Source organism: Camponotus floridanus, unplaced genomic scaffold (genome assembly GCF_003227725.1).
Source record: "Camponotus floridanus strain SB8 unplaced genomic scaffold, Cflo_v7.5 scaffold4, whole genome shotgun sequence".
NCBI classification, from domain to species: domain Eukaryota; kingdom Metazoa; phylum Arthropoda; class Insecta; order Hymenoptera; family Formicidae; genus Camponotus; species Camponotus floridanus.
Window position 1 is genome coordinate 1,702,946 of NW_020229547.1, and position 288,358 is coordinate 1,991,303.

The following is a 288,358-nucleotide window of genomic DNA, read 5'->3' on the forward strand; positions in this document are numbered from 1 at the left end:
AATAAATTAATATACATAATATATAAATAATAACACAAAAAATAACATAATAAATAAATAATATAATAGAATAGAATATAAATTTGTTACGTATATACGTCTTCATGTTTTTAATTAATATTTTTTTGCAGCAAATAAATTTAATAATGCGTTGCAATATATTATTTTAATACCAAATAAATAACATATAGACAATAAATCAGTTATTAAAGTAAAATATAGACATGTAAGATACAGTATAATCAGGAGATTAATTTACCTTGTGTGTTGAAATATTTGTTTACAATAGGGAATAAGCAATATGATATTTTATTTATAAAATATTAATTTATCGCATCAAAAATATAATTATTTATTATGTGTATTGTAGAGATTCACAGATTTTTAAATCTTTGAATTTATAACTTTTGAAGATTTTAATTTTGTATATTTCCAAATTTTGCATGTCATGAAAATATAATAAAGAAACATTTTCATATGTGAAAACTGTAAAGAAATCTTAAAGTGGAATATTTAATTGCTAGAAAAATCATGAAAATTTTATATACAATTAATAAAATTTTATATACAATTTAGAAAGAATAAGAAAATAATTTAAGTTTCAAAAATGAAGACATAACGAAATGTATAAATTTTTACTTTGGTGTAAATCATTTTATGTAAAATAAAATTTTTATTTTAGGACAAAGCATATAAACATTAGTTAGACTCTAGTAATACATTTAGGCTGAATGATTAATACATAAAAATGATTAATACACATACATCTCTATTGCATTTCAAATAATATTGATCATAAAGAAACTACTGTAATATTGATTGACTTCTTTCGATTCATTATGTAGTAATCAATAAAACTTATATCCAGGACAAACATATCAACACACAAAGTTTAAATAAATCTGTACCAAACAAATTTTAGACATGCCTATTTCTTATACGGATAATTCTTCATTATCATTATCTTACAATACGAAAACCAATGTAGTCCTGCAACACGCATTACAAGAGAATGACTGTCCTATTTGCATCTGCACATATAGACACATATTTTCTTTCGAGTCGTGATAACAATTGTTACCAACTCGCTACCAATACGTATACAGTATAATACTAATTTCCGTTAAATACGGAGAAAACAATAGTAAGAATAGCAGTCAGTGATGGAAATGGTATTAAGAAGTGAAGAGGATTAAACGTAGGCGGGGGACAGATTCAGAGTGAGACGAGAAATGACATTGTTGCGTATTGTCGCACGTGTTGTTCTCGAACTCTTGATTATCTGGATGACCATGATACGACAATCGTGGCAGACAACTACGGCGACACCACGTAACCGTTCCGCCGCCAGACGCTGCTCAGCGGTCGGGCCGCTCGAGCCGGAGAATGTCTTCGTGGTCGAAAGAGCGGCGGGACTGCCACCGCCCTTATAACATCTGTGCATAAATCATAAAAACTATTCAAATAAAATATGAACATGTAAAATATAATTAATTTAATTGAAAAATTAATATTAAATTTGATACCAAAATATTTGTTCAATAGAAAACAAACAATATAATGCTTTTTACTAAGAATATATTTCTAATTATTACACAATCACACATCTAAAAAAATTTCAAACGCGTTTTTAAATCTTTTAATTTGTGATTTTATAAATTATTGGATTCTAGAAGATATAAAAATAATTATCCTAACGATAAATCATATATAATATATTGTGAATGTATTATGTTTCGTTAAATCAAATTTCGGAATAGTTTGAATGTTTTATTCAATTATTGTATAAATATATCGCGCACTGACCTCTTCTCCGATCCCTGATTTTCTATCTCTCGACGTGCATGAGAAGGCGTTGATATTGGCGTCAGTGCGGAGACCGGTGTCATCGTTGGCGTTGAAGTGGGCGTGCCGCTACGTAATGCGGAATCCTTTCGCCTAGATGCGGGAGAAGCCGGTGCCGAGCCGACCGCCCCCGCATTCCTTAACCAAGTATTCTTGCCGCTACTGGTTTCTGTTTCCGTTGGCGAGAGTAATAATCCGGGAGAAAGGAGTACGACCGGCACTCGGGCAAACTGCTCTGTCGGAATTCGCATCTAAAAAATAAATATTGTCACCATTAGATTGAAGGAGATTGAAACGAAAAAAGTGCTTAATAGCTAAAATTTATATGTTTTAAATTTATATGTATTAATTAATATAATTGATTTCAAATAAAATAATGCTATATCAAAAATATTGCATGTCTACAATCTTCTATTAATTTTTGAACAATTCATATACACTCTTCTATTAATTTTCAAACATTTCATATAGCCAAAATAAAATAAAATAAAATTTATTATTTTAATTAAAAATTTATATTAAAAATATATATATGCAATTGGATACTGACTTTCGAATAACATTTCACGCAAACAGTTCTTTTGCATAAACGACAGCGTTGTCCCCAAGGACCTAAGAGCCCGAAACGTGTTTTCAGGCAGAGAAAACAAACACGTCTTTTCTCCACATCCTCTTTAACACGTCCTTCTACGGGAAGAGACTCTAATTCCGCCTTCGTGAGCACGCTACGAATGTGCACGATTTCATCCAATGTTAACGACAGTCTTTCGTCCAGCAACATATCCCCTAGTATTCCCTTCTGTGAAATATAAATGACCCTTAAAATGTACTTTTTATTTATCATATAATATAAATATTTAAATTCTTAAAATTTAATTCTCAACTTGTAATGTTTATCTATTAATTATAAATTGACTAAGAAATTCATCATCTTTTCTATATTAAAATATGTTTATCTTTTACTTTGCATTCAGGAAAGTCTGTTGTGAGAAGTATATGCTATAGTATATGTGAGAAGTATATGTGAGAAGTATATGCTATAGTATATATATTCAAGTCAAAGTGTTATCCGTGATTGTATCCGAAATTATATATACATATATATATATATATATATATATATATATATATATATATATATATATATGCATTCTTTACCTTATCGGTATCGTCCTCCCACTCATCGCCATGAGCTCTATCATCCTTATCCTCATGTGCAATCGTGTATGCTCGTCGCGGTTGCCTGGGCGCACGTGGTTGCGGACTGTGATTTGGGCTGGGATTCAAACTAATGTTAGGACTTGGACCTTGGCTCAGTGTAGAATCTGTGAGACCAGCGTGTTGTCGACTTTGCGGTCTTGATTGTGGCAGGGATGTCGTCCCCGTAAGTGACATTAATGGTATAGCACACTTTGCAGCATGTCTCTTTGCGGATGCTCTCCGGGAAGGACACTGCGTTGCTAAATCGTAAGCTAAAAATTAAACAAAAATTTTATGTAGAAAGAATAAAACAAGGGATCTTCGAATCAATTTTACTTTTGAATTATTCCGAGAATCATTATAAATTTATTTTTTAATTCTTGTTCAACTGAAAATATATTTGAACCTGAGTTAGAATTCAAGCTATAAAAAGAAAACACTATTTTTATCGTTAAAATTGTATGACATAAATTAAGATATCGACTTAATTGACAGATTTGTTAGAAAGAAATTTTTACACACTATTATTTTTCAATATATTTCAAGCTCAAATTCTAAAACAAAATAATATATAATTTTTTATTTCATATTTTTATTGCTTTTAATTTTCGATCATTTCTCGAAGCAATTCAAACTTGATCTACAATGAAAAACATTATTATATTACATTATTACAAGTTCATTAAATCTTTTATCATTAATAAAAGAGAAAAAACAAATTTTTTTCTATTCTAATACAATAGAAATTTATTTTTTTGAAAAAGTTAAAAACTTATAAAAATAAATCTCTTAACTCTAGCATTTTATTGGTGAACTTTATGAATAACTTTATGAATAAATCTTTTTTAAAAAAAGATTAGATAAATTCTATCTAATCCTTATCATGATTATTTCAAAACACTAGAATATACTGACAGTTAAATCACTGATAATTGTGAAAAGGAAAGAATATATCAGAAAGATTATAGATTTAATTAAAAACTAAAAAGAGTTATTGAAGACGATGTCCATTAAAATTTTTACTAAAAAAAAATTGATTTGAAAATTGTAATAGAAAATGCATCCTTAAAGTGGATCTCATACATTACAAAGCAATTTTTATAAATATTAGATAAAAAATATATTAAGAGGAAAGAAATAAAAGAAATAACAAGAAGAAAGGAAGAAAGATTATAAAATAATAAACAAATAATGGGAAAAAGAAGTTGGAACATTATTTATAATAATTACATTCTAGTTGAGCATCGCAAAATCGATGATACTCGTTTCTGGTTAAACGAAGTCCGCCGGTTTTCCGCCAGGGATTTGCAGATCCTACTTCATCGTCATCCCTCTGCTGGTGATAATCCTTATGTCCATTTCGCATACCTTCGCGAGTTCCAAAGTTGTAATCCTTTAGTTGCCAATAATTAGAAGCTTCGTCTTCTTCCTCAAATCGCGTTTCAAATTCCTCTTCGTTGTAATCATCGTCATCATCATCGTCATCATCCTCTGCATCCAACTGTATGGAAGATAGCAATTGTTTAATTATTTATATTTTTTAGATATTTATATTCTTTGAATTTATAAAATGTGACTCAATATGAAAATACAATCAAATTGCATAGAGATATAAAATGAATGCAAGAAATATACGATTAATATTAGCTATTGTTTAATTCACAATGAACTTTAATAATGAGATTATTTTTATTAATCATTCATAGAAATTATAGTAATGAATGAACTAATGGCTATTACTAAGCACATTGATCTCCAGTCAGAATTTTACTGCAGCCTCTAATGAATAATCTGTTACTGCCATTACTCGAGTTTCAAATTAGAATAAATTATATAATAATATTTATATACAGTAGACTTTTCGTTCTATAATGAAAAACATGTTATGTGTTATACAATACATATGAAATATATGTAATTTAAAAATGTTTATTACAAAAAAAAAGTTTGAATTTATTTAGGGTGATTTTAAAAATTTATGTGAGAATGAGATGTATGCAATTTTTTATCGTATTGTAGAGGTATCATGTTATACGAATATTTATTATTGTATTTGGAATTTACTATCGAAGAAATATGAAAATAGACCTTTAAATCGAAGTCGACAGGTATCAGTTTTTTGGGCCGTCTAACAACATCCAAATTTCTTCCAGGTGGTTTTGGTACTGCAGATGATTCATATTCCTTGATATTTTCCCCATTTTGCGTTATATCTAAAAAATTGAAATTAATTCATACATTTATATCTTCATAATTTAATCTAGATTGGTACTAATGGCGCAAACTTTAAAATCGCAATAATATGATTTATGTATTTATTATGCAATGATTGATACATGACTCAGAAATGAAAAGACAGATTTTTTAAATGAATGCATGAAACTTTTTAAAGATAAATAATTTTTTTCTTAGCAAAGACACTCTAATGTCTCAATCTTACGAAAATTTTTAATTTTTATTTATTTTTCTTTTTCTATATACGTTATCATTCATAATATTACATTATATACTGAATTAACTATTAATATTACAACTTTAAATTATTTGCAAGTGTATAAGAAAGATAAATTCTACTACAATTTTTTTTAATGTTTATTACATTTGAAAATATTTAAATTTATTATATTGAAAATACCTCTTGCAAACTTTTTTATAACAAAAAAATATCTTTCTTTATAATTATCATAATTCTAATTATTGTTTCATAGTACATTATACTTCTTTGTTTTGATACTCGAAGATTTTACGCCTTTTTAATTTTTAAATACTTTTCACACTCACACTGTATGACGATGATGAATGAGATGATTACCTGCGACCGTTATGCGCCTTCTACGCGACTTACGATTCCTATTGGAAGGCAAAACCCTGACGTCGGGTCTTTCCTTGGCGATCCTTTGCCGCGGCTGCGGCACTGGCGGCACATCCTGTCTTTTGCGACTCGTTGCCGCCAGGATGCCGCCGGCTGCCGATGTAGCTGTCCTCTGATCCTCCGATTGCAACCACTGAGCCGCAACATCTTGCGCAGACTCCTGCTCCTGCTCTGGTTGCGACGGCGGCACCTCTCCAAGGACTATCATGCGAGACTTGCCGCCTGAAAAAGTTGAAATCGTGAGAGCAAGGCAGCATCAGTTTTTGTACTCCAATTTCAATTTTTAAGATATGGAGACTAATCTTTTTATTTATTATGAAAATTTAATTCATATAGAAAAATTGCAAAGATTGTGCGGAATCCTATTATTTATTGCCGAAAAAGATTTTGTCAAAAAAATCAACATTTTTTTGCTTCAAAAAAATCACCAAAATTTCATTAGTATTTATGAGAAAGATATTATCCTGTATATAATAAACACACACAACATAACTAATTTTTGTTACATAATATTTAAATATTTTTAATATTTGCAATAGACAAGTGCTCTAAGCTAACAATTTATTGAATATCAAAAGGTCAACTTGTGCTATTTATTAATTCACAGCTTCAAAATTATTTGCGCGCGCGCGTTGTCCTGTTTTCTCGTCAACTATCTTATTTTTCTCAGTTTTCAGTCTTTTACTTTATATTCGTACTTATTTATTTATTTATTTTTTTCTCTTTTGAAGAAAATTATTACTTGTAATAAAACGAAAGCAGCAGTGACTCTTGATTCTGACTTGACGATGTTACAATAAATTTAAAAGAAACACGTAGTAGCTTGTGATATATTTAAATAAGTATCAAAATTCGAAATTTTCGAAAGGATTGCGAGTGTATACGTCATCATTGTCATCATCTTGAAGAATGTATCCGAGTTCTTGAAGAAGAGGAAAGATTAGAAAAGCAAATCGGAGATACTCGTGCAAAATTCCACATCTTTGCTTATAAAATTTCTACAGATATATTCGAAAAGATATATTTGATTTATATATTCTTCAAAGAGCCAATTGTTTTATTCCATAGTTTTTTATTTTTTTCTTATAGATCTATAAATTCAAATTATTATATATTATTACATAATTCTTAATGTTAAATCTCAAAAAATCAAATTTTAAATGTTTATATTATTATATTATTAATAAAATTTTGAATTTTTTATAATAAATTATGTATAGAGTGCTTACAAATCGCCGGGATTTTCGACTTACTACAAATAATTTGAAAAAAGAAAAAAATAATAAACAAAAAATTAATAGCCTTTAATAGACAAGTTCCATGAAAATTTAAAGAAAATTAAAGTATTAAAAATATTTTAATAAAATCTTAAATTTTTGTAAGAATCTTGAATATTATATATGCATAAATGTTAGAATTGATAATTTTGTTCTTTTAATATTTTAAATTTTTATTCATTATAGTTTTTATTAGCCCAATTTTTTCTAGATTTTTCAATATGTAACTTAAAAATTTTAAGGCACAAGCATTAATTATATAAGACATATACATATTTTTAATTTTATTATTTATTCAATAGAAATTATAATTGAAATTTGATGATTTTATAAATTCTGCTTTAAATTAATAAATAAAATAACTGTTTTGATTGAATTTTTGTAAGCAATATGTTAATACAGGACCACATATTTTTTTTACACCAATTGTATGTCTGTCATAAATTTTTTATTAGTACATTCAGTATATTTTTTATGAAACATGCCATAAAATTTTAACTTAATCTTTTTATGAAAAGATTAATTTTATGAAAAGTCTGGAACATGTATATGTGACAGAATTTTATATCTTATATCTACATATGTATATATGGATCTTTACCTTTGAACTTTATAATCACTACATATATATTTTATAAAATAAATAACAAGACAAATAAATGTTCACGTTCTTTACAACACTTTTTAAATCACAGTAAATTATCTCAAATTCGTAAATTCTTCATGAGATTATTCACAAAGAGAGATTCGCAGATGTTGAAGATATGGATCGACTCATTATCCCACCGATTTTTGAATATTTTCGAAGTAAGGATTAGTCCATCCTTTAGTCGCATCGATGGAACAATATAGAATTCTACTTCAGGACATTCACGAGGAAGGGTTGACATCCGACTGGACTGGCGTGCTACGCTGACGTTTCGGGCAACGTCAGTTCACCTTTGCACGCTTTCAGTTATTGATCGTGTCTACATCGTGTCCAGATACCCTTTTCCTCTCCCTCCCACCCATCCATCCATACCCTCTTGCTTTTTCTCTCTCTCTCTCTCTACTCTGCGCCCGTAGCGCCCCAAATCATGATTCATCTACGTTATAGGGTGCGATTCGATATCGAATTCTCGCGATCTGACTATAAAGCGCGTTAAAACAAAGTTTTTATATAGTCTAATTTATTATATATATATTATATATTACATATAATTAATAACTAAAAAAATGATTAATAATTAATAATTAAAAAATGTTTTTATTTATATTTTTTTAATGTGTATTTTAATAAAATAATGTTTAACAATTTTTTACGATTTCTAACAAAATTTTTTTAGATAGAATTTTATTCGATTTTTATAAATTATTTCGTATAAAATTTTAATTTTTATTATATTGCATAAAATTAATAAGAGACAATTTTAACGCAATGATTAAATGCACATGTATGTTATTTTAACAGAAATATTGCAAAATTTACTTTTCCTACTTCTTTCTTATTCTATTCTTAAGCCATAAAATAGTATTCAATCAGAATGGTACTTAACTTTATATATAGAAATAATTATTGTAAATTTTGTTCTAAATTTCCTCAACTTCATATTTTCATATTTAGAATAAAAAGAAATAAAAATGTATAATTGAAATACATGTAGTGAGATATCGTATTTCTAATACAATATAGAAGATTAATAAATTAGATTAATAAATTAGAATAAATTATTATTATTATCCATTATTAAAATATGTAGCTAGTGCCTATAAATTATATAAGATATGTAGACTTACAAACTGATGTTTCTTTGACTCTAGGAACGTTTTGTCTTGAACTTGAAGATCTTAAAGGTTTTGGAGGCTTCTTTATACTTTCCATGAGTAGTTCTCTCAGCGTACATTCTTTTTGTAATGGTCGTAACCGTCTCTCTGAAGCCTGTATAATAAGATATAATAGATAACTTTTTAAAAATTTTTAAATATATTTTCTAAAGCCTTTCTCATTTATTGTTACTACTGTGCTATATTACTGCTATATTTTAAAATACCACTTAAATATATTTCTGACTTTTTCTTTTATGCTTTAAACTGCATATAAAAAAATTCTAATGTATTCTAAACAAATAAATATTATATTATATAAATATAATTGTATACTTTATTATATAATAATAATTTATTATAATAATAATTTACAAATGCATAAAATGCATTCTATGATTTGTATAAATATATTTTGATTTAAATGAAATATCTAGTTGATTCATATTGAATTGAGACTTAACATATACATATTAAACTTGATATTGACGATCGCGCCCTATGAAGATCGCGTATCATATTATCTTAGGTTTGAACAAACATAATTCGTACTGAATATAAAATATAAACTCATTAATGTTTAATTATTTGGATCCCAGATATTCACTTGCCTTTTTTAGAGGTGGCCGACTTCGAATGAATTCTAAAATAATTGCGTGCGCGTCTTTTCTCGAAGGAGTGGGTGGTGTTTTTCTGAGATGATATCGTTTCTCCCTAATGTCATCCATTAAAATTTCATAAGGAGTTAATTTGTAATCCGGACGATTCCCTTGTGCGCGCGAAGACGCGCGGGAGCCCAAATTGGCTTCCACTTTTTTCAATTTTACCCCTCGTCTCAACTCGCTAATTACTTGAACCCAAAATCTGGCCTAATTTGATATTCAATAAAGCTTTAATATTATCATCCATAAGTATATAATAATAAAATATAGAGCGTATTAATTAATAATTGTTCCATAAAGTAAGTTAAAATTTTTACAAAAAAATGCTTGTAAAGATGCTTGTAATATATTATTTCAAATTATTTGATTTTAGCTCCTTTAAATTGTTTTAGAACATAAATATCTATTAATACTCTACATTAAATAATAATAAAATATTGTAATAATTATTTTGTGATATAACACTTAAAAAAATTATTTATAAATTATTGCAGTAGAAACTAGCAATGTGAATATTGTTAACATAAAATAAATAGTAAAAAATATCTATATTAAATAAAATAACAATCTACAAATTACTATAACATAATAAAAAAGGTAATATTAATAATGAATTATCTTTTACTATTATATAAACACATTCTCTGTTTAATATAAACAAAATATCAATTTTGTTAATATAAAATTCAACTTGTTCTACATAAATATAAGTAAACTCAGTTATCATGCAGCATATTACGTTTACGTTTGCATGCTATATTGATTTTGTCAATGTTAGAAAATAAAAATACTAATAGATAATGTAATTACAATAAATAGTGGTGATAAGTTTTGTTAGACACATTGAATATTTATATAAACGTACTTGTATAGCCCTCCAAATTCTAATGTCTGTCTATAAGAGCAAATACAGTTAGTAATAAATGTTTGTAAATTACATATAATTATCATTATATGTTTATTATTTTATTATATCATATATCTTTTATACATTTTTCTTCTAAAAGAGAAATGTGAAACAAGAAAATTTCAATTAAGTAACACACACAAAGAAATTTTAGTTATGTTAGATTAGATTACTTAAATAAATGGCTGCATTCAGCAGAAAAAGCTACCTTACAACTGTTATAAAATTCGTGAGCTTGATTGGTGTATGCTCTTAATTTTGGCTGAATCTAAGAGTATGCACCAATCAGATTCACGAATTTTACAACAATTGCAAAGCAGCTTTTCCTGCTGAACGCAGCCAATTATTGTAAATCGGTTATTTTCTTTTTATTTGACGAGAGACATATCTTGCATCATATATATTCTTATATTTATTGAGAAAACTTACCCAATCATTGAAATCCAATGTATCAATGTTCTGCAATGAGATAGAATTACGATCAACATCATTGATGCTTGGACTGTACAAATCTTGTGATTGCTTGTCAACAACCACTTTTTCCAGAAATTGAGAAAGATTAAGAGCTTCCTCCACAAACATTTGTATCACATTTCGATAATAATTATCAGAATCTTCATGCAAACTCTGCACATGCCGTTCGCATATCTAAAATAAAAAACAAACTTCTGTTTTATCATTCAATCAATATTATTTTATGCTTAATTTATATACAATTAAGATATTAAAAGAGATATTAAAATTGCTTATTCATCACGTTTTCTCAAAATTGATTTAAATATTTAAGATTTTTATAATCTGATCACATTTATTTATTTTTAATTATTTATTGTAAAAACTAAGAAAAAGATATAAACACTCACTTGGAGAATGGTCTTCAAGGTACATACAGAACTACCTGTACATGATTCAGTAGCTTTTGGCATCATATAATCTTCTGCATCAGTTTCACCCGAGTCTCGCTCAATACCTTCATCATCTGTCTCTTGTAGACGTTCTTCAACATCACCTTCAGATGCTAATAATATAATTAGACAATATTTTAATCGTATTTAAAACAAAAAATTATTTCGATTATGTGAAACTCTGTTTAAATATACAATTAAATATCAGCAATAAATGTGACTCATTCACCTCGATTGCAACTTGTCATTAATGTAATAAGAGCTTCTAGATCTGGTGATAAGGCTATTTCCTCTCCTGCATTAGAGCCAAAATCCAAGGCCTTAAAAATTGTCATGCCTAAAGAGAATATGGCCTATACAACAAAAAATATAATTTAAATAAATTTATAAAATAATTATCACTTATATTGTAAGATACATATACATATATATAGTGTGTGTGTATATACATATATGTATATGTATAAATATATAGTACAAGTTATATATTTACCTTTTCTTCAGAAACAAGAGGTTGTTTGGAACCTTTAAAATAAATCATCTTGTTAATTATTTTCAACTTTGCACATATAATAATACTTTATAATTTCTGAATTAATTGTAACATCTATAGTAAAACAGTCACCTGCCAAACTTTCAAGACATATGTCCCCATCTTTGTGAAGCACAATCTGCCAGAGTTCTGATATTTCATAAAATTTGTTCTCTGTTAAGCGTGATAGGCCTTTCACTATCTGGTAACATAATGCCCATGCTCGTTCTTGACGTATAGGACTATCAAACATGAGCAGAATATCTTGGAGATTTAGGCAACCATGCAAATCCAATTTACACTTTGGTTGTGCAGAAGATTTTTCTTTTTTCTTTACCATTTTTTGCATTTCATCTCTAAGTACTGTGGCTCCTTCTAGATTACAGTCTGGACTTTTCTTAGAATTCGACATTGTGTAAATGCTTTCTATATGTAGTTATTTGTTATATTAATCTTACAAAGATATAATGATAGATTCTCTCTTTTATATTACAAATTTATTATTTTATGTATAGCCTTTATATGTGATATATTGTTCCAAATACATTAATACTTTATAGATTTTTATGCAATTATTTATCTTAAATAACATATGCATGTTCGTGATTTTGCAGCATTTACTATTCATAATAAGAATCCTATTTTTGGATTAATATAAGCATTGTTTCTGGATTTGCTTTCAAAATATTAAATTGTTCGGAATAAATAGAGAACAGCAAGAATTGCAAACTTACAAATAATTGCCAATTATCTGAAATACAATTATACAATATATAGAGACTTATATGCTTCGCATATATTATAAATTAAAACTATCTGCAATTAAATTACAATGCTAATAATATTAATGATGCTAAGCAATGTAGCTTACCTGTTTATATTGTTCTGAAGACTCGAGCATTTGTATCTTATATATCGAAGATTTCGTATAAAATGATCGTTGTTCTGTACCGTTTCAAATCGTTATCCTTATATTCACATCAATTATTCGCAAGTGATCGAACTGGATGAATTGTAATGTCTTATGCACACTTATACACGATGGCAATTCGACAGTTTCGACCTCGACATTTGAAAATTCAGATCATTTTTTAGATAGAATCATTATTATACATTGCTAATCCTTAAGGTAGTTGTATCGTGACCAATACGACTCAAAAATTATCGTAATATCGTATTATAAAAGAGAAGATTGAAGTAATTAAACTCTTGAAAATATTGTCTTATGTACAATATAAAATTGCAATATATAAAATTGCAATATGTATACTACTGAGAAGAGAATTGATTCGAAATGTTCAATAACAGTTTATTCGCAAACAGATTTCCATCACACGAAATAGCGAACTTTTGCTTGGGCCTGTCCACACTTGACGCATTCACACATAAAGAGATCATCTGTAGGAATATACATATATCTTCGCACACTATCGCACAGACGGCACGTCCATTTTGACTAACCTAACCCAACCTAAATTTAGTGAAATGCGGTGAAAAAAGAATGTTCCGTCTCTCAGATTTGCAACGTCAAGAAATAAATTCCCAACAATATCACTTAGGGTAAAATTCTATTTGTCGTGGGACAGTCTTGATTGGCTGCTATTGTTGAAACTTTTTGGTATTCTAGAAATTCTCTAAATCGATAGCCAATCGGTTCGTGTTTCGCGAAAATAAAAATATAAGTGTCCTTTTCAAATAAAACGCGCAACATGTCAAATGTCCTGACAGCTTAACAAATTTAAATATTTGTAGAAATAATGCATTTCTCATATTTTCTAAACGTTATAAAAATAAGCAACATTTGAACAAACTATTGAATATTGAACAAACTAAAATAATAAAAATGGATCTGTATGGAAAAGACAAGGGCAATGTCAGTTTACCACCACGTCTTCAGCCACACGATTTTGATGGAACCAAGTTAAAAGACGTTATTATTAACACGCAAAAATGTTTGTATGATTTAAAAATTGCAGAATCAAATAAAAGAATTCAAAGGTAATTATAAAAAAAATATTTTTAGTTTTTTAGGATTAGTGTATTAATTTAAGATTAACTTAAAGAAAAGAAAAAAAAGAATACATATATATATATATATATATATATATATATATATATATGTATTCTTTTTTTTCTTTTCTTTAAGTAATATATATATATATATATATATATATATATATATATATATATATATATATATATATAACTTTATGCTGTGTTTAAAAAAGTATAATTAATTTCGAATATTCTATATAACAATAAAATCTTTTAAATAGATTAGAAAAACGGAATAAGGAATTGGAGAATACTTTAGGAGATACAGATTATTCCATTAAAACTTTACAAGAAGAGAAAGGGAAAGAAATATCTAGTTTAAACTCACAACTAACTTCTTATTTAGTCAAGATAGAGCAATATAAAAATCAATTAGCTACTCTCCAAAAATCAAGAATTGATGATAGATTCACTCATAGTGAAAGAACTAAAAACATTGATGAAAAATATAAAAACACCCGACTTATGCTTATTTCACAAATCAAGCTCCTGAGTAATTTCTTAATATTTTAATGATCCATAATAGTTGTCAATTTTATTTAATCAAATTCTGTATTCTTTATATAATTTGTGAAAATTTTATTGTATGATCTATTTAATCATCCATTTATAAATTTATGTAACTCAAAAATTCAGTCATAATTCTTAATTATTAAAATTGGTTCACAAATATTTATCATATATATATTTTTAGCCTCTCAAAGATTAATTTCGCAGAATCTTTTCCATGTAATTGAGTTTTTTTTAGTTATTTATTTAAAATTTTCTTAACATATTAAAAGGTGCTAAAATTAACGTTTTGGAAGATTATAAATCAATGCAACATATACTGGAACAGAAATTAGATATGAAAAATCAATATTTAATTCATCAAAAAGAGCAGGTGGCAGAAAGTTTGCGTCAAATTAAACGCAAATTTAGGATTGACAGGGAAAAGTATAATAAATAAATTTTGCTTTCTTATTTGAAAAGAAATTGAAATTATATGAATAATACATGTTTATATAGATTCAAAAAAGATTTATATAATCGTGTCGTGAATTTGGCTAGTGTGTTTCAACTTGAAACAGGCCAACATATGCCATGTTCTATACCCAAATTATTGTCAGAAAATATAGCTATAAATAATCAATTATCAATGATTATGGAAAGCATGACTTCTAAAAAACAAGATTGTATCTTATATGAGTAAGCCAATTGACTTCAGCATATTTCAAAATTTATTAATTCTTAATTTGACTTTACATTTCTGTGAATTAATATTGAAAATATTTATTATTTCACAGTCACGAAGTAAAAAAATATAAAAGCAAAATTAACAATGCATATTTGAATGCAAAGCGATCTATAGTAGCTATCAAACTAAAAAAATCCACAATTGCAATGTTATGTGAAATGCGCAACAAAACAGATATTGATTTATCCAAATTATTCAAATCTAATTATCTCACAGGAGAACAATACATAGTGAACAAAGACAATGCTAAGCTCAAAGCGCGAAAGTGTGAAACACACGTAAAACAGTTGGAAATTTTGCTTTATTGTGAAAAAGAAAAACTCGCTATTGCTAAATTTCAGAAACAATGGATATCTGATCAATTGCAAACATATTTGCAAATACTCTATGATATTAAATATGTGCTAATAAATCTTGAAACTAAAAATTGTGCAACTATAAGTAACAAAAATAAAATTTATTAGTTAATAAAATTTATTTAAAAAATGAGATGTCAAAAATAAAATTTATTTCAAAAATGAGACTGCAAAAATAAAATTAAATAAACATAAAAGGATATATATATATATATATATATATATATGTATTTTATTTATATAAATAAAAGCAAAGATTGGTATTATACTTCATTCTATAAAAAGATTCTATAAAAAGTGGATAATACTTAAGATGGCTATTGGAAACATATTTATTCATTTTTTCCTCATTTTCATATTTAAATATTTTTTTCAATAATAGAGTGGACAGATATAAGTTATTAGATAAAGAAAATATATATTATTTCAAATTAATAAGAGTATTAAACCTTATTAAGTCGTAACTTGACAGCATCCAGGTTTATTTTATGATCTGGTTTCACAAATTTCTTCACCTTTGCTTTATCACGTTTCCTAAATAAAAAAAGAATTGTTAACAATGTAAGAAGTAGAATCATTGAAGATAGTTTATTAATGAAGTTTTTTAAAATTCTCAAAAATCAATCAGTTTATATAATAAAAACTAATCAATTAATTAATTTTCATTATATATAAGATTTTTTTTATTACATACTATGCAAGCATTTCCACAATTATTCTTTACTTTTAAATCTTCCTCCTATCATTCTTTTAAACATATATATTTTACTAGTATTATATTTTATACATTTTTTTTTACTTACAATTTTATGATAGCTGGTGCAATAATATTTCTCTGTTGAAGCGACTTGTATCGGTCTTTTAATAAACTCATGGAGGGCTTACAGTTCCTTAAATTGCCAGTCAATTCTTCTGCTAACTGAAAATCAGGATCCAAGGGCTCAAATTTAGTTTTACTTAAAGTTTTTGGCATAAGAGACTCTCTTTCACGTTTCATCATTCGTTTTTGTCTCAAAAATTCTAGCTTCTTCTCTTTAATTTCTATTTGTTGTTCGAAATTTTTCAGTTTGTAGATATCAGAAACTATCTTTTTATTGATTTTCATCATTTTACGTGTATAAGCTGCTTGTTTTTGTTCTCGTTGTTTTCTTCTCTGCACAAGAGTTTTTTTGACATTTTTCACAGGTTTACTATTTGCCATTGTAATAGACAAATCTTCTTCATTATCATCTTCTTCAGCAGATTTTAAATTTGTTGTTTGCTTTGTTGGCAAGCCCTCTGACATTTCTCTTAATAAGTACTCTTCTTTTTTATTTTGTGGAATCTGAATATACAAATTTTTAATATTAAAAATTTATAAAGAATATGTAATAATGATTAAAATGGAAAGTTATACAGATTAAAAACAAGGATATTATTAACATTATATTATACTATATAAAAATAACATTAACATTGAAAAAAATATATTAAAAAAAAAATCAAAATAATACAATTCATATGAACTGCTGATAAAAAATAAAATTTATTCTGAAGATCTAGAATATGAAGAATTAGGAAGATAATATGTAATAATTATTCAAAAATCACCTTCTTAAACATTTTAGTAGTGACTCGATCAAGATGTTCCTCTTGTTTTATAAATTCTAATTCTTTCTCAGCAATTTGATGAAGCAAATCTTGATGATCAACATATGATGGATTGTAAGATGAACCTGGATGTGGTGCTTCCACTGCTGGTAAAACAGATGGTTTTTTATGTAATGATGAAGGCAATTTTCTTTTTTGCACTCCAAAATGTTTGATTGTATGTCTAATACTGTCTGAAGACATCCAATCAGTGATTGTTTTTGGTAATACATCTGTGTCAGCCCATGCATCACCTTCAATTTCTTTTTTTTTATTAATATCATTTATAGCAGTTTTTGTGAGTGTTCTATTCTTTAAAACTTCTTTCTTTTTTTTTATTTTTACATGATTCCTTTTACAAATCGGATCAGGAACTTGCGTATGTGGCTTTAGAGAAGCAAAACATTTTGGTTCCTTATTCTTTAAAGCTAGCCTGGCAGCTTGTTTGGAAAAAGTATTTGTAATAGTTTCAGATTTGTCGATGATAAATAGCTCAGAATCCACACGTTCCGAAAAAGGAACACCCAATCTTTCTTCTAATCTTTTATCATCTAAAAATTTATCCACATCTTTGATATCGACGTGTTTGCGCCAAGATTTCTTTGTTTTTTTAGAAACTTTACGTTTTTTTATCTTAACGTCAACCATTTCTGAAAAGAAATATCTCTTTACTTTTATGTAAAATACATGTGCAAGACTTCTAGTTTCAATTTTTATCAATTTACTTTTATGTAAAATAGATATACAAGACCTCTAGTTTCAATTTTTACCTGTATTTAGCTTTTATATAAACTTTTTAATCGAATGAGGAAAAATTAACACGTGTATGCAATATACATAGGTTACAATCATGGAATTACTTTAAGAGACTATATCATATATCGTAAAGCTGAAATCACACTACGAGTTGCCAGCTTAGGGTTTCTGCACACAGGACGCGCGGCGGAAGCCGACGCGATAAGCCATTACAAAAGTTGGATTGAGTTCAATTTTGACGCGCGGTAGGGTTCCACAATCCAGTTAATCCGAGTTTAAGTAGTGAATGGACCAATCAGGACCCAGTTTAACGTATTAAACTCGGATTAACTCGAGTTGTGGAACCGGACCTAGATGTTACGTATCTGCTGATTGGCTATCGCGTCAGTTTCCACCGCGCGGCAAATATTGGCCGCATTCAGCGGACTCAACCGCTAAGTAGCAATCGAATATGATTGGTCTCTACTTTCAGGTCCGACCAATCAGCATCGAGTTGCATCGGAAAATCTAGCAATGGGTGCTTTCCAATTGTTTAACACATCTTAACACAAACATACACAGGAAGGCACAAAGTGTAGCGATGTGCACGACTCAATTGGAACAAAGTTAATGTGCGACTTTCGAGTGGAGGGTTAGGATTCTTCATAACCATGTCCATCTTGATATTTTTTAATCCATGCTGAGGGTGATAGCATCGATATATAAAATGGATTAACATACATAGATGTATATATATGCATAATATTATATAATATATAAATAATATATAAATAAAATATATAAATGCATATTATATTAATATATAAATATGAATGAAAATTTAATCAGTAATATATCTAACCTGCAAATATGCAAAAGAGACAATTTTATTTTATTTATTAAATATAATAAAAAAATTAATTGTACAAAAACTCATTAATTTGAATTACTTACTTCAATGAGACTTTTAATATTTTTATTGTCCATTTTTGTATTTGTATGGTGTACTTTAATGGTTGTCTTTTAATTAAAAAGGATAAAACGAAAAGAAAATTGCCAACATAATCGCCGTCAGTCTGTAACCGCATATTTCATTTGTCCCTAGAAAACAGAAGGTTACACAAGTTGACTAGTAGCCCTCGAGCTGAGTACGGATGTGTAAAGTTGTGTCGGCAGTTACGGCAATTGGAACGCGACTTGTGTCGCCGTGTGCGTAAAAGTGTCTAGGGATATCTCAATTGGAAAGCACCCAATGTTGCCCAACTGTTGAGTCCGCTGAATATGGCCATTGCCGCGTCCTGTGTACAGGAGCTCTTAGTTGCGATTAAAATTGACCAATCAGAATAAAGCATTTTTCGCCTGGCTATTGATTGGTCAATTCCAACCGAATCCACACTTAAGGAAATCCACCAACAACTAATGAGATACCATAAATACTAAATTGTAGTGTAGCTAGTCAATCTTTCGCTTTTATGAAAAATCGATAAATCGATTGCAATGTTTTTCTTCCCATCTGATGATGTATTAAATGATTTTATCGACAGTTAAAAAATCTTGCAGTTACGTATTTCCAGTTTTCAATATATATGCGATGGCGTTGCTGTAGGATGGTTCTACGAAAGACGGCGCGTGGATCCTCTCAGGCTTCTATCTGATTCGTCTGATCTTATCGCAGTCGGTGATGTTAGATGTTCGTCGATGCCAAACCGTAGAAGAAAGTGATGTTAGATGATAGCGTGTAGCGGAATAAAAAAAAATCAGTAAAGACAACAGACAGAGTGACGCGGAGCAAGATGACTCCTATAGCGGAAACAGCTGTTTTATGCTAAGAAACCTAAAGCGAGTAAATAATAAATTAGCCACAAAGCAGCAAGAACCGATGTTTCGTATAAACTGAGACTCATTAGTAGATAAACATTTTGTAAATTCATCATCGAGCTTCATTAATTCAAATATTCAATTGCAAGGACAATTCGCGATTCTTACGCGAGTCTCCATTTAATGAATGACAATTTCACGTGATCTTGAAAATTGGAATTTCACGTGATCTTGAAAATTGGAATTTCACGTGATTAGAAAATTGAAAATTTTGTTTACGTAAAATGCTACAAACTTCGTTTTAATTACATAGAGGAATACCGACGATAATTATATGCAGCGATAAGTGATTACTATTATAACTATGGATGTAGTAACTACTAGTTTAGAAGCTCTCATACGTAAGTATAAACTTAACAATTAACTTATGACACCATTTTATTTAAATATGAGAGTTTTTTTTGTAATAATTAATATTAATTTGACATATTTACATATGATATTTTATATATGTATGTGTTATATATATATATTGCTATATAGAAAGAGCTACAAATCCACAAAATCAGAAGCCAGACATAGCAGCTATTGAAGCATTCTGCGTGATGCTTACCAAAGAATCGGAAGGTATACAGATAGGCACAAAATTATTGGCAACGCATATTCAATCGCTTAATGAGTCGGAAGCACTGCAAGCACTTTCAGTATGTTATTTTTGGATGTTTTGCAAATTTTAATGCTTATATATATTACATTTTTAAAATTGGAGAATTTAATTATTAAAAATTAATTGTTTAAACATTGGTTTATATTCATTATATAATTAATTATGTATTTTATATTAATTACAAATATATGGCGATATCTAAATTATTTAAAAATTTACCAGACAAATATATAATTAAGCTGTGTATCTGTGTAAATTAAATTAAATTAAATTTTAAAAGACTAATAAGACATAATAATAATAAGAGACATTAATAAGTTAATATTAAATATATAGAATTTTATAAATATATAATTCATATAATAGATTTATAATTCTCCAGCTCTTAATAATATAATATAATATATTTTTTTAGTTACTAGATACTTGCATGAAAAGATGTGGTCCATTATTTCATGCTGAAATTGGTAAATTCCGTTTTCTCAATGAGATGATCAAACTTGTCTCGCCGAAATATTTAGGTACTCGCACTACAGCAAGTGTAAGGCAAAAAGTATTGCAACTTCTTTATACATGGATCAGAGAATATCCTCGTGAGTCAAAAATAAAGGAGGCCTATGAGATGCTTAAAAAACAAGGAGTCATTGAGGTTATATTTATTATTTTATATTTTTATTATTATATATTGTTATTTTTATATATAATCTGATAATTAAGATTATGATATTTTTCTTCTTTTAATCATACAATACTGAAAGCACAATAAAATACAGTTAGTTGTTTTATTATCTTTTTATGACATTCTACTATTTTGCTCTGATAAATAATTATATATTTGATAGCTCTGAAAAAATAATTATATATTTAATAAAATATATCTTTACTATATGTTCATTAAATCATAAATGTCAAAAAGAGAGATGAATATTGATTCTTTTGTATAAAAAAATTAAAAAATGTTTATAGAAGAATAATACTGAAAAATTTACAAAATAAAAATTTATATTTTACAGAATTCTTATAAGTTTTGTAAAATGTTTTGAGGGAAAAATGATTGTGCTACTGTTTCTAATTAATGATACAAGCACATTTAAGTTGAAAAAAACTTCGATATAAAAATTCTATTTTAAATTTAAGCAAAAAAAGTAATTGTTTTATATTTCTAATATATATGAATTTAATTATCAGAATACCTACTCTATTTTATTCAAACATTCATTTTAATAATTTTTTTATATTGTCAAAACATCTGTTTAAATTATGCTTAAATCATAATCTAAATCAAATTGGAGTATTTGTTTAATTAACCAATTATATCAAAATACTTGCAATAAAAATAAATTACAGGAAGATGCAGCATTTATAATGGCTAATAATGAGGAAAGTCAAAAATCATCTAAAATAAAGAATAACATCTTTGAAAATGAAGAGATGTCAAGGCATTTGCGCAAGTTACTTCATAGTAAAGATCCTTATGATCTGCAAACTGCAAATCGATTAATCAAGGTTATGGTGAAAGAGGTAAGATTACTTAAAATTTGGAAAAATTTTTCTTTTTTTTTTCTAACTTTTTAAAATAAAATAGATTAAGATTTCTTAGATTAAGATTTCTTCGAATATTTTACGATTCCTTCTAATATTTCTAAAAAGCTTATTTTACATTTATGAATGTAAATTCTAATTTTTTTTAAGTTCTAAACATAAATTATCTATTTTTATAGGATGAAGAAAGACTGCAGTTAAACTCGCGAAGAAGTATGGAATTAGAATCAGTGCACAACAATGTAAAACTTTTGTCAGAAATGCTGGATTCATATAATCGGAATGAAACTAGTACAGAGGATCTCGAATTGATGAAGGAGTTACATCAAGCGTGCGAGCGATTGAAACCTATTTTGTTACGGCTGGCTAGTGAGACCCAGGGTGATGTTGAAATGCTTGGTACTTTATCATATTTAATTATACATCAATCATTATCGATTTTCAGCTATAGATTTATTATAATTATTTATAGAAGAATCGAAAAATCACGATTATGAGATAAATAATCAATTTAAAAAAAATTAAGGATTGTTAATTTCAAGAGAGTCTGTTGCAAATTTCTTGAAAGTATCTTATCACGTGATGTGAGAAAAAGTGAAAAAAATAAGAAAATAAAATGTCTCAATTTAGATTTTTAACCATTTTGTAAAATAATATATAAAAAATTGAATTATACAATTATCAATATTTGTTACTTTATGCGTGTAGATTTTTCTTTCATCACACTATGATCAATTTTCTTAATTATTTTTTTATGCATTTTATCTCTAGGTGATGTGCTGACTGCCAGTGACGAATTGAATCAAGTCTTCGAAAAATATACATCCGTTATTGTTCTCGGGCAATCTTCCAAATCTTCCGCGACAGAATCTTCTAAACCAATCTTTAATAATGGATCATCTCTCTTGGACTTATCGTCTCCTACTGAGAATATTCCCTGTGAGAACACGACGCAGAGCACAACGTCGACAGATCATCGTTCAGATATGGACATGTTGGGAGATATTTTCAATGTCTTGGAGAAACCAGTCAAATCCGACACAAATTTCTTGATGCCGAATGCCATCATGCAACCAATCAGTATTTCGCCTATGAACAAGAAAAGTAAGAATAATTAGAAAAAATTTAATAAAAAAATTATTGCTTTTTAAATTATTTAAATATTTACCTTTAATTTTTCACTATTTGTTGAATTTACATGTCATATGTTTATTTGCTGTATTATTTCTTCAAATAATAATATTTGATCATAGACGAAGTTACCAACACTGGCGAGGAAAAGATAGATAGTAAAGCAAAAGCATTGGAAGAATTGAATGAATTGGGAGAAGCTTTACTTAAGCAAAGCTTGTCAGGCACAATTGCTCGTTCGTCACAAGGGTAAGCATATCTATAAATTTTAAATCCTTTTAAAAAATTATCTCCGGATTTAGCAATAACAGGCAAGTCTCAATATTCTTAGCAAAATGAGAAGCAGTGCAAAAGAGAATACTAATATTAGAGATACTAACAGAGTGTATAGAGAATAGAAAGCTAAGAATAGAAAGATTACTAAAATTATTTAAATCTTTGGTTTAGATATCTTTGATATCCTAGATGCCATATATGTAGTATATAAAATTTTTTAGACTAATTTAAAAAAAAGGATTTATAATATTTTTACAGGAAAGTCAATAATAATATTATAAAAAATCAAAGCACCAGTGATTCTGTTCGAAAACAAAATTGGTCCCATGAAACTAGCAATAATATATCTCAGCACATCGTGACGGAACAATCAGATACAAAGAAATGCGAGTCAAATAGTAATTTTGATATTTCAACAGCTTCAAATTCATCAAAAACTAACGTGACCGCTAATCTGTCGTGCAATAAAAATATTAATTTAGAAAATACGGAAACGGGCACACAGCAGCAGCTAGAAGTAACGCAGTTACTTAACGGCGCATCAACAATAGCAGACACCGAGGCTGGAATCAAACCATTAACTGATATTATTGTAAATCTTGAAGATATTAAGCCAGGTTATCATATTAACTTTATATAATACATTTTATTTTATATTTTTAATTTTTCTTCTATATTTTTTATATATTTCGTATAACACCAATCATATTTTACAGGTATAAATCCACCTTTAACAGTAATCGAGGAAAGAAATGGTATAAGTGTAGTGCTCCACTTTGCTCAGGACAGTCCCAGGCCAGATGTATCTGTAGTAGTAATTACTACGATGAGCAAAAACGCAAAACCACTTAATAATTATTTATTTCAAGCAGTTGTACCTAAGGTAAGTATCCAATCCATTGTGAGATCCAACATTATATCCAACAATTAAAAATTAATTTTAAATTTCTTAAGAATTTCTACGTATATAAATCTAGAAAAAAAAATTTGGTAGATCAAAGATATTAACATGAATTTCTAAATATAATCTTATCAAACAATAAATTTATATATATATATATATATATATATATATATATATATATATAAATGAAATAACATAAACATTCATAAATCTAGCAATACCATAGTATTTTTTATAAAATTAGATAAATATTTTCATAACTTTTTTTAAATATTTGTACAGAAATGCAAGTGCAGATTGCAACCACCTTCTGGAACAAAATTGCCAGCACATAATCCATTCCTTCCACCATCCGCAATCACACAAATTATGCTGATTGCAAATCCTTTCAAGGTATATAGTTACATTTCTTTTGAAATCTTAAAAGTACTACAGTTCGGTTAATCCAAATAAAACATGCTAAAATTGTATCAATGTTATTAATATTTGTATTTTGATATTAATACTTTGCATCCTTGTGTGTGAACATAAAATTATAAAATTGTTTTTTATCAAACAATTTTATATAACTTCTAATACATTAAAAATGTTTAGTAAAACTAATTTGAAGTTTATTAGTTTCAAGTTTTTCAGTATATATTTATTTAAGCAAAAAATAATCTATTTTACAAAAATGCAGAAATGTTTGCAATGTAATCACATAATTAGATTTTTTATATTTAATTTTAGAATTTAGAATAAATATAAACTATTCGAATAATTAATTAAGATTGAATATGAGAATTCATATTTATTTCTGCGAAAAATTGATTTCAGGAGTCTGTATATCTAAAGTTTATGCTCAGCTACACGATGGACGATGAAACATTTACAGAAATGGGTGAAGTCGACAGATTGCCTCATCTATGATCTAGTATAACTATGATATGATTTTGATGCACTTGTATTCATCGTGTTCTCGGTAAGTCGAGAATAATATGAGAAATATTCCAATTACTGCGATTCAATTATTCATATGTGCAATTATAAAATTGTTAGATATTCTTTACACTTTAATCTTAGAATGCGATAAAAAATTAAATCATATTCTTAACTTATTGGAGAGACAAACGACCAGCTTGTTTTTAATTTTCTTCTCAGTCTTATTCTAATAGCACATACATAAAATGAAAATATCATTTTGATCATAAGCATTTTCATTTTACGCATTCCTCACTATAGCAAATGTGAAAGTGCGGAAATTTCAAAAAAGGCTGAATCGATCGAGAAGTATTACAAATATAAAAGAGTTGATTGTAACAATTTAACAGTTTGATTGTAACAATTTAAACAATTTAATTTGAAGATGATCTTATAATTTTACACTACTATTCCAAATAGGAATAAAGAGGAAAAAAACAAAAAATGTAATAAATCTTACATAAAAAGAACTATGTTTATAGGGAACAGTTTCTCATAATATGTCAAAACTATATAAATAAATAAGACCAGATTGCGAGTAGAATTACATAAGTTTCAAGTGACGTTATTTGAACGTAATTTATTATAGTTTTTGTTGAAAGGTATAATGTTAAAAAATATATGATTTAATCGATTTCTTTTATTTTAAGATCATTAAAATCGAATATTTCCTCTATTTTAACATGTGTACACTTAAATATGAATAGTGGAAAAGAAAAGTTTAAAGAGAAATGAAACTGACTTAACAACTAGACTACTTTAGACTACTTTAGACTAAACAAAAAGCTAGAATAGAGGAAATCGATTATATAATAATGGTCATATTTCTTGACTCAGATCTAAGAGATATTATCTTATTGCATGAATGTTGTAAGAGAAAACTGATTAATGAAACACAATTATGGATGGAAAGCGGATGAATATCACTTAGTGTAATATTCATTATATTGCAAAAAATAATGTGAAATATAATAATATAAAAAAATACTATCTCTCTTTCTCTCACATACATAAGATCATTTCACATATTGTATTTATATATAGTCTATAATAGAGTATAAGTATTACAAAGCGAAACATCGAACATGAATCATGCATTCTAAGATTAAATTAATGAAATAAATATTCAAATAAAAAAATTAAATATGTTTTATTATCTTAGTGAAATAATTGACAAGAACTATTATAAAAGATAATAGAGAAGAGAGAGAATGCGAGAGAAAGAAAGAAAAGTTATAAAGATGTATTCTTAAATTTATGTAAATGGAAATAATTTAATGAATTGTTATTGGACATTTTCGTTCTCTGTCGATATTCTGATATTTGTTCATTCATATACTTAAGAGTCTATCGTACATACGTAGTTGTATGCTGCTTTGTGATATATGCTTTAATAAGTGTAAACTTATGTTAAGACTGCGAATTTAATAAACCAAATGAGAGACAAGAATAAACGAGAAATCACCGGACCTGTACAAAATTTTGCAAACGTATTTTTAGTGATTTTAATTTATAACTAAATTATTTAATTAATATATTTTATACATATTTGATAAACAAAGCCTGTATTTTTACAATTATTACTTTCTTTTCTTTAAAAAGAAGAAAAAAAAAGAAAGGTTTGCAAGTGATATAATATATAATATATAAGTGTAAAAATCTTAAAACAATCTTATCCTTAATCTTAAAATATAGTAATAAATATAGTATTAAAAAACAAATATCATTATCTAACACTTCTTTTGTATATGTAACAATAACACACAATATATCTGAAATTTCAAATTATTTTTGACAAAAAGCAAACAGGAAAGATAATATTTATGTATTTACTTTCTATTTTTAACTCGCGGAAACAATTTCGTCACGAAAAGCAAGAGCAATAACAGCTTTTTGATGTCCTTGATATTCTCGTTCTATTGTTCCTGTAGATGCGTTCCATAGTCTCGCGACTCCATCTGAAGAAGCTGCATAAAATATCAAATTAAGTACAAAGTACATAAAATAAAATTTTGATTATAGATTTTTAAACAGATTATAAAAGATGATATCCACTATAATATACAAGTTGTTATTACGCACGTTAATAAAAACATTGCAGAAGAGAAATAGGTCAAGAAAATAAAAATAATGCGGTACTTACCAGTAAATATATATTGAGAATCTGCACTAAATGCTGCATCCCAAACCCAACGCTTTGCTTCATGCTGAAGCACTTGTACTTCAGAAAAGTCCGTCGTTCTCCATACTCGGGCAGTCTGATCGGCCGATGTCGTTACTAACAAGCTTAACAGATTAATTTAAATACAAATCTTATTTAGAAAAAAGTGTAGAAAAATTATAAGACTGTACCATTTAATAGAATATATTAGTCTTTTTAAAACAATTTATAAACTTTAAGTATATTTTTGTTGCGCAATCTTTTATTTGTGACTAATAGATAATTTAAAATAATTAAAGTTTGACTCCTCATGTAGCTATATTGAATTATATTAGAGAATCTGAATTCTTTTCTATTCAATACTTCAAAAGCATTTTTCTTTTTATTTGATTTGTAATATTCGTAGCTTAAAAAAAAGTGTAATCCTTGAAATGATGCTTTATATGATATGTGTAACAAGTATATAATGTAATATTTGAAATAACCATTGTAAAATAAAATGAGAAAATGACTTACGTTGAATCTGGACTGAATTTACAACGAAGAGCGTAACGTTTATGAGCTAGAAGTTTATGACGAGGATTGAGTCTTGTAGGCTCCTCTCCAATACCTCCTGTAAGCGTCCAGATGTAACAATGTCCTTTGTTATTTACGGCCGCCATATAAGAACCATCTTGATCCACTGCAATATCTTGAATCGAGGATTCAGCTTCAGGAATCTAAAATAACATATTCTCAAAATAAATAACAAAATTTTTATATATAACAATTAATCTGTATTTAAAATTTTAAAAGACATTTCTTTTTTCCACATTTTGAACATTTTAAGATTTTTTATATATAGTATAAACATTCTTACATAAAATTATAAACAAATTACAGAAAGCAATTATAAAAAATTCTACTTTTCTCAAGATTCCTAGTTTTGAATTTTAAGAATATGTAAATGTTAAATTTCTGAATATAAAAAACAAATACCAGTTGTTCATTGTGATCAGAACGAAGATCCCATAAGTGTATAACTCCACTTTGATCGCCAACCATTAATTCTGCTTGATTAGGATGCAAACATACACAATTTACAGGTGCGGATACTTGAAATATTCTTTGGCACTGAAAGCTGCTAGATCTGTTAATGAATTTAATGATTATTAATTTAAGAACATACATTTTTTCAATATAAATTTTATCCTTGTTTATATAAATAATTTACCTTAAATCCCATACTCTTGCAGAGCAGTCTTCTCCACCTGTGTACATCCACTTTCCTTCTTCCTGTTTATAAAATATATAAATATTATATTTTTTATAGAATAATATATAGTTTAAAATATTTTAGATTTGGATCAATTACGTTGAAGTAACATGTGTGCATGCTTGAAAAAAAGTAATATATAATAATATATAATATTGATATTAAACCTGAAAACCCAAGCTGGTAATGTTTTTTGAAACTCCTTCATAATTGACAACTGGATTGGGATTATTTGAAGCTAAATCATACATTCGTATGTGTTGATATCCAGCAGCAGCTACAACATACTTGTCTGGCGTGATGTCCAAAGCATTGACTTGCTACAAAATTTGTTAAGGAAGCCCAAAAAAATGCTATAGAAGAATTTTTACTAGTAGTTAAAATATGTAGAATTTTACAACGAATATTATTCAAGTTATAATTACATTTCCATATTATGATAATAATCCTGAGTTTTGTTTATATAAATATATACATAGGATAATTTGATATCATACACTTGTGTATATCACGTTGTATACATGTTGCAATAATACATATCAAATATAATTCCATCAAAACGAAAATTATGCAAAATGTCATCTTAAAATTAGAGAAGGATACAGAATCCGTATGTTGACATGTTCGTTGACAGACGCCTGTGTGCGGCTGCCATATTTTAATGGTGTGATCATAACCTCCCGTGACAAAAATCACCTGTTCATTGCTAATTGCACTGTCAACAGTCATTTCCGATATATTTATGATTTTCTAAATGTAAAAAACCAAATCACACAATCACAGATGACAAAATATAAATCAGACGTCTTATAACAGCGTTATCACTCTTCGTGGAAGTTCCATGTTCAGCAACACTACAGAAAAGCCAAGTTCTGGAAACTTTCAAGTTCAATCTCTCGATTTAAATTGATACGAGAGGTAGAGAAATTTTTTCTAACGTAAACTAACTATACGAACACATGTGCGTGATCCACTGTTAAAATGGAATATTTCGGAGCTTTAGAGATCTATATTTTGGAATAGAATATCCACTTTTAATGTTTTTTTTTATATTAATAATTACAAGGAATACAAGTGCTTTATTAAAATTACACAAATATTAATATTACATATATAATAAAGGAATTTATTAATTTTTTAAGACAATTTTTATTGTTTTTCGTCTTAATATGGGCCTAGAAATACCACATATCTCGATAAGATATATACATTACTGAGGATGATTGCCATTGGTCGATCCTCATGATTTGTCCAGACAATTTTCGTCGGGTGGCACCCGATTGACCACGTCGCCAATTGGCCAATTCAAAATAGGACTCTCTGATTGGTTAATCGTTGCTGGTTACCCTAGGCACAGGTCGATATAATTGGCTGTGGTCAATCGCAACGTGGTCAAACGGGACGCTCCCTTTTCGTCACATGTGAATAGGAACCAAGATGTGGCGCCATTTTAGGAGAATTATTCAAGTACCGCGATTTGAATTACGTTGACTTCGAAATCGTTGTGCAATTTTTTGCAGGTAATATAACATTATAATTTGTAATAAGTTAGAAAGAACCTATAACATTCGAAAACTAATAAGAAATCACAATTTTCTATACCGTATACATAAATATTTGTATGTATTTGTGTATTTATGTAGCAAATTCATTGTTTCAAATGTTACCCTCTTCCCCCTCTCCATCCCGCGCCCATGATACACATTTATGCTCCGTAAATTATTATTTATCTCCTATAATGTGACTTTTTATCTGATATAAACTCACCTTATGTTATCTTTGTTTATCAAGAATGAATGAAAATCAGGTGAATATATTGTTTAGTATTTAGCAGTGCATACTGTGTTGTGAAGTAAGAATTTTTTAATGTGAATTTTTTGTATATAATCTTAAGATTCCATAAAAATTTATTTTTTTATGTAATCATAATTAAGAGTAGCAAAAATACAATTTAAATTGTATATTTATCTTAATTTTTATGCTAATTAGCATTAGCATAAATACATCTTTATATTATTTTACAGTAATTTTACAGATAATTTTTTATAAAGAGAAATAAAATAGTCAGCATAAACAGTATAATGATAATAAAATATTTTCAATTATGGTTAAAATAATAAAATATTTTCAATCATGCTGTAAATTTGGTTTATATCCTAAATTTGTTAAATCTGTTACTAGAGTTGCTAGAGTATCAGGAGAAATAGTAAGTGGTGCACGAGGTGGTCCTACATTGATATCAGTAAGAAGAGACATTGCTATTTTGATAGCCTGCATCCTAGCATCTAGATAGATAATCAATCCTTAGTAACGATACACTTCATAGATATAAAAAATAATATTTACCATGTTTTATTATAGCAAATATAGCGCTTGAAAATTTCTCCTGTAGATTCCTAGCTTTTAACATATTTCCACTTATTCCAGCATCAAGAAGCTCCAGTGCAAGTTCTGGAAACATATTTATGCCAAGCAGTATGAAAGAGTCCATTCCCAGTGCACATGCAGCGTTCACAAGCTAGAAAGACCAAGGTGAATCTTTATTATATTAGAATTAAAATTAATATACGACTAGAGTTTGTTAGCTTCTTTAAAATTTTTTTAAGATTTAATTTTAAGACTAATTTTTTACCTGATCATTACCAAGAAAAATGACATATTTTTTATTATTGGCATGTAATGCTTGTGCACCCTCTTCTAAATTGTTACTAGTGAATTTTATACCCACAAATGATGGTATTTTAGAATCAATTAATTCAAGGAATTGTCCCATATGTACTAAAAAAATAAATTTATATATGATACACATATACTTAAAGAAACATTGTCAATTACATCTATTGATTATAAATTTATATAGTGCATATATTAAAAAGGATTGCTTACTATTAATATTGGTAAACATAGGAATATGATAGTATAATAATGGCGTATTTGGTGCTGCCTGGCCAACCTTCTCCAAATATTCAATTAATTTCTGAGGAGTAGTAGGCTTTGAATATAATTCTGGTAAACAAAGTATAGAATCTACATTCAGAGATTCTGCATGTTTTGCCTGTAAAACGTACGTTATTTTTATTTTATTAATTAATCACATAGTATTGTTGAAAATAATTCTATTATTGGAAATAATAATTGGGAATTTATTTATTAATATTGTACTTACAAGCTCGATTACATCGGGAAAGGGAGCACCTCCTATTTGAATCATTAAGTGTTGTTTTGTATTTTTCGTCGCTTTTACCCAAGCTTCAGTAACGAGTTTTCTTTCAGCAACAGACATTGACATCCCCTCACCGCTTGTACCATTAACTGCAAAATGATATATGTCAATTATGCAACATTAATATTATAATTTTAAAATAAGAGGTCATATAGCTGTGCTCTTTGAATAATTTTTAAGCAAATTATTTTACAAGAATTAGTAAATATGTAAAAAATGATACTATGTATGTGGCAGCACTAAATATAGGGAAATATTTAAAGTTTTTAATAATAAGAATTACTTACCGAGTATACCATTAATTCTTTTTTTTGCCAGATATGTTGCATATTGTGGTATAATATTCAAATTAAGAGATCTATTAAATAAATATTGGTCATTATTATTTAATTTAATTAGCAGTTTATAGAAATAAATTAATTACCCATCATTTTTAAAAGGTGTTAACACTGGGACAATAAGACCTCTGTAGGTGTATGTTAATTGCTGTAATTATAAATTTAATTATCTGCATAATATAGAAAATATACTATAATCTCTATTTTATTTATATTTTTATTTATATGAATGACATATCTTAATTATATCTTAATATGTATATATAAGTCTATTTCATTAATTTATTTTCTATACATTTGTTTCTCTTATTTAAAGAATAAAAATTTTAAAGTATAAAAAAATCATATTGCGGCCTTTTAAGCGACTTTCTGTTTTCTTTTTTTGGAGATATTTTAAAAAAATATTTAAATATGAAATTCGATGTTTTAATTTTAATTTAACGTTCAAATTTTATTCGATTTGCATTTTTTTATTAAAAGAATAAAGAAGCAAGCATGTACAAACAGCATAAAAATAAAATTTTATGTGTATTTAATCGATAAACAGATTACGATATGAGACTTTATCAAGGTATCCTATCAAAAGTGGCTGCCTTTTTTATTTTTTAAGAAAAATAATCATAACAAATATATATTAAATTAAATGGTTTAAAGTAAATTCTATTATGGGAATAGTAGTGGCTTATAAAAGCTATTTATATTAATGAACGGAGAGATATGCATAATTTTTTTATAATGTAGATATTTTGATATAATAATAGTTATAGTGCTATTTGAAATTAATATAATAATATATGATATAATATAATATAAATATTTTACATATTATACAAGTTTTATCGGCTTGTAATATTACGGGCGACGTCTACCTTTTCACTTTCGGCACTGCAATATGAACTTGATGTATATTGTATAATCATTTACTCAATTAATTATACTCAGTATACGAATAATATAAATAAAAATATAAATGAATGAAGTTATTAACTCGAAGTCGACAAAACTCGTATAATATATAAAATATTACAAGCCAATAAAATGTATAATGTGTAAAATATTTTTGTTTTATTAAGTCACACATCGTTATTCATTTCAAAAAAACTAACACCACTACAACTTTTATTATATTGAAATATCCACATTATATATCCATTATAAAAAAATTACACATACTTCTCCATTCGTTAACATAAATAGCTTTTGTAAACAACTCTATTATGCTCATAACAGAGTTTAGTTTGAATCATTTAATATACAGGGTGGACCAAAAGTCCGGATACAGTCGAATATCTCGTATAGAGTGCATTTTAGAACAAAATGCTTTAGACAAAAGTTGTAAGGATTAAAAAGATGTATTTAACTGTAATATCGTTTCTTTACACTAATTGATTCCTCTCATTATTTTATACATAAGTAAAGTATTAAGGTAAAATAATCGAAAAATGAATATTTTACAAAATATTTTACGGTTTATATAAAATCAAGAAATGATTTCAAGCCTTATAACTCAAAAAGTGCTTGAGGGAAAAATATTATTATAAGGTTTTGAAAGCTCTCGAGGTAAGCTATAAGAATATGCATTGAAAAATAGGGGGCTCCATTTAAAAAATTCAAGTTGACCTTGTCTGACCTTGGCGATGCCACTCAATGTCAAATCGATATTACAGTTAAATACATCTTTTTAATCCTTACAACTTTTGTCTAAAGCATTTTGTTCTAAAATGCATTCTATACGAGATATTCGACTGTATCCAGACTTTTGGTCCATCCTGTATATTTGTTATAGTCTATCACTTTTACATTAGTTTAAAAAAAGGCAATTATTTTTTAAGAGCATCCTAAACAAGATATTTTATTATGAATTTTTTATTATGAATTTTTTTATGATTTATAATATTAAATACATTCAGAATATTACTTAATAATGATATTTATAATTGTCTTTACTATTTTTTATTTTTTTATATTTTCAGAATATCATTTTAATCATTCTACAGTGAGTAATAATGGCAATTTGAGAACTTCTATGGCGCAGTATATATGCCTGATTGGTGAGTCAATTCAAAATTTAAGAGAATATGTTTTTATTGCAATGTCGTTTATAAATACGATACATATAACTCAAAGTAATTTTATAGTTAATCAATACATGTTTGTTAACACATATACAATATTATTTAATTTGTGTTAGTTTATGATGCGTGGAATTATATGCATATGATGACACAGAAACGAATGCAAACATTCGATCATTTAAATAATATTTGTTTAATGTAATAAATATATTGTGAATATTATTTACTTACGGACATCGTGCACAACGATGAAGTGACTTTAATAACAGCATGAAGAGAAGCAACTGATAACATATATTTTCTTCCATCTTTCTATGCCGAGCTCTGATAAGATTGTCGTCTTATTTACTAATTATGCTTTAAAGGCAAGAAAGATAGAACTTCAATGTTAGAGAAAGAAATTGAATTGAAATATTTATAATTACTAAAGCGAATGCATAATTCAAAAAATTTTAATTTTTTTCCATTTTATTACTTGCAACAAATCATTAATAATATATCCGATATATAGAGATAATTCAAACAGCAACATTAATATTATTGATTTTAAAACGACAATATAAATGTTTATTCAATGAAGCCTCGGTCATACATTATCTTATTCGGTAAATTTCTTATATTTTCGCAGATTTTATGTATATCTATTCTATATATATATATAAATTTCCTAAAAACAAATCGAATGAATCATAGCGGTTTTTGAAAGAAATTATAAATGATTTAAAAGATTTATTAGGAACGATAGTGAAAACAATTTTTAACGATAGTGAATTAAAAGTTTTCATAACTAAATTATTTTTAAAAAATTATATAAAAATTATATGAAACTTATATATAGTTATATTATAATATTTATATATATTTAATTAATACAAATGTAAAGGGAGATGGAAGAGAGAGAGAGAAAGAGAGAGAGAGAGAGAGATAGAGAGAGAGAGAGAGAGAGAGAGAAAGAGGAAAAATTTCCTGTTTAATTAATTTGACGGCTCTACTTATTTATAAAAATGCTCTTTATGTTTATTTACATGTAGATCCTTTTCCTCAACAATGTCAATAGTATTAATATATTATTGTAATGGTAAATTCGCTATAAGTTCCAAGATGGTCGCATGCTTTATTTTATTTGTTTAACGGGTATTACATGCTTTTTTGTTTATCGAAACGAGAACGGAGGCTACTCGAATGTTTACATAATAACGCCAAAGAGAGTTCTATTTAGTTAGCTGCTACTCGTATAATGCTCCTTTTTTATTTTGCAATAACTGTCACTTAAATGTGACGAGAGAAATGCTACGGCATATTGTATGCGTACTAGGGAAGAAGTTTCTTGTTTAGTATTAACATTTTTTTTGCTTTATAACCTTTTGCGTCCACTTTTTATGCCTTCGAATATCATATGTGATTCCATCATGGCAATTGTAACGCCTGAATATGTGATGGCACATTATTGAATAATATCTGTCTCATAGAGCGAAAATAGATTATAAAGAAGAATTTCTGTTCTCTTTTATATTAATTAAACTCATATTTGAAGTTTACAAAAAGTGTAATCTTCCGTACATATACACACATACGATGACATCGTCGAAAATTTATATTAACTATAATAGAAATAGAATAAAGGTGTCTCACACACACACAAATGTCAACACGATGCCAAAATTATATAATTCGGATTTCAATATTACTGATTAAAAATATATATTCCCAGAAGAGGAATTACATAAAACAGCAATGTTTTCTTCCGTCTTTTTCACAATATTACATTTTAACACGACGAATTAATTTAAATACATACTACTTAATTGATTAATTAAACAGTAGGCTAAATCATTAAACAAGACGAACGCTTCGGAAGCAAAAAATGACAACTGACCTGGTTTCAAAGACAATCCCTTTCCGCGATAATTATATAATTATTCTTATTCGGCGATTTAACTAATTACTGCATAGTTCGTTAACTCGCATATATAATTTTTGCCAACGGTCGTAGTGATACATCTTGTTGTTCGATGAGCTTGAGAAAACCGTCGACGAGAGATGCGGCGAGGGGGGGGGGGGGAGAGGAGGCAGCAATTGCTTACAAGATAAATGCGTTACGTATGTGATAAAGTTCACACTTATGAAAAAGAGACATCTCGTATCGTATTTATATCTCGATTAGAGATCGACGCACCGCGCGTAGTCGGGCCAGCCCGATTGCGACAACATGCATCGCTTGTGTATTAATTAATCAATTTTTCTGTTCTTTTTCTCTTTTTTTTTTTTTTTTAATTGCTCCGCCTCATTTACTATCTATTGCATTTTTCGTCTCGATTAAAGATAATTTTTTTTTCTTTGGCTCCGAAATACGCCACGTACAAAAATGCAGCGCGTGGCTCGATGGCCTTTCGAGAATAATACGTATGTACGATCATATGTATATATATAAGTATATGCGCGCTTTTTTTTATATCAACGTAACAGCTATCGAAGAATCACGGATATGTACAATTAGGGATATGCCCGGCCGACACGTTAGCATCATTTGGTTTTTCGCTCGTCCTTCTCGAGGATGATTTCTCTGTTTCGGTTTCTATTTTTGTCCGTTGTTCCTCGCCTTTTTCTCCTCCTTTTTTCGTGCGAATCGTAATTCCGACCGACGAAGAAACAAGGAGATTTAATACTGAATCGTTTATGTAGGATCAGCTCCTGGGAGCTCGTTCGACAATGTTCCTTAATCAGAATGGTCCCAAAAATATTAAGAAGTAATCGTTTCCTGCGCACGCCGCTTTTTAAACGCGTCCAATGAGTCTTTTAAAGTCGGCCTCGAAGAGGAAAGGGATGGCGAATGAGGGGTTGAAATCGTTGAAGTCGAGCATGGGTGCCGTTGAATATATTATAAGATGAAAGAAATGTTACATTGAATATATATAAATCGACAATCTCTTATTTTTTGCCTTATACATTACTTAAAGGAAAGAATAAATTTCATCTAAAAATAAATAATAATATAGAAAGAAAGAGAGAGAAAGAGAAATGTAATATATAATTTTTTTTAATTGATTATTTTTATGGTCATGTCATATTAAAGTTTTGTTATTTCTCATACTATACATACTGTACTTTGAATAAATTAAAATAGAAAAAATAGAGATAATTTTCTTACATACTAAAAAAATCTTTCAAATATTAAATTATATCGTTCACACACTAAATTATTAAAGAAATCATGAAATGAATGTTTCTTCTCTTTGGTATTTAATTATAATTTATATGATAATATATGTAAGTGATAATAAAATAATATCAAATATATTTTATTTAAATTTTGCAATGTTATGAGCTTTTTCGGGATTAATGATGCCTTAATAATTCTTTTCAAAATAAATTCTTGAATTCATAAATTTATATTTTTATCATTTATTCATGTTTTTATCATGGATGAATAACTAGGATAGATAGCATGCTATCATTAATATCTTTGATAATAAAGTAGAGATATAATCCACATAATTTTATATTATATATATATATATATATATATATATATATATATTACTCTATAAATCTTCAAAATTTGTAATATTATGAAAGATTAAAATGTTCACGTGGCAGTTGAAATATTAAATTGAAGTCAAAGTTAAAATAGCTGGAAAAACGCGATTATTATTTTATGGGTATTAATATTCCACTGGCGGCGCCCATGCTTTTGGAGGCGAGTTTGGCAATCACATGCAACTCGTATTACAACATCCTACGGCGGCACAACGAATCTTTACCTTTGCAACCGAGACATAACGTTCGATAGACACTGTCCGTTTATAATCGATGATTCTCTCGATGCGGGGGTTTAGCCGGAGGTCCAAGGAGCGTCGAACATTAATTACAATAATTAACGTTATTAGTAGCCATTGTTCGTTACTGCTATGTACATAATTTTTTTTTGAAAATGCTGATATATGTATATTAGATAAGTACTGTTTCGGTATATGTATATGTATATCGGGATGCACTTGATTCGCTGGTTTTTATTTATTGTTAATGTGAAAGTTATTAGTTAAAGTGATACTTGTTGCACTTGCCAAGTTGTTGTACTTTTGCAATTTGTAAATGTTAGTTCTTTCGCCGTCGATATTTAGGAAATTGTTTTCGCAATGTGTATGTATGTGTGTATGTATGTATGTATGCATGTGTGTACGTGTGTACGTGTGCAATAAAATTTATATAAATTTATTAAAACTATTTTTTCGAGAAAAATATATTTTAGATGGTGCGAAATATTTTTTTCGGAGAAAAAGAAAGAAAGATTGTATATAAAATATGTCGGCAAAAAAAATATTTCGATATGAAAATATTATTTTAAGAATTAATGAGATAGCGAAAAATATTGTTAAGAAGTTGTGGCGGATTTATATTTTATCGCTCGCAATATTGTCAAGTGCACTAGTAAATATACAATAATCATACAAATTAGATGTTGATTATAGTTTGATCTCTCTGCGCGCGCGCATATCTGTGAAAGTGATTTTGTACGTTAATTGCAATTTAACGATATAGCTATACCATGATATAAATATAATTGACCCATGTCTCGCTTCTTTTCAATGATTTGATTTACAAGTTGCATTGGGTCAATTAAATTGTTTCTTCTCGTGGCTAACGTGATGATTGTGTTCATGTATCGATCTACCATCTCTAAAGAGATTACTTTATCGAACGATTTTTCTGTTATTTTTTTTTTATAATATCTACTCAAAGATACATGTATGTACAAATATAATCGGTCTATATGCTTGCGTCTCTTATTTTTTTTATTCCGTTTTATTTTTCCTGTGTTTGGTCTCTCGTGGATATGTGATTATATGTATTTTCGAGGAGATAAGATAAGGAGGAAGGAAGTAGTATCCAAAAATATAGTCTCCAGTGAAGTCGCGAATTATCTCGGGAAACGATGCAGGTTTGTCGGAAGTATCGAATATATATTTCTTAAGTAGCGTTAAAAAGATCCGGCGTTTTTTCATATTGAAAAAAATCTGTAGAGGAGCGTCTTGAAAATATAAAATATCTCGAAACGATTCGGGGAAGCGGAGGACTCGTGTGGAAGACAGGGAGCGAAGGATGTTCGCGACCTCACTGATTTGTAATGTCAGGTTCCGTATTGTGTTTTTTCATTAGCTAATTAACGTTAGCAATTAAAATTATTTCCGAGAAAATTAGGCTGCCGGTTTCGAGTGTACGACAATACGCATCCGAATGCTTTTTTTTCGCGTGAAAAAGATAATTTAATAGAACGATAGCACACACTCGAACGCGAATTTTCATCGACACTCCTTGGTCTCGTATATTTACAATCTACATATATACGCTCGCTAAAACAATTACGAGAGAGGGGTGGTAATCGAGAATGCAACACCGATCTACCCTCTAGCATTAACAATATATAGTAAATACGATCTCTTTCTCTTTCTCTTTCTCTTTTAAGTAGCAACTTTCAATATATATTACGATGCTTTTATCGGGTTCTACTCAAATTCCTTATCACATGTTGACTAGATGCAAAAAAAAAAATGGTTACCAACATTGATAGAGCGATCAAACAAAGTGCGATAACAGCGATATATAATTTTATTACGTAACTCCCTCGCGTGAAAGCGCGACTCGTATCAATGTAAAACATTTCAGGTACGACGTAAATGATAAAGACGATGCGCTTACAAATAATGAGAAGTCACGTAAAGAATTGCGGACTCCTTTATGGATACGATTGGTATTGATCAAGACAGATCTGTCCGATATGTTTCAAACGGAAACACGTTCAACCAGGAAGCACTTCCAATACGTCTTAACATACAAATGTCGCGATGTTACTGATCTACTTCACTTAGAATCGTACGTTGTTTGGTAAAATGTTTAAGGGATCGCGGCGCGATCTCGCTCTCTTTATTCGTTGTACAAAAATAATAAACCCAGGCGCGACGTGGCACTAATTTTTCTCGACACGCCAGCGCGTCGATCAGACGCGGCAGTTAACACGCCAAATTGCGTCTGACGAATTTTTACTGCCACACGCAACAAAATCAATATGTCCGTATAATATGCTCGGCTTCTAATGCTTGTTAGAAAAATTAAGGGGACCCAAGAGTCGTCGCTTTGCCACTTAATGATTGTGCGATCGTTGCTGCAGAGAGATCAGATATTCTATATTAAGACTCTTAAAAAATTTTTAAAAATGACGACATAATTAGTCTTCTTCTCGTCTACTGCCCATTTGTCTTAAGAAAATCTGATTTATCAATATTGATTTTACAACGACAGTGACTTTAATAATCTGAGATTTTGCTCAAATATCGTGCGAAGATAATTGCACACGTAATCGAATAATTAAGAATATTGTGTTATTTTCATTGATATTTTTCAAAGAATTATTTCATATTTTTTAAAGAGACAAATTTTTTCTTTTTTTTTTGTTAGTTATCAGTTTTATTTTTTTTGTATAATATCGTATGATAAAAATGCGCTGATATTTCTTTAGTAACGCGATGATATTTAAATATTCTGATCGTATCCTATCATCCAACTTAAAGACTTACTGATTGTAATTTCTTCGTTCATGACATTTGTATTGCGAAGATTCTTGACAATGTAAGATCCTTCGATTTCCTCAAGTTCTTACTTGCATTTGAGATTATTCCTTGGCAGGATCGGCGGCGTGAATCGTTCCGTCAAGATTAAAATTAGCTTCCGATCGTATTTATTGGATTACAAGCTTATAATTGATTTCTCCGAGCGGCGAAGATCGATGATATCGACGTCGCCCTTGACTGCCACTATGATTTCCAAACTCTCAATTTCCTTAACGAGACCTTTTTTAAGTGAAGAACGGCGTTTGGTATATCGAATTCGCGGGCATCCTCCCCATCGGAATGAACTTCTCGTCTACGACCTGATATCAATAAGCGATGTCTCAGGCCTCTAGAAGTCGGATCCGATAGTGCTTCCGATACCGGTACCTTCTCCTTACTCGATCCTGGTAAGGACACCGATCTACCGACGGAAAATCCTTTGCTGAGTCTGTCGAGGGTCGCGGGCAACAGATGCCGTCTCGGAATAGCTTGCTCTCTTTCCCTGAGGATGAATCTACCGAGGGTCTTCCAGAACGCTTGCGTGCTGTAAACGTTCTCGTCGTCGTTCAAAACTCTCAACTGACGATTTCCGCTTCCGACAGCACCGGCGCCGCCCCATTCTAACTCCTCGACAAGGGCGAACTTTGACGGGTTTTCCATTCTTCTAGCCTTTATCAGAGCTTGCGCCAATACATCTTGCGCTGAGCTGCTCACCGGCACACGTAGAATTGCATAAGGGATCTCTGGCGAGACGTTGTAGATGCAGACTAAGAAGGTGTCTGCCTCGTCCCATATGTGAGTGGATTGGTCCCTCGAGTTGGAATCATTGAGCTTTGAATGGCCGGCCGTGCTTCTGATGGAGGCGAGCCAGGCTCTGCTGCTCGGATCGTCGCCCACTCGCTTCAAAAGGAAGCGACCTTGACCTTTCCACAAGGCCTGTGCCTGAAGAGGATGTTCGGTAGGGTCCAGTACGCGTTGAGTCGGCAATTCTTCCCTGTCTCTCTTCTCCCATCCGCGAGATACTTCCTCCACTAAGATGTATTCGTCAACATGATCGGGCGATACCCCGGCTTTCTGTAACGCCTGCAGCATCACTTCTTGCGTGTTACTTTCCTGAGTCACTTTCAGAATGGTATACGGCTCGTCCGGTATCACGTGATAAACCATCAAAAAGAACATTCGTCGCTTCAAGGTGACACCTCCTAGGCCGGGATCGACCGTACTTAGTTTTTCGGGTTCTTTTCCTGACGAGAGACGTTTAGACGACTCCTTGTGATCGCGGCAGCATGTGTTATAATCCAAGCTCTCCTCCTCTAATCGGGAATAGATGAAAAGTGTGGACAGGGCCAGCGGTCTGTTCTTGCAAGATCGTAATCGTACGTGTCGATAGCCTGGTCGTAAACATTTGAGCGGTATTACGCGTTGCGCGATGAGATGATGGGAACTGGCCTCGACGACGCCGAAACGTAAGAACGCGAGGTCCTTGAACATTACTTGGAAACAGAATTTCTCATTCCAGATAGGATTCAATGCATTATTATGAATAACCTTTGTCTTGTGCTTCGCGCAATCGATCGGTATACCGACCAACTCAATCTCGACGTACGTGCTGGTGACGAGGTTTGTAGGTGAGACGTATTGTCCCGAGACTATTGACAGACTCAAGTGCGCAGAGTGCAGGCCATCAAACTCCTTGTCCCAAGGATTGAACCGTCTGTCAAGATATTTGCAATTGTTAGAGAAAATTTGCCGAGATAACAGCTTGACATAATCGATCGAAAGCAATTCTATTATTTAATTCTTTTATATAAAAAAAGCATTATTTCTTATAATAAAGATCAATTTTTATAATATATATTACAAAATAAATGTATTAGAATAAATTTATTAGAATAATTTATTTTATAGAAGCGCTATGTATAATTCACGAATTGATCGATTTTTACAATATGCAGTAAAAACGCGAAAAAATACGGGCGAAAAAATATTTCTCTTAATATTAAAACACTAAATATTAAAACAATTTTCAATTAATATAAAAAATAAAGTAATAAATTTTATAATTTTAAAATTGTTAAGTCTCTTTTATTTCAATAAAGATTTTAAGATATAAAATTATTAAATTAAAATTTATAGATTATTAATTATAATTTAGATATAAAATACCTTAGAAAAATACCTTTATATGTATTTTTTCTTTAATTTTTAGACATCTATATATTTATTTAAATTGATCGTGAGAATCACTAATCGATAATTGAAAAATTAATCAGTAAGAATGATTTAGTTTTATTAATAAACAAGCGATTTAATTTCCATACAATTATTAAAATTGATCTTTATTATATATCTTTATACAAATTTAATAAAAAATATAATATGTGAATTTACCTGTACATCATGTGTCCCTTGTCCCACATCACCGAGGGCTTTCTAACGTATCCACATTGCCCATTTTGCTCAAACATAGCTGCGTTCAAATTTAATCCCGCGTCATCGGTTTGATAATTCAACGCGACCATCTGAATTCCGAAAGCCCAAAATATTACAGGATTGAAATTTGTGGAATCGATACGCATTCCTGCAGGATACGTTCGGATCAGTTGAGTTTCTGCATGGGCGACTACACCTAACGGTTGCTTCCTACAAATCTTTTTCGCCGTGCTCTCATTCAAAGATGAGCATTGGAAGCAGGCTGGCACTCCGCGAGTGGATCTAATAACACGAAAATAAAAAAAACATTTTATATCTTCCGTATCTACGTGAATATCCTCTTTGAACAATATCTATTGCCGAAATGTGATTTGCAAAATAATAAATAATAAATAATATATGTAATTGAATATATAAAAAATAATATATGCAAGGAGAAGAATTTTATTCTAAAAAAAAATTATATAATGAAAAATGTAGAAGTGACAAAAAAGTACCTCAAGAAATGCTAAAAATAAGTGGAATATAATTTATCTACATATTTGCAAAGAAAATTCTCCGAAAAATATATGAAAAATGTGAAAATATGAAAGATTGTTGGCATATATTCGGATTTGCCAGTTAAGCCCATTTATTCCGTTAAGAAACTGACCTGAAGATATTATCGATGTTGCTACCACCGCTCGCGATTGAGGCGGATGTCGAAAGAGATTGCGGCGATCCTGAAGAAGATGCTATACTGCTGGGCCCTATACCGGCGATACTGTGCCTCTGAACCGGTCCCGAGTGCGACGGATGTCGTATTTTCCCTGGCACGGCTGTCCCAGGCGCGGTGTTCAATCCGCGAAATTTAATCGCCTGCAGATAAACCACCAGATCCGACAACTCCTTGGCTATCTGACTGCTCTGTTTTTGCGATTTGTCATCCACTGCTGGATCCGATTTTAAACGACTGTGCGGCACTTGGCTGCCGCCTAGATACCTCTCGTAGCTCGAGATTGAGTTATCTGTAAATTATCAAATGGTTCGCCATAAGTTTTTTATAATTATGGCAATTGCTATCATTTCTGAAATTGGAATTCGAGAGAAATGTATTTGTGTTATGTAACTTCGAGATAAACGGTTTATTAAATAGTAGCATGTAAAGAATATTTAGGTCTAAATCAAGAAAAGGATTAAGAACGAATTAGGCTTTCTGATATTTTTTGGAAAAACATAGATCTACTATCGATTAGATTTTTTCAAGTATTTACATTTCAATATTGATAATATATTGTCTATTATTTTTACCATCGATATTATCGTCCTCATCGTCATCCTCTTCGTCGTCCTCATCCTCGCTAAAATACTCGACGACCGATGTACTGCTCACATCTGTTCGCATTTGCTTCATGGAGGATGCACGATCCGACATGAGCATCTTCCCGCGATGACTGAGAGGCGTATGCGACAATGGCCCAGTAGGGTCGACCACTAGTTTCTTATTTTTTATCAAAATTCGATAACGAAGCTGCGAAGGTGAAGGCAATTGCGGATCATCACTGAAGTCGGATTCGAAGAGAAATTTTGTCACCAATTTCTCGCCAAAAACGGACTGAAACGACGTATTCCTTGGTTATAATTTGCACTTATAACGATGATCGAGAAAATAATTTATCGAAAACAATTAAAAAATATACCTGAAATATCTGAGCCATGCGAGCTTGCTGACTTGGCGAACAGTGGTTCTCGATGGAGAGAATCACGGGATAAGGGGAACTGACGAAGGCGCTTCGATCGATCGCTTCCACGACCGATCGAAATGGTATCTTGGTAGTGAATGTGTGACCATGATAAATTAACGGGGATCCATCGTCACCGTCCCAACAATCGAGTTCCACGCAGCGACATCCGGTTAAAAGCACCTATATAGATATTTATTAGATTATTACTAGCCATTATATTTTGCTTCTATTAATTATAATTTGTTCTGATAAAAATTAATTATTTTGCGGGACAGAATAAAAATTAATTCTCTAAATTATAATTTTTTTCAAAATTCCTAGACTAAATATTTCTTATATATTTGTAGAATTTTTAAGATGTTGAAAATGTTATTTGTTATCGTTTGAATTGTGATAATGATTAATTACATATAGAATCTTTACGTAGAATTAAAATATTCTTTTATTTTTTATTTTTTATTGAATACCGTACAAAATTATTAATAGTGAATTGTTATTAAATTGATTGCAATGAAAGAGAGCTATAATGATATCGAAGCAAAAATATTTCACACGTCCTTGATAATTCTACAAAATTTATCTATTATAATGAATAAATTTTGCAAAATTTAATTTTGAAAATAGCAATTCACCTGCGAATACAATTGCACGGAGGATTCTCCTTTAAGTTGATGTCCGGTCAAATAAGTGTTGTGGGAGCTAGCGATGTAATACTGCGACAGGGGCTGCTGCATCTCGCTTTCGGACGGTGTCGCGTACTCGTTCGGAAAGGCATAATTGTCCTTGTCCATCATATATCGCGCAAAACCCTCGAAAGACAAACACCATTGTGTGCGAAGAGCCGGGTCTGGTTCGTGCCTCTGAAATGAAAGCAAATAGACTTGATTGTATTAGGTCACATGAGCGAATGTATTGCAATGCAATGGTGGTCGTGTAAGCGAAATTGACATCTTCTATTTGTCGAACAAGACAAATTGAAATCAAGAGTGTCTCGAAAACAAAAAATCCCTTCTAATTATTTAGATATGAAAACACAGATTGCAGTCTTCAATGAAAATAATTTTTTTTCGCGAAATTGGATACAGATATCCAATCTAGTACGCAGTATATTAATCAGGATATTAATTTCGTATATTTTTAAAATATTAATTTCTGCGAATAGAGATATCGGAGAAATGAGATTAAAATTAAATTTAAAAAAAAAATGTGAACTCCTAACTTTTAAATCTAGTAAGCATTTACCTTAATAAGCGTTTTGATTTCCTCATCGCTCAATTTTTCTTGTTGTCGAGATTCCAGAAATTTCGTAAATGTCGCCAGAGTGATTACTTGAGATTTTGATGTGTCCACGCCGGAACAATTATTAACTATGCTTGCCGCCGCGACTGCATCGAAGATCTGCTTCTTTTGCAAATTGCTGCTCGTCTTATATTCATGACAGTCAATGGAGTTGTTTCTTGTCAGCAAACCTGGCACAGGTAATTTAAATATTGATTTCTCATTTATAGATAATAAAATATTTAAATATTTATTTAATTTTAATGTGGTTATGAATATTAAATATCTAAAAGTCATGTTTATATTGAAGTTAAAATCGATACGACAAATTCTGTTTTCCGAAAAATTTTTATATAATAAATTAATATATATTATAGTACTACAATAAAATTTGAAAAAAAATGTATATCCGATTTATTTGAAATTATTATTTTATAAGTACACTCAATTATAATTGATTAGCATTTCTGTTGTAACGATAGGGATCATCTATATGTTTATATTAAAATTTAATTTCACTGAAATCATATATCAGTATTTAATTCTTATCGTGCTTACCGATTCTTTGCGGAGTAGCGTCACTGGTCTGTCTGAGTACCGCTGGACGCATGCTAAAGTCTCTTAATGATCCGTCACTTTGGCTGCGGCACGTGATCGCTAATTGGCCGAATAAATCCCGCAAATCTTTCCTAGCTCGTAAACTGAATGATCGGAAAAGCGCGACAAACTCCACAAAGTTTAATTGCGTTTCATACATGATGGAAGTGGTGCGCGCTTTCACCTGCCAAGGAGCCTCTGACCCACCAGGTATACCACCGGATCCATTTTTGTCCTTTTCTCTGGCAACACATAACAGACTACGCACGCGTTATTCACATATGACCCATAATTTGAATAATTATATATATATATATATATATATATATATATATATATGTATATATATAATTTATTTATTTTAAATAAAAAAATATTTATAAAAATTTATATTGAAATAATATTTGATACACACATTTTTTATTATATATCTGAATTGTTTAATAAGTTTATTCTGTATGTTTCGGACTATATGTATATAAATTTATTTGTTTGAAATCTCTCTCCTTCTTTCTCTCTCTCCGATAAATAAAAAAAATTTCAAATGAATTTATTATTAAAAAAACGACGTACTTGTGAAAAGTGGTGTAAGGCAAAGAAACGATACGATCAGCGGAACCGGGCGGACTACGCGGTGGAATTCGGTCTCGACTAGCTCTTGGCGATGCAGGTAGGATCCTTGTTAGGGATTCTCTACTCCCCGTAATGTGACGAAGAGGTGTAGTCGATAGACTTCCATCCGAGGTCGAGGAGTCATATTGTTTTAGACTCAAATCCTATATTAAATCAAAAATTCTTTAGTACGATGAATATTTATTCACGAAAATAAAGTATGAATATTTCCGCAAACGAATGATTGATTTATATTTCATACAAGAAATGCGAAACAAATCTACACAAACCTTGGTTAAAGCATGTATATTGCCAATCGATTTCGTCTTTTTGCCTTTAACGTTTCGTCTGCGTAAAGTGCTACTGCTCGTTGGAGATAGTGTACCAACACTTTCTGTCATGGACCAATCGCGACCGCCGAAAACACGTATAGCATCAGCTGTTGTAGGCTGTTCCAAGCCTTCCATCGGTTGTTCGAAGTAGGAAAAGTACAATTGGAGGTATTTTTCTTTCAACCAGCGTGATCTACGATCTGTTAATTGTTGTTGTCGTTTGAGGCCTCGCAATATCCAGCATAATCCCATGTACCATATTCTGAAATACGGTGTATATGCGGATTACACATAATTTATGTAAAAAAATTGTCTACATATTATATATATAATTTATATATAATTTATATATAATTTATATATATTTACATAATATAATTATATATTATATATAATTTAATATAATAATTAACAAAAATTATTATTGTGTGAATTATATATATATATATATATATATATATATATATATAAAATGAATATAATTCAACAATAGTTCGTAAATTAAAGAGAATAGAGAATAAAGTTGCACGAAACGTAAGTGATATCAACTTGTTATTATTAATATGTAATGTATTTCTCGATAATGTACTGTTATACTGTCGATAACGTATCATTAATATATTATTAATGTGGCCAACGTTTTAAAAATACATTAATTATGCTAATGTATCTGCATTAATTGATTTATGCGTAGAATGAACTTTTATACAGAAAAAATTATTAAAGTTTACATGTAGCACATGTAAACTTTAATAATTTAACATTAATAATTTAAACATACTTGAGGGATTTTTGTCGTTCAAAAAATTAAAATTATATAAAATTCAAATTTTAAATTATTTTTTGTTTCTACATTAAAATAAAACGAGAAACATTTAAAAATTAATCACAATACTTGATTAATTTTCAATAGAACATTAAAATGATTTAAACAAATACTTCTTATGTGTATTATCTATTTTAGAAATTTATACATACTTGCTAAGGACGGGGGGACAAAGTAAGAAGATCAGTCGATTGTCCGGAAGATTCGATCCATACATGAGGCCGATACAGGAGTCGGAGCCTGGTAGGCCGTATCTCTTGCAGATGCTCCTGAGATCAGCCTCTCGGTCGCGGTCGCAGCAGCCGATCATTATCTCCTTCACCGATCCCAGATCAAGATATCCCTCTTCTAGAGTGACAGAAGCACAATCGGCTGGCTGCTGCGCGTATCTGCTAACTAGGCCTGCCGGGCGTACCGTGTCCTCCGGGTTCGAGGTCAATGAAAATTCTGTGAGAGCGGTACCGCCGACTTGCGCAGTTTTCAGGGGGCTCCATGGTGGTTTTTCCCAGACGAAGGTGCTGCAGGCGCGATCAACGCGTGCGAACACCAACGCCGTTCTCGAAGTACCACTTTCGCAATCCCAGTGTATCAAAGTCGTGCCGTGATGTAATATCTGAAATAGAGATATGAAAATTAGAGAAAGAAAATATAAATCTAATACATAGAAAATATAGATGTCGCAGTTTTGATATTCGATTGCTAGAATATGTTTTATACGTTACATCAATTTGACTGTCACAGATTTTTAAAGTTTGACAAAAGATAATTTTTTTAAACTTGTGTGAAATGAGGAGGAAATAATTCATCAGTAAAAGTATTATTCGTGTGAGATATACAGGGTGTCCCAGTTGTCTTCCGTCATCTTTCAAAGACAGATTTCTGGGATCATCTGAAAACGATTTTCCCTCAATGAAAATGTCGAGGCACTAATAATTTTCGAATTATAAGTGATTGGAAATAAGGGGTTTATCGTAAACTAATTGTAAATTTTGTAGAAATAAAATATTAACAAAATCACATTCTTCGATTAATTTTAAATAGGGTTTACTTTAGTTGAGTTTTAATTTAAGACTTAATTGCAAAGATATATGATGACAAAAATCGGGAACATGCAAAAAATGATGGCCTTCATTGACATTTTCGCTGAGGAAAAATCGTCTTCAAATGATCACAGGAATCTGTCTTTGAAAGATGACGGGAGATAACTGGGACACCCTGTATATTTGTGGTATTTATATTTATGATATTTGTGATATTTATATTTATGAATTCGTTCCAAATCGTTACTCCGCTGGTCTTTATACAATTAGATTTCATTGTCGTAATATTATTTCCAAAAATAGGACATAGGCGTCTGTGTTGTGCGGAAAATATAAATATATTAATTTTAGCGTGCAAGATATTTCGCTGCTACGAGGTCATTTTCGCAACTGCGTCACACCGGGCTCTTGCCTCAACAAAATATGTATTAGAGACGTTGTAGATGCATTTATAGCACTAATGGGACCTGTAATGCACTTATGGCAACGTTTATGCGGTCATCTCTGTCTTTTCTCTTTCTTTCTCTTTCTACTGAATACATTACAGATATTTATTACACATATATACGCTTGAGTGTATGCATGAAATCGCTTATTTGTCGATGGATAATTATTTGAATTCACATAACATTTCGATATATATAACACATTGTAATGAATACTGCATTTTAAATATTATTGAAAAAATATAATATAATAGATTGATATCAGATATTGAAATTTTGATGAGTTTAATGGTACATGGCAAAATTATATTAATATTTTACGTACAATTATCGCAGTTTCATTATCATAGAAACAGATGATGAATTTATATCTGTATCGAAACTCAATAATCGCCATTCTTTTTAGTGAATTTTAATTTTTCATGGATATTGATATAAATAAAAGAGAAAAATGAATATTTTATTAATTTAATTAGTTTATTTAATTTATATCGTAAATGCATCTCCGTTCATCTTTATTTTTATAATTTCGCCAAATCATCCTTTAGATTTTTGTTTGGCTAAAATATTTCTTCATTGCAGAATATTTTTGTTTAAATATTAGAATATTATAATTTTTATAATGGTTTATTAGAAATATGTTAATTCTAATGTAAATTTTAAAGTTTGGCATTCATCTAACTGTTAAAAATAACAAAGTATTTGAATATATATAAAATATTTCAAAAATATATATTTTAGTTTATTAATTTACTTTGAAGATGTGTGAATTGCCAAAATATATAACGTTAAAAATAAAATGTAGTTATTTTTTTAAACCAATTTTTTTAAAAACAAATCAATTCAGAATAAAAGGGTCCATTGATGAAAATAATTGAGATTATTTGTGACAATGAGTGACAATTATTAATATCACATACAGCGGCTATAACTGTATTTGGCTATTGCTTATATTTCTCATTTTGTCGATACTAAATCAATTATTTTTACGAGATATTATCAATCATAGAAGAATTAATCGGATGAAATTGCGTAACCTCTTCCTGAAAGCTATATATCTCACTCGATGGATCATCCGTTATGTATCTAGCGAAAAAACGCTGTTTAACAATTTAACAGAGAGAAACTCGGGATTATCGATTGTGCTGAAATTTCATAACAGGAGGATAACGAATTTATTCGTTATGAACCATTTTCTCCGCGAATATGTCATGTCCTATTTTTTCCTCTTGCCACTCAATTAACGCTGACAATTGGTGGCACGATTCAAAAGAATGACCCGGTTTTTCGTACTGCGTTACAACTTTTTTTCCCATCGGTCCCGTCAGTTTGCTTTTTTCTCCCTTGTTTCCTCCTTCTCTCTCCATATTTTCTCTATGTTCTCTCTAATTTCCGCGAGGCATACCAGGAGTATGGGCGTAAGGCCGGTCCCTTTGAAATCCTTTTGACGTGCGACAATCTACGTGCTGACGGTATCTCTTATCACAGTAGCACAGCATCATGAAAGCAACGTAACCCCGTGACATTAATACATATTTCGAAGCCATCCACAAGAGTAAGAAGATATCTTTATGCTGATACATCAGCATAAAGATATCTTCTTACTCTTCCTATCTTTCCATCATATTCTTATCCCACGCGTATTGATATTCTTTGATAATCTACGTTATATAATTTTAATGTACTTTTATACAAAACTGAATTATTTATCCCTTATAATTCCGATAATATACTGTATCATGAAAAAAAATATCAAAAAGTCGCATAAAAGATCAATATCTTGCCTTTACTTTCTTTTGTGATTTACATAGCTCCAACGGAAAACGATCTGAGGATCTCGTAGCATTGTATCTTTTCGGGTATTGATATCAAAGAAAAAAATGCGTGTTTATTTAAATTTCAAAGTCTTAGAATTTCATGATGAAAAATCGACAGGAATTTCTTTTGTGTCACATATACTTAAATAACAAGAAAATGTAAATCGTATTTTTCGGATCGTTTCTAATCGTATTTTTCGGACCGTTTCTAATAGTTACATAATTCTACATCGGTTAGAATTTACAATTTATACGTAATTTGAAAATTTTTAATATTTTCAATATTTTAAAATTTTCAATATTTTTTTATATTTTGTTTGTATAATATCAAGTTCAAAAAATTGATATTTTTAAAATTTTTAGATTATCATTTTTATCTAAATGCGATGTTATAGCTTATATATACGTGAAAATGTTAAGTTTATTTCCAGATTTGTATCGATTGTGATTAATAATAGACATGAATATGACCTGCTATATCTTATTTAACTACATGGAACGGTTTGAAATATAAAAGATCCTTCTCTTTTTAAATATGATATCGTTTTCCATTTGATAATATTTGAATTTTTGCTTTTCGGATATATAGATTTCTTCATGTTATGTATTAAATTCATTTTTATCTCGGAGCTAGCAAATTAGAATAGAACAATATAATTTATTTTAGATAGGAAGAGAGACTCTGATGTCGATATTTTCCAAAAAATGATAAGTATGTGATTGCTTTATAATGTCTATCGGAAGAAATTGCAGTTTAAAGGGTTATTTGCATAAAAGATAGTCTACCTTATTATCGCATAATTCATGCGATAATATTCTTCCCTGAGATATCGTAAACGAACGACGCTAGAATCGTCCAACGATTTTTTTATGATGCATAATTTACTAATTACGTGCGGAATGGCACATTGTTAAACGACGCGATATAGATCGCACGGAAAACCACGTCAATGTTACTGCACATCGTTATCCGATTCTACCGCAGCCGTAACAGAACGACGGGATCAAAAGCGTCGCCGACATCGCGTTGCATTGTGCAACAAATCCTGCGCGTCCAATATTTGCGATGCACTCCACGTGCAGTATCGCGATGTCACGTATACGAATTGGCAGTTTCGTTGTATAACGCAATGTCTCTCAGTTCCAAAACGATCTCAGACAGTGTGTGTGTGTGTGTGTGTGTGTGTGCGTGCGTGCACATACATGCGTATGCATTCTCAATGAGTAGTCTGGATGCGACATTGCGCGAACGAATGTCGCGCGTCATTTTAAAGCGGAAACTGCATTGCATTGTGAATCTTCGTAGCGTTAAGTGTTACGTGAAATTTCATTAAGTTGCAACACAGCAATTTGCCATACATTTCAAGTAGAATACACAAGAAATGTGTTTTAGATTTACTATTTTCGATTTCATAGTCTCCAATAAATTAAATAGAAAATTCTATCATAACTGTTTTTAATTCTATATTTTCTATTGTGACTTGTTATTAATTGTATTTTTTTTTTATTCTTAAAATTGTTTTTATCTTCCTTCGGATGCTCTTTAATCGATAATATGGTCTGAGTTATTATTTGAGTAAAGAGAAGTGATTACTTGGTTATAAAATGTTTATCTTTCGTTGTATTAGTAAAAATCTCGTATCTGTTTATAGAACGGAAATCGAAAATCGGCAATTTGTAAAAGTATTTATATAATTACGAAGCTGGCCGCGTATGAGAGATTCCTTTATGATACGATACCTACATATCGAATATGAAATGTGTAGATTATTTGCAGAATGCAAGCAACATACCTGCAGGAGATGGAGATCCATGCCGGTGTGTGGCGCGGCAACGGGAAACAAAGCGACTCCGTGATCGATCTTGATCGGTTGTACGGGCTTGTAGGAGTCCAAATCAAGATGATAATCGTTCTCATCGCATTCCTCTGCCATATATGTTTGCTCGATCGCGGTCGTGTGAACGCTCAGGGTGCGATGGAGGGAACCGGTAGTCGCGTCTCTGCCACGAGCATGCCGATGCTTAAAAAAGAAATTAATCCCTCGTTAGATTGAACATTTAATATATTACATTTTAATAGGTATTGAAAAAAATCACTGTAATAAATGCCAATGATATTTTTCGCTCTTTTAATAAATCTATTAATTGAATACATTATTAAAACAAACTTTTTTACATTACTGAAATCTAATATTGCATTCACGTAATGATATTTATTTAAAGCAAGCAAGTTTCGTTTATTCGAACATTTGCATTTTTTCTACTTATGCGAGTATAATTAGAGAGAACCGCGATTAAAGTAACGTTGCTTATTAGGATGATCTATTAGGAATCTTAGTGAAATGACGTACACTTTGTTGTTGGAGTTACCTTGTGAAAGAGGGCGACTTTGTCAAGAACGGAATTTGTGTCGTGTGTTATGGGGTTGTCCGGTTTGTTCAAGGAACCGCTTCTCGAACTCCATCCTGACGGCGTCTCTGTATTACTCTCGACGGCGATCCTGGCGGCCGGCGCAGACAAAGGCACGTGTTCTTGAGGTTCGCTTTCTTTAACGCTAGCACGTGGTGACTCGCGATTTTCTCTAAACTCGAAATGGGGCTGGAACATTATAAATCAAGACGATAAGTCATCAGAAATTTTTCGACTAAATATTTGCCGTGCATAAAATTTATTTGTATTATAAAAAAGCATTTAGCTTTGCGTTGTCCGGCAATTATAATTGATATAAAAACTGACATATAAAAAATAAAAAAATAGATATGAACATTGAAACGCTGTTAAAAACAGTTAAAATAAACAGTTAAAATAAACAAATTGTTTTTAGAAGAGAATAGAGAGATAAGCTTAGCATTTTGGAAAAAAATATTAAATTTGAATATATGCATATTTAATTTATTTCCGTGTTTTTATTTCCAATAGATATTAAAAATGCTTTGAGAGTAGTTTTGCTTTGAGTTAGTTTTGCTTTTTTTTACAGTAGGTGTAGTTTTTTTTTTTTACAATACTTTTTTCATATAGTATTTTAAATTCATTTTCGTATAATATTTTGATCTCTTTTTATGTTTATTCTGTACATTTTTATAAAATATATTATGAAAAAGGAGCTTCATAGAAATGAATTTTATAAGTTATTATCAATATATTTAAAGTGACTAAATTGCACACAAAATTATTGTGTAATTTTATGATGTAATGTAACGTTAAGAAATGCATACAAATAGAAAATAATTAACTAATAATAATAATAATAATAATAGAAAATTAACCAATAATAATAGAAATATCGACAATAATCGCGAGGCTATTATTGCGATATGCGTGTGAAATGAACATATGTGATATTACGTCAGAATGGATTAAAATGCATGATATATTCTATAACTACGAGAAGCATCTAATACATGTATAAATTCATCCGGTTTCGGAGTTTCCTAATTTAGATTACAGAATTTCGCAAGAATATTAAATTACGATTGCTATCACTACATACATGTTATTATACCGTTTCACACGATAACGACGCTTTGAAAGGACTAGCGAGACATTGTCATTTCAAGGATGCTAGATTCGATAATCCGAGTAACAAAGCTCTCTTTGTGTCTCCAAAGGAAGCTTGACTTTTGAAAATCAATAATTTAGGGCTTCGTCTCGAGATCTCGCACCCTCGAAATCTCGCGTGTTCATCGACACAGAAGCATTAGACTGCTCTTTGTAACACATAAGGGTTCTTTCGCAAGTGTAAATTCTTTAACGATATTAGAATGTTATGAGTGGCACTGAGAGAAACTTGATAATGACTTGTCTTATTTCTAATACTTTGATTTCAAGGATATCAGATTCGATCCGAGTAATAATGTTTTGTTTGTATCCAAAGAAAGCTTGATTTTCGAAAATCAATAGTTTAAGGCTTCGTCTCGAGATGCACCCTCGAAATCTCGCGTGTTCATCGACCGAAGCATTAGACTAGTCTTTGAATCTCGATAAGTAGTAACACATAAAAGGCTCTTTCGCAAGTGTAAATTCTAACGATATTAGAATGTTATGAGTGGCACTGAGAAAAACTTGATAATGTGACTTGTCTTATGTTTAATATTTTGATTCTAATACATATTTTTACTTATAGAAATGTCTCTACTATATTTCATAGACAGTGCAATAAAATTAATTAATTCTAATTGTTAAATGATCTGAATCTTTAATGATACATTAATAAAATTTCTCTTTTTGATATTTTTTTCTCTTTCGTATATCACGTATATCAACACACTCGTGAACATTTTAAAATTATTCCTTCATTTATTCTTCTTAGGAAAGAGATTTGTGAATCGAAGTAATACAAATAATGCGTATAGATAATTGTTTGCAAACTTGTTTGGCAAGCTAGCTTCTATAATGTGCTCTGATAGCAGGAACTTTAATGTGACTTATAAATTAATTATTATCCAATAACCTTAATATATTGGTATATTGTTCCACCTCGTCATAAAGTGATGCTGTTTCGCTTTATCGCGCCATGCTAATCCGTCGCTGATCGATTCACCGTCGAACAGCATCGTCGCTAAGTCGCGCGATCCAAATTACAAACATGCTGAAGCCCTTGGGAATACGCTTGAGAGTAGGATAATCCGAATACATCTTGTTCGATCTGCTCCCAGGAAGGAAAATACATTGGATGTTAATTTGGAGCCCTTGTGGAGAATATAGAGGAGTCTGCTCATCGCGTTGTAGAATTAAAACGAGCCGGTGCTCTTTTTGATCGAAAATCGACCGTGGCAAATAAGGGAGGCAAGCAAAATGGGAGAAGCTTAATGTTTGAAGGGTCGGGGATATTTCGTATCATAAAAATTTTTACTTTAGGAAAGCTCTCTCTGTTTTAAAGAAGATATTTAATATCACTTGAAGTTTCAAAAGACACTCTTTTTTTTAAAACATGTGTTATCTTTAAATACCAAATATCCTCCTTTATCTTATATTTAAAAAAATATATTTTATGATGTAATTATTTCTCAAAGAATTAGTATTTAATCCAAATTTGTAGATTTAAAATAACTAATTTTCAAGATGTATGATTAATTAAATATTTTAAAAATTTCGATTTACATAACTTTATATTGTTACAAGTTCATAATACGAGATAACAATATTCATAAAAATGTTACATGTTAGTGGAAGTTCACGCTCTTTTATAACGGATATAATGTATTGTAAGCAAGAAAACTTTAAAAATTGCTGTGTATATTTAATTTAATTAAGCTTGTGTATATCTAACTTAATTAAGCTAGGACAGAATTTTTAATAGAATAATATAATTTAATATAATGAAATTTTTAATTTGAATTTTTCATATAAAGGTATCTGGTACGTTCCATTTATTATTGTCCATCCGGTCATTTATAATATTTTTCTTAGCATTCGCAAATAATAATATGAACATAGTAATACGGTAACGGTGAGACACATAGTGTGTCTGTGTAATATTTGGTCTTTTAAAGTTTAAAGCTCGAGACTATCCGTGGCGAACGTGATGTTGGCTGAGCAAAGTGACTTTTGCAGTGTTACTTAACTTCGGTGTTCTCCTTTTCCCGCTCTTCTCCTGAAGTATACATTTACGTGCCGATGAGAGATGCGGCCAGCAACACAGAGGGATAACAGTGTTACACATCGGTTTGGCGTCTTAATATCGCGCCGATGTCAATTTGAAATTCTATTTCGCCAGCCACGACATTCCACGCTATGGATATGTTCGGTTGGCAGATTATCTCCTGGAGAGAAAGAGAGATAAGGAGGAGGAGACGATGATAACGAAATCTATTTAAGCCATAGATAGTCTCAAGGCAAAGCGTGTCGTTTATTTTGTTCCCACAATATCGATCATTATTTAATCAAATATAATTAACGATCAGAGTAGAGCAAAATGCAAATAATTGCTTTGCAAGCTTATCTTTGTGTCTCCAAAATTGTGAATTTTGTGTACATTTTGTACACATCAATAATCTTAAATTGTTTTATTATGATGCATGATTGTGTATAATTTCATCGTTTATTATACATCTATGCTTATCTTAAAAAAAATACAAATAAGCGTTTTGCTAAATATTGATTTATAACTAGATTTACATAATATATTATAGCGCTAATTTTATTTTGAAAATTTCTAATAAAGACTGGATTTTCTGTCATTTAGTATCTTCAAAGCACAACGTTTGAAAATTGACAAAATTATTTATATGAAATTATTAATTAAAAATTGAGAGTAAACATTATTTTATTATTCGAAATTAACAATCAATTTTTTTATATTTAAGGAAAGCGATGTTTAACAACATCTGTATCTTCGAAAATATTGTGAAAATATTGCGAAAAATATTTTGCAAAGCATTACAAATTAATCTTAAAAAATGAGTACGTGCTTTCGCACATAATTCATATCTCTTTTGAAAAAGATACTTTACATTATAACTTCGCATATTGTCACGCAGTTAGAGCTAACATGAATGGAAAGTCTAATCACAATCTGGTGGTGCCAAATGCGTGCTTGGTTTTAACTTTCAACAACCGGCGACTCCGTGGACTCGTTCCGCGAGTTAAGTTTCATGAGCTACTCTTAGAAGCAGTGATTTTCGTTGCGGGAGCACGATGCGCTCTTACCATCAAATAGCGTGACGCTATAAAAGGAAGACGCGGCTATTCCGTTTCCCGATGATGATCGTTAGCGACAAGAGCAAGTAGTTTCCGCCGGCCTACAACCATCGTAGCTGCTGGAGGCCGATAGAAACCCCTTTCCTTGTCGTTTTTATGGCGCAACCTCCGCCGCTCTTCCGTTACGGTGCTATTCTTCGTAAAAAGCTCGTCCAAGAATTTCTTTGCGCAATTCCCTGTGATTCCATTCAAAATAATCTTGCCTGAAGCGTAAACTCCTCCACGATTCAAGGCTTTTTTGCATGATAGATTGTTGCGTACACGATTATGTACTTGTATCTATATTGATAAATTGTTAATTATTAAAAAATTACAATATATTTAATCTTTATAAAACAAAATTGAAGCTCCTTTATACTCTGATTTTATCTTAAGAGATTAGCTTTTCAAATAAAGGCTAAACTTAGATGCAGGCCTTTTTAAGTTTTGATAAACTTTCTTATTTGCTCTAATTTCTTATCAGTTCCTTTCCTTCAGATGAATTCACCTTAACAAAGTTTTTGCTATCTTTTAACATAATATATAGTAAGAACGGAGACGGAGTAAATTTGCCGTATCATTGACCGTCTCCACTTTCTCGACTTTTCAGGTTTGGTTGTGATGCACTCGAGGAGATACGTCGAATTTTATCAGTGAATTGCTTTGGCCGATTGCCAAAATTCTTCGACGAAAGCGTTCCATCATTTACAGATTCTTCGATTTAGCTTCTTCTTTTTTCACAATATATCGTATATCACGTGCTTGATACACTTTGACGAAAGAATAAACTAAGTTTATATATCTTATCGAAATAATTAATCTTCTAGTCGATGAATGCACTCAATCTTGTCTGTTGAATCGTTGTCTTGCGTTGACGTGATCTTCTTAGTGGAGAAGTAGCACAACCAAAATTACTCGATAAATTATTCACAGTGTTTATAAAAGGCGAGAGTACAAGCGTGTAGCATTTAAGTGTGTTTGTTCAAGCAGATTTAAATGATTTTCATCTACATATTTAACGACAACCTAGAACATCTAGTCGTGTAAATGTGTTTTGTTTACATTCAAAGTGCACACAAAGTGCATTATTAAATAATAAGGAAAACATATGAGATAGTCCTTGTAATAATTTACCTTTGTTTCGCATGCAATAACTTCCCGTAGCTCGCGCAGGAAGGCTCCAAAGAATGGCACCACAGGACATTCCGGCATCGCGAGAGCGCGAGCGAGTGCATGCTCATATTCGGAAGACAGAAGAGCGGAGGAGAGATATTCCATAACCGGTATAGGCTCGTTCACGCTATGCCAAAACGGCTTTAGCTTGTTGGATCTGGAATACAGACAATATACTTGTGATTAGACAATAGACGTCTCTTCAGGCATTCAAGATTAAACTGCTAAAGAATAAAAATTTGTTTCGTCATTTCCTCTTAAATAATATTATGATATTGTACTTGAATAACAGTAATTTCAATTAATATATTATTTTAATATATTATTTTTTCTTATATTTATTTTACATATTAATATAATATAATAAATATAATAAATTAAATAAAGATAAGTATAAGAATGTCATTTAAATTGTGAAACACGTAAACGATTTAGCGATTAAATTGTTGGTCAAGAGATTAGCGGGTATTACTTATAAATGAGATTTAATACTTTGACTAAGTAATACTCAATTGAAGTAACGTACGTTAATTCCCATCTAATACCTCAATCTTATACACCGACATTACACAGTAGTTTACCCTTCATAGAATTACTAAGCTTAATTTCAACTAAGGTATAAATTTCAGAAGCAGTTAATGCTATGCTAAAAGCATTAATTAGTTGAATACTAAATTAATTTGGTAGGAGTAATGAAAGGAAAAATTGAGAAACAAAATAAATTTTTTTTTCTTTTAAGAAAAAATAAAATTTTTTTCTTGGAAACATAATAATTCATTATTATATAAGTTTGCTTGAAACAATTTATAATGTTTGTAATATATATATTCATCTTTTGTTTTATTTATTTATTTTTTATTTAAGTGAGAATTAAAAAGCTACAAATATAATATATTCATTTTTCCTGTAGAAAATATAATTTTCTAATCAGAAATTTTGATTTTTAAATTTCCATACATATCAAAAAAAAAAATCTAAATAATATAATAGTCTAAAAGATCAATATTTCTGAAACTGCATAATTATTGAGAAAACGTTTAATCGTCAGCTCAGCACGTCGTAAGTGTGCAGCGAAATATAATTACGACAATTTACATTTGTGTATACGATTCTCAAAATTAAGCTCGATGTCCCGGATGAAACAACATGTCGCGCTCAATGCAAACAGTTTCCTCGCATACTAGCGGTCGTTGAAAATCGAGAAACGTTCGTTACTACGGCGTTAATTATCTTCTCTCTTTAAGCATTCTCCATAACGTGCGGGCTAGTTAGCTCCGAATGCCGGGTGAAAATGTTTCCGAGTAACGTAGGACAGTTAGCCGGTGTGCAACGATCGTTCTAAAACGATACTCCCGCACGAAACTTTTATCTTCTCATTCGCAGGACGAGCACAGGGTGTGTGTAGCTTTACAGTGGTCTCGGGCAATAAAAAGTATTTTATTTCCGCGCTGCTTTTTCCGATGGTAACAAACGTAAAGGTTTTCCACTATACCACTTAAGGCAAAATTCGTTCGTTTCGTAGAGCGTATAAAAGGCACAGTGACATTTAATGACGATGAGCATCGTTATCCGTGAAAAGGACGAAAGCGATGACCGAATGGCAGACGTAAATCGGCGCGGATAAAATCCCCTCTCTCCCCATAGAAATTTCTATTAGCAGTGATGTTACCCTCATCGATGCAATTTCCTCCGTAGCTTCCGAGTCGTCGATTGAACGGACGATAGTTATTACAGTATTTCGGTTAGGGTCAATAACTACCGACATCGATACGTAATACATTTCATTACAACTGTATATTACTTCACAGAGATCGATTAAAAATTTATCAATGGCGTGAGAAAGTCAATCTATCTTGAGTTCTTCAAGTGGAAGTAAAGTCGATCTTCGTTCCTTTCGTATTTTCTTCTTTAAATTAAATTTCTGAGATACATAGGGGCGTTTTCTTCATTTATATTTGCACGTGGAATATTGGGATCAGAATTTTCAAATATATTTTCCGTATAGTTTCCAAATCGGCAAGAAATTTTCTAATAAAAAGTAATTTATTCTGTTCTTCAGATGTTCAGATATATAAATAGCTTGTTCCTTACGAAAATCTCTTTGAATATTTTTTTCTTCCAAATAAGTACAAATAACAATATTAAACTAATTTAAGTTAATATATCGATTATTTTTTAGGTATAGATGTTTTTGATGACATGTCTTTTTATACATCTTTACATATAATACCTGTATATTGTGACCGTGCGTAATAAAAATATAAATTAATAATGCAAAATATAATCTTAAAAAGTTTCATTTACAAACAGATTCGCGAGTGAAACTTTAATAAAAATAGTGCTTTGACGTTTAGATACGATAGCATAAAGTACGATGATTAATCAAATTTCCTCAATCAAGAATTCCTTTCAAAACAGCGATACGTTTTCAAAAACTTTCCGCGAGTTGTGCTTTAAAACTTTAAAAGTTCAACATGCGAATATCGCTTTGTACTTTTTTTCAACACTTCCTTTGCGCCAGGCGAGAATTAATTGTTAAACGGGTAAGAGAACGATTTTACGGGCGAATGCGCGAACTGGTTGTACTCGTTGATTTCTAGGAAATTAATGACACACATTCATTACTTGAATTTACTTTTCAACGAGAGATCACCCCATTTTTCTCACGAGACATCGGATTGAAAGAGGTCGCAGTTCCGAAAGAACTTCTTCACGAAATAATGCGATTACGTCATTCAATCGGTTCGGGAGATGGGCATTGAGTCGAGAAATATTCGCAGAATGAAATGTATATAGTCGTAGTGTTTGAGAAAATTTTTACGGAGTACTCTCAATAAAAAACGAATTATCACGAAGTCACCTTGCTTTTCGACGAAACATAAATCCTGCCAAAAGAAATATGTATAATTAACAATTTACTTTGAATTTCTGTGGCTCCAATAGTTTGTAGAAGAAAATTGCATACATATTCTCAGTAAATAATTTTACAATAAATTACGTTAAATGTAATTATCATCTAAATAATTAATAAATAAACCGATCGTATAAAATGAATATTCATATGTTGCTTTTTATATTTTTATGTTATAGCATATTTTTGTTACACTCTACTTTATATCGTGTACTCTACTTTGTACCGTTTTTTTCTTTTTTAATTTTTCTTTTTGCGTATTTTTTAAATTAAAATTTTAATTTAGAATTCATTTTTCCATAATAATTTAATAATTTAATCAATTTTTATGAATATCAAACATCTAGACATGCTCTGATCTCGGTTTAGATTATTATTATTCTAAAATTTGCCAAAATCTTATTTAAATTGTAATATAAACTTGTAATATAAAGAGAAGCAATTTAGTAAATATCTGCGAATAAAAATTTTTATTTTACATTTTTAGTGAGAAACTTCTAAGGATTTGAAATTAAAAATGGTATAAAGGTTTTTCTCTTCTAATATTACGTACATAAGTAAATAAATATTAAGTAACAATTTACAATTGGGAAAACATTTTTATACACAATGAGTTTTGTTATAATTAGCAAATGACATATTTCTTGTGTTATGGTTTAATAATAATACACTTACTATCACTTGTTCTGATAAGATATGTAAAGTGCTATAGTATAGTATGAGAACACAGCCTGGAGCAAATCGCATAACATTTATGCGTCAGCCGAGAGCAAAGGGAGTAAAGGGAGTAAAGGGAGTCTGGTATAAGTATTTCAATCAAGCTATGAACATTCTCCGGTTTCCCACTTGAAATCCAAGTTCTGTTGTATACATACAGCAGAAATTTGTATATATATATACAAATTACGTAATAATTATTGCTAGTCAAGTTATATAATTCATATGAAATGTTATGTGTAATTATGTTAATCTTTTATAAACATATGAATTGAGAGCACACGCATGTTCGAAAATACTTAAATAATAATGCAATCAAATCTGAATAACAACAATGAAACGCAGATGAAGAATGGGGGTTGAAATCGATGCAATTATGCTAATTTCAGATTTCACTAAAATCTAACAAAATTACAGTTATTGACTTTAATTTCCAAGCGGAAAATAATGTAATATCGGCAGGAAAACAGACGCGATATTAAAAATATCGAAATTTTACGAAGATAATATTCAGGAATGACAATTAGAATAAGTATGTCTCAATGTTCATAAGCCAAATTTGCGTAAATCGAGTTATTCGCGAAAGATACTTGATTCTAATAAATATTTTATGAGATGGATGCATCTTTATGATGTAGGAAATCTGTAGTGACTGGTTACGATCGACTGGAAGCCTGAGTGGACAAAGCATCTTTGATCGCTCGTTCGTCACAAATTTCATATACATGGTTGCAAAAATATCAAAGATTCTAAAGTTCGAAAAGTATCGTTATTTTCCAGAGATTTAAATCTCTGTCAAGATTGGATCTTGTCCAATGATGTATAATAGAGAGGATACATTTCAAAAGTAAGAGTACTTGTTGAATAGTCTTTGATTTGCTATCGGAAAGATCTGTATATTTCGTAGATCGCTGCTTGCGTAATACGAACTTCATTCCGCAAAGAAATTCACTTGTAATCGTATCAAGTACGGATTGATCCGATTTCTAGAGATATTGCGATAAGTTATTATCGATGAAAGTTCGAAATTTAATATCATACTTGTATAACAACTAAGAAGCTTAGTGTCTTACTGTTTCACTTATTAGCACGTTGCTTAATATAATACGTATCTTAATAAAAAGATACCTTTCTATGTCAAAACGAATCAGAAGTTTTTTTATTAAAAAACGCGGATATTTCTAAAAAAGTTGAACTGCGATGAGAATATTTCGCTTTATGGATCCTTTCATACATGGATCTTTAGATAACGACGAGTTGAGAATTTCAGATTTTCTATTTGTTAAAATCACGTTAAACTATAAAAATCATTAGAATTACTATATATCTGCAAATGTAAATCTTTATTATGATGCTTTGATATTTTTCGAAAGTACATTTTTGCTAAATTAATTTTCCAAAAATTCTGTGCAATTTTTCAAAACGCAATTGTGCAATAAGAGAATACGCAAATAAAGACACATCTTTTATTTTTTTATATTAAATATATAGTTATTATCGATAGAGTTTTATTTTCTGAATTTGTTTATATGTTATTTAAGTTTATCTTCCAAGCGAAAAATAATTTTTCTCACAAGAATGAATGGTTCATTCAAAAAGTAATACTTCATAAGTCCTGCTTATTAAGAAAGTAAACCATTTTAATTGAGCTTTTAATGGATTTTACAAGACTGCGTGAATCATGCAATCGTCACAAAAAAGATGCGCAAAGTTTTTTTAAATAATTGCTTTATAAACAATTACAAACGCTCTTAAAATTAAACATTTGCTATTTTCCATTAGTATTAGGGTAGTTTTCCTTAATTAGTTTTATAGTTTACATTTACGACAAAACTCGATCTATGCATGTATGTATTCAGATTGTTTGTTTTATCTTTGAAATAATAAATTCAAATAGAAAAGTAGTTTATTGTTTCAGTATAGAAAAATATGTGAATCCAGGATTACTTATAGATTGAAAAAAAGATTAATTGAATGAGCATGATTCCGGAAGTCGCAATATCCTGTAACATATTCAAAAAAGTCTCGAGTTCGGAGTCACAAATCTGTTGGAGATTATATGTTTTACAAATCTTTACCTCCTATGACGTGTGCAATTCAAAATTTTAATTTTATTTATTTCAAATTTGCAAAAATATGCGTGTGCAAGAGAAAATTGTAATTTTTCAAGAAGAAGAATTTTCATAAATAATCCTATTAAAATAACAATTTCATTTCAACCTGTTAGCTGTGGAAATTGTTTAAGACGATTAAACTGGTTAAATATTACATTACAATTTTATATTCGGTGCATTTATCATAATTTTTTGTTGAGAAAATAATATAAATTTAATATATTTTAATACTTAAATAAAATTTTTGATACAAAATTCTTAAAATTTTTAACATAAAATTCTCTGAAAATCCTCTCGAGTTTCGTGCGTGTTAATTCAATAAATTAACCAATTATAATGCGACACCATATAATTATAGTTACGCGTACGCGCGCGGCAGCGGGCAGTTAAGTCTTTAATCCGATCAAAACTTAAGGGTGACGGGATGCGTGTTGCGGTCGTCTTTCGTAATGATCTATCGGTGCCGACAACAACTTTGTCCTTGCGGTTAGATACTTACGCAAGGATGAAGATGGATGGACTTCCGTAATGCGGTGCGAGAACAAGAAATTATATTACGACTTTCGTACTTAGTTGGAGCATACATAAGGCTGGCTTATGGATCGTAATAAAGTGAATATTGCAGGAACTAAGAGATAGCCGTTCAAAGATTGATCTTTTAAGTTAGTGAGATTTAACGCCGATACTCGCGTTAATGGCAGATGTTGTATACTTACTTCAGACCGGCGATTATCTCCATGGCTGAATTAAAGTTTCCGGTATTCCAACAGGTTAGCGCAACTCGTAGAAGACAAGACAGCACCGCCTGTCGTTCTTCTATCGTAGCACCGCTGGTGATCGCGTGAGTGACCCATGAGCTTACCTGATTAACAAATGTGTAATAATGATTAACAAGTGTGTAATAATGATTATCTCATCTGCCAATAATCATGTTATTATACTATCACGTTATTATACTATCACTTTACATATAATAATTAGAATTTGATATCGTTGAATTGAATAGGTTGAATAATGCATCTGCGATGTGAGTTTTTGGCCGCAATCCATATTTACGTAATCGTGTAATTTAATAAATGTTTAATTCACGATTTATTTCTTTTGGTTTTTACGAAACGTGTTAAACGATATGTGTGAGTCACTTTATTAAAATTAGTTACAGATTTAATTAGAGATGGCATTAGAAACATTCAACCATCAGTTCAGTGATACGAGGGATGTAAATTAACACGATGACAATAGCAAAGATTGAAATATTAAACACTTCGTTAGCTCGATTTTTTATTGGGTTTTACTTGAGTTTCACAAAATGAAATAAAAAAGATCGTTTTTGCGAGGAAGTCGGGGAACGTTGCAACTTCCTGAGAAGAATGTCATTCAGAATTTTCCAACGCCGTCCGCGGTCCCCGAGGCTTTTGTTTAGTTTAGTGATAAAGAGAACGGCATGGAAAGAAGAGAAATGGAAAATCCGACGTTTTCAACCTTGTACAAGAATTTAGAGTGGGAAATGGCAGATGGTGGAACGGTGGGTAAGCGAGGTCAGGTGATATCCGCGTACATGTATACGAATATACGAGTGTAAGAATGATGTAAGTAGATGAAAGTGTCGGGCGAAAACGTACGAAAAGCCACTGAAAAGCCGAGAAGTAGATACCTCATTAAAAGCGCCTGATGAAAGCGGAAGATTGGAAGTTCTAAGCGTCGAGCTTTCGTGATGGTGATTCACATATATTACTACAATAGCCACTATTCTTTTTATTTTATACGAATCGAATGTTATGATGATATTACGCTTATTAAGGACGAATTTACGGAACTTTTTCTATGTTATCGTTTCTCGCAAAGCAATTTGGGATGCAAGTATTTAAGGAGAAGAAAGAGAAGAGTAGAAGAAAGGGAAGGGCTAGTATACCTCATTAAAACGATTGATGAGGGTCTGCACGGTCGAATACGCTGTGACAACAGGCCAGGAAGATTCATCCTCGGTTTGGGTCGAGCTGTTGATGGTGCTGGGGTTGCTGCAGCTGCGACTCGGCGACGGGGGTGGCCTGGCAGGTTTTTGCAACGTGGTCTGATCCTGCGCCACGTGCCTTAGATACTCGTGCGGCGGTACCTGGTAGAACAGCTGGTACTCGCTTTCCGTCAACCTGAGCGCCACCTCCTCGGGGAAGTGCAGCAGCTTGTGCAGATCCTCCAGCTCCTCAGAGCTCCGAGGCGGCTGCGGCTGCGGCCGCTTCTCCAGCTCTGAAATGTTTATTTTATCTTTGTATTATTCTCTTTTCTTTTCTTCCTCCTTTTGTACGCGTTCGTGTAATATTGAGAAAGAGATGTGAGAAGAATCAATGAAACTCTCTCTTCTTCAAAATAATATTACTTTTCATTATTTTTAATCTTGTTATACTACATGTTAAATAATATATATTAAAGTTATATTAAAATTGAGGGGACTCTCTTATGCCAATTTTATTATCGTGGTCTACTTATCTCCCATTTTCATTATAATATTGTTAAAATTATATTTTTGTTTGTGTTAAAATTATATATTAGCATAATCTTAATCTCTCTTTACATCCAAAAAGTATTATATACGATGAATATTTTAATATTTGAATACAGTATGTAACTTTTAAAAAAATATTAAAAATTTTGATGCTTTTAATATGACATTAACGTTGTTAAAGGAATAGGATTGAATAGCTTAGCTTTAACATTTTTCAAAAATCAACATAATCATACCAAAAAAATGAGAATATAAAAAATAATATCAAATTATAGCATAAATATAAAGAAGAGAGATATATGCTTATAGTAAGCTTTTCTAAAATCATATTATTAGTGATTCTTTTATATGTAAATTATAATTTACATGTAAATTATTTATATTATATCTTAGAAATACAAATGTTGAGTTAACATAGATTTCATTAAAAATAGGAGACAAATGATCTTTGTTTGCAAAATAATTATCAACGAGCGGAAAAGTTATTTATCGATTATTTAACGCGATAATTTTCTAACAATCGATGATTGAAAAACTGATAGCATATTTATAGCGTGTATTCATATATCCACATATTGAAATTCTAAAGCATTTCCGAGCAAATTTACTTTTAAATTTTATTAAATTTTATTTGTAAAATTTGATAGAAATTATTTTAATATTTAATGGAAATTTTTTTCTCTTTTACTCGTATCATAATTATTTCGACATGTTTACATCAGAATTTATACATATGTAAAACATGCGCTGCAATCAGGTCGCGCCTAATGAATTGCGATAATCTTTATATCCAATTATATTTAAATTCAATATTAGTATAGTATTTATTGAATTGTTCGAATTACGATTTAAATATATAAAAATTCAGGCTGAAGTTTTCAGATTATTAATAATGAATATATTTTAATCTATATATTTTACGTAATCCAGCAGCCCTGCATCTGGAAGCTGTATAGTTAGTGATTGAAGTTTCGAGTGCCAATTTGTGAAAGAAATACGGCAATTTTTTGCCTATCGTTTAACATTTGCCGTGCAAAAAGGTCAGCTTGATGATAGTTTTTCGCCGACGCGACGTGAGCGATGCACAAAATTCGATGCGATCGACGAATAAAAGCACCCTTTTAGGTTTCCGATGAATAATTCCGTTTTGTGGACATCGAATTTCTCCATCGTTGATGTTTTAAAATAAAAACACAGTTTACAATATTTTGAATTTTGACACCCGGTACGCGTGAAATAATCTACCAACTGCGAGATTTAAAATATAAACTGAAGAAGAAAAAAAGAAAATATACGTTAATTAAAAACTAGAAATTAAAATGGCATATATATAGATTGTTTTTTAAAAGAGAGGAACGTAATATTTTCTTAAACAAATGAAAAATTTTTTCTTAATAAAAGAAAAATATTTCTTTTATCATATTAATGCAAAGAAAGACTTTAAGCATATGCGTTTAAAGTTGCCAACAATTTTAAGCCTGACCCAGTTACCTCAAAAAACGATTGAGAATGCTGCATCTCGTTAGAATTGAGTACTCACATAATGCATGCTTATGAGACGGCGCAGAATTATGTGAATGCATTCATTCGCAATGACATTCGTGGAGTGCCATAGAATAATTCGAGGAATCTCGAATATTGCGAGCCTCGTACGTACTTGCCTCCAGCAACGGGATAATATGCAGAAACGCATATTTTTATACCGTTGTGCTGCTAGTAATTTTTTTTTGCGTAGGATAATCATCGTCTATATACGTCTCTTGTTGAATATGACTGTTTCAAGCTATTCCGTAATTTTTGTATTCGCTCGATGTAGTGCGAAAAACATATCCTCGTGTTATTTTTTTCAAAATGTCATTCGGGCAAATAACTACATGCGAAAGAAAAACGGAATTTTTTGAAAAAAAAAAAGAGAAAAATTCGCATGTCGTTTGTTGCACTTCAATATTACGATGCAAACCTCGCGCGATATTACAACGGAAACTGAAATACTGGCGGTTGAGGAGCGATAAAACAAGAAATGGAAAAATTTTACGCTCTTAATTTGAATGAAATCTAATATCGGCGACTAATGTTAGAATTGAGTGAAAATAAAATATATATTTTACGATAGAATATTTGCAGAAAATTTTCTATTTATGATGCCAGGGTATTATTATTATTCGCACATCGTTCTTTTTAGACGGAAATCACATTATTAAAAATCAATTTCTAGTAATATATATCGCGTAAAATCTCTGTAATAAAAACCCATCTTATACAAAGTTAAAGCTAAGTAGAACGGTGTTTTGTCGCGACATTTCCGCCTCGTGAAATGCAGTTTCTCGAATGATGTTTGTGCCGAGCATACATCTTAAACGGAGTAATTGCTGATACCGCGATACCGGGCGGTGTGTTTCTACGCACATTGCTCTTATGAAGTCGATTATCGCATGATGTATAGCATGAAATGGACCGATCTGCGTGTACACGCTCGTCCATCAACGTCTTCGTGCAAACCAGGGCCCGCCAAGGATCTTAAGACCTTGTGCAAACACATGGCGAGTGTGGACAGAGTAGTCAGATCGTGGCGTGCTCCGACGTATACGATCAATTGGCGAACCTTATCAGATAGTAGTGTGTACTATAATCCGATGAAGAGATTAATCAACATATCGGATCAAGAACATAAATGGCTATTGCATTATCATAGTGTGCAGCGATAGAATTTTGTTTGCGAAGCTTTGAATTTAATTAGATCTATCTCCATCATGTAATATTATAATCTATCTCCATGTATATGTAATATTATAATATTGAGAAATTATATTTAATATTATATGTAATATTATATAATATGGGAGAAACTTAAAGAAATAAAGAAGATAAGAAATTTATAATTTTTTCATCAGTTTGTTGCCGATCTCTTGCTCCGGTAATATTTTTGTTTTCAATTTTAATTTTATTTATATCAGAAATTGATCTTGACAAATATTCCCGCATTCTTTCAAATATACGTGGAACTGAATATACTGCATTCTAAATATACTGATAGAGCGAATTACTATATAAAAGTGCAATGTTTTAAAGAAGCTTTACTCTGTTTAAGAATCTCGTCTGCTATTAAATTGATTAAATTTATAATATACAGGAGATAATATTAATGAAATTGTTGTAAAATAATTTCCGAGCATATGGTATACACTTTTTACTTGTTAAAAATATTATCAGATAATATACATAAATATTAATATAAATATTACCTAACCACACAGAGAAAAATATCATTCTACTGCCAAGAAAAGCGATTACTCAGTCTATTTTTCTTTTTTTAAGTAATAGTTTTCTTCAACAAAGAAATATATTCTTGATAATAGTCTTAAAATATACTCGTTACAAGTGTTAGAAAATCTCATTATCATGTACTCAAAAGAAGAATTTATTTTCTGTTCAAGAATATTGTAAAGTTGTATCAAAGAAAAATCAAACTTACTTTACGTCAACTCTTGTAGTAAGCAAACCAAATTTTTGTTTTAATTTAATATTCTTGACTAAAATACTGCACTTACTAAAATGCAGAACATATTCAATTAAATAAATGCCTGTGGTATAAACTTGTGATATATTTGCGAATATACAAACTTATGATATACTTGAAATAAATAATATTTACTTGAATGCAGTATACATTTTTCTCCGTGCAGATAAAAATTTGCTAATTTATGTCGCATTTTATGCAACATTAAATATAGGGTAATATCGAAGATTCTTATCAACGATCGACATTTTCAAGTGATACGAGACTCGAGTTATCATCTCGAAACGATCTATCATCTTTAATGCACATCGCACACTGTGCAATCGCTCGACAATAGTATGATAGCTTCGACGGAAAGAGCAACTTACCTTATCAGGTGATGGTGCGGCCACGTGGGGTGGAGGAAGTGGAAGTGGCTGGGTCTGTCGCGCCGTCAAGGGAGATGAGAGAACGGCGTAACACGTTGCTCCGCGAAATCACCGGGGTCTGCCGTGGAATTAGTCCGACGAACGGATCGGGTAATCCCCGCGTAGTTTCGCGGTCTGCATCAGGACGGCTCCATCGGTATCGAGCCGATCGAAGCCTCCTCTCAAGTCCCTCTTTCTCGGACTTCTTTCTTCTCTGTCGTTTCGGCGTTGTCCTCAAATCCGGCCACGCGTCGACCGTAATCTGAGAGAAGGAAGGAAAAAAAAAATGAAATTCGAAATCTTGGATTTATTATTGAGAAAGAGAGAAAGAGAGAAGAAAAAAAAAGCACAAGACTCTGGTAAAAGGGCATCGAGAGAACGAACGATTTATGATCCTTCGGCGAATCCACCGAAATTCATTCGAGAGTAGTCTCGTCTTTCTGCATGTTCTCAAGAGCATAATCTTTTTTTTTTTTGCGGAGTCGCGCGGGCAGATTTATCACGAAGATTTTTAGGAATCGCGTCAGTTAATGAGCTCGCTTGTCGTGTTCTCGAGTTTAATATGCTTCGCAGTTGAAAATACTATTGGAATAGCACACTTGGGAAATGGTCTGTGCGAAAAAAAATGTAGATAAAAAGATTTTCACGAAATACTGCTCAGATTTTCTCATTCTACATATTACACCTATATAATAGAACTGGTGAAAACTATTAGAGAGATAAAAATTACCAAGATTTAGAAGTTATTTTTACTTCTTTTACATATAGAAGTAAAAATATAGTTATACATATAGAATATATTTAAAGAAATCTCAGTAATATATACAATGTTTCTTGTTGAGTGCATTTTCCGTTAAAGAAAGATCGATTGAAAGTTCACTGGTTCGAAGAAAATACTCTTATAATTAGTTAGAGATCATTTTTATATGAGATAAAAATATAAATGATATATAATAAGAGAAATAAAATAATATTAAACTTTTTTCTTAATTATTTTCCGAGATATTATTAGTTGTCATAATAATTGTCTCCGACTCACAAAACAGCAACTTTTTCCGTTTCCTCGTTATTTTATGTTAAGAGACAAAAAATCGGTGAAACATGTTGAAAGAAAAATGCTTTGCGTTCTACAGAGGAAACAAAGTATCTATCACTAAAAAGAAGTCTAAAGAACAGAAAGAGGACGAGTAGGAAAATGGTCTCTATTTTCGCTAAAATGAGCTATCTGGCTTCAAGCCTAATTCGTATTGTGAAGAACAAGTTCGAATTCGCGTACGCTGTTATCGAAATAAAAGTGCATTTAGGACTGGCTTAATTGCAAACGACCATGTTTTGATAGGCTCACCTCTGTTTCGCTTTTTAATTAAGTGTAGATAAAAGAAGTATGACATATATATATAGATATATATATAAAAATTTTCGAATACATTTATAATTAAGTGAAATTATAACTCGTTAAAAAAGATTTAAATAAAAATAAAGATGCAGAAATCGTATGGAATTGTGTTCCTCTTTCTTCTGTTTCTAGTGTAAATAGAAACACTTTAAAGTTAACTTATTACAAGTTTTACGAATTCAGTGCTTCATCTATTGACGTCTATTAATCTTTATTACCTCATTTGTAACTATAGTTTCACATTGATGAATTAATCGAATGAATGATGGAGGAGATGATTAAAGGACGTTGCACGTTTCGGGGTTTGACGTATATATACTCATTTCCTGAATTTCATTCAAATTTGATAGATAGAGAAACAAACTTTTCGTTTCGAAAATAACAAATTATATATACCTCAATAGGCAAGTTTCAAGGGTCGTCGAGCACATAGCGTCGCATGGAGCATTCATTATCCGTTACGGTAGCAATTAATCAGAAATTCGTTTTGCTAGTGCCCACATTCGCGCTAGAAACTTCCATCGCGAATTCGCCAGTACTTTGCGACTGTGTTACGTGAAACTTCGCGAAAGTGCGGACGCTCGTTAATCCATAAAGCGGCGCGGTTTCGCAAACTGCAGCTGCAAGCTGTCGCTGGCAGAATGCACCGGCGTGTTTCACCTTTAAACTTCAGTTCGACGATGGGCGATAGAGGAGTCACATTCGACGGCTTCATTTCGCAATGCTCCTCCTCGTCCATATCAACGGTTCAGACACGATCGAGCGAAAGATTGATGTAAATTATCCAAGTTCGGAGCGATAATATGCTCTGGGAATATAAGAGGGAGCCGTATGAATGACTAGAAAGATGATATATTTAGTTTGTAACTTTTCAAGCTCGATTTTCTCCGGCTCCCGATAAGATATTTCTTTCACATTTTTAAAAGTAGTATACAAAGCTGTACTTTACACTACAATATAATAAAAGATAATTTTTTTTTTCATAAACTCGAGAAGTTCTTAAACTCATTTTGCAAGAGAGAATATATTCAGATCATAGATTTAATATTAAAGATTTTTTTGAGTAATAATTACTATTTTTTGTTATGAATAGTAATTATTGTTCATAATTTTTAATGCTAAAGATCATCTTTTTAAAATGTTTTATCGCGTTACAATTTCGAGAAATTTGAAATTAAAATGATAGAAAAGGTTATTTTATATTATCATATATTTTATATTATTAATATATTTTATATTATCATATCATATCATATCATATGAATATCATATTACGGTTATGGTATGCGACGTGTTAAAAAAAAGTTTTATTTTATTCAAAATTAAATATATTGACAAAGCTTTTAATTCTCAAAAAGAATTTGTTGATTAAAATTTGATTAAAATTAAAATTAATAAAATTTTTGTGATTAAATATTGGATTTATGGAGTGCTTAATTTTTTCATAATTTTTTTGAAAATTCTATTAAAATATATCAAATTTTTAACAAACAATAAAAATTTTGTTTACAAATTTAACGTGAAATATCTTAAATATTTCTCTCTCTTGTGACCTAATGAAATATTTTGTAGGTCAAATTTACGCTCAAAATTTACAATAATTATTCTATTTCTTTTTTATTATTATTAATTTACGAAATCATTATAAATACTAAAATTATTATTCTTTAAATTGAATTATATTTGCAACTTTTTTTACACAAATTAAATCCTTTGCTTTGATTATATATATATAACTTCTTGCGCATTGTTCTCTTAAACGGTGTAATACATATTACTACAGGAAGTTATAATTCGTAGCAGTAAAGAGATTGTCACTGCACAGTAACGCTATTATTCGTGAGGAGTTGCAATTGGCTCTTTGGAAACTTGGTACAAGGCAAGGAATACTTTATTAGCTGCATCTAATGATCGACAATAGATGCGCTCGAGTGAAGTGAAGTTTGATTCTCGATTTCGCTATCGAGAACAGTTTCTTAGATCAGTTCAATGAATCACGGAGATTATACATTGATTCGATTAGATAGTTATATACAATATGTATTGTACATAGCGCAGTGAATAATGTCTATTTTTAGATATTTAATTTTCTGATATTTTTTATTGAGGAGTATAATTCTGTAAATCTTATAGCCGAGATAACTATTTACATATGATCTTATGACTGGGAAAATAGTAAAATTAGATAAAGAATTATTTATGTAGCATTATATTTATCTATATTTATATATTTTCGATATCTTTACGAATCGCATTCATTAAGATATGCTTAATAGAAATATCTTTTTACATAAATCTACTTAATTTTTCATTTTCCACTATTTTTGGAAAACAATGATAATAATTTAATTTTTAGTCAATCTTGAATTAGAGCAAAAGAACAGAAATTTTGTTAGTTGAAATAATCAGAAAAGATTAGAGAATTATTAGATTGTATCTGTTTAATAATTTTGTCTGAAATATGCATATTAAAAGATTAATAAGTTTATCCTATAGATATAATTTAATGTTGTTAATTTATTCGGTAAATTTAGAATGCAGAAATTTATTTTTACAGAAAAGTTGTGCGCACGTGCATGTTCTTGTAAATTCTAAAATAAATATTTATTCCTATTTGTTACATGTAATTATGATTCCAAATGTAAAACATATATAATGAAATGTTATTTTAAAATGGATCGCAATTTAACGGTTTACGATTTGTGTTGTTGCAATTTCGATATATATGGAAAACGGTAAGCTTGCGTGGGAATAATTCGCTTCCGATGGATATACGAGCTATGTGTATTTTATTTCTGCACGGATATAAAAAAGAAGAGATACTCGGAACGTACTCAAAATATATTATTGTAACATTTAATAGCCTGGAGGCAAAAGTGCAGGCACGAGAGAAACGTAGGTTGTAACACATTTCACACGTGCGCTGTACGAGTATTTGAGAATCTATTTGTTCTCTCCTTGAGCAACCTATTATACAAAGTTTGCAATTACTTTCGATCAAGTATTCAAATTTATTCAATATTTTGGATCAAATTACATTTTTATTTAATTAATACGATAAATGTACAAAATGTTCTGCACCTATTAGTATGTATTCTTTTTTTCGGCCAATTTAAAGGTGATTATTTAAATTTTAGGAAATACAGGAATGATAAACATTGTAATTTTAAGCACTTAATATGTTTTTGCATTTAATTTCACGTTTTAAATAAAAGGCTCAAATTAACTGAAGAATCAGATTTTTTCCTCCGAAATTTAATGTTTTATTTTTTTTAATAATGCAAAAATTATTGATAATTTGATATCTAACAAAGTTTTTACTTAATTTCGAGTTTACTTTAAAAATAGATTAACAATATGTATAGAGTATTTTATAAAATGATTATAGTAAAGTAATAAATACTATAAATATAACAAAAAAAGTCGTTAAATAGACGAAAAATAGACGATTGATCAACAATTACAAGCATTGAAATATTTGAAGACATAAATACAATGCATTCAAATAAAACTTCTGTGAATTTTAATTAAAGAATGGTAATTTTTGCGCGTTTGCGTTTGCGCGAAAATTTGTTACTTTGTACAGGAGTGCGGGATAAAATTTACAGCAGCTTGCTTAAGCTCGTTTCGCGCTAGAAGAAGTTTATCTCGTTTGCGTTGGGCGCTACATCGTTCTATTTTTCTGCGTCAGATTTTATGAAACCGCCGCTATACCGCATCACCAACGAAAGTTCAGGCGAACCTGAAGAACGTTCAGAAACTTTCGAGCTTTATTAGACTTGGGCGGTAGCACTTGTATTATTATGAAAGCGAACTTTTTGTGAGTAATTAGAATGTTATTTTTGCGACAGTTCGATATTTTCCCACTTTTTTATTATACAACAAACATACTACTCGGATATTATTTATAGTTATATAATTATGTAGTAGTTATTATATCTGCAATATTATTTAAAAGATACATTTCACATTTTGTGTATGTGTATAGTATATGTTTTGTATGTGTGGAGGATTTTATAATATTATAAAAATTAAATTATTTTATTTTAAATTAAAATTTTTAATATGAGTGAAATTTTTAATAAATTTAGAAAAAAATTTACCATATTAAATCTTTTCAGAAATCACTTTTTCAACGGAGAAATATAATATTTGTAATGGTCGACGACATTTTAAAAACATCGTTGCGGCTTGTTTCAAGCATTTGTCGCTTTGCATGAAATATATCTAGCGTTGCTAGAGTCGCTCTCTCATCACTCTCGCTATGAAATGAAAGCTCTTTTAAAATCGCGGCTGAATCTCATCAGAGTGCTTTTTTCCTCCACTTACGAGAAAATGTTCGATGCATTGACGTGAAAGTAAAGGCGAGAAAATATTCACTGAGAAAATCGTGTTGTTTGTACGAAGTTGGTTTCATGACTATTACAACGCCATCCCATTGTCTTTAAGTTGATTTTCGAATGTTTCTTGTAGCCGAAAACAGGGCTTTTGGAATTATTTGGAAGTTCTTTAGAGAAGTTTAGTTTGTCTTAGAAATTTAAGAAGTATATATAATGTGATTATAAATTTCCAGGATAAGAGTTAAATATTTGTCGCGAGTACTTAAGTATCTTAATTAGATTTATCTTCAGATCTTGGAGTTTATAAATTAAAGTACGTAAAGATATTGTCGAAAACTTCGAAGTCTTGTAAAGAACGCGCATTATATATGAAAAATGTTTCTTATAAGAGAATACTTCTATGTTTTTTAAATAAATACAAATCACAAGTGAAATAAAAAATATTTTTTTATGCGGAATTGGATGGACAGCAAAAGAAAAAGCACATGGAAAATTAATCGAAATCTAAATGAGTCAGATATTTAAAAATTGAACCAAATATAGAATGTTATTTACTACTAATTAGGAAATTATGTGCTGTGTGTGTTAGAAAGAATAATCTTAATAAAGTTTAATCCATTTTATTTAAATTGCACTGTGTATTGTACAATGATATTTTCTTTGATAAAGGATAAAACATTCTTCATTCAGGATAAATTATTCTTTCATTATAAGCAGCCATAAATGATATGAATTTTTTCATGGATATTAAATGAAATGTAAAATGTTAAAATTTTTGGACAATTTGAAACAAGACATACATATTTTTCGTTGTGCATATATTTCGTTAGAATAAATATCTCAAAAAATTTTAGACTTGTTAATTATAGATAACAATTAACTAGAGAGTTCTTATGAACAAATCGAATATGTTAAACAATATTTTTTATACAAAGTATTATTATTTTCTTTTTTTTTTTTTAAGAATTAATATATATTTTTTAAGGTCTTTTAAGTTTGAATAATTCTATATCATACATTTTGCCAATAAAATATATATATGTAAAAAATATAAAATAGTTTAGAATAGCATAAATATGTTATTAGTTCCTCAAATTTTTTTATTTTCATTATAAAGTTTATAAGAATTATAAGGCATCATAAAACTTTTCTATCCTCAAAACTACTATTTTTTAATGAAAAAGCCATTGTCGCGGTAATATATCATTAATGAACTATCCTATATCCTTTACAATTATTATTTTATTATTTTTTAGATAATAAGATCATCATAAATTTATATATATAATTTAGAAAAAGTGTAAAACTTTTTTGAGATATTTATATGTGGATACAATACAAAACAGAATTCTTTTCTTGGGAATAAAATTAAATTCTCTAACTTTGTGTTTGTAATAATATACTTGTAATTCTTTTGAAGCAACGACAAAAGATCAAATCAATAAGCGAGTGAAGAAAGATCATGGCAATAACACGACATTCGATAAGCAATATTTCAATCAGAAAGACGATTGGTCGAACGGGGACGTATAGTACATAGGTGTGTTATTCCTTTTTTATATCATCCGGCTTTTATTTAGGTATGGATAGCCAGATATAGATTTATTATTTGTACAATATATATAATGAATTGGCACTTCATCGATTACAGTTAATAAAACATTTCCGATGTTGGCGATATAGCGCGCAATAATAAATAATAAGCTTAATTAAAGTTAAATGTAGCTGCCAATTGGACAATAAAATTTACTATATATTCGATCTGTATATTTTATCGCAAATAGTGAACGGTAAGCGTTATTGTTTTCTGCGATATGATATTCGTTGCAACATATGTGCCTCATTATTACCGTTATGAAGATAATAGACGCTATTCTAATGTATAGATAGCTGTTTGCGCATGCATATTTCATTACGTTATTACAAAGCCAGGTGGCTGTCGGGGAAAATCATTATTCATTCGTCTTTTGTGCTGCGGCGTTGTACAAACAAATAAAGGAAAGCGTTAGAGGAATTATAAAAAAAAAATAAAAATTATTAATAGTAGTAGAATATCATGAGATAGAGAGAATTATTAATAATATTTTAAATATTTTGAATTGCATCTAAAATTCACAAAAAAGGTTAAAAGAGATTGTGAATAGATAATTAACGGTTTTGTGTACCGAAAGTGTTGTAACTTTAATTATAAAAGCTGCATGTGTTTTTTTAAAAAAACATCTCACGTTTTCACAAAAATATTAAAGTGGGGAGAATTCATAGGTTTCAAATCTATGAATTTAAATCATTGCTCTGTAAATAAAAAAATCTGCATTGTTTGCACAAACAATATACAAATAAATATACGTCAGCAACGATCGATTGTGTATGCACGTATAGATACTCACCGATTTTTAAGCTATTTACATTTTAATTTAAATTCTGTAAAAATTGTTTAATATATCCATGTTTTTTCTATAAATCCATATTATTAAAGATTCAAAAATTAAATGAAGCAACTTATAAAAGTGAGACTATTCTATAAATACTTTAAACGGAATTAAGGAAATAAAAAACAGTATACAGAGAACGGACTCGACAAACTTAGTGTACAGGTTAAAAAATAATTTTAAAGTAAAGAAACATCTTCCGGCTGTTTTCAGAAAGTTAATTTAACAAATTAACCTACCCTTTTAAACAGATTCGGAAATTGTACAGTTGTTTGTTCTGGCAGAACCGAAGAAAAATCGCGAAAAATGCGCGTGCGTCTTTGACTACGCGAGGGTCCAATTGGCTGCAGTTTGACACAGGGGATGAGGAACGAGGAGAATAGGGTAGGAGGAAGAATGTGGAGGTGTAATATGTGGGGCGGTCGATAGAATAGCGACTATACGTGCCGTTGATACCAGAGGGGTTCGTGTATGCGCGCTCCGGCATACTTAAGCGTACACGCAACTGTACACCTCGAAAAAAAGAAAAAAGAAACCGAAGTATAAAATGCGTTCACGTTAACACGTTCGCGCATAGTGCTTGTTCTATGCGATCGATGCATCCGTGAAAAGTCTGAATCTTTCCAGAGTATTCGGGAAATAGCGCTCTTTCCTTCTCTCTCTCTCTCTCTCTCTCTTTCTCTCTCTTGCGAATGATATAAAGCGCAAACTCTGCTCCGCCCGATTTTTTTTCCCGCGAGTTTGTTCTCAAGAGTTCGCGCGCGCAAGAAAAATTGTACTTTAGAAAAGTTTTAAATTCTCGGAAGGGAGGAAAGGGGGATTTATAACTTTCCCAAATCTCGCAGATCCATAACTGACCACACTTTCTTCTCCGCAACAGTCAATGTGAAAAACAAATATCTCGTCCCCAAAGTTTTGTATCTCTACAGGAAAGAATGGATAAGTATGTCAAATTCACTAATATACTGTTTCGTTCTCGTTTTATTTATATTTACTTGGGAAAATAATAAATGACGAAACGACGAAATAAAGAACCAAATAAAAAAATTATTAAAAATTTGGAAAAGTTAAACATTTTTTCAAAAATTGAGAGAGCATAAAACGCGTTTGCAATTTATTTTATTATGTCAATAAAGGAAATCTCTATTCTAAAATAAATATATATTATACATTTAATATATATATATATATATATATATATATATATATATATACACATATATATTAAATACTGAATACAATAATCTAATTGTGAGATAACATTACTATAACAAACATTTTATAAGCGCTCTAACGAAGCTTTTTATTCGATATTAAACTTGATGATGATTAGGCAGAAGAGCAAACAGAATAAATAATGCTAGAAATAATTATTAGATGGGTGAAAGTCTTATTTCCGAGTCAACGTTTATATCTATGCACATAAAGTATATGAGAGTATGTGATATATTATGTATCAGTGCGCATTATATACACATGAATATATGTATCTATCTAGCCATATGCAAATATATGAGCGCAAACTGAACAAGAGTGACGAATAAATACGATATGTACAGTAGTAACAAAGTGCATATATGCGTGCAGAGCTTTTCGGCGTTATCAACGTTATTACTCGCAATTCTCCCATCGTCATTATCAACGGTCAAACTCCATTAAGTCATCCACTCATTCGTCCAATATCTGGTGTATACATTCGAGGAAATATATGTGTAACGTGGAGTAATAATGTTGCCTGTATTTCACTTCATTTCGTTATGGTTAAGTGAAATGTTATAGATTTTTTGTATAATTTTATAGATTTGTTACACATGATGGAATATTTAGTGTACAACTTTGATAACGGATATTCGATAAAAGATATTTTCAACAGTTTTTCATACAGAACAATTTAGCAAAGATACAATATTTTATTTTGGGAGTACTATGCAATATAAACTAAATAATACAAGTTAAATTTAAGATTAAATAAATATTTTTACGCTAATTAATATTTTATGACATTAATGGTAATAATATCTGCGTCGAAACTTTTAATTACATATCAACCCTAATAGATTTTATATCATTATCTATAATAGATTTTAAGTTTAGAAATGTAATGTATCGTTTATTTAAAATATCATAAAATAGCATAAAATATTGTTAAGAGATTTTTCAAATCTTGTAATCGATTTTCTTTCAGCGAAAGTTTGATAGATCGTTATTCATTGAATTTTTATTTTCTAGTTTTATAAATATTTCTTTAAATTTCTAATTTTTAATTCAATTAAAATTTTTGTTATGAATTCTATTTAGAAATTAGAAAAAGAATTGTATTTATTCATATGACATCCGAGCTAAATCTTCCAGATTTTTTTTTATATTCTCTAACACTTACATATAATATTATATTAATTCAGACTAAACTAAATTGTTAGATAAAGAAATCGATTTCAAAGTGAATCTTTAGTTAGAAGTTAATAATCGATATATAATGGATGCCATAATTTACATTTTCCACGCATCTCGCTTAATGAACACGTTTAAACTCTAGGTACTCGGCTTCACCATTAGCAACAGCATCTCCTGACACAGGTTGTAGACATTACGCGGAGAGGAAAGAGACGCGCTAAAAGAGTCGAAAGGTCAAGGTTTTGATCGTATGATGGCATCTCTCGAGAAGCTTTAACCGGTCGAAGATAGGACTGGAGGTAGGCAGCCTTCACTGTGCAAAAAGGTAACCGATTTTTCATTATTTCCAGAATTTTTGTCGGTTTAAATCGTCTGTATTAACGAAGACGAACGATGCGCAGCCGATTCGGGATATAAAATATCCCGAGGCTTCTCTTCCACTGGGCGAGCACATCGGAAACTTCACCCGCGCGCGACCGATGATGTCGAAAATTTTTCTATTACGCTTCTCTCTATTCTTTATTCGTCTTTATTCCGTATGATCTTTTGTACAGTAGTGGTATATTCGACCTAAATTTTGAGAGCAAACTTTTTGACGAAGTTGAATTTTTTTTTCTTCGTAAAGACTATTTCGAAGAAATTATTATTTATCGCAATTGACTTTTTATAATATTACATGTTTTATATTGCAAAGATATATTTTATAATTCATTAATGTTTTTACAAATATAATTATTTATTTATTTATTATTCAAAATAATTATATGATTATTTACATATATTGGCAGTTATACAGAATTAATATCTTTCGAGTTAAAGCTATTGGTTTTTTTTATTCAATCTTTGTATATTATTTAACAGTATTGTCTTATTAATTATAAATTAGAAAAGAAATGAATTTAACTTTTTTCCGTTTTATCTCGATTTTACATTTTGATATTTTACTTAAAGGAAATCAATCTCGAAAATAATCCATCATTATACTTAAGATCGATACATGATATTATACGCGGCGATGTATTATATGTAAGATCAATATCCGATTTATCGGGTTTCCTAAACGGATCGAATTCGATGCTTATAAGCTACTTATCTATCGATGCTCATTGAAATGCACCTGGTGTTACGCGGCGTCGCTTAGATGCCTTAATTAAGTACGGATCGAGCTTTCCGCTTCAGCGATGTTGCATGAAAATTAATTAAACGACAGTAGACTGCTGTCATGGGATGCTTTAATACAAGAATTGTTTATTGTTCACACTCTTCTATTATACATATATACGATTAGCTCATTAATTGCACGATAAGATACTAATTTCGTCATGTTATGTAATATTAAAAGAGCATTATTCTTTTATTATCAGAAATTCCGTACGCGATTCGCAAAATTTAATACCGCCATTTAAAAGATTCCAAATGTAGTCCAAGTCTAGAAATTTTAACTTTTTAATGCGCTATTCATATACAGTTTAAAATCACATCTTTTCTTGTCTCTAAGAGAATTTATCATAACCGAGGTATTACATACGTTAAGGTTATACTTTATCGTGAAAATTGCTTCCGTCCGCATTGGACGTCTATATAAATTTCCTGCAAACGACTTGTTTAACGGTGTATATAAGCGACACAATTTACTAAAATCTATTTTTCCTCGCGCAAGTTCCAGCAAAATCCGTGGCTTATGGGAACTGTGGATTTACAGACAGGTGTCGAAGCACTTGTTGTAATCGATAAAGCTAGTTTGTTCGAGTTTTCGTACGAGCATCATAGTTGCCAATAATTTATTATACAAGGACGGAGAGCGTACTCATTATACGTGGAAACCAAATTGATATCGACAATAAGTATTCTGCTAGTGTTGAAACTAGTTTCCTAGAACTTCAAGTTTTGTTTGAATCCTACAGGAGCATCGTAAATTATTAACTTAATTTGCCTATTATATGTGTCAATTTACACGTGCGACATGACAAATTCGCTTTTCCTCCGCGGTACGTGGTGAGTATTTGTAGGTGATATTTTGGTATAGTTAACTTTGCACACGCTATGTAAAACGTACGGCAAACTTTCGCGGCCAGCCGGCAAGCGTTATGTGGCATAATTAACGTATCGGTGGGAAGGGAAACAAGAGAGAGAGGGAGAGAGAGGGGAAGAGAGAGAGAGAGAGGAGGGTGTGTACTAATATTTCTGGCTATAATCGGGCGTCGAAAATATTCCGGCGGCGCAAACCTAACGGAAAATTAGTTATGGAAGAAAAAGTTTAATTTCCTCCACGAGGCGAAAGCCGTTTGTCAGCAAAATAAGTGAATAACTCTCCGTTTTGCGGTAAATATAGTGAACTTCCGTTTCTTGCGGATGTTTTACTAGCTCGATATCCGTCGACTGATTCCGCCGGAATTGAAAAACTATAGGAAGGGAAAATTGCAAAACAAAAATGCGCGCGCGAGAACTTTTGTATTGTATTTTCTCGTCAAATAAATGAGTTGCTTCGCGAGCGAACATTTACCGCGTCAGTTTTGATACACGTTACATGAAAAATAGAGAATACATCTGAAATCATAGCACAAGAAAGAGATGATTTCTCGATGATATATCAAATAAATAAAAAATGCTAAATAATTTTTTTTTATATGAGACTTGGATTTTTATTGCTTATTTTATTGCGATTAATTATTGCTTTACCAATTGTATCATGATTGTAAATACATCTTGTATACACACAGATGTTCGTAGTTTCGAGTTGAAATTATCAAAAATTAATATTCTCAAAAATCGAACAATTTGACAAAAAAATATAATTTTTAATTGCGATTTATTGTGGTGCTTATTAAGCTAATTTATAAATTTACTTTGTCATTAATTTGTAAAGTATCGTAATAAACATATATTTGTAGCACATAATCCATATAATCCATATAATTTATGGATCATATTATAATTTTATTCAGTTTTAATTTTCAAAATCTTAAAATATATATTATTTGATATTAAAAAAGAAATTGCCCCCAATATTCTCTTTTTACATTCTGCTATTTTTGGTTATCTACTTTTTAGCATGACATTAACACGCACATTCAGAATAGATACTAATTACAGTTGTAACATCTTTATAACTTAAACAACTTGTAGCAATTTATAAATATTAGACGTTGAGATAAAATGCTAATCATACTTGCGAATGCCGGTTATAAAGCTTACTCGTAAAGACTGATTTACTGTAGCGCTTAAAAATGATGGCTCCCGTTCTGACGTCCACGTTAAACGCCGTCAGACAAACGATCCGCAGTCCTTTATTCCCGTTTCATAGGACCACGCCCAGGTCAGGAAGTCTTCAGATCGATGTCACGTGTGTGCACCCACGCGAACACCGACCAACCTCGCGTTTGACCCCGACCCATAATGTCGTTAGAAATTTTTAATGCATCTGTCGCTTATCAAATAATAACAAAATGAGAGAATATTCGAGATTTTAGAAAAAAGAAACGCGACTCATCGTCTTTAATGCCCGCAACGCATAAATACAGAGTGAAATTCTCGAGTGTGTGTTCCATTGCAATATAATTTTTTTCCCAGGTGCGTAATCAAAACTCGAATAAACAGACAGTCGCGGCGAGGTACTTCGGCTTCGACGTGTTGTAAACGCATTTGCATCTTTGTGGCAACCGTGAAAAGCTCTTTCTAAATTCTCGGCACGCTGTCTAAATTCTTCTTTTTTAGCAGTGAATAAACTAGCCTATTTTTTTAGTCGTTTCGCAAAGGAAAGAGTTTTTAAAATACAGTTTAACAAAAAAAAAAAACAGAAATCCAAGGAAAAAAATGATCATTTCTTGTAGTTTTTCTGACGTTGAATATATTGATTGAATATTTTTTCGACATTCGAAGCAATTTTATTTTGTCAATACACTAATGCAAGTATATTGCTAGAATTTTAAATTCACGAAAGAAATTTGAAAATTAAAATTAATAAGATTTTTGTGATTATCATATATTTTTTAACATTAAATTTGTATATTCAATAATTTTAAATTTTTTAATAATTGAAATAATTTATTTCGCCATGTTATTTTCATATCAGATAATTAGTGCTAAAAAAAATCTTTGCCTGAATTTGATTAGATAGTATTCGATAGATTGTGTTTTTAAATTTTTATGACTTTTTGAAGACCGATATCAATTTCAAAAAGAGAATAATTATGTTCTTTAATCGTAAATTTAGTAAAAATTTATTTGCCGTTTTTTTTTTGTTAAACTACACAGTTTGGCAACTTAATCAGGTTAATATTTAGATGTTCATCAACAGTTTAATTCCTCAGGGGAGTAACCGCGTGGATGTCATGTATTACTAATCCTGACGTTCCGACCGTTTATATTAGATGGGTTTTGTGCGTGTCAATTGGACCGCAGTACGATGCTTGCTCGCGTGCTCGTATTTAGGGAATTCGATGTCCGCTCCTATTGTAAGCTATTTTCTCTCTTGCCCTCGGCATCTGCGCAAGCCACACGATAAATGATGCGCTGCATCATAAAAACAGGAGGGGAATACGTGTATCTGTGTGTTTGTGTGTTCCGATGTTCTAAATAGTACTAATACTACTGTATCGGCGCCTGTCTGCCGAGCTTTCTCCTCTTTCATCGGATCGTAAATATCACCTGAACATTTGTATTAATTACACTTGATTACAAAAGCATCCCTTTAAGTGGTATCCCGACACAAATCGCACACATGCTATTAATTCTTGTAGAGGAAAATAAAGCTCTCGTTATATTCCTTGTCATGTATTACGAAATGCATAATTAAGAATGCAAGGCTGTAGCGCGCTTTCATTAGCAAAGATCATTCAAATCATCAATCTCGCACGTAGAACGTTTAATATCCCTGCAATTAAAATTGCCTTTACTGGATTTAATAGCATTTAAAGAGCTGGGATTGAGAATCATAGGCGCGCTTCTCTCACACATTTAAACGACACATATAGAGTGACCTAGATTTATCATGTGTTCGATCATAAATTTTTTCATAATTTTTAAACTGATTTCCTTCGGAGTGATTTAATAGGCGAATTTTTTGTATAATTGTAATACTTAAATCTGTGAGACTAAATATCTGTTAATACAATTATCTGAAATCGAATAAGATTCACAATGTTTCGTTAGTATTCACAAAAATCATATAAATATTAATTTATTCCATAATTATAATTTTCATTAAATTTTTTCTATAGGAGAATTAGTTTGAAATACACAAAAACGAAGTTATTTTAATTGAATAATTAATTTTATATATTGAGAAAACAATGTATATATAAACATGTATATACGTGAAGCATTGAAATCTTTTTTCCGTCATGTTATTGGAAAAATAATCCAAATTGATGGCAAGTACTCGGAGCATCGGTCATGTGAGTAGCGTAATAAATTGTGTGCCTCGATTTCTCATTCCGGTAACCGAATGATTGTGTACGTTTTACAATTTCGTTTCTGATTGAAAAATGTGCGACATTAGTCAAGCAGAGATATCATGTATGCGATTCTTTCTCGACTCCAATTTACGGATCGATTGATAATGCGAATTGCGATTGTGTGAAGAATAAACAGTATGCGTAAACCTGCGCTTAATTTCCACATGTGCGAACAAAATATATAACTCAATCGCATCTCTTACAATTACATTTTTATTCAACAAATCATTCATAAGATAAGGAAGTTGTAATATTGGAAATAATTTGCATAAAACGGATATAATGTATGTTTCGAGATTAATTAACGTATAGTATGGAAACTATATAAGGAGCATATAATAATATAATAGAATGTATTTACTTATATAACACAAAGAGTAGTCATGATAGATTTCTGTCTTGTTCGTCTTTACGCAAACCTATTTCGCATTTTCTTACAGTGACAAACGTAATTAAACTTTTCAACTGTCTTAACGTGCGCATTCTAACTTCGAATTGGTATTCGTAGTGATTTAAGGTAATTCGGATTTGTTTACAGTAGTTAGAAGAGAAGAGCTAGCGCATGCAAACAGCAAATTAACTCTCTGTAAATTGGAAAATCATTGTTGCAAATATTTGTTGCATATTTCACCACATTAGCAGTAAATAGCACATTAAAAGTACATAGTATGAAGAGAGAGAGAGAAAGAGAAAGAGAGTATAAATGAAGAATGAAAAATATATGATATTCAAATATATTGAAATATTGAATGACTGATTCATTTTTTGTAAAAAAATTTTTATATATGAATATTACATTATATTATTCTTATAAACATAATAAAAAATAATTTCTATTTTTTTCTTCTTTACTAAATAAATATTGAAAAAAGAGTTAATATGTGCAGCTTTCTGCACCAAAAAATTGTCACTTTTATTTATTTTACTTTGTTTATATAACAAAATGTTCTACTTTCCCATCTGACAGAGGATAATAATGAAATCTCATCTGTGGATTATGACATACACGTGGCGTATTAATTTAAATTATATTAATTAAATGCATTATCCTAATGAATGATAGTTTGAGCAAAGTTCGTTTATGTTCTGAACAGTTAAACTTTATACGTATTCAATGTTCATACTTGCATATTATAATTTAACTTGCATATTTTAATTTTCTCACTTAATAATTTTTACGATTGTTCGTCTAGAGATATTTATCTCCTTTTATAATATATCTTTTATTTCTCATGCAATGTAACGAAAGTTTTTTCAATAATCTTTAGAAAAACCTTCAGTAATATTTATTTGCGTAATTCTTTTTTCTCTCTGCTAACGATTAGTAGCGAGCACGAGCGAGCCTAGCGTGTATTTTATCTTGAGTATCTCTGCTCATCGTCACGATATAAATTGCGATATAAAATTTATCTTGTGTCCTTTCTTGCGTGTTTTATCGTGTCGTTTGAAAAATTCATAGGAGGACAAAAAGCAGTCTCGTCTTTTCGAGAAAGAGAAACGAGAATGAGGGAGCAACAATAATCGAATTTAAGTCCGTTGTGAGGCATTAACCCACACCTGCGTTTACCTCGAAAGATCTATTATGGTAAATTCGTTGACTCGTCGCGTTGTTTCGTTGTTCTGTCGCGCTATTACGCACAAACCGCTCGTTAAACTTGTTAAACTTTGTTTCTTTATAGGAGAGATTTGTAAAAATTAGCGGCAACCGGCATCGTCGAGTACGAGGGTGGCGAAAGTATCTCGCTCAAAACTTTTCTTCGGCTTTTTTTAGAGGTTGTTACGCGACCAGATAACACGAGGCTTGTCGCACAAGCAACGGTGAAGTGTCGGTGGAGGAATAAAAAGAATCTGGTGTCGAGAAATGATGTTTTACTAGTGCGCATCTTTCTTCGTGTCACTTCGTTCGTACGAAGAACGGTAGTGAGAGACTGCAAAGATTTCCTTTTACGAGTACTTCTTCTTCGAAAGGCGAAAAATACAGAGTGCAGTCGGTTCGCAAAGTAACAATAAACACGTATATATGTACACGTATGTAGGCCAACGAGAGATGTTGCCATCCTCGAAGATTCTCGTGCGGTTTCCTCGCGACGAAAAACACGAAACGCGAATTAATGACGGGAACGCGAGAGAGAGAATATCGTGTGTGAATATCGGGCAAACATGATAGATTAGATTAGTCAGAAGCAGAGGTAACACATCGATAATCAAGATACGTGATTTACCGCCGGTCATCGTCGAATATCAAAATCGCATTTTCGTTTGTTTTACGAACGAATTGATACCGCACGCCTCTGGCACAGATATCGCAAAAAGGAAATGGCAATGAATTCGCAAACAGCGAATGACAAGTTAAAGTTGCATTTTGATATTTCTCACTGCTTAATACAATATTTTTGCACGGATAGATATATGTTAATTTTATATAAACTTTTGAAGAGAAACTGTTCTTTCAAAACCTAGAATTTAATTTCAATGGCATTTTTTTCTTACGCTTTCTTAAGCTATCGAGTTAATTTTTTATATAATAATTTTTTAATATAATAATTTTTACGAACGTTATTATTTGTTACACATTTTTTATATCTAATATTAAACATTCTTTTTATTTAATTATATTAAAAATTAAAAATTTTAAAAATTAAATAAAATTAATTTTCTTTTTTTTAATATAAAAAAATTATTACAAAAGAATATTTTGACTAAAAATGATTCTCATTCACAAATATTTTCATTTTCTTAGAATACAACATTTTTTATTCTAAACTTTTACTGAGCCAACGATCAAATATCTGATGATTGATGTTTCGAAATTCAGAGAATCAAGAAAAGATTAAGATCTATCAACTAAATTGAACTGAATTGAAGGCCGTAGATGATAATTGCTAGATATATAATGATAAATCTGTTTTACTTACAATTAGTATCAATAAATATCTCTCTCGAAACTATCAATTTATATTTATAATACAAATATACAATCAGTATAAAGCATATTCTTTACTGGCTCAAATTTTATTACTGTTCCAGAATTTTTATAAGCTTTTCGCAAATTAATTTTACTATTTTAATATTCTGTGTAAACATTATTAGCTTGATAATTGTCAACTAGCATGCAAAATAAAAAAATAAGATATTACTCACATTCTAAGATTTACGATTGAGTCCATTGAAGATGATCACTTTGCTTGATAAATTTCATCCAAACGGGCATTATACTGTAACAAAAAAATGTAAATGGTTAGATTCATGATAGATAGTTAATTCATTCCGATTGTATATAGTTCAACTTAATTATTAATAAAGCAAAGCATATTGAATAAATTATGATTTTCTTTTGAATCCAAGATATATGCGGGTCTCCGTTATTTAAATAATAAAAAGCTAAAATGGCGTTTCTGACATTTGTTAAAGGTCAACCTTAATGCGTAAGGATGGTTTAAATAAGGAATACGTGAGTCGACGGATTATCCTTTCTATGAAAGGTCCCCTTGATGGATGGATTCGGTGAATTTCAATTGACCATATTTTACGAGTTATTCACGTAGCTGACAGTAACCTCTATCGGGTTTTCTTTTTTCTTGTCATACGCGAGACTGCTCAAAAATACAGACACTAAGAGAATTATAGACATAAATGTGCCGAAAACGATTTCTATTCATGCGTCCGTTGTTTTGAATTGTGAAAAATTTGACAATTCAACGCTTGTCGATTGATCGGGTGATTTTCAAACTTCGTGATGCGGATTAAATTCTACCACTCGTCTTTAACTGCGTTTTATAGCGTTTTGCTCGAAATTTTAACATCTTTTCCTAGTACAGTAAAAAAAAATGTTAAAAAAAAGGATTTAGGGAGAGAACTTCAATCTTTTGATGCAATTTCTCCGGTGCAGAGAACACGTATACGCGAATTTTCGCGGTACGAAAAACTTACTCTAAAATCTCCCTTGCTTAACGTCTATTTGGCATGCCTCCTGCTGTATTTTCGATGCGAATAAGAAGAACGGGCGGTTGCTGGAACGAGAAAATCGGCCAGGGGTGAAATTATTCTCAACACCTGTTCCCGCAGGAAGTAATACGACATATATTTTTATCCAGCCTGCTCGGATAAATCAAGTGCTTGCGAAGAAATAAGATTTTCTCATCTTGCTCTAACTCGAGTTTACTGCTTCGTATACGGTTTGTATCTTAAATTCGATGCCTCTCTGCCGAAAAAAACGATCATTTCATGTAACAATCGTATAAAAATTACACAAAAGTTACACAGACAAATATTCTTCGGTAAAAGGTTGGATTTGCGAATAAACCTTTGCACGAAAACGCTTTTTTTCACGCGGTATTTAAGAGGTTCAAACACCCAGTGTTTTTTTTTTCTCGATCGTAAGATTCGTTGAAGAGACAAGCGAAAGAAGAAGAATAAGATTGAGAATAAGAGAAAAATAGGACAGAGGGTTACTCGATGGAAGGACAGAATCGCAAGCAAAAGTTACGACTGGATAAGAAGCAGTTCGAGAATCGAGTTCGTGCTCGATTTGGCTCTGAAACTTGTATGCGGCGCTACTTTATATATCGCTATAAATATTACACGGAAACTGGAACGTTTTAAAGAAAAAAAAAGGGAAGAAAGAGAAAAACCTCAAAGATTGTCTCTCTCTCTCTTTCTCTCTCTTTACGCCTCTACATGCTCCGGTTTCGTTTCCCTCGAGAGACTGGACAATTTCGTGCTAAGACACGGAATTTATTGCGCTATACTCGCGAGTTTTCTGTTTTATTGCGGAATCTCTTCTTTTCTCGAGACGACGACGGACTCGAACTCCTTTTATCGCGCTGAATATCGCGTTACCTTCGAAATCCGAATTTACCACTGGAAAGCGTCCTTCCCTAGTCGACCGAGCGACCCGAATGTATCCGCGTTATATTTAGTAAATCAATCGTAGCTAGGGATATAGGATGTTCCTTAAGCACATGATAATGTCAAATGGAAACACCGGTATTTTTAAACGTACCAATAATGTTCAATTATTAATTCCCGCGTACATGAAATAGTTATTTATGGAATCAATTATCATTTTTACCACAATATCGTGATATAGAATAGTAATATATGAATTGCTTGACGATTAAGAAAAATACATTGCCGACAAAATGGCGATCGTATATTGTTTTCAATTTTCCGTATTTGCAAGTAGATCAACTTTCAGATAAGTGAACCCCGCCCAAGCATCAAGGAAAATGATTGCAACTATTTTTCGTAAATACTCTTCAGAGCCATTGAAAATACGTTACTCTAATCACTATGTCAAGTTTATAATCTATATGTAAGATAAAGATGATAACATGTGTATGTGAAAGACATATATATTTGAAAAACGATTTAATCTCACAATACCGATATTACGTGATATTCCTTGCAATTTTGTTGCTTGCAACAAGCAGACAATATGTTGCAGTGCACGTGACACGTTATTATTATTACGATTAAATTGTAAAATTATTGCGTTTATTTCAATATTAGAATATTGACAATATTTAGTACATACACATAAGAGTGAAACAGGAAATTATCTCGACTATAATAAAATATCCGCGATACTTTAGAATATTAAAGTTTACGTTTGCAAAACTTACGTTTTCTAAACTTATTTGCAATATATACTCGGTAGAGTAACAGTACAAGCAAGTAAAAATAAAATTCAAGCACACATAATACAATTTCCATGCATGTCTATTTTCATATATGACATCGCACTTTGGAGTTTTCTCTGCATTATAAAAAGTTACTATGATAAAGCAGAGTTTTATATTAAATAAAATTTTGAAAATTTTATTTTTTGAAACATAAACGAAAATATATAACTTGTCGTATGTACACGTCATGTCGAATAGATCGAATAAATAATGTAGTAGATTCTCTTACGTGTATATATTAAATTGGTTGATATCTTGTTTATTTAATTATTGCAGGAAATGAATCAAATAAAAAAATTCATGTCTCTCTCTCTCTCTCTCTTTCAAACACAAATACATACACAAATATATGAAAATATACATGTGTCATATATTTGATATAAACAAGATATTGTGCTGAACATGATCCAATTGGCAGTAAGCCAGAGTGTTATCGATATTTCGTACTATTCATATTTCTTGTTATAATTTATTATATACTATCAACATTATGTATATTGTAAAGCGCCAAATTATTATAAGCTGAAGCTTTGAAAGCTTAGGTTTTTAGATGAAAATAATTAATTGAAGAACAAAAGATAATATCAATGGTGATAATTAATTTCATTTGATTATATGTATATGTACATAATTAATTAAATTAATTAATTTCGAAGAGTACAGTATATCTCTATATAGCCGAAATTCTCCCTCATTACTTTAATTAGAAATGTTTATAATAATTTTCTAACTTTTATTAAAATTGATCTTTTTAATGCTATTAATATTTCTATTATTAATTATATACTTTATTGATTACTAATTTAACATGTTAGGAATTTTAAAACATGCTACAGAAATTCTATTTATGTATTCTGTATACTTGTATGTGCGCGAGTATTATGAAACCTGAATTAATAGCTTGCGATGCAGTATAATAATACTTTCAAAATGAAAATGATAGTAGTTAACAATGCAGTCACGTTTACGCGTGCATAATAAAATAATACAGAACTTATACCTACATTTATACTTTCTTTTATCTTTTCCGTTTGCATTTTACCTCTTTCCTTTCTCGCTCTCCAGCACAGATACTTTATTCAATTTCAAAAAATAAACGACGATGGCGAAAGTTTCGAGTCAGAATAAAGTTACAAAAATTTTGCACTGGATGAGCGAGCATTAAAGATTACGCATTGTAAATGCAAAAAAATATTTATACTGAACTGCGAGAAGCGGTAAGTCCCGGATCATTGCAAAAATTTGTGGGAATTTGTAACGGAAATGTACAATTTTATATATTTTTTAACCATGTATGGCAGGAAATATATAAAGGTCATAAATTCGTATCCAGATATATGGAGCGAGCGTAAAATATATATGTCGCGTAATTTACTTGAAAGCTTGTAATATGTCAGTGCTGTGAATAATCGGCCACAATAATTCGAGATACATTAGGCTCGCAGATAGCCGCGTTTCATTAAAGCGCCTCTTATATCAAATGGACACGCAGAGGCAACCGAAAATCATAACCGCAAATAACAGAATACAATCCACTTTTTCCGCGATTTAACCCCCGTGTCACGCGATAGAATCGTTTGCCTCCGTATTCTTCACAACGTCTTTAGCACAGCAAATTTGCCGGCAATATACACAAGATATCCCGAAACGACTTTTTAATAATAAGTACTTTCTGATGATTTAAAGCCGTTCTTAAGTAAGATGTCAGTTTTTCAAGTTTTTCAAGTTTCACATAACTCTATAATGTAATTTTGAAATTTTATCAAACTTTATACGCGTGTGAATTCTACACAATTAACTCGGAAATGTTTTTGTTACATTCCAGCGTGTATGCGATATGATTACATTTATGAAAACGATGTACCTTGTTTATGGAAAAGTACAATAACATGGTGCAATAACATGGAGTGAGAGAGAGAGAGAGAGGGGGAGAGAATCCGCACCCCTCTCGACGACATACATAGCACGTGCTACTCCCAAACAGGAAGCTGCGCCGAAATGTTACGAAATAAGCATGCGCGTTCATGCTTAATCCACCGATCTGAAATTCGTTGCTGCAACATAATCCGATTTTAATTAATAAGCCGCTCTTATACTTAGGCGTCATGAATCTAGCCTACCCTAGCGTTATCTCTCAAACAGCACGACCTTGTACGCCGATATCGAGACTCGCAGAATCTCGGAGGGGTTAAATTACTCATGAGACCAAACACACAAATGCGCGTTTGCTTGCCGTTATTGCTACGAAAGAAGCTGGAGACGGAAAATCGATAACGCGAATCCGCGCCTAAAGCCACCGAACATCGAACTGCAAGAAGGAGAAACGAGACAAAAATCGTGACAGGGACGTAATTTAACGATATTACATAATATATTCATATTTGCAAGTGCAGTATTATTAACGTATAATTTTACACACGTACATACCTTCTTATTTCTTTCTTAAAGATAAAGGAAAATTACATTTCTTTGCTGGTATGTTTGGAAGACGCGTGTAATTTTAGAAATGCCACTGGAAATGCCATTGATCGATATTACTTTCATATTGGTGTAATTAGATTGCACGAAGAAGCGTGGTGCATATAGTGTAGCTTGTGAGGCGCTGTTGATGACGGTGTCTCGAAAAAGATGGTGGTTAATATTGGAGAAATCAATAATAGGGACGCGCGCGTGAATGTTGCCTCTATAATGTACATATTTATGCAGCATCGAAAAAGCATCCATCTCAGATGTCCTCGAAGAGGAAATCAGGAGATTACGGAATATGCAATATCAATTTTTCCAATTTTTGCCGCAAATGTATTAATGTATACATATTTATATGTGTATGCATATGCATATGTATACATATACATATATAAAATAATATTTATATAATATTTTATACATATGTGTAACACATTATATTGCTATGAAATAAGCTAAACTTTAATTAATTAATTTCTCAGTTTATTTTTAATATTTGCCCATGTTTCATTAATGGAATTATATTTAAAAATTATTGGCAAACAATTGGAAGAGAAAAATGTTCAGTATATTATAAATATTTTATGATTATCGAAGTACTGCGGACATTTCGAAATGATAAAGCACCTGTGTGTTAATTAATATTTCACTATAATTATCGTTGATCGAGTTGTCGATTTCAACCATTATTATTTTTTCGCGTGTTGCAGAATTATAACGTGAGTTTTTTAAACGACACGATACATCAACGCAATACCTGTGGCATAATGAAAAATTCGCCTTTTCCATTGTTTGTTGATTTATTTTGTTGGACATTGATCGATTAACGAAAATAGATATACCAAAATATGTTTTCAGAGCGAAATTTAAATTGTGACATCGATGTATTTATCTATTTATCACAGTCAAATTAATTCTGAGAATATGTGACGTAATTTTACTCTACTTCTCTTCATTCCTAATTATTTTTGACTTTTTATAACTAGCGACACTTTTGATTTAATATCTAAGCGTGAAAAAAGCATATAATACAAATAAAAGAAAAAAATTAGTAGATTAAAACGCAACTGGAATAATAGTGAAAAATATTGTAAGATAATAATATAATAGTAAGATATAATAATATTTAGCCTACTCTATTCCGAGTGTAAAAAAATGAGATTGAAGAGTGATTGATCTGAGATTTTGGTGAAATTGAATTTCTAAAAAATGTATGGGAAAATTCTTATCTAAAATTCTATTACCGAAAATTCTATATACCTAAGCTTCACTTTGATGGACATTTGATAGGTTCGTTAGGTATTTAACTAAGTTCTAATTTAATTTTTATCAATATTCAGTTCTACAATCGTCAAGAAATTTACGGATGAAAAGGAGAATTGATTTATGTATGTATAATTCATTTATCGCCGAAATTAATCAGTCAGCAGTAAATTACCCACGTCTAGAATTCTTTCACGAAACGAATGCGCTAGCACATCTTCTTTCGCTTTCTTTCGTATAGATAAATGCGAAAAATATAAAGGGCGGCTTCTACCCCATTCCTGCATTTCGTTTCGTTCGTGTGGCCGCACGCCGTTTCATCTCCCTACGGGAGGATGCGCCCTTCGCAATCAGTTTGAAAAAGATTGCGGGTAAGTCGTATCGACAATCTCGACCCTTCTTTTCGAGCCCGTTTTTCGCCCCGGTAATCTCCTATACGTGAAAAAGTAGAGTGTACCCTTTAAAGCGGAGGAGCTTTAAAAATACCGGAACGAAATCGTTCGACTTCGCTTCGCGCATCGCGAATTACAACAACGATTTACGATTTAACGAGGTGTACATTGGAGGGTCGAGTTCCGTTTGTATTTTTCGCGCTTTTGTTTAATATTTCGGTTAGCGCGATCAATTTTCGCAAACAATCCCGGGAGAGAAACGGTACGAAAGGAGAGTCAACAATTATTAGATATTTAATTCAATAAAACGCTCGGCTACTGCGTTTCACGATCAGGAAATAATTTCATTTCGCGATTATTCGCGAGAGAAAAGTTATTTAGCAGCGCTATATTTTAGACATTTTCATATCCGTCTTTTGATAATATTAATCAAACGAATCAAGATATCGTGTTACTTTATGAGAACAAAATCTCACCGATTATCTTCTCTCGCTGGGATTCTCTAAATTTCATTCTTACCATCGACAATGTGATATTGCTTACTCACTTTGTGCTCGCTCCCGGTCTCTTTTATCTTCTCGCGACCGTCCCGGCCGGCTCTTTTCCTTATTAAAAATACGCGCGTGCATTTTTAATTATTTATGAAGCTGAAAAGCCGACGTCGTTGAGAGAGTTAAATTCTTTAGACCCTTTAGGTACTAGTTTACGTTCATTTTATATCACGGCAGGCCCAGGATTCTTTGATAATGGAGAGGGTGACCTAAAAAGTGTGTTACCACGTGCCTTGTATCTTGTGTGCCTTGTGTGTCGTACACACGTGTGAACGCACGTATGTCACGTACTATAGCAGACGCCATACCGTGCCACGCCGGGCGCGCACCGTGTATTTACTGCACGTAATACCGTGCTTAAGCCCGCCATCTCCCACCTTTCCATCTCCTGCTATCACCCTCTTTTGTAGTATTATTTACGGCTTGCACGCGCGAGCACGCGGTTGCTGTATTTAGATAAAGCGTATACTCGTCCGTCATGATTTTACTCTTGTCGGCCGATGCGGAAATTTACCTCTCATCGATGTCAACGTTATCACGGTACGCGGACCCTTTTTTTTCTTGTTATCGCCCAATATCGCAGATATGAGTAATCGGTGATCGAAGTGTTAGGCGATCCACAGCCGAGTCCGTTCCACTTGAGAAATTTTATAATTCAGATTGATGAATTTTATATTTCAGATATTCATGAAATTTGAAAATTTAAAAAGCGAATCTTCGCAATATGTTTTAGAACTTTGAAATATGTTTCTAATGAGAAAAGTTACCGTGTAAAAACGCGCATTTTCGACGTCTTAAGTAATGTCGAACGAATACACGAGGGGGCTCGACTTTCTCTCGCATTTCGCTCCGTCTTTATGTACATTTCGATTGAATGAACTGATCAATAGATTGCGGCTGGCATGTGCGGAGAGCAGCTTATAAAGTTGTATTTCTCGCGACGTATTCAATATGCGTGTGCACATCGAAATATGGCGATGAATATACAGGTGAATATACTTTCCATAGCAAGATATATTCCGGCAAAATTATATAACGTAATAATTAAAAGGATCATTGAAAAAAGTGTTGTCGATCAAACTAGCCAGAAAATTTGTTTATTTCGACCATATGGTTGTGGTCCTTATCAAGTATATACTGGAAAAGATTGATAAATAAATAAATTAATTAATTAACGGTTTGAATACACAGTACGCACAACGAATTAAAGTGTGAACAATTTTTTACCGATGTAATAATAATCAGGAGACAGGCATAGACGATCTTGTAAAACTGCACAAGTCACATTAACAAAGAACGTTATTTAACTAGATTCGAATTTGAGAGAAACTGATGCGTCCGTGTGAGACTTCGTCAAGAAACTAAACACAACCGGAGGAAAAACGAAATTTAATAATAATTAAAAGTTGCACACAGAGAGCATTTGTCGGAGCTCAGTTTTCAATCGGAAACTTAAATCTCAAAATGAGATTGAGAATTAGTTGCGAAGGCGACGCAAGTTTGGCATAGCACATTCCCCGCGATTTATCTTAACGTTTTCGGACGGATTATCAAGACGTTAGCATCCCGAGATCGCGACGTCATCGTCGCGAATAGTTAAGGCTGCCCCGCGTTGTTAGAATATTTGCTTTCCTAAGAACAATTATGCTGCGCTGAGTCACAGAACGACGACCAGGTACGGCGTCGTGCATATTTCGAATTTTCGCGTCTCGAATATCGCGGGACCATAGATTGTGGGTATCAGAGAAATTTGAATGTCGGTCGTAAAGTACCCGGTTTTATGGATTCGCACGAAATACGCAACGGAAATGAATTTGCGGAGCGCAAAATCGTTCGAGTTATATATCCGCGATACTTCGGGCCGAATGTCAGCCCGCTCTCGTTTTAAAATGATTTTTCTTCCCTTCTGTACGTAAAAGCTATCAAAAACAGAGTCGAGAGTCCTCTCTCAAAATACTATCGCATGCAATATCATGTTCTTTGTATCTCTTTTATCTTGAAATGTATACTGGAAATTTTGAAAGACTACACACATATTTTACAGAGAATATTCAGTATTCTAATACTCTGGAAATAAATATTGAAATGTTAAGTTAATTTGTATGAAAGTCTCGAAACGCATCAAATTTTTAATATTTTTTGTAATATTATTTGAAGATTAATTAAAAAAGAAAATTCTCTTTCTTTATCTCGCTCTAATGATGTGATATTAAATGAAAAGTTTACAGATTTATTTCACAACATTGATTCTCATTTCGAGTCTGATTTAACTTTTACATACGCCAAGTTTTTTTGCTCCATTATGAGAGAAAATTGATTTTCGCTGTAATCAATTCATAATGAAACATATAGGAACAATATTAATAGGAACAATATTAATTAACAATATTAATAATCGGTGAAAGAAAGATATGCACGTGCAATCTCATGAATGATGCATGTAAATCCATAAAATTTTCATTTTTATTGCATTTTATAATATTTTAATATGTAATACATATGGATCTATCGCGAAAAAAATATGATAAAATGAAAGTATAGAAATATATTGAAATATATGTAACGATAAATATAATAATATGCTTTATACACGTATTCACATATTATTAGTATATATATATATATATAGTTAGCAATTAATTGTATGAATTTTAATATTAATATGATTTGGTTTTTAAATAAAAATGATTTATATCCTCCTATTTTTCATTCTCTCTCTCTCTCTCTTCCTCTTTCTTCCCCCCCCCCCCTCTCTCTCTCTCTCTCTTACTTTTTCTCTCTTTTAATTCAATATATGATTTACATATAACGCTGTAATTTATATACTATAAATATTTTTTAATTATAATTAAAAATAAAAATATAAATTATTAATTAAAAATTATTATGTCGATACAAATCTTACACACACACACACACAAACACACACACACACACACAATTTTGCGAGCATTTACTTTTTCTTAAGTGATCTCAGTTTTTAAAAAGAAAAAGAAAAAAATTAGAATTACCAAAAATTTAAAATATGAATATGGTTAAATATAATTAGATCTATTAACGACACCACATTACTAGTCTGATATTATTTCTATTTTTTTATCATGATCTTGCTATTCTACTGTTGTTGCAGCATCGATAAATGCAGTTATGCTGACGATTTAACAAGAATAGAAGGTTTTTTAAAATAACTAGGTGCATGCACATGTATGGAGGATCAATCTGTTCAATTTTTATCGCGGATTAAAAGCATCTGTTCTGCTTTAGTGATATACAGCTATTACAAGCATAACATATCTGTCTCTTGATTGTACACTAGAGATTAGGACATGTATTTTTTCTCCTAATTTGGAAAAATTAATTAAGAAAAAGCTTATTTATCATTTAGTTTTTAAATTTCGTACCATTTAATTTTTTAATGAATAATTTTAAACGAATTTTAATTAAATAGATTGAATAAAATAATGCAAAACTATTGTAGAATAATTTAATAATATAAAAAAGTATATGTAAATTCCATTTTATTGAAATCCATTAGCAAATTTTTACAATAAACTGAAAATCTATTTTTCTTCTAATTTTACGATAAAAATAGATAGTTAAAATGTACTATAATATTAAGTTGGATACAGCCAGGTAATTTTTTTTTACTTCGAAAATTTTTCTAAAAATGAAGTGAGATAAGAGATACACTTGGAAGTTGTTCAATAGTATTTCTAGATAATTCACTCTATCTCGGACGCAATAGGTATTTCTTTGTCTGTGTGCTAGCGTCCTCTTGTTAGTACGCTTGCTATCCCCAAGATACAATACAGATTTATTTCATCCCCCGTACACTCGGTCGCTACACCTGCTACGGTCGCGATATTTCGTCTGACGTTAAACTTTATACGCTACTTCTTCTTTCTCTTCCTCTACTTTCGTATTGGAATCCATTCTTCCGGGTATTCCCTTGAATCCGCTTTCGAACGTTTCGAGAACATGCTTTTGCGTTTTGCGAAAATTGATATCCGGGACGTTGAGAGCTTTGTGGGGACCAATCCTGTTTCTCAAGATTTTACGGAGGAATTTTGACACGAGTCGATAAAAAGTCGCAAATATTTCAATATAACAGAGTATTATTTCTCAATAACCAATAATGCAACGTCTTTACAATTAATTCGCTATATTGTTTTCGTAATTTTAACAAGAACATTATTGCTTTATATTGTTTTGTGTGCGTGTATTTAAGTATATGTCTTAAATTATCAATATTTGTACAGAGATATATGCGCGCTTGGCGTTTTATTTTAATATACTTTTCGTGTACGATATTCAACGGTCTCGGATTTTGCAAATTCAACGTTCTAAGATTTCACAAACTCAACGTGACAACGTTACAGAAATGAGATACTTTTTATCTCACCGTTGCCAGAGATCTAACTTGAAGCAACTTAATCTTCACACATTATGAGCAGATCAACTTCTTTCCGGAAGATAGAAACCTTTAATCAAATATCTTTTACAATTGTACAGCTATTTTTTTTATCATAAAAGTGCTAGAAAAGTTATAAATAGAATAAAAATATTTATGTTGTGATTATTTAGATTTATATTTATAAATATTTAATAAATGTTTAATAATAATAATTTATAAATGTTTAATAACGATGTAATATAATTTTTTAAGATCTTGTTTATTTAAAGCTATATTTGAAGTGTTAAAATTAGAATGGATAAAATTTATAATTCTATAAAATTTATAAGATACATATAATTTCATAGATTTATAAAAAGACTATATCTAGATTTCATTTATTTTCTCTCTTTGTTTTCTTTGAATATTTCATGTGTTGCTCTTCATAGATTTTTGATATATTTTATTGATATTTTATACTCTTGATATTTGATTATGAGAAGGAGTAATTTACATATTGAATTAAGTGACACTCTCTTCTTTTTATTGTATTATTTTATATATTTATGTTACATGATCGATCTTTCTCAAAATAGAGATAAAAAATTAAGATTATAAAGAATTAAGAAAAATAGAGACATAAATTGACATATATTTTCATATTTATTTAATTACGAAAAAACAAATTTCTATTGCTGTCTTTTATGATCTTCCACGCGATTTTCTCAACTTGCGCGTAAGAACTAAATGGAAGAAGCTTGTGATTGACACTCGATAAATGCGATCCGTGCTTTGGAAGAGGGTTGAAATCGTATCTTGTTCTTGGCGAATAAATGGTCTAGAGAAAGACTCAGCTAATTATGAAATACGGGATACATGACCGAGATCGTTTCTAGAGAGAAAATCGATGCTCGAATCTATGAAAACAATATGAATTTCGCAGATGATTGGTAGAGGGTATATCGAATGAGCGTGATTAGGCACTGATTCTATTACAGGATGTTTGATTTGCTTGTCAGTGATTTCGACCGCATGTACCGTCAAGTTTGATTTCCATCAGCGCGCATTAACATGCGATACAGCTCATATGTGTGTGTGTGTGTGTGTGTATGTGTGTGTGCACGCACAGTGATTGCCGGAAATAATATTTTATTTTAACTGCATGATAAAATTGCACGCCCGCAGATCGGCAGAATTTAATCGGTAGAACGAACATTCTCAATTCATTGTTTCATCTATCTGCAAATCGGAAAGACTCGACAGAAAGCGGGAAATGTCGAGATTACGAGAATATCTTTTTCTATTCCACGGGTCGAAGAGAAACAAACGGGCCTACAGATATTTGTACACATTTATATTTAAATATTTTTTTTACATTTGCCTGTTACATTAGAAGGGATGATGGCGCGATCGATCGGAACACCCTCATTGATAATCTTTATCTCCGGTGAAGAGAAGGGCTGGAAAACGAAAGAGACTGAGAATGTGAAGGGAAGGGAAGATGATCGTTATTTCGTTTCGATTATTTTTGGATGGTTCCTTGTTCATGAGCGACTATTTCAACGTTTCTCATGTGAATTCGCATTATCGGAGCGATCGATCAATGTGTCGATATATCTTGTAATAAAGAATATACGTTAAACGAGTAATAATTTTTCCCATTTAATAAATTCTTCGATTGACAGCAGATATTCTACGCATCAATAAAAGTCTCTTATATTTTAATATTGACTTTCAGAAATGATATCATGATATCAGTGTGTATTTCACTACTACTTAAGAATCAACTTTCGACATATTTATAATATTGTGCTAAAATCGAAGAATGCTTGAATCAAGTCGTCATCCTCTTTTATTTTTATATATCTACGTAGATTTAAGTATCAAATTTTTGTTAAGTTTCTTAATGGATCGAAATAAATATTTCTAAGCGCATAAAGTATGGAAATACTTAATTTAGACTAAAGATTAAAATTGACATAAAAATATAACTACAAGTTATGTGTTTAATTTGCCATTTTAAAATTATTTTCGTGTTGAAAAGTGCTTTTTATTGCTAAAACTACATTGTGCTAACAGCATTATTCATGTCATATTAATAAAATTATTTATAATATGTATAAAATAAAATTGAATAGCTTTTTTATAGTATTTTTGTAAAATAGAGACAAATTTTCTCATATTTTTTATATTAAAAATATATAAATTATAGAGTATATAAATTATTACGTGAAAAGTGTGTACAAATATATATAATAAAACGTCTGGTCGTGCGAATCGAGTTAAATAATTAATTTTTGCAGTCGTTGCATAAGCAGAGGGGAAAAACTTTTTTGCATCGTTTTATCGAAAATCTATTTAAACGCGACAATTTATCCTCTTAATCTTGTTGTTTCCGTGTTTGTAATCGTCGCCGGAAAATCCCCCAATTTGCTGGAAAGCGGCAAATATGAGTAACTGAATGCCATCATGTATTTCTGCTATTTTTTGCGCTTCGTTATTTGTAGCTATGTTATTTTCTTTTCTTTAAACGCGATTGTATGATGTTACTATTACAGCGGCCTTTGTTACGACTTAATTTGTTGCTTCGCTGACCTCCTTCTCGAAACGTATCATCGTATAATAGCCTTTCGACCCTAGCACCACTTATGCCGGTCGATAATTCTATTCGCTACTATAAAAGCGTATCGCGTTATCAATGAATATCATTTGCTTTTTACATAATTTTTCGCTCTCGCGGTGGAAAGGTACGCTATAGAAAATAGAAAATAATTTTGATATAACGGCGCAAATTGAAAAGAAAGGAACGATATATGTACTATCAAAGATTATTTTTATCAAAGGAAAAAAAGAAGGAAATTATTTTTTTAAAACAATAAATTTTGAGGGGAAAAATATCGAATATCGCGTATGTGAAGAAAATTTATATGGCTGCCAGCACAAATGTCGAATGTTCTGAACGAGTTCGGATGAAAATTCGAGTCGTACGTCTGTTGAACTGAGAAGAATGTCTTCATAGAAATTTTTCACGCGATCTCGTTTTTCTCGTTTTTTTTTTTTTCTTTACCGGTGTAAAACCCGATAACTGTTTTGGAGAAGAAGTTATTCGAGCGTTTAAGAATACGACCGAAGATGGATCACCGGAAGACAGTCGCTGCAGGACAAAAATATCAGTCGTTTATTTTATTTCCAAAGATCGAAAGATCGTCAACGTGTATTTAATAATGTACATTGCATTCTATCACAATTCCTTTAATCTGTTGTATGCAGAAGCCGTAAATTATTGTAGAGGGAATTTATCCTTGCTTGTCTAAAGAAATCGTCTTTGCCATCTCGATGTTATTTCTTACGAAATGTTTACTTTAATCTCTTTCCAATAGATGACAAAAATGATATCAAAGAAATCTGATAATTTCTCAAATTTCGATAGACAGAAGAAGAAAAAAGAAAAAGAGAAAGAGAGAAGTACGAATAAAAAAATTATTTGATTCAATCATTTCTTGTTAAAAGAAGAATGGCAATTTGCATAAACTATCTTTAACGTAGTTAATTGGCTCGCTATGGTTGGCTAACGCAAGCTTCCATAAGCTCGCTCTCGTAGCTAACACAATAGAGAATTGTGAAATCAGATTATGCTTTTAACATTTATCTACACCATCTTCTAAAACTCCTCCGAGAAAGAGAGAAAGAATATTGATGATAATCTGGTATTATAACTTTAAAACGCAGGTCGCGCTGCCTTTTTCATTGCGACAGGTACGCTGTGCTCCTCGTAAATATCTGCGTCCAGTATTATAATCCAGCTAATAATCCGGATATTAATCAAAAAGTTCAGGACGGTGGTCGGAAATTAATGGTCCGTGTGACAATTTATCCGATATCCGACCGTTTACTCTTTCCTCGTCAGATTAGCGGAATAAATCCATTCCTTGACGGGACATCTCTTTGTCAATCGCTTATTGATCTTATGAATTTTACGTCGCTGTAAGTAATTTTTCATCGTACGTCCTTTTTCGTCACGAGATTCCCCGCGGGATACCGTTAAGGATTCAAGATGAACGACAGCGAGAGAGAGAGAGAGAGAGAGAGAGAGAGAGAGAGAGAGAGAGAGAGAGAGAGAGAGAGAGAGAGAGAGAAAGAGTTGAGAAAAGCCTCAATACTGATGAACAAATTGCATTAAATAATGATGCTTGCAGGACATATTACGATAAATATTAATAAAATTAATAATGTGAATATTAATATGAGAAAAGGCGTTTCTCGGAAACAAAATCTTGATATATAAAAAGACTTATCTTTTAAAAAGAATATTGTTGGATTTAATTCATTGAAACGTACAATATACTTTAAGCCTTACATCATCTAATACACACAAAATTAAAATATTTTACATACTTAAAGGATGTAATTAATGTTATTTTGTTAATTGCTTTATGATATCAGTCATTTAATGAATATTTCTATTATGTGATTATTATCAGTTTTTTCTATGCTATCGAGACTTGCGATTTCGTAAAGATTACAAAAATCGAGTGATCAATGATTTCGCTTTACTACGATTTATTTCATCGATGTAAAGTTGTTTACAGGGGCAAGGGCGATTAAAATAGGAAGGATGATTACTCATTTACTCGGATTCTCGGCGAGTAACCGTTGCCGGTGAACCGTATCCGACAAAAGGATTCATTATGGTATTCCGGAAATACTAAAGGAATTACGGTACAGATCATTAATTTCCGGGCTCTCGGACGGTTCGATATTCCTCGTCTCCGTGATACTATTGTATCATCCATCGTCGATACTCAGAGCTGACGCAAATGCACGCGACCGACGCGTCGATCCAGGCGCGCATTGATATGAAATTGAAACTGCTATTACGGTCTGCGGCATCAGTGCTGTTTCATCAGCGCACCTTCGATCGAGCGTTTATTTCCACAGGCAAAATTAGAAAAAATATCGCTACGAGTCTTGTGGCGGGCAAGCGAGAGAGAGAGAGAGAGAGAGAGAGAGAGAGAGAGAGAGAGAGAGAGAGAGAGAGAGAGAGAGAGAGAGAGAGAGAGAGAGCGGGCAAAAAATAATCTTTCTATTTAAAATATTCGTCTCTCTCTCTCCATTACAACAATGAATTAATCATAATAAATATTTGCTATTCATAAATTATTTATCAGGCTGGTAGAAATATCGGAAAGTTTTTTCGCTCTGTGTGCATCAGATAAATATAACTAGTATTGAAGAGAACCACATGTGTATATACATATGCAATGTGAACGGTAATATAAATCTAAAACGAAAGTTATCGTGGCAGATGGTCGTTCTCAAATATGCAATTTTAACGTTTACTGTCATATCCGAATATATCATTCATTTTTGTGATTTTATGCTACAGTTACAGCTATACATCACGCTAACATGTATCTCCAATTAGATACATCACGGCGCTTCTCATTTCGCGAAACATTATACGTTACAACAGATAGATAACGATAGATACAGTAACGATAGATACGCATAGTTTTGTTTTTCTTCGATTTTCCATTCGTGTGACCTGTCATTTTGAGATGTCGAGAAGAAGAATAAATCATTAAAAATAACGAGGCGCGAAAACAAGACGAAACGCCCATTGTAAAGTGACAGAACGGAAAAATGTAATCGAACTGATAAAATGATTAAAACGATCGAGTGAGAGTGAAGGAAATTTATAATAGATTACCGGAAATATCGTTTAAATTATTTGGCGTGGTCTAAGAAGGATTATTCGAAATCTCTCTCTCTCTCTCTCTCTCGGTCGGTGGAAACATTATTGCGTGCAAACGAACCACCGTTACGAACACATCTGCGAGCGACACAAAAGGAAGTAAACGCGTGCTCTCCTGCATTTCATTCGAAATCGAAATGCTACGTAGATGGGCGATTCTCTGTCTGCGTTGAAACAGACACCCTTTGAAATATGTGTTACCACATCGCCGTTCATAAAATATACCCAGTTGTACGTTTCACTCGACAATTTGCAACGGACAAACGCTTAGGAATAACTGCGACAATTCTTTGACACTCGAAACTACTATACGTGTAGTGTTGGAGATGTTACTGCGTTAAAAAGCGCATACAAATAAAATGTAGAAGTATTTCTGTCTCTCTTTTTCTCTACCGTATAATTGTACTAAATATTATATTTCAAATATGTATAAAAAAGTTATATGCATACTTTATTCTCTGAAATAAAAATAATATAAATTGAAAAGCCGCAAAAAGATGTGATGAAATATTTTCATGTAATAAAAATAAAAATAATTTATAATATTTGTATGTGTGTTGTGCAAGTTTCGATTAAAAGAAATCTGTGGAAAACAAAAAATATAATGTGAAAAATATTTGATGAATAACTGATAAAATTTTATTTGATATTTTTTTCTGACATTTTATTTGTATATTTTATATTGAAAAGCGTCAAAAGTTCAACAAATTCAAAAAATAGAAAGTGACAAAAACTGGAGAATCCACAGAGAATTTGTAAAGTGTAAGAAATACAAAGTTATAGAACGATATAGACTCGAAGTAACATAGCAAAGTTGAGAATTCCAAGGAGAGAAATTGAAGACATAATAGAGATATATTTATCAATATCCGCATGTAATATCGGTCTTCAATCGTGATGTTTCGATTCTTCTTTCATGCTTTCAAAATATATTTTCTTTCATTTATTTAAATTAAATTTATAAACTTTTAATTTTCAGATTTCAAAATTGATATTGATTTATATTTAATAGTGATTTACATGTTGCCAAGTTCTTATATTTATCTTACAATATCTTATTTCAATTCAAAAGAACATGAAATATATCATGAAAAATATACATATACATCGATATAAATACATATCAAATATATGATATAATGAATTGAGAGATGACAAATTTTTTTTCAGTGTGCTAATTAAAACATACAAATTGTTTTACTTGCGACACATTATTTTTTTAACAATTTTAATGATTTTAAAATTAACTTTTGCTTCATGTTAAATGAAAATATTAATAAATCATTATTCATTCGAGAATTCCACGTTCGCTGTTTAACGTTATATTTGTATTTAAGTTTTAAATTAGAATTCTCTTAAAATATATATTAATATATATTAATATATAAATATATATTCCACTTAAAATTACCGAAAAAATGTAATTTTGTTGTTCATTTAGTTACGTTTAGTTTAGTTTGCGAAAATTTGTTTTCCAATCGCTGATAATGGGAAATTTATTAATATTTCGACTTTAGTTTCGACGATAGCTTTTCGTTAAAAAAATTAATTTTGACTAACAAATTTATTATTAAAACTAATGAGAAGCAAAAAATATCCTATGTATTACAATAGAATAAATATTTGCGTAAAAATATAAAGCGATAATAAATAATACAAAATATTTCCAAATTAAATGAATAATATTTATGAAAAAAGATACAAAATTCTTTTATATCACATGTACATATTTGTATACATCCACGTATTCCGTACAGTAAACTCCAATATATTTTTAAAATGCATCTGATATGTTATGGGGTCACATACTATGATGTGAATTCGCTAAAATTCAACTGTAAATCGCAAATTCGAAGTGCAATTATTACATGATTTGCAAACGGACAGATGCTCTTCTCTGCATTTGCGTAATTTAATTTTCGCAATCCAGCTCGACCAATCTGATCTTTGCATAATGTCCTCTTCCATAATGAGCACGCACACGCAAATTCATAAACTTGCATACAAAATTGTCTTTTTATTTGTTTTTTTTTTTATATATTTTCATTTGCTATATATAGGTAATTTTTATGAATATGATTTAAACAAGCTTCTTAACACACGATATTTTATTACGCGTATAAAGATATTTTATTATTACGAGTAGAATGTTTCTTGAACGGAAAGAATTTAATAATATTGAGAGAGGTTGTTCGAAATGCGTAATATTTATTGCGAATTCTTGTTACAAAAATCATCGATGCCAACATGACATAAATTGCTACCAATATTACATTTAATTATGATGCAATATTTAAATTTGAATACATTTTCAAGCATGCATTACGTATGACATATTTATATAGATGGATTTTTAATAACATTTTTCATAATATCAGTGATGCGCTTTCTTACAAATTGTCTTTTAATTGTCAGGATTGATCACTTATTTAAGGTAGTTGGTCCGATAAGTTACTTTTCCTAAAAGCATCGACAATATGCACTCACTACCCACATAAAAATATTGGTCTCTCCGTGCATATCTTCGTACTACACAATAGCGATCTGCTCATAAATCGCCTGTTTTGTGAATTAAACATTGACCTTATGAAAAACTGGTATTCATACTACTTTCTTTTTTTCATTGTATTCTACAGATTCTTATTTAGCACATACTAGTTTTTCAGTAAAATGATAAGAGCCATTCAAAAGATATAATTGCGAATACGTGAAAAAAAACAACATAGCCTATACTTCCCATGTTAAAGTGTCGAACTTTAGATATTAATATTTCTATTTCGATATGGTGGAGCCTTCTAAAAACTTTACTGTAGATAGTACCTTTATTAACGTATATACGAAGTTTCATCAAAACCGTAAGAAAAACATTTCTCGGACCAATTATCTTAAATCACATGGAACGATTTTATTAAAATAAAACGAAAACTTGTTCCCATAAAATAAAACGTTATTATCGTAAAACATTATATCGAGCGCCTTATGGAGACGGTGATATCGATTGAGCCAATACATTTAATCTAATCGCGTGATGAAGTGTGCGGTCCCATGTCGTGCCAACTGTATTATCAATTAGAATAATTTAATAATAACGATAAAGCAGACTGGTATATAGAAATTCGTTAGGTAAACGAAATGCGTTGCCGATCCGTTACCACCGTTTGCAATAAAATATTCAAATATCTAACGAGGTTCCATCGGGGCCCGTCGATTGATCAACCATCGAAAGCACGAAAATAGTAGATACACAAGCGCCGGGATGGTCCGATCGATGCCCAAGCTATACTACTGGAGATCTCGAGGGCATTCGGTCGGGCCGTAACTGTTTTGTGATACGTTTGTATGGAGCGGCGTTAGACCGATGGATTCGTTTACCAAATAATCGCTCCACTTAATGCGTATTAAAGAATATAACGCTTATTGCAGTTTTTATTGATTTTCGCGACATTTCGAAAATTTATTTCTTTTCTATAGATAAAATAAATAATTTTAAAGACGAGACTATATTGATAAAGATAATATTTTTATACGAAATAGAATCTCGATCTAAAATTTCGATTATCACATATCAGTCATAATTTTGCGGAAATTAATTTTTCAAGTTACTATTTATTTTTTCGATTAATATTTATTTTTATTTATATTTGGAATATTGATTTTTATTTTTATTTTTGATGTTGTTTTTTGGCAGTTTTCTTTTGTAAATTTTATTTATTAAGTATTTGTAAAAATTCAACGAGTTATTAAAAAAAATACTAAATACTATTTTTTATGAAAAGGTTAAATTTTTTTTACAAGGATCCTGCAACATATATACAAAGAAAATTTAATCTCTAATCTCTACGTTAATGTTGAACAATATTGCAGCAATCTCTCACTTGTTTTTCTCTTCATTGCGAATGTAAAATTTTACACAAAAGATACTTAAGGATATTATATGATGAATTTTTTAATGATTTTCGTATGATTTTCTTCTGGAGAATTAAGAATAATTTTTAGCAATCATGGGCAACATTGCTGAAATTCAAAGTATTATTGATTGATTTTCTTCTATACATTACGACGCCGAGACTGTGAAACGATTTTGTGTTAACTAAAAGCTGCGGGAAACTTCCTAATGGTGGGAACAAGCCGTAATTAAATTCCGATAATTAACGATCTTCGTTAATCAACGATTTTATAATTGCATCCATGGCGCGAAATGCTGTGCCATATTGCAAGCATCATTTTAACACCTTCATTATATTAATGGCTGGCTCTTTTAACCCTTCAAATATTAGAATAGCTCACATTCCGCAAATGTATTGTGTCTTGAAAGGTATCGATAATCATGTAAGAAGCTTTGTAATTCTTTTAATATAGATAGAGTATTTAAGAATATATTGTTTTATGGTAATTATCTTATTATTGTTGTATTATTATTTTAGCCAACTACAACACATGAGAAACAATTAGTCTTGAATTCTATTTCCTTTTCACGCTTATGATATGTATGATATGTTCTTAAGTTTGATCGTGTTACCCTTATGTTATATTTTATATATTTTATTTCTTGGAAAAGAATTCTTATTAAAAAAATATTCTATTGTTCTCTTAATTGATGCAATCTTGAACAAATAATTAGAGTGGCTAATAGGATTGACATTTGTTCTAAGTGTAGTAACTTCTGCGAAATATGTAATAATGTCTGAAATAAAATATTCGTTTGATCTCAGATGATTCTGCCATGATTGAATACCGTTCGATTGATAATAAAAATCAAATCACATCTTTGCTAAATATTTAAATTATTATATAATAATTTATATTAATTAATAATTTAAATGATTATCTTTGTGATTGCTTGTTATCATATAAAGAGATGTACATATTTTTTCGAGTATTATATATTACATAATTATACAGATTGCTAAAAAGCGCAAAAGTTTCTATTTGAACGTATCTGGTGAAGAAAGAAATTTATCTAAAATCACTCTAAAGCATAAATATTTTTTTTCATGAATGTCTTTTCTAAAAAGAGTGCAAATACAAATTTTTTAATAGATTAAAAAAAACGATTGATGGATTTTGTTTGAGCAGTAATTTGGTTCTGAAAGCCCGTAAATTTCAGTTAATTGGCTAGTCGAGCTATGGCTTAATAGATGTTGCAAATAGACCAAAGAGAGTGGAAGAAACATACTTTGAAGCAAGAGATCAGAAACTGAGCAATCCGCTCTTTTCGCATTTTGACTTTGCCGGCAAAGGAGTAATTCTTGAAATCTTTCAGGATCCTCTCCTCATTAGCTTTCGACAGTATAAATAGGTCGGACTAGAAATATCCTATGTAAACTCTTTTCTGTTTATCTTAAGTCTACCCTCGATGTCACTAAGAAATTCTCTTGTTGTGTTACCTTTTACCGCGTCGGTTTATCTCTCGGAAACTCAACAAGGATTGATCGTGCTTCATTCGCCTTGGATTTATTAATGAATTTTTATGTTGTCCTTTCTTCCCCTGACCTGATTTCGAAAAGATAAACGCACGCTTCCAAACATTGTTATTTGATTGAAATTAAATGCCTTCATGTATGTTATTAATATTGCAAGTTTATGTAATCGAGGTAAAATAATATAATTTAAACGTATACTCTTTGTCGCGCGACTATAATATATCTCTCGTTTATCGAAATAGACGATTTCACGTCTTGCGCCAAGTCACGTGCGGCGATTTATTTGTACACGATAGAAAATATACAGTAGAAAATATACAGAGTCTACATAGTTTCTCTGTAATATACGTCAATATATACATTTTAATTTGTGTGCGATTTATGTGCAACCATGATTGGAGTGGAGATCGCGAAATTGCGCTGCGAAGAAATATCTTCTTGCTATTAGGCATTTATTCGTCTCGCGAGACGAATAGAAAGCTGTGGAATATATTGTGCCGAGGCCACTAGGCAAGAACGACTTTAATTGATTCCTTAAATTGCGCCGCGCACTCTCACGTCAACGGTCGGATAAAACGTGCCACGTAGAAGGCGAATTTGAATAGACAGTATGTCGATGGGGAGACGCGCAGGGGCGAGATGAAAGAAAAGAATGAAAGGTTACGAGAATCGCGGGCGAGAACGGAAGAAGGGAAAAGGGAGAGAAATGCGCGCAGACGAGGACTGGGGGAAAAACAGAAATGGGTTCGGCAGTTAATATCGGAGTGAATAGAGGAGCAATCGGTATGAACCGAAGCGGAATGACCTTATTGCCGGACCTGAATCTATCCGAATCTTTTTTTCTCCCGTTTTTCACGTTTTGTTATTCAGCGAAAAGTCAAATTTAGCCGGCGTTTAGATTATTTGCTTTAATACGTTCGTTCGCGTCTCGATAACGTCCTCCTTTTCTCACGAAAACACTCAGAATTGAAAAAGTTCATCACGGAAAGAGAAACAAACGGCAGAAACGCAAGGAAATTTTTCATTCGCCTCTTTTCCGCAGCTTTTATCTTTTCTGTAGCGTGTTGATTTAAGTTTGCCCACTATTCATTTTTTCTCCTTTTCTCGCTTTCGTATAAAGCTACATTTCGTGTGATTCGCGTTAATTTTTGAGCGGACAGAATTTTACGGCAGAATCTAATTCGTTATTCATGCACGAAACGTTGAGCAGAATAGTCATATTCTTTCCATTTTACGGAATAAAAAAATTTGCGGGAATGTATTTGATACGAAATCCAGCTATTCTATTATAGTATTACTTTTCTCGGCTCTCATAAAAACTGGAAAAAATTTGGAATTTTATATCACATATAATTGATATAACTTGACATAAGTTGACATAATTTAAATCATTGAAATAATTTTCACGTTGAAAAAATGATATATACGCCAACATTTTATCTTAATTAATTCTAATCTAAACTATTTTACTAGTTTGGTTTTGACATTAATTAAATTAATTAAATATCGCGCTAATGTACCGTAAATTAAATCGATATCGCATGTAGAATTATAATCTCTGGATGTTATCACAATGGTTTTTACAGTCGATTACAATATTCCAAGATATAACAAGCTACGTTAAATTGGAAAATAATGTAACGTAAATGAAATAACTGCTTGTTAATATATAATCGTAAATACACGAATTACGTAAGAGAAGTTCGATACATAATGCGTGTTTAATTGTATCTCCATTTTTAAGTAATTATTTTAATCCTTAATTCGCCCACTATAACATTATCTAATAGATGTCTAAATCTCCCAATAATAACCTACTAATATGGAATTATTAATAAATAATTATTCCCATGGTTATTATACATTACGATAATTACATTATTTAGTTATTCCACTTCGTGAGAGATATTTTGATAAATCTCTGCTGAAAATTAAATATACCTATTAAATGTATAAGAGATTTATTGCATATCTTTCGATGATTTATTTGAAGTATCGGAAATACGGTAATGATATTAGTTGCATCGACATGGACGGAATGGAACAGAAACGGATCACGAATAATCACGTCTCCTGATCTCATTCTATCTATTATTACCAGATCGTTGCACCTATTACGTAATCACGACGCTTTATCCTTATCCTCATTATCCGACATAATCAATAATGATCCTCTGCGATAAGCTATCACAAGGGCAAATAATCTTTTCTACTTTAAGCTCGTCGATCTAACGCGCGCCATCAATAGAATAGCAATTTCAAGACAAATGAGAGCTTTTATATATTCAAATTTTTCAACTCGATATATGAAAATTCTGTAAATAACTTTGCTTGTCACAATAGGCGCTATAATTTCTGCAAATTTATTATAAGAATACATCGCCATAAATTCTGTTCGACTCGGATACGTGCTTCGAGATATTTGTGGAGCTGACGTGGAACGAATAACATATCTATAAAGAGAAACAAACATGTATATTCTGATAAAGAGAGATGTATAAAAATTTAAATAGAAATAAAAATAAAATATATAACAAGTGTGCAATGTTTTCTTAATTTTTGCGTTTAATAAGTATTAGTTTGTTTAATAGGTATTATTTTATTTATGATATGAAATTCTAAAATATTATAAAAGGGAAATAAGAGAAAATCATGTCATCAAATCATCAAAACTTTTACATATCTCTTTTGTAAACTTATATAGCAGAGCAAGCTCGAGAAAACTTTATGTACTGGCAGTTGCAAAGTTCAATGAAGGATCTGCATGTCTGAAACTTTAACAATGTCTACAAAAACGCGTATCGTATATAAGTATATATTTTTATTCGAAAGTTTAGCGAAAAATTTCTTCCTCAAAGTGTGTTTTCGAAATACGTAAGCATCTTTGAGACACCGTGTATCGTCGATATATACGAAATGCTCACAAGCATCTTGTATCAGTTGATTCTCTTATTTATGACCGACATAAATCTTTGTATGTTCAGCGTTGATGCAATGCGACTAGCAACCCTGTTCAACAGAATCCCGTCACGGATACGTTCAGATCCGTGCTCGACTATTACAGTTCAGTCAGATTTTCATCACTGTGAAAATTGTGCGTACAATGTCCTTCGTGTCCTTCTTTTTCCAACATTTTTCAAAATATCCTCTGTTTGCAACTTTTTAAATAATCATTATTTGTAGCAATTCTAATAATATTCACATATAACGATTGTAATTAATTTTAACAAAATTGATATATTAAATTAAATTTTTACCGCAATGTAATAAGAAGGTTCATGAGTTGATAAACATCAATAGTTGAATAACAAAAATATTATCACTATTTTATCACTATTGAGTTTTTTGCAATTTTAAAAAAATATTCCTTACAGATAGTATTTGCACACCGGATATGTGCGTCCGAAAAAAATTAAGGGCAAACCGATTTATATTTCAATCTCGTTCGATATTCTCAAACTTTATGTACAATTGCACAAGCAGAATCAACTTTGCAATAGAATGGAAAAAGGATTTTATATAAGTAATGTTTGAAAATGTTTTAAACCGCAGCTTTAGTTTCAATATTTAGTTATTCGCGGTGTTTGTTTTATTTCTTCAAAAGTACACATTTTAAAATCCTTTTACACTACAACGCAAAGAAAATCTTGCAATCTCATTGCTTTTTGCGAAATAGAAATCTGTTTCAATTAATCTGAGAAATAATTGTTTGAATTTTTTTACTCCAAATGCTATTAAATACCGTAAAAAATATATAAAATTTTACTTATTGTTTATGTAAATCTTTTTTTAATGTTTTATATTTCACGTAATATTTTTTTACAAATAACTAATAAGCAAATAATACATAATTAAAAATGAATTCTTTCCTTTATCTTGCCTTTCGTTTTCTTCTTCTTTGAATAGAAATTGCTTTGAATAAATTTCTTTTTGTGAGGACATATTTAAAGATCGCGAAGAGCGCGTTTTGCCGACGTATTTGGACTTTAACCATGCGTCCCTCGAGAGATCCGTGTTCTACGGGCTTACGGTCGCTTTTACTACCAACAGTGAGAATCTAACAGACGGCGTATATAACATTGTTCCCGACATCAACCTCCGGGAATCCGCGAAACGGGGCGAACAACCCTGCGAATTGTCAAAGCTTTCCTCAAACGACAGTCTATGCGATTCGCGATTACTTAACGACCGTCTTGTCGGTGTTCCGGATTCAACAATATCTTATGGGGAAATCGTGCGGCTTTCCGTTTTCACAAAGGCAATACTTATATACTTATTAGACGGAATGGGGATTGCAACAAGAAAATGTACTCGTTTCCTACATTGATATTAACGCAAGTCTGAACATCCTTTCAGAAAGATTTCAAGCTCTCGATTCTTCAGTGTACTTCTCCTTCTTCTCTCTTAATAAGACAAAATATTAATACTCTTATTATTATTATCATTATTGTTTTATATAATAACTTATATGTCTAACAAATATACAAGTATAATAATAATAATAATAATAATTATTATTATTATTATTATTGCTTTGTTATATTGCTTTTTTATCAGATTGATTAAGACTACATATATTTAACGTAAAGTATTGTGTTTTTCTCTATCTTCAAACATTCTACTTATTCTCAAAATCAATTATTGCATAATTAGAGAATTACTGAGGAAGGAAATGCATAAAGTTTTTAAGAAAGATGGATTTTTTTCCTGGACGATTTACTACAAACTATTGTTATTATTTATTACAAATATTATTAATGTTTAATTTGGTATAATAATTTAATGAAATTACATACAAATATATGTATACGCGTTATTTAGATGGTTCAAAGGCGATATAACGTTAGATAATGGAACTGTATCATTTCGATTTATTGATTTTGTTTTTCAATTATTTTTCATATAAATCTTGTTTTATTCGATTCTGCTCCAATTTGACTATCGATTATTCGATATTATTTTGTGGCTTTCTCTTGTTTTGCGTTTATTTTGCATTAAAACGTGAAATATGAGTGCTTAATGTATTGCTCTTGGTCGTAAATAACATTTGATACTTTCGATTAATTTGCGTGCATCGCGAATAAATGAAATTTTTCAATATTTATAAATAAAATCGTTCAGCATTTCTCGACTTTCTTGCGGACAGATTTCCGTCTCTTTCGCGCAAAATTTTTTCGCGATCACGTTGGATCACGAAGCAGAATGACTGATCCCGATTGGCTTTTTCCATCCAATTTCAGAAAACGAACTGGATGGCTATATAGGGATCGTACGTGGACGTGCATGTGTGTGTGTGTGTGCGCGCGAAAGCTTGCCCGCGGAATGAAAGGTGTAAATATGAATCGTACAATTTCGTGGAATTTTTTGTACGTCGCCAAAATACAGTGAATATCTGTAACAATACCATTAAACCCTGTCATTTTTTTGTCTCGATAAAATTTAGATATTAATGCAAATAGAACATTTTCGAAACGAAGGACGTCTCGCAAATAGCTTAAAATAGAAAATTACATTCTGTTTTTCCGTTATCGCGTATGTTTTAATAACGGATAAAAATTATAACTACAATTTCTTTGCATATGATTTTGTCATGCGATAAAAATAAAAAATGCGTACAATGTACAAATTAATTACATTAGATTATATTTCTCGAATATTTACAAACATAACAATGCATTATAAGCCTTCATAGTACTTTTCTCATTATTATTTTTAATTAAAACGCCTTTAAAGCGTAAAAAGTAAATTTTGCAACTCTAAAATTTATTTTTGATTACTAATTTCATTCGTTTCATTCAATAATGGGGACATAGAGCGATCGAGGGAAAGGACTGTTAATACCGTTATCAAATGCGCGGATGTTTCGAAATCCTCCTCTTTTTGTCCTCGATAAAATTTTGTAAAATTAAACATGGAAGCTCTCTCACGAAATGTTTTCGTGTACAGCTGCTTGAGCTTTCGTCGCGCGAAATGCGCAGCACAAATGCGGATCCATTTGCTATGTTAAAATATGCAGACGATAGCCTTTGAAGTCATTTTATCCGGACGCCCATTGTGGAAGCTTTGAGTCGAGTGTTCCAGATCGTTTCGCGTCCCGTGCATCTCAAGTTTCTTTGCGAAAGGTTAACCGCTTCCGCCGGCGAGTTTTAATTGCGAGCTTCAATTGCGAACTGTTTCCAATTTAGTAAACATCTACGAGGCAAAGTAATCTCGCCAACCCCGTCAGTCACGCGTTAAAACAAATATCTTGCGTTCCGAATTTCTTGTCAGAATAAGATTGCGATAAATATGAATCACGTGCTTGTTGAGGATGCTACAAATCAAAGGAGCTATGAAGGGAATATTTTAAATTTAAAAACTGAATAAGAGAAAGAAACAAAGAAAGAGAGAGAGAGAATAAAGTACGTGGTTTGGCTTTTCTTATTATACGCATTTTCCTCAAACGAGAGAGTTGTAAATACCGAATGTATTCTCCTTTTCATGTTAAATAACGAGTACGAGATATTCAGTCTTGGAGCAAAGCACAAAACAACGATTACACGTGTGCATGTCTCTCGAAATAAATACATAATACGTACATGAGGGAATTAACGAGGGCGAACGGGACCGACGTGTCGGTTTTATCATCGATCATTGATAGAGAAAAGTCACCGTTCCCGGGATGAATCGAAATCGACAATTTCATCATGCGCGATCGTGATAAAACTACATTGTGTAGGTGGTTTTTCCGGTCGTATATTCCCGTGTATGTGCATAAACAACCACCCACGCGGAAGCTGCGGTGCGTTCGCGTGGGCGGTATATAAAGTCACATTGCGAGAGAGCGCGCGGTGCCTGCCTTGCATCGCATCGCGTCGCATCGCATCGCATCGCATCGCATCGCATCGCATCGCATCGCATCGCATCGCATCGCATCGCATCGCGTTTATCTATATCGTTCTTGGCAAGCCCGTCACGTCCGTAAGATTTCACTCTCTGCCGCGTGTACCATACTACACGTGTCCATTCGAAGGAAGAGAGAACCAATCTCCCTTTCTGTTATTCTTTCGCGGCTTTGTTTACAAAGGCGTGAGGCGTGATGATAAAATCGACGATTCAGAAATCGCGATTTTTGGACGCGGATCCGGGATTTGCAAGCGATACGAGCTTGATGAGATAAAATATTACCGATATATAAGATAAAATATTATATAAAGATTTAATATTTATGTATAACTATTCCATCTATCAGAAATTGAGAAGAAAAATTAATATAAGATTTCGTAAATCGATATATTCCTATTTCCCAGAAATTGTGATATTATTATTCTTCATATTGGAAATCTGTTTTATTGTAATATTAAAAAAATGCTTGTATTAAGATGTTGAACGGAATCAACTCAATGTTTAACCGAGTTTCTTGACTGGAATAATGATATTTTCGACGCTGTTGAGATAAATATTACCAAAAATTTAATATTTATGTATAACTATTCCATCTATCAGAAATTGAGAAGAAAAATTAATATAAGATTTCGTAAATCGATATATTCCTATTTCCCAGAAATTGTGATATTATTATTCTTCATATTGGAAATCTGTTTTATTGTAATATTAAAAAAATGCTTGTATTAAGATGTTGAACGGAATCAACTCAATGTTTAACCGAGTTTCTTGACTGGAATAATGATATTTTCGACGCTGTTGAGATAAATATTACCAAAAATTTAATATTTATGTATAACTATTCCATCTATCAGAAATTGAGAAGAAAAATTAATATAAGATTTCGTAAATCGATATATTCCTATTTCCCAGAAATTGTGATATTATTATTCTTCATATTGGAAATCTGTTTTATTGTAATATTAAAAAAATGCTTGTATTAAGATGTTGAACGGAATCAACTCAATGTTTAACCGAGTTTCTTGACTGGAATAATGATATTTTCGACGCTGTTGAGATAAATATTACCAAACATTTAATATTTATGTATAACTATTCCATCTATCAGAAATTGAGAAGAAAAATTAATATAAGATTTCGTAAATCGATATATTCCTATTTCCCAGAAATTGTGATATTATTATTCTTCATATTGGAAATCTGTTTTATTGTAATATTAAAAAATGCTTGTATTAAGATGTTGAACGGAATCAACTCAATGTTTAACCGAGTTTCTTGACTGGAATAATGATATTTTCGACGCTGTTGAGATAAATATTACCAAACATTTAATATTTATGTATAACTATTCCATCTATCAGAAATTGAGAAGAAAAATTAATATAAGATTTCGTAAATCGATATATTCCTATTTCCCAGAAATTGTGATATTATTATTCTTCATATTGGAAATCTGTTTTATTGTAATATTAAAAAAATGCTTGTATTAAGATGTTGAACGGAATCAACTCAATGTTTAACCGAGTTTCTTGACTGGAATAATGATATTTTCGACGCTGTTGAGATAAATATTACCAAAAATTTAATATTTATGTATAACTATTCCATCTATCAGAAATTGAGAAGAAAAATTAATATAAGATTTCGTAAATCGATATATTCCTATTTCCCAGAAATTGTGATAATATTATTCTTCATATTGGAAATATTCTGTTTTATTGTAATATTAAAAAAATGCTTGTATTAAGATGTTGAACAGAATCAACTCAACGTTTAACCGAGTTTCTTGACTGGAATAATGATATTTTCGACGCTGTTGAGATAAATATTATCAAAGATTTAATATTTATGTATAACTATTCCATCTATCAGAAATTGAGAATAAAAATTAATAAGATTTCATAAATCGATATATTCCTATTTCCCAGAAATTGTGATAATATTATTCTTCATATTGGAAATCTATTTTATTGTAATATAAAAAAAATGCTTGTATTAAGATGTTGAACAGAATCAACTCAACGTTTAACCGAGTTTCTTGACTGGAATGATATTTTCGACGCTGTTGCGTGCGAAAGAATCTAACTTCACTCCTTTGGATTCGAATAAAGGGAATAAAACGTGCGGGAAATGCGATGAAAGTCGAGAAAGTAGTAGGCGGGTGCGCTGTAACGCTCTATGGAAAGGCAATCGCGAGGGCGAGGAAACTTGTCGCTAAAACTTTATAAGCAGTCCGGTGGGAAACTCGAATAGGCACCGAAAGGCGATAAAAACGAATGATGCAGCAGATGTTAACTAAGAATTGGAAAAAGTAAATATGGCAAGTATTCCCGTGACTTTTTTAATATTACGCCAAGAATAAAGAATAAAGACGCGGAAGCAGTTACTGTAAAAAAGCGATTGGATTGTATGATCTTAATAAAATAAAATTTAACTGAGTTTTACATAATGTATAATATGTTATATAATACATAATGTCTATATATAATGGTAATTTTTTTCGCATCTATGAGCGACAAAGCAATTTTTTCTGGGAAAAAATAATTAATAAATTTCCATAATTAATGAATTTCCATCGTTAATAGTTGCTTTTAAATCGACTTGTCGCGCTTCTATTCGTATTGTACGCTTGTGTCAGCTTGTTACGGAAGTTACATAATCTTCGGCTTCGTTATAGTTGGCGTTACCTAGCTAGAAGGCTGCCACAACGGGACCTATTCTACTCAACGTCCGACATCATGATTGCCATCGTGGTTGTCACTCATTGTCAGATTACAGCTACGTCTCCACCGCTTTTAGCAGCGGCATTTCGTTAATCTTTCACGATGTCTATAATGGAGAATATCAAACCGTTTTCCTCACATTTCTAGTAAATATATTTTAACAAATATTATATAAATTATTCACAAGATTAGTAAAAATATTTTATATCAAAGTAAGGCTTTTTTTAATTGTATAATCTAGCTTTTTATTTTGCATTGTGTAATTGTATAATTTATCTTATATTTATAAAAACTTCTTTTATCAATTTGAAAAGAATTATTTTTCTTTTAAAACGGTTATTGAAGCAATAATAGTTTTTAACTTTAAATAATGAAAGTTAAATAGTTTCTCTTTTCACATGCGCGCGAAATGAGAACAAGATTTTATATTCATCATATTTTAAATCGACTTCAACATTTTTACTTTACAAAATTATGTAAAGGTATTTAATTTCGTTAAATATTAAAAAATCGTGAAAAAGAGAGATGAATTCAATTAATCAAAGCTCCTCTAAGTAAAAGCAAGCATAATTGACAGACATCCTCTTCAATTGTAATAACAATCTTAAAATTAGACTGTATTCTTAATAACATAAATGCTTAATAATAGCATCATTTTTTATATTGATACGGCAATTCTGGCGATTTATCGTTTACAAACAAGTCGTATCTACGGATGCAAGCGCCGTGTGATAAATCCAACGTGATTAAGTTACGAATGGTGAGATTTATGTGGGGAAACGTAGCGTACAATATGTGGATGGATGGACGCCACATAAATGCCACAAATTTATCGAGAGAAATGTAAACATTATGAATATTTTTGTTGCCGTATAAAATTCATCATTATTCATCGATTTTTCTTTTCATAAACATTTAAATTTTTACGATTTTATTAAAATTGACATATGAAATTAACTTTCTAAAGAGAACTGTAAAAGAAGTAATAAAACTTAATAATACATTTGAATTGAAGCATACTTAAATATCACTTAGTATATTTAATAAACTACACGTATATATTTTAATAACGAAACTGAAAAAGAAGTGTTTTATATCTTATTTAAAACTGGAAAACTTTTCAAATGTATTAAGCTTAAAATTAATGTTTTCGTATAGTATCAAATAACAGTGTATTCGTATAATTGATGAGTATATTTATTAATTAAATAGCGAAGATAAATTATAATAAAATAAATAAAGTAAATTAATATTTAATATATTTTATGTTATTTCTTTATGTATAATTAATTTTCTTACTAGAATTCCAAAAATTCACGTAATTGCTCTTGCATTTATTCCATTGTTTATTCGCACGTGTCATATACATGTTTTTATTGTTAATTAAAATATAATGTTTCAATTTAACATTTTTGACATCTCTTTCAAACTTTCCAGTTCATTTAAATCAAACCGCTTGACTCGGCACAATGCAACGAATTATTTGAAATAAATAACATGCATATTTATCACACAAAAAATTTTCTGTGGTGTTTCAATAAACTTTAGAAATATTTATATGATTAGAGTAACCAATAACTTACATAATTTTTTTATTATTTTATAGAGAAGATAAAGCTTTATAATTGAAATAATTTAAAAGTTTTTTTTTGTGTAAAAACAAACAGAAACAAACAGAATCTTTATTATTTTTATGTAAATAAATAATTAATGACTCGCTTCAAATATTGCCAAATGATATATTTGTCCATAAATTAAACGTCTTATAATCTTAATAACTCTAGTTTACAAAAAAAATATTTTTTAAATTATTTTAAACCAAGATATTTCTTATAGATTTTTGGATGTTGAAAACGATCGCAAACTAAATTTCATTAGCGTGTTAGGTTTTGGAAATAATTGAGATTTAATATGCAAAAAAAATGACTCTTGCAATATTTTTATAAAATTTTTTTTATAAAAAAGATCAACGTTATCTTGAAATTGATGCTCGAAAATCATGAATGTATTGTTCATTCCCTATAAAATCAGAATTTCCAAATAATGTTAATCTGTTTTATGTAAAAGAAATCTCAAGTATTGTACAAAAAAGCATTTCTGACAGATTAAATTTCAATTATATTGGAAACCTGATATATTGATGAAATTTGATTTACGGTAGCGTTTTCAGCATCCAAAAATCGATAAGAAATACTTTGTCTGGTTTGAAATAATTTTTGGTTGTAGACTAGTGTAATTAAATATTTACCGTGGAATATAACAATTTAATCAAATCCTGACAGCTACATTATTTTTTAAAGTTTAATTTCTATCTCTATCAATTTCTAATTAATTAAACCAAAGATGATATTAGGATCATAATCTTTTTTGCATTTTCTCTCAACATCAACTATGTAAATGCGCGACAATCGATCGAACAACAAAGCTGCCTCGAACTAATGAAATTCCAGGTACTGTGTAAAAGAGATACAAACCAGCTGATGTGGGCGTGAGAATAGAAGAGAAGAGAAAAGAGAGCAGTCTCGACCGAACCGCAACCAGTTTCTCCAATATTTCATTAAAATTATTTAGAAAACTAGCAATAAAAAAATCGATAGAGACTGCTCAGGGAGGTTGCTTTTATCGATAAATTGGCGTAGTGCTCGCGTTCCTTTTACTTGCGTTCTTATTTTTTGTGTCGCTCTAATTCGTTGCACAAAGCTTCAGGAGTTTTCGTCTCCGATATATAATTGTATCAGTAGCTATATTTCTAATATAATTATTATAAAATTAATAACATTTGTATATAAAAAGTTTATTTCAAGTGAGTAAATGTTTTCTTCAATATTTTAGACAGTTGTTTACAAAATAAGTATATTTCCTTATTAAACATAAAAAAATATATTTTCTTTTTGTTTTATTTCTAGAATATGAAAATATAAAATCGATATACTTATAATAACAAATATAGATGAAAACATTTGTAGGAGTGTTATTCGAATTTATAAATCTGCTCTAAATTGATTTAATTTATTTAATATCTACTTTTAAGTAAAATAGTAGATGTAAAACACATAATTTCTTGAGCAGAAAAATTATTTATCTTAAAATTAATTATTTATTTATTTATCTTTGTAATTTGGAAGAAATATTTATTTCGTGAAATATTACAAATAAAAGACAGATTTTATAACATTGCAATATTTCGAATATGCACTTAAAGTATGAGAGAAAATGTGTACACGACTGCTAGGAATTTTTAATTTACATATTCACATGCATATGAACAAGAATTTTGAATTGCGAGTTTTTCCAGACCTTTTAATTCTTAGTAAATTGTTTTTTTATTGTCTTAATTCACATTATCCTAAGATAAAAAAATCATTACTCACCGATACGATAGCGGAGTAGTAATACACAACGTTGATCTGTAAAATACAAATATATTCAAATTAAAGGGAGAAAGCAAAGTTTAAAATAATTAATATTTTACAAAATAATCACTACGCAATAAAATTTTTTATTAGTCTTTCAAATAGATATTTGATAAATAAAATTACATAATTTCAGAAAAAAATTTAGATATAAACTCTTATAAATTATTATATATATATTCAAATTAGAAAGAGAGAAAGAGAGAGCAAAGTTTAAAATAATTAATATTTAACAAAATAATCATTATACGCAATGAAATTCTATTAGTTTTACAAATAGATATTTAATAAGTAAAATTATATAATTTCTGAAAAAAAAAATTATTTCGATACAAACTTTTAAACTTATAAATTATTAGCACGCGAAAAGTTCGCTTAATGAAATTTTCAAGTAGCTAATTTCCATTATTGACGCGATATACTTTATACTTGCGCATAATACAATCTTTTGTATCGATATTCTCGATACACACTTACTTGTAAATAATATTTATTACTAATAATTTATTACTAATAATTTCAAATCATAATTCGGATATATAATGACAAATTATATTTTATGATCTTAATATGTAATATTATATATAATATTTTATTTAATATAATTATGATTGTAGCGATAACGGCATTACTTATATCAGTCCACTGATCGATTATTTTGTTTGATATTTAATTTATTATTACACGCATCTTTATAGGAGAAATAATCGCGCATACGTACATTATTAAAAAATCTGGCATTGTAGTCCAATTCCCAGTGTGCAATACGCGAATTCAACATGGCTGACATGACGTCAACCGGAACTACTGAATGGAATCGGATTAACCCTAACGGAATCGGAAATCAAGATGACGCTACGCGCGTCGTTTACGGGGTATCGCGAGGTTACGGTTATATCGCGGTCATTTGGTGGCGCCGGATCGTTTGCGTCGCAGATAATCTTGCTTGAATATCGAGAATCGTGAATATCGAAATCAGTGTGATCATAGTTATATTACATTATGATACAACAGTTGCAACACGCTATGATACTATTATTATTATAGATATGGAATTTGATCTGGCTTTTATACTGATTTAATTTCAAATCATGTAGGATTTGTGTTAATTTGACATTAATTAAAAATATTGAAAAACTTCTCTTTCAAAATTTATATTGTAATTTAATATCGAGGTTATAAATATTTTTATCAATATTTACGATATCAATATTATCGATATTTTTTAGAATGCAACTGTGTTATTTTTAAGATAATAATATGATACTAGTCGTAAGAATCATTTATCTCGTCGTATTCGAGTGTATTTAAAAAATATATAAAAATATATATAAAAAATCATGGGTAAAAAATCGTGAATATCGTTTATAAGTAATAATATATCGGGAGTATTGAAAAATGTCAAGTTATCTCGTTGTATTATATGTCAGTTATGTATTTTATATTGGATGAACATGCAACAGTTTTGTCAAACCTGTGCGAATGAATGTAGTTTCAATAGTATCATCATTAAAGTAAGTATTACTAAAATTATCGAGAAATTAAATTAGCTATCGTTAGTGAGCAAGCGTATGGAATCAAGAGTACCGAAAGAAGAATCAGACTATCATGTCTCGTACTCAAATATAGTAGGTGTATATTACGATAATATGACGATTATTCCGTGTCCAGTGAATATCACACGCGATTGCAATTCAAAGCGCGCGCACGCATACGTGCACATATGTAATTATGCATACGCGCGCACACATGCATTATTAACTTATATAGTAAATATTATATTATTATTATTATATTAATATTATTATTATAGATATGGAATTTGATCTGGCTTTTATACTGATTTAATTTCAAATCATGTAGGATTTGTGTTAATTTGACATTAATTAAAATATTGAAAAACTTCTCTATTCAAAATTTATATTGTAATTTAATATCGAGGTTATAAATATTTTTATCAATATTTACGATATCAATATTATCGATATTTTTTAGAATGCAACTGTGTTATTTTTAAGATAATAAATTTATTTTAGGAAGAAGATATATATATTAGAAAAAATTTAGTATCTGTATGTAATTATACATTTGTATATAATACACTTTAAAGCTTATAAAATTTAATTCAACATATTAAATATATAAATTTTAATTGTTTCTAATTATTTAAAAAATTTGTTAATTTGTTAATTTTAAAAATAATAAAATTCTATAACAGATCTCTAGTTTCACAATTTTTATGTAATTTAAAATTAAAATTAACTTTTTTTAAATTAAATATATTTCAATTTTATTAATTTCTTTATTTTAGTCTTGATTATGCTATATTTTTCATATTTATATTTTTCATATTTATATTTTGACTGTTTAAGTTATTATTCGGAAAAACAGATTTTAAGATTTTTTAAAAATAAATCTTGTTTTTGATAAACAAATGGATTTATTTTTATATATTGTGTCTAATTTAATGTAATTCAGTTTTAATTAAAAATTTGTTCTTACTTATTTATTTAGTAATTTTATTATTTTGGATAATTATAATTTTTTTAAATAATTTTTATCTAATAAAATGATATCTTATTAATAAAACTATTAATAAATAAAATATTAAAGTATTAAAATATTTTTATTCTATTTATAAGTTAAATTTTTATTCAATTTTTTTATATATTAAGTAATTAATATTTATGTTTTAAAAATATATGATATTCCTATCTTTTTTCTTTCTCTCTCTTTATATAAATTAAAACGCAATTTAAATTAATAAAGAAAAAATATATAAATCTCTTTAAATCTTATTAATATAAATTTAACATAAAGATTTTTTTAAATAATAAACGAAACCAAAGTGATAATTTTTTCATTAGATTCAATTACTGCATCTTGAAATAAAATATATAGGCTAAAATAATCAAGGGAAGAGATCTTTTTATACTGGAGATTTATATAAATAGCTTACCTCACGGTTGCTCCAACATTGCTCGATGTCGCCTCAGACGTCCTCCTCTTTTCTTATCTATCCTTTGCTGCTTCTTCAAAGCACTCACTCGCGATTAATTACAATTGCGCGTGCATTAATTAGCAAAATACGACAATTACTATTATTTAATTCGCGATATTTTACGCGGCACTTTTGTCATTAATTGTAACGCGACAAATACGCGAATATGGTCGCACAATAGATTCGAACTCTATTGTATCTGACATATTTTATTAGTGATCGAAAATTACATTCGATTGACATTATTTTACCGCACGATATTATGCAAGCTGAATAGATTTTCAACATAAATCCCGCAAAATGTACGTATTATTAATAAACAATCGATGTATCATGCCTTTTCATTAATTGAATCAATTAGTCATCGCTATAATACTCGTGCACATTTATCGGTTATAATAATCATTTCTATAATTATCTATTAGAGGCATTTTTCAGTCTAACAAATAATTAGAAATTTGAAAACAATATCAGCGAACTAGAAGAATATGTGCCATTAATTATTAGTCGCAACAATTATAATAAATGATCGTATTTGCATTTGATCGATTTTTGCATTTCGTAGTATTTTTCGATCACATTTTGGACGTATATTTAAGTATACTATGAAAAGTAATCGTGTTTCGAGAGGCAATACGTAATTGTTATTAGAAAAATATATATAATACATGATCATTTTATTATCATTCGCGCAGTGAAACTCGAGTGGATAATGTCTTTGTAAGACACCTCTCTTAGTGTACGAACGTTGACGGAATAATAATCTTTTTGTCGTTCCTTGTCCTTTTCCCCTTCTCAATCCTTAGTTGTAGTGGGGCGTACACCCCACTACACCACATTGGCATACAACTCGAGTCTCACGGCGTGAATGACAACAAGGCTATTGCATGTCAACGATAGCACAACGTCACAAGGACGAACACCGGACGGTCGATTCATTGACATCGTGAAATATTCAAATGACATGAAAAACATCTCTCAATGCCGGCAGAATATATTTTGTTCGTCCAATTTAATTTGATTACTTGAACCAAATCTCTAATTATTAAATTTAAATTTAATTAATTATTTATAAACATTTATAATTAATACATCAAGAATCTTCGAAACTTGAATAATTCGATCTTGTGTGATTCGTAAGTTACTGCGTTTATTTTTTCAATACGCAAGCAATTGGCAAATTATATATAAATTGGCAACAAATTTAACGAAAGGCCATATATATATATATATATATATATATATATATATATATATGAATTTATAAGCCTATTAAAAAAGGAAGCATTCGTTATAAATAAAATTTGTAATCGGCTTGTAATAGACTAAAAAAAAATTTATATTTCCCATTCTCTGTTGGATTTCTACTTTAAATGAATATATTGTAAAAGGTATTTATATATTCGTACCATGTTAAATATTTCGTGACGTCAATGAATTATAATCTCCGAAATTCCGTATTCAGATTTATCAACAATATTCGATGCTCGTATTTTTGTAGCGGATAACTCACTATTATTGACATGCGACGACCTTGTTTTCATTCGTACGATGAACTCGAGCAAAGGCAGCAAAGCTATACATATACTCCGTATATTGCGTGTTTCTTCGAGAAATACGAATGCAAATAATTTTAATTAAACTATTTCCACTTATGTTACAATGTATAAGAGATAGTAATTATTCCAATAAATATGTTTGTCCGCACAATAGACGTAGTATCTTCGAATTATCTCTTAAAACACAATTATTTAATTTTTTTTTTTTAATTATTAATGATAATTCATCTGTGCGCGTTTAATGCAAATTTATGCGATCGCGACTTTTGCGTTGTTCTATTTACGTCGCAATATAATAAAGTGCGTGTCGCGTATGATTTATGTCGCGATATCGTTTAACAAAATGTTGTGCGATCGTCGTATTTTGTTGGTTAATAATGCGCGATCGTAATTAATTGTATTTCCACAAGTGAATGCTATAAAGGAGCAGTAAAGTAAATAAAGGAAAGAAGGAGGAAGAGGAGGAAACCGAAGGTGGCATCGAGCAACGACGAAGCAACCGTGAAGTAAACTATAACTTAATTAATTTATTATTTGTGAAAATTTGATTATACTTGTTTATCTTTGCGATAGTAATAATCTATTTTACATAATTGTATAATAAAATATTCCTTGTTTATTTAAAAGAAATATTTAAAATATATATTATAAAATATTTATTATTTATATATATAAATGACTAAGATTTATAATTATCTAGATCATTTATATACAAATTAGATTATTATAATTAAAAATATTAAAATTATTTATAATTTTTTAAAATAAAATCTTATTAAAAGTCAAATCAATTTTTTTTCCAAAAATTATATAGTTTTACTTATTAAATATATTTTATCTATATTTTTGAAATTTTAAAAGTTTTAAATTTTATTCTAATTCGAATGTATATTCTTATTTACAGATCATCATTGGGTGCTACAATTTCGCCACTGTATTATTGGTGAGTAATCAACTATTTTTTTTACTTCAGTAATGAAATAATGGATAAAAAAATTATTTTATAATAATCAAGATTTGAAAAGTTTGTAATAATTTAAAATTTTCGTTTGTACGTTAACGTGCATACGTACTTAAAAATTTCAAACAATTGTACTCAAGAATACAAATATAACAATACATTTAAAAAGATACATTTAACAATATATTTAAAAAAGATCTTCTATTATAGGAAAAAAAGAATTTGTTAGAAATCAGAACTAGAGAGAATAGAGCAAGGATTCCGTTTAGCTTGCAGACTTGAATTACTTAGCATACATTTGAATCTAAATATACCAAATCATTTTTTTGCGTTTTAGATAAAGAGATATATAAATAAACTTTATTCCATGGAATTGATTTTGTATAAAGAAGTTTATAATATTACTAAAGACAGCACAATATCGTGAATATCTTTAAATGAAATGAATCTTCAAATGTTATAGAGATAAAAAGAATATAAAAATAAGAATATACACCCTCGACTTAAGCGAATTTTTATTAACTTTTTATTAACTTTTTTTTTTGACGATGCAAGATGCGAAGAATCCTTGGCAAATATTTTTGCGCGAAACAGACACACGTACAGAGGGAGACGGCCACGAATTTTCAAGAAAGCTTACGGTTTTCCTTTTTTATCTCGTTTTGAATAAAAAAATAGCTTCGTCGGTCGGTCGCTCGTATTACGGCAATAATCAAGACGGCGCGAAATGGTCCCGCGGCGCCGGTAAATACGGGGATGTCCTGCGGGAGGATTAAGAAGCAGGAAAAATTTATTACACCCTGCGGGGCGGACGCGCTCGCGAGATTCGTTCGAATTCCACGTGAGAGGGATCGATATTTTTTCGCGCACAACCACTTCCTATGCAAACTCACGTGTGCTCTTTCCACTTGGGACAGCGTATCTTCTCTTGTCGATCGCTTCTCTCGATCTCGCCGAGATCTATCTCTCTACTCTTGCAGATCCTTTGCTGAATTTGCTATCGAATTTACTCGTTTTGGATTAAAGTTAATAAAGCAGCTTGGGCACTCAAACTTCGTTATTTCCTTGGAGCAATTCGTTCTTGAATGGGCGAGGATAGATCGATGAACGGTTGTACCGTCGTTGGATGTAATTACCGCTGTATTGTGGGGGAATAAAAGTGAGACAGGCGACCTTTTACGCAGCTATTTCATTTTCCAAGGGGATATTTCTTTTGTTATGTTACGAACGAAACAGAGATAACTGTACTGTCCCGATGTTTTCCCAAAGGTATTCTCCCCATCTCGCGATATTTTTGCACGGATCCCCTATCGGAACATAGCGCATGCTGTGTCTGGAGATACAGACGTATCTTCGTAAAATAATAAATTGCGATTACTTAAGATATTATTCGCGCACAAGTATAGCTATAATTTATGATGATAATTATCTACAAGTTTGCCTGGAGCATGTCTGGATTTGAATATGCAAAAAGTGCTAAAGAAGTTATATTTAGAATTAGTTCCTTACTTATTATCGTCATTTTTCAATAGTATCAGAGTAAATATTTTTTTAGCATAATAAAACACGAAATATGACAACAAAGTATTATTCTTGTTAAAGTACATTTTATTTATTGTAAAATAGTATTAGAAATTACTTTTTGTCCACATTTTCAAAATTTCATAGCGTCTTTAAAAATTTTTAAATTATTAATAAATTTTAATTATTAATTACTTGATAATTAAAATATACTGTATATCTTATTTTAAAATATAATGCATTTCTTATTTTAATTACATTATATGTGATTGAAGAAAGCACAGACATAAACGAATTAGAGAGAGTTATCTATAAAAATTATTTAAAATTTAAAATTTCAGAAAAATTTAAATTTTTCTCTTAAATATTTAATATTTTAAATTTTAACTTCTATTTTTAAATTTAAACTACTTATGTATATATAACAGCGTTGAAAATCTCTCTTTTATATGGATCAAAAATTATAAATATAATTTCATTTAATTATATCATCATTCTTTACTGTTACTTTTTTCGCAATAATTTATTCGTATCGATAAATTATTCAAAAGTTTGTACATACCAGGATATGCAGTTTTCTTCAAAATGTGATATGATTTTCTCCGATCGATCTCTGGCTCAATCTGAAAAATAAATCGATAATAAATGAATATTTATGTCGTATACATGTCGCGTGAATAAAAAAACACCGTAAAAATTTATCGAAAGAATTCAGTATCTGTATGAAACACTGGTTGCTGCTTTCATTTGTTATTCTAAATCTTCTCTTCTAAATTGTTCTCTTCGTACAGATCTTTATGGGCAACGTGTTGATTTTATGACGGATCATGCTTAAATCTCATACACCCTCGCGAAACCGTAGTTGCGTAGAAGAGAAAGTATTGAATTGCAGCTAACAAGTCGCAAAGTTCGTCGTAAAGTCAAGCCATTTAGAAGAAAAGGGACTTGTATATTGAAAACTCTACAAGAGAGCCTTCCACCTCTTCGCGAGTATGAATAATTATTTCGCGATACACAATCGCTCTTATAGTAAATGTTTGGAAATTCTTCGGAATTTGCGAGGAAGTATAAGAGGTATACCAAGAATAGGGTAACTCGTTTAATTTTTATGTCGTGCGTAATAAAGTGCGTAATAAAACTCAACCTGAGTTGAAATTTTTCCTCTACTTTCAATCTCAATTTTCTATTTAATATTTACTTTGATACTTTAAGCAAGTCAGATTACCTTCTTTTGAAACTATTTAACTTATAACTTCTACCCAGAATGGCGAAATTTTATTTGAGTTAGAATTTTACTTCTACTTTAATATTCCTTAAAGAATTTCTCAATTTTTTTTTTTAATATGTTATTTAGTCTGTAGACTGTATTATTTTTTTCAATCATATTGTAATTTTCGATTACATTAATGAATATAGAAACCTTTCAATATTTGTACACAAATATAGTATTTATAAAACAAAAACGAAAAATTATTTATAATGTAAATACATACATATATTTTAGTTATTACAATTGTTAAAAAAATTATAGTAGAAAAGTAGAATTCTGACTCAAGTGGGTTTTGTGATTTTAAGTTATAATTTAAATAATTTTTAAATAAATGATTTGACCGCTTAAAACATTAAAGTAGATGTTACATTGAAAATTGAGATTCAAAGTAAGATGAAAATTTCAATTCAGGATGGACGTATTGCTAGATCCACACCTGTGGAACTTTAGGTAAGATCGTGCTTTTTTGCTAAAACAGAAAATCGAGACATCTTCCTTGCCTCGGTAAATAAGATAAACTCGGTTTCCTCCTCTTATTCTGAGTGGCATTCCAATCGAGTACAATTCCATACGGGGTACACGAATATATTGAACGCGTCGTACGCGGAATACATTTAAGACGTATCACCACAATAGACACGTGTTGCATGGACCGTCTTTCATCTGGAATGTAATCGCCGGCCGTGTCAACGGTAAACTTAGTATATAGATGACTCATAATTTGCATGTTTAATGATTTTTGAAGATATAAACGCGTTTATTTGCGTTTATTTCGTATAAATTGTTATGAAAGTTTGCTCTATAATTAGATTTCCAAACCTACCAATCAAACCATTAATTATTAACATGTGTTTAGTTATTCGATATTTAAATCACCTCAACTCGAAGCTTGTACTTTTAATTTTTTATGTTTAGTCTAACTGATTTCGAGAAATTTAATTATATATGAATTGATCTTAAAATTTAATTTGTATAAGAATTGAATTCCTATTTGGTATTCTCAAAAATAAATAATAAGCTATAAACTAACAGAGGTTTACATAATAGAAAAAAACTATTTCGGCAAAACTATAGATTAAACAGTTGTTCAAATAATCTGATACTTAAAGTATCAAAATAGATTGAAAATTAAAATCGAAAATAGAGGAAAAATTTCGACTCGCAATGTCAATACCGATCTTGCATATCACATAGTCATTAAAGCGCAATTTAGTCATAATTTTACTTTAAACACGCGTGACAAGAAAGATAGAGAGGAAGAGAGAGAGTGAAGTTAATCATCTTATGAACTGCTAATTAAATTGTTCCCGGCTCACATGCTATCCCGAACTTCTCCGCATTTTATAGACGAAATTACGTTGCATAAATATGTCGCGCTATATAAGGCAATTACGCCGAAATTTTCCTACAATTAATAAAGCTTCTAATAAAAAGGCTGTAAAAATTTTTAATACGAAAATACATTCCTAGTGAATACAAATATGTATAAAAATATATTTAATCGATATTACATCGTTAAATAATATTTTTTTCGATTTATTATTATTGAAATACATTTTAGCGCAAATAAATTAAAAAAAATTTAGTTTACAAAAATAGATTATTTTTCTTCCTATTAAAAATTAATTTATATTTAAGGACAATTGTTTCAAAATTATTAATTTGATTATTCTTGAATAAACGCACTTACTGTGAAGAAAATAATTACCTTAATAACTTTTAGAAAAGCACCTTTTTCTTTAAATTAATTAAATTTTATTAATAACAGGAAAAAGCTACCTCTTGTATGTAAATATTTTTATTTAAAAAAAGAAATTCTCTCTCTCTCTCTCTCTCTCTCTCTCTCTCTCTCTTTGTGTGTATTTAATTGCATCTACAAATTAATATACGAAGTTCCTTTGATGTAAAATAACAAAGATATATTTATATTATTTATTAGGAAGAGTTTAGAATATTAACGGAGAAATATTTTCGCGATTAACCTGAAATTTTCCAAGTTTGCATAGGGAGTTACGGATAGCTTCCTTTACATCCTACATCGGCAGGTAACTTTTGGCCCTGCCAGCCAACTACTTGATAGGCTAACATGGTCTGGTTCTGCGAGCACCTTGTTGCAAGTGACTTGCGCCAAGTTTCGGTTAATGCGTCTAACTATACGCTAAACTTTAATCTTTAGCCTGGTTATTTGCATAAGAATAATAAATTGGCCGCCAGAAACGTTTATTTCTCGAGCAAGTTTGCGGATCTGTATCACGATTACTCGCTTCTTCTATGCGGTGAATAACGACAAGTGATTTTAAAGGCCGGGAAACACTCTCTCCGTTTATTATTATGATCTATTGTTGCGAGCGACGACGGAACGGGGGGAATTATATTGCGGTCAGTGATCATTAGCGAGTTTACTCTCTGCGACTGGAAATAATTCACGCTGCGCGATATAATGGGCGGACGCTTTTAATTATAACTATCGCATACATTTATTTACAAATGGTGCGCGCACGCGCGGCATTCGTTCCATTAAATTAATTTCCATAACGTGCAAACGTAATCCTGCTGCTGTAATTAAGAGGGTATACGCATCAGCATCGCGCGCAAGTAGAAGATCTGTACAATTTTGTTGGTTTCTCGTTCCCGATTGGGAAATCTATGCAATCGGCACGTCGATCAACAGCAAAACTTCGATACTCGGTGGTGAAATAATTGCTTCATCGTATCGGAAAAGTTTCTTCGCCAATTCTGCCTGATACTCGATGCTCGTTGCTACTTCGCGATTGCCTCGTACAGAAAGAGAGAGAGAGAGAAATTCATTTTATTAAACACCCTAAGATAATACTTGAATGACGATATTTCGCGCGAATATATCTGCAACGACTGTTTCTTCAGAACCCTTGTATTAATCGATTTCACCGGAGACTTCTTCTGGGTATATATATGTGTCACAGAGGTTCCTTAACTCGCACAGTGATACTAACGACGTGGAAATTACCGGAGCGGCATTAAGCCAGGAGATAATCGTGCGGAATCTTGCTGGGATCTCCTAAACCTTCCAAGAATTACGCGGGAAATTACATTATATCACGACTGTGCGATTATTTTTCGCATTTGGATAAAGGAGCTATGTAATCCTTAATATTTCTCGCACATCTTGCACTTTCGACTCGCGATTTAAAAGGATAATTCACGTGCGAATTAACGAGAAGATAAGTTTCCGGTATCTTTGTTCGATCTTCTCGAATATTCGTTATCTTAATCAGTGCGATAAGCAAGTGTAGCTCTATCACGAACCTATACCGCGTCGAAAGTTCCCTTCTTGCGATTAGTTTTCTCTAGCTCAGGGTAGGAGCTGCGACTGTATATATTTCGGAGAATCTGCGTTGCTTCCGCAGTAGACGATACCACGGATTTGCCTCTCAATTTCGATGTTAAAAGCGCATCCGTGAAACGCATCCGTGAATATTGCCGCCACAGAATGAAGCAATCAAAACTTGGTTACGTTATTAAAATGCGGTCACACGTGAATTTTGTCGTAGATTTCGAAATTGGCGATTTAATTAAAAACATATATACTGATTTGCATAAATTGACGCGGAGTATCTGTCGTCATAAAAGAAACGTTTCAATTTCTGTTGTTTCTTCTCTCGAAATAGCACCATTTGTGAAACGCAATCTTAGATCATATTTAAATAGGGTCGAAATACGCAAATCGCAAATTTAATCGTCAGCCATTTGAGAACTTGTTGCTTTAATTCCTCGTTTCTGGCAGTTTTTCAAGTTGCGCTCACGGAAATACCTTGTTAAATAATCAATGAGCAAGCTGATTATCTCGAGACTCCATTTAATTTTTGTTCGTAATACAAGCTTGCGCTCTGTAATTATATTTTTGATCGACTTGAACTCTCACTTGTGATTTATTAGCATTTCTAATTCATCCATTACCTTAAATTTATACAATCTGGTAAGTTGAATATAATCCGAGGCACACGTTAAATTCATGCAATTCTTTAATTGATTATATTACAGATTATTATACATAAATCTTATGCGATGAAACGACGATGAAGATAAAAATGCGAAGACAGCATAACTTTATTCTTTTTTTTCTCTCTTTCTTTCTTTTTTTCTTTTTCTTAAAATTTGCGTAAAAGAAGGAATTTTATCAGAAAGAGATCGCATTGCGATTTAATATAATCTGGCCAAATGTAAAGATTTTTACATCTCGACTATTATTAGCTGTGTTCTAATTTTCAGAAATTAGATCATTGCTACGAAAATGTCATGATTATTCTGTATTTGCGAACTAGATGTTACACATTTTTCTGAAAAATGTATCGTTTTTTATATTCCGTCAATTTATATATAAGTTCAATGTACTTTATTTGTTCATAGATTTGTGCATAGATTAAAAGAATAAGCTGCGTCCTCGTTTTATCACTCTTTAAAATAATTCTCACATACATACATATCTATACGTATTTTTATAATTTAGTAATTTTTCAAAGCTATCCATTTTTCAAAAGTTACCAAACTCTATCGTAGATTTAAACTTCAGTCGAATTCGAAGCATAATTTGAAGCACTAACATTTCATGCAATCCTTCGATAATGTAGGACAATGTAGGATTGGAAATGTCTGAATTGTTCCACTTGGGAATCTAGTTTCCGTATTCACACAAAAGTTTCCATATCTATCTACATCCGCCTATATTTCACTGAAAATATTATAATATTGGCCATACACACACACACAAACACACACACACACACACACACACACCCCTCTATATATATATATATATATATATATATATATATATATATATATATATTCTCGAAATCATGAATACGGAATATGATATATGATATATTATATATATATATATATATATATATATATATATATATATATATATAATATTCACGATTTCGAGAATGTTGACTCAAGCGCTATGCACACTCGAAATATTACATGTATGTGCCTCTTAAGAGATTCTGTAGAACTCTCGGCCGTCTCCTATCCTTTGTAATTACAGTCAACTTTTGGATAACTATACGATTCTCCTTTTCGTTTGCTCTCCTTCATTCTGACTGAACTTCTCGCTCACTCTTTTCTTTCTTTTTCCCTCTCAAGTATAAAGAAGCGTTACTTTTGCTAACATTAAAGTTACAAAACGTATATTTATCATTTCGGAACTTAAACGTCACATTTTTTATCGCATCTTTCTTTTTTTTTTTTAGCAGCGACATTTACTTTTCCTGCTTGTAAATTAATCTTAATCGTACATATCGAAATTAGGAGAGCGTTCGTTTAACTGAAGATATCTCGCGATATACGCACGAATATGTAAATTCGGAAATTATCATCCGTGTAAAGGAATCTCCCCGTCATTTCGCTCGGTCTAGCGGCAAATTTTGGCAAGTTACAAGTTAACCGCGATCCCTGACACGGTAACGTTATGACTTCATTTGCAAATTTGCATCGTGTTCGTCGAATATTACCGTCAATTATTATTCGTACGATGTTCTCTCCGGCGAGAGATGGATTCTCGACAACAAAAGACGATGCTTTTCTCGATCGATACTCCTTTATTATATGTATACATTAGCTTTTTTCTTGGCGATGCGTTGAAGAACCATCTCCACATAAAGTAGCTCCGTTTCTCCATAGATCTTACCCTTTTTTTTTAGATTATATCCTCCATCGTGTATTTTAGCTTGCTATCGCTCCGAAATTAATTAAAATGAATATTGAAATAATACAGCCCAAGGGACGAGACAAGTGCGGGAGAAAAAATCTGTTAAATAAAAACGAGAGTCGGGAAAACAGGAAATATATTCTCGAATAGGTGGAATCATTGTCAACAACTTTTAATATTTTCAATAGTATCAATTGGACGGTGTCGCGCGTCTTACGTGCTCGATCGAGCCCGGGAATTTTCGGACATAATGGTAAAATCCTCGGGAATTATCCGTGGGAACTTATAGTGCCGCTCTTTTTCCTCGTCCTTTATCATCGTTTCTTTTCTCATTGTTCGAGAAAAAAGTAATATCGTCACTGCAGTGAAACCCATTCTATAAAGGTCTTCTTTCCTTCTCGGTTTTCTTGCCACTAGCCAAACCGTATACCAAAAGAATATCACCATATTGAATAAACTTCGCTTAAATTTTATACATATATATATATATATATATATATATATATATATACACAGGGTGTTTTTTAATAAGTGCGAATAATTTTAGGAGATGATTCTTTGAAATTCTTGAAAATTAAGGGGGATTTTTTTTATATAAACATTAAAAAGTTCTAATAAAAAATTGAATAGGAGTTGCTAGTTCCTCGTCCTTTTATAACAATACAGGAGGCTGAAAAAAATATTAATAAATAACCTTTTTACTAGTAGAAAATATCCTAATTTCATTTCTTTAACTCGTTCCAAATTTGAGAAAAAAATAAAAATAATTTTTATGAGGGACGTAGGAATATATGTTTATATGAAAATCCTCCCTTTATTTTCAACAAAGAATCAGCTCCTAAAATTTTTTGCACTTATTAAGAAACACCCTGTATATAATTAATGTTTCTTTTAGCTATCCGCTTGTTTCTTTTATGTCTATGAATTCTTTGAAGCCATGGAAAAATCGCCCATGTTTTCGCATTGACTTTCTTCTCCGCTTTTGGCGATGATGTTTCTTTTCGGCCATTATCGTATGGCCAATTGCGATTCATCAACATTTCTTTCATTATATTCCTTCTATTTTTCCGTGTTTTGAATCTGTAAATTTTTCGTTATTGTTTTATGCATTTTTCAAATGTGACCTTTAAGGTTCCGTTCACAGCGTTAAAAGAAAATTAGAATTTACGCAAGAAAAATCTCGCTTCATATGTCTTGCATTTCTTCTACAATGCGATTTTCTCTTAGAACGAACTATGTGAGGAAACAAGCCATGATTTATTTCATTACTTCATCCTTGTTTTATTACGATAGCGGGAAAGAGAAACACAGATAGAGATGGAAAAGGGTGACAAGAGTTATTTTTATTAAAGTTCGTTCTCCGTCTTTACGACGTATGGGCCGATTGGCGCTTACTCTACTTGTCTATGCTAGTTGCACTACGTGCACCATCTTCGAGCGATGTGTTCATTGGAAATTTGTGAATGGCTCGGTTGAATTTTGGAGATTTTCTCAGGCCGGGTCATGCGTATATATTTTCGAGAGAGGCGATGTATTATTTTACTTCAGGGACGATTCGCGGCAATCGTGTCGAGGAATTTATTTAATAGCAACACACGCCGCATTTGCACACCGATGGATAAGATGGCCTTGCTCGCGATGATAAGGTCTGATAGAATACCAGAGAAGATATCTCTGGCACATGAAAGTGTTCCAGATATGCCGAGGATTTCTTTCGTTATAAAGTCTATGTATATGATAGCTATACTTTTTTTAAATTTTAGATATACTGTTATTCTCTTTTTTCAAGCGTGGTTATTTTAGGGATGAAATAATGTATAATTTTGGTTTAATTTTTAAAAATCAAATCATCAAGATTACGCGTTAATTATTCGATGATTTGATATAAAAAAGGAACACGTAAATGTTATCTAAATCTTTTCTTGAGAAAAATTTTTGTCTTGACTAAGAAAATTATTAACAAGTATATTTATATTTAATAATTCTTTCTATAATTCGATAATTTTATATCGAAGAAATTGAAATTTTTATTAATACGATCTTTAGAATATTCATACTTAAAGATATGTTTGACAATTCCAAGCATTTCTTATTAATTTGAGGACAAATCAATCGATAATTCTTTAATAACATTAGATACGTCAAAAGTTATATATCTTGTCAGAAATAACTATTGCATTGATAGACTGAACATTTCAATAATACATTTATCTTTCCGAGGAAACTGAGAAACTAAGATGAATTGCAAAAAGTTATATATGGATAAAAGTTTAAGAAGTTTGATATTCGAAAAGAGAGTTTAGTAATAAATTATTTAATAATAAATTTTGTTTAGAAATTTTAAATATTTTAATAAATTATATAAGTCTTCAGATGATCCCAGGAATCTGTCTTTGAAAGATTGATTATGAGTTTCGGGACATCTTGTATATATATACATATAATTTAATAATATTAATTTATATTTTATATTTTATAATTTAAATTTTATATAGTAAAGAAATTAAAGAGAAATGAAAGAAAAAGAGAAAAAAATATCCCTCTTTTAAGCGACAGTATATAATTTTCGGTGACTATTGCAGTAATCATTGTGATGCTATTAAATAAGAGTGACAGTCTTTCGTGATGCAGATATGATTCAATTTTCGTAATTAGTTAGATTATATATGCATTTGCCATATGAAACTAAATATTCTTGACAAGTGGATGATAGCTTCCGTCACATCGATACGCGGATTGAGATTGGACATAAATGAAGAAAGTATCGATAATAGAGGATAAAATGAGTAATCGTGAATTAATGTAAATTGCGATAAAAAATATTTGCTTTCGCGAATGATTTATTCTCATGCGTCAAATCGGTTGGAAATCCGGATGGAAGCGAAGACTGGACGGACTAATAAACGGAAGAGAAAGAAATCCAGGTAATAAAGCGCCAGGGCGAGAGCTTAATAATCTCGGCCGGACGATTTCGCATTCGCATCCCCTTCACAATCCAAACTGCAGCCATGCTTTATCTCCCTCTCTCTCTTTCTCTTTCTCCCTTCGTTCGTACAGAAATCAATAGCAGGCACGTGCATGTAATTGGTATAACCGTCTCGTTCCTATCGAATTAGCAACAATAATGACACGATGATTTGTACAGGCCACTTACCCACCAGTATGCACAATGCATCGGATAATGATAATAACGGTTAGACAGAGTGAGATGTAGAAAAAAGACGGCAAGTTACCTGCATGCGCTCGAATGGAGATCAATCGCGCAACAGATTGGCCATTCGCTTTGCAGTCTATTAAACGGAATTTATTGCAGCGAACTTTTTTTCTTCTCCTTCTCCTAGATGTAACGCGTGTCTCTGCGTCTTCTTTTTCTGCGCGAACGACGACGGATAGACATCCATCTCTTCATACATCTACCGCGGCCACCATTAACGTAGAGGGGACTTGGGTGAATTGAATTTACGACCCCGCGAATGGAAATCTTGGTCGCTCGTAAATTTTGACACTAGCAACGAGCCGGTGCGACCAAGTAACTTACGAAAAAAGGTAGACTCGAACGGGAAACTGTCAGTAATTAAAATTCCGCGGGGACTGTGAACTTTTTTTCCTAGTTTTTATGACTCGCCGACGCGCGATTCCTCTTGTGCGCTCCCGTTTTTAAAGTCAAAGAATCCGGAAAGAGTCTCAGTTTCCGCCAGTTCTAAGTTTGCAACGTTGCTGATTTAAACGTGACTCTCTTCTGTCATTTGCGCCTGTTTTCTCTTCTGTTTTTTTTTCTTTTCTACAGTTTCATTTTTCATCTGCAAGCGATAATCTCCGCGACAAAATTAAATCTATTGCCCCTCTCGTGTTTCAAATGAAAAAAATAATCGATTAGATTCGGCGATTATAAAGCGGTGAATTATTTTGAAAATTTCTCTAGGATGGCTTAGATTATACCACGGGCAAATTAATCTTCCGTTGGAAGGAATAGTTGCAATCAAAGTCAACAATGTCCTTAACTAAGTTTGCACCTTTCCCACTCCGTCTTTATACAGGATGTTCCGGAATGGAATTTTAATGACAGATTCTTTGAGCAATCTGAACTCGATTTTTCTTTAACTTAAATGTCAAAGTGCCATTGAAATTTTCCCGAGTTATCGTAGTTGGACCCGATTGGAAATGCAATACAAATCTTTGGACGATAATGAAATAACGAAATCTCACTGCTAATTTTAATTTAAGTACCTTATTTTTACAAACTTTTAATTGCTATGATCTTTTTGTTTAATGCCGAGTAAGAGCTCGCATTTGAAACTTCCTTCAACTTTGTTTAAAATCTATTAAGAAAACTAGTCTATATAAATGTATATTAAAGTTGATCTTATATTAAAGATGATATATGATATTTTCAAATACGCTTTCGAAAATAGTGATATATCCATGCAAACCGGGAAAATAATTTTGCAATTGTTGCAATGGGCGAATATAAATTGATAATTGCATCGAGAAAAATTAAATTACTAATTGTGCAAAATATAGACCAACCACAATTAAATTTATGCAAATGTCAGACAGATTATTAAGCGACGTTCGCGATGGATATAATTTTTTATAACATTTTTATTCAACTCAAAGGAATACTAGACAACTTTTAATACATCGTTTAAAAAAAAATATCGTCTTGATTTTTAAAATATTAAACTAAAATATTAAGCTAACTCTATTTTCATGCTAATGTCGTTTTTTATATTTTACTCATTTTGAAGATTATTCCATACTTTCTGCAGTATGTGAGCAAAATTATTATTATTATTCTACTGTGCACATTTTTGAAACATAATTCTTAACTTTATCTGAAATTCAAAGATCGCGAAAGATGTAAAAAATGTAGATAAAACGGGCAAATGTTTCTTTCTTCTGTACGAAACAAGAAAAATTTAACGACTGCGTAAATTTACGTAAGTAATACAATTCAGTATATGATATAATATCTTAGCAGAAATCTGTGAAACATAGAATAATGGAGTTTCCCCACTGCAAATTCTCTGTCCGATATAACGTCTCGTGGGAAGAAGATTTCTTTTTTAATTTGGTATCGTTGTGCCAAGAATGTAACTTATTCTCGCGCACTCAACTTTACTGCAGACTATATATCGTTATAAATCGATATCGATAGCGCATATGGTTAAGGATGGGACCATTTTAATATCTCCGTCAGCTTTAGATATTCTGGTTTTCTTTGTATGAGAGCTTCACGTTCTGATTCATGTAAATATATTAAAATATATTGATCTCTCGCGTAAAATATAATTTATTTCTTAGGAAAGAATTTTTTTTTGTAAATTGAAGTTCTCTCTCGCATATATAAAGATGTTTCTGAATAATCACAAAGCAAAGCAAAGTATAAGTATCATTTATTATGTATTTTTTATCAAAAGTGATGTTTCTCTCTCATATGAAGGAAAACATTTGAGGAATATTATATGAAGTTTCATTCACGAGAAATTTGTAACTTCAAATATTTGACGTTTTGCGTTATTAAAAGAAAATATTTTTATAATACAATTCATATACACACAAGTAAAGATAAAAAAAGAATAATTTCTTATAATTATTTCTTACAATTTTTTTACGTTTAATATGATTTCAAGCTCTTTCAATTACTTTCAATTTAAAAAAAAAATTGTAAAGCTTAAGATTAATTTTTTCTTATTAAATGTTGGATTTATTACAAGGAAAATTATATCTTAGAATGCTATTGAATTCGTTGCATTATTTTTATTATTTTGTTATTATATCAAAATTATATTGAATTTGTTATTGAAAGTATATTTAGTAATATATCTTTATAAATTTATGCAAAAATTTGACGATTTTTTAATTTTAATATCTACCATAGTAATTTTGTTATTTTGTGATTAGATTTTTATTTAACGGACTAAAATATGTTTGAATGGATAATTGAAAAATGTCTGATATATAGACTAATCGTACTCTTCAATTTACAACCTCCTCATAATAAAGTCAATATTTAATTATGCAAATTTAATTATCTTTGCAATGTAAATTCTTTTTACAGACTGAGAATTTTTAACAATATTTAATTTTAATAAAACTTTTTTTAACATACCGCAGAGCGTCACTGTAACATAGTAACATAGTGTGTTAAAACACAACTTTCCTTTAATTTTAAATATCTTAATATTGTAACATTTATATAATATTGGTTATTATTCTTTTTCTTGAATTTGAAAAATAAATAATTTTTCATCAAATTATTTTAATGTGTAATATATTTAATATTTTATAAATAAATAAATAAATAAATATACACAAAAGAAATAATATTGATAATTATGTCGTTTATACAATTTATCTAGAAGAAAAAATTTAAAATTAAGATCGCCCTTTATACACAAGGTCCTTGGACTTAGAACATACGAGAAAATGGCAAGTTTACGAGTTTGTGAAGCAAAACTGTCTGCGATTGAAAAGCGAGGTGAAGTTTAACGAGTCACGCGACAGATCGATTGGTTAGGCTCCTGCCACGAGTTCGATTGCCTTCGCAAATTCTGTTCGACGACATCGACGTTAACATCAAGGGAGACGAATGTACTTTGCACGAAACCAACTTCTAACGTTGCACCGATATTTTTGCACTCGCCCAGACGTTTTTTTTATCACGTCTCGGTTTCACCAAGAGAGGAGAAGGACAAATACGAAGACGGTGAGGCGACGTAACTTTCCCGCCACGAAATAGCTCCGGGCGTTTAATGCCGGACTAACTCAATCCGAAACGAAAACGAGTTATCGGTGCTAATACAATTCGATCGTACAACCACCGGCAGTCTCTGTCGTTCGACGGTAAAAAGATCCCGACTTGATAGGACAGCGGAGATCTCTTGATATATACGCATCAGCTATCCCCGGCAATGTATATATCTCGTATATTTATGTGTGTGTGTATATATTTTGTGTGTGTATGTGTATGTATATATATATATATATATATATATATATATATATATGTATATGTATATGTATATGTATATATCATCGGTGTGCTCCAATTTTCGCTATTCGAATCTCAGCCCGGAATATCGATTCGTTGATGTCAGTAGCGTTTATCCTAAAGAATGGATCTCTCTTCCAACCCTCTTAGCTCAAATTCTTTTCTTTTTTTTTCGTCGATGCATTATCCTTTCAATCGCAGTTTATCATGCTTAACATCGTGAGATTTCGGATAACTTTGCAAAAATCGAAATTCAAGTTACATGTCTGATATAAATAAATATGTGCGACTTGTTTTTCACATAAATACAATTTTTAATATGTATCTCAATAATTTTATTGCGTATCTTAAATTTTAAGAATTGAAAACAGCGTATAATTATCTTCTATTTAAATATCCGAGTATATCACACTCTTTAATTACTAGAGACATTTTTTAATTAGGACACAGCTGTAGACTACTAAATTATTATCCCTGATTATCTCACGCGCGTGTTTATATGAAAAAAAGTTACGAGAACGCTTGTAGGCTAATTGCCCCTAGATTATTGCTCCTTTCATTCTCGTATTCTCCTCTTCCTTTCTGCCTTCTCATCTGTCTGTTTATCGAAGTCGTTTACCGCTTTTGGTTTGCGAATTTCTCCCTTTCACGCTTCGCTACCCAGTCTTTATCCACGCTAGCTTTTTCCTTCTTTTCTTTTTATTTCTGCTACGTCACATTCCTCAGTACGGTTCGTTTCACCTACTCTCGTCGTCCCATCTCCGGTCTGTTTTCCCGCCTTTTATCTCGCTCTGGCTTCATCACTCTCGTCTTTCCGCCTTCCTCCCCCTTTTTCCGCGACCTCCGCCGGAATATTTCCTCGAAACGTCAGAGTTCACCTGCTCCAAGTCATTTCGATTCGATCGATCGGTCGTGCGTCGTGTCCCAACTCACGAAATCCGGATTTGGCTTCTGCATACATTTGCGATTTGCGAAATCGCGTTTGCCGCTATGCACACGTCGGTTGACGATGATCATTTGCGTCACCCTTGACACCCGAGCTCGAAACGTAGGCATGATAAATTATTATGTCGTCAAGGGAATTGTGAGAAAAAGGTGAGAGTGCAAAAGAATTAATTACTTTCTTATTAAAATTTTATTAAATCGAAAATTATGCTTGTGCAAATGTGAAATAAAGATGCATAATAAAAAAAAAGAAAAAGTTCTTCGATAACGAAGAATTTGTGTCAAGTGGGATATTCCAAACTTCTCACATTTCCAATAGACATTTTCCAATAGACATTGTCCAATAAATATTTTTAGTATGTTATTGCGAATCAAATTACAATGATTTCCGATTGTAATGTACATTTTTTAATATTTTTATACGGTTATGAGACAGTCAATCATCTTTTCTTTGCGACGAAATGAATCTCTTTTTGTATCCTGTTATCGGAAGCCTATCGCAGCGATAAGTCACACATAAGTGAGTCATTTAATAACGAGAATAGGAAAATTTATTTTATTTTATATTAATTAGCTTAATAAAAATGATTTTAGTTAGTGTAGTTATTTAATAAAGTTATTTTATAATTATTAAACGCATCGCGGGTCGTATCGCACATGCCTCGCGGTTTCGCTCATATAATATATATTTTAGATTTAGTTTTATCGAACGATCAATTATAATTAATTTTGCTCTTATTCTCAACTCACTTTTGTTTTTAATAATTCGCTCACAAAATTTGTAAAATAGTTTCTACGTAAAAGATGAATAATAAAATAATGATCGTGCCTGAACAAAAGTCTTAAGATATTTATTTAAAATTAACAAGATTTCCAAGTTTTCGATGAAGAAAAAAACATCTCAAATTTGACAAAGAAAAATATGTTTATAAATTGTGGTCAACTAAATCGATTTTATTTTATACGCAAAAAATAGATACTTTTTTATTCTGCTTGCAAATCCGTCTGAGAAACTTATTTTCACTTTTTCAAGCGCAAATGTTTCCTTGCAAATGTTTGATGACGTGACAATATAGAGTCAAATTATACGTAGAAAAGTGCGGGAAATTTTGGCTTGACATTGTCGTTGTAAGACGCAGGAACCTTTTCTTATTTACCGTTGAAGCTTAACGTCCCGTAAGTGTCGATGGGATTCTAAGGGTTGTGAGAGTATTTTATTTACGATTGAGAGGGGTAGCGTGTAACGTCGCGTTGACGTGGAACTTTTGTGGAAAATTAAGGAAAGTTGCCCGGTGATCGATCCACAAAATCGCTCCGGGAAAACTTTTAAAACAATCCGTTGCCGTGCGGCACGCGAGCAAATTTTCTTACTTTTTTTTAACAAAAAAAAATTACACTCCATTTTTATCGTTCGTCGAATTTGCAAACACGAAGCATTTCGGTATGTTTCACTCTTCGTGTGTGCATTTACTCGATTGCCCGAAACAATTAGCAATTTCCTTTGATAAACCTCAGCGATGGATTATAGCACGCGTAAAATAAACGTTTCGGAAGAAAATAAATTTTTATTCTATTGTATTAAGGGCATTTTAAGTTCTACACCTATTCTCTTTTAATACTCGCTTTGTCTCTTTCTTTCTCTGATAAATAGAAATATGATAATATATGTTTATAATGCAATATTTATATATTGTACATTATTCTCTCTCATTCTATAAATAATTATTATATGTAATAATTGTTAATTATTATATTACTTTACAAAGTAAATTTAATTAGGCGATGAAAATGTGATAGTACGTGTGATAGCACACATATGCAAAATTGTATATTTGTTGAATATGTAGATTTAATCATTAAATAATAGAAATATTAAAATGTTTCGAATAAAAAGATTTGTTTGTCATATAAAATAGCTTTTCATAGCGGATAAGCTTTATTAGTTGAATAAGAGAAAGATATATGTTGGATTATATTGATGAAAAATATATTCAAGTGCATTTAACGAATTTTATCATGTGAATATCGAAGAGAGAAAGAGAAAGAGAGAAAAGTTATGATCAATAATCATTGGCGATTTGGATTTCATTGGCGTGGGTGCAACAAGTAGTTGCAAATTTCATTTATAGACGCAGTATATAAGCAATAAACACTTATGCGACACTTGTATGGTTTATTTGGGAAAATATTATTAATTTGCGTTATATACGAAACGATGACATCGAATTGCGCCGCTTTGATCGCATAACAGGATATTGTTTCTCTAACAGTGTCATTTTATCGTCATCGAATCATCGCTAATTTTATTCCGCGTATTTGTTCCGTACATTTATACATTTATTCGGACGATATTTATATAGATTTATATAAATAAGTGCGATTATTGATTAACGGCTTAACTTAATGATTCAGCCAAGTCACGTGAGTTCCCTGCCGCGAACGAATTTAAGGGAAAACATCGCGAAGTCCTTTGTTTATGCAACGGCGATCTTAATTATTTTCTCTTATCTGAGCTTTGCAGTAAGCTTAATAATAATAATATGTGTGATAATGTATAAAGGAATAAATATACTATAGAAAAGAAAGTATATAACAAAAGGGATCAAAGTTTACTCAATACATGATGTGATTAAATACGTGGATACGCGTATTCATATAACAAATTCAATATATATTCTTTTTTCTTCTTTTTCCTTATTTGCTTTATTTTTCTTCACTTTCCTTCTTTTTTTCTGACACTCACTAAAGTTGTGGGTTTGATTTATAACTATATATATATTTGTCCCTTGGAATATATATTTTTGGAATATATATATATTTTTCCCTTGGAAAGATAGCATTATAAAGAACGCATTAAATATCATTTGACATATACTTTCATTTTTCAATTTCAGTGAAATCTTACTAATAAAAGCACTGAAATAGGATTTTTTCTAAGAGTTCTGACAAATAATAAATTTTCTTTGATATTTTTCCAACTACATCATTCATGCGAGAATTTTCAATATTTTTCGCCTTTTGTGTGTACTGTTATTAAAAATGTTTATTGAAAAAGTTGTTTCATCGTATAAAGATTCGTGTATGATATATCGAATTGGTGCATGGTGTTATTGCCCTTTTTGTAAACTTAACATTGTGTAAACGAAGTATTCGCAAACTGTAAAGCATCCTATTTTTGAAAAATACTTTCTTCATGTGTATACTTATACATATATATACAAACTGTTATCTATAATATTACTCCTATAAATAGAATTTTACCCTATTTAATACATTGTTAACAGAAATTCCAATCTATTTTTAATCAAAGATAAATAATAACATTCATTTACAAATGCAATTATTTATTAATATTTATTAATTTTTATTTTTATTTTTATTTTTATTTTTATTAATATTTATTAATTTAATTTTTATTATTTATTAATTCTTGAAGAATGTTGCTGAAAGTTTGAGTAATTAATCGTCCCGGCGAAATTCTCGACAAAATTATCATTTCCACGTTCCCTATTTAGAACGCACACCGAGAGAAATAATTTTAGATCTATATTTTAGATTTATATATAATCTGTATAATTCTAATTATATTTTTAAACTCCCTTGTCCTCGGAAGGAATTCACGCTTCGAATCATCGTAGAAAAATACCTATACGAATTCCTCCGATGCGAATTCTTCCATTAAGGGAACGGCGTCTCTTTTGCAGATACTTTTCCGATTACATCCAGATCGCGATTACCGATACGATTACTGATGCAAGTCGCGTCCGTGAACGAGTTCGCTCTACGCCAGCGAACGATATTGATAGCTTCGGTTCCTTCCTATCCCGGGATGCTATCAAGAAAATTTCTGAGCTCCTCCAGCACTTACATGCATCCTTGTCCCTCGTGTGCACAACGCGTCCGGCGAAGTTGAACGATTTAATTTTCTAAATATTCATGGTATACCATGTCCCTTCGGTGAGCGAAACCGCGCACCGAGAGAGAGCGAGAGAGATAGAGAAGGCGAATTATAAATATTCTATCTCGCGTCTCGCCGCAACTTCAAACGAGAGACGAATATGGGATATCTCAGATGAAGTCTGCCTCTATGCCGGCGTGTATTCATGTCAGATGTAACGAAATATTAAATTATACGTTAGCCATGCAAATTGGAGGTCCCTATATGGCGAACTTAAATATTTAAAAAAAAACTGAAAATTGAAAACAATTGGAAGCGTGTTTTAACAAATCAAGCAAGTCCATTTTTTCATTAAAGGAATTATTTACGAGTTATGTTCAGTTTAAGTAAACTAAATGATTTAGCGATCGATTGATCTTGAGATGAAACCAGAGAAAATAAGTAGTGCGTTTATTAATTTGAATTTCAACCGTAAAAAGATCAAATCTGCAAAAGCATAAATAGTTTTTGCAATCAGAATACATTTTTTCAAATTATGTTATATAAAATATTTTACTCCTCAAGTTACTATTGATATTTAAAAAGCACATTACACAAAATTAATATTAAGAAAAGTTTAGAATTTTAGTTCTGAGAACAATTAGATTTTTCTAATACAACCGTGTCTTTTCCGCAATCTCTAGAAAATTAGATCGTATTTAATTCCCACTGTTCTTCAAGACGACGTTAAAATGATAAAAAATGACCGACATATTCTCGACCAAGATAGCCTGCTCTTTCTTTTACCACAAACCGATATATAATTTCGCTAATTGATATAGAATACATATAATTTTCTCACGACGTACTTGAGGTCGACTCTTTGCTGGCTGTACCCAGCATCCAAAGTTCGGTCTATCGATTCGTTTCGACGAAAAGCAATCTACCTCTACGAGCGATACCTACACCAAGGACTCCTGAGCGGTGTCCCAAATTTCGTGATATATCCGCGAGCGGCTGCTGCACTCTCCGTAACGTGCTGGCATGTGCAGCTTGGGTGCGGAATACTGCGTTGATGGTGCATCGGTTACGAGCGTCCTTTGTGCGCGTAATAATCGTTGCATTATTCGATTCCAATCTGGTCTTGGGGTCATTTGTATTGATTTATTGAGCACACCCGCCTATTTAGTGATTGCGGACACGTACTTGCGCGCTTGGTATGTTGTCTACGCGTTCTTTGTTTGTAATCTCACATCAAACCGAAACCTAACATAACATCTGGACAACGGAAATATCAAATGTTCACTCGTTGTCGATCGCATTTGCTATGCGGTAGAGTCTCGCGATATTATTTATTTAAAACTGGATGTGAGCGTCGCTTTAGCATTCGTTAAGCTTGCATTCCTACGATATATAAATTTTATTCGAGGACTTCCCAGTTAAAATGTTGCGTCCATTGAATGATTTAGAAATTTTATAGGATATTGTAAAAGAGAAACAAAATAATTTTTCTTCATAAATCCAATAAAAAAAAGTAGATAAATATAATTATTATTATTTTTTTTTTGACAACTGATAGATAATAAATCGAAATGTTTAGTCTTGAATATTATATAATTAAATAATATAAAAATTGTATGTCTTCCTAAATCATAAAAATATTTACTCACTGAGAAAATTGAAGAGGATTTGAAGAAAAATTACATCGCTCAAATCTGTTACATCCACGCAAACTTAGCTCTGTCCGCTTTATATTTCGCATAGCAATTAGCAATTTAGCTTCTCTTGATGCGCTGCAATTACCAATTTACCTTCCCTTATTGCATAGCAATTACAAGATTACCTTCGCGTTCCGCATGGATGTGACGGCATCTTCGGCTGTCTCTCGACGAACATGTGTTTACCTATATTCAATATATATCGTTCCTCTTTACGACATGCCATCTCGAGCAAGTACGCGCGCTTCGGGAAAATAAATTATATTACTTGTAACTATCTTACTTGCTCGATGCTCGAGCCAAAACAGAATTTTCCGTCGAATTGGTCGGATCGATTAATCCGCATATGTGGAGTAGTAACTTTATTGAACTACATATTTTACTACACAGTTTATTATACTTATTCCGTTTATTCTTGTAAATTGTTAAGAATAATATAAAAAGAGTGATTATTGACTACTAAATTTTTAAGATATAAAATGTTTTAAGCTTTTTGTAAAATGATTTCAAAAGTATTCATATATTGTTTATATTTGTAGAAACGCAAATTGAATATTTCGAATTCAATAAAATCACTAAGGCATGAATTAGTTGAAAAAATGTCATATATATATATCACAATAATTTATTTAAATTTTATTTAAATATATTGACGTTTCAAATTTTATTATTTTTTTTCTGGCCTCTCTTTCTCTCTTTCTGTCTTTTGCAAAATACTTTTATGTGGACACTTAATTTTGTAAATTTTGAATAACTATTTTATAAAATGTTTATTTTTAATCTTTTTATGAAATTTACAAAGAAAATAGATGCTTTATAAAAAAAGCTAATTTTATACATTACTAAAACATACAATTTATCTCGATATCTAATATTTAATAATAAAATTATGAGAATTTTCAAAAAATGATTCTTTACATATTTACTTATGATAAACAACATATGTAAAGTACTAATTATGTTTATCGATATACAAGTAAATTATTGCTTGTGAAGGAAAGGAAAGACAAATAGTTAACTTTGAATAAAGCTTTAAGTTAAAGTTTGACGTCTAATTTGAATAATAGTTTGAGAGAATTTGTAACCGCATGAGAGAGAATCTCTAATTACACTGTCACGGATAAAAATCTGCAGTGAAAAAAATGCAACAACCTGGTCAAGATTAGCACACACAATCCTACAATATTACTGGATTCACATTACCGCGCACATTACGATAGTCGTGAAATAAATTGCAAAAAGGAAAAACATTAAATCACAAAAACCACAGCTTCCCCGTATTTTATTGTTTACGCTATAACTGAACATTAAATTTTTCCGTAGGAATTCCAATAAAAACAGAAGAGTTTAATTTTGACTGGAACCAATCCAATTACTGCAACGGATTTGAGAGAAAGAGAAAGATTTTACACTAGTTTTCTCTTTTTTTATTTGTTTTTTTTTTATTTTATTTTTTTACCGATACGCATGTTGCTTTTGCAAAATACAGGCGGAATTTCGATCTATCGATGTGTCCATACACTCGATGATCTTTTATCTTGGTGACAAATTGATAAATGATTTGGATTTAAATTCAAATTCGTGCAGTCGACCGCGAAACGAACTTTGCAAACGAAAGTGTCTCGATATCGTAAAGTTCGAGATTCGGAAAATGAGTTCGTGGAGAAGTTTAATAAAAAAAAATTATATATTCCACACGTATAGCAACTTCATCATCGTTATAGGATCTCGTGAGTAAGCATACCCTGAAGTACATTTTTCCCCTGCAATATCAATTTCCATAAATGTGTCTAGAGCGCGGCGCGCACAAAGAGAGTTTCAATAAAAAATTAATATATTCAATTTGCTATACCGTTGCAGCTACGATATATCCGCGCATCGGCGCAAATTCTTTTACGGCGTGTACTTTCAAAGTGACAACTCCTACAATACGAGAAGTAAGCTTTTCTGAAACTTTTTCAAATGTAATAACGCTACACACGACAGATTGATATAGTTTCAATAATATTATATAATTTTGAAAACATTTATTTATGTATTAATTGCGTGAAAACATATTTCAATCGAGCATTTCGACAATCAGAACATTTTAAAGCGATCAATTTTAAAGTTGAACTAATAAGCGTGATCTGTAAATAAGTTTTTACGCGCACGAATTAAGTATAAATAACTAATCTTCAAAGTAAATATATACATGAGAAAATACATGCTGTATTCTCTTTATTAAATTGCTATGGTTAAAGTTTGATATATTATACATTTTTAATTTAACACTTTTAACAAAGTACTTTTAAAAAAATTTAGGAATAGTTTCTTTTTAAATAATTTGTGATCAATCTGTGCCTAATGAAACTTTTGACAAAGTCTTAGTTACGAATTTTAATTAATAGATTTTTCTGCTGTAATCCATTACATTTTTTATTACAGAAAAAGCTTTATTCTAGAAAGAGTTGTATAGAGATTGTGTTTAATTTCAACAGAAATATGTTTTTTAAAATATATGAGAGATATCTCCTGTGTATAAAATACAGAATTTAGTCGTATCTTTTTGAACTCTCACGAGATTATATGCAAAAAATGAAAATAAGAATCCAAAATTGTCTACAATTAAAAAAAAAAGTATATTCACATTTTTGCACGGCACGTTTAGGAGAACGCAGATGTTTTACGCTGTTGACGTAAATTGTAGAAGGAATACCCTGCGTGATACTGTGGCGTATATTTTTTTTCCTCGACGATGGATGTTATCAGAATCACTAACTAGATCGCATGCGTGCGCCACAAGATAACGCGGTCGTGCGCTCGAAGGAAAAGCTTCATTTTTAATTAACTGAAATAGAAGTTCACACAGGCACTTACGTAATAATAATATGCGGTAATACTACAGTCTGCACATGTGAAAGCATAACGCGTTATTAACATTACTGATCGTTATTAGTTGGAAAAGCGGCATTAAGTTGACCTAAATAAGCTTCCACAAATTGGTGCTGGCATTCTTGTTACGAAGTTACACTTTTAATGAAAGTAAAATGTAAATAAATCTGATTCCTCTTTTTCATATTTTTAAAGATAGGATGTATATATATATATATATATGCGGATTATTATCCGTAATTTTCACAAGTATAGTTTGAAAATGATTCCGTGCAATTCCGCTGGTTGATGTGTATAATGTAAAGTAGCGTTTTATTAATCTACATTTAGATTATTTACGATCATTCACTCGATTGTGAGTGTAATTTTGTATTTTCTGAATTGTACTTCACAATAAGTAAAAATATTATTATAAAGAGATTTATTCTAAATCTGGTAATTAACAATAACGCTGTCTATTTTATGCGCAAAGTAGCGACACGTAGCTTTTCATTAGAATATTGTAACATACTAACAGTAAATTTCATGAATATTTGTGTGCGTGAAAAATACGAACAAATTAAAATAGCAAAAATTCGTCAAAAAAGCGCCTTTATTTTTTATATAATTTATATAATTAAATTATGTAAAAACGTGTTAAAAACGAATTGCACGCGAAAAGTGGAATAAAAATTTATTTTGGTTAATTATAAAATTATATTCCTAGCAAAAAAAAATTAATTGAATAAAAAGATATTTTGATAATACTTGTGATGCAATCCTCTGATGATGTCATCATTCTCTGATGAATATTTTTATATTTTATTTACTACCCAAGAGAGAGAAAATCTTTGTTATGATATTATCTAATTATTATAAAGATAGAAATACAAGTATTATAGATGATTTATTTCTAATATATTTCAAAACAGTTTTCGAAATGTTTTCGAAAATTAATTGACTCAATATGGTATAAAAGACAACTTGTTAAGACACACAACTCTCTTAATTAAATCTACAAGGTCACATAAATGTGGATATACTAGTATTTTACGTAATTTATATTATTAAGTTTGTCTATCTCTCTCTGTGTCTATATCATTAATAATTATGTATTATTACTATATAATATCGTATAAATACAGAAAACTTAATTATAGAAACGTAACAATTAAAATAAATCATATAACTTTTTGTGATTCATAAAATTGAATTTAAATAATTATATTAATTATATTATTAAATCATGTATTAAAAAGTGTGTTTCATTTACATTTTATTTGAAGATATAAAGAACTTCGCACTTAGATATTAGAAATTGTAATTATATATATATATGTATTTGAAACTAATGCATCTATTAATTTTCAAAACAATTTCAATAATGATATATACGCAATGGGAATACTATTTTATTTTTAATTCTAAAGGTCCAAGGTACTTAAGATTTATTATACTGGACAAAGATGCCTCGAATTTATGCCATGCTGAGAGTGGGAACGGGAATATTCCCGTTACCTACCTACCTGACGTTATCCGTATTTCTTCGAAAGATCCATTAGAAATGCTTTCCCTCTAATCCGACGACTTTCACGCAACGCGAAAATGTCGTCTCAGATTATCATGACAGTAGTGCTTAGTACAGATCTTAGCATTTACTCACACATCTTCGTTGAATTTTCTGCCATCTTCAACGATTAGCTTAAGCATATTTCGGTGTCTGAGATTTCGTGCTACTTTGATAATTTGATTCATATGAATAATTACAACATGAAATAAAGATTTCAGATTGTGATATTTCAGAGACCTGATTTTAACTTTATGGAAGAAAATTTTGTACGTGTTAAAGTTTTGAAGTAACATTTAATATTTAAATTCCTAAATATGACTTGCATGATTCCTAAACATGACTTGCAAAGAATGAAAGATGATTATAAATAATGTTATTATAGAAAGAATCTTCTAACACACATATATTGTTATGTATACACAAATTTAATGGAGAAATCAAAAATTAACTTTGTACTTTGTCAAGTTATTTATTAAAAGTTTGATTTTTATTAAAAGTAATTTTTTTTAAATCCATTGTTCAATAGTTATAATATATATAAGATAGATTATAATAACCATTATAAACACTAACCATTATAAGCACTTCAACGACAGTTTTTTATCAGGAACAGGGAATCGATATCGACTGGAAGAAAATTTGATGGTTTTATATAGAGGAAGACTTAATTATGAAAATATTTATAATATCTAAAGAGCTTAGGCAAATTGAGTTTCCAAAATGTAAGCCATGAACGGCCTTATAATAATATCCTCATTACAGAGTTAATTTCACCCAAATTCTGTCTGAACAAGTCGATGGGAGTTTTAATCATTAAGGAATTAAATTTGAATAATTTACTGAAATTTTTGATTAAGAAAAATAGGTTCAATTCATAATAAATAATCTATTATTAAAGGATTTTTTCAATAATGAATCATTTTCTATTATCCGAGTTTTGAAGAAATGCAATAAACAACCGATCAATTGCGTCAGATTAATAAAATATATAAAAATAATTTCAAGAAAGCACTAAAGATAATATAATCTCGACTAAGATTACAATAGAAAATCTTTGATGCTCTAGATCGAAAAGTGTAATAAAAATAATTCTTTGATACATATTGTGTTAAAATTTTACTGATTTATCGGTCAGTCTCCTAGATTTAAACGGAAACACGCACTATATAGCATTTAAATCTCCGGAGCTGCCTTCCATATCGCCGAGTCTTTCGTGTTTTCACACGGAATGAAATTAATCGAGCAAAAATTCCCACGACGCCCTCGATGACTGAGATGTATCGCGTTGCGTGAAAGTAAAACACTGACTAGCCACGTTATGAAAGGAGATAAAAGGTTCGCGGAGCAGGACCATCCCGCTGGAGTACAAACGGAAATGAGAGAAAGAGAGAGAGAGGAAGAGGCGGGTGAGCTTTCGAGATTCTCCCTCCCGCCATATTTTCTCCCCAATCCCTTTTCCCTCCACATTAAACAGCCACTTTGTCTACTCACTTTGGTCTCGCAGCGCAACACTTTCCACGATCCTCGTGCGTAGTCGGACTCGCGCTCTCTGTTGTTGTTTATATATCTGCGTGCGACTATAAGTACGGAGGAGTCCGCGCGCGGAGAGGGATGAAGAATACGGGAGATATAAAGAGACGGATGGAGAGAAAGAAAAAAAAGAGAGATAGAAAAGACAGAATATGGGAGGCCGAAGGAGAAGAAGAAACGCGTCTCGCGATGGATTTCACCCTCGCGAGGGCACCGGGACGTGATTGTTCGGAGAGGGGGTGGAGACGGCGACGGCGACGATGGTGATTTTACGCGCGTTTCACAAGTCCGGGCACAACAATGACATGTGCACGCGACGACGGTCGGGACGATACTGCGCCCTATTGGACGGCCCTGCGCAAATATAATGGCGCCCCTCTCCTGCGGTGCGTCCACCCCATCCTCGACGTCGGCGTCGGTGCCGCACCACTACCCCGATCCGAGAGGGTGTACGCGTCCTCTCCCCTCGGTGATGCTAGTCGTCTCTTCTTCCAATCCTTTTATCTCGCGTCCTCCACCGCCCTCATCTGTCCGCCGCGACGATCACCCTTTAACCCCCCCGGCGTCCTCGCGGGCACCTCGTCCCTCCTCGCCTCGACCATCCTCGTTCTCTTCCTCGTCGTTGTCCTCCTTTTTCTCTTACCGTCGTGGTCACCGCGCGACCCCTTCGGGTACCCGAGATGCTGCTCCCCAACGTTTTCTACGCGCGACACGGGTGCAACGGCGCGCTTCCGGTGCACATCGATGGCTACTTCCGCTCACGCTCAAAGGACTCGATGCGACGCGGAAGGCTCGTTCCTCGCGAGCGCGCCTTGCACGCTTCTCTCTTGCCTCCCTCTTTTCACCCTCATCCCACCCCGTTCACTCTTCTGTGCTCGCCGCGGAGGTAATCGCGTGCAGTTGAAGTTACGCTCGCGAGCACATCGCTCGAGATAAACGCGCGCCCGTTAGCCCTCTCCTCCTCCCCGCTGGAGGACTGCATTTTTGCCGGATGAACGGATTTTAATTGCATGACTGGCTTTTAGGAGCGCTTAGAATAACCAACGCGCGCGACCCTTTCGGTTTCACGCGGCCCGTGTTAGGGGAACAACGTCCTGAAAATTCCTAGCATATTTTAAGGATGTTCACTCTGGGGGACGAAAGTATATTTTAAGAATCCTCACCGAGCGACAAGGGCATATTTTAAGGTATCCTCGACACGCGGGCGACTTTAAACTTTTCGCAACTCGCATCTCGGTTACTTTATTACTTTGTTTACAATATCAGTTTATCCGCGTATTAATTTTTTTTTCGCCTATTTATTTTTATATAGAGTGATAAACAAGTTTTGTTTATCATTCGCATTTCAGAATGTGTATTAATTTGTAATTTTTATTAAATACGAAGAGGCGGCGATTGTTGAGTGTGTGTTTGCGCTTTAAAATATGCTCTGCTAATTTCGATAAACATTTCGAATATACTCGAAATATTTACATCAATCTGTTAATGCAAAATATGTATCTTCTAATATATATTAATTCTTCTAGTATATATTAATTGATATAAGCAACTTACTTAAAATTTATCTAAAAGTGTATCTTGTAAAGAAATTAAGATAATAAAAGGTTCAATTTATTCGGCATTTTTGCATATTAAAATTAGTCGAAGTAGTTCACAGGACCGTAAAATTTGTGGCCACTTTAAAAGGGCTTACTTTGCAACATATTCCAAGTTTTTGCTTATTTTAGCTTCAACATTATTCACCACATCGCGCGAATAGAATGAAAAGAGAAAATGTAAAATATTAATAAAGAGTGACGTAAAAAGGGTACACTATGTTGCTGAGTATAATAAAACCAACGCGTAACATTTGGCTCTTTTTAATACACATGTGTATTTATTGTCGACCAACTACGATATAATTTTTTTTTTATTTTAATGAGATAGTTTAGATAATTTTAAGATAATTTTAATTTCATGACAGATAGAAATCAATTTATTTAATAATATAATTGTTATGATAATTAAATATATAATTACGCATAATTATAAATTATTTTACATATAAGTAGATATAAATCAGAAGCGAGTACAACTTTTACATGTATCAGTATATTTTCGCATAAAGTTTAGACTTTTCTTTTCCTGCAAAATAACACTGCAGACTTTAAATCAGACATTTTACTCACGGAAAGAGAACGCTACATTATTATTTATAACATCTCTGTGTTTTGTCCAACGGTTTAGTTCGTCGTGCAGTTGGAAACGACTCATCTGGGAAATGACTTGTGAAGTCATAATTTTGTTAGTCTCGTACATAATTGTTCCATCTTGAGACATATTTAAAAGCAGATATAAACGCGTGTTAAATATATTTTATCGCGGCGCATGCGATTTTACTATATTTTATTCCCGCGTTCGATTCTCCCGGAAAGATCCCATGAAAGAGACGCTTTTGGCGAAATCAAGTTCCCGGAGTTGCAAGTCGATCCGGTGGAGTATATAACGCGGAAGTAATCTGCTTTGAACGCGGCGACGAAAATGTTTGTCATACACCACCGCTGATCACTGTGGCGCGCACAAATAATAAACCTTATCGTTCCACCGGGATATCACGAATAAATCTTGAAACTCGATTTCCTCTCTCCTGAGTAACAACACATCGCACGGGTTATCGCGCGACGTTTCCATACGGAGCAGCATGACCGATCTCTGGCATTTCCCATTTTCGCACGTCGCCAAAGGGACGATCGATACCGTGTCTGGACCGATAAAACTTACGATTGGCGTGTGATTGTTTTGAAAAAAGCTCATATTACGTAAACATCGGAGATACTAGATTAAAACAAGCATCGGAGTTTAATAAAGAGGCCTAGGCTTCTTCTCCTTAATAAAGAGAGAAACGCGAAGAGAAGGACACATATCTTAACAAGGATTTTTAAACTTTATTTCTAATTGATATATATATGTAATATTATAATAGCCACAAAAAATTTGTTAATGTAATCTAACAATTAAGCTATTATAATAATTTTGTTTTAGTATATAATAATTCCAGAGAAAGATCATTTTTTTTAAATTGTGGGAAATAGAAGGAAAAAAGCGTTTTTCAATCGTAAGCTATTTTTTAATATATATTTAAAATATTAATCATATTCTTTATCAATTTAGCGAAAATGCATGGTATTTATGAATGCTTCTTTTCATATTTGATTTATTTCTATAAAAAATTTTACATTTAAATTACAGTTATACATTGTATAATTTTGATTATATGAAGAATACTTGTAATTAATTTGATTTCAATTAAATGTGATCAAAGCATCAAAAATATGAGAACAAATATCATCAATTTATTTTAAAGTTCTGCTTATTATCTTAAATGCAGTTTATCTCTCACGAAATTGTTTTATTTATTATTAGCGTATACATCAATCAGTTCTTCAAAATTTTAACAAATTTATTGACTAATTTAGATAAAAAAATACTTTCGTGAAATTGTCTCAATTTTTTTTACATAATATTTTTGTTATTTTAAATTGAATAAAATTGCGTTTGCATCAAATATTTTGTATCAGAGCTTCCCTCTTATTGCACTATCAAATTTTCGAAAAACAGAAATCATAAATACAACATCGATCGATATAAATGAATTATCTTATCGGGAATTTAACAAGCTCTCACGTACATTAAACAATCATTGTTAGCAGCGATCAAAAGTTCTTTATCGGTGTAGCCGCGAGAGAAAGAGAGATTGCACATTCGCAGTTATTCTGTCCATGATAGAGGGTTGTTGCGGCATCTGTTGCGCGACTGTAAACGTATCGCGAGAAACTTTCGCCTTTGCAATCTCTCGATCCGTTGTCGTGTACTTCAATATAGTTGACTATACGAACCTTGACCCAAAAACGCTTTTCACGTGTCATCATCATTGTTTCGATCTATCACTGTGGTTTTGGACATTTATTATTTCGGACAACATTCGTACATATGTACATATAAATAGGATCAAGCATCTCTTTCTATCAAAATTGGAAAATGGACTTTCGAAGCTTTCTCTATATATATGTATATAGATAAAAAAATGTACTTGCATGTATTGCATTTCACAAAATATTTCTAACATAATATTTAATTAAAATTTTAATTTATTGAGAATTTATTAGATTTCTCTCGCTCTCTCTCTCTCTCTCTCTCTGTTTTATTAACGCAGATTAATAAATTATTGAAAAGAAATTTATAAATATATTTGTAGAATTTACACATTAAAGTCCAATAATGCAATAAATGTGTGTATCTGTGCGTATTGTATTTATATGGATATGGACAATATCTGTGCGTGCAAATATAATATTGTTCTGGACTTTGTTTATATATAGGTTCCTCCATAATAAAATGACATTTAATTAATACAGTAACTCGTAAGTATTTTTTGATCGGTTTTAAATCAAACTTTAAATTAAATTGGTATAACATTAAATTGAAATTAATTTTTAATTTACAATATTATTTTGATAAATATATGGAAATAGAGAGAGACTAATACGAGCAAAGTGAGATGTGTGACGAATAAATGAATCTCCCATTAATTAATAGGTAAATATATTAATAGATAAATATTATTTTGTATTTTATTTTTTAAAGCGCTTACACATAAGAAAATATTTATGTTTTATATTCTGTATTTTTTTTTACATATAATGTTTTTTTCGACAGTCTTGTATGAAATATATTTTATGATATTTGTTTAATATTATTCTGAAAAACTGTATTCATAAAATAACTAAAGGACATTTGCTTTCTATTGGAATAAAAGTTATCGCTTTAACATTTAATAAATGCGAATTTTAATGTACTTGTGTGTATAACATAAGCATACACACACATAAAAAATATGTGATTGATAAAAAATAATTTTTTTTAAGTTTGCAACGCAACAGATTAAAACATCGTGTTAGTCAACATGTGGTTACATTTAAAATTAAAATGATTACCGAACAATTCTGATAAGCGATACTTATCAACCGACAGTTTTTCGTGCTCGTATCGAACGATACGGAATTGGCAAATTTCCATTCGCGTATCGGGAGAAAGAAATCGCCGCGTGAAAAATCTTTCTCAATACATGTGACACTTAAAAAGTCCTTTTCTATCTCGTTGTCGTTTTTCATCTCAATTTCGTCCGGGAATCTTGAGTTCGAGAACACTTCATTTTAGAATTCTAATCAAAAAACGTAAACAGACTTTTTACATTAATATATAAATAGAATCTCCTATTAAAATAATTTTATAATCGAAATATCGTACAAGACAAATCAGTTTGCTTGTCATGCCTTTCTCCGATTGCTTCACGAAGAAGAGAGTACGGCATAATAGCTGCATAAGAGCAATATCTATCGGCATAACGTCAATAATAATACGGATGGAGTCATTTATAATAATAAAGCACTGTCGATGGTAATTGTTGATCGATGCAGCTTGTAATGTCAGAATTAAGCAACGCGCCATGAATTTGTCGATGCTCCAAGACGTATATAATTTCGACCTATATAATTTCGTGGCTCTATCTCTACGGATTATGCGTCTCTCCACCATCGTGATTTCCGTCTCTGATTCGGAATTGTACGCGTTAATAATTGCATATCGACGAGAATTCATACAATGCGACAAGAAATGTGAATTCGAGAAGTCGATTGTTTCGTTGTTATAAACCATCTCGGCAAATCTTTATTGTTACTTCCTTCAGTTTTCGCTGTGTGCCCCATATTCTGTCGCCTCGGGAGAGGACGGTGTCGCGCGCAGTTTTGATCTCGGTGGAGCGATTTTGTCGCCGCAAAATACGCGGCCGTGTTACGCGTTCTATAAACGGGGTACTTTTCTGAAAACTTTCCACTATAGAGTCGCACAGGGCGCGACGAAACACGCCGGATAAATGAAAGGGCTCGTTCTTCGTATCGATCTACCCCGTTATAACGCTTCGTTTCCGCAGATTCTACTCGATGTTGTGCCATTTCGCTCGCAATCGACTCGCACGCCACTTTGCAAAGTACTTACGAGAGATTTATTATCTTGATATGCTAATATATTTTCACGCTTAAAGAAAAATACTATTACTATGCCTAAAAAACGCGAAGGCCATCTATTATTCGTTACTGATCGCAAATAGACTTCAAGAACATTTTTTGTTATATCGATTAAGAATCCTGCTAATAAATAAGTCGTTACTAAGGATAAAATTAACGAAATATCAAAGGACACGTTAACTGAATATAAGAAATTATTTTCCCGGTGGTATCGATATTAATTTATCTAATAATTTTTATAACTCTTAAAGGATATTGATGTACCTAAAAGTGATTTTTATAACAGCATCTTATTGCAGTCTTATTAGGGCATTTATACATTTCAGCCATGTATGTTTCCGTAAAGCATTTTTTTTCAATTGCAAATTGAACTCGTGAGAATGTAAGGAAATGTTTGAAATGTCGCTCTCTAGATTCCTCTTTGAAGATGAACCGAATAAGGCATCAATGTATACCGAAACAGGGGAGGAAAGGGAGACCAAAGTGACGATAAATAATGCAGCAGCTTCGCTTTCTGCTCTAGTTATTAAGCAAACTATTCATGCATTCTGAATGCATTGTCAGATACAGCTTGTTTTTCATTTTGCGGATTATTTCAAGAATGAAAAAATGAATTACGAAAAATATGTGTTTATTTAAAGCACTAAACTAAATAAAGGAATATATATTTAAAGGACTCTTTAAAAATTTCTTAAAAAAATTCTTTTTTTATTTTTTGGAGAATTTTATACGCATATTATTTTGAGAAAAATTAATGAAATCGATTACGAATACATCGCGAATAATTTCTTACAGTTTAAAATTATAAACTGTTAAATTAAAAAAGGCCATTAATTCGAATAAGAAAGTGAGAAACTTAGTTTTGATTATATTTACTTTGTGAAAAAGTTGAACGATTCAAAAGTTTTCAATCGTTTCTCAAACAGGGAGTCATCGGACATTATTTAAACAAAACAATCGGCAAGACCTCGTTTCTCTCGGCATGCCACTTCAAAATGCAAAAGTTTGTAATGTCGAACTCTCGTTCGTACTACGAACAGCTTATAAACTTGATCTTTTCTTCGCCGAGTCGATGAGGGCTGGAAAATTGAACCGCACGGAAAATAATGAGCTTAAATATCCCCTTATATCTACCCCTTTTAAATATTATTCTCGCTATACTCGTAATCGATAAAAAACATGCGCTTAAAAAAATTCAACCAACTTTTTTTTATATATTATACAGTATTTATTTTTAATATTAGCAGTTTCGATAAAATATGTTTACACCTGAAGTCTTTTTCAACAAATATAATATTATTACAAAACATTGTTATTTGTACGTTCTACTAATTAACGTTTGAATATTTTTATAGATAAATTGTTCATTATTGGAACAAATTAAAAATAAAGCAAAAATTATTAAGTTAATTAATAATTATAAATTGTATATAAATTTGAATTCAAATTAAGATTGAATTTAATATAATTTAAGATTTTTTTCTTAATATATCTGAATATTAAGAACTCTTGGAAATTTTTATACTAAGAAATTTCGCTGTATTAATTCATGGATACTTATTCTAAAAATGATGAGGGAGAGAGAACGCTACTCTATACTATATATGAGACGAAATTTACGCCAGATGTATCTATCGCGCTTTCTCGAGCGTAAGATCATATACAAGAGAGGCAATATACATATTTGCCATCATTGATTAATATGTGAGTGCCACAGATGCACTTTTCGGAGAGTTATCGTAAAATTAAAATTGCAGTGACGAAAGTATGTGTTCTTGCTGTGCAAGGTAAGCAACAGACACTGTCGTCGGTCACGGAAATTATTCATAGCTCGGAGCAATGTAATATCTCACTCTCGAAGCTCGAGAGAGCTTATCCATTTGTGTGTATTCTTCTTTAATATCGCGAAGTTTCTTGTGCTTCCGTGAAAATGCAAAGGCGCTAATGTTCACCGGAAATCATGGATCCTACTTATTTTCACGCGCGACCTATATCCGTGCCGCCAAGTCTCTTGTTGTCAGTCTTTTTACTTCCATTTACTTCCTACTTTCTTCTCCTCAACCTCTTTCGAACAGCCGCAGAATGCCGGAAAAAGCTTCGCTCTTATTACTGAAATGGGAGTTGGGATTTAATGATGATACTGCTTCGAAAATATCTGCCGTTACGCTAATATTTATCAACTGATGATCCATTTTGATAAAATATTCAACGCGGTCCATTTGAAAAACAAAAATGATGTTGAAATCTCGGAAATATTGGAAAAAAATTATGAAGATCACAGAGTATCTCTCTTAAAAAATTTAATCTAAAACATTTTTCGAATAATCAGTATTCACTCAAGAAGATATTCAAGTATATCACTAGGACATTCTGGACATGATAATAAAAGGAACTGCGGAGAGACAGAGATATTACATAAAATTTTATCAAAGGAATTGGAGTTATGAAGTTTCTTTGTAGCATTTCCTCTCTTTTATTTTCTTCTTTTATTTTTTTATTATTATTTTGACTTTAAATCTATAATTCAGTATACATATTTGACATTCGTAAACTAAATGGATGAATGCATACGAAATAGGGTGGGTGGCAAGGATATAGATTATTCGTTATTGTATTCAATTTGTATTCACACAATATATTCATACAACACGTGTTACGCAAGATGGAATATTGTTGACTGGTAAGTCATTCGGTTTTCCGAGAAGCTCTGCGTTTTTATAACAAGGCGTCACGTGAAATCGTGGTGAAGGATACTCCCATCGAATAATGTAAGCAGGTTGGAAAGAGAGGAATCAAATTGTGTGTCATCGGCGAGATTAAACCACGCAAAATGGAACGGCATCCTTTTTTGCGATCGATATTTTGACGAGCGAATTATCCCAGATGTCTCTCCTAGTTTAAGGAACACAAATCTCGAAAATACGTAATTTCTTCTTGCAATATTTATCAATAATTGTTGCTCCAAAACCTTGTATTTTTATAAAATTGTATCATCTCCCAGTTGCTAAGAGAAAATTATGCGATCCCAGGAAATTTCAAAAGTGAAATTTTTTCGATAAAATAATATCTTATATACTAAAGAAATTATTTATGTTTAGATAATCACAAAAATTAATTAAAATGCAAAAATGCAAATTTTCGGAAACTTTTATATAAGAATTGAATTTCTACTTTGTATCTTAAACGAACAGTTCCTCATTTAGAGATTTAAGAGAAAAGCAAAATTAGATTTATTTGACTGCTTAAAAGATCAAAGTAAAAATTACATTGAAAATTAAGACTGAAAATAATATAATACAAAAATAGATTAATATTTTAAAAATATAATTAAACTCGAAAATCTCTTCTCTTTATCACCAAAAAGTTTCATATTTGCGTAATTGCATAACTTATAATATCAAGAAATTGAATCGGCTTAGAAATATATGAAATGAATATAAAATAATATCTATAATAAAGTATAGAATATATTAATAATATATAGAATATATAGAGGAAAATAAATAATATAAAAATTAAATTAATGAAGAAATATGTAATATCACTTTCTCTTATATGTGAATATTTGCTTCGACGCATATATGCATTTAATTACCGAAACTTCTCTAATCTGTATGTAGTTATTAATTATTCTCTTTAATTCTACATATTCGCACTTTCCTAATATTTGCTCAGTTTAATAACACTCGCTATGAAGTTACATATACACTCGGCATCATATAAATTGCCTATCGATATTCAGTCAATTTCTTTGAGCAGAGATATTTTCAGTAGACTCTAACTCCCTTTATTCAATTAAAAAAAACAAAGCTCTTGAAGACACGAACTGATTATGGAAAATCGATCGATCCATAAATATTCGAAAGTTATTGCAAATTTACTGTCTCTGCCTTTTTACAAGTTGAAAAAACCTATCGCGATATTTGTCATAGGTAGCTCTTTCCGTATAGACGTATTGAAATCTCAGAACGCAGGCAAACACGATTGCGGCAGTTTTCAGCACCGTTGAGTTTACCCTGCTAACATCGAAGCCCGGATCGTTCCGGCGCAGTTTCGAAATGCGGCTACACGCTGTGTTTGTACAGGGTTTGCATCGAGGATTATCTTTAGCCTGTTCGAGAGGGAGGAGATAGGAGGTGACGATAAATCGTTGGAAACGTTTCCAGGAATGTCTCGAATGTCGCCGGTAATGGAAATCGGGAGATGAATCGAGACAGGAGACAATGCAGACGGCTCTGCATGCCTAGAACTTTATGACACATCGCGGGTCCGAATGCCGACCGGAAACCACGTGGGCGAGTTATTACGCCGGCGACTCAAACGTTGGCGTCGAACGTCATTAATTAAGTGCGCCAAGCGTGTCGTCAATACGGATACTGTGTCGGTTACGATACGATTTCGGTCGAAAGTGACGTGAATACCCGATCCCAAAATTCAGTTGTACGCCCTTGGATCTGTGATTCATCTTATGCGTGTTTCCGGTGAACATGAAATCCAACTTACAGCCGTGTGATATTGAAAGTTTCTAAGAAACTCGCTTTTTTCACTTAATATCGAGATCGGATGCGGCTCTCTGTTTTGTTTAATGCTTATAATGTATAGAAAATATGCTTCGAAATGTCATTTTGACATGAAATTATAATGCGAAACGTAAATACATTGGAAATATTGATGTCTCGTGCAAATATTGCTTATACAGTCTCATAAATATATTTATATTAAATTTGCATGTATTTATAAAATTTATTAGAGTGCGTACTATATATAAGCGTGTATGTGCATTCACAATGTTGACATATGTGTCATATAAATGCGTCATTACAATATTTACAGTAATTACGTAGATCATATTATCAATAATGTACAAATACGTTACAAAAATAATATTGCAAACAGAGCGAAAATAATTGCAACATTCAACGTTATTATGTGTTATATGACTAATATAAAAGCCTACATAAAACTGAGCTGAAATATTATTTTTTTATGCAATTGGCTCTACTTTTATTAAAAGCCATTTTTGCAGAAACTTTGATCAAACAAAATGAAAATATTATCTTTATATACGATAATTTTAATTACTTTAATTATCTAATAATAACCTAAAAAATGTATATTATTTTTTTATTTTTCTGCCCTCTTATATTATTTATAATTTAGAAAAAAAAGTCGGAATTAATTAAGATTAATTAAAAATTAATATTAAATATGAATAAACAATTACGTATACAGGGTGTCCCACCTAGAAGTGGCCACCCCCTTTTATCTTTTAAATTAAAAGAGATAGACCATAACAAATATATATGAAATTAAATGGCTTTAACTGAACTTTATTGTGAGTATAGTGGTTGATTACAAAATTTATCTGTATTAAAGAACGGAGAGATGTGTATAATTTTTTTATAATAATGTAGATATTTTGATATAATAAAAGTTGTAGCGCTGTTTGAAACGAATATAACGATGTATGATTTAATGTAAATATTTTACATATTATACGAGATTTTCCAACTTGAAATATCGCGGGCGACGTCCACCATTTCATTTTCGGCCCTGCGATAACTTCTGACTCGTACATTAGAGGTTGACATATGTCATGTTGTCATTTAATCATGATACTCAGTCAGAAGTTTGCTATATCTCAGGGCCGAAAATGAAATGGTGGACGTCGCCCGCGATATTTCAAGCTGGAAAATCTCGTATAATATGTAAAATATTTACATTAAATCATACATCGTTATATTCGTTTTAAACAGCGCTACTTTTATTATATCAAAATATCTACATTATTATAAAAAAATTATACATATCTCTCCGTTCTTTAATACAGATAAATTTTGTAATCAACCACTATACTCACAATAAAGTTCAGTTGAAGCCATTTAATTTCATATATATTTGTTATGATCTATCTCTTTTAGTTTAAAAGATAAAAGGGGGTGGCCACTTCTAGGTGGGACACCCTGTATATGTGTGTATACGAACATTTCTTTATTGAACATTAATTTATGAGACATACGATACATATGTGATGTAGGATATGACATAGATTAATCTCACAACTGATTCAATCTATTTCTAAATCATTGATGATATGAATAGAAAGAAAAAATATATTAACATGCGTCAATGAAATTGTCGCCTACGTGCGATTATTATGTGTTGTTATAGCGTGACAACATAATATAACGTTTTTAATAATATTAAGAGTATATTTTCAATTTGGTTGATGGTGTATTTGCATTCGTGGGCAGCACAAGAGCTACATCGCTAATAATACCAGCGATTATACGCCATAAAAGACTGGATGGTCTTTCATAACATGATACGAAGGCAGGGGCTCAACGAGATGCGTTCTTAACGACTTACCGAAGCATATTGAAGCTAGGGAGGGAGGATGAGGAGAGGACGAAGAGAGACACCCTCGGCTCACTGGTCACTATGGGTAATCAGGTATGTCGTTACACGATGCTTACACGGCCCCGGGAGCCGATGTTATCCGCCATTTTGGGCGCAAGTGGAGCTGCGAAAATGCCTTTTTACGAGGCAGCCGACCATGTATTTGCCTCGCCATCGCAGCTCGACCATATACACACATACACTTACGTACTAGCCCGATCACCCCATGGACCGAGAGCGAGACGTAGCACGGGTGAGATGTTTCAGTCGACGAGGCTCAAAGGACAGTTAACACTCTCGTGCCTCGCTGCTCGCATCGTCGTCGTGCCCTCCGCACTCCCTCTACGTGTTGCCCCCTTGCCTTCTTGTTTCGTCGTGTTGTCTTTATCCTACCCTCATCGTTCTCTATTCGTTGTATTCTCGTCGCGCTCATTTTTCTTTCCGCCTCATTTCCGGTGTTCATCGTGTATCCCATTACCATACCTGTACGTAACGTTCAAGACAACATTCGCGATGCGATTACGCGGAACACTTAATTCGCGCATATCTTATGCGGAATTATGCTGGAATATCTTATAAATTTCATCATTATTTATTTTGCCAGAGACTGCGATTTCTGGCGAAATTGCAACGTCCAAATTGATTCGCACGAGTCTTTCGAATGTGACAGATATTGGTCTTCAAGACAATGCAACGTGACAGAAAATGGAATATCTAAAAAAAAAGATCTGTTATTTTGCTTCTTATACATGAATTATTATATCCCTCGTTGTAATAAATATATTATTAGTTGCGTGGGCGAGAGTGGGAGAACATTGTAACAAGCGAGGAAAATTAGGGAACAAAAACGTTGGATTAAGTTAGGGTAAAATTGAGAAGTTAATTAGCAAAGTTCATTTTCGAGCAAATTAAATAATTTTATTTAGAAGGATGTTAAATATAAGAAAAATGAAACAAATTTTTTTTAAACATTGTACGTCGAATGGAAATTCTGCGTAACTTTAAGATAATAAATAGATATTGCTACTATTACTATTACTATTTCTATTTGACTGTTTTTTGCTTATTGTAGCAGTTAGGTTCTTAAGATGAAAAATTTAAATTCATTTTATTCGAACATGATATGTATTACATAACATTGTTGGACTCACTCATATATTTAAAACATTTATTAAACTTTGTTTTCTGCAAAGTTTATATTTATGATTATAATTGTAGTTTCTTTCTGAAATTCTCTTTCTAAAGAATCAATAACGTAAAAGTGAATTATCTACACAAGTTTATTCTTCGTGAAAGCGAATAGCATTAATAATTCATATTGCTTCTAGTGCTCTGAAATGATTGAAATAATTAATTCTTTTAGTAAACGAGTCTTTTGAACGCACGACTGAAAGCTCGATGCAGCCAAAGCTATTATATGTTTATGATTTTACGGATATATAGACTTTCTGTTGAAGAGAGGAAATAACTATGTGAAAGGGAAATATATTCATTACTTCTTTTTATTCCACGAATAAAGAGAAAAAAAATCGTACCTGATGATGATGATTTACAGTTCCAAGAGATAATCACGACGAGAAAGTTTATTACTATTATTATTATTATTATTATTATTATTATTATTATTATATACGGCATAATATTCCACTAATCGAAAATGGACGCCGCGGCAGCAGCTGGTACCATTTCAAATGGACAAGATATGGCAGAGTATATTCGCTCTTTCGCTCGAAAATCAACGTTGGAAACCAAACTTTTCTCCCTGGAAACCGTATATGTAGAGAAACAGAGAGGAACTCGAACGGAATGTCACGTTCATACGTGACGAGAACGATAGCCGTTCTCGGATGCTGCGCTCAGCAGCGCGATTTTCCGGTTTTCTCGCGGGATTAAAAAGTTCGATACCGGAGATCCCGAGAAGGGTTACAACATACGCGTCCGGCCATTTGACAGGATCGTGCAAAACGTAAAACCGTGACCGACTCGTGATGATATCCGCGACTGGATGAACGCAAACCTCCGATTTTAATTAATTGCAAATTGAAAGAGAGGGAGGGGAGGAGATAACCGAACGAATTGTGTGCTCGGTCAAGATGATCGTTTGAAACATTACTCGCGGCCTCGAACGATCAGATGTGGGTTAAAATGGGAAAGGCGAAGCGGCGCCGAGGTTACTTAATTAGCCGTCTGATTTTCCATCGATATTGGTCGCTTCTCGATTATCAGAAAACTCTGCGTTCGGCGGGAGCGAATAAATCTCCTCGAGGAAGGCGGCGATTCAGTCGTTTGTGCTATTTACCCCGAAGAACACGAAGCATCGGCCGCGTCGGTTGAATGGAACGATGGAATAAAATGAGGTCGATTCTACTTGGAGCATAATGGAGGAGTTAAAGTGGAGCGTCAAGAAGTACATAAAGAAACTGGGACCCGGACCGAAGCGCACGCACCGAAGTGAAATAGTCCTGGCATTGTGTACGCTTAATTTACATTTTATCGTGTGATTTATTTCGCGCATACGCTTTCTCATTTTTCAAAGTGCGCGTTATATACATTTACGCGAAATCACGAGGATAGTTCGCGCTGGTATCTAATATTCGTAGGTCAAAGAGACACTCGCCCCCGTAAACAAGTCTGACGTATTAACGCGAACAGTTTTCGCGCTGGTTAAATTTTCTGTAAATATTGCAGCTATAAGAAACGCTCGAGATCGCAAAGGACTCGCGAGAGCGTTTATAAAATCTCGTTAGGCAAAAGGAAGGAAAAGAGAAGGGAAGAGGAGGAGAGGCGAGGCAAGGTGAGACGAGGGGATATAACCGGCGAGGAGGCCACGTGTGTCCGTGGCTGAGAAAATGGGGTGTGAGGTGTAAAGACACCTGAAACCAGGGGAGAACTTAGATAAGGTCGGCTAAGCACTGATCGAACGCGCCGTCGCGTTCGCCTCTCTTTTATCAGCGACGTGAATAATTCGCTTAGCAATTTACTGAGCGGAGCAAATAAGAGTTGCGACGTAGTATCCTCGCATGAATTAGCAAACGACTGCTATGAGAATAGTCTGCGAGTTTAGCCGAGCGTTGTCTTTGCGTAGTTACGAGTCGCCTTGCACGTAAAAGCCTCTCCCTTTTGTTTCCCTACAAGGGAAAAGAAAGGACGGGTCCAGGTAACTTATTAATTTATTGACATTTTACGGTGATTCGCTCCCGCTGTTTGCGCGTATCTCGAGAGAGTGTGGAACATTATTTTTAATAGATTGTACGCCACATTTCCAGTTCGCCCTGATTAGTCGCTCGAAGACCGTAATTATTTTTATAGACATTATTATTAAACGTGTCGCTGCGTATTACACATCGCAAAACATGGAAAATATTCTTTCGCAAATTTTCTCACGTATAAAGGAAACAAACGGATGAAAAATCTAAGTGTTTCTCGTTATTTCGATATTTCGACATTTCTATTGCTTTTAAATAGCGATAATTATTTTTCATAGAGAATCGCACCCACGAAGTCGTTCCATATCAATCGATATGGCAAGTGGCAATTGAAATAAATGATCTCGAAATCCTTCTGATACGCTTCTCGCAGGGAAACGCAAAGAAAATCATAACTCGGAATCAAAATCAGCTAAGCCCGATTTCATATAAATTTCAAAAATTAACGTGTCGACTTACATAAAAATATCTTTATTGCATCTTTAAACTTACAAATCCTACATTTATGTGGACTGTAAAAATTTTACGATTTGATACTTTCAATTTAACCGAATTGCGGCTCTTTAATTTTGCTCTGCTTCTTCTTCCGGTTTTGTCGTCACGAAGTGTGACAACAATTATCATATTATCGCTGCATTTATGTAGGTCAAGTGTACTCTCGTAACTAAGTGCACTGTCCTTATTAATGCAATCCGATGAGAGAACTGCAACTCTCCTGACCGATTAATCACGAGCTTCACTTCGCTGCACCTATCGATTAATTGCTGATGCTCATGAAGTGACTCATAGATTCAATGTCAATGAATCACTTCAGTTATTGAGTCATACAAATTAATCATTAATTAAGACAGTTAATAATTATATTTATATATGAACCTTCCGCATAAGTGAACTGACATAAAATTGTAATTAAGAAAGAATTTTGACCCGATCATTAAAAAATTATTTACGTTGTATATTTATAATAAGTAAAGTGTTTTTTACATGCCAAAATTATTAATAAAATGTCTTTTCCTATATCTATTGAAATTTAATTAAAATATACTTTCTCGTAATTTTATAAATTATAAATACTTTGTTAGAAAATGTTATATGTTGTAACATTATTTTCTGTACACATTTCTAAAAAAAATTTGAATTATCAAAATAATTTATTATCAGTCATACACAAGATGCAAGTAGAGTTTTTAATTAAAATGATTTACAAAATATAATTATCAAAATACACACAAGAAATCTTTGCTTATCTGTCGGTTCACTTTCTCTCGAGAAGAAAAGATTCTTTGTCCGTTGATTCATCGGAATCTCGAGGCTACAGCGACCTACAAAAACCTATGAAAGGAGTTTAGAGACACAGCACGAGGAAAGTAAATACCTCTGTTCGCTTCTATTACTGTGCCTTTTGATACGCAGCGTGAACCCTTCGATTTCCCGAGGTTCACCAGTAGATTCGAAACCCCTATATACTCGATACTCCTACCGTTCAGCGCGCGGATAATGCACCGATAAATCGACTAATGGAAACTGTTATCTGCCTTTACAATTACGTCACAGGAATCTATACGAGACGCGTAATAGAGAAATGCCCTCTCGTCGACGATGTATAATACGACAGTGTATATAAACAATTTAAAAAAAAGATCGTAGTTATATTGTAAGTAAACAATACTATCAAGCAAAAAATCAAATAAATAAATAAATAATTTATTTTTTCTGTTTGTAAAAACAGATAAAAAAATTAATTATTTGATTTTTTTTTTCATTATTTGATTTATATTTCTGAAAGATTTATAATACTACATAATTTATAATAATATATAATTTATAATAATTTGTAATAAATGTTTCAAATATACATATATGAAACATGATATATGAAATAGATCATAGCAAGCAATTACTGAAAAAAAAACTAAATTATTTGAAAATGAATGATAATTATTCATTTTGTAAAATTACGAGTTTTTAATTTTCAAAATTAGCAGTTAACTTTTGCAATTAAATAATTTTTCCAGCATGTATCTGTTTATTTAAAAAAAAAGTTATTTTTTTGTCTAAGTTATTTCATTGCCTTTGTTAAAAAAAGATAAATAATGTATAAATGTATGAATACCTGATGATCACGTGTTTTATCAAGAGGAGAAAATGTATAATATCGCATTCTCGCTTTCTCTTTTATTATATTTCAAAATAATACAAATGAAGAAAAGTCTATTTCATTAGAAAAAAATTTTTTTTCCTCAAAGAATTTGTTCCCTGCAAAATTTTCTACAACATATTTAAATAAAGAATTTCTAACAAATAAAAATATCGATAAAATACGAGTTGCTAAATATTTTTTTATAAAAATATCCATTTTTGGATACCATTTATTATGTCTTGCGATCACGAAGCGTTACAAGAGATTTTTTAGTAAGAAATATAAATAAATATATAAAATATAAAGAACACTTTAATGTGTGTGTCATTACGAATTGATATTAGAATTAAGGGCAAGGTAGGGGTTGCTAAAAATGAATTTGACACGTCTTATGGGACATTAATTTAGATTCACGATGGTAAAAGGCGAAGAAAGAATGTATGTATTTCGAGAAGGAAGAAATTTCTTGTTCTGAGACGCTGATGAAAGAAATGTTAGATGATACGGATGAATAAGTCACGATGATAGGACACAAATAGAGAAAAAAGTCAGAGGAAAAGATGATATAAATGTAAAAAAAGAAAAAGAAAAAAAAGGCAAGGAATTTATATCGAAATGAAGGGATCATTCGCGATAGATCTTTTGGAAGTTTACGAAAACGTGGATAAAAGAAGAAAGTCTTCTTTCTGTTAGCGAACGAATAATAGAGGAGTGTACATTTAAAAATAAATGGAGAAAGTCAAGAATAAGGAAACTCGAGCCGTATTTCTCGTTGCCAATAAACTCGTTTAATCGACAGTTGGTTTATCGGATATATTGAAAATCGTGATGCAGTGTACATTAAATGTAATTCTTACGATTGCTAATTTCGAATCGGCACATGAGAAATCGAAAGCGAAAGAAAGGAGAAGAAGGAAATCGATACGTGAAATCGTGCAGTGCGAACGTATAGTATCTGAACTTTCTAACTCCATCTCATCGAGGATTGTTGCGGGTGTAGAAGAAGGAGAATTTTAACAGAGAAAGAGAGAGAGAGAGAGGGAAGGAAAGAGAAAACGGAAAGGAGAGTACGATGCGCTTCTGAGTGCGATTAGGTGAATGGACGGATGGACGGATCGATTGGCCACATGATATAACGTTGAAGTTTATTACATAGCAAACAAAATCAACAAAATGAGAAACGAAACGAGACGAGATAATTAATCCCTACAATATTTCTCTTTCTCACAGTATTTCTTTTTGCACAGCAAACTTTCCTTTATATATGTACATTTCTTGCACAAAAATTTAATAAGGACCGACTTATTATTTTTACTGTAACATGCTTGAAATTTTCACGTACAAAAATAATGACAAAATAAAAGTAATTGTAAGCAGATTCGTGATATTTTACAAAATAAAGTTTTTTTTTATAATTGAAATTTGAAAACACGCATTTATATGCAAATTTTTATAAAAGTTTCCTCCCTCCTTCTCTTTTCCCCACGATTGTATAAAAATATCTTGAAAATAATATCCATATTTTAAGACATGTTTATTTCGCTTGGTCGAAGTCGAGCTGCGCAATACGGGAGAGATAATTTTATCTTTAAAGCGCATCGGGCTCATGGTATACCATCACACATCTTTTTTTTACCCGTTCGTGAGAGCAAAAGGGAGGTATGGTGTAAACAAGGGAGAAGCTCCACTCGTCGCTCGACTTGCCGTAGACGCGATCGAGCGTATGCGGATCGATGCAGGATGAACTCGTCGGGCGTGAAACGCTTCTGTGAAGAGGCCTCTTTAGAGAATCCTAGACCGTGCGCTTCATCTTCTCTGGCAACATTTTTTTATAAAATGTTTTTCCCTCTAATGAAAAAAAGGGGGAAGGGAGGAGAGAAAGACAGAGAGAGAGAGAGAGAGAAAAAAAGTGTGATCATCTGCCCTCTTTTGCCTCTATTTATCCATCGTAGCCTTTTATTATCGGTTTCGCCACGAAAAGGGAGTCATCCAGCCGTTCATTGATCTGATTTGCCGCATCCCGGATAGCGCGTGGCGCATTATTTATTTATTATTAGATAGAACAACCTCCTTGCTCGACCACCGTACGTGTTCATCGAAACCACCCGACAACAACAACAACAACAACGACGACGATGAGGACGATGAAGAATAACTCGGCCGCGATAAATCGAACGAACAAAAAAAAATAGCTCTTCATGCTTTCGTTGTAATCGAGAAGATATGTATTAAATTGGTATTAATTTTAGCGATACACGAATCACACGCTTGTCAACTTCTCTCTGAACGTTTTTGCTTCGAAAACATTTCATCGGCCATGCTTCTGACAATGCCGTCTAATTTGCCGCAGATACTTGTCAACAGAAAATTTTTTGCTTATTTATATTCTCGTTCCCAAGGGCAAAGCTTTACGAGGGTCTTTTAGGGTTGGGGAAATTAGATGTTATATGACAAATATATATTATAATATATTGCTCGCGAAAAGATTTGAGAAACATACGGAATTTCAAAATTTTAGGATAAAATGTCTTATTTAAAAAAGAAATATCCTTTACGAATTTACTAACTTTAAATATTTAATTTTCTTTCCTGCTTTGCCGAGAGCGAGAAATACAAAAATACAAACGAACGAGATAGAATGACATCATGAAATCGGTTTTTTAGCTTTCGATATCAAACAAGACTCGAGATTCGTTCGCGCGAGAAATGAAAGGAATAACTTGCTATCTTATAACTCAGGCAAAAATCAATTTTATGATCCTTGTAAATCTGTCACATCGTTATCAATTGGTAGAAATTGAGCTCTATTCTCGAGAAGGCATCGTAATTGTCCTCGACTTTTCTCTACAGCGACAGTTTTTGCGCAAAACTGCTGAAGTTTTCCTTCCGATTCGATTCCTTGATGTTCCATTAAAAGTTCCCAAAAGGCTGGTAGAATTTTTTTCGAAACTTTGACGCGTTTGGTTTTATTGCATGCCATACTTTGCGGCTAACAATTTCAATTTCAACTTTCAGTCTAAAATCTTCTTGTGGTTATAAATGAATGAATGAGAGAAAGAGAGGAAAATATGTATATATTATATACATGTATATATATATATATATATATATATATATTAAATTTAATAACACTATGTTATTAATCTTAATATTAAAACTTAAACAACTGAGTTTCAATGTATTTGTGGCATGTAAAATCTGATATTGTTATAATTGAATGTAATTTATTGGCATATTAATTTTGTCTCATTAAATTATTGCTTTTCTAATAGAATCGGTTATGTAAATAATTATGTATAAACAGATGTAATTGCTTTGATATAGATATCGACTATCACGTGTACAAATTGACAATTGTTCGCTTTTTTATTTTGTTACTTACGTTTGTTCTAAACGTAATTAAAATATTTCATTGCTTCTTTGAAATTAATAATATGAAAATAATAACTAATAATAATAATAATAATAATAATAATAATAATACAATAATAAAATTTTATTTTTGTATGGTATATAAGTAAAAATTATCAAAAATAATATAATTTATTTCATATAATTTATTTAATCGAAAATTTCTTTAAACATTAAATATATAATTTATTTTGAAATGTATATTTATATCATGCAAATATTTTGACACAAAGAAGTATGGGTGAAGAATAAAGAATCAGGAGTTACTTGCCTAATTGAAGTCTGACGTACTTGACGTATCTGACTTACAGACTTCATCTCTCTTCAAATTCTTCTTCTTTTTCAGGATTTTTTTAATGTCACAAAAATATCATTAACTGATGACCCGTATCATGATTGATTTATTCCAACTGGTATATTCGTTCATTTTCCTCCCAGGACGAACTCTAGAGGCGTCGCCGTCATCGCAATCAAATCCGAAATTCTCTGACATGACGGCACAGATCGCGTTTAGAGATTTAGTTAAATTAATGAACTGTACGAATTCATTTCAGAAACATTATTTTAATGTCTTCAGTACAATTCTATTATTATTTTATCGTTATCACCGCGAGGAGAGATGCGAGGATGCAGAGAAATTGGACAAAATCAGTGATACATGATGGTCGTAAATGTGACCTTTAGAACAGCTCTAGTACTTAAGAAACTTATTTTACAAAGTTATATCCACGGAACTTTTTAATTTTCTTTAATGCGCTAAAATTTTAGATTCTAGCCGTGTCTCAATGCTGTTCACCGGGGATCTAAACTTCTCTATAAAACTGAGCATAGTCCTTTTAGAACGAGATAAGAATCGTGAAAAAATTTTTCTAGTGGTTAAATTGATCAGGCGAATTATTTATCAGAGATTTTCTACATTTTCAGCAATATATATGTTTTCAAACGAAAACATTTACTCTTTTCGCAAAATGACAATTAGATTATATAACTGAAAAAATAATAATATGTAATTGGCGATATTTGAAATGTCTTATAGCAAACTATAAAATAATATATATAGCTAAATATATGAATTATAGATATTAAATACATAAAATGGGGTAAAATAATGATGTTTTAAAATTTAACATAATTTAATCAATACATAGCAATCCAAATAATATATAATATAAAATGCAAATTTAAAAACACAGTTAAATAAAAATTTTTCAAATTCAAGAAGTTATATTATTCTTTGTAATTTTTTTACATTAAATATAACCATCCAATCTCCATAAAAATCGCGTCACAATTTTTCTCTGGGAGTTTAGCCAGAAGTTGTTGAGCAGCTCTATAAAAAAAAAACGGTGAAAAATTAAAGCAAACGTCGAGGCAATTTAATCGACTGCCCATTAGCAGCGAAATATATGCTTTTCTGCACATACAAATGCAGTTATGTATGAACGCATGGCTGAACACTTTTCCGGTTGCTAGAATAATGCGCAGCATCATTTTATCCTCTTTCTCTCATTGGGACATAAATAGTCTGCAATATATTCGCGTATTTTAGTGCGTTAACACGCACACTTATCTTTTCTACATTTGCGTTCCGATAAATTTACTCACGGGCAAAATAATTTTACGCTAAATACTTACATTTTAGCAATTAAATGTTAAAGATTATCATCATTGAATATTCAGATAATAACGACGAGATTACCATGAAAAATAAATTTGTAAGTTTTTCTCGCTTATGATTTTATTATTAATTTGATTCTAATAATTATATTAAATTATTCTATATTTTTATATTCGAAGTAGTTCACAGATATGTATAATGGATTTCTCCATTGCACGTGGTAAATAATGAAAGAAAAATTTTCACAGGGAGAGATCCTCCTGCGAGTCGTTCCAAAATTCGACGACCTATGCTGACCTATATAACGATAGATAAACATATGTGTTTATCTATGTAATATACATGATATGTACAGGATGTTTATAGAGTCCCTATTTATATCGTCACAATCAGGACTCTGTTCCTGCAAAATCTACTAACAATAAGTGCTTTGATAAATATTTCGTTATTAAATATTTGAACAAATAAATTTCAAGCATAGGCAATTTTCTACAAGAATTATGTTTAACGTGAATTATTTCAAAAGTGAGATTTATAAAGAAAAGATAAGATATATTTACTTTCTTTCGAGACATGCTCTATATACATACACGAAATGCATGAGTCCGTTAAAATTTATGTACTTACGTCTGCTCGTGGATATAATGTAGTGAACATATGAAATGGTCATGTGCTACATGAATACATATCCCTACATCTGTCAGGCTTTATTTGCTTTTTACATCATATTAATTCGCAAAGATGCTTTGATATTCCATATATAAAACAATACAAAGCCATATACATCTACTTATGAATCTGAATTTTTCACCGTGATTAAAATCATTTCTCGATTTACGACTGCGTTACCTTTCATGTTTATAGACAAATTCTTTGCCAAAGAGAAAGAATATTCACATGCAGAATACCGTAAATTTTCGAAAAAATTGTTAATCTATATTGAAAAAAATAAATCATAGAAAAATAAAAAATCAACAAACTACAGTTATAACAAAACGTATGTGTATTAAAAAAAAGATAATAAATCTGAAACTTGTGTATTATAATCAATAATAAATCATAGAAAAATAAATAATCAATAAACTACAGTTATAACAAAACGTATGTGTATTAAAAAAAGGATAATAAATCTGAAAGTTGTGTATTATAATCAATAATTGCGAATATTTACAGGAAATTAAATTCTTAGCAAGAAAATTAGCTTATTTTGTTGTTTAGATGTTTAGATATTGAAAAATAACATTCATGCCTTTTCTAATAAAAATATTTTAATGTGAAGAGAATCATAAAACTTTAATCATTCTCTTCTCTAACAGATATTTTTTTATTTTATTTTTCTATTTTTATTTATTTTTCGGTAACATTTATGATTCAATCAATACCATACGTAACATATAATATTACATATAATAACATATAACATATATAACATATAATAACAATCATAAATCACTATTCTTTTTAAACAAAATTCCCTAAAATATTATTTATGTATTATAATATTAACATAATTCCTCTGTTTTTTTCATGTGTTTCTTCAAATGTATTCCTTTGTTTTTTACATTAGTCTGCTAATTCTATATTTAGCTATTTTTCATTATGAATAGAAGTTTTTATAGATTTTGCGCTTTATCTTTTTAAATACCTAAATAATAGATATATTACAAGAAAAGAATCTCTCATTATCTTTAGAATAATCTATGCATCTGAGAGGAAAGGGATAGAAAATCAAAAAAAAGAATGGAGTTAAGAATAGCGTTCGTTTTTATTCTCCTTAGGTCAGGAACGCGCATAAACATTGATACAATTGTACGAACACATGGAACTTAATTGTTGCGCTCAATGGAATATCATAAAATTTAAAACGCATGAAAATCACGGAATTCATGGAATATTTTAAAGTATTAAAAGAAAAAAACTAGCTTATTCATTAATCTCAATCGTTGCGATCCATTATATAAAGTAACAAGAATATACATAAAAAAATATTTCGACGAAAATTTACATTTTTTCCCCTCATATTACAAATAATTACAAATACTTGAATAATTTTGTATAATTAATTTTTATTACATGCGCGAATAAATATCTAAAATTATTAGAATAATTTCTGTGTGAAGTATTCGTCGCATTTAAATGCAAAAAAATGACGTGCGCGTGGATTTGTAATAGTTAAGACGATGTGATACGATTTTTGATTAATCTTCATGATTCTTACGACATTATGGCACTAATCGTGACTCGCTGAGCGCAAGCTTCGCTATAAAAAAATAATAAGCGCGCTTCCGCCCAAAGGAGCCACGTTCCTTCTTCGTCACGTTTTTTATCTACAAATTTTCATTTTATTGATTTGAATGCATTATCTATTACTAAGGATGTGCGAAAAAGTATTTGATTCCGAAATCGATACGTGAAATCGATCCAAACAATCGAAACAACTGATTTCGAAATGAGTATGTGAATTCGATTCAATCGTTCCACTAAAAACTATGATTTCGAAATCGGTACATAAAGTCGAGTCAATATATGCATTAAACATGTGCACTGAATGTATATTCTGAGTTCAATATTGATCTTTCCAACATCATGAGCCGAGTAATGACTTTGATTTCGAAATGAGTTACATTGAGCGATATTACATAGATCGACGAAAATTAACTTTTTTTTCTGAAAGACAGAGAGTGATTAAATCCTGTAACTTTTTATATTGAATACAATTTCGAACAAAATATTCTATTACATCACAATGTTAAATAATTTTAGAGTAGAGAGCAGGGTTGGGAAAGTTACTTTTTAAAAGTAACTCGTTACCGTTACCGTTCTTTTTTCTAAGAAGTAACTCGTTACCGTTACTCGTTACCAATTTTCAAAAGTAACTCGTTACCGTTACCGTTACTTAAAAATAACGCGTCGTTACAATTTTCGTTACTTTTTAAATATAGGTTTATTAAATATTACAAGGTTTATTTTAATTTTTCCTCCTGCACAAAATTTATAGGCAAAGGCAAAATTTTTTTCGTTGCTAAAATTTGGTCGAAATTGAAAAACTTTAGAATATGCCGGCCATGGAATTTCACATTCCATTTCCTTTGAAGATTGAGATGTACTTGTTTCTTCCATTATTTTTTATTTTTTACTATAATCTTCAGATTAAGATACAAATATCTTTTTGAGATTGAATATCAATACGTATGCCATGTGGAAAATGACTATAATGCCGGCAAACTAAGCAGCTTATGCGAGCACGTGCTTGCACACCATTAAAGAAACAAAAGTTGTTACAAAATCTCAAAGATGAGATTTTTCTCATAACATTAAGAAATATAATTCCGTCATTATAATTCCGACAAACATCTATACACTTCACAATTATTAATGTTTTAAGACTTTGAAGTTACCGACTTCGAAAAGCAAAACAAAATCTAACCTGATTTTTACATACAATGCGTTCAATAAAACAACTCTGCTCGTTGTCTTATCAACACTTGTTGATTTGATTCTAAAAGTAAGAGTCAATCACGTTAGACTGTTATTCTATGTTCCGAAATTCGTTGCCAGTATTGATGAACGCAGCTTTTGTTTACTTCTTTTTCTTTCACATGTGCCCAATGACGCGTATATGTCATTCTGCATTCCACACATTTCGTTGAATAAAAATTACACAGTAAATTTGCAAAAAGTAGCGATAAAAGTAACTGTTAAATTCGTTACTCGTTACCGAAAAATGTAACGAAGTTACTTTTTTCGTTACAAACGAAATTTGTAACGTCGTTACCGTTACAGTTACCAAAAAAAGTAACTGTAACGGTAACGACGTTACAAGTAACGCGTTACTTCCCAACCCTGGTAGAGAGTTAGTGAAAAATGGGTATTTTAACATTCTTACTATGTTGTATCTACACAATATTATTTATGTGTCAGAAAAATTTTATTTTATCTAAAATTAAGTATATTGCATCAGAATATTTGGCCTCCAAAAAGAACGTGTAAACATTAAAATTAAGTCTTTATTAATGAAATATTTTTAAGATTATAACATTTTTTAAATTAAACATATTGTATCTCTTATTATGTGAAAGAATTATAAATTAAATCATTAAAAAGATTATAGATTTAGATTAAAGATACAGTCTATTAAATATTTTACATTTATTTAAATATAAAATTTTTCTTTATATCACTGAGTATAAATCTAATATCAAAACCAACAAACTAAAATGATGAATTTAAAACTTAATACAAACTAAAATGATGAATTTAAAACTTAATACAATGTGATGTTAAAATTTTAAAAATTTCGAATTTAGCAATAATAGCTGATCCACTATAATGATCGTAAAATTATAATCTTTCTGTGATGTAACAAACATAGTTGATCACAAAAATTTTATTAATTTTAATTTTTAGGAAAATTTTTATAGAAGATTCTAATATTTAATTTTAAATAGAAAAGAAAATTATTCTCATACATATAACGTAACTTATAACAAAATATAATGTATATCAAAATTTAAAAAAGTGCTCTTTTATTATTTAAATCTTAAAACTATGTGTTCTCTGAAGTCATTTATACATTAAAAAACAGGAAAAAAATGAAAAACTGGAAAAAAATGAAAAACTTATAACAAAATATAATGTATATCAAAATTTAAAAAAGTGCTCTTTTATTATTTAAATCTTAAAACTATAATGTGTTCTCTGAAGTCATTTATACATTAAAAAACTGGAAAAAAATGATTGTTCTTTCTTGTTAAATTATGTTTTAAGTGGTTTTTCTCCGCCATATTCGAAATTTATTGTCTCGATATGATTATTTGAACCGATTTTATGTATCAAAATAAACACTGTGTCGCATAGCCTTATTATCTACCACGATCGACACATTCGACGTTATATGACACTTTTCTTTCTTCTTTACATACAAGAGTATCATGATATTCTCGTATATGCTATTATTTACAAATCATCGTGCTATCTAGATTGACAACGGGCAATTATCGAGAGAATAAGTAATAACGTCTCATATTGATTACTGAATTTAGGGCGGGCAAAAATATTGATCGAGATTGTTTAAAAATATACATCGTACGTAATTAATACACGCACACACATCGAGAGACTCTAACATTACGGTATGTTCAAAGACATTTAATTATCACATATTTCGCCACGGATATACATATATATATATATATATATATCTCGACATCGAGCGTTATTCTCTCGCGCCCTTTTCACTTGCCTACGTATCTAAAATTCAGTATTTATTTGGTACTATGCTGGCCGTTCGAAAATCAAAAGTTTGTCGTTGTCGCCGTATATTATCCATATACAGCAGCACCAATCGTTACAAGCAGCACCAATCATTAATAAACCTAACAAATGCGATTAAAAAAAATTCGCACCATTATTATATAATAAATAAATTAATATTAAGATTAATAACATTAATCTTAAAAAAATTGAATTTACATAACATATAAATAATAAATTGTTAATTTCTAATATTATAATATTATGTACTTTTTTGTTTAATATTATAATATTAGACAAATTAAATAGACATATTAAATATCTTGTCTCATTTATATATAAACAATTTTTCATTTTCATAAAACAATTTTATAAAACGATTAACTTAAGTTTTAATTGTTTTAAGTAACTTATATTAAAGTATCGATTGGTGTAAAAATTAATGATCGCCTAAAATAATATCAAAAACAGAATATAGATCTATAAATATTACATAGTGAAGAGAAGAAACTAAGATCGTTTGATATATTATTCAAGAGATATGCGCATCTTCTCGGTGTTAAATTGTATACGCTGAATCGACTAATTATTTAATTAAAGTTAATTATCTAAATATCTATAGTTGCTGCTTGTGCGCACAGTGAATAATTTATAATGTAGGAACCGTTCGAGTGCGATGATTAAACCCGCCTTGTGGCGATTCAATTGTGATTTTTACATTTATATTACGTGCGTTTTGTTCATACATATTTTTCGCTCCGTTTTATTTTCAATGCCTCTGTCTTTTCTCTGAATCAAGGTCTATTTCATATATTTGAGCTACATTTGAGCTAGTGTTCAAAGCGGAAGTCGTTGTTTTTCGAATTGACACTAGCCACGGAGTGAACGTAATTACATTATGTGACGATGTCTCTCGCACAGGCCAGTTAATTTAAATTCAAGATTAATTTAATTTAAAGAAAAATATAGTATGGGAATTATTCAAACAGGTACTTTCGCTCTGTGTATAATACTATTACCATAAATTATTCGAAAATACTCTTCAAATGAGCTTCTTCTTGACTAGATTCTCCGTAAACTTCGAAAAACCTTCAATGAAATTACTTGTTAAATAATAAAATTCGTGTGCATTCGAGAATTTGTGGGAAAAACTTTTTAAATATTTCATAAGCTTATTATATGAACAATATTACTTATATCGATAAATGTATTACGTTTAAAAGCAAATGCATCTCGTGTTTCGCGAAATAAATAACATATATTCTTTCAATAAAAGTAGTAAATACGATTCTTAATTATACGCTAATTAACATTCTAATTGCATTCAAAAATTCATTCGATCTTCAAAAATTTCCCCATTACATTTCGTAGTCGTGTACATAGATATGAGCATGTTACGTGAAATATACGATTATTGTCGGAAAAGTAAGGTTCGCTAAAATTTTTCGCTAGAAACGTGATATAACTTGAATGCACATGAATTTTTTCTGCCACCTACAACATACAACGATAAAATTCTCTCGCAAAATTCTTACGAGAGGGAACAATAATATTAAATACTGAACAGTAATTATCGCTCTCTCTACAAAAAGCGACTACGAGCTTTCCCTCTTCGCGCGCAAAAAGCTCTCGAATTACTTTTTAATACTTTACAAAACCATCAGGGTTCACATACGAAAGTCACACACGAATCACGTAGCTACTTATATATTCTCTTTCAATTATCGAATTGCAATGTTTCATGTTTTAGACCTACCAATTGTTCTCCCAACTATAACTTTTATGATAAATTTGCGATTAATTTTTATTTAATAAAAGTTTTGCGGAAGATTCGCAAGCGTTTAAATTTTCATCAAATATTCATAATTAAATATTCATATAATTAAACCTAAATTAAAACTTTTATCGAAATAAAATCCAATCAAAATTAAATTTTTTGTATACGCGAGGCCTCATTTGTATTAGAGTTTTCTAGAGTTTTTCTTTTTTTTAGTAATTAACACCGAAGTTATCGCTGTCTGATGATTTAAATAACCACTCTGTTCCTTGTTACTTGGTCCTCTAGTAGATATAGTTGGGAGATTATTTGCAATGACTTTATGTAATTCTATATATATTAATTTATATATCTTCATCGTATATTTAATAGCAAACGTGATTCTAATTCTATAAGAAATTGCGTTATTTATCAGACAGCATTCAATATTAAATGCGTGGCGAGAATCGAGTCTCTCTAGAGAACAAATATCGCGCTTTATTCTTATATGTGCCACATAATTCTTCGTTATTTTTTAATAGGTTCCTCAAATTTTTACGAGCATCACAAATTTTTATCCTTATACAAATGTCGTCATGATATATAAAGCGGTAGCCTATCATGGCCATCTTCAATTATCTCTCGTGATTTTCGCTTCAGATTGTTCGAAAAACAAAAAAAACGGTATAGAAACATTATTTTGGAAGATTTGACAATTAGGCACGTAAATTGCCCTCTATGAGAAAGAAAGTCTACCCACAATGATTCATTTGCGAAAAGAATTTCTCTTCTTTGTCACTCTCGATAAGACCGAAAACTCACTTTGCATTTCGTTTCGCGTCGCCGAATCCTATGCCTCTCAAACGCTCCGAAAAACAGCCGAGTGGAAAAAGATTGCGTAATATCTCGCCGACGAAGAATCTTATTAATACCTTCTTCTTCGCAGGGTGACTAGAGTACTCGCGAGGAACGAGAATGCGCGAGGTCACGCATCGCCGAGATCTCGTCTTAGAACTGTGTAACTCTGTCCAACATTTGTCGTCGTTGTCGTCGTCGGGACCAAATTCGCTCTTAGAACCCACTCATTAGACGCGTTCTTGGATATCACTCAACTTTCTCGGCATCGTTCTATTTTGGAAGAATCGGAATCGTTTATAGAATATTGAGCAACGTGTCGGGCGGACACACGCACGGAACTCCCCATAGCCGCCGGAAGAGCCTCTTAATCGTATCCTCGGACTCCTCTTCAGGTGTTTCGCTGACTCTGCGAACGCGTGAACTCGTGCTCGCGCCACGAATTAGTCGTGCAAACACCCTCGCCTCGCCACCACTCGTTCACGTCCTTATAATACTTGGGCAGACGATCATCGTGCAACATGGCGCACACTCGACACCAGAAGTACGTGTTGATGAACTCGCCGGTGCCCTTCCAGCGAAAGTACGAGTTGTACAGATCGTCGTCGCGGTCCAATCGATGCAGGTACTCGGCGAGCTCCTTCGGCGACTCGAACTCGTCCACGTGGATATAAGAACGATACGGCGCGCTGCGGGCGTAATCTGTCGGATGGGCGCCCATCACGATGGGCAACACGTTGTGCCTGAAGGGAAAAAATAGACTCGTGATACAAATGATAATTTTTGCCGCGAAAGAAAAGAGAGCATCGTTTTTTTTTCCTTTGGAGCCATTGCGTGTCACTATATCGCGCATACCAGTCCCAAGCTCGTTTTCTCATCGGGGATCTTAATTAAAATCGCACGAGAATCGCACGTGTTTCTGTCTATTGATATGCGAGTAGGAGAGACTAGTAACGCGACTTGGCACGCAACCACCTTATTCGAGAAACACGCGACGCCGCAGAAGTTGGCAAAGGTTGCCGACATCTGGGTGAAATGATCGAGCATTTGCTCGGCCGACTTGCATTTACGGCTTGCGTTGAAATACTTCGCGCCTCTATCTATTTATCGAGGAGAGGAAGAGAGAGAGAGAGAGAGAGGGAAAGAGTAACAAACACAGCTGCACATACCCGAGCCCGTTGACGAAGAATTTTTCCGTGATATAGTCCTTGCAGTTGGAGTTCTCGAACGCGAGATAGAATTTGTAGTCCTCGTCAAGCATGTCGAAGCAGGTTTGCGACTGTGATCGCGGACAGCGTAGACTGCCGCATGCTCCATAAATGTCTACCTGGATGTATTTCGAGAGTTCCCTGGCATAATTCATGCGCTGATTTCGAGGATGGCAGTTGGAAACGAACCAGGCGACCTGATTAAACAGCAATGCAGAAAAGAACGAGTATATCACATGCAATAGTGTTTACCTCGTAAGAACGAGAATAACGCATACATAGTGTCTGCCAAGAAAATAGAGTATTGAAAATAGAGAAAAGTTTTCTATCAAACATTACTGTGCTCCTCTTTCATTCCTTTCACTTTTCAAGAGAATTTTAATTTAATGTTTGTTTAAAACTGAAACAATATTTCCATTTTCAGCGCAAAACTTATACAACTTTTACGTCGGTTTTAGAAAACAATTCTTTAATTTTTAATTTTCATCGTCATTTGGGGAAAAAATGTTTTCCAAAAAAAGGAAAAATAACACAATATTATCAAAGCTGCAATTATACGATAGAAAGACAATTTCTAATAAAATTTTTATTTTAAATTTTTAAAACGTTAGAGACCAAAAATAAAATAGTTGATTTTGATTTTTTTTTTTAGTAAAAGTTTTTAGTAAAAGTCTCGCTTCAATTCATAAACAAATAAAACTAAATGCAAATAAAAATTGCGCGCGTTTTGGCATTTCCATTTCTAAAAAAAATATAGTTATTTATATCAGTTATTTTTTACATGAATATAGAAGTATAAGCGGCAAGTGATTCTCGTTGTTTAATACGCTTATTCTACAAAAATACAAATATACGATATATTGCTTAGAAATAGTTTTGATTCTTAAGCTATTTATTAAATATTATTTACTAAGATTATCTTAATGGTTTGTTTTACCTTTTTCGTTTTGTTTGCCGCATAATTAAACGTCTGTGGAATCTGTGTAATACTGGAATCATAATATTGCCACCTTTCGTAAGGTGCTACTACATCGCTATCACGCCGATATGTGGCGGTCCAATTGATAAGGGCATTCTTGACACTTTGCGTGTGATAAGGACACTCTAAAAAATACAGCATCCATACCTGCCAAAAAAGTCGCATGATTTTCATTTGAAATAAAGAAAAGACTTAATTCTTTGATTTAGAAAAAATATATTCTTTACGAATAGATTCTTTTTATATGATTATGACTTTATGGCGGATCGATCATGACAGAGTGAAAGTGAGGTGATTTTTCCAAGTAGCAAGAATCGATTATTCCATCGCGGATACCTGGCTGTTAGATCTTCGTCCCACGTGCGTGACGTAATCCTTAAATAGAATGAGATCGGCACTGTCCGGATTGTCACGGACGATCGTGCAGGTATTCACTGGGCAGCGTTGCTGGAAGAAAATGTCAGGACCGACTTTGGCTTCGGCCATTCCATGAGGAATCATTATCTTCTTCAGCGGATGATCGCCGTTTGTTCTGTTGTAATCAGGCGGCACAAACATTAACTGCAAAAAATATTTACGACGTTAATATAACACAAAATCGTTTAATATATGTATATCAAGTGCACGCTTTTATATTTAGAAAAAATTTTGATGAAATGTTTATCAAAAGGTAAATCTTTTTATACACAGAAGGAATCACAGAAAATAAAATACCTAAATTATTTTAGTACCTAATATTTTTGTTGAATCATTCGATAACATAAAAAATTACTCGTGACAAGATTTAAATAAGGATTTCAAAATCATGTTATGATTAAACTCTTGATATCAGTTGATATCAATATGTGCGGAAGAAATTAAAATATAGTTGCATCTAAAAAATATTAATGATATGAAGAAAAAAATATTAATGACATGAGAAAAAAATCATCACGTTTAAATTTCAGAGAACCATTAAAATTTTTTTTTGGTATCCTTTTAAATTTAACAGGTATTTTCAGAAAATTAAATCTTATATTTACATACCTGATTCGTCACACGATCATCGTACGCATTTTCCTCTGGCCATAATTGAGCCAATCTTCGGCCAGTATTGCGAGCTTTCCTCGCCGGAAAAGGTCTTCTGGTTCCTCCTTTCATGTACCAAGGTCTTCGTGTTGGATCCGAGTCTATTGAGTTTTCGCCCAAACTGATACTTCCATTTATATTCGATACCTTTGAATGAAAAAGAAATATCTATATAAGAACAAATAATCTCTCTTTATATTGTATTGTGTTATTCTCTGCTACTACTAAAGAAACTACTACTGAACGACGCGCCATCATCTTTTGTTTTTAAACTGGAGTATTTTAGCAACAATATTGCAAAAATACTTTATAATGAATGTTAATAATGTGGAAATTATTGGATTTGGAAATTAGTGATTGATTTATACATTGTACTTTTTTATTATCTAATCTATCTAATTTTTATATCTAATCGCAATATTTAATCGCATGTAGCTTAATTGAAACTAATTCACGAATTTTTATATAATTCTTTTTCTACACGCATTCTATATTTTTGTCAATTTAATTCATTCGGATAAGTTTCAAATATATAATATTTCTTATATTACTTTCATCAGCAAACTAATAATAAAATTCATGCGATTAATTAAACGATGACTCTCTAAGTATATAATGCGTGCATAAATACAGCATAAAAGCATCTTTCATGTTGCATATGTATATTTTTAAAAGATGCCGCAGAAAATGACAAAAAATATTGAGGCAATTTTTTCGCACTTGATATGCGTGGATGATTAAAAAATAGATCCACATATCTAGCTGCAGGCAGCTAAACTATTAAGCAATACTAATGCTACTACATGAATTATTTGATGTGTTTCGATTGTCATTATTTCATGAGCATTATTATTTATATATATAAATATAATTATTTATACAACCTTTTAATATACTATTCAAATATTTATTACTTAATAAAATAAGCTTTAAATAAATCATTGGGATGTTCCAAATAATCTTTATCGGATCCTATATCTAATACATATCTAATAATTGCATCTAAAATATGCAAATTTTTTTGTTTATTTTAATGTTAAACATTTTTCCACTTAATTTATTCACTAAATTATAAAGAGATTATTATTCATATTTTATTCAGAACTTTACCGTCTCCTTACTATACACTTTGCGATAAATTATGATAAATGATGATATTAGCTATGAATGGCCAGACGAAAAAGAGGAAGCCACTAAGTTTGTAAAGAAAACGTACGCACTATATATCATAAGACGCAAGAGCAAGCGAGACGACACACGGAAAAAGTGATAACGTTAAACAAGATTTCTAAAGAACATGATTTATAATAGAACATTTTTATGTAGATTTAGATACACAATATATTAATAGAAAAATATCAAAGTTATCAAGTATTCAAGTATTCAAGTATTTTTACCTCTTGAAAATTTCTTTTGGATTGATACATAAAAATACGACAAATTCATCGGTAATTCATATCATTTTTTTTGAAATGTTTTTCCGTGCACTTGTCGTTTTGGGATTCATTAACGCGCTACAACTTAATGACTATACCTCGGACGGAAGTCTTTTCTTCACTCGCTCCCGAGTGCGTAATACTCGCATCGTCGGCTTCTTCGATTTCAAAGGCCAATCGGGTTTCATCTGCGAGCGAAATTCGTTTTTATTTCTTTATCAATGATTTAATATTTGTGCATAACCACTTGTGTCGCTTTATATTCATTTCTTTTTTTTTTTCGTTTATTTTGCGCGCGATAAAATAAATGAAATGTGGATCTGGAAATGTCTTATCTGGACTTGGTCACAAGATTAGAGAGATTTGATCTCAGGAAAAATTTATTTATTTTTATAATTGAACATCATACGATAAGTGAGAAATATATATTTTATATTTCATATATATATATATATATATATATATATATATATATATTTTTTTTTTTACGCAATTTTCTAATCAATATCAAATAATTAAACTGTTTGCTAGATAACAAATAAAAGATTATGAATATCTTGATGTCGCTAGTTAAATAAAGGGAATTTCAAAGAAATATAATCGACCAAACTAGCCAGAAATTGATTTATTAGTACGACGTTTCGATCATATGGTTGTGGTCCTTATCAAGTATACACGATGTAATAAAAAATTTTTTTATTACATCGTGTATACTTGATAAGGACCACAACCATATGGTCGAAACGTCGTACTAATAAATCAATTTCTGGCTAGTTTGGTCGATTATATTTCTTTGAAAAAACAAATAAAAGATTTAATAACTCACTTTTGACTTATCCTCCATCTCTATCGATATAATTATATCTCGCCATTGCGAGATAAATAGATAAACGAGCAAACTATAGCGCAGAATGATACACGTACATATCTCTTTCGCCTCAGAAATATACGATCAGATAATATAATGATTTTCGCATCATAGAATCGCGTACTTAATTAATTAGAACGTACCTTCGACAAGTCGCTGGCAGTTCGAACGGACTGCTGCGGCTGACCAGGAGGATGTGATCGTATGCTGTGCCATATCTCGTCCTGCAGTAAATTGAGTAGGACAAGCAGCGTACCCGTTAGACATAGCACGTACAAAAAGTATCTCTTTAGGGAGAAACGCGGCAGACCCATGCCGCCCGGTTTCCCTAGCTGAACGAGACCTTTATCTAGCCATGCGCCACTTTGCTTCACGACATTCGGCAACGCTATAATGACAGATAATAGAGAATGAATGAGAGGTCGATTGACACAATAAGTGCTGATTAACCGATTGACACGATGAATGCTAAAAGCAAGCACAATGATAAATTGGAAAGATGACATATTAAATATAGATGCTAATATGATACTCTCTTTACACAAACATAAAAAATTAAAATATCTCTCAAATTAATATATTTATTAATATGTACTATTAAATATATATAATAATAATTTAAATAATATATTAAATAATAAATTAAATATATATATATATATATATATATATATAATTTATTATTTAATAGTACATATTTAATAACATTATTAATAAATATATTAATTTAAAAGATATTTTAATTTATTTTATTTATTGAACATTTTAATTTTTATGTGCAAAAGAATGAAAAAAATATTGAAGAATATTGATTTTAACGCATTATATATAAAATATATGAATATTTAAACATATTTATTTAGAATAAAATGTATGGCGTGCACATAAATGTATAATAGTAGTATAGGAAGATAGCAATTTAGATTTTATTTTATTTTATAAGTTTTTTCAAATATTATTTTCGCAATATATTCTCTGTTTCAATTTCATGGGAATTTATTTATTCTACGTATATTTCTTGCAAATAGATTCTGAATTATGTCGTTTTCTCATATCACTTACTTTTTTACAAAATATAGCGTATATAATTAAATACATTATAATTTTCTAATTATATAGCATATATAATTTAACTTTAAAAGAAATCTATCCGAATAGTGCAATTTATCATGAAAAATTAAATAATAATTATTAATTAAATATAACTATTTTATCACAATATAATATGAGCATTATGCAGTATTTTACCTAAATTATAATAGAATGTCAGAAATTATATGTAAGACTTTGAAAGTTTAAATCTTACTAGAAAATAATGAACGTATTTCATTGATGAACGTACTAATTGTTGAATTGTTGAATCGAAATAATTCATATTAAAATATCAAAACAGTAGATAAATTTTAAATTATATAAAAAAGAGTTGATTCTTCTAACTTTTTCGAACGTATAACATAATTTATTTATGTATCTTCACGCACAACTTTACATATTGTATGCATGATACGTTATCCCAAACCACTACAGAAAATTTGATAAGATTGTCTAACCTTGTAATAATTTCCGCAGCACTGCTCTCCAAACATTTCATTTACATAATTAACGTAATACTTATCACTTTTAAAGCCTGTTATACTGAAATAATTCATTATTATATTATTCTCGGATAATTCAGTACTCTACTATCTTTAGATATATTGTACTTTTAAACTCGTTTGGCTCTGATGTTCATTAGTAGAAATAAGAAATTAAACATTATAATTTTCTAATTACAATTCTTGTTTTGATTTAATGTTGAAATATCAGCGGATTTCGAATAAAAAATAAAGTGAATTTATTATATCTAATTGGATGATTCCAGAATTGAGAAAAAGATACCGTAAGAGACACGATCCATGAATTGCACGTGACGCGGAAACGTCCTTGCGATCTATCGATATAATTCGCTCTCGTATTCATTCATTATGTAGAAGAATTATATATTTGAAACTGATATTAAATTAATTATATCGTGAAATATCGTTTTAACTGGGACGTTGCATATCGTATAATCGATGTGACACACAAGCATTGATTTAAATTTTAATCAATAATGCATGTATCTATATTGAACAAAATATTTGCGTGAGTAATCTGACATTTACATTGTATCAATTTTGTCATATGGAATTAATCAAAGTTACATACATCACACAATGGGTATTAATACTCAATTATTAGATATTAATATAGAATTTTACAGATTGCAGCGTATTATATGTAATTGTAGTGATACAATTATTATATTATGTAGTATTTTTCCCTAAACTTAATTTATATAATGTCGGAACTTATAATAGGTATTTTTTCTCCGTAAACACTTATATTAATAAAACACAATTTTATCTAATTGTCATCAAACACATTATTCTTTGATATACAAATATCGATTACATCAAGTTAATCATGATATTTAGTATTATATTTCATGATATGAAGTATTAGCTATTTAATGCAATGTTTGCAGACATTATTTTCTTCTGAGGAAATCATTATCACTTTGTGAAAATATCTTATCTCTTTTTCACATAACGATTACAACCACTATGAATCATGCGTTACAATTGATGTTTCAATCTTATCATTATCACTTATATACATATTCCTTTTTATCTAATAATTCTCTCTTTTTCTTCCATTTTCTTCTCATCTTTCAGCTGATACGATACGGAAGATTCACTGATGCGATTCACATACTTAGCAATACTTTTTTTACGACTGGTCTTTTACATTCATCTAAATTTATTTAACGGTCCATTGGCGGTTACGTAAATGTTAAAAGTTACAGCGATATATCTCTATATGTATCTCGCGTTTAAATTTATACTCGCACAGACACGGAATATATATGTCAGATACGCATAACAATATATGCTTGCACATTTGCACTCGCGTACGTTTGCGCGCGACAGTCGCGGGACGTGAAATGTTTCGGAAAATGAAGCATCCTAGGAAATGCTCTTCGCGGACTCTCGCCCACACCCGTTCGCTCGATAGTGAACGAATCATCCTGCCGGCTGCTCGTGAAAAGGTGAACGATGGATTCGCCGCGTTGCGACACGCTTTCATAGCTCTATCTTTGAACTACACGATAAAGTTCACCAGTACAGCGACCGCTACACGTGTATACCCAACATGAGTGAAAAGTTTTCGTTTATCTAGTTTTAGTTTCTCTCTGCAGTGCATCATATATATAGTCTCTCATATTTTAAACACGTAAAAAATTTTATTGTAGTCTCCCATATTTTACCTTCTTCAAACATGCTATCCATACTTTTTTCTTCGTGTGTCAGTGCCCATATCTATATTTTTTGTCAAAGTAAAAAACTTATTTATCGATTCCCTAAATTCTTATCCTAAATTCATAAGGAATTTATTTCAAAATGATTTAACGAGAAATGATTTTTTTAAGAAGAACTATTTCGAAAATATTATTCTTGTAATAAATTGATATTCATATGATAAGAAGCATCATTCGTATTAATTACAATAATATTGATTAATTATTAATTAAAATAATATTAATTAAAAATATTAATTAAATAATATTAATTAAAATAATATATTAATAAAATGCTAATGTATAAATAAGTCTTTACAAGAAATCGATAATTAACTGGATGTTCCCGATTTCATAAAGAGAATTCAACTTCGCCGAATTGAAAACGTAAATAATGCAAACTTTTACTCTTCTCGTCCCATTGGAAACTGTATTTTATCACATTAACTTGCTCGCCTTCGCCAACTAAATTGCGTTCGCAATCTAGGTTTTAAATATTAACATCGCACTCTAACTCGCGAAAGTTGATCAATGTTGATCAACCCTGAATCAACATCCGAAAATATGCTTAATATGCATTTCGGGAATTATCTAAAGAACTTTATCTGCAAAATTTTTTCAATCGCGATTTCCTTTTACGAAATCTTTCCTTAGTTGGTATGTTCGTTCAATTTCCCGTTCAAACTTTGTGTTAACGAAATATAGATAATTTAAAGTAAAGCATCATCTCTCTTTACGCAAAGATTCCATGTATCCACAGATATCTGGATTTCTCCGGTTACGTTCTTTTCACACACTGGTGTTAAATTCTGTGCTCACCCGCGCTAATATTGTCGCATACCTATGCACAAGCGAACGAGTCGAATACTGGTCATCGGCGAACTGTCTTGTTATATCGCTATCTTATCGCTTGTTTTTAGCAGGTCATGCATATGTTCCATATAAGAAGAGATGCAAAGTATTCATTATCTTTAATATCTTATTATAATTTATTTTAATATCTTATTATGCAGATTTTCTCTTTTCCAAGATTGCATTGCGCTCTTCAAGATCGAATTGTTAATCTGAAAACCCCCGAACCACCTAAGTAACAGTATCAATTTTGTCTTGTCTATCTTATCGCGTTGCTTGTTAATAATAGCATTTTGCGTGTCGTTGTTTCTTTTTTTATAGCATCGAGGTCAAAATGACCAATATCGCGATAAATTTTGCGCGTTATACACGCGAACCGCGCGTAACAATTTTTGAACGTCATACATTTGTCATTTTGATCAATCGAAATTTTTCCATCACTAATTCATTATGCAATTTCGACTTTCTTATCGATATTCTAATATTAATCGATGCAATCGTGGTTCGTCGACAAACTATGCATCACGCAGGATGAATTAAAAACATTCCGTTCGCGCTTGATCGATAATTGAAAATATATTTTACTGTCATATATATTCATACTTTGGCGATTACACGAGCGATGATGCATCCTCTGCGAATTTAATCTCGACGATTACGTCGAAATCAGAACCAACTCGGCGAAACCAACAATATTGAAAGTTTGCTAAACGACACAATACGTTATCAACTTTTTCATAATGTAACAGTTGCGATAAATTTATACCCAGGAATCGTTCGCGGACACGCTCGTTGACACTGAAAGTATTTTACTTTATAATTTTCTTACGTCAGACTGTTTCCGGGAAAGGGGTTTATTAGATGTTAATGATATTAGATATCAATGCATCACTAAAATGTCGTTTCATACCAAACAACGTAAATCGAGATTGAATGATAAGCGCTATTTCGTTCTCCGTTTATATTTAGCATCGCCCGAGTTATTTCTGTGAGAAAACTTCAGAATTTTTGATGGGCGCATGTAATGTAAAATCAATCGATTTAAATCGAATATACATATACGGCAAATTGACGCTGCAATCTCTTTCTATTGGATTAACTCGGATATTTTATTCAAATGCCCGGAAGGGGCAATGTTGAACGGAAGATTACATATATTAAAGCGATGACATTTTGATAATCACACTAGTATTCGGCGATAATGGGTACCTAAGTATATATTACTTAAATACACAAAATGCAATCGTTATGCGACTTTTTTCCATACATGTAATAATAGCGTAGGCTGATAAATTCTAATAATAAAACTTTGTAAAATAAAATTTTACATCGTAACACTGTGTAGCCTGATGTAAAGCTTTGACGTATTTTTGACGGTGACGATAAAAGTCTTGGACTTTAAGATCTACTGAAACGTGAGCGCTTTGACTTCTCATTAATTCAGCTTGAATCGGTTCGATGTAATGAAAATCGAAAGCGATCGAGCGTTATTTCATAAAAATCTTCTCTCCACGCGATTTTTATGATTTTCACATTTTTCTCTACGAGGAAAATCTCTGCGAAAAAATTTAATCAACAAATTTAAAACGCAACACGTAACACATAATCCGTATTACACGTGTACGATTGCAATTTAGCCTTGTCGGATAAATTACGTGACAATTTCGATTTATTCAAATTGTGCTAATGAACAAAACAAACAATGTTTTGATTAACGTAATAAATATATTTCAGTTTTCTTCCTCCTTTATTCATACGTATTTGATAACTAAAATGATTATATCAATTACATAAAACAAGATTTATCTTCAACTACTGCCTACGTAATTTATTGTATTTTATTTAATACGAGCAATTTGCATTTATTTATTATTCAGCGTATTCATCAGAAAAATATTTAGCACCATAGGAATGATATTATAGATAATTATATTTTGCTTATTTCGTATGTTATTTTCCTTCATTCATACTGATTCTTTATTGAGTATTATCCTCCTCTTGTAACATTCTTCCACAATTTTCTATTGTCTCGCGTAACTGTTATGCTTCCGCTATACAATGAATAAAAGATGAGCTTATTAAGTATAATATTATATGTTGATCGAGGCATATTGATCTACGATCGAACGCCCTCATAAATCGATTCAGCATATATATGAGTTTTTATCGAACATTCTTATATCTCACAAATTTGATAATCCCTCACATCATTTTCTTTTATTTCATCTGTACCGCTTTTTTTTGCGATTCCGACATCGAGGACACAAACACAGATTTCAATTACACTTCAATGCAGGTACATGGTCGAAGGAGAAGATTCATCAGCTATATAAGCCGCGAGCAAATGTAACTCGTCTCTAAGTGTCGTCAAAAGCCTTAAATCAGGATGCGGGCCGACAACGATAACATAATAGTAACGAAATCATTTGTCTGATATATACTCGCATGAGAAATTTCACTATTTTCTAGTTTCACCAAACGCTAACGTGTTTCGTTTCCAATAAAAAGCGATAAAATGCTAAGCCTGTTCACAGCAAGTAATTTACATTTCTAAAAAATAAACCATCTATTAGTGTGCATATTTATTTTACGTGATATGGCAAAAAGCAATTTTTATCACATACATATATACATGCATAAATAAAATATTTTAAAAGATTGTTATGCATAAAAGATTGTTACAGATAATTTTTAATCAATTGAAACGTAGTAGAATTAAATCAAATAAATCAAATAAATTAATTAATAAAAAATATATTGTCAGGAGAAGAAATAACTGTGATTAAAAATCGCACTTATTTATTTTGCATAATGCATATGTCGATTACTATCAAACACTGTGATACGATCTCAAAATTTTACTATCTATTTATATGAGCTATAACTAACAGCCAGTGGACGAACTTATCGAGTAGTCACGTAATAATATAATATGTGGGCGTTGCATTATCTTACATGTAATTGTTGACTGGTAAGATAAAAACTGCTCTATGAAGTCTTGTCGTCGTTATAAAAAACACTCGGCGTGTCGCACGAAAAGAAAATATTCATCTATATAATTTCTTTTTTTTATTATACTCTTGCATAGTTTATAAAAACAAAAGAAGAAAAAAAAATATGCGGGATTGTTGTCAATAAACGTAAATAAATATTGTTCCTTTGCTTTGTTCTACCCGTTATTTGAGTGAAAACGCAAAATTGCTGTCTAGTCGTTATGCTACACGCACGTGCATTGTCATCCGCATCCGATGAAAATTCACGCATAGTAAATGTAACGGTCCGACATCACATAATCGCATTGACACATTTCTACACTGTGTCGCGAATTAAATGCTGAACTTGCTCCGGATCAACGACAGTGACGAGGAATTCGGATATTTATTCTATTCATTTAATCTCTCGTTTTCTCTTTCGGTCTCCGCTCTAAGAATAATCAGTAGTAACAATTAATTGACACTAATAAAAATTATAAATAAACTCTCGTTGACTCTGTTAATATTGTCATACTGTATAATGCATGCGGGTAATAAATCTACAATAGTCGTAATTCACGATAGCTGTCAACACAGATGAGTACTGATGTACGGTTATTTAAATCACTACGGAATAGTTTTATTACGTTTGTTAATGATGACGTATGCAAATTTACGATAGATTGCAATATCGTAAATCTCGCGATTTAAATTTGGCGATTTAAAAATGGTTTCTTCTTCTATTCTCGCATCTCTTTACAAGCTCTTTATTGTTCTAATTTATTGTTCTTTTTACATTGCATTTATTTCTATAATTGTATTTCTCTCTCGTTTTTTAATACTCTTTTTTCATATGAAGTTTTATTTTAAATAAAATCAACACATTATACAATAATCAATATATTTTGTTTAAAATAAAATTAAATACAACCTTTATTTCACACTAAATAACTCCAATCTATTTCGAATAGTTCAACTATGATTCAGATCGTTGGCATACCATATATAATTGTCGCGATCGTGAGATAACCCAGTTCAGCAACCGTGTAGAGAATTCAGTTATTATATCATTCCCGGATGACCGCTACAAAGAGATTTGGTGCTCGGATAAAGGAAGCCGAGGCTTTTTTTGTCCCTTTTTTTACACGGTGACTCGATCCGATTAATCAGCCGTGAATTTAATTCCATAACTCTTTAGAAATTTTCATATATTGCTAAAGGTATATATTCTTCTTGCGCTTTTTTTTAAATTGACAATCAATATTTTTTTTTTATAATCAGACATAAAGCGATGATAGATTGAGAAAATATATAGGATGATTCATTATTGATGATATAAGAAGACTATAAAAAATCGATAATATGCAGTATAATTTTTTTATATGAGACTTTACTCTCAAGAACTGTGACTTAAAAGTTAGAAAAAAAAATTATTACAACATTAACTATACCTTTTCAAATTTGAATGATTTTTACGTAATTTTATATTTCCAAATTCGATACGCATATTAGAATTATAACTATTTTTCCAAAAAAATATAACATTTTATTAAATAAATAAAAATTTATTAAATAAATAAAAATGGCTTCTATATTTTATGCATAATTTTTCTTTAAAATAATTTAAATCTTATATTGCTAAATACATAGAATGTTGCACTTTTTATGCACTATTATATATTATATATTATATATTATAGCCGCTATTATATGCGAGAATTTTTCAAATAATGTATGATTGACAAAAATTGTTCAAACTTAAGAATATATGTTTTTTATAACTATATATCTCGTCACTATATCTTAAGTTTTTTCCTACATAGTTCGAATATAATTCTCAGCAATCATGAATTTGTTTGAATGTGATGTGGCTGCGGCTGATGTGATTGTGGCTTATTTCTAGTATATAATTGATGTTCTAGAAACTAGAATCTATTTTTAGACTATCTTTTGAAGAAGTGAGAGAAAGAGAGGAAAAAAGAAAAAAGAGATACTAAGTACGAGGAAGAGAGCGAAAGAAACCATGCCAAAAACTGTATAAGAACGGATTAGTGTACTAATTTCAGTACATCTGTCCAATTTCAACAAATCATTGAAAAAGCCATTGGCCAATAAGTCGATCCTCTTTAAATTCTTAATTGCGATCAATTGCGATTCTTTACAAATATGGCAATAATAACGATTTTTCCTCAACTAAATTAATATTTGTATAATTCTACCATAATTTCATTATTTCTTTAGACAGTTTTATTTATGCATAGTACTCTCTAAAAGTGAATCAGTATATTATCACTGAGAAACAATATAGTCACTGATTACAAGCAATTATAAGTACAGCACTGTAAATCAGTGATAATATACTGATTCACTTTTAGAGAGTAGCGTTATGGTAAAAAAATAAGGAATAGATTGTACAATATTTTTGTTAAATGATATTATATCTGTTAAACCAAAAGTAGACTTATTCGCGTAGCAAAAAAATATTAAAGTATATTTATGACGTTAAAAAATCAATTCGAAAAAGTCAATAAATATTCTCTGAAATTTTACAGTAGATTCTGTAAGATATATTTAATTCCTTTTTTTAACTTTAAACATTTTTTAAATAATATATTTTTACCTCTTATATTTTTATACATCTAGAAACATATTTTTCAAATTTATCTTTGTTTAGGAATTGTGCAACAAGCGAAATTAATATTGGTTAAATTATTGTATGTAATAGAGACTCGTAATAAGCTTCAATTAAAATACCAAGCTATTTCACACGAGCTCTATTAAATAATTTTTAGTGATCAACGCATGTTGATATTAGAATATATACGGATCTTGACAATTTTTATATATATTATGAAGAGTGAATTTTTATATCACAAGTTATTTGTAGTTTAAATCGAATGTTATTTCACAGAATTAAAAAAAGGGCGCGACATTGAGATTATTTTGCATGGAAAAGATATACGGGATGAAATTTTAAAAAAATGAGATTTAATTATATTTCTGACATATCTCAGAAGACATTCATGTTGATTTAAAGTACAAATAAAACTCGGAATTTTTTTCTACATAATGTATTTCAAAATTATGACAATCTGTAATGTGCAAATATTCAACATATTATTTTAAATAAATTTGAATCCGATATTAAATTTTTAATTATTATAAATAAATATACAATCTAAAGTTATGACACTAAATGCAATATCAAATGTATACAATTAATCCAAATCGCAAATTGTAAAAAAAATGATACAATTAACGTTATTTATTAACTTTTGATTGTTATATTAAAAATTGAAATCAATAAATAAATGCACATTAAATTAGGAGAAATAATAATATCAGATAGTTTCTCTTCAATATCTAAATATAAATATATATTATATATATGCGTATAAAAGTAAAATATTAAACATTCAAAAGCGTGAAGTATTTTGTATTCCTTTTAAGAATACATTATTTCTTACGTTGATTCTATCTTGTACAGCCATGTGCTTGCGTCAAATGTTGATATAAATCAATATCGATTCATTACGCGAAAATCGACACAAATGAAATGACGCACAGATTAATTTAGAATACTTGTGGGAAATATTCGGAATAATTGGAAATGGTTATATTCTCGATCGGCATTGCGGACGCTTACTGATTGCAGTACAATTTGGGAATATTCTGGTTATCCTCAAATTTGCTCCTCAATTTCTTGGTCTCTTGTGTTCCAATGAATTAACCTTTGACCGTCCTGTCTGATGATTTAAGTGAGTCTCGCGTGCTATTCGCAAATTGTTTGTCGATGCAGTGATGCTGCCAAACGTTAATTTGACACGAACTTTATGAGAAAGAATGTATATCAATATTTTTATATTATATATTTGCCTTTTTCACAATTTAAAATTTTTACTATAAATTAATAAAAACTTAACAAATTATTTTAGAAACAAAATACTATAAAAACATTTTACAAATGTATTTAAAAAAATCTGTGCATCATTAGCGGAAGAAATTTAGTTAACAAAATTGAAATACGTATCTAAGAATACGCATATCTATGAAATGATTCTTATGAATAACAGATTGATAATAATTTGTGCAGCTATTTTGAAAAATTAAATTAAAAATGATCAAATTCGGAGAAATATCGAAATTCTTTTTTAACTCCTTATGTTTCTTGAAAATATTTTTTTAGAAGAACGTGATTGAATATATACGAAAAATATGGTTGCGGATAAAACATTATGTCTACACAATATTCATTCAAGACTTCATCTTATATTCCCCTTGGCTTTTTGTGAAAATTGCTGTTTTTGTAGCAACGACGAGTTTGCTTGAAAATTCGCGAATAAATTGTACCAGTGCTACCTGCCTTTATCAAGGTACAGTCACAAAGTGGACTATACCAGCATGAATCAACCTTCACGCCCACACACCCCCCAATTTTCTCCCCTCTGTATTGTACTTCCACAGTGTAGCAACCACACGCCAGACCTTACCGCCTTCCGTATCGAATCACCACGACAAACACGCCAAAGTATTCGAGTCGAACCAACATATACGTATATGCCTCTGATAAATGTATTATATAAGTGTCTACTCGGTCTACAGCACGCGATCGTAAGCATTGAACTTCTTGCAGCAAAACGTCAATGTTTTTCTGGTACTCTCATCGCGCGTTTGCGTGTCTCACTCATCCCTCGATCAGATGCGCAAAGATGCAGATTAAGCTGGGCACACAATTGCATTTGTTACTTTTCAAGAAATACTTCTTTTTGTATCTCTTCTTATTTTTTGCACTTTCCTATATTATATTTATATCAATTTTTAAGACGCTTTTTAAATTTAAAGTCAAATTTTATTTCCAGCTTTGCCTTCGACTCGCAGGCTGAAAATGCAGAAGGATGTAAGTGTGTGACACATCTTACTTATTCATATATTTCCTTATCCATTACATTTTTTTTCCTTTACTTTGTACTTTTTTCTCTCTCATATATCAGTAAATATAACTTTTCCTTCTCTTTGTGCTCATTGTGATTGTTTTTTAAAAACTCATATGAAACTTTATCTTAAGATAAAATTGATTAATCGATATTAATCGATAAATCAAACTCTTTTCGCTCATATCGTTTTGCAATTTATACATTTTCAATCTATACTTGAGCAGCTATTTCCCAATCTATTGAAAATATCAATAATAAAATGTTAATGCATTTGCAATTCTAGAAATGCAGCTCGATGCCTGTTGAGAAAGTTTACGATGACGTTATAGCCCTCGCGACTTCTTGACAGCGCGTCGAGTTGCGAAATAAAGAAATACTGTCCGAGGGTATAAGCATGATCGAGAAAGACTTTACGACAACATAAAGAAAACTACGAAATATAAGCGGAACTATTTCCTTAACTATGAGAGGCCATCAGCGACAAACTCGTAACACTTCTCGTAAAATTATCGCGAAATGATTCATTCGCATCGCAAAATTCACAAAATTGATTTTCAAGTGGAAAAACGAAGATTCTGAGTGAGAATAAATTAGAAAATTGGATAAAACTGTGTTTTAATTAATTGAAATAATAATTATGAAGAGGCTTATAAAAATAGTGATAATTAATTATTTTTTTCTTTTTTTATATAACAAAAATTTAGAAATATAAAATATTTTATTGCTCGGATAAATGATTATCCGAGCAATAAAATATTTTATATTTCTCAATTTTTGTTATATAAATTGAATTGTAGACAATGTAATAATTTGTTGTAACTTTATAAATTTATAAAAAATATTTATAAACTTATAAAATTATAAAATATTAAATATATATGATTCACACACAGCTGTTATAAATTATTAGAAAGAAAATATGTCTATCGACTTTCTCCGTATATCACAAATTAAATTTATTTCAAATTTATTACAAATTTGTATCATCATTCTTATCAGCATTATTCTAAATTTCATAATATATCGTGCTGAAATACCGTGATGTTTGCAGTTTTCGACAAACGTATTAGTATTTATGTATTTATGTATATACAACTATATATATATATATATATATATATATATATATATACAAAATTTATTTATGTATTTTTGTATGTATTCTCTACGTAAAATTCGATATAAACAGAACGCAACAAAACACATTTCAAACAATTTCCAAAATATTGTCAACTTATATGAAGTTTTTGTTAATATAAGATTAGTTTAAAAGCAATTGAAAGATTTATTTATTTATTGCATCATCGATCAAATTTGTTTAATCAATTTTCAATAATCTCTAACTTTGCAATCAACTCTTTCTTTGAATTTTCTTCAAAAAAAGGATAGACTTGAAAGCAAAAGTTTATTGTCACTCACATTTGACAGATATACCCATAATGCGTGATAGATTTTCAAAAAAATCTTCATAATAATTAAATTTTTGGTGACTGTGCAATATAAAATATGATAGGGATTGCTAAAAATGTGTCTGATACGTACGCAGATCCGCATTTGGCCACGCATAGAGAATCGTCTCATCCATCTTAACATTGGAGGAGTACGAAAAAAACCACCATTAGAAAGCAATTCTTATTGATAAGGCGTCCCTTTGAAACAGCTCCCTTTCAAAAAGCAGAACTCACCAAATCGCCACGTGGCTGACCGCGAAGCCCTAGCAGGAATTCGCAGCCCTACGGACGGATGCACCCAGGTGATACACTCGTCTTCGGTCACATGTCAAAGCCCTTCGGCCAAGTCGTATGCAAGGGGATGCGCGGACTTGTTCATCCCCGCGATATCGTGCAGGTCACGCGTTGTTGTAGACGGCCGGCCCAACCCGTCGCTTCTGCCGTTTTGGTGGTGGTCCCCTCGTCCTCCTCTTCCTCTTCCTCCTTCTCCTTCTTCGCCTCCCTCCGCGCTTGGTTCGCCTATCGCCCCTTCTCTCTTTCGCAAACGAGGTCCTCCCTCTACTCCACTTCGACTTCCATCAGGTCGCTACCAGGACCCTTACCCGTTATACGTGACACGAGGGGGGTAAAATCCATAAGATGCGCGTCTGCGCCCTCGTGCTTACTCTCTCTTGCGCTACTCGTGAATATAAGCGCCCTTCAACCGAAATGTATCGAACTATCCCTCGCATAGGGCTCTGATTGTACAACTGAAGAGAGTAACATGAAGATATAGCTTGATTACCCTTAGTTGAGAATTTATAAAATAACGGATTGTGTGCACGTGTATCTCTACATGTGCGAGTATATTATTATTACATGTGTAATGAAAAATCATAAATTATCTATCAATTTAAATATTTTATCAAAATTACTATTCGAAAGCTAAATAGCTAGATAAATAGATAAATAGATGGATAGATACATAGATAAATAGATGGACAGATAGATAGATAGACAGATAGATAGATAGATAGATAGATAGATAGATAGATAGATAGATAGATAGAAAAATAAATAGATAAATAGACAGATATATGAATAGATAAAGAGAACATAAAAAAAATATTTTTATTAATTGCGAATTAGAAAGATTTTATAATGAAACAAATATATATATATATCCCAGTAAGCAAAAAATTATTACCACAACGTTATTATAATGATATTTACTAACATAGTAATGTTGTCAAGTATGTAGTTTTTAACATTGTATGCAATATCATTATGAACAAACTTTGACACCGATTTAGAGGTTTCGATAATATTGAAATAATATTTTCTATGTCGTTACAAGCAATATTGTATATTAATGTTGTTTTAACATTCTTACAAGCAATATTGTATATTAATGTTGTTTTAACATTCTGATAATGTGTTTCTTATAAAATTAAATCAATAATAAAATAACATTAGTATCAACATCTACATAACTTAATATTAATATCACAATAATATTAATTCTAACATTAATTTAAGACTTTTAGAACTTTCATTGAAAAATCTGAGAACGAATATTTAGACATATCTCTAAAAATAACTTATAAGATATTATAACACACTGGAAGAAACACTTTCCTCTTCTTTCGTGCAGCACTATAACTCGCAAAAGCACTGTAACTTACTTATATGCGAGATCGTGTAAAAGCACGTGGCACGCTGACAGCCGGCACAAGTGTTCCGAAGTCAAAGAACAAAAGAATAAATAACGCATACGCAATAGAGTGTATACTATATTATTTATTCTTTTGTTATGCATTATTTATTCTTTTGTTCTTTGACTTCGGAACACTTGTGCCGGCTGCCAGCGTGCCACGTGCTCTTACACGATCTCGCATAATTACCGAAACCTCTAAATCGGTTAAAGTTTGTTCATAATGATGTTGCATACAGTTAAAAACTACATACTTGACAACATTATTATGTTAGTGAATATCATTATAATAATGTTGTGGTAATAATTTTTTGCTTACTGGGATATATATATATATATATATATATATATATATATATATATATATATATTAGAAGTAATATTGCAATAAAAATGGTGCTGTTACATAAAATATTATGATATAATTTTACATAATATAACAATTGAAAATTATGAAAAAATTAATTTAAAAAAAATAATTTCTTCTTGTATCTATTTCTTGTTAAAATTGAAAAAAAAACAAGGAAATAAAACTTTGAAATTTTGAAAAATTTGGAACAAAATTCAAACTTTAGTATTATCTACTGCTTGAAATAATAATATTCAAAAATATTTTCTTTTTTAAATAAAATTGTGAAATATAATAAAAAAATTTAAATCGTAATTAAAGTCGCAGTTCCTAATAATATATTTTTATATAATTTTTAAAATATACAATAATATATTTTTATAGTAATACATTTTTTTCTCGTCTATAGAATTAGATATGTATAACATATTATTATTAAATCACGAAGAGCGATAGATATAGTAGTCTTATTTTATCTTTAATTTATATATAATTCGAATGTAATATCGCAAATCTTTACAAAAAACATTAATCTGAATTATTTAGATATAAGTAGTTATCTTTTATTAATTATTCATTTTAGTAGTAGTCAGTTTAGTAGTTATCTTTTATTAATTATTCATTTTTATGAATAAAAGATATTTATCTTTTATTCATAAAAATATATGTATTAAATACTGTATTAATATGTATAATTCTTTGGATCTATAAAAAAGGAGATTAAACGATATAAATTTTTTTTTATGCGATTTACAAAAATTATAAAAAATTCTAATATTGATAGATATCTAATATAATGATATAAATATTTGAATTTAAAAGCGTACTGATTGGTTACATTGGTATTGGTACAAGAGGCTCTAGAAATTCCCTATCCAATAGCCAATCGATACGTTCGACAAACTCGTATAATAGATAACATTAGCCTTGCAATTTCGTTGGAAGCTGATTATAAATTTTGACAACATTTGACATACTTATCCGCAACTCAATTGAAAATCTGTGTGACTTGAGAAAAATTAGAATCTCAATTAAAATCACTTCAGTTACATTTCGAAAGACGCATCGAATAATTTAAAATCATTCGTGCTTATTCATTTATCCGGTATGCTATCTTTTTCTAGAGAAGGAAAGAGAGAGAGACATCTCTACGTCTGATTGGCCTGTCAAATATCGCTATCTCTTTCATTGCGTTCCTATATCTGACTACTTTACGAACAGTCTATATATCCTGTGTCTATGGTTACAAAGTGAGAACGAGCCAGGAAGCGAGATAGCAGAAAGTGATCGCTTTGACATTCATTTTCATAAAACGAAGGTAAGAATCGAGGCAAGCAGTCTCTTAACAACCGAAACCATTGACAATTGTCGATATTGATATATGTTACAAGGGCAATTATTCCATCGCCAGTCATTGCATTGCGTCATGTATATGGTTGTTGATATCGCAAGGCCATAAAGTTTACTCGTAATCTCTACTCGCGAGTGTCATTTTACTTCGACTTTTTCATTCTCGCACATAAAATAAATCCGTTAATGGATGATCGTTCATTGACGATGCTTTAAATTGCGATTATATGTCGTTGAGAGATAGATAATTTCGTGGATTTTATTAACCTTTACCTGATAAGACTATTCGAGAAACGTTTATTGATTGAGGTTTACTTCGATGATATAATCGCTTTGTACTCTTTTGTATATATGTAGTTTGACTTTGCAGAAGATATAGTCATGAATAAGGACGAGCACTATGAGGTAATAGACGAATGCATGGAAGAGAAGACGCCTGAAGCACCTGAAAATACAGGAGCAGAGGATGCTGAAAAGACTTGCCCAAAGTCGGACAGTACCACGCAACAACAAGATCCTAAAACTAATTGTGGTACATAATTAAAGTCTTGCGTTTAACATATTTTTGATAATTAATAACTAGTTTTATATCGTCAAACATGGACATTATATTGTTATGATTTATAATTTGAATATTGAGTAACATTTTTGAAAAATGTCCCATAATAATAATTGGTTGTTCACATTTTATCAAAGGAAATTAATAATTAAACAAAATTTGTGACATTGATTCATAATATTGTTTGTCTATATTATAAGATGCTTGTTATATTATTGCATGGCAGACAGCACAAGTTCTCATAATAACGACGACAAACCAGTCCCAATGGAGGTAGAATGTGATCAAGGATTAAACAATGATACTACTGATTTTACTGCTGATATCGGCTTAGATCAATTGGATACACAGAAGGAAGTGACAGATGAAGATGTTATGCATCATCTGGATGTGATAGAAAATATTGAATTAGATCCTGAAACCTTTGGTATAGATCAGTCTATGAAGGAAGTTACTCAATCTTCTGCGACAGAAAAAGAAGAGCAGGAAGATATAGAAGAAATAACAGTGATTGATGATGAACCCTCTGAGCAAAAGTGGTATGAAAACAAGGTAATATTGTGTACAATCTTATATTTTTTTAAACTGAATCATTTAAAAATTGTATAAAAAGATGCTCTAAGTTATATAAAAATTAATTTTTTTTATAGATTGCTGAAAAAGGTGGACTTTTGAAAGAGAGATTGTCGAAATTAGCTCGAGTGTTATCAGTTTCTTATCCTCATTATGAGAAATGGCTGGAAAGAATAGAAAAGATAGAGGGATCCCCTATATGTAAGATAGATCCGCCTCGACGTTGTTCATTAATTAAACCACACACCAATCGTTGGAAGTTTCTATGTAAGTATAGAAAAAGAATATCTTAAAAAGCTTGATATATTGCACTTTATTTTATTTATATTTTAAAAGTATAACATGTACACAAATATTAAATTGCTTATGCAATCAATAGTCATTTAATTAATTTTTACATATAAATTTTTTTTCTTAAATTAAAAAATTTATGATTTATCACGAATTTATGTTTTATGGTTTATATAATTAACATTAGTAACATATTCATATCTTTTTGAAGTATTATTATGATAAAATTCTAAAGATAATAACAATGATAAATAGAATTTTATCTGATCAAGTATATCTATTTGTTTCTTATTTATAATTATGAGAAATTTACATTTGTAGATGTAACAGTTTCTTATTCGCTTGGGGCTTTTTAACTTCATTCATTGATTTTTAAAGAAATTTATATATTGTATATGTGTATGTGTATATAGCTTAAGAAACTATCTCCTAAAATTGTTTGATAAATTCTTAGAAGTTTTGCTTCATTTTGATGTTAGTCTCATATCTATTTATTAATCCTTTGATGCACAATTAAGTTTTCATATATTTCATCTAAAAATTACAACACTGAAGATAATAAAAAAAAATAAAAAAAAATAATTATATTTATCTAGCATAACTCATTATATTTATAACCATATAAATGTTAATATCTTGAAAAATAAATTTGCAAAAATTAAATGTGCAATGCAATTTTGACTCCTAGTTCATCAAAGGTTTAATTTAAAAGTTTAAAAATTTTTTAATTAAGGAAATTATTGTGAAAGATGCAATATTTGATATCTTCTGTAAACAAATAATAGTGAATAATGCAATATATGTATATGTGAATATATATATATATATATATATATATATATATATATATATATATGTATGAATGGTATGTTCAGGCAGTAAGAAACATGTACAAATCCCTATAAAAGAAGAGAACAATCCAAGTTCTTCTATCAAAAAATGTTTCAAAGTAGAATGGCGTCTTGAACCAATGGGGGCAGGAGGTGTTAATACTGATAATTTGGCCGAATTTCCAGCTTTTGTATTAAATGCTGTCAAGGTAAAATTTATTAAAAAATTTGTTTTTTTTAATATAGCTTTTATATTGAAGATAAACGAATTTTTGCAACAGTTTATTTTTGATGTATGGATGCAGTATATACAATTTTTAGTTCTCATATGCAGGTGATGCATATATGCATTTATGAATGTCTTTTATTTTTATAAAGACAGGATATAAAGATTTGAATTTAATTATGGACAATAATCACATATACATGCAGGTTTTTGCAAAATATAATATCTGAATTTAATTATGGACAATAATCACATATATATGCAGGTTTTTGCAAAATAGAAAATATTTCTATTTAACAAATCCACCATTTAAAAATCTAATATATATATATAATTATAATGAGAGAAAAATACTGTCGTGTGAAAAACAGAGACAAGTCTTCACTTTTGTCAACGACTTATAATAAAAAACATTCTAAACGAATTTTTACCAAAATATATTATTTTTAAGATAATATATTGCAAGAATTATATATATAATTAAACAATTATTAAAATAAGAAAGTATCTTTGAAAAAATTGTCATTACATAATGTAATAGAATGAATGCAAAAAATGAATGCAATGAATACATTCAAAATCAAGATGTTGCTAATATTGCAACGAAATTAATAATAAGATAAAAGAATAGAAAAGAGAAAATAAAATTTAAAAATGTATACAATTAATTTTATATACATTTGTATATAAAATGTGCAACAATATAAAAAATTTTATCTTTCCATTGTGATATAAAGTAATGATAAACTTGATATAAATTTTCATCACTGAAGATACAATACGTTCTCTTCCTATGAAGAAAACTATATATAAAAGTTATAAATATCTTAACAGAGAAAATATACATGTATGTATATTATATTATCATGTGTGCATTATAATACACACCATTATGATTATTACAAAAAGAAAAAGTATAATAAATATTGGATATTACATTTTCTGATATACTTTTATATTGTATAGACATGAATATATTTTTTACAAAGAGAAAGAAATATGATGATGACTGACATATATACAGCACTTAGAGTTATTTGTACTATAATACAAATAACATTTGAAACTTGAATAATTGAATATACAGACATTTAAAGAATATATGATAGAATGTCTATGATAATGACAACATTTGTATTATATTATTATCCACAAATCAAATCAATGTTTACAAATCAATTGTATGTCAAGCGCTGCTTTTTGACTGCTTACATTTATTACAATGCTTATGTGACAATTTAAAGTGAGAAAACAAGTGAAGATAGCTCACAACACATTTATATTATGTACGTGTAACTATTGGAATATAGATTAAAAAGAAACTGTATAACAAGAACAATATTTGTGTGATGATATTTCATGATAAATTAACTGTATATACAATTTCAATAGTATTATGATTCAGTGCAAAACTTTATAATATATGAGCAAATGAACAGAATGTGCACACAAATGAGTTTAATTACATAAAGCAATGGAAACACTCGAAATGAGAATTTATATAAACTATCTATTATTCATTCAATTATAAAAAATCCTATGTATATAGACAAATACATAAGAATATTATTAAATAAACTTGTAAAATAGATTGATAACAGAGTGATGAAAGTGTAATATAATAACAATATAATATTATTGGAGTAACATAAAATTAATTATAATAATTGATACGTTTTTGCAATCTGATCATTTTAATATATATATATATATATATATATATATATATATATAAACTTAAATATTAACATATTATTATTATATAAACTTAAATAATTAATATATTATATTATTATATAAACTTAAATACTAATATATTCATTTAGACATGATTAAATTTACATAATAATGTGGCTATAATTGACATATCAATGGTTATTGATATACAGATATTTGAAGATTTTCTTCAAACAACTATATCAAGTCAAGATGTAATAACTTTTAATGAGAATCCAGATGATACATCTATGGATGATTCAAAGAAAGATCCAATGCAGGATAAAAAACAAATATGGTCGTGGTTATTAGTACGTTGTAATACTAAAGATGAGCTCATGCTCTTTGCAACTGGAAAGAATATTAATCGTAATACCATGGATCGTTTGAGACATATATATGAATCTGGTTTGGGGAAGAATTGTAATGTCAAATCCCTGTACTGCAAATCAATAAACAAGTAAGAATCAGACAAGATGAAGATGTTCTGTTTTTAAAGCAGTGAAAATTTGCATATCTCACTGCTTCGTTTCAGATACGATGATAAAGTTGTTACAACATTCTTAGTGGGAGCAGAGGCTCTAGACGAAGTCGTAGGTAATTTAAAATTGCAGCTTACGCCAAAGACAAACTTTTGGTCTAACGCTGCTGGTGCGTGGAATGTAGCTAAAACAGTCGCTGATATGCTTAAACCGACGGCAAAAACAACAATACTTGAAGTCGGTTGTGGAATTGGTATAATTGGACTTACAATAGCACCTGTAAGTACACGTGCAACTTGTGACAAGATATATATGTATAAGCGCGAGCGCATTAAGCAAATCAAATGACACAGTATGGCGTGTCATTCTAAAATCAAAGAAATCATGTATCTATATAAATGCGCAAATTAACAGCACAATTAATATAAATCATTGCATTATATAACAGAAATGTCGAGAAGTGATAGGAATTGATTCACCTTCGGAGATAGAAGAAGCTAAAATGACTTGCAATTTGAATAAAATATATAATGTATCTTTCATAATGGGATCTCCGTTCGAAGTCGTGAACAAGATAAATGCTGCGCGTGACTTACACAACAAAAATCGCGTGACTTATTGTATAGTCAACACAAACACCAATATGGGTAGAGGTATGCAATTCTGATTTTTTTTGATATTTTAATATTATTGGCGATTAATTAATAATAATTAAAATTTAGCGCGCACATTTCGGTCACAACGTGTCGTTCGATAATAAAATTAAAGTTATGATGTCTTTTAGCCATTGAAGTAATGACATCTTTACGAAAAATCACGTCTTTACGGCGTATCGTAATGGTCACCGCATTGACAAAACAATCGGTCCGAGCAATATTAGAACTTGCACGGCCTATAGAAAATGATCTTGGTCATCCGTTCATGCCAATTCGTGCATGTGTCGTTGACACGTTACCTAATGGGCCTCATTTCGATGCAGTTATTCTAATGGAGCGTAGATATATGCATAGACTTACACAGCCGTGGTTCCTTAAAATGTTGGAGGAGGAAAGTAAATCGTTAGATAACACTAGGGAATTGGAGCGAATAATCAATAACGATGGAACTGAAAGTTCTGATGTATATAAAGTTCTGATGAGAAAGAATCCACTAGCGAAAACCGAACTTGCAAAAAAATCCAAACTTTTACTCACAAAAAAAGCAACATTCACGAAAAGCGGTTCAAGTTCACCGGTAAAGGGTAAAATAAAATTGAAACGGGATCATTCGCCCGAGATAATAGAAATACCTAAAAAAGTGTCGAAGAAATTCGAAAAACCCGGATTTAAATCGTGGCAACAGGGTAAGTTTGATAATATAAATCTAATTAAACATTATACGAGATTATTATATACATATCTGTAATATATATATAAATTTTTTTTTCATTAATTAGATGTAACTCCTAAGAAAAAGAATTGGTTCCATGAAAATTCGGCACTTCGCATCAATCCGTTATTCGAGAAAAAGATAAAAGAGAATAAAGAACAAATCGATTTAAGAAAAAAATTGTCGAGCAACCGTATTGATGCAGATTTAATACAAAAGGTGAATGAAAGTCGAGAAATTCTCGAAGCTGCGAAAGAGAAATTGAGCGGTCCGTCTCCTACAGTTGATGCAATGACCGCTAAAGAATTAAAAAATGTCTTGAGTTTGGTTCTCGATCAAACCAATAAACTTCAGAATCAATTACCACGTTCAGTGTGGGATCGCATCGCCCCGGCTGGGACCGATCAGATAAAGAAGGATCTTGATGACGATCCACTATTGAAAGGTCGATTTGTACAAGAAACGCGTGCTCAGGATATCGTTATCACGGCGGCGAATAAGGAATATTTGGAGACAGGGGATGTTAAACCAAAATTTAAAAAATATCACAATTTGGCACCATTGGAACCGGATACAGTAATGCCAGTATCGGCAAAATCGTCTGACAACAGAAGTAGGCAACAAAATCAAGATAATTCCTGGAATAGGAATAAAAATTTCGATAAAAACCGTTGGAACGACGCAGAATCTGTAAGGAAGCCGAATTCTCCGATGAAGAGACAGGATTTATCATTTAGACATCGAACTTCACCGAATAGATTTTCACCAAAACGTCCATTATTGTCGCCACCGAGACGCCTGTGCTCACCGCCTAGGAGGCATCTCCCTCTGGATAGACCTTACGAAACACACAATTCTCCTTCGCACCGTGAATATTCTCCTCCGAGACGGCTAGCATCGCCGTTAAGACACATGGCATCTTCGTCCGGTGGTAGACTGCAAATAACTCCACCGAGACGTCCATTCTCACCACTTAATCGAGCTATGTCTCCGCCGAGACGGCCAATGTCACCGCCAAGACGATCGATGACTGGCCGACCAATGTCACCGATACGATGTCATATATCACCGCCGAGACTACAGTTGTCTCCACCGAGACGAGAAATATCGCCGATAGGAATATATGATTCATCCGCGAGGCAGATTTCTCCCATGAGGAGACAAATATCTCCCATGAGACGACCAATGTCGCCTATGGATCATCAAATGTCTACAGACAGAAGACCTGTGTCGCCGGTCGGTAGAATGATGTCACCATCAAGATCAAGAGACATGATTCCTCCACCGAGGCATCATTCGCCCGGTATGAGACGCTTCTCGCCACATCGAATGTCGTCTGGTATGTCATCGCCTCCGAGGCGACAGCAGTCTCCACCGAGACGTCAAAGCCCGCCACCGAATAGATTTGCGGACGAATGGGACATACCGAGCCGCGGCGCTATCGAACAAAGTAGCACTTGGCAACGATTCGTTAACGATAGACCTGAGAACGTTTGGCGTAACGAGAGGCAATCAACAACGAGCGGAAACTGGCAAGCTTTGTCCGATAATGATAGATACTGCAAATCGATAAACCAAGAGAAGTCTTGGGACGCTAGAGATGCCTCGTTTCACGGGAATTCGTGGGGCTCTAAGCAATCGCTCGCGAAACCTGGTGCGAAAGAAACGTGGCAGACTTCGGACAATAGATGGTCCGGTCCATCCAGATCGGCAGCTGGCGGGGAAAATTGGGGTCGCGGTAAGGAATGGATGAATATGGACAAATCGCGATCATCATGGGAACAATCTAATGACTCTTGGAATCAAGGAGACAAGGACGATTGGAATGATTTGCCGGAAGACGCACGAGATCCCTGGGGTGACGACGGTAATCTCGGGTTGAAAGAAAGATGGATGAATCTCGATAACCAGCCCTCATCGTCTGCTTGGTCGAGAGAAGCCGACAAAGGAGATCCATGGACAAAGTCTAAAGACAGTTGGCAAAACAAATCGCAAGCTTTTGCGGCAAAACAACCGTGTCAAAACAGCTGCCCGAGCATGAACGAATCGCGCTGGATACCTCTGAACGATGCGACTAAGAAAGCACCACTATCGACCAATTGGCAGGGAAGTAATAATGCTCCAGCGTGGCAGTCATCGAACTATAATTTTCCATCGCAATCACAACGGCCGTTTATGACTAATCCGTTTAAGGATCGACGTTAAATAACATATTTTGATGGAATTAATAATGATTTATAGATTTCACTTTTGACTATATCAAAAACATTTTGTTTATGACACAAAAAACACATATTTTCTTTTGGATCTATTGTTTAACTTAGTTTAAAAAAAAAATACCTATTGATGAGTTAAGGAAAATTATGTAATTGCAAGTTATATATTTATATACATATATATATATGTGTTAGAATAGTTATCTGTTTATAATTGTGAGTTCAATTATAACTGAAAAAAATAGTGCTTTTCTGTATTCTCACTCTCGCTTAAAATGATATTCATTATCATAATGATACAATTTATTGTTAACGAATTATTTTGATAAATTTTTCCAAACATATTCTTTTTAAGTAACAATTGATTATATTAGACACATTTAAAGACATAAGAATAGGCTGTATGCTTATTATAAGCATTGTACATACATAATTTTGCATAAACAAAGTTGATATATCTGTACGTATGTATGTATAATAACAGCCGCATGTATCTCCTACTGAATTTATTTCTGAAAATAAATTGCATTGGAGCTTATGTATTATGTATAAAATTTTAAAATATAGGATAGTGTTTGTGCCTCTTATTATATAATCATACATTACATCTGTACTAACATTTGGCTCTTATCAAATATCATTTATCATAAATTAAACGTGTAAAAACGTATAATGCTAATGTTTGTGCGTTTCTTAGTAAAGATTCTAAAATTAAAAAATTTATATGCTCTCGCACTCAACACGTATAGTACTTTGAAAAGTGTGTCTCCCAGGTAGAACATGAAATTCATAATGACATTATGACGTCACTTAAAAGTTATTTTAGAAAAATCATAATGATCTCATTTGATATACTTTTGGCAATGTTTTGGTGATTTTTGATATTAAACAATTCTAACGAACTCTGTTGAAGAATATATATACTTCGCGTATGAAATCTTAAGAATCAATCATAATAATATCATTTTTTATATATATTACGCAATTACTTGTTTATTTAATTATTCATGTATATTTTAATTATATTTAAGCAACATAATCTTTTTAAAATTATATAATGCGGTTATTGAACTTAAAAATTTATGATTCTTTTTGTCATCTTTAACTCATTTTTTAATCATTTCTGTTTAGGTAACTTAAGTGATAAATAAAATCATGATGACGTCATAATGATGTCATTATGAGTTTCATGTTCTACCTGGGATATTAATGTGTTAAATATTTTTTTTTTTTCACATAAAATTTCTATAAACAAGTACAATTTATATATTTATATGTTATACACAACATTAAATGTAATTTATAATATTTTGGTTATTATAACATTAATTATAACAAATATATGAAAATGTAAGAATATATAAATATGTATATGTAAATTCCATATAGTGTTATCAATATAGCATCTACTCCTCACGTCTTGTCACGTGATCAATTTTAGTTCACTCTTATTAGAGTGCAAGGATGAGCGGCGCTGAAACTGATTCTCTCCTCATTTTTAAGATGGAGTTTGTGTACCCTGGAGGAACCGGTAACGACGAGAAATGTTACTGACAAAGGTATTCTGATGAGAACCAACGATGACATTAATTCGAATCGATTGTAGATTAAATGTACTTATGTTATTTAACCTTTTCCTTAGATACCGTTCTTTCTCAAGAATGTTCTCACTAATGTCACTCAATGTGAATCAAAACATGCTGATGTTCTCGTACGTAAATTTCTACAAGACAAGACATCCTTCGTGAAATTTTCAACATCGATACAACAGAATGAGCGGCAAGATTCGACAACAGATCAATCGTCCTCGCTTTCGACGAACACGGTAAATTCAACGAAAAATTTATTGTCATTTTTCTATCGAATTGACTGTACAAAAATAGGGTTATTCTTTCTTTAGGGTACACTGGATAAATTATACAAAAAGATCGAGATTGAAGTCAGGGGAAATGATCCAGCAGTGTTGAAGAGCTATGGACAATTTGCAGTAATGGCCGCAAATTATTTAAATATCAATGTATGTAGAAAGTAAGTTCATTGATCGTTTGATTTTGATTAACATTTGATCAATTACTTAGATGATATATCAAAATGTCCTTATAATTGTAGCACAGCACCACATAAAGCTATTCATGAACGATGGACGGTGCTGAAATCTGCTCATGTTCATAAAAAGCATCGAGTTCAGTACGAGATCAGAACTTATTATCGTTATTTGGATTTTTTGAAATTAACTGGGTCAACAGCAGATACTTTTTTAGAATATCTTCAGAGAAATTTGCCAGAAGGAGTAGCAATGAAAGTGACCAAGGTTAAAGAGTTTTACAATTTAATAAAAAGATCTAATGTTTTTTTATGTTCTATTTTTTCTTATATATTTTTACATTTTGTTTAGCTAAGGATTTCTATTTGCAGGTTGAACTACAAAAGTTACCAGAAAGTATAGCTGCAAAGTGTAAAGAATAACTATAAACAATTGTTCATACAACCCTTATATTGTAGGTAATTTTCTGATATAAGAAAAGAAAATATATTTGAAAAGTATATTAATACAAATGTTTTCGAAAATCTAATCATGATCAAAATAATCTCTAACAAATTATTAGTATAAAAAGATATAGCAATTTTTTGGATATATTTGAATTTATACAAAATTTTATTGAAATTATTACAAATAATTGTAATGAGTTTACATGAATTTTTGTGATAAATTCAAACTTTGCGTAAGTCAAATGTTATTGGAATTGTTAAGTTGTAGGTTTGATGATTACTACACGCGGCGACGAATCAATTTTTCCGCTCGATATATCGCGCGGAAGTTCTGGTAACAGATTCTTTCTTTTAAAGGCTGATGGTCTTTCTTGAGACGTATCTATATTGAGAGTTCTGAGGGGTGTATCTGCCAACTGTTTGCCCGTGATTCGACGTGCGTGTCCATTACCGCGCCTCCTCATATGAGTCATACGTCGATAAATACCGCTCGAAGTTTCAGATCGAGAAGCATCGATTAGAGTCGTCACTGCAAAAATCTCAGGATCTCTCTGTTGTGTCTGCAACCGAGAGGAATTATCCTCGGTTTTACGCGAACTGATACCTTCGCCGTTCCTATGTTTCCTAATTAATTCCGCAGTGGCTGTACATCTGTGTAATATATATTCATTGTCTGAAATGAAAAATTTTCATAATTTTTTAATTATCCAATTCTTTTATATATATACACACACACACACACACACACACACATATATATATATATATATATATATATATATAAAATCGGTTTTTTTAAATCAACCATTCATTTAATCAATTATTCAATTGCGTGCATTCTGAGATGCAGAAACTGATATGACAGGTGATGACAATGAATTATATTTAAACATCCGATATTCTCAATGATTTTTACTGCATACATATGAAAATGATTTTATGAAAATTTATATTCAGTAGAGGTAATAAATCGATGTCACATTAAACATTCACATATTAGCTAAGCAATATATCCGGAAGATGCATAAAAAAATTTGAAAAACTATTTTGATTATTTTTCCTCTTTATGAGATATTTTTCGAGTAAATCTCTTAGATTTTATGTGGAAAAAATATGTAGATATTTTCTAATCATAATATATAATAAAAATAAAATATTATAATTTAAAGTTTTTTTAAAAACTTTATATATAAATCCGGTAATATTAATTTTATCTGATTAAATATCGAATGATTGTAATATATTTATTTGATTTTGAATTGCATTTGAAACTTACTTGAACGTTTTGAGCGATGACGATAATCCGCCAAAGAAACACGGGCCCAAATGAGGACTATCAAAATAACAGCTATCTTTTTTAGTATCATCATCTATCAGAAGATCTTGACAAGTAAACGGATTGAGTGGTCAAATATGATGAAAAACTAACATATGATTTTTACGAAGAATTAAACACGTTTGAATTTTCTACCGGCTCTATGAGAGGAAATCGTGGCAGCTACTGCAAGAGCTATCGATCGACTGTTTGCTTCTGAGAAAAAAGTCTCGTCACCGTAGAAGAGGGAACAAAACCGGACAAGACGTCGAAGCCGAAGATGAGGTCGTTCGACTTTGCTAAGATCTTATGTGCTACGATAGTATAAAACACGTGCGCGCTGTAGTAGATGTTAAATTAATTGGCTCTCCGACAGAGCACATCAAGCACAACATACTCAAGCGAAGCAGACGGAAGAAAGATCGCACGGTGCTCCTTTTTTCTTGTTTCCGAGGTAAACCGGTTTGAAAGATGGACCAGGTCGAAAGTCGGCATATTGCATTTGAATTATTTCTTTATTATTTCTTTTTTTCTATATGATTTTCTCGTATGTTGTTTAAAAAAATATTTATGTCAGCATCAAAACATGAAATCTTGCGTATGAGCTTAAAGTTGAATTTCTCGTATACGTTTTAGATGATGTTTATAAGGAAAACAAAACTTCCGAGTAAAATCAAGCCTGATTTCGTACAGGATGACCTTGATAGCCAGTTTCCACAATGTATTGAATCTAGTATGGTATTTTTAGCTTTGCAGAGATACGTTATTACGTCTCATGCAATAAGAAAGAGAGAAAGAGAAGATTTAATGATGTAAACTTCGAAATATGATTAACTTATAAATCAATTATTTTTTTTTTTTTTGTATTTATAAGATTACAACGAGAAATATAATAGATATACATCTTTATTTTTATATAAGGATATAAAAATTATATGCTAAAAAAAAAGAAAAATAAGATATATTGCTAAGAGTACAAAATGTCATGTAAGGAAACTTATAATTAGTGAATATATCTATGAATAATAATATCGCTTCGAAAAATCTGTTTTGCTAAACATGGAAAGCATGTCCTTCATAAATGTCGTTTAAGAAATTTTTACATGCATGTAGAAACATTATCAGAGGATGATCGTCTGAGTCGTTAAGATATGGAACGAGCATTAAAGGTAGAACCAGCTCCGGGCGACCCTGAATTTCTTTCCAATTTTACGAAGATAGTATCGTTCACTTTCTTTTGCAGCGAAACAATGCATACTAATTACAAAATTTTTAGATTGTATTATATGAACAAAAAGATTTCACATATATCAGTGAGGCTTTCGAGTACTAGAATATAATATTGCTAGCAACATTATAATTTTTCGTCATCGTTGAATCAGAAGTTAATAACCGCTGATTTTTATTGATGTCTAATACAGCAGTATTGAATAATTATTTATATACGTCATTCGAAAAGGTCTGTGAGATCAATCGTTACAAAATATATGAATGATAAGAAATGAGTTACAAATGTAAGCGCGTTAATTCAATCAGACCATACTTTAACGTAATCTATCTCAAAAGCAGTCTTTTTGCCATTGTCTTTTCTCCAACTTGGCAGCCATTCGTTTCGAGATTTCCAGAAATTCAACATTGCCTATAATTAAATAAAACTAATATATATATATATATATATATATTTTTTTTTTATGTAGAACCGTTTTAAAAATCAATCTCCTATTTTAAGATATCTATTTGAAGAACAGAAACTATATATGTAATATTGAATATATTAAAAGATTGATACCTTAGCCTCCACATTTTTCCATGGTTTTGGTATTCCAAAACTGGTCGTGTTATCCGGAAATACACGTATTCCACCCGCACCGACGCCGAGAGTAATATAGAACTATAATAATGAAAAAAATTATAAATTAATATCTAGTTTTTCAAGAATACATAGCTCTGATGTATATATTTCATATTTAAAATTAATTTATGTATGTGTATATGCTCACAACATAAGATAGAACATGATAAATATTTTTGTAGGATAATTACAATATTTTTTTATACAAGGTCACATCCAAGGAATCAAATGATATTCCGATTTGATCATAGTTAAGGTCATTTATATAATAATAACTGTTTCGGTTTCTTGATCAATGAAAAGAGTTAAAACCGTTTGAATTTCGGTTGTTTATAATTTTAATTATTTATAGTTTTAATTATTAATGTGGTTTTCTAAAATTTTTTTTTCATTTTTTTGTTTCTCTATTAAGTTACATAATATTTTATTTCTACTATTTCTATTTTTATGCATAATTTATAAAATTCGCTAACTTTATTTCTTTTTTATATATGTTATTAGAAAATCTAAAAAACTTTAGTTTCCAAAAAAATCATTTGTAAAATTTCGATTTCGATCAAGTTTTGGTTTAATTAAAAAAAACATCGGTTATCAGTTTTGCTCGCAATTTAGTCTAACTTGGAAAAAAATTGACCATGTAAATATATATATATATATATATACAAAATATGTATAGCTTCCTTTTCTTTTTACTTTTATGTTTCCTTTTCTTATATACCGTTTTCGTAGAAAAAATAAGAAGAATAATTAAAAACATAAAAAGGAAGATTTATGTATAGAAATATTCTATATATAATTATGTGAAATAATATTTAATTATATATAAGCAATTTTCTCTGGAAACTCACTGATTTACACTGACATCTGTTTTACAGCAATATTATTTGTGCCCGTGTAACAATAATAGAATTCAAGATGCACTGATGTTACCTCTTGATCGAATGGAGCATTTTTTCTGTTTGCGTTGGCTCCACTCAACCATTTTTCTTCGCCAGGCTTCACTTGGCCAACCTCTTCGCCATCGACCAAAAACGTGAAACCATCGCTAGTCCAGATAGTCGTGTATGTATGGAAATCCTGCGTCCATCGCGGTCCGAATTCGCGTAGCTTCGATACGATTATTTCCCGAACGTTTGGCAATGCACCTACTCTCACGCCAAAATCCAATCTTCGGGAGTCGTAAATTTTCGAAACATCTGTGGCGTTCACTAAATTCTCATTGCCCCGAGTTATACCCAAAAGAACACGGCCACTCGTATAATTTGCACCGTACGTATAATATTTTGGCTCGAGCCACATTTCTGTTAAAGTTACATAAGACGATATATATTTTTTGATTTCTTTTTATTTAGCGCAATACTACTGCATTATAAACTAATAAATACTAACAATAAATATTAATATTTACTGTAACAATTAGATCGTGCAATGTTATGACTAAATTTTCTCAAGATTTCTTTGACAGTTTTATAGAGAGTCTATTTTGTAGAAAAAGAACTACTTTAGATTGTCAAGAAGAATAAAAATTTAAAATTCTTTCCAGAAAATAAGAATTTCAAATCTAAATACTTATCATTAGAAAAATATATATAAATTGAAAAATATATTGATTGAAATTATTTGCAAGAAATTGGTAGATTAATAAAAACGAAATAGAATGAAAATAATAAATTTTTTGACATTCTATACATCAGTTGAAACATTGCTTTATTTTATGTTGCATAATACGGATTTTTTCAATTATCTTGTTATCTGTTGCAGTAAATGATGTATAATTACCTGGATATAACCAGTCACCCTGAGGAAATTTGGCACGGATTTCGATTTTTCCGTATCGCAAAACAAAATGTTCCTTCGTGGTAAGACGCGCAGATATAATAGGCGGTAAAATGCTATAGGATAATGCCTGTCGCGAGCATTCGTAACTAATCGTGCTGGTACATCTAAAAAAAATAAATTATATATAAAAGAAAGAGTAACGAGAATTTTCATTATAAGTAGAGAGAGATTTTGTCTCAGTGATTAACACTATTTACCTATTAAGTTGCATTCTTCCGAAAGCAGTCACGTTCTCACCATATAAATCCTCTAATATACTCGGTTTTATAAATAATTGACCATCCTTAACTTGTACAAGTTGCTCATGATTTTCATTGTGATATACGCAGAACTCATAGTCCTAATTTCAACAAAATTATTTAAAAAATAATATATATATATATATATATATATATATATATATATAAAATATATATATATATATATTATATATTATTTTTATATATTATTTTGTTATATTTTATTTTATATTTTATTTTACATTTTATTATATATATATATATATATATATATATATATATATATATATATATACTTAAAACATGTATCAAGCATTGTGCTAATCTTTCATCGTACATTACAATCGCATCATTGCTTTATTTTTTTTTTAACGATTCTTAAATGGTCTCTGAATCTCACCGGTATTAAAGGCATCTTTATTTCGCGTTTCCATAATGTCCTATTGAAGGAATCGAAATTATCCTCGAGCAATAGCCGTGAATATTTTTCTGTGGTCGGAATTTCATATTTTGATGTAGAGCTCCACGTAGTTTCTTGGTTTTCCACTGTTATTAATGTAAGAGATACGTAAAAATATCGTTACTTTTATTTTACTTTTTAAATTATAAATTACTGTAAATAATCTTACAGGAATGCGTCCACCTCCGGACGTCGCTTCTATGCTGAGTTCCATCCACTTGCGCATAAATCCAATAATGAAGTACATCTCTATTTTTTATAGTCACTTCCGAATCCTCGAAAACCCAGCGGTTGTTTGTCGTTAAATAGACATTACCAGCGATTTCGCCGTATCCGTTAGCGCGAATTGCTTTATTCACATTAGCGTGGAAACCAAATGTTCTTAAGCCCGGTGCATCTATTAATAACACATATAATGCATTTATAAATATAAAAACAATTCTTTCTTTTTATTGTAATCTTATAAATAAATTAGAATTTGATTTACAGTATAAATGTAACATTTTTTCATTATTTAATTATTCTTTTATTTTTCATTTTACATCATAATTTTATACACACATACACGTATACATATGCGTGTGTAAAATAAACTGTGTAAATAATAATATTAGTTATACGATACATGTGTGTATAAAAGCATGTTTAGCATTAGAATACGTCATTATTCCAAGAAAAAACATTTAATACCATTCGCTTTACAATCTCAAAGTCTTGGTTATCCCCGGGAATCCCCAAAGTAAATGCTTGAGGTATTTATTTATTTATGTTAATAATTAATAACTGATAATGTTAACTTCAATATTTGTTAAAATATAATTGTTAAAAAAACAAGCATAGAATATATACACATGTTAGTTTATTCTCAATGAGTTTGATAATTCAACTTGACACGACCCTAGCGATATTTTTGATAATATATACACTGATAGTGATTGCGATGTATATGTATGCGCGTATCTGTATTACATAAGTCATCACAAATTAGAGTTATATGCGATATAATTCTGTATAAAATGTATGTTTTTTTATAAATTCTCATCAAGTTAAGTAAAAGTCATATATTTTCGATATTTTCATAATTTAGCTATCAATATTTCTATCATTATATTCCATATTACATATGTAAAATGCTCTTTTCGAGAATATCAATGCTTAAAATTATTTTTTTTTCTTTTTCAGAAGAAGAAAAAATGTAATAATTTGAAACGTTAACTTTATATAAATTTTAATATAAAGCTTACCAGGTATGGAAACTCGAAGGCCTTGCGGTTTTAGTACTTCGAAGATCGGATCTGGCAACACGTAAGGAAAACCCGATTTCGCGAATATGCATATTAATGCGAACGTTAGCCGAAGTATCGCAAGATCAATTTTGCAAGAAAACATGTTTAAGACTACCAATTCTTGATGTTGAAATGATATTTATTAAGCGTCAGATTCGCGTGAAATTCAGAGAAAGACTGACACATGCACGCGCGTATCTTACATTAAATGATTTACTGATACTACTTGCTAGTGCATCATACATGTTCCTCCTTCTCCGTCTCTTCTTACTTTCTTTTATTCGTCATAGTCGTGTAAATTCTGTCTCGCTATCAGGGATTCCCTCAACAAACCCAACTAATATTAACGATGTGAAATCATTCAAAATCCCGTACAACTTTAGTCACCCTCAAATGATAATTAATATTGTCATATATTGTGACGAAGAAGATCCTAGGAAATCAATATATTATAAATAAATATATAAATATGTTACATAAATAAATATATATTTATGTTATATAACAATGATTGCCCGATATTTTTCTCGACATTCTACACATTACATATTTATACGCTGATAATATTGATTATCGAAAATTAAATTTGTCTTTTTCTCGATAATTTTATTGTTATATTCGACAAAAAAATGCTTACAGTCGCACGGAGTTTATTTGACGGATTTATCATATATTCTGATGCAACGAGTGACAATTTCGTTAAGTGATTTCCATGCGACCATAGTTCGGAATTTTTAATATCAAGGAATTATCTTTCTTTTTTAAACAAAGATTTACTTTTGATTTTTTTTTATTCTTAACTTTCGACTTTTTTCATTCTTAAAAATTATTACTTGATTTAGATGCTTTCCAAAATATTTCCAGAAATATTTATATTTTTATTATTTAATTATTGTTTAATAATCTACTGCTGGACTTGCGCAGTAGGTAATGCGCGGTAGTTCTTGTATTTACATGCAGTGATATGCCGACTATGCCGACATAGCGATGTAAACATGTGTCAGATGCTCAAGAAAATTTCGTTATATTAACTGGAGAGCTTGTTTAATCGATAAAAGTTCAAAGAGAGAAAGACTGTTTATCATGTTGCCTATCGTAACGAAATCGAGCATAATCTCGAAGTTAACTTGTAACTTGTTAAGTAAGACTTTGATTAAAAAACGCATCATACAACTAAATAAATGCAAAAGCTACGTTCGAGGTTATGCTAACCTTGATTCGTCATATTTTTCGAAGAGAAATCCTCAACCGATACTACAATCGTCTTTAAAAAGTTTTAGTTCAAATGCTGAACACTCGACAGAATAGTGAGTATCTTTATATTAATTATTATTTTTTAAAATTAATATTACAATATTTGCATATATTGTCAAAATTAATTTATGTAATTTTATTAGCGTACTTAGCTCTGTTCAATACGAGAAGATCTGTGAAGAAACTTTAGATTCATTAACTGAGTACTTTGAGGAATTGGTTGAAACAGCGACACATTTGCCAGATGCAGATGTATCTTATGGAGTATGCGAGTATTAGTTAAAAGATCTATAATTGTCATTTATGTGTATGTGTAATAATATATACAAAATTTTTACTGCAGGATGGTGTACTGACTGTAATATTTGGTGAGCCATACGGTACTTATGTTATAAATCGTCAAACACCAAACAAACAGATTTGGCTCTCTTCTCCAAAATCAGGACCAAAACGTTATGATTTTATAAATGGCCAATGGATATATAAACATGATGGCAAAACACTACACGAATTATTAAATAATGAAATACCAGCAATTGTGAAAAATCAAGCGTGTTTTGATAAATGTTCTTTTGGTGGTAAAAATAAACAAGATGTGTGATTAATGGTTTTTGTTCTGAGAAATGTTAATGGAGAGTTAATTATGATAGCTGATGTGAATTAATTTTCTTTATATAATTGTATGTGGAAGTTACTAAAGGTTAGATTTATGAAAAAGTTGTACATAAAACTAATATTATAAGAGAAGAAAATTTATAGAAGAATAAGAAGTATTATAAGAAAAGGAAATTTTTCAATATATATATATATATATATATATATATATATATATATATATATATGTATAGATGCTACAGTAAAATTATCATGTGAGTAATCTTAATATATCAAGTAATCACATATTATTGTACTGCATATTGAATTTTTGTAGTGACACATATTTATTGTTATTGAATTTTTGTAGTGACACATATATTTATTTATGCTTTAAAAAGAATATTGATTTATGCAAGTTATCTTAAAAAAGACATATAACATATTCATTATATAGATCGTGTTCCGAAATTGCTGCCAGTTTACTGCTAGCACTGAAAATATACGTAATGTGCACTATAGAATTTGCAGTACTGACAGTAATTTTGGAACACAGCCATAGTATCCATCATGAATATTTTTATGTTTTTTAAGAAATTTTAAATTAGTTATACAAATATATGTATATATTTAACTAATTCAATTAGTTATATATATATATATATATATATATATATATATGTATATATTTATATATATCATATATGTATATACATACATATGTGTGTACATATAACTAATTAAAAATTTTAAACTCTAGAAAAATTGTATATATGGATATATGTGTGTATATATATATATAACATAATTATAAGGTTTCTTTCATTAAATTAGATAATTGTATATTAAGCAACATTTTTTGCTAAAGCAAGATCATATCATGTATATATATTATATAAATAAAGTGCATTCTTAATTTCAATTACATTGCACCTATATAGAATTTGCTTAATATTTGCACATAGAAAATTATGCATAATGAGATAATTAAATCATATTGTTTGACAGTACTTATTTACTCTATATTATTCGATAGAGAGCAAAATGGAGATTATGGAAGATGGGAATTTGGTCGATCGCGTAAGAATTTTATTGCAACGAGATATGCAATATTACCAGGTACCAATTAGCTAGCTATAAATTATTTGCCATTAATGTAGTTTGTATTTTATATTATATTTGTTTTCAAAAGGATATGTAATATCGAAAGCGCTTTGTTTCGAATTTATTATGACATTATATTTGATTGCAAAAAAGTTGATTTATTGACCGCGGTTTTGAAACTGGAATACATATATGCGAATTGAACAATTCAATTATTTATCATTATTACGTATCATTTTGTGATACATACATGAATTTTAAATACTAAATTAATAATGCTAAATAATTAATAAGTTATAATATTTTAGTGAAATGCAAATTTGAATTAATTTATATGCGATATATTATTTACTCTAAAAATACGATACGCCGTAATTAACACTCATATACTACTCATATAATATTGTAATTTGCGATATAGGAAATGCAAACCGTTTTGAGAGAACCGCTGTGCCTACGCATTAGCGGTGGAAAACTCGATTTTCCACGACACGCTTCGTTCGCCGCAATAAAGATTGTCACATGGTGGGAAGCGGATTTTGTAGCCGCTTTTAAGCGTGCCTCTGGTTTAAGCTCTGCCGAAAACGAAAGCACGTCCAGCGTCGATAGCGAGGACGGTGTTATTAAGCGGATTCAACCGTCCGATTTTATTCTGCTTGTTGTCGATACCGCTGAACAATTATTAGGTACATTTTATCTCGATGACGAAAAATAAAATGAGATATTTCAAACGCTATCTAATAAAAAAATATTAATAGGATAAAATAAAAGGAAATTGATAAATATATATTAGGAAAATATTGATAAATATATATAAATTATAGATTCTTTATATAATTTAAATGTAACTATTCTAATTAAGCATGTTAAACTTTTAAATTTCAGTTTTTTATCTTAGTATAAATAATAATTATTAATATATATTTTGTATTTTTAAGATGTATTGTATGTGTGTGTGTGTGTGTGTGTGTGTGTGTGTGTGTGTGTGTGTGTGTGTGTGTGTGTGTGTGTGTGTGTGTGTGTGTGTGTGTGTGTGTCAAAGAAATTTAATTCACTTTGAAAGATCCTTGTCGAATTCGTGGAATAATACCGTAATTAGATCTTGGATTAAATTTCTACTTAAGAAAATCGATTCTAATTAAATAATACAATTTCGCTGTTGACTCTTGTCCCCTTTTAATTTACTTTGTATTTTTATCTCATCAAGAAAGTTGTATTTGACTTAAATAATTTTTTGATAACGGCACAATATTCTAGAGATTTGTAAACTTAAAAATATTTAAAAAAAGCATAAAGAGATGAAACGATGTTTTTCTTACTTTTCCATTTTCAGAACATTTGCATATGTTAATTCAAGAGTCTTTAGATCACGCCGATCTCACTGTGCTCACCGCCACTTTGGGCGCAGCAGCACTCATACGAAATTGCTTATGGTGTTACAATCAGCACACAAAAGGAACTATCTCTTCTCAATCAAGGTGCTTTTATAAAGCTTAATTAATTATAATGCATAAATATTATAATTCATAAATATCAGTGTTTAATTAATTATAATTTTTTTTAAATTATAATGCTGTGAAATTTTTTTCAAAAAACAGTATAATATTTGTAGAATAGATTTTAGATTTTTATTTTAATCTCACTAATAATTTATCTTTTATTTACCATCTTTTTTCGGAACAAAGTAGAATTTTGTTTAAATAATCGTTAAAAAAGAAAGAATTGATTTTATGCAATGCACATTATAATTAGATGATTATATAACACAAAAAATATATATATATATAAATAAATATATATATATATATATATATATATATATATAAAATTATTTTTTCTCAAAATTAAAATAAAATAAATTATTTTTCTCAGACTAAAAATATAAGACAAATAAAGAATATTTTTTAGTTTCATTTCCTTGTATTTAAAATAAAATAACTGTAAAAACTGTAGAAATGAACATTAGAATTCTGATAAAGGAGCGTTATGTGGCAACGATAGCATTTGCCAGCTATATGGAAGATCCTAAAATCGAGTTTAGTATCTTATTGTTTCTCCTATGTTGGAAAAGACTTACAACCGATAATCGAAGCTTCGGAGATAAGTTTTGCTTTTACTATCAAGAGAAAAAAAATAATAAGATTCGAAGGATTTTATATATATATGAGTGATGCAAAAAGTTTTGCTATTTAACCAGAACTAATCTCTAAAGCCGGCTCTAAATAAGGCAAAATATATGATTTATAGAATATATGAATATATGATTTATAGAATCCATTAAATCTTTTTTTTTCTCTTTATAGTGAAAAAATTAATAAATCCCACAAAGCATTCCACGAAATGGCCGAAGCCGTGGCAGAGAGATTGCTCGACCTACACTGTAGATTAATTTCGTTGTACATACTTAACGAAGCGGATTCTCTCAGCTGGCATAGCAACAAACCATTCTTTGAGAAAGAGCGTTGTTCCTATGTTGTACAGATGTGGTGGCTGTATATGCAAGGTAAATAAAATTAATATTAATTCTTATTTCTTTGCGAGTATTATAATTTCAGGACAGTATTTTACAGAGATAGATTTATAACGCTCCAATATAACATTTGCAAAAAACGAATACGCTAATATTTTCAGGTACTAAGGCGGATTTATGGAATACTGTCTCGCCTAAGATGGCACAGCGTGTATTTTCAGAAATGCTAAACGAATCCCTATCTATCATAACGACGCGATTCATTCACGTAAGGCTGCAATATATCACGACTAGTTTCGATTAATTTTTCAATTTATTTTGTTCCGTTGTTTCTCTGCGTAGAACGCTTTATTGTTACCATGAATCACGCAAATGAAACTCGTTTGAGCAAACGTGAAATTGAATTTTATCGATCGTTTTTTTTTCTTATCACTTGCATGCATTTATGCATTATGCACGTTCGTCCGTAATTTATTAACGTTTGAGTGTCATTTGTGTGTGATTCAGTAAGATGGAATAAATTAAAGAACGCAAATAATGAAATTGCAACAGGGTCGACCGTCAATAGCACGATCCGAACAATTTTGGTCGGACGCCTTTAATGTGCTCTGCTGTACGGGATATTTAGCTTTAGGTGCATGTGTCGATGGCGACGGAATGATAGGTGCACGACCGAGTAATTTGCCGACAGCGATAAGAGATATACATGCAAAGTGTAATGAATTATTAATTTGCTTGTTACTTAGAGGCACTCCTCTCAAAGAATTGTATCAGGTAAGAATTGTGTCAGTCTCTAGAGTGGTAGATTTTAAAAATATTTTCCGGTAAGTTGAACATATTATTTGAATATAAAAACACATTATTTTTATTAAATAAATCAATTAAGTAAATTGCAATTGTTATTTAAATTAAAATATTTTCCAACAAGTTAAATATAAAAAAACACATTGTTTTAATTAAATGTAATTATATAAATTGAAGTGCTTAATATTAAAATATGGAAATTGTATAAAAAGATAAAAAATATTACGTATTAAATTCTTTGTGCGATTTAGTGACACTTATTTGTATCATAAAGAAAAGTGTACATTTAGTATGATAAAAAATATCTTTCAATATTAAACGATATAAATAATAAATAAATAATTTCGTTATTTAGATCTTTCGACACGGATTGGAAAATTTGGCGATACTGCGGCCGCGACGCAGTCCGGCTCCTTGGCTATTAATATGCGCTTCGAATTTATTAGGATTAGACGCAACTGATTCTCTAGCTGACATTGTAACATTACCCGAAGATAAAGCTGTCATTCTTGAATTGAATGTCATGAGACATCAGCCTCAACCTAATTGGCCTCAACTGATGAAAGTAATTATTAATAATTAATTTTAAAGTTCTTTTTATTTTTAAGTCTTACATCTTATTATTATATATACGTAAACTTTTCTCTTGCAGGTGATATCGATGAACGATTATATCGTAGGCAAGATGCTATTAAAGACGTTAGTACGTCAAAATGTGGGCTTTACGTCCGTGGACGAGTGCGACGCACTTGACAAATCGAAGAAGGACGAAAAGAGTTGCGGTGGCTTCTTATGCAGTGGATCAGCGTGCGATAAATCGCTAAAAATAACTTCGGCTTTGGCATTATACAGCTTATTTCATGTATTAGTGGTAACCGTTAACGAGCCGGAGCGCGTAATTATACCTGCATTAAAGCAGGATCCGAATTGGTCCAATTATCTGGACAGACAACAGGTGCTTTTATGAAATATTATAGAAAGATTTAATCGTGTAAATTTATACCAACTCTCATTAAAATATTTAGATTGATTTAATATGTCTGATAATTTAAATTTATATATTTAATAAATGTGTAGGGAGTAAAATATAAAACATATGATTAATATTACAAATCGACGTTTTAAACACGAGTTAAGTAATATTTATTTATTTATACGGGGGAAATAAATACAGAAAAATATTTCTTACGTAAAATTTTGATAAATGCAATTTCCAAACAAATTCTTAATTTTATTGTATGTGCAATTTGTAATAATTTAATAATGCATCACTTCACTAATTATAATTTACTCATTATTTTAAAGGTTTGGAATCAATCAAGACCACCCTGGCTCAATGCCTTAATAAAGCCTCTGAAAATCATGATGCAACCGATAGTCGAGATGCTTTTAGAAGCTGCGAAAGTAATTGCAATGTATCATGTATGACATGCGAGATGCGCGTATCTAAAAGTTTAGATTTTTTTACAAAAATATTACTCATATTTAATCGTTTTTTTAACGAAAATTAATTTGTTTTTGGGCAAATCGCGGAGCTATAAGGGAAACATAAAATTGTGAAGTCTGATACGCGCGCTCGCCGAAAGAAGGTGGACATTTATTTAAAAATGCATTATATAAATTCTAAAAATTCAGACAGGTGCCAGCATATATCAAACCATGTCGCTGGCAATCGGTTGTTTCACCGAGTTGTACGTGACAGCTTCGACTCCCATTTTACGCGCGGCTTTCGCGCTCAACGATAACATTCCCGCACATTGTCGACCGATCGGCGGCAACGTGTTGCTTCAAATACTGTGCGCTGCCCTGTACTCCGGCTTTCTGGATGTGTCTGCAAAGAGCGGAAGCAATGATGTCCATGGTACACCGAGTTCCGAAAACACGAGCTGCGAGCTGAGCCCCTTTAATCCTTACGATAGATCGACCGCTGCCACTGCGCTCGCCGAGGCAATTTGCAGCATCGACGAGGACAACAAGCACACGGCGCAGATAGACTCCTTCTTGCTTCTCGTGAAAGACAGGTGCATCTCTTCTTTAAAGACTAAAAATTAATTATTTTCTACTTGATTATTTTTAACTTACTAGTATCTTCTGATTGGATCCAGTAGAAAATACAAATCGAAAAAGTATTTATAAATGCCTATAGATGTCTAGCCGTTTTTCCGATCTATCATTTGTTACTGAGAAAACGATCGATTTTCTTTTACAATTTTAACTATATTATTTAAACTGTATTTAATGAAAATATTTAATGAAAATATTTAATGAAAATATTTAATGAAAATATTATAGAAAAAAGCATATGAAATTTGCAGTTTCTTAAGAAAGATTTATCGATTTCAAAACTGCAGATTTATTTATCAAAAATTTGTTAAATGATTATTGTCAAGAATTATGTATTTTATGTATTTGTTATTTTAATAAACGTGTTAAAGGAATTATAGATTTATTGTAAAAATTCGAGAATGTATTGTATATGTTTCGCATTAAAATACATGTTATGCATATTATTATATATTATATTTATACTTGCATTTGAACTGCATTTAGCGTTAAATATGTAAAATCTCTGAATGAATCGAACTTGCAAAATTTGATTAAAATAATTAACGTAACGACTTAAGTTACTTCACTTGTAACTTGTTTAACTTAATATTAATTAAAAATTACATTTTTCGTTTTATTTTTTATTTGAGTAAAAACTTTGTTACAGCCTCAGAAGAGAAGGTCAAACTTCGAGAAACGACAAATTACAGAACATGACTTGCGTCATTGAAACTTACACGGACGAATTATTGTTCACAAGTACTGGACGACGTTCCTTAAAAGTGAGTAAAGCAACGATATATTATCATGCATTGATGCTCATATATTTACTACAGTAGAAAAAAATGAATAAATTGATAAATTGATATGGTACATGATTAATTTTACGTGTCAGATTATATGCGAATATTTAGTCCGAGCATCCGATTGGGTATTAAATAATCTACGTTGCGACGAGAAGAACAGACAGATGGATTTGCTGAATCTGCCAGAAGTCTCACCCATCATAAAACCTCTTGCACACTTGATGTTTCATATCGAGGATACCTGCTTTGATCAGGTTAGTAATAAAATTCTGTCCTCTTAATATAAATTATAAATTTTAATATCTATTAGATATCTATTAGAGCAAATTTGTTTTGATTATAATTAGTATGCATATATATTATATATTGCAAGTAATTTTTTATTTATAATAAACACATGGTAAATAAATTGAAATTATGAAAATATTGCTTTAAATTACTTTAAATTCAATAAATTGTTCATATATTTTATTCATTGATTATAAAACGTCAAAAGAGAGAATCTGTAAATAGCATATCTGTAAATGTGCATATCGTATTGTATTTTTAAATATTGCACTTAAAGCATCATACAAGAAATATATATGAGTTTTCGAGAAATGTTTATAATTCTATACAATTATATTGCAAATAATCATATATATATATATATATATATATATATATATATATATATATATTTCAGTTTATGGTTAATTACGAAGCAACGAATTGGGCAAAGATATTAACGATGCCTTTGTCGATTACTTTGGAGCGTGTACGAAGTCAAGTTCTTTTAAGACCAGAATTGAAGAATGTCGGAGATCTTAGTCATGAGGATAAAGAAGTGGTGCAATCTATCAAAAGAATTTGTTCATTTGTCAGGTCAGCACGTTTCAAATAAGTGATTACATGCATATTTAACGTTAAGTAATATCTTTTTCCTATAATATCTATTTTCTAGTCTTGCATTATTTTAATTCTCTACAATTAGATTATATTCATTGAATAATATGTATCTTTAATATGTATATAATACTTGTCTAAAATATCATACAATGCATTTAAGTCAAATATTGCAAATGTATTTAAATCAAATATTGTAAATTCCATTCTCAAATCGAAGTGTGTTTTTTTAGGTGGGATTTTTTTCCACTGTGTTTTTTTAGGCAAACTTTTCTTTCCGGCGTGTTTTTAACTTTCAAAAATCTTTGTCGCGACTTTACAGTAATCTATCTTCTTTCCATTTTGCATAATGTATTTAAAAATATACGATCGTGCAATTTCATCTTACAAAATAATCGTGAAAATTGTTCACGTCACCGAAAGTTTTTAATTCTAGCTTTAAGAGGATGTCTAGTTTTTAAGTTTACAGATTTTTTAATCTATCTTGAAAGAAGTAGAGAATCGTTTTAATGAATAAAATATTTCTCCAGTCTCTTTTTTGTATTTAGATTACCACATTGAACTTTCTTAACCGTATCAAAAGTTTAACTATTATTATCTTATAAAGCAATTGTGCATCGTTGCGTTAATAAAAATGCATCGAGGCCATGCAGTATATTCGCATGAAAGCATTCCGTCTTGGGATTCGTGGGGAATCAAGAATCTTGTAGAACACATTTGCTGCAGAGGAATAAATGTGACACAGTGTTACATAATAATTTATTTTTAATTTTGCAAATTGACATATTCACACATTTGAGACGCGACCCTCTTTTTGCGGCAAATAACTAGTCCGTATTTTTTTCTTTTTTTTTTTTACACATATATATTTCAATCGTCAATCTACATGCACCAAAGATTTTGCGATCGGCCCCCTTAATACGCGTGAGATTTTTAAATTGTCATAACAGTTTTATATAGCCCGCCCTGTATATATTTTATAAACAGTGCAGATATTTTTTATCATGATACAACAATCATATTATTTGGCACATTTATCGAAATACTACGCCTATTAATTTATCGATAGACCAACAGGCCAGCTGTTGAAAATTATAATATCCCAGAAGTATTGAATAACGTAAATAATTTCATACATAAAAAGATGTTTCATCTCTCTTTGAAGAATATTCAGCAGAAAATCGATTCGAAATAGTTCCATTATGGACCAATAAAAGCTCTTGAAGGATTTCGTCTTAAATGGGCAATAAAACGCCATGTCAAATGTGTTTTAATGCGAATTTAATTTCAAAAAACTTGCTGATCAACATATTAGATGTTGATAATGGAAAGATCACTTTTAAATTTTTATAAATTGCATAATTAATGTCAAAATTGTTTTTTCGGTTTAAAGATTGAATTTTAATTTTAATTTTGAAATAATTCAACATCAAATTTATTTAATACATTGTCGGTAAATCGCTTGAAAAGTTTGGGATATCCTTTGGGATATCCTTTGGGATATCTTGTATATGTCATCGCACAGGACGCAAATTATTTCTATGTTCTGTGCCGATGTGCATGTAATTAAACGAGAGACCAATTGCTTTCGTAAACGATCGAAGTGTTCAAATTGTTATTCCCACCGAATGAAGGACTTAGGCCAAGTGTCCTTTTACAGCGCTGCCATTAATTAACGAAAACGACGAGGTAAAATGACCGTCGTCGGTATCGTTCAGAAATGCCCACAATTATACGAAATAAATATAAAGTGTCTTTGAACTCGTGAAACATGAACTTGAGATAAATTATTCGTCTCGTAAAATCTCGTACAAAACGAAACGGAGACGGTTACGTCAGTTCCGAGAACGCGTCGTTAAATTTAATTAACACATGTGGAAATAACACGCGCAAATAATATATAAAAGACACAATATTTCTCTTCACTTTTAATTAATTCTTTGTATTGCACAATTAGGATTGTGCAAATTAGTTTCATTGTATGCTTTGCTCCTTTTAAAGAGTAAGAGACGCGAGAGAGGGAAGCCCGGTCAGCGAATAAAGTACGCACGCATACACACGCACACACGCATGCACGCACTCGCACACGCGCACGCGAGACATGAGTTATACATAATATTTTATACAAGACAGAGTCGCGTTTTCATCAAGAACGAATTGAAAAGATGTCCCTGGATCAGCTTCGCCGATTAATTGTTGTCGTCGTATCCCGCCACCGCGCCCATAGGTCTCGGCAGAGCCCTCGCCTGAAACACACCACGAAAATGCTAATTACTTAATTACTCGTGAAAATCCAGTTAATTGTGCACTGTCGCGATTCACTTGGTTTAATGTCGAACAAAGCCGAAGAGAATATTTAATCTATACAAAAGGTATTCTTTATGCGTCTGCCGTTTTTGTATCAAATAAGAAAGAGAGAGAGAGAGAGAGAGAAAGAAGCGCTATGAAGCATAAAAATATAATAAGAAGGAATTTAAAAAATGCAAAATTACTGTAATAACAAGGAATTAAATGCAAAATTATCATTGAACGATCAAAATATCAATTTAATGATATATATAAACTGAGAAACAAAGAGCAAGAAATTATATTGATCGAATACACGTGTGGTCAATCACAAAACATTGACAATCAAGTGTAATTTGAAAAGACTTGGTAAAGAAATATAGAATTCTTCTAAATGACACTTAATACGATCTTATTAGAGGGAAGAAATTGTGAGGCATGATTGAATAGGAAAATGGAATCTAATTTTCTTCTACACAAGATATCTTTCCTTGTCATTATAATTTACGTGATATACATTTTCAATAATTTATCCGAGTTATATCTTTGATATAAATATGCTATGTAACTTTGTGTCTACGAATGATCATCTTTATGTTTCACGCATATCGTCGCGCATATCAAAATATTATTATAAATTATCCTTTCTTAAAAAGTAAAAATGTCGCTGATTAAAGCAGTAATAAGACTTTACCAAAGATCAGTAAATATATTTCATTAAAAAATAAATTATTAAAAAATATTAACTGATCTTATCCGTAAAATTTCAATTTTTAGTGCTATAATTACAATTGACCACTGCTTATGAATGTGATAATACATTGATTCCATTTAAAAGAGTGTCATTTCATTAATATATAATATATAAATATGTAATATATAATTATTTATATAAAAAAATATTATATTTGAGTTACTAGTGCAAGTTATATATATTTATAGAAAAAGAAAAGAAACGTGTGTCGTGTTAAATCGTTGACAAATCGATATTGCTAGTGGTTTGCTAATACAAATAAAAATTTCAGTACGTTACATCAATCTTGAAAATTTGTACTTGTCATGCTTGTCGTCGTCGTGATTGCTGACAATACTAAAGTTCGTGGTGTCCCCCATTTGGGGAGGAGAACTTTTTGCGAGGAGATAATTATCAAGTTCACTGAGACGAGAAGAGTTCTCTCCCTTGTAACATATTCAAACTGCGCGAGGAAGAAAGTCCAGTTTCTCTTTGTTGGAAAATTTAAGCCCATTTTTCATTAAATTATCATGATCGTTTCAAGATGTTTAAACGTCTCATGATTCTTCACTGCTAGCTAACTTATTTTTTTTACACAAGTTAACGAAATATCGTCTTATCCAAGTACAGAATAAATAACAGAGAGAGAGAGAAAAAAATCTTATAAAGTAGTAAAGAGATCGCTTTTATAATTTATTTTAAAATTAACTGAGAAAAGATGCAGTTTTCTCTATAAATAAATATTTAAGATAAATACTAAAAAAATTATAGAAATACACCGGAAGAATATAAATTTGTTCTTCTACTGCGACGTAACTTTGTACATGAAAAATCGATGTTAAATGATTTTTAATGATTTTCATTGTCCTTTTTTCGAAAGAACTGAGACATCGATTCTTTCTTTGGCTCTTCCACTGCGCGATTAAATCTAGTGCTTTTTTTACATATTTGTACATCATATTGGCCGCAGAAAGACATTCTCTTCGACGTACAGACGTGACAATGTATCTTTGTTAGAAAAAGGTCGCGTGCTTCGTCGAGCACAAGGTGACATAAAATTATTCCGTCAGGCTTTTGAAGACGAAAATTCCGTATCTTCTTTACACTGTATATCATATACACTGTATATTAGCTTTTCAGAAACGACATACTACAAATTATGAGACACATATTTCTATAATACATATCATGCATATAATGTTCATAAAATAAAATTCAAAATTGAAATAAAAAGAATAAGTAAAATTGATTTATTATATCTTCTTTTGCGTGTAGATTCGAAATCAAATTGCATTTCTTTCAAACTCATATATGTATAATAAAGATGCGAGGAACGCACCAATTTTTAGTAATTATATATATGCATTCTGTATCCGTATAAAATGCAATTTGTTGTTCATTTTTCCTATATTAAAATGCATGCATTAAAAGGAAACGAATTTGTCTCGTTGAATATTTATCTTGGCGTTTTATTAAAAGAGAGACGTTAGATATGAATTAATATATGTATATATATACATAAACTTTCTCAAAGCGAAAGAGCTTTTACTGCATTTTTTTTCATGTATCATCTCTATGAGATATATATTTGATAAATAGGGCATCCTTACATTGCACAAGTAATGAATATTAACAAATGCTAAAAGGAAAATTGTTTATCGGCTGGTGTTGAGATATTTTAAGCAGAACAGCCTTTTGCTTTCACGAATATAGAGCCATGAGAATTTTACAAAATTTATCATAAACAAAATGTAGACGGTTTGTTTATATTTTCTAACGATTTCTTACAACATCAAATATGGTAAAATAATGAATAGAATTAGAATAATGTATACATATGGAAATAGCATTGTTAGAAAAGTGATAGTAAATGGAATTTTTTATTGACGGATAATCAGTTCTAAATTGATTTTTAGATGGAAAGAAAGTGCGAAAAAATTGCACAATATTAGATTATCAACTGATATTTTTTGTATAAAATGTAATAAGATTTTGATTTTGCCTGATTCTTGTCTTCTCATTTTAAAACCGAAATACTCGAGAGGAACGCGGTTTCAATTTCCTTATTTTTCTAACTACTGTATCATAATCTTTGTCGTATTGCCCTGCGAGACAATGTACATGTATATCGCGACTATAGTTTGCTTCGCAAGAGTTGCTTTACTTTCGCTAATTACGAGAAAATTAATTTCCCAGGAAATACAGGCCACATTAAGATAGAATGCAAAGAGGATTCGCGAAAAGCATTATGAATTAAACTGTACGCACTCTAGAGACAGAAGTAATTCCGTAATTCAAGCAAAACATATGTATCTCTCGAAGAGAATATTCATTGTTATCAACATGCTAAACGCTCATTACTAAATTACGAAAAAATTTGTGCAATTTTTTTTTATGTTAGTCTCTCTTCGCGATCGATTGTATTATGTCTTGTATCATTGTTAAAATTTGTTTTAAATGTTCAAGTTATAATTTAAGATGCACGCAAAAATTTATATTATTTAAAGTAGTGAGTATTAAAATTTAATAAATATACATATAGAATTAATCTTGACTTGCATATTTAATCAAATTAATGATTTCAATCGGTGAATAAATATCTTTGTATACAAAAATTCAACAAGTTACTAAAATACATTGATCTCTCTCAAGTTAATATCTTCCATGAATTTACAATCATTATATTTAATATTTAATTTTGTCGTATAAAACTAACGTAAATAAAAATGTGTAATTTGAAAGATTTAATATCATAATTTAATTGTAGATGAAAAATTATATAAAATCATTAATAAAGTGGAAGATTATATTATAGAGAACTATAATAGCCCAAAGTTATCAAGTTTAGTTTAGCATCAAGATCTATAAATATCGGTGTAACCTTTCTTATTTGAATAATACAAAACACAATAATATAATATTTTAATTAATTTTTCTTGGAAATTATATCGTGTTGTAAAAAATATACTAGAGACAGACGCAAACAATTTACAGAAAATATAAATTGAGATTTTGATATATATTTATTTGTACCGCAATTTTCAAAATTGAGTTGGTATAATTTCGAAAAAAAAATAATTAAAATATCCTTTCAAAGATGAAAAAGCTTCACAATATTTTATGTTTTTCTTTTTAAACATATATAAAATCTGAGATGAAACACTTCGCGATTAATGTTTGAGATATTTTATGTTTTATCATTTTCTTAAATAGAATCGGAGCATTATCACTGAAAAACGCAATTATTGGTGATTTTAGTTATAATTATTGTACTAAATCAATTGAATCTAATTGAAAGAATTAGTTAATGATAATGATTGTTTCAGTGATATTAAAAAAATGCAGCTTATATATTATGATATTATGTATGAGATAAATTTATAGCAAGTTTCATTTCAAATATATTATCATTCAGATGTGTTCTTCTTTTTAAAAGTTGCAATACAAAACAAATAAATAAAACTCGAAAAGCTACACCTGATAAATATGTATAATTATTATATGTGACATTTCAGTGAAATATTACTCTCATATGTGAATATTTTCGTTGAAGATTAATGAAATACTCGTTAATCTTCGGTGAAATCTTGTATCACTGCTTTAATCAGTGATATTTTGATTTTAATTGAAGAGAGCATTAAAGCTTTATTTTTACAAAGACATTTATGCGCAATTATGTCTCTTGATAAAGAACTTACGGAGACGTGCGGTCCAGAACGACCAAATCGAAGACGCAGCGACGGAGATCGCTGCGACTTGCGGATCATCAGGTGCTCCAACGGGATGCCACCAAAACCAGCGTTATCCAACGTATTGCGTTGCAGCAGAAGCCTGTACAACTCGTGGATATTTTCCGCGGGCGTTTTTTCCGCCATCTCTTCTGCAACACATAATATAATCGTCAATCACCGATTACCTATCGACAGGAGACGAATGAATAACGATGAAACACGCCTATTCCTCGTCACTATCGCGATATCGTGAACAATGTCAATATAATGCATTGACGTGACTCCCGTTTTGATAGGGTTTAATCGCTCACATTTTGACATGCGTGAATGATGTATATCAGCTATCGCATCATGTTGCTATCATGTTCCGATTGCCATCAGCAAATCCTATTGCGAAGAAATCTCGAAATTCATCATCGAATCTTTTTTTATTATCGACAGATCAATAAATAAAATTGTCAATTGTCAATTGTATTTTAATTATGCCTTGGAAAACGGCATTAAATTGCTTGATCATGATCAATATTTGCGTTAAGATATTTATCTTACAATTTTGAAAACAAAAATATTTATTATTGATGAAGCTTGATCTCTGGAATGCTCCCATGCGATCTTTCCATATGATATGTAGGTGTCGTGTCTTATTTCAAAAAAATGTAAATCAAGTGCGGGTGCATCTATCTTTTATATGAAAATGGAAAGAAAATACGATGCTTTTTACAAGTACATCCGTTTTATGCGATATTAAAACGTTTTACGATAAGTAACATTTTCCATATAAGAGCGTAGAGCCCACTATACCAATTGGTGGGCGTATAGTTATACAGCTATACTATCGTATATAATCTATATGTTACCGCTATAACGATTATTTATATTTATTAGTTCGTATAAATCGTCTTATGAAAAAAAAAAATTTCATCGATGCTAACGTTATTCGACGTATCATTTATCGTATACACATATATTGTATTCAGAACTATGGCTTTTATTATATAATATTAATTTTATTTAAAAAAAAAAGCAATATGTATCTTTTGTATTTTATCTCTACGAGATTATAGAGACAAAATATAATCTCTAATAATAAATTTTAAAAGACAATAAGGTCTGAAATTTAACATGAGCTATGCTGTTAATCATCAAGCCTGAAAAATTACTTTTACGTTTGTTCCACTTTTTTGCCCTTAACATAAAGTATATTGAAACTATAATAATGAGAACTAGAAGAGAATTTTTTACATTACATTAATTTTCATCTATTTAAATTAATTTTTATTTTATTAAAATAATTAATTTTTATTTTATTAAAATAACAAGAGGTGTAAATTTTAAAGCTATATATATTTTTATGTTATAAAAAATAGAAAATGTGTATATGTATCTGCAGTTATTTTTAGATACCGATTCGACGAAAGCTAAACGAAGATAAAAAGCGACGTTTGTATTTTAAATATACGGAGTACGTGTCGACCTTGCAAGAATACAGAGGATGGAATTTTCCCCGCATGTTTCGATATCCCACAAAGGCAAATAGGTAACCATTTTCCAATTGGATAGACACTTTTGAACTTTGTGAAAAACTTTGCGAATAAAATTCGAAAGCGCGATGTAAAGCACATGCGGTTTTTCATCGAAAACCGCACCGCACTCGTACACGCAATCGACCCAGTAGTTTCTATAGCAAAACAAATTGCAAACAAAAAATACGAGAAAAACATCTATTGCAAAGTGATATTTTGCAAATTGATATAAGAAAAATGAAATCGACAGTACGAGTTTAAATGTAGATAGATAGGGCTATTCATCACACCTGTTGACTATCGCAACGCTATTATTGCCTTTTCTGCATGTATAATGCGGATCGTTACGTTAAATTTTACTATTTTCATGAAGCTAAATAGCTTGCTCTTATTTTGCTATATAATAACTTCTCCCCGAAGCATTTTTGATAAATAATAACATTGAAACTGCGAAATATATCGTTTCGAAAAGAAAAAATTGACGCTGTTCTTCTCTGAATATAAAAAAATGATTAATCGAAATGTATATACTAAACTATACAATCGAGCGGAACTAATTTCGAAATTTTGTGCCGCTCGATCGAGCGTTTTTACAGAAAAAAATATCACGTATTTAAATTCGTCCATGCATGAATCACTGCATGAAACGTATCGATCATAAATGCCTATGTACGATAAAAAGATCTTTAGATAATTTGTTCGGAAACGACGATGTCATAATAATGTTATTTCGAGAGGGATTGTTGAGTGACAGAAACACCTTTTTATAAGCGGATTGACTGATTTGCGCGCGAAATTTCAAGCAAAATAACGTAGGATCGAACTATAACGAAATCCTATCTTTTGTGTGACACGAATAATATTTAATCTTTAATCATTCTGTGGCTCACAAACATAAACGTTTCTGCCAATAAATGAGAATAAATGAATCTCGAGGGAGAGATCGCGTTCAGGATGCCTGTATTCAATGTTTGATTCGCAATGAATATCGCAATTAATATCACGCAAATCGAAATGAAAATTATTTCTATCAACTTAATATCTTATTTTTGTGATTATTATTTTTTTAATTATTTTAGAGTCTCTCCTTTTTTAAGTTTAATTTAGATTATTTAAGTTTGTTTTTTTTTCGAGAAATGTATCTATGTAAGACTTTGTAATTCTTTAAATCTTATAAATCTTATTAAATTTTCTCAAATTTTATTGCTCAAGTTTTTCACTTATGACTATAACATTCACTTATGACTATATCATTCAATTCTACGTATCTGTCGTTAAATCTGTCTGGCATTATTTTTATTAAACTTATCGATTATAAATATCTAAAAACCAAAAGACCCTAACGGATAATTTTTTCGAAAATGGATATAAATTTTCTTTTTTTCCCTGAAAAGCCTAAAATTGATCCTTCCTTCTCATTTTATTCTATTTATCACTCTTTTTTGCAAAGTATAACTGGACTTTTTACTCGAAACGCTAAATATGTCTCGCTGAATATGTCTTTCATCTTTATGTCTGAAATTCTCCCTTAATATCTTAATATTTTATTTTACAATTTGCTTCATATGGCTCGGAGAATATGTCATTAAAACTACGCTCGTGCAAGTTATGAGACGCTCTGCGTATTATAATATAAGAATTATGATATATGAATTACCGAGTAAATTATTTTACACGTGAGGCTAAAAAAATAATTTCTTAGAGTAATATAAGAAGACATATTAGCCGTTGTATTACTGAGCAATATAACGAAAAATTTAATTAGACTTATGCTTTTTTCTATAATCATCTCTAGAAGCCCACCAGCTTAATAAACTATCCTTTGCGATCATTAATTATTGTAGTGATAGACGTTGGCGATGGTCTCGTGTTGATACGCATTACCGGTAATAGAATACAAAACATGTTATCATGCCAAGTGAGAGTAAAATTTTAATGAGACTTATGCAGAGCATGACGAGGAAATAGCTCAGAAGAACACAGAGTTACATCGGAGAAGCGAGAAATATTCATTATAAGAATTGAGCGATGTCGCGGATTTATCAAGTGAGTTTCAAACAAGTTTTAACAAAAACATAAGAAGCTTATTTCAAAAATTACGGATAATCCATAGGTACATAATTTCTAGTGCCACTTAAAGGTATAATGCGAATAAAATTGCCTAATGCGTTTTAACAAGATCGACTTGAAAAATGTTAAATCTTTCGCCAGCAATCCATAATTCCATGGTTTTTTTTGCACCCACAAATTAATTAATTATAAGAACATAGAAAAGATATCTGATAATTAAAAAATACGAGTTTATCGACAATTAATTATTATTAGCAATTAATATTAATGAAAGTTTGATTAGCAATTAATATTAATGAAAATTTGAAGAAAGAGAGGAGAGAGACAAGAAAGTTTTTTGTGATTGTGCGACAATTCCATTAATTGGAGAAAACTAAAAATTTTAAGAATTTAAAAATTAAAAAAATTTTAAATTTCAAATTTCGGAAAACGTGTGACTTACCTCCGTAATCCATGTAATTCTCGGTGGCGTTTACGAGGCCAACTGTCACAACGAGAAGGACGAGAGCGGCGCAACGTTTAGCATACATGGCGCTCATATCTTCTGCAATCAAAACGGATTCTCGTTTATTTTTTATATCGATTTCGCCTAATCTAATTTAGCTTTATATTGAGTGCGCGCATATGTATCAAACATGTTATCTAATCAACGTAACGCAATGAACGATTTTTTATTCTGTGAGAATAAAAGATTGTCGAATATTTCCTCATAATTCGAACGCAATAAAATGTAACGCATAATTTCGTTTCGTTTTATAGGAAGCTCTTTTTGCATTATATATATATATATATTCTTTCAAAAATTATATAACACAACTGACATAATGACATAATGACGTTGCAAACGTTTAACAAATGAGATAAAGTAAATTCAAGACCGCCTACGGTAACATACGCCAAGTATGAACTTTACCATTGAATAACATCGCCGAAGCAAGAAACATTACCTTTAAAAGCGCAAAATCCTCCAAGCGACGTTATAATAATTTTATCAAGAACATTCCGCTAAATCATCTATCTGTTATAAAGAGCCAAATGTAATGCTTGTTTCAAAGTCACTTGGTAAATTCGCGTCTTTTATTACGTTAATGTGTATAAATTAATATTATTATCTGCTATAAGCTTCAATTATTTTATTGTAGTTATTTTAAAGTAGCTTTTTTATGCAAATTTCTACAATTGAATTATTTGTTGCTGAATCAGAACATTATTTATGAGAAATTATAAGGTGAAAAATATAATTTGTATAATTATTATTAATCTTAGATCTTTTATTTTTTCCGAATCTGTTCTTCTCCTTAAAAAATGCTATTTTTGCTACTTCATTTTGAAAAGGAATGTTAAATGGCGAAAATTGAAAAAATAAAAGTTAATGAATAATGTAAAATTTATAGTTATATGCTATAATGAAACATTAATCTATAAATAGATCTATTTAAAAAAATTAAATATTAACGAGAAGAGCAATATACGCTGTATGTGTGTAAAGATTTTTTATAATTTTTTTTTATTAAAATCGATATTTTAATCTTGAAAGACTGAGAAATTACACGATACATTTGCAGAAATATATAGCTCATGTAAATTACATCGTTTATCGAAAGATTTTCTCAATTTTTAGAGCTGATATAACGTATATACTATTTTGTAAATCTAACTCTTTAAATTTTTATCCAAAATTTGGGACAATTGTTTATCGTCAATATATTGGCATTGATGAATTTCTCGCATAGGACAAATATAGCTAGTTTTTTACTAGCAGATAAGAAATAATATTTCAAGAGCGTAATTTTACCGAGAAAATTTTTCAACTCATTTTAGAGCATAAGTTGAAGTGCACCCACGCCCTCGATTCACAAGGGGTCACGTTATCGGTGTCATCAAAGTTAAAATATTAACGAGCCATATATTTCTATATGCTCGGTACCTCTAGTCAGCTATCTTAGTTATTTATATCGTGTAATAGCTAGGGAGTAGGAGGAAAAAAACCATCGGCCTCATCAATCCTGCGTTTTTTGAATAATTCATCAAATTATAATTATGATTCTTCTTAGATTGAGTCTACCGTGAAACGACGTGCATGGATTACGCAAACTATGTACAATTAAGTGCATATATCTGCTAATTCTTTTTTTTGCACAACACTAAGCTGGATGACATTTAAGAACAATATCGCGTGAATGTATATGATATCCCCACATCAAAATCATATCAGGACAATCCGTGTAACGCTATAGAATTAACATGACTCAAAATGAGGCTATATATTATACACATATATGCAGACATGATGGATCTATATTACAATGTGCGTAATTCAGAGATATAACCGAGATATTAATACGCGACCATGGGACAAGAGAGCCTCACTCATGTAATACCTGTGCATAAGCTGACGATATGAAATTTCGGAGAGGCTACTTGTATGTTCGCATAATAAATTATCCAAAACCTAACAATTTTTCCTGATTTTTTCGTTGTTTCATCACTCAAAAAATATGATGTAGCTCTAAAGTCTTTTTTCTTTCTTTTTATCTTTAATTACAATGATAAAACGTATGAATATTACGTTTTATTTATTCAAGATAAAAATTACATTAATGCAAATGTAACTTTCATTCCCTTGTCGCTCTCGGAAGATTTATTACAAATTCTCAGATTATTAATGTAAAGACTGTTAACATTCAAACAATATTGTAACTCATCTAAAGAGAAGATTACGAGTTTTTCTATCCAAGAATACAGATTATATTATGAATAAATTATGCAATGTTTTTTTTTCACAAGCGAGAGAATCACACAGGAAAACAAGAGAAATATCATGATATTTATTTTATATTTTTTGTATTTATATAACACTTCTGAATTTTAAAGCCATTATAAATTTATTTACGAAAGATCAAAATTATATATTTAAATAAATAATATTCAACAAAATATTCAATATTTTCGAAAATTTATACACTATTTGATATTCAGTAAATATTCAGTATATTTTCAGTAAATATTCAGTAAATATTCAGTATATTTTCAGTAAATATTCAATAAATATTCAGTATATTTTTCATTTCATATATTTCATTCAAATAGATATTTTTTTTAAATTGTACGATTATCGTACAGAAATTCAATATAATTTACGTCGCTGCAGTGCTAATTGTCATGGTATATGATGGATCCCAAGTTGTCGATCTCAATTTGTTATTAATTCTATGGACGCGTTACAACATATGACATATTGATTACTCACACCGCATTTATCAGGGTAAATCCGTTTAATCGCTTCATGATATTCGATATTGAACATATATATATATATATATATATATATATACATATATATCAGCCAGACATAATATACGCTTGTATATAATTGATTTATAATGCGTAAATGCATTTCCCATTTGTATAACAATTTCATATACATATACAGATATTTCATAATATTTTAAAATTGTTTAATATTGCGATAAATTTAAAGAAGTTTGTCTTCGTTTAAAATTTAATAGCACTCCATTTTTTCGCAAATTCAATTTCATATTAGAGTTTTCATTGAGTGCAATTTTAATAACTATGATTTTAATTAAGCTTTTATTAAAGCTTAATTAAGTTCGAAACTGGATATTTTAAAGACTTCATAGAAATGTGTATTTTTTAAATATATGTAATTAAATATATGTATTGTTAAATTAAAATATATAATCTAACAATTTTCAAACTAAAAATATTTGCATATTACAAACTTTTTATTATTATTAATGAGCAAAAAAAGTATCTCATGAAAAGTAAACGATAAACGTGATCTAAAAATTCCAAAGCTTCTTGATAGATAATATATACTAGAGAGATTAACATAAAGAAATATTTTATATTTCTCCATCACGATAATTAATGGCAATTTGGTTGCCGTGCTTCCGAGAAATAATTGCAATAATTGCCCATCCTTTTACTCAGGATGTGTTGCAGGCTTTTAAAGGACATAAATAATTTACAGGTATCGCTGAAGATGGTGAAATGATATTTTTGCTTTATCGACTATTCTTTACCTTGCAGATACCTTGTCTGCGCAACATCACTTATAAGGACTTTTAATATATTTACCTGCCAGCGCTCGAAGAAGAAATAATAATTAAATTTTTGTCATATAAACGGTAACCGAACAAGGAGAACATTGCGATAAAAAACTCGATTAATATATCATTCTCTAGTCGAGTTTTTACGTGACGATCGCGATGATTGTTCTCTAATTAATCATTAATCAAATGTTTTAATAAGCGTGTAATGGCAAGAAGCATACTCTGCAACTTGTTGCGCAATAATGAAATAAATCGACTTTATCGGATTATTGATTTAGGGTAGAATTAAATTTTAAAAGACCTTCGTTTCAAAAAAATTTCATTCATGTAATGAATACGTCGTATTTACGAAGTATCGATGTTTCAAAGCTTCCTACAATTACTTATTGTCCCGTTAAATTTTCAAGTTACTCGCTTACCCCAGGCTGACTTTGATTACATCAGGTGTATACAAGCCAAAGGTAACGTGTAAGTTAAATGAATTTTGATCACCTAATGGCACCGGTATTTAATACTCAGTGGATGCGTATGTCCCACATACGCATTTCTATGTTGAAAAGTTTAATAAAACATTGACATATAACAAAAATTATGTTTTATGTAGCGAAAAGCGGATTTGTAAATTTGCGATTTTGTGAAAATAAATGATATAAATACATTCAAAGGAAAGAGAGAGAAAGAGAGAGGGAGAGAGGAAAGGAGAGCTTATACACATTTGGATTATTTAAGAATTAAATGTAAAAATATTAAACTTACTTGTAGAATATAATTCGCGAGTTGCATAATAGCCGAATAGAGAGAAAAATGATAAATTAATATTTAATTTGAAAAATATAATGCAGTATAATCGTTAAAGAAATAGTAAAAATAAATGATAATATGCAGATGGCAAAATTATAAAAATTTTTTATTTAAAATTATCTTATAAATTTTCAAGATTTGTGACGTTTAACACGAGAGGACTGTAAAAACACATGTTTACTCTACGCACACTTTGTTTACTCAAAATTCACGTAATTAATTGCGGGTTTGTTGTTTCATGCGTAATGTTTGTGTAAGTGCCCCTAAACACTCCTGTTTGTGACAATTGCATTATCATGACATTATTATATATGTACAACAATAATGTTATAATAAAGCTAAACTTCAAACGTAAAATTTAAAACAGCAATAATGATTTATATCACATTAAACACATATAATGTACATGATAACATAACTTGCGCTCGCACGTATGTGTGTGTGTGTGTGTACATATTGAAAATAATTACACAGATTTAATCAAATCATTCTGCAATTTGCAAATATTCAGCCAATCATGTAGCCTATATAATTCAGCTACAGGGTATCAATCTTTCTTTGTCCTCTGTTTTATACCTTTGACCTACGTTAATAATTTATCACCCATTACGTTACGATAAAAAAGAATGACTGGGTGACCGATATATTTTCAATGGATTACGTACATCATAATCATAAAGGCAGCATACTCAATTTTTATAGCCAGTACAAAAGCTTTTTCTTTTTTATTTAAATTGCTATCGATTAAACGTATCTAGGCAATAGTTGCGCGCTGCTTTGCTACTTCTGATCTAGATTTCAGTAGTTGATTTTATAAAAGATGACAAGAGCAAAAAAATGCAACTAAGTAAATATAACATATACTTTTGTTTTCAATATATAAATATTCTTAATAATTATATATTGAACAACATGATGACAAATTAAATTATTTACATTGATGACATTTATATTTATGACTTTATCTATAAACTATATGAAAAATTATCCAAATGTTTTTAAATTAAACGTCTATCTTGTTTATATATCAGTAGAATGTTATATTTTTGGAAAAATTTTAAATATTTCAGTCTTGTTCTGAAAAAAAATTCTATAACATAATAAAAGGTATAATTTTCTGAAACATACAGAATTATTTTAATATTAAAAAGTACATACAGAATTATTTTAATATTAAAAAGTTAAATTAAACTTAGCATTTTAGAATTAATCTTATAATGATTATGCATCGTCATTAAGTCGCGTAAAGGATAATATAATTTAATAACGTGTTCGCGTTTGTTATTATGATATACATATGTATGTCTATCATGACTGCATGTATGCGCATTAATCTATAGATACGAGAGAATACATTTTTCACACATGTGTGTGAGATATTTGTCAATAAATATGAAACAAAAGTTAATTAAATTGCGAGAAACCAAAATATAATTTATTTATTCTCGATTATTTATAAACGATTGTTGCCGTTTTAATCCAATGGAAAAATATAAATTTGACATTAACTAGATGTAATGAAAAATGTAAAATGAACATGAGCAAGAGAGAGAGAAACATCATTTTATATTAAATTTATATTTTTTAATCTTCTTGAATATATTGTTATTGTGTTAAAATAAAAATGAGTTGACTGATATTTATTAAATAAAATTATACTTTTTATAAGTAACAATTACGAGAAAAAAACTAAAACGAAAGAAGAAAACGTATGTGTCATATAGATTATATAGATCATATAGATTGATCTAAAATCGATTGATCTAAAATCTTCCAAAAACTAGTTTTGAACTGATTCTAGAACTGATTGAATGACGCTGTTTTTGTGCGATTTAAATAAAAACTTTAGAATAAGCAAATTTTTTAATTAGTGCAATAAAAAATAAAATAAATAATAATTAACATTTTATTGTAATTGATATTATAAATATTATTTAATTAACAAATAAGGACTATAATAATATGTCATTTATCACAATATTATTATGAAAAATGATATCGGCAGAATATATAAACTTTTATAATAATAAATTCGTTATAATAATTTTTTTTAAGGCGGAACATACTTTAATTAGATAGAATTATATTAATAGATGTATACGAATAGCTCTCTAATTATATATAAATGTAACAAAATTTTGTTGCTCGGGGTGACAAATATTTTATTTTCTAAATATAAAGTATAACATCAATTCTTTCACCTCCAACATAATTTGCATGTTACAAAAGTCTAACTCAGATACGATAAACTTAATATTAAATCTGCTAAATATGCAAATGAGAGTAAGTGAAGATTTATTATAGTCAGAACAAGATTTAATCATTTTCGAATCAAGTTACAGCAAAAAAAAAAACAGATTTTTCTACACGCACAGAATGTAGACTCGGAGTAACAGAATCTGTCTCGAGAGAAAAGAGATAAATTTACAGGAGGGAATAGGGAAGAACGAAACAAATCGTCGAACTCACCGCGTTCGAATTCTTGAGCGTTAGTCTCAGATGACGAGTGAAGATTGAGTGAAGCTTGCACGTTACGGCGGTAATGATGCGAAGTGTGGCAATACCGAGAGTCCCTTTATATATATAGGAAGCCGCTGTGCCTTCGATGGGGGATGAAAGAGAGAAAGATGATGAGAGAGAGAGGGTAAGCGCACAGGTGGCCGCTCGAAAGCGGCCACGCGGTCATGGGGCGCAAGCGTCCTCTTCTTGCCCTGCCCCCGTTCATCCCTCTAGCTCTTTACCACTCTCTCGCGCGCCGAGACAACCACGGGAGATGGAAGATACTTTTCTCTGTCGCGATTATGTTCCGGAATTATTTTCACTAAGAAATCGTTCCGATACTGAACTGCGGATGTCTATGAAGAAATGTCGACGAAAAATAACTTGATCAATCGATGTTTTGAATAACTTGATCAATCGATGGAAGAAGACGCGCGTGTGATACCCGAAAGAGCAAAAGGGCAAAAAAGAATTTACAAATTTACATATGTTGTGACAAGAAAAAGACCTCGTTTCTTTATCCTGAGGCTCGTATTATATATCTTTGAAACATGATGCATGTCCCATATTTCTGTCAGAAAAATGTTATACTTGCACAAATAATTTTGTATAATTAAAATAATAGGATATTTTACGACTAGCTTTCGACATATTAATATGATGTAGAAAGATGTAGAAGCATAATTATACAAAATATATTTTATACTTGTATATTTATTTTATCTGTAAATATAATTGTTTTTAGAAATAATAGAAAAAATAATAGAATCATGTTCTCTGTAAAAATTTTAATATCTTTGTCTTTTCACAGTTGCGTTGTAACTGAATTAAATTTATCTTTTTTTATCGATATTAATTTTTATTATCTCTTTTATTCCTGAATTTACTTTACACTTAAATATTTTAAATCACACGGAAAGGGAAGAGAGTCTACTTTTCAGCTTGATAAAGGTGAAAGTAACAAGAGACAATTGTTTACATAAATCTCTCTGTTAATCATGTTTGATACGTAGGCGAGCACGCACGTTATTGTAAAGCCCAAGTATTTCAAAAAATATTGCTACAATGGAAAGTAGGACGTTGAAGCCGGAAATTGTTTTACTACAGCTTTGCAGAAAAGGATCTTCATTAAAGATTTTCTATACAAGCACACGATTTTTAATCTAACGAGATCGTTCGCGACGCGTGACTTTTCCTTTTTCAATTTCGCGCACGAATCTTATTTGATGCGAAAGCACCATCGATGTTCCTCTCTCTGTCGAAGAATAAGGAAAGATTCTTGCGTTTTGTGGGAAGCCTGAAATTGACGAACGAAACAAAGCGAAAGATGTTTTCGCGAAAGATTTCTTGTACGAGAGCTTTTAAATTTCACACACTCCATTAGTCTACCCATTTCGTTGATGAGTCAGACAGCATTATATTGAGTATTTTCATTATAGCATCGTATACTTGAAAACAGAAATGCTTCAATACATTTGAATAGCTCTTTCTTAACGCGAGTGTATTAGAAAAATTATAAATAATCTAGAAAGAGAGAGACTACTATTTTTTTGTCATTTTTTAAATTTTTTTTAAAAATTTAAATATCACTATGCACAAAATCTTAAATTAAAATCGTGCGAAAATAAAGTTATAAACTTAAAAACGACTGATTTTGATGTCGATATTTTTACGGCCGAAATTTATATTCGAAACATTTCCAGATTTCTATTCGTCAAAAATATTTTTACATGAAAAAAAAATTGTTGAAAATTAGTCAAAATGTTTTCCCATGGTACATATGGAATAAACTTGTCTTCTCCTTCTTTTTGCTTGTAATCTTTTTTTCTTTTTTTTTTTGAGTATTTGACAATTTTTAGTTACACAGAAGTGCATATAACATAAAACTGGGCTAAAATTGTTATTTATTTCAATGCACAATTCACAAGCGGTGATTTTATTCTTCCTTCCGTGTGTATTTTGCTCACACACACCTAAATTGAAAATCTCCATTGAAAAACTCTACTGTATTTTCATACATTTTTTCACGCGGAAAATTCGCTTGTTAAATCATCGAGAGATGAAAATCTTTACCCTCTCAATATATTTTTACAATACATATACAAAATATATATTTTGTGAAACTAAATCACAGTTTCCATTGCTTTAATGATCAATTGCCCCAGTTATATATAGCATTATCTCTATTAATAATTAAGATAGATGTTCTATTTAATAGAAACTGATATCGCAATAAAAATGTACGAAATATTAACTCTTCATTATTAATCATTATCGATATAAACTTTAATTTTGATTAAAAATTGAATATCTTTTATATATAAACTTAATTTATACTCGATTGATTTATTTGTAACGAAATTTTTATTGTAATCCACTCTTGTTATAATTCTATAATTCTACAAAAATTGTATCACAATTATCAAAATTTGTTATTTGAGATAATTGCGTCATAATTTTTCATTAAAATAAAATCCATTTTCAATTGCTTGACCTTTCTGTAGCTTACGAAATTATGTTGTTTAATTTTCTTTTAAAATTAAATATAATTCCTTAATATTTTAATATTAAGGAATTATATTTAAATTAAATAATTCTATAAATTACACTTTGCACAACATTTCCTATAAAAAATGGTCAATTTGAGATTCGTTAGAGAATATCCTTCTACTATTAATTTGTACCTTTTTGGAGCTATTCTGTAATAACAATAAGAAAGCGTAAATTCGACAATTATTACTCGTTTATCAAATTGCGCGAATAACTGAGTACTTCTTATTTAGTCTTTGAAACAAAATTAATCCTTTCATTATCCCGCCTTTGAAGACTTTATTCTGGATCTGCCTGTAGAAAGAGAACAAGTAGTAATTAAGGATATAATCTTAAAGTCACATAATTAATAAATTTTGATACAATAACGCATTTTACTAAATAATAAATAGTTTATTATTTATTATTTTATTATTATTTTATTTATATTTAGTTTATTATTTTAATAATAAATAATAAATAAAAATTAGTGAGTATGCAATATCAAAAATATGTTGAAATTATTGAGATAAAAAATAAATTAAATCGAAATTGGCACATAAGAATCACAATGCGATAATTGGAGTGCAGGGAAGAACCAACACTTTCTTCTTTTTTATTACAAAATTAAATTTACAATAATAAAAGGTGAACGTTTCGGATCATTTTTTGATCCTTCCTCAGCGCGATGGTAACAATATATTACAAATTATGACACATACATTATAAAAATTTTATATTAATTTCTCGACGCGTAGATGACGCTAAATTGTATCCCGCGGAGATCTAGCAAGCGCGCTGCCTCCAACAATCCATCCAATATATTATAATTTTGCTGTGCAAAGTCGCAGCAGATCAAATTCCGCGTTTTTAACAATTAATAATAGTATGTCGTTGTGTATCTGTCATAGCGGCTTGAGATTCAATAGCAAAAATGAAGAATAAAACATCTTGTTTTATTAAAAATATTGTAATCATAATTTAAAAATTACATTACATAACGATTGCAATGCAGACAAAACATATAATTGTCATTAATATAGCTTAATTAATAGTATAGATTATTAATATTATTTAAAAACTTAAAACTTATATAAAGATCCAATATTGAGATTAAAAATAGATCCTGTAACTGTAAGAGAGAACAATCGACAAAGTAAAATCTACAAAAATAAAATAAAGCAATGCCGATATAAAATTTCTTCAATGTACAATCAGTTTGAAAAACAAATGTTCTGCATTTTTTTAATGCAATTTTTAATTAGCAATCTTAAAATAATATCTGTGATTTTTATTAACATTTAAAATAGTTTTCATAGCATTGCACATAATTTTTTCTGTAATAAAATATTGAATTTACTATTAAAATATTGAATTTACTATTTCCTTTAACTTTAAAACTTGGTAGTGAAAAGCTTATCACGATAAAAAAATACTGACTTATATTTTTATCATCATCATTTTAATCATGACTCAGAGAAATACTTATTTTGTGCTTTAAATTTATCTTGCATATTTGTGAGATAAACATAAATCGGTAAGCAAGCATATGTACTTAATCTAAATGAAAAGAGAGACACGTGTGTGTATATGTACGCTAAATGAAAAATTAGTTTTATCGATTCCCACTTTTTTTACAAGAAGATTTGTAAAAAAATGCATTAAACATATTCGCATTCAAATAAAGTTTATGAACAAAATGATATATATTATGAGAGTATAGAGTTTAATTTATTAAATTTACTTTTTTGATAAATATTTTTTATTTTAGTAATTTATTTATTTTTTTTTTTTTTTGAAAAATATGTTCGATGAGATTAAGAAATTATCGAAAGCTGATAAAGAATTCCTTAAGAACGATCACGCAAATATAAATAGATAGCGTTCGTCTTTAGTTACGCTGATGATCAAAGTAATATAATCCGCTATAAAATAGATAAATTACTTTCGTGGTGGAGAAATAGTTAAATTGACTAACATTAAAAAAAGCCTCACGCAAACCAATTAATAACTCTTGATACAAATCTTTTGGGATTCTTGTCCTGACATCGTTAAACTATTCGCTGTTTTTTAGTACATAGCTCGAGTGATAGATTTAGCAATGAAAAATACAAGTAAATTCGATTTATATTTGGTTTATATTCATAATAAATTAAGAATTTTTAAGGAAAAATTCATTAATTTCTTTTCTCTTTTGCTTTTCATATATATACGGAGGAATAATCTTCCTGAAATTTTAATGACTGATTCTATCATCGTGTTTTCTTTGAATAACATCTGTCCAACATCCTCCCATTTTTCTTCTTTCTTTTCGGTTGAAAATGAGGAGGCCGAGGGAGCTCGATTTTCTGATGCGAGAAATTCAGAAAATAATTACAACATTGTACGTGAAGAAGATAGCCGTCACGCCCGTCCTCGTATTATGTATTTCGCGTTATATTAATTGTACGCAAGATTTAAAGAAGATATTTTATCGATATTCAACGCTTTCTCGCGCTATGCGGTTTCTCGCTTTTATACATGCAATAAGACTCAATCAATTTATTTAATTAATCACACGGAAAATTGTGGGATCGTAATGAGAAAACGCTCGAGGAAATTTTATGTCGAAGGACCGCTTAAAACAATGAAACTGGAATATATCTTCATTGCGTAAAATAAAATTATAAGGAAACACCAAAGTACATATCGCTTTTCTTAATCCGGAAGTAAAACAAGAAAAATCGATGCCGGATCATGATAAAACTGGCGCGATAAATTAGCGTGCAGTAGAACGCTTTAAAATCGATCCGACGGTTTCCCTCTCTACGATTTACCTTAACTGCTTCGTGAACGAAGATGCATCGCGTGTACCGCAATATCATTATCTTCAACATAAAGTTTAACTTTTTACTCTCATTAACTTGTAATAATTTATTAGAAGACAATTAAATAAAATATACGCGAATTATCTCGTCTCCCGTTTCGTGTTATAATCAATTTGTAATTAAAATATCTTTCAATCGAGAGAGATAATAAGTATAATTAATATATATTATACAAAATTATATATAATACATACAAAACTGTAATAACAATACTTAGTCTTACGCTTTTAAATTATGTGAGGCGAGTGTATGTATTAAAATGAAAGTTTATTCTTTCATCGTATTCCTCCACGGAAAAAACAAAAGCCCTAAAGATAATTTATTTTTATTTGTAAAATAAATTGCACGAGAAAGGAAAGAGGGATTGTTTTTCACGTGTACTACTTGAAACATATATCGATAGCATATGGATTAAAATGGATTTTACGTATCGTGTGACGTTGCCGGAATGATAGAACGACGAAACGCCATTCTGCATGTCTCTCTTCATATCCCGTAGAAATAATTTGACGTTTTAAATATTGAATTACGTGTCATACACGGGTGAATGTTCAGCAACGGAACGACGTGTATCGAAAAATAACACACGCACGATTTAAAATGCAAATGACTTGGACTTGAGTCGTAAAAGTGACTGGTTTAGTCATATGAATTTAATGTAATTCACCGCGAGGTAGGTCGCGGTCGACGCGAATCACCCATAAAAAAACTTCCCTTCAAGCTCACCACCAACCCTTCGTGCCTCCGAGCGAACACTAAAGCAAAGTCAAAATTGAAATAAGCATCGCCTCACCAGATACGAGAGATAACGTTTGAAATTAATATATCATTACGTTGTAGTAGTTAATGTGAAGATTAACGAGAATTATTAATGCCTAACTAATTAATTTATCGTACTACGGTAAAATTTACTCGAAAGAGTCGTGAACATCGCAAAATTTGCTGGTTCTTCGAGAGAGTGGCCTTTTCCCAAGGGATCATTAATAATATAAAATACAGCAATTAGTCGAGAAGATAATCGTCCCACCATAGGTTAAATGTAACACAATATGTTTCAATTATCAAAAAATATTAATATATTATATAATATAATTTGTATCAAATAACTCTCAAGGCAAATTGTTGATAAATATTCCAATATTTATCTATATTTCCATGTCATCAATTAGCCCAATTAATCTTATTAAAATAAAGAACTTGATCGATCGTAAATTTAATTTTACTGAGTATTTGAGAATTTTACTTGTATTATTTTTTGTAAGCAATTATTATTAATTTTCTTATAAACTATTTAATCTAAAACATGAAATAACATGAAAGATATTCAAAGGCGACATAAATATTAAAGCAAAGTCTCACACATACACACACACACACATCACATATTGAAATAATGATACAAAATTCTTTACAAATATTGGCTTAGCAGCGATTAACTTTTTGAATAGTATGATGCATGTAAAGGATTCAAACAAATGTAAATGCATGTATGCAGAATTCCCTTTGCATGACATCCTTATAATTTCGTAAATAAAACTCTTTTATAATATAAATTTAATGTTAATCTGAAAATATTAAATTTTATATGAGATTGTGGGCGAACTGCGTTTCGCATGAAGTTTACAGTTGAAACCGCTCGTTACGAAGAGAAAATGTTTGTCCATTACAACCAATGATAATAAACAATTCTATCAATTGTACAATTAATAGCGTATGATCAATTCTGGCAGTAATATATTTTGAAATAATTATTCCCTCATTATCATGTTGCAGTCATGGATGTTATATTAAGTACATATAACGAGACAAAAACACACACACACACACACACACACACACACACACACACATATATATATGTAACTTTGCGTAATTTTGCCAAAATAAAGAAATAAAAAATCTTGATACAAATTATATTGAAGCAATTTTATTCGCATTGCTTGACTATATTTCATTCACTTAACGTATCCAATAAAATCTTGCATCTGGTAAATCCTTCGGTAACATCTATTAAACCGCAAACGCGGTGACATTAATTAATAATGCATCATGTGGAGAAGGAAATAGTGTCGGACAATGGTTTCTGTGGGTAGGACATTACAATGGTTTAACGAATCAATCGTGGAACGCTAATCACTGCTATGTCATTATCATCACTCGAGTGCGTTGATATTTGCATTCATACGTACACGAAAACTTAATCAAATATATTTAAAAAAGATTAGCAAAATTAATGAAATTTTATCAGAAAACTAAAACTCTGTAAAATTGAAATTCTGTTGAGTTCTCAAAGTAAAAGATAAGAAAATAGATATTTCTCAAGAGTTCTCAAAATAAAAGATAAGAAAATAGATATTTTAATAGATCTAATAAATATTTTAAATGAGCTGAAAAAGAATTAAAAAGAATTTCAAAAACTAAAAATAATTGCAAACAGAATATAAAACGCGGTATTTATGAATAAAATTGAAGAGGCGAGAAATATGTATAAAATTGTTAAAAATGCCCTTCATTTTTATACATTTGGTTGTATGCCGTCATTTTGTATAAACATAATAAGTACAGAATGTCTGGGTATATGCTCAACGGATGAGGGACATGTACATTGCAGCAATTCATAAGAAGTCGAGGCACGACAGAATGTAATCTGTCAAAATATACTAACAATATGAAGGAAACAAGAGTTAAATCTAGGATATATCGCGATGGCAAACTATGATAAAATCTCGGCAAATAATTTGCACACGTCAGAGCGCATTTATAATTTGTTGGAACCACAAAATACAGAATAATTGCCAGAGCTTCAATTCTCTAACAATAACATTTTTATTTATTTTCGTGCACAAATTTGTTTTGCAAAATATCAAAATTTCATTTATAAAACTCGTATTAAAATGATATATTTAGATCGCGACAAAATTCTATATACATGTCGAATGATATAGAGAATATTTGGGGAATGCATACGTGTGTAAAATATGATATTATAGAATTTTATCTTAAATATTGTCGCAAATTTAAATCAGAAAGAAAGTGCCATTCATTATCGCCAAAGATCGTAATGTGAAAATGCAAATATTATTCAGCTTTCTGACAATATTCAACTACCTCTTGAACTGTTTAAAGTGCATCCAAGCCACGCCACGGGAACTTTCTTCATTCCCGTCCGTCGCAACAGCATCATGAATTTGCGACAGGAGTAGTTAGTTCAACTTTGACTTAATCAAAAATTCATCTGTCTAACTCGCTATAACCCTATGCAATTTAAATAAGACACGCAGAGGCGTGAATCTAAAAATTCATGTACATAGGACTCCCATTCCATTCGTCATAAGTGGTATAAAGTTGCATTTCTTCGTCTTCGCCCTCTCTCTCTCTCTCTTTCTCTCTCTCCCTACATATATAAAGACATTGATCGGGATTTTATAATGAATTAATCAATCAGATTTTTAATTTTATCTATTAAATGATTCTAGGCATTTCACAAACATTTAAATAGTTGATAAAATAGTGTTTCTCATTCAAAAAAATTTGATAATCTTTTATTTCGCTCGAAAAAATTCTCTTAAATCGTTGATATTTACTGTTGAAATATCCATGAAGTAAATATGAAATTTACGCGTTGTTATGACGTATCTTTAAGCATCTCGAATTTATTGCATGAATATTTGTATTGTACTGCTTTACTAATTAAACTTATTATTTAATTTCATTAATTAATTTTACTAATTACAGTCTCGGACGCATTTTGAGTTCGGAATTATTGGGATTCGAGAATGGGAAGTAAAACTAAGAGACGCAAAATATGTGATTAAACATTACGCTGCTATATGAGAGGATAATTATATATATAGGAGATCAAGCGTCACACTATCCACTCGACCACCTCCGCCGCTAATGTCTAAATAAACATATCTGTCGCTAATGGGGACATTAATTGATCTCGCGTATGATATCAAAAGTGCCCGGAATAGATGAAGTGACGAGCTATCGTTTCTCTCATCTCAAATTACATGTATGTACATCCATACACAAGAAAGATAAATATTCAAATCATTTTTTCCACGTATTTCATAAATCATCTTTAGATGTTCTTTTAGTGCGTTTTACTTCAATGATATCATTTCGTTAAAAATAAAAATTCAAAAGAGAATGCAAAGTCATAAAAGATAGTGTAAAAACTACTTCATGATGCAGAGAAAATATGTATGTAATCTACATAAAGTTTAGTAACATTAGATATCCCTCTACTTATTATTTTCCCCGTATCAAATAATATAATTGCATTATTTTAAAAATATAAAGAAAAGTTTTTTATGAAAAGGAAGAATTATTTTATTATTGTTATTATATGTGAAAATCTATATGTTCTAAAGATTAAGTTTTTATATATTTTATTTGCCAAAAATTAATCCCATACTTATGTAAAATAATAACGAATAAATAATAACGATAAATTAATATTACACAAATAATTTAATTGATATTTAATTGATAAAGTTTAATTTTAATTAAATGTTACTCAGGTGAAATTATCATTTAATTTACGTTTGCTTCAGAACACATGTATGCGACTGGTTGTGACTAGGAAATTTTTGACGCTTCGAAAAATTGAACTTTTAACCGTTTTCTTGTGATGCTTGCAAATCTATTGTTTCGCATTGATTCGCGTCGATGTCGTTCGCACGCATTGTGGAATTTCACATGCAACAAAAGGTCACGCGGGACGAATTTCGCTCGTTTACGAAATTGCTCATTCATGCGTCGGTTAGGACGAGGGTTGTTAGAAACCGCGAGACGCGCTGGAGCGATCGAGATGCGAAAAAGCGAGGAGGGAGCGAAATTTCGCGTCCCTCGTCGAAAGGGTCGATTCGTCGAAAGGGTCGATTCGTCTAAAGGGGTGAGAGAGCGTGCTGATAACGCGCGACTGATGAATCGAGAGCGGGAAATCGAGATACCGGGACGAGAATCGCGTCCTCTTCACGCGTGATCGACTTTATCGTGCATTCTACAAACTTTTCCCATGTTCGCCGCACTAATCACTGGGTGATGATAAAACACACCGCAACAATGGATAGAATGGTCTCTCTCGCTCTTACCTTATGCTATATGCCCACGTGTGACCATAAATGTTGCCTCGATACGTGCATTAACACGTTTACATTCGTCGATGAAAGACCGAGTGTTCGGCTTGACTATCTATCTATCTAAGTTCTTTACGTATTCGGATGTAATCAACTACTTGCGTAGGGGTTGATCTTATGCCCGGAGATATTTATGTAAGAGAATTATGTATCAGAATTTTTTTCTGAAGATTGAAAAAAGTTTTAATAATATATTTAGTTTTTTGACGAAAATTTTAATGTATCGCTTTTATCATATACAATTATAATCTAAAGAATTATTATTAAAAAAAAAACATTTTTAATAATACTAAATTTTTCAAAATCGTAATATGATAGAATATAAATTAAATCAAAAATTGGCATAAGAATTACAGCGAGGTAGTTGGGGCGCTAGGAAGAAACAATACTTCCTTCTTATTAATTATTTATTTCAAACTAAAAACTACAAAAATAACAGACGTTTCGGATCGTCTTTGATTCTCAGGGCGATTAACAATATAAAAAACAAACTATTACATAATATTATGTAATAGTTTGTTTTTTTATATTGTTAATCGCGCTTAGGAAGGATCAAAGACGATCCGATTTTTATTTAATTTTTATTTTATTTGAGCCAAATTCCTAACTATTAATGATGGGATGATATTAATGATAGGATCCTTATATTCAAAATCTTTCTGGTTCACAACAGAAGAAAGTAAAAATTAAGAATAAAAATATGAAAAATAAATGTTGTGCTATTTTTTAGATAAATTAATTATATTCTATATTTTATAAAACAAGCCAGATTACTTATATTTTTAATACTTTTTCATATATTTCTTATTCAATATTTTTAATTTATAAATTTTATCACATGTATAATAAATGAGTATTATTGGATGTTATAATTATGATATTTTTATTGTTGTAAAATTTCTTTCGATCTTCAGAAAAAAATTCATTGAATATATAAAAAAATCATTGACAACACAGAAAAATTGAATTTAACCAAACATATGCGTATACAATATATCTTCATTTTGTTACTATTTAAAGAGTAAAAAAAATACAATTCTAAATATAATTTAAATTAGTCACAATCAATTGACCATTTGATCAAGTTACATCAATTATTTTTAATGGAACAGAAAACCGAGCTTTAAAAAAATATGAGTTTTATTTTTTCCGCTTCCCACACATATCACTTTATACTGTATCATATGGTATTGTCGGCGATTTCGGGATTTTATCAAAATTTTCGAAATCTTGCTATCGTAGAGGCTTTTGCAGAATGTAGGATTGGCACCTTTGTGAAGGACAAATCGCGTTACAAACGACATACGTTGCATCGAGGACACGTGTGCGATTGCGGAGGCCGCATCTTGTTACTGATTCGCATGACGTTTCACAGCATTAACGATTTTGGCATCGCGCACGTAATTCACGATGACAAAATCTCGAGATTCAAAGCTAGCTTGACATAAACCTTATCTGACGTTGGCGTTTGTTGAGCGATGTCCGTTATAGACACGCGAACTTTCGCCTACAATTGTAGCATTTATATTTTATCTATTTTTCTTTCATCTAAAGTCACATTTGATAAATGATATACATTTAAAAATTTAGTATTTTCCTTTCTTTTATATCTGTTGTACATACGTGGATGTGTGTACCAATTTTTCTTTTATATATCATATACATACATACACAAATTTCTTTGTTTCATTTTTAAAGCTTGAATAACATATAAATTAGAAATTTCAAACAGTTTAAAATTAAAGGATTTTATATCATTAAAACAAATATTTGAAAAGTCTTTCTAAATTTAAAAAGTCTTTTTAAATTTAATTGATTGATAATTTAGCTTCTTTTACAGCTTTTTTTACAAGCTTCTTTTACATTAATCAAAATAAAATTTAAATAATTTTTACTAAATAAGTTTCAGAATAAAGATAGAAATGAGCTAGAAAGGAATTAGCGTAAAATCAACATGTGTTATAATAAAAATTAATTATTATCATTACACATAATTAAGAAAATCACGTTTTTTATCAAAATAAATTAGTTAAAATTGATGAAAAAAAATGCTTTCCATCTTTCTTTGAAACTTATGCTCAAATTTATTAATATTTTATTAATATTTTATGTTGAAAAAAAATATTAAAACTTATTTGATCTAGTTGTTCTAGTTTGTTCTAGTTCATCTATTTTAAAGCAATGTCTAATCTGTCTTAAAGATCTATTTAAAAATTACAATCTATGTCTGCAATATCTATAAATTTGTCAAAATAAAATAAAAACTTGTTACTTACTAAACGAAACAGTCTAGTTAATATTTATATTTGAAGGTAATATCTATAACACACAAACAGAAGATACAAATTAAATTATTATTCCAAAATAATTAATAAATATAAAAAAATATTATTATAAACACTAAATATATTTGTATATGTGTACATATATGTATAATAAAGAGATTAATGGAATATTATAAATTTTGAAAAGACTTTAACTCTCTTCAATTCTATATGTAAAAGTTCTATAAAAATTATAATTTTTTAAAAATAAAAACTCTTACAAGATTATAGCTTTTATATAAAATTTTTGTCTCTGATTCTCTTTTAAATCGTCTGAATAAATAAATTAAATTGCGTGATTAATCATGTAATACAAATCCCTCGCACGCAATTAATACACACACAGACACAATTAATATACAAATGTTAAATTACTCATCCAAGGATTGTTTCATTGGCTGATGCTTTTCCTAAATCTTCTCTCATGTCAAATTGTCAAAGCCGCTTAATCTATACACACGACACTTTGAATTGCCAATCCCACACGTCAACATGTAACACTTTGAACTCTTGCACTTGGACGTATGGCATTTCCGAATTCCACCATTACAAAATATGTTTCATAGAATAGCACTTCGATTTGATGAAGTAATTTCGAGCAAGCATTAATCTCGAAGTGGAAGAAAGTAAAATCAATGGATGCAAATACGATTCATTATGATATAATAACGGTTCATAAATATTACGATATCGCAAAAATCATGATAAATTGTTTTATCCAGCTTGTCAAAGCATAACATATATATCTTTAAAATGTAGGAATAAAGGAGGTTGGACTATAGGAGGAGGAGGATAAACTGTATAAATTATAGCAATATATGGTACATGTAATAAGAGATAGAACGGAATTCTCTAAATTTCGTAACGAAATTGAAATATCTCACAAAGACATGATTAATCATTCGCAAAACATTGAAAACTCATCAATATGCCTAAATATTCTTATATACTTAAATTAAATGTACTTTAAATATGTTTAATACATATGATCATATATCATTTGCGATTCATGACAATACTTTTACAACATTTTCATGAATCGTTTGGGTGCTTAGCTTCCCCTTCAGGATAAATCTTTCAGGTACTAAGCCCTCCCATCAACGTCAAGGTGTACCTATTGAGAGAATTCATATATGTATAATATTCTGTGTGTGTGTGTGTGTGTGTGTGTGTGTGTGTGTGTGTGTGTGTGTGTGTGTGTGTGACTATAATATATAATTTTTAATTTATTTTATAATTGAGAGATTGTGCTGTTATCATTAACATTAATGAATAAATATATAAATTAAAATTAAAGAAAAATATTCATAGATTATAATATTCGAGAAAATATAATTAAATTTATGCCATCTGTTCATATAATAGATTTTAGTTGAATAAATTTCGACAAAAAAATTCGATAATTAAATTCATCAACATAATAGAATTTAATAATATATTATTTAAATTTATAATTTTAGCTTTAAAGCTATTAATTAATCGATTTTATTACAATAAAAAAAAAGTTCATTCGCAGTTAAAATTAAGAATATTACTTTAAATTTAGTTGGAAACTTTATGACTTAATATCTTTATATTATATGTACTTACTCTAATTTTAACCATGGAATATTCCAGCTTATATTTTCGTTGCTCAATAATTCATCGTCGTTTCTTTGAATCTATATGTCTATTTCCAAGCTCTTTATAAATATAGCACAGTGATTGTATGTTTGTGCGACATGTTTGAGCACATCATGTTTGCGCCCGTCATCATAATGTCCATAATATCATCTGTAAACATAAGTCTAACCAAGCAAAGAAAAAAAGTAGTTGTCCATATATAATCACATATAAAACTATGTAGATAATTATACATAAAATATTGTATATTGTATTTAATAACGTATTATTGGATTTATTATTTTCTTTGCATTTTTTTCGTATTTTTTTTCGGCACATAATGTTGTAACAGCCTAAACAAATGATAAAATATAATGCGTAACATTATAGAAAAGGTACAATTAATAAATTTTTTGTTATATAATTATTTTTTAAAATATAAGAATTATTTGTTTATCTCTGTATGTGTGTACGCACGTATGGTCAAAAATAATGATTAAATAAATATTCCTTTTAAAAGAGTATGTCAACACTCGAAAATTTCGAAGTATATTATTGTCTCTTTTCCGAGATGTTCTAATTGGCTGTTGCGCTTATGCATTGCGACTTCACTATTATTTACAATTATCAAATCATGTGAATTTTGACAATTTGTGAAAAAAATTAAAGAATAAAGTTAAAAAAAGTTAAGGAAAGAAAAGTGAAAAATATTCTCTCGTACTTACTTCGTGAATAAATGAAATGTGATTAATACACAATAATATTAATATAAAGAGAGAAAAAGAGAGAGAGAGAGAAAGAGAGAGAAACAAAGAGAAAAAGAGAAGAAGATAAATTATAATATTATAGAATTATTATTAAATATGATAAATTATTTTATTAGGATTATATTAATTATAGATTATATAGATTATATAGATTATAATATTATATATTTGTTATATATTATTAAACATAATAAATTATTTCATTTAATATATTATTTATATATGTAATTAATTTGTAATTATTTATTAATTAAGTATTATTAAGTATTATTAAGCATTATTTATAATTATGATGTTTTAACATAAAAGAGAGATAAAATTTTTTATCTAGAAATTATCTTAAAATAATATATAAAGATTATTTTATGTGTGTATTTTCATGACTTTTTTGAAATATATTTAATACTCCTGCTTCCTTTTTATATCTATGCAGATTAATCATCGATTATTCTTAAAACCTTTGGTTATTCCTTTAATAGCAGATTTGCAAAATCATATTGTGGATATGATTTTTTACTGACAAAAATATAAAATAACATTGAAATTAAATAATTTCTTTTTCTTATTTTTCAATAGTTATAATATAAATATTTAGAAAGAAATACAGGGGTAAAGAATACCTTTTGCATTGGTTTTTTTTTTAATGTAAGTGTTTATGTTTAAAGAAAAAAAATTAGTTGTCCATATATAATCACATATAAAACTATGTAGATAATTATACATAAAATATTGTATATTGTATTTAATAACATTAAAGAGGCCCATAGAGTCGCACTATTATATGTAATGTGTATCTAACTTTAATACATAATTATATATATTTAAATATATTTATATATACAATTAAATTAACTAATTATATATTATTCATACACACATACATATAAGAAAAAAAAAAAAAATATATATATATATAAATATATATATATTTTTTTTCTTTTCTTTCAAACTATTCATAGTAAATTACATTGAATGATGCGCGCTATACGCTTTATTATAATATTCTAATTAATTTAATAAATTGTTGTATTAAACTTGTATTAAACTTAATTTTCTATTTACCTGTACATTTAAGATAAGTAAATATAATTAATAATTATAATTATTTAAGCAATATTTTTTCATATACATATATATATTTTCATATATATTTTCATATATATATATATATATATATATATATATATATAATATATTTATTTATATATATTTTCATATATATATATATATATATATATATATATATAATATATATACATATAATGTTATTATTAATTGTTTCTACCATACATAGAACGCATAAGGAATAAAAAGATTCAAATGTGTACTTCAATAAATATTAATTATAAATTGATAAACAATATCAATTATTTTCAATCACAATTTTTTTATTATAAATTGATAAATGATTTACAATTGATATGAAATGTAAAAAAATAATTTTTTAGTTTGACCACTAAAATATTATGTTAATACATGCCACAAGTATTCTTAATTATATAAATAATATATATTTGATAATAATATACTAATAACATATGAACAATAAAATAAACTAATTCTTTCCTTAAAATAAAGCTTTGAAAATTATTGTGTTTTTAATATTATAATGCAAGATAAAATTATGTTGAATTATTAAAATTTTCATAATTAATATTAACATTACAAATATATATTTTAAAAAATTCACCAGTCTATGTGATTATTATCATCAGCACATGATTTACGACTGCTCATCCAGAAAATCATCAAAAAAATAAAATCTTCAAATTAAAAAAAATCATGTTTCCAAGTATCAAATATTTTATGTCTCACCAGTTTACCATGGTGTGTAATAATATATTGGAAAAATAATTTTTTAAATTTAAAAATTTTATATTTTGGTTACAAATATTGATTAAAGATACGAGGTATGTTCATATATTATACTCTCATATGTGATTGATATTACCATTTATATAATTAACATCCATCAATATTGCAAAATAAACGTCTTTATCTATTTCTGCATAAAAATTTTTACATAAAACGACGATTTAACACTCAACAAGTTGTTTTAAATTGATAATCTCCTAGTTATATTTTTCTTTTCATTATGATATACATCATTGTACCGCTTATATAATAGCATCTGTATATATCGTATGCATTTGTATTTTGTTTTTGAATGTGTTTGTGTTTTCTCAACAATAAGATAATACTGGGTTTATATTAATAAAATTAGTCTCGTATAACTGTATTTACTGATATAACTTGTGACAAGATAATACGCAATTATGTACATACATATTTTTGATTTTTCGCATTACATTTATATCTTCATAAGAGGATTATGTCTCCTATATCCCAGTTCAACAGTGCCAGTTTAGTCGACAGTTCTAAAAATAAAAGGAAAATCGATTAAAACAAATAATTAGTCATTTTATTTCCAAAAATATAAGTAAAAATATACTTAAATCTTAATAAATTAAATATTTAAGAAGGCAATATATTGAAACATAAACAATAATATTAGAATTATCTCGATTCTGATAATGAGATGTATATATTTATTTCAAAATTCAAAATATATTTAATTCAAAATGATATATATATATATATATATTACAAATATATATATATATATATATATATATATATATATATATTACAAATATATATATATATATATATATATATATATATTACAAATATATATATATATATATATATATATTACAAATTACTCAAAATTGCTCTAATGCATATAAAATATATTATAGCATATAATACAAAGACTTTGCATATAATTGTTTAAAATGCTTCAAATCATTTATCCGTGATGATTGTAATATATGAATTTATAATATTAGAGCTTGACAAATATATTTCGTATAATTATTATTCGCAACATAGACGTGACAAAAGAAAGAGTAAGAATCTCTCATGAAATATTCAAAAGAGATTTCCATAGAAATCGATGTCATTATAAATCGGACGTGCAAAATCTTCTACTTACACTACACGAAGCGTATTCGTGAAGCCCGAGCCCTCTTGCCAGCCTGTCAAAACTATTACCGAATCGCCAGTTCTTACGAAGCCACGTTTTTTTCCAAACTTAAATCCATATTGTACACGCGTGTCCACGTCCTTTATCCAATCGGCTAATGACGCTCCTGTATAATAGAATTTTATATAATATATATAATTACACACATAAAATTGTACTGCATTTAATAATGATAAATTTTTTCTTTCAAAATAAAATTATCCTTTCAATGTCATGCATATATAAGAGAGATATATAATTTTATTTTTTCCCATATAACATTATGGTAAATGACTGTTTAAAATTACTTCGTTATCAATATTATACCTTCATAGTACAATGGTAATATTCCGCGGTACAGATGCATTTGTCGAGCGACCTGAGAGAACCTGGTGACCGCGATAATGGGGCAGCGAGGTCTATACTTCGAGATCAGATGTGCGGATCGACCGGATGTTGTGATAACGATGATAGCACTAGCCAAACATTTAACAGATATTTCCACGGCGGCAATAGCAACAGCGTGGGCGGCGTCAATAGGCGGCACAACTTTGCTCAATAGATCGTGAAAGATCTGAGTTTGCCAAATCGCGGCTTCCGCTTCTTTACAAATGTTGGCCATTGTATGAACACACTCCAAAGGGTAGTCTCCCTTTGCGGTTTCACCTGAAAATGCAATTGCAAGTTTATAAACCTTCTTTTTTATATCTTTAAAAGTAGCTTTAAACAGAATGAAATAAAAAATAAAGAATGAAATATAACGAGAAAGAAATGTAAATAGCGTTATACAGGGTGGGGAAAAAGTATGGAAGCAAACAATTATTTCCGAAACTATTCATTTTTCGACAAAATGTCTTAGACATAATTTTTATGGTATGAAACGATGTATTATGTGGCATAGACGGCATGACCTTGAAATGACTCTTACGAGCTGCATACAAATAACGTAAAAAATTTCAAATGGAACTCGTCAGTTTTTGTTACAGATTCTTGTAGCTGATGTCGAAACGTTTACAAAACACTGCATATGAGCCCCATTCCCTTAAAAACACTTTCAGTTACGAAACAATTGTGATACAAACAATTTGTATGCACATTGACATTGCTTACTGATTTCGCATCATGACGTTCAGTTGCGTCCACTAATAACATGTAATTGTACCTGTTGTCATATGATACACTGTCTATGAGTATTCATAGAATTTTTTGGAAGATGAATAGTTTCGGAAATAATTGTTTGCTTCCATACTTTTTCCCCACCCTGTATATAATATTTCTAGAATATTTCTCTTATATATAATATCTGTAGACTATTTCTTTTTTCACTCTTTGTTTTGTCCCCTAAATTTTTGAATATCGATATATCAAAATAAATCACCTGATAGCATAACGCAGTCAGCACCGTCAAGAATAGCATTAGCAACATCCGATGTTTCAGCTCTTGTGGCACGTGGTTTTTTCACCATGGATTCCAGCATTTGCGTGGCACAAATCACCGGCTTCCCGACTTTGTTGCATCTGCTGATCATAGCCTTCTGAGCTAGAAACACCTTCTGCGGGGGTATTTCTACCCCTAGATCACCGCGCTCCACCATTATACCGTCAGACGCGTCGATAATCTCGTCGAGATTTGTCCTACCCTGTTCATTCTCAATCTTCGCTACAATCTTGATGCCTTTACCCTTCTCGCCGAGGATACTACGGATCTCGCTTATCGCGGCGGCATTTCGGGTGAAGGAGACGAATATCATATCGATTTCTTGATCGATACCGAACTGTAAATCAGATTTATCCTTCTCCGACACTGTAGGAAGATCCACCGCTACTCCTGGCAAATTTACTCCTTTACGGGAACCCAACATACCACCGTATTCAACGGTAGTCGAGATTAGATCGGGACCTAAGGAGCAAAAGGAATTATGCAAATATTCTTCATAATGTCTTAAATTGCAAATTAATATTTATTATATATTAAAAAAAATAGCATTTTAAAATTGTAGTTTGAAACTCAAAAAATCAATGCTACTTTATGCTTTAAAAATATTAAATAAAAAACACAAATATTTACTTCAAGTGATATAATAATTCTCAAAACTCTGTTGAAATGTATACTGTATTAATTTTTTTATTAGTATTTATTTAAATTTATAATCTTCCAAATTGTTAAAATATGTTAATTTGGAAGTAAATGATTTATGTTTAAATACAAACTATATATCTAATTATTTACTCTTTTACATTTGCGAAATATCATTGGTCGCTCATAGAACTAAAACTTTTAGATATTTTAAATTTTAAAAATACGCTATTTCTTTAAAAAAATTGCAATGATTTCTGAAACTTACTAATGTCAGAAACGATAAGGGAGATTAAGCCGTCATCCACAAATATGCGTGTTCCTATTTTTAATACCTTCGAGATGTTCTTGTAACTAATATAAACAACCTGTGCATTTCCTTTCTTCATGTATGCCTCGTCGGTTGACAGTTTAAAAGTCTGACCCTTGACCAATTCCACTTCGGCCGAGTCGCCCTATTGTGACAATAATAAGACTTTTAAAATATATTACCTTCATTTCTTTATTTTCATTTTTAAAATATATGTATGTATAATCAACGTACGCCTTCAAGAAGACCGGTACGAATTTCAGAACCCGTCGTATCGATGGCGATAGCAACGGGAATGTACATGCCAGCACGAGCAGTCAAATTTTTTTGCGCCTGACGAACATTAACGATGGTCTTTGCATGATATTCATGAGATCCATGAGAGAAGTTTAACCGAACGATATTCATTCCCGTCTCGATCATCTTCTCCAGCATTTCTACGGATCTGGATGCGGGACCGATCGTGCAGATGATACCAGATAAACGGATGAAGGACACTCGACTGTCGGTGTCCAAGGCGCACATGTGATCCAGTTGATTTTGAGCGCATAACGTCTGAGTATTCGGCTTGCAAGTCATCTACGGAAATTTGAAAAAAATCAGAAAAAGCTCGCAAATTGAGAAAGATAGATTAGACAATTAATTGATTAGGTTTTAATTAGACGATTTTGTATCTAAATACATAAGTATACGTTTTCCTACATAAATCGTACACAGATTGTGAGTAGATGTATAAGTGTATGAATTATAGAACGTACAATAAAATTTACGCATTAAAGTAAAAATAAATAATATATTAATAATTTATTTATAAGTTATTTATTTATTAATAATTTATTAATAATTCATTAAAAGATTAATATATACAATTATACTAACAATTTTAAAGTGTCAGTTACAAATTTCACATGAATAAACAAAATTTACTAAAAAATAGAACAAGTACATTTGGAAAATCCGCATTAATCCTTTAAAACAATTTTGTATATCACAGAGTTAATTTTTGATCATTCCCACGAATATACAAAATATATACTTCTTAAAAAATATATACTTTTTATTCTAAAGTACTATTGGACTGTACGAATATAAAATTGTATCGACATAGACATGTTTTATGGAGAAATAGAATAATTAAATATACTAAGTCACAAAAACGAAAAAAATCACATATCGAAGCCAATGTAATTTCAAATTAAATGCATCATACTTGCAGAAATATTGTACATATAAATGATTTTAATATTTTATGTATGTATCAGAAGGCATTCTTGCGCCGAGAAATCAAGTTCACATCAAGATTATATTGATTCCTCAATTAAGAATCACTGCAAGTCGCACTTTTTAGCGAAATTCTCGGCAAAAGAGGAAGACCGATCGCAATTGATGAGACGATATACCTGATCGATGATGATCGATGGTGATCCAAATCATTTTGGCAGGCTATGTAAAAAAAAGGGAAAGAATGAGATTAGTTTAACGATATGTTTGCGACAATAATGTTGCAAAAACGCCTAGTAATCATCGCGTACGAATGTGTACGATTATTCGATATCGCTAACCGGAAATATGTCGTTGACATCAACCGTAAATGCTGACGCAATGAGAATCTGATACATTTTCCGGACAATTTTAAAGGATGCCAATATATAAAAGAAACTCATGCGAATATGACTCTTTTGGTGCTGTTTGGAATCCAAAAAGATAAGATTATTCGCCAAATGGAAAAAATCTCATTTTTTCAAAAAAATAGAAAAACTGTTTAGAATTTATGTTTAAATCGGAGATAGATTTTTCTGGGAAATTGCATAGTGTAGATAAGTACCAATTATACCAATGATTCAATAAAGATATGTATTATCGCAGAATTTATTATACAGAACATATTACAGAGTTCAGAGAATGGCATTTAAAATAAATTTATGAAGAAGCATACTCTTATTATACCATTTTAAAATTGAAGAATTTTTCCAAAAATTATTTCTAATATTATTTCTATGATAATGATTATTTCTAATCATTTTAGATCGTTCAATGTTTTACACTTTACACATTAAAGTAAACAGATTAAACTTATTTAAGATATTTTAATATTTATTTTAAATTTTAATTAAACTAAATGATATTATACATATGTACTGAAACATTTGTTAAAATCATATATTTTAAGAGCATTTGTTTGCACTAGTAATTGCTGTCGTTATGATTGCAATAGTATTATGCAAAATACATTTCAAGAAATTGCATTCTAGCAAAATATTTTGTGTTTGTTCTACACTTTAACGTTTATCACATGCAAGAGTATTCAATCAATAGCTGACTTCTAATCTAATAGAATTCTTGAGCATTTCTAAGTATTATTCCGGATGTATAGCACAGGTATAAGTACATAATAATTAGATGCGCATATGTTCTTACGTCATTTGGAATAATTAATCAAATGATTTTTCGTATGAATTATTAATGTTAAAATAAATCTATTATTATATTTCACTCTGTTTGAGTTTTTGCAATGACAAACTCGAAAAAATGTGACGAATGTGTGTTTACTATAACTACAATATATTTTTATTCGATATTGCCGGAATTTCATAGTAATTACAAGATAAATTAATTCAGAATTAATTGATTAATTATTCTCTGTTTTCTGTGAAAAAAATAGTACTAAACAATTACATACTGGACTTTTATAAATCAATGTATTGCTAGTTATTGAAAATATTTGAAGAACTCTGGCAATACATTTTATAATATTTTACAATATTTACATGATTATCAGTTCATGATGATACATTTTTAATCTTGATTCTATTTATAAACATGCATGTGAGTACGTAAATCGAGTGCGTAAGTAATCAACTCTTACATGATACAACTTTTAATTTATTTCACTTTATATCTATCACTTATTAGTTGTTGGCTCTCAATAAAACTAAAGAAAATTTTTAATCATCATTTATGCAATTCAATTTTTCTCTTTTTTAAAAGTCACATATGATATAGATTAATATTATGTAATGGCTAATGGATTATATCTCTTTACAGAGTATTTGTATAACATAATCTGATAATATAAAAAATTTTGATAAAAAGATACTTTTAAAATTATATAAATGATAAGAAAATTGTAAATATACAGAGAAAGAGGGGAAGAGAGAGAGAGAGAGAGAGAGAGAGAGAGAGAGAGAGAGAGAGAGAGAGAGAGAAACATTTTAATCTTTAAAGTGCATCAGAATATTTTAATTTTAAATAAAGTGAACTTTTCATTTAGTAACTTGTGCTCTATTTACACATGTATACTATAATCTCTGAAGATTACTATAATCTCAATATTGATAATAGAAAATAAAATTGATAATATTCTATAAGTATGTGTATATAACACAAAGAAACAGCATATTATGGAGCTATATATACATATATATATATATATATATATATACATATATATATATATATACATATATATATATATATATATATATATATTACTTTAAACAAAGAAAAAAAATACACGTCAAAATATCATTCAATATATCCCCGAAAATTTGAAGATCTTGAATTTTTGTGAGTCACTTGTTGAAAATCCTGTTTCAAAAGATAGAGAGCAGAAAATTACTATTGATAAGAAAAAGTTGAAAGTATCCCTTAGCAATCAGATCTTTTAAAAATATCATTTTTCTTCGAAATTCGCTCTTCGCTAATTTAAAAAATTTTTTTAAATTGTACAATTTTTCTTATAGCAAAACTTAAAGCATATTTAATACAGCCATAAATGATAAGATTGTATTTCGAAAACGTATTTTTTCAAAAATAAGTTAGAAAACTAAATATTATTCTATATATCAACATATACATTAAAATAAATTCAATGAAACTATTGAAAAATGATTAATTATTTTATCGACATCGAGCGACAAGTATTTTCCAAGTTTTATAAAAAATAGCATATTTCTATTATATAATCCAAAGAAAATATAAAAGTTAATTTGACGTCATATTATGGTCAAATTTACGTCATGTTTTGGTCAATTTGACGTCAATGTGATATCAATATGATATCAGATGGCATTACTTTAACCTTTAGAAGAACTTATGATATAATTAAATAAGAAGATAATTAAATGAAATAATTTAATAAGAAGATAATTAAATGATATAATTTAATAAGAAGACAATTAAATTTTAAAACAAGCATAAGTAAAAGCATGAATAACAATAAAATTGTTTAAAAATTAATATATGTTTAACATATGTAAATTTATTTGCACTGAATCGTGACCCGTATATTAAACTATTACTTTAATTCACAACAAGGGATACTTTTATAATGCATATATGTGTGTTCTGTTGCACGTAATTATAAATAAAATTATATTATGGCCTATTAAAATTATATTACTGTCAATGTCACTTCATTTTCACGATTATATAAACGTATCAATTTATGTTCATTACACTGATAACAAATTCTTATCTAATCTTGGATATCTCATCGAAAATACTATTCTTTGTTCGACTAGTTTTATGTTTAATAGATGAAAATAAATTATTTTTTCTCATAAAAATAAATTATTTTTTGTAATATACACTATTACTAATATAATATTGCTATAATAAATAAATATATAATAAGAAAATTTTAATATACATATAATAAATTATTTGTTGATATCTTATGTCTATTTATGTGAAGTTGTAAAGAAAAAACTGTTGTCATGAATGATGAGTGCCATGAAGTGAATATAAATGAGGCGCGCTTATATATAGATATTTCTAGTTGATTTTTAAAAAATGAGTTTCCTCAAAATATAGTCTTATCATATATGATTGAATAGTGTTAAATATGCTTAAGTTTTGCTATAAGAGAAATTTAAAAATTTTTTTAAAAACAGCGAAAAAAAAGGAGATTTAAAAAATATGACATTTGCGAAACATCTGATTATATTATTTTAAAGTACTGTTAAAAATCACAAAGCTTTTTTTATATCTTTTACCGTTTCGATGGTATTCGTTTAGAAATATAAAAAACAATTTTTTTTAAAGAGTGTTTCACTCTCTTAACAGGTACGTATAAGAAAATACGCATCTCTTATTTTGATCTATACTACGATGTATGATTATCAAAATCACCTTCTCACAAGGAAAGGAATACTTCCGATCCTTTCCTTGTGAGAAAAAATTATAAGAATGAATAAATAATTACCTTTATTTTATTTGCCTAGTAAAACAAGAAAAATTAACAGCGATTCCGTGAAACCAACAGCATTAGCAGGCGACTGACAACGAAGCAAACTCTCTGACGATCTGTGATAAACTGGTATTTTGAGGGCATGGAAGGTCATCAGTCCATAATGATTCTGATCATGCGTGCTGGCAAAAAGACTTACAAATGTATAAAACTCGTTTTCAGATTTATTACACCGACAGATATAACAAGCGGTTACTTTGCGCGTCTTTATCATCGTAATTAATGAATTTTATTAGCTTGCGCGATAAACGAAAATGATTTGACAATATTAGATAAATGTCCGAAATCGTATTTTTTACGGTTATATTGTGTTTTTTAATTAATTTTCGATTATATTATTAGACCACTAGAAAATAACACGTAAGAACGCGTGCCAATCGCGTTCATTGAACTAATTCGTATATGACACACACACACAGTTAATCGAATTTGTTCCATTATACATATATTTGCGTATGCAAATCAGCATTTTCAATTTGACTCATTGATCAAACAACTTTAATAATGTCATCAACAATACTCACAATCAAATCATATTATCCTTCTCTTCCTCAAGAATCAAAATCACATTCAAATTATTTGTATATTAATTTATTATTATTTATTATTTATAGTAATAAATAAATAAATATATATATATATATATATGTATATATATATATATATATGTATATATATATTAATATAATTATATATAATTATATATATAATTAATATAATAAATTAATTTTTGCAAAATATTTAGAAACCGAATTATTTCTTTTATATCATTCTCAAAATAAACGATCCACACACATAAATTTTAGAATAAATAATTCTAATAAGATTTTAAAACTCTCAATCTTAACTTAATATTCTTAGAGTTAGTAGTCTTAAATGATTAAGTTAATAGTCTTAAATAATCATCATTAATTTTTTCTCAGATAAACAAAATAATAAAATTCAAATAATAAAATAATTAATATTCAATTTAATATTCTTTTTTCCTTTAGAGTTCATTATTGTGTAAAAATATTAAATTGTCACTATCCGACCTAAATTATGGTCATTTTCTTAATATTTCTTTGTATTATTGATTTTTATATCAGCTGCTTTTTTTAAAAAAATATTCTTCTGAAAACTATCATATATTCTAAAATCTAAATGAAAATTATCATTTCATGCAAGGAGAGATGAGTATTGAAATTTTTGCAGAAATTCTGGAATTTCACATTATATTCATAGTTATATATGTATATCGATAATTATCCGGATTTCTTTGTGGTACTCGGAACTACTCATTAAGCGAAATTCCAACACTTTTTTGAAGTTGTATATTATATTATTGTGTTAAAAGAGGAATAAAGTGTGCTGTTTAAATAGATATTGTAAAAATGATTGCCTGTAAAGCGAAAGATTTCGGATTTGATTTCCAATTCAGTTACTTACATAATTTTCTAATCAATAAATATCATTCATAATGATTATTGGATTGAGAAATATGACCAAATTAGAGATATATTTCAGCTACAAAGCAAAGTACATTTGCAAAAGTTTACTTACTCTTTCGTCTGATTGTCAGTAAAAGGTTGCCAGCTAAGAAGATCAGAGTTCTAATAAGACCCGGGTATTTTTCCTCTGTTCGAGATATTGTCTCACAATACATCAATACAATATACACAATTATTATTGTGACGTAGCGCTAGTTCATATTATATTATTGTATGCATTTAAACTCGATATACTTCGTGCAAAAAAATAAAATTATATTTTTAAAAAGTTCAATTGAATCACAATAATTCCTGCGATTTTAACTTTTGAGCAAATCATATTCAAATTGAAAAAATGTTATATATTATGTGTATTTCACACAAGAAAAAAATATTTAATAAACAAACCTTATAGATCTTCTAAATTGCAATAATTCATACACACACATTTCTATTTATCGTACAATTATTTATAATGTTTGATATTAATTTTCACACGAATTGATGCATCTCATAAAGGATTAAAATCCTTGCAACCAAAAAGAACGTAACCGTTGCGCAAAAATACGGATAATAGGAATGTACGATGCTTTGATCCTCATATCAAATCATCCTCATGCTTTGAACTTCCTAAAAATCTTAATCCAATGACAATTAATATCATATATTAGCTATTTTATTTGAACTTTTTAAGGAGCAATATTATTATTTATTTGAACTGAGATTTTTCGGAAAAAGAATTCAATTTTATTTGTTATTTGAAATCGCGAATTTGTTACCGCAATTAAATTTAATAATATATATTATTAAAACTTATAACTGAAAATCAATCAATTTTTCTAATTGCAATCGAAAATTTATTACTAATAATTAAATAATTAATTAAATTTATAAGTTTTAAAAATTAATTATATCTCTCTGTTATGCTAATTTTTTTTAACGTGTCATAAGATATTTCAATTTCAGACGTCTTCCTTACTTGACGATTCTTCGTAGAGTATTGAAAATTTCAGTTTAAATCTATACTTTCTATTTTTAGTCTTTTTATAAATAGAAACAGTAATTGTATGTTACTTGTCTTTCTGCAATGTATACGACACGCTGTGTGTTTTGCATCGTCATATAATAAATAATGTTGACGATACACTATTAAACTACTATAATAAATAATGTTGATGATATACTATTAAATTACTATTATTGATACCGCCTGTTTGCGTAGATACGATAGAGAAATGATATCATATTAAATTTATTTTCCCTGCATTTTTCTTTACCAATATTATAAAAATCTAAACAAATAATAAATAAAAAGTAATGTATAATATTAAAAAAATTCGTAATTAATGTATTATTGCTATACTATTACTACACGCCCCCCCACACACACGCGCACACACGCACACACACACACATATATAATGTATACTTATATAGCTATTTCTTGAGATATAAGAATTGGATTTTATATATGAGCATAATTCAAGATAATGATCAAACAAGTATTCGATGATTGTTAATAAGTTTCGCTGACACAATTAGCTTTGTTCTGTATTTTTATCACATTTTAAATATAATTATAAATTTGAATATTAGTTAAACAATATTTTTTCATATATATCTAATATTGTTATTGTTTTATATGTTATATGTATCTAATATTGTAATTATTTTTATTATGCAAGTATATAAAATAATAATCTTTTAATTTAGCCATTAAAATGTCATATTAATGCATGCTAAGTATTGTCAATTATTAAAAGTTATGATTTCTAGTAGTATCATATAATGCAAAATAAAATTATGGAACTATTAAAATTTTCAAAGATAATATTAGTATT

General features: G+C 30.3%; 16 protein-coding genes across 27 annotated transcripts; 6 read left to right on the forward strand and 10 right to left on the reverse strand.

The window, feature by feature from the left end:
* Positions 1-658: 658 nt before the first annotated feature.
* On the reverse strand, positions 659-12,470 carry LOC105253022 (protein spire). Of its 3 annotated transcripts, none has more exons than XM_011260766.3 (15): positions 12,097-12,470; positions 11,965-11,996; positions 11,701-11,824; positions 11,430-11,584; positions 10,996-11,214; positions 10,525-10,554; positions 9,609-9,866; positions 8,971-9,112; positions 5,891-6,139; positions 5,134-5,258; positions 4,276-4,546; positions 3,004-3,317; positions 2,396-2,644; positions 1,807-2,096; positions 659-1,436 (listed from the first exon to the last, which is right to left on the reverse strand). In XM_011260766.3, the coding sequence occupies exons 1-15, from the start codon at positions 12,413-12,415 to the stop codon at positions 1,193-1,195; spliced, it is 3,021 nt and encodes a 1,006-aa protein (XP_011259068.1). In that variant the 5' UTR covers positions 12,416-12,470; the 3' UTR covers positions 659-1,192. The 3 variants fall into 3 exon arrangements, with proteins under 3 accessions (XP_011259068.1, XP_011259067.1, XP_019883630.1); XM_011260765.3 differs by having other exon boundaries at positions 5,858-6,139; XM_020028071.2 differs by lacking the exon at positions 10,525-10,554 and having other exon boundaries at positions 5,858-6,139.
* Positions 12,471-13,706: 1,236 nt separating this feature from the next.
* Positions 13,707-15,759, forward strand: LOC112638905. Its single transcript, XM_025411486.1, has 5 exons — positions 13,707-14,001; positions 14,280-14,551; positions 14,841-14,994; positions 15,067-15,246; positions 15,345-15,759. The coding sequence occupies exons 1-5, from the start codon at positions 13,847-13,849 to the stop codon at positions 15,757-15,759; spliced, it is 1,176 nt and encodes a 391-aa protein (XP_025267271.1). The 5' UTR covers positions 13,707-13,846.
* A 219-nt stretch (positions 15,760-15,978) lies between these two features.
* Positions 15,979-18,194, reverse strand: LOC105253021 (ribosome biogenesis protein NOP53). Its single transcript, XM_011260761.3, has 4 exons — positions 18,051-18,194; positions 17,242-17,930; positions 16,455-16,975; positions 15,979-16,185 (listed from the first exon to the last, which is right to left on the reverse strand). Exons 2-4 carry the CDS (start codon positions 17,926-17,928, stop codon positions 16,095-16,097), a joined length of 1,299 nt encoding a protein of 432 aa, XP_011259063.1. The 5' UTR covers positions 17,929-17,930; positions 18,051-18,194; the 3' UTR covers positions 15,979-16,094.
* A 1,412-nt stretch (positions 18,195-19,606) lies between these two features.
* On the forward strand, positions 19,607-26,291 carry LOC105253019 (ADP-ribosylation factor-binding protein GGA1). The gene is made up of 11 exons (XM_025411498.1): positions 19,607-20,234; positions 20,377-20,537; positions 20,916-21,149; positions 21,848-22,021; positions 22,222-22,441; positions 22,814-23,146; positions 23,296-23,422; positions 23,708-24,066; positions 24,166-24,332; positions 24,636-24,746; positions 25,170-26,291. The coding sequence occupies exons 1-11, from the start codon at positions 20,198-20,200 to the stop codon at positions 25,260-25,262; spliced, it is 2,016 nt and encodes a 671-aa protein (XP_025267283.1). The 5' UTR covers positions 19,607-20,197; the 3' UTR covers positions 25,263-26,291.
* Positions 26,292-27,031: 740 nt separating this feature from the next.
* LOC105253018 (target of rapamycin complex subunit lst8) lies at positions 27,032-29,697 on the reverse strand. The gene is made up of 7 exons (XM_011260759.3): positions 29,333-29,697; positions 28,897-29,049; positions 28,688-28,749; positions 28,453-28,603; positions 27,991-28,193; positions 27,457-27,599; positions 27,032-27,280 (listed from the first exon to the last, which is right to left on the reverse strand). Exons 1-7 carry the CDS (start codon positions 29,456-29,458, stop codon positions 27,156-27,158), a joined length of 963 nt encoding a protein of 320 aa, XP_011259061.1. The 5' UTR covers positions 29,459-29,697; the 3' UTR covers positions 27,032-27,155.
* A 1,101-nt stretch (positions 29,698-30,798) lies between these two features.
* LOC105253017 (N-acetylneuraminate lyase) lies at positions 30,799-34,765 on the reverse strand. Its single transcript, XM_011260758.3, has 8 exons — positions 34,597-34,765; positions 32,377-32,438; positions 32,240-32,310; positions 31,896-32,041; positions 31,616-31,784; positions 31,362-31,507; positions 31,076-31,247; positions 30,799-31,014 (listed from the first exon to the last, which is right to left on the reverse strand). The coding sequence occupies exons 1-8, from the start codon at positions 34,657-34,659 to the stop codon at positions 30,857-30,859; spliced, it is 987 nt and encodes a 328-aa protein (XP_011259060.1). The 5' UTR covers positions 34,660-34,765; the 3' UTR covers positions 30,799-30,856.
* Positions 34,766-40,795: 6,030 nt separating this feature from the next.
* Positions 40,796-161,009, reverse strand: LOC105253013 (1-phosphatidylinositol 4,5-bisphosphate phosphodiesterase epsilon-1). 2 transcript variants are annotated; one of them, XM_011260747.3, is made up of 21 exons: positions 160,508-161,009; positions 134,660-134,720; positions 127,014-127,049; positions 91,249-91,322; positions 72,054-72,354; positions 67,581-67,912; positions 66,385-66,530; positions 59,888-60,083; positions 54,446-54,673; positions 53,869-54,096; positions 48,925-49,385; positions 47,905-48,208; positions 47,576-47,778; positions 46,964-47,262; positions 46,370-46,596; positions 45,760-45,987; positions 45,083-45,307; positions 44,694-44,997; positions 44,056-44,410; positions 43,362-43,685; positions 40,796-42,684 (listed from the first exon to the last, which is right to left on the reverse strand). In XM_011260747.3, the coding sequence occupies exons 7-21, from the start codon at positions 66,405-66,407 to the stop codon at positions 41,175-41,177; spliced, it is 5,115 nt and encodes a 1,704-aa protein (XP_011259049.1). In that variant the 5' UTR covers positions 66,408-66,530; positions 67,581-67,912; positions 72,054-72,354; positions 91,249-91,322; positions 127,014-127,049; positions 134,660-134,720; positions 160,508-161,009; the 3' UTR covers positions 40,796-41,174. The 2 variants fall into 2 exon arrangements, with proteins under 2 accessions (XP_011259049.1, XP_025267203.1); XM_025411418.1 differs by lacking the exons at positions 66,385-66,530; positions 67,581-67,912; positions 72,054-72,354; ... (2 more) ...; positions 134,660-134,720; positions 160,508-161,009 and adding an exon at positions 66,168-66,373.
* Positions 161,010-190,540: 29,531 nt separating this feature from the next.
* LOC105253014 (glycoprotein 3-alpha-L-fucosyltransferase A) lies at positions 190,541-211,953 on the reverse strand. 5 transcript variants are annotated; one of them, XM_025411423.1, is made up of 10 exons: positions 211,935-211,953; positions 210,568-211,082; positions 210,425-210,467; positions 196,949-197,193; positions 196,036-196,125; positions 194,460-194,648; positions 193,770-193,994; positions 193,392-193,580; positions 192,416-192,651; positions 191,638-191,989 (listed from the first exon to the last, which is right to left on the reverse strand). In XM_025411423.1, the coding sequence occupies exons 3-10, from the start codon at positions 210,465-210,467 to the stop codon at positions 191,638-191,640; spliced, it is 1,569 nt and encodes a 522-aa protein (XP_025267208.1). In that variant the 5' UTR covers positions 210,568-211,082; positions 211,935-211,953. The 5 variants fall into 5 exon arrangements, with proteins under 5 accessions (XP_011259050.1, XP_025267208.1, XP_011259052.1 ...); XM_011260748.3 differs by lacking the exon at positions 211,935-211,953 and having other exon boundaries at positions 190,541-191,989; positions 210,568-211,163; XM_011260750.3 differs by lacking the exons at positions 210,425-210,467; positions 211,935-211,953 and having other exon boundaries at positions 210,568-211,161.
* Positions 211,954-213,506: 1,553 nt separating this feature from the next.
* LOC105253015 lies at positions 213,507-222,089 on the forward strand. Of its 4 annotated transcripts, none has more exons than XM_025411420.1 (10): positions 213,507-213,693; positions 214,096-214,257; positions 214,511-214,836; positions 214,935-215,124; positions 216,024-216,187; positions 218,094-218,380; positions 218,456-218,681; positions 218,851-219,055; positions 219,187-219,744; positions 219,838-222,089. In XM_025411420.1, exons 2-10 carry the CDS (start codon positions 214,107-214,109, stop codon positions 221,973-221,975), a joined length of 4,245 nt encoding a protein of 1,414 aa, XP_025267205.1. In that variant the 5' UTR covers positions 213,507-213,693; positions 214,096-214,106; the 3' UTR covers positions 221,976-222,089. The 4 variants fall into 4 exon arrangements, with proteins under 4 accessions (XP_025267205.1, XP_025267207.1, XP_025267204.1 ...); XM_025411422.1 differs by lacking the exon at positions 213,507-213,693 and adding an exon at positions 213,719-213,810; XM_025411419.1 differs by lacking the exon at positions 213,507-213,693 and adding an exon at positions 213,787-213,810 and having other exon boundaries at positions 214,083-214,257.
* A 1,441-nt stretch (positions 222,090-223,530) lies between these two features.
* Positions 223,531-224,452, forward strand: LOC105253046 (28S ribosomal protein S10, mitochondrial). The gene is made up of 5 exons (XM_011260804.1): positions 223,531-223,545; positions 223,629-223,811; positions 223,887-224,014; positions 224,096-224,297; positions 224,402-224,452. The coding sequence occupies exons 1-5, from the start codon at positions 223,531-223,533 to the stop codon at positions 224,450-224,452; spliced, it is 579 nt and encodes a 192-aa protein (XP_011259106.1).
* Positions 224,453-224,647: 195 nt separating this feature from the next.
* Positions 224,648-226,185, reverse strand: LOC105253016. Its single transcript, XM_011260757.3, has 2 exons — positions 225,753-226,185; positions 224,648-225,149 (listed from the first exon to the last, which is right to left on the reverse strand). The coding sequence occupies exons 1-2, from the start codon at positions 225,844-225,846 to the stop codon at positions 224,734-224,736; spliced, it is 510 nt and encodes a 169-aa protein (XP_011259059.1). The 5' UTR covers positions 225,847-226,185; the 3' UTR covers positions 224,648-224,733.
* A 906-nt stretch (positions 226,186-227,091) lies between these two features.
* LOC105253012 (beta-1,3-glucan-binding protein-like) lies at positions 227,092-231,706 on the reverse strand. Of its 2 annotated transcripts, none has more exons than XM_025411425.1 (8): positions 231,426-231,706; positions 230,351-230,578; positions 230,122-230,267; positions 229,680-229,822; positions 229,423-229,586; positions 228,574-228,944; positions 227,581-227,682; positions 227,092-227,446 (listed from the first exon to the last, which is right to left on the reverse strand). In XM_025411425.1, exons 1-8 carry the CDS (start codon positions 231,568-231,570, stop codon positions 227,351-227,353), a joined length of 1,395 nt encoding a protein of 464 aa, XP_025267210.1. In that variant the 5' UTR covers positions 231,571-231,706; the 3' UTR covers positions 227,092-227,350. The 2 variants fall into 2 exon arrangements, with proteins under 2 accessions (XP_025267210.1, XP_025267209.1); XM_025411424.1 differs by having other exon boundaries at positions 227,092-227,430; positions 231,426-231,705.
* A 724-nt stretch (positions 231,707-232,430) lies between these two features.
* Positions 232,431-233,471, forward strand: LOC105253011 (frataxin homolog, mitochondrial). The gene is made up of 3 exons (XM_011260744.3): positions 232,431-232,774; positions 232,865-232,985; positions 233,065-233,471. Exons 1-3 carry the CDS (start codon positions 232,551-232,553, stop codon positions 233,320-233,322), a joined length of 603 nt encoding a protein of 200 aa, XP_011259046.1. The 5' UTR covers positions 232,431-232,550; the 3' UTR covers positions 233,323-233,471.
* A 99-nt stretch (positions 233,472-233,570) lies between these two features.
* Positions 233,571-241,473, forward strand: LOC105253010. The gene is made up of 14 exons (XM_025411543.1): positions 233,571-233,590; positions 234,352-234,434; positions 234,841-235,105; positions 235,753-235,897; positions 236,723-236,922; positions 237,051-237,157; positions 237,442-237,663; positions 238,049-238,258; positions 238,346-238,648; positions 238,999-239,097; positions 239,329-239,714; positions 240,407-240,521; positions 240,635-240,799; positions 241,231-241,473. Exons 2-14 carry the CDS (start codon positions 234,360-234,362, stop codon positions 241,426-241,428), a joined length of 2,490 nt encoding a protein of 829 aa, XP_025267328.1. The 5' UTR covers positions 233,571-233,590; positions 234,352-234,359; the 3' UTR covers positions 241,429-241,473.
* A 673-nt stretch (positions 241,474-242,146) lies between these two features.
* On the reverse strand, positions 242,147-259,224 carry LOC105253009 (Short neuropeptide F). Its single transcript, XM_011260741.2, has 4 exons — positions 259,120-259,224; positions 252,216-252,317; positions 248,148-248,329; positions 242,147-243,676 (listed from the first exon to the last, which is right to left on the reverse strand). The coding sequence occupies exons 2-4, from the start codon at positions 252,310-252,312 to the stop codon at positions 243,620-243,622; spliced, it is 336 nt and encodes a 111-aa protein (XP_011259043.1). The 5' UTR covers positions 252,313-252,317; positions 259,120-259,224; the 3' UTR covers positions 242,147-243,619.
* A 17,382-nt stretch (positions 259,225-276,606) lies between these two features.
* LOC105253008 (pyruvate kinase-like) lies at positions 276,607-285,186 on the reverse strand. Its single transcript, XM_011260740.3, has 7 exons — positions 285,004-285,186; positions 280,032-280,376; positions 279,756-279,942; positions 278,789-279,310; positions 277,738-278,076; positions 277,381-277,537; positions 276,607-276,760 (listed from the first exon to the last, which is right to left on the reverse strand). Exons 2-7 carry the CDS (start codon positions 280,374-280,376, stop codon positions 276,748-276,750), a joined length of 1,563 nt encoding a protein of 520 aa, XP_011259042.1. The 5' UTR covers positions 285,004-285,186; the 3' UTR covers positions 276,607-276,747.
* Positions 285,187-288,358: the final 3,172 nt, after the last annotated feature.

Bases quoted from the DNA above. Each gene is read 5' to 3' on its own strand.
- LOC105253016 (XM_011260757.3), bottom strand. From the start codon at position 225,846: ATGATGATACTAAAAAAGATAGCTGTTATTTTGATAGTCCTCATTTGG. The intron at 225,150-225,752 runs GTAAGTTTCAAA...TTTTCATTTCAG, and splicing joins TCATCGCTCAAAACGTTCAA to ACAATGAATATATATTACAC.
- LOC105253021 (XM_011260761.3), bottom strand. From the start codon at position 17,928: ATGGTTGACGTTAAGATAAAAAAACGTAAAGTTTCTAAAAAAACAAAG. The intron at 16,976-17,241 runs GTGATTTTTGAA...TTGTATATTCAG, and splicing joins CTACTAAAATGTTTAAGAAG to ATTCCACAAAATAAAAAAGA. The intron at 16,186-16,454 runs GTAAGTAAAAAA...TTTTTTATTTAG, and splicing joins GCACCAGCTATCATAAAATT to GAAACGTGATAAAGCAAAGG.
- LOC105253013 (XM_011260747.3), bottom strand. From the start codon at position 66,407: ATGGAGATAATCGCCGGTCTGAA. The intron at 49,386-53,868 runs GTATGTTGCTTG...TCTCTATTTCAG, and splicing joins TGGATCTCCATCTCCTGCAG to ATATTACATCACGGCACGAC. The intron at 45,308-45,759 runs GTGAATTGCTAT...ATATCTATATAG, and splicing joins CCGTGCAATTGTATTCGCAG to GTGCTTTTAACCGGATGTCG.
- LOC105253009 (XM_011260741.2), bottom strand. From the start codon at position 252,312: ATGAGCGCCATGTATGCTAAACGTTGCGCCGCTCTCGTCCTTCTCGTT. The intron at 248,330-252,215 runs GTAAGTCACACG...TATGTGTTGCAG, and splicing joins GAATTACATGGATTACGGAG to AAGAGATGGCGGAAAAAACG. The intron at 243,677-248,147 runs GTAAGTTCTTTA...GGTGTGTTTCAG, and splicing joins GTTCTGGACCGCACGTCTCC to GCGAGGGCTCTGCCGAGACC.
- LOC105253022 (XM_011260765.3), bottom strand. From the start codon at position 12,415: ATGTCGAATTCTAAGAAAAGTCCAGACTGTAATCTAGAAGGAGCCACA. The intron at 11,997-12,096 runs GTGACTGTTTTA...TTTATTTTAAAG, and splicing joins ATGTCTTGAAAGTTTGGCAG to GTTCCAAACAACCTCTTGTT. The intron at 6,140-8,970 runs GTAAGTCTACAT...CAACTTTTTCAG, and splicing joins AGTCAAAGAAACATCAGTTT to GCGGCAAGTCTCGCATGATA.
- LOC105253046 (XM_011260804.1), top strand. The intron at 223,812-223,886 runs GTAAATTCAACG...TTCTTTCTTTAG, and splicing joins CCTCGCTTTCGACGAACACG to GGTACACTGGATAAATTATA. The intron at 224,298-224,401 runs GTTAAAGAGTTT...TTCTATTTGCAG, and splicing joins TAGCAATGAAAGTGACCAAG to GTTGAACTACAAAAGTTACC.
- LOC105253011 (XM_011260744.3), top strand. From the start codon at position 232,551: ATGTTGCCTATCGTAACGAAATCGAGCATAATCTCGAAGTTAACTTGT. The intron at 232,775-232,864 runs GTGAGTATCTTT...TAATTTTATTAG, and splicing joins GCTGAACACTCGACAGAATA to CGTACTTAGCTCTGTTCAAT. The intron at 232,986-233,064 runs GTATGCGAGTAT...TTTTTACTGCAG, and splicing joins ATGCAGATGTATCTTATGGA to GATGGTGTACTGACTGTAAT.
- LOC112638905 (XM_025411486.1), top strand. From the start codon at position 13,847: ATGGATCTGTATGGAAAAGACAAGGGCAATGTCAGTTTACCACCACGT. The intron at 14,552-14,840 runs GTAATTTCTTAA...ACATATTAAAAG, and splicing joins TTCACAAATCAAGCTCCTGA to GTGCTAAAATTAACGTTTTG. The intron at 14,995-15,066 runs GTATAATAAATA...ATGTTTATATAG, and splicing joins TTTAGGATTGACAGGGAAAA to ATTCAAAAAAGATTTATATA.
- LOC105253017 (XM_011260758.3), bottom strand. From the start codon at position 34,659: ATGTTATCAGTTGCTTCTCTTCATGCTGTTATTAAAGTCACTTCATCG. The intron at 32,439-34,596 runs GTAAGTAAATAA...TTATAATTACAG, and splicing joins CATCGTTGTGCACGATGTCC to CAATTAACATACACCTACAG. The intron at 31,508-31,615 runs GTAAGCAATCCT...TTATTTTTTTAG, and splicing joins TATGTTTACCAATATTAATA to TACATATGGGACAATTCCTT.
- LOC105253012 (XM_025411424.1), bottom strand. From the start codon at position 231,570: ATGTTTTCTTGCAAAATTGATCTTGCGATACTTCGGCTAACGTTCGCA. The intron at 230,268-230,350 runs GTAAGATTATTT...CATTAATAACAG, and splicing joins CCGGAGGTGGACGCATTCCT to TGGAAAACCAAGAAACTACG. The intron at 229,823-230,121 runs GTGAGATTCAGA...TGTTGAAATTAG, and splicing joins TAAAGATGCCTTTAATACCG to GACTATGAGTTCTGCGTATA.
- LOC105253014 (XM_011260748.3), bottom strand. From the start codon at position 210,467: ATGGATGAGACGATTCTCTATGCGTGGCCAAATGCGGATCTGC. The intron at 197,194-210,424 runs GTACGTATCAGA...CTGTCATTATAG, and splicing joins GTGGCCAAATGCGGATCTGC to CGTTGCCGAATGTCGTGAAG. The intron at 196,126-196,948 runs GTACGTTCTAAT...TTTCGCTCGCAG, and splicing joins CTGCCAGCGACTTGTCGAAG to ATGAAACCCGATTGGCCTTT.
- LOC105253008 (XM_011260740.3), bottom strand. From the start codon at position 280,376: ATGACTTGCAAGCCGAATACTCAGACGTTATGCGCTCAAAATCAACTG. The intron at 279,943-280,031 runs GTACGTTGATTA...TTGTCACAATAG, and splicing joins GTACCGGTCTTCTTGAAGGC to GGCGACTCGGCCGAAGTGGA. The intron at 277,538-277,737 runs GTATAATATTGA...TCTATTATACAG, and splicing joins ATTACCATTGTACTATGAAG to GAGCGTCATTAGCCGATTGG.
- LOC105253015 (XM_025411419.1), top strand. The intron at 219,056-219,186 runs GTATGCAATTCT...GATGTCTTTTAG, and splicing joins AAACACCAATATGGGTAGAG to CCATTGAAGTAATGACATCT. The intron at 219,745-219,837 runs GTAAGTTTGATA...TTCATTAATTAG, and splicing joins ATTTAAATCGTGGCAACAGG to ATGTAACTCCTAAGAAAAAG.
- LOC105253010 (XM_025411543.1), top strand. From the start codon at position 234,360: ATGGAGATTATGGAAGATGGGAATTTGGTCGATCGCGTAAGAATTTTA. The intron at 234,435-234,840 runs GTACCAATTAGC...TTTGCGATATAG, and splicing joins GAGATATGCAATATTACCAG to GAAATGCAAACCGTTTTGAG. The intron at 240,522-240,634 runs GTGAGTAAAGCA...TTTACGTGTCAG, and splicing joins CTGGACGACGTTCCTTAAAA to ATTATATGCGAATATTTAGT.
- LOC105253018 (XM_011260759.3), bottom strand. From the start codon at position 29,458: ATGACTGTTGACAGTGCAATTAGCAATGAACAGGTGATTTTTGTCACG. The intron at 28,750-28,896 runs GTTTAATATCAA...TTTTATAAACAG, and splicing joins TTACCAGCTTGGGTTTTCAG to GAAGAAGGAAAGTGGATGTA. The intron at 27,600-27,990 runs GTAAGTCATTTT...TAATCTGTTAAG, and splicing joins AAATTCAGTCCAGATTCAAC to CTTGTTAGTAACGACATCGG.
- LOC105253019 (XM_025411498.1), top strand. From the start codon at position 20,198: ATGGATGTAGTAACTACTAGTTTAGAAGCTCTCATAC. The intron at 22,022-22,221 runs GTAAGATTACTT...CTATTTTTATAG, and splicing joins TCAAGGTTATGGTGAAAGAG to GATGAAGAAAGACTGCAGTT. The intron at 23,147-23,295 runs GTAAGAATAATT...ATTTGATCATAG, and splicing joins TTCGCCTATGAACAAGAAAA to ACGAAGTTACCAACACTGGC.